Raw genomic sequence first — 288,358 nt, 5'->3', positions numbered from 1 at the left:
CTGCTACGGCAGACATTGACAACAGGGTTAACAGCTAGATGGATATTTCAATCTTTCAATCTATTGTTTGCAGCGGAGAAAGCAGCCAAAGGTGAGGAAATAAAGGCTGACGATTTGCCGCAAGAGCTGCATGAGCTGCTAGCCGACATCGAAGCCGTTTGCGAGCTGGACCGCAATGTGCACCAGTTGCAGGCAAGTGGCACACCAAGCGGCATGCCATCTGGCATGCCCTCTCGCACCGGCCGTGGCCTGCTCACCTCGCTGCACTGGCTGACCAATTCGCCGTTTGCCTTCTACACGGGATCGGGTACACTTTCCTCTACTCAGTCGCTCACCATTCTCGGCAGAATCATCAATTCGGCGCTCAGACTTGACTATGGTCCAGTGCGATCGCAGGGTGCCACCACCATGATGCCTGAGGGACGCCAGTAGTTTAATTCCATCACATAAGAGTGTTTCTGTGATAAGGGACAGACAGATTGAGTTCATAGCGTCAAATTTGTGATGAGTAGCGGTGGGGGATGTAGAATAGACTGTTTAACAAAAGCTGTTCCAGTTGAATTTTTATCACGATTTTGTTTTTCAATAAAGATAGTTTCTATTTATTCTGAATTGATATTTTTATCATACTGTTTAAAATCACCCACTAAAATCTTTCATATTTTCTTTTGATCAAATGTTGATCACCTTGAAGTCAGTCAGTCTGTTCTTATTATCAACATTTTGTATTGTCTAACTTACAAATCGAATACAAGGTTATATTAAATTCATTTTGCAGAAAAAATCCTCGAATAATTCGCAAAAACGTGTAAAGCTCCAGTGATTTATGAGAATCTTTACACTAGATGGAGAAAAAAAAAATTAATGGAAAAATGATTGAAAATTTGAAACCATTTATGTTAGATTATCCTTCCGGCAGTCGCGCTGTTGTAAATAGTACAACAGTGTCAGTTTTTTTGCTGCACAAAAATATTGAATGGGGTGGTGTTAGTGAATGAGTCACCTATGCATTCCAAAACTTTCCCCCAACACTCCAATGGGTTGCAGTATCAACCGAGCAATGGTTCAGTCTTTAGGTGCCATTCAGTCGCGACAGTGCATAAGTCGTACTGTGCATAAGATAGGGAAAAACTGTATACGGGGACTGTAAACGAACCAATAACACAGAATTGATGGCTTTGCTTGATGTACCATTGCTTATTGCTTATGTACCATGGCTTATTGGGCTATGAAATGGTAATCATCCAAAGTTCATAGGCGTAAAATAATCTAAGAAGATGGAAAAAGTAATTATACAATTAATGAATATGTTATGACAGTAAACAGAGTACATAGCACTTAGTAAATTGGATGTTGTAAAAAATACAACACGCGACTGCACATGTGATTGAGTAGAGCGCGACTACCAGGAGGTTAAAGATAAAAACCTCTGTCATGAAGTGATGAAGTTTGATACTGAAGATGTTAGATGGCACCTATCAGGTGCATTACGTTCATGAAAATACTTTTAGACGAGAAGTTATTTGGACATAACCTGTTTTCAACAGGAGTGTTACTTTCCATCGAATGAATTAATTCAGTTTTTGTTTTATAATGTGGTAGTGGTATTCAACTATTTATATAATATTGCATAAGTGGCTCACCAGTGGAGAAGCCCACACCGTTATGATCTCCTACAGGGCATATTGCAAGGAAAGAGAGGGGTCGGCAGAAGAAGAATTCATGACTGAAAAATTTGAGAGCCTGGTTCTCCATGAACATGGATGTTCTCCATGAATTTTTTGGTGCAGCTGTGGATAGTGTGAAACTAGCCACCATGGTAGCCAACGTTAGGAAGCGGACAGGCACAAGAAGATGAAGAAGACTTACCAGTCATACGTAGTCATATATATGGTCATACATATGAATATTGTAGTGTCTCACCAGTAATTTCAAAAAAATTGAGAATTCTGAGAAAGTCCCATTGCCTACATACCGGTATATAGTTTAGAACGATCTGTGAAGTTATTGGAAGCTATATCATTGATGCCATTATAATACTCAGCAGCCAATAGACATAAACGATGTACGTATTTTGTGAAAAAATAGTAAGATATATATTATTAAATTACAGAGTAAGCAATATTGTACCATGTTTATCATGATATAAGCTATTGCCATTACTGTTGTATATTATTTATAGAACGATATCGTAACTCTATGCTATTACTATAACAGTCAAATGATAAATATGTTGTGCGACCATCACTGTAATTGAGTACAGCCATTTCGTGGCCAACCTCTCAAATTTGAGCGGAGAGAAGAATTCCAGTTATTATTGATGGTGTGTCTGGCGAAAAGTGTGGATGTGACCGTGGAATGGGACAGGGGGAGCGACTAAGAGAACTAGTGTCAACGTACAATATCTCTGGAGAAAGTTGCAACTCACAAGTCTGGTCTCAAGTTATAACGAACAATAAAAGTTAAGGAAGGAAGGAAGGAGGAGCGGACATCGAGACATGCTCTAATAGCTGCTCGTGTTCGTTGGTGGCAACTTTGTACATTATCAGAGCGCGGCAAGTTTGTGTGCAAGGGTCACACTTTTATTGCTGCAAACCTCGTTTGCTGGCTTGCCTTTCTTCAGCACTCACATGCATTTCGAGACCGACTACGCACTTGCAACTCAATTATTGTCATCTGAGGACAGATGGGCTGGCGGGGAATCCCCTGCCACTTCAGGGAGATAAAACCACTTAGGCTATTGTCATATGATAAAGTTCTGCCTCCTTTGTTGTATGTTGTATTTTCTGGATGCTATACTCCATCAACTTTCTACTTTGTTCACCATATTTGGTTACCTAATTTTCTAATAATAATCGAACCCTGAGGAGATTAATAATTTCACCACTTGGTAAAAGATCAATGAATATCCATGTAGATAGTTTCCAAGTTATTCATGAAATAGTTAATGAAATATCACAACTCGCATCCGCGCTCAGATTCTTTCTTTGCGGATGCTATTTTTTCCATAAAAATGTAATTTATATTTTTGTTTGTGAACTATGTATTAAATGTAGAATAAATTTGACTTATTGATTGATTGATTGACTCCAGATATCATTCAACTGCCGCTCAGACTCAATATTATGTTAATAGAATCTATACTCTCTAGCAAAATCATTGTTTCGAACTCATTTGATTGTGGGATTACGAAACAATGGTTGAATGTGATGAATCTGATCTTGATTCGGTTCTCATAGAATTGTTTTTTCTCTCGATTGTTTTTTCTAATCTACTTGGCCTTCACGTTTTGCTAGCTTCAATCTATTTATTGAGTTGGGGAAAATGTTTGTGACAAAGTGTTAGTTGATTCATGAAACCTCGATGAGTTTAAAAATAATATTTTCTTTGAATAAATAGCTCTATCATTGAACTAAAAGAAAGACATCTTACAAACTCAGATAAGGAAGAAGTGTCAAAATCATAATATTGAAAAAAAACTAGAAACCTTGGATTAGAATTCAATGATAGCTTATTGTTATGGTTATTGATTCTATAAAAATGTATCTACAACTGGAGTAACTCTCACTATAACTTCAACACATTTTGAAGTCATTGTTCAAAATTAAATCGTTTGATTCACTTGAGATGATTCACCTATCAAATGCATAATTTTTGGAAATCTGAAAAGGCTATAATAAAAATGTATGTAATGAATGAAAATAGAACCTATAGATAGTAATCTATAAAGAATATAATCTAGAATTGTATCTTATTCTCTTGGCCTTTACCTAGAACTATTGCCTATACTAACATGAAGTATTGACTATTTTTCCAATGTAGCTCACCATGGTAAAATTTTTATTCCGACCTCCACATTTTATTAGTGATAAGTGATATTTTCTACAAGTGCATTACTTCATTAGTGATAAGTGATGAGTGACAGTTGCTACAAATGCATTACTTTATTTGTGATGAGTGATATTTACTATAGTGCATTACTTCATTACAACAAACTAGATACAGAATAGTACCCAATGTAAATTACTAGATGTAGAATCTGTATTTCTGTAGCGACCGATCTCCTGAACGATTTACTTGGATGACAGTGAGCGGTTTCAGCGCGCCGCAATGATTTAGCAGCTCGCCGTGTGTATTTTGAACTGACAATTCAATAGAGATGAGAGCATCGCTCAGACGTGGCAATATCGTCGAATTTATTATGGGTGATGTGTGCTTAGCGTTGGAGGAGGGTGGGGGCGGGGGTAGGACGATATGTTAGCCGATAATGGGTACCTATATGGGTGGAGCGGGGAGCGGGGCAGCGTCGCTCCCCAACATATAATTCACCGGCTCAGTGCCGTAACTCACCATGCACCGCCGAGTTAATATTCATGTAGCTGCTCATCTAATTCGTTTTATGGGCGTAGTAGGAAAGCGCGTCAAATAACAAGACTTTGTCATTAGTGGTATCATTGAATCAAATGAACTCAGTGCCACATTAGTCTCAATCTTTATCTGCAGTCAGAGGTGTTTCCCAAGCGCTGTGTGGGCTGCTCCACTACTGGAGCCCATAAGCTGGTTCAGTGGTATATTATGATGATTCAGGAAGTTGTCTGAACATTGAAAGTGCTTCTACAATGTTTGCAGAACTGAGTTTCCTTGAACCTCACTCACTTGAATGCTTACTGTCCATGAGTCATTTCTAGTTCCTTCTGTAAAACAAGTATTGATAATAAAATAGCATTATTTTATGAGGAGTTGCTGGAATTTGAATTAATTCTCAAATAAATTCTAAAATGGATATGTTGTGGGCTTTGACTAGATGAATAAGTTCAATCAGCTTAGTTTTTTTTCAAAGTAAAAACGCACTACTCAATCAAGCAATGCTTGATAGTATTGTGATGAATTTTTCAAATAGATCTCATGAAAAGAGAGAAAAATTGTGATTACCTTTTAAAATGAAGGAATTTGCTAAAGGAATAGTTAGCGACCGAGCGATAAAGCTTACTTATCAATAACTGTATATTAGATAAGAGTACCGTTCTGTACTGAATATTTTTTTAGGAAAATTATTCAATAAAATTATAATTATTTTGCGAATCAAGCACAAATTATTTATGAATCGCTCACTGATTTTGAGGTTACACTTTGTTTACTATCGATCAGATGTTTTTAAAACAGTTCGAACGCAGCTGACTGATTCAAAGCATTGTCAAATGTCATGCCGGTTTTCATGCAAGGTAAAATATCATTCCTAAAAATTATAAAACTATCAATAAAGGATCAAGAATTTCAAAATAAAAAATAAAATGTATGTATTATTGTTGAAATTATTTATTATTTAAGAAATTATATTATACGTCAGGTCTTATTGTAACTAAATAGGTCATAGCATGAAATTATATTATTGATAAAATGGCAGAAATTAATTATAATAATCTCAAACCTAATAAAAATTGTACAAGAATATTAATTTATTAATGATTTAATTCAACTGAACCACATGGTAATTAAATCTCTTTGGCCAGCCTAAGCCAATCACAGTGCATAGAAATAGCACCAAGAAGGTGATTGTTTGAAAGCAACACATGTTAATCTATTATCAGACAACAACCCTGCCTTATCATTTACGCTAGCACATGTACATTGTATGAGAGGAACTATGTCTATAAGATTAAGCAGTTTTAAGAATTACATAAATTAAATTATTATTGTAATTAAAGGAATTGTATTCTACTACTTGCCACTGACGTCATGTTTACGTCACAAGCGTTCTACCAATGGCAAATTTTTATGCAAATTATTACATTGAGATTCTGAGAAGCAAGGTCTAGCCTAAAAGCTTAGAGAAAAGAGCAGCACTTCCCTTTTGAAATCCTCACCGTGCAGATCTCTTTTTATAGTTACCAAAGACCTATTTGTGAAAATTTCTTGTTCGATTTTAAATGTTCTATTTGTGAGCCGATATTTTAGGCCAATTTATTTGTTATTCGTAAATTTCTGTTTTCATCAATCGATAAATTTAAAAGCTTAAAGTAAATTATCCCTTAATTAATTCGGTGAAGGAGATATTTTTAAACTAAAATTCCCCACGTGCTGAAACCGAAGCCTGGATTGCCGCCGATCAAACGATTTTTGATCTAAAGAAGAAAACCACGACCGCCAAGGAAATTCACGTGAGTTATAAGTTTTAAAAGGGGCCCCAATCTACGCTTCGAAAAATAGTTCAGTGCAGAAACATAAATTTTTTCTTCGTTAAATTATTGGCCACGCCGACAAGCGCTTTAGCATTTAAGAGTCTAGAATTTACTCATATTTAATTTATAAGAATTTGTAGTTGATTGACTATCCTCCGCTGCCTGAACCACGACCCCGAGCATTTTTTTAAAAATATTTTATAATTCATTTTTTTCACTATTTTTTCAAAACTGTTCAATTTTATCAATTGTAAAATTCTGTTGAATCACGCATGGTATCATGCAAGCACAAGAAATTTTTTAACTATTCTGTTAATGCTAAATTATTATCAACCTTGTCACGTGGTAATTTGAAACCACCAAATATTTCTAAATGAGCCAATAAAATGTAATAGAACTATAAAATTGGAAAGAAGGTTAGACCTATCTAAAGAGTAAATCAACTCAAATCAAGTATTATTAGTGATTAGGAGTAATAGCATTATCAACAACGATAAGAAAATATGTATTATTGTGATTTAATAATTATGAGAACTCATTGGTAAGATCAAAAAATTATAAAGCGGCATAATTATTATTGGCGGATTACAAAAATAAAAAATAAAATAAAATGCATGAACATTGAGGTTAGAGTTACTTGTTTACGTTTTGAAAAGAATTAGTCGATCTTGGATAAATCGATAATTATCCGAACCAATACTGAATGAATCAGCTGATTATTCGATCAACCCATATGACCGGTTGAATCATATAAAATTCACTCATAAAGGATATATTATGTATACTAAAGGAAGTCGATGTGTAGAAATACAAATAACTATTATTTCTGTATAAATATTTATTATAATCTAAAAAAGCATGATAAATCAAGAGTATAAAAAACTCATATAAAAACTAAATGTATTATCTATTAAAATCGTATGTTACGATTTATTTATGAATTCAATTTAAGATAAATACCCCATATATCTGTATAAAAACTTCTTTTATTAAATTTTTTCTATTATAAAGCCGAGGAAGCCCTGATTCCCAAGGCAACCAATTGTATTGAGTCTATTAAATTGAGGGCCAATCAGAGAGTAGCTTATAGAATTATTCTAGGAAGAAGCAAATTTTTCTGAAAACCTCTTTCTTCTGGCTTAAGATCCCAACCCGAGAGGATGCACATGGAGTTTAGGGTCTTTTCTTATTCCTTTTAAAAATTTTTTAACGAATTATTAAGCCAAACCTTTTTTAAATGTAATGTATGTTTGTTGAATGTAATTGTTTGTGAACTCAGTGCTGTCAAGGAGTTCGTAATTGTAAAGATTCCCATAAAAATAGCTTTAATTCGAAAGAAACTTATAAAAATCTGGATCACACGTTAGCCCAGCAGTGACGAAAAGGAGCCTACCTAATTAATTATTGGAAATAATTAATTCAATCCACGAGAACATCCAGAACTTCAGTCAGTGAGTGATAAGTCAAACCAAATGAGCTCATTTGTCTACGTTCAGTGGGGTAATAATTAATAAAAAAGCGCTATTCCAATTAATTAGAGTTAAAATAAAAAGTCACCACGTGTTGAACAATATCACATAGTTCACAAGAACATTTTATAAATTTATTTATTATATGTAGGAAGCTTACTTCCATGCACTGCCCGAATTCATATTAAAAGCCCTGAGATCTCATGTTTGAATATTAATTTATTAAATATTAATTTTGTTTATTGAACAAAATATACCATATCAAACTTATAGACCGAACAGGTTTTTATCTGCAGAATTTTATATTGATTGGAAGTCTAAGTACCAGTATTAAATATAATATATTTATGAATTTGAAATTCATTATTGTGAATATTAGCAAAGCCTGTGATAATTATTCAGATTTTAAAAGTAGATTATTTAAGTGAATTATAGTTATATCGAATATTTTATGCACATCTTTTTATGGGAATATATTTTGTGTTTTATGTCAGCATACAAATCATAGAAATTTATTTTATCCTAGTTCATCTCGTGTTATATAGTTTGAGCTGTTTTGGTACCAACAAATATTTAGCAGCACTTAAAATCATAGAATCAAATAATATTAACCTTATTCAGAGCACTCAATATTTATCATCCTTTGATGATATTCATTTCATCAGCCAGAACAAATATATTAAGAAATTATATTAATAAGGTTCCAGTTATATCATATAAGGATCCAGAGAGCTTCAAGAACTGGCGTTGTAAGTTCTAAGGAATTTTGAAAGGGTATATTGGTGAATACTTGTACTCACGACGAGCGTTTTAAGAATCAACTAGAAACAACTATAGTTGGTCCTGATTATTCTCTAGTGGTACATGGTTACTGATAATCAGTCATCAAATATTCTTTTAATTTCCTTACTGGTATTCTTCAAGAACTTCATAGAAGCAGCGGTAAGAATTATCAATACCTGGTCCTTGAACCTTATGGTGATTATTTGTATTTATAAAATTCATGTTTCTACCACTGAGCTAGAGCTGAGGTTTGAACCCAGTAATTTTGCGAGCCGGAAGGCCTTAATTTTTTGTGAATTTATTCGCAAAAGAGGGAATTTAGAGACTGCTCTTATAAATACCAGAAACATCGTATTATCTGTGAAGGAATTGCAATCTACAACTTCTCACAATAGCTTCATAACGTGGGACTCTATCATAAGAGATAACCCCCCCAGGAGCACAACTTCACACAATGGCACCCAACCAGTGGAGCATGAGGAAAAGCTTACCTACTCAATCTTACTATCAATGATTAATGAAATTATTGATAAAACTGAAAGCTGCAAGAAACATAATCTGAAGTTGTTTCGACAAGATATATCTGATGATCTATTGTAAGTTCTGGCTAAAATAATTGAGTTGCTCTTCAAATTAAAATTTTTCAAGCTGCATAAATACAGACAAACTGTATCACACGAGTTTGAGAACATAATTCTCATAATAGAGAAAATTGGATGGAAATTTCCATAAAAGTTATAGTAAAAATTTTGATTTTGATCTTTGAATCTAGACATTGTATGCTGACCAGGGTTATAGGTTATTTGAGGCATTATAATACTATCGTTATTCAGGAGGATAAGACCCTAATTAAAATTTTAAGAACTATATTAGTGTAATTTGTAAGCCATATCTGTCTATGTTGATAAGCGTACCTGTAGCACTAGAAGGTCTTTTTGTAATATATGTATATGACACTTGAAACTTCAACACAACACAATTTTATCCAGAATAGGCACTATCACTGAATCCATTTTAATATTCCTGAGACTTGGCAACACACTTGGCTATTTACTCGAAGTTTTCCATAATAACGTCACCATGAACCAGTCGCCGGCTAACTCGCAAATTTCCTACTTCAGCGAACATCCCCAAAACTATGTAGCCACGACACCGGCAAATCAACAGCCCCAGGACGATGCAGCGGAGACCCCACGAGAGAGAGAGGGAGGCAGCATATGCTCCATCAGTTTCGACCCGCAAAACTTAGCCCAATTGTCTTCTACGAAGATTGATAACGTCGTCGATGCGAGTAAGTCCGATGAGAGTCCGGATGAGGGAGTGAGGGCGTCCAACCCGGTACCGGCGTCTCCGCAGATCGCTCCAAGCGTCGCCGAAGGAACGGAGAATGCCGCTACCCAATCGCCATCCGATATCGCCAGTCAACCGCCATCCGCCACCAACCTGGAAAAACGCAATACAACATTAGACTCTTCAGTCGGTTACATTACCAATCTTATGGCAAATGATTCTACAAACGAACTCAAACTCATGCTCAGTCAAATCTTAGCAAGACAGGACAATGAAGCGAAGGCAAACCGGGAAGCTATGCAGAAAAATAGTGAAACTATCACTGAAAATATTACCAAGACTGTACAAGAAGGTATTAAAACCATGGATGCAAAATTTTCTAGCTTCAGGGAGGAAGTGAGAAATATAATAGATACAAAAATAGATACTCAATCTGCAGTTATCAAAAAGCTAGAAACTCGTCTAGATGATGTCACCTGTCAAATAAATGAACGGTTGGATGACGTACCAAAGGAAGTTGAAAAACAGGTGGACGTATTGGGTAAGGAGCTGGGCACCGCTATCATGGGAACGGTCATGGGAAAGGTGTTAGAAAATAAGGGCGAGATAGAGTCGAAAGTGGAGGAAAATAATAAGAAAATAGTAGAAATAGTCAAGGAACAAAGTAACGTGCAGGCATGTATAGCAAATTTAGCGGAGGAGGGGGCAAAATCAAGTGAGAGATACGGCATGTTGGAGAATGCTATAGGCGGACAGCAGTTGAAGCTAACCGGATTGTATGATGAAGTGAATACACATAAGAAAATTATGAATGATAAATGGATCGCAAATGAAGAACGAGTCTCCAGAATAGAGACACGTATGGAAAATATCCCGGTCAGTCGAGTGCAGTATACACCGAATGAAGCAGTAAACGGCACTCAACTTTTTCAAAGTCTTGGAAAATTCGATAATTCCTACCGTCATATGCAACCCCGACCATTCATAGATCAAATAAAAGCTATTCAGGAACTGATACCCACCTCTTGGTTAGTATGGCGTTTCCAACTGTCCAGTCTATTACTCGGCGAGCCGCTGATGTTTTTCCAGAGCCGGATGCGAGATATCAACAGCCTGGAGGACTTCATCTCCCAATTCCTGCAGCAGTATTGGAGTAAACGTAAACAGATGGACGCACTATCAGAGATTATATCATGCACATATGATAATAGAGGCAGACAATCATATACTGAATTCGTAGCTAAGATGATGTGTAAGAATTCGCAACTAGACGAATCTTTGGCGGACACATCACTAGCAAATATATTAACAAAAAAGCTTCCTTACAATGTTCGCATGACACTAGCAGTATCTTCGATTTCCAGTTGCAAAGAATTAATGGAACATTTACACTGTATCCAATCCGTCACTTCTGAATCCAGTCAGGTAAATGACCGTACAGGAGATTCCAATCATTCTCCTCATCATAATAGCAACAGCTTCAGGAAAAATTATAATGGTGAGAATCAAATGTCAAATGCCGGAGCAAACACTCGATATCAAAAATACCCCGAAAATACTGGCAGAGGTCAATCGTTTGAAAACAGTTCTAGAAATAAATCGCAATATTACAATAATAAACAACAGGATAGAGGAGCGTATTATGATGGCAGAGATCGTTTAAATGGAAATAATTACAAGCGAGATAGAGACCACAAAAATCCAAGTGAGACACACCAAAACCATAACCGAACAAATACATCTTACACAGTAGCACATACAACAAAAGCAACCCAAAATCAACATGCAAACAACCCACCACCAAATCAAGAAATAAGCACTTCTAAAACTACATGACTATATGATACCCCCAAAGCAAAGGATAATTATTCATCTACCAAATTAGAGGAACAAGCCAAACCTCTCCACATAGACACCACTTTCCGGGACGATCAGCGTGAAACACTCTTAGAAAACCCTGACGACACCGATGTGACATCAGACAGCCAGCTACAAACTTATATCGAATGCAAATTGTATGGGACTAAACTACAAGCCCTGATTGACAGTGGCTCGCAATGCTGTTTATTACAAGAGGATATGTTTTCGAACATCAAAGATAAACATGCAATAGCTATACTACCCCTTACCAATGTATACATTTCCGGTATTAATCCTGGCAGAAGAATAAGAGTAACCACTCAATGTCTCTTAGAAGTGGAAATAGAAGGAGTTATATTTGAATATACTTTCCTGGTGTTGCCAGTCAAAGGTCCATCAATGATAATAGGCGCTGATTTCTTACAGTATTTCCGAACCTGTTTGAATTTCCGTACATTGAAATTTCATGCAAGCCCTGAAACCACCACCACCGAAATTATTACACCTCTCAGTTTAAAAAGACATCCTGGAGAAAATCGGATAATACAATTTGCATACCACATGGAAGGCGTGCCTAGAGCTTGGGGAATTCATGAAATGGAAGAAACCATGGAGCATTTTGAAGTGTTGAGTTTAACAACGAAGGATGACGGCGTGATAGATAAAGAGGTTTCCTCTGAAGAAATGTTTGAAAAATTATTGGATAGGATAAATTGTTATGCTGAATGGGATCTAGATACAAAAAACAGTGTTGCGAAGGTTTTCATTGAAAATAGAGATGTCTTCTCAGAACAACCAGGACTAGCTAAAGATTTTGAATGCCGACTCAAAGTCAAACCTCATGAAGCCTATTACCGAAAATCTTATCCAATACCATTTACATACCGCCCGGCAGCTATAGCAGAGATAGACAGAATGTTAGAATTGGGGATTATTGAACCATCAAGCTCTCAATATAGCTTACCAATTGTTTGTGTTGCTAAGAAGGACGGTACCGTGAGATTATGTCTGGACGCGCGAGCACTTAACAGCATTTTGGAAGATGACCGTGAGAGCCCAGACCAGATAGAGCAGGTGCTTCAAACCTTTAGTGGGAAGAATGTATATTCTACGGTTGACCTAAGCGCAGGTTACTGGCAGATCCAGATAGCGGCAGAATCAAGAGATTATCTATCATTCTTATTCAACGGAAGAAATTACCGCTTCACTCGCCTAGCTTTTGGACTGAGGAACGCCATGGCCATATTTATTCGTTGCCTTCGTCAAGCCGTAGGAGAAGATGTCACGGATTTCTGTACACTCTACGTGGATGATGGAATAATTTCTTCAACAAATATTCAGGACCATTGTCAACACCTAGATATAATATTTCGTCGTCTCATCAGATGTGGACTCAAATTGAAATTATCAAAATGCGAATTTTTTGCACAACAAGTCAAATATTTGGGACATATCATCACCCCGGACGGCATCTCCCAGGATAGCAGTAAATTAGAAGCCATCAGAAAATTCCCTTCACCAACCAACCGAAAGCAACTACAGAAATTCATTGGATTTCTTCAATTCTATAGACGTTTCAACAGCCGTATGTCACACTACACTGCCCAATTAAGTCACGTATTATCTACCAACAAAGCATGGAAGTGGACAGAAGCAGAAGAGAAGATATTTCGAGAATTAAAAGAAGCTTTCCTTGAAATAGTTGTATTAAGTCATCCCGATATGAGCCAGCCATTTTACATAAATGTGGACGCCTCAGATTACGCCATAGGAGCAGAAATATTTCAGAAAAGTGCCGAAGGAGATAAGGGAGTACTAGCTTTTTTCAGTAAAACCCTAAATCCAGCACAAAGACGCTATTCAATTACTGAAAAGGAATTATTAAGTATAGTAGAAGTCTGTAAAAAATACCGCACGCTACTGTTGGGAAATAAAATCTATATCAATACCGACCATAAAGCTCTTACATTTTTTAAGACAGCTAAATTAAACCACAACAGACTGTCAAGATGGTTTCTCGCTCTTCAAGAATTTGACCTCGATCTCACACACTTACCAGGAAAGCAAAATCAAACAGCCGATTTTCTATCCCGAGAATTAGATGCCACTTACTGTAACGACACAAACCTGAAATGCTACGCAATGGAAATGGACGAAAGCATACCATATCCCGAGAATATCAAACCTCAAGTCTACAAGAATACACTAACACCCAGAAGGATTCAGAATGCGCAAAAAGAAGACCCTAAGCTATCCCAAATTTTAGAAATACTGGAGGAAGGACCATCTGAACCGCCCCACTACCTGCGACAGTACACGCGATACCGTGGATTCCTATTTCACCGCACCACACCACAAGGTTATAATTGGAGAATCGTAATACCTAAGGAAATAGCGGAAGAAGTGATTAAGGAAACACATGAGAGAATTGGCCACTTTGGAGTAAGAAAAACGATATGTACACTAAAAGAAGCCTGTTATCTGAAAGGTATGCACAAAAAGGTAGTCAAAGTGTTAAGAGCATGCGACCTATGTCAGAAAACCAAACATTTAAAATATCAAGTCAGGGGAGCAATGATACCTATATTGCCGACCGCCCCATTGGAGTTAGTATCAGCCGACATTTATGGTCCTCTACCCCTAGCACAACATGGGAAGAAATATATATTCGTATTAACATGCACATTCTCTAAATACACCATGTTCTTTCCCATCGGTAAGCTAACAGGGGAAGTCCTAGCAAATTGCATAGTGAATAAGTGGACTCCGCAAGTAGGAAAACCTAAGCGCATCCTATCAGATAATGCATCATATTTTTGTAGCAAACCATGGAAAAGAATACTTGACCTGGCTGATATAAAAATATCTCGAACTTCCACATATTCTCCTAGTTCGAACCCCGTGGAGCGCCGCATGGCAGAAATCTCACGATTCATGAGGGCGTACTGCGCTGAAAAACATCAAAGTTGGGTTAGATATCTACCGTTCTTGGAAGAATGTGTCAACAATTGCATCAATGAAAACACAGGATATACACCAGTAGAGGTTATTTTCGGAGAAAGAAATAAAATGTTTATTGAAAAGTTAATAGATTTCCCACCGTCGAATGCTTTAACTCATCCTAACCTAGACATCTGTCACATTGTACAACAGAGATTAGAAAGGTCAGCGACCTCACGAAAGCATTATCATGATAATAAATCCAAGCAATTTAAATACAGTGTCGGAGATGAAATACTTTTAAAAAGCCATAGATTATCCAATGCATTGGAAAAAACTACCAGAAAATTCTTCCATATTTATACTGGACCATACAAAATTGCAGCCGTAACTGAACGTAATACCGTTCAGTTGTATGAAGAAAGCAAACCAAATTTAACTTGGTGGGAAAATATTTCTAATCTCAAACCGTATTATCGAGACAATAAGCGATAAGAATATAAACAATAATATTTGGATTCATGGATCTACCTGTCAACAAATACGTACCAAACAAACACCAGGCAACACACTTATTTCGCAGACGAGTATCCACTTCGAACAACAACACCTGAAAATAAAGAAATAAAAAATTTAGAAACCATTTTTTAACACCTTTCTTATTGATGAAACAAGAGAATAAATAACTTCTAATGTTAAAAAGCCAACTTACCTTCATGTAGCAGGAAGAAACATCAAGATGGCGACAAGTGACAAGCCGAAGCCAACGTAAACCAGCTGTACACTACGAAAACCAGAATAGTCAATGCCTATTAAATCATCAAAGTTGATACCCCGAATAAGAAGATCAAGTGTCATATAAATGTGAATTGCATGTAGAGATATTATAGAAATATTATATTATTATTATTTATGTATAAACTATTAAGAAAATCATTAAAATTATCCGCCAAATGATCAAACCGCATAGTTACCACCAAAAGCATTAATCCCAAGTCTCAATGTATTAGAGGAATAAGAAGTTCGTGTTGATAAAACCTACCAAAGATTATCTTTAAAAATATCCATTACATGAAAACAAAGCCCAATTTCTGCAAGAGAATGAAATGAAAATGTACAAGTCACTGTTCTATGTTGAGGGAGAAAATATGTTATACTCTGCAAGTCGGAGAATTATCAGTTTGTTAGGTTGGCAATGATTTTGCACCAACATTCAAATGTGCTTCTGGCCTGAGGGCAGAGCGTGGATTAGAAAAAAGATTTATATTATGTATGGAGGAGGAGATAGTTTATATTGTGTATTGTGTGTAGAAGGAGATTGGCCGATGTAAGGCGTATGTATTTGAATTGAATTTATTTATTGTTGTATATGTTGTTGAATTGTTAGGAGGTAAGATTCTCAGTAGAGTTATTAGCAGACTTTGTAACATATATGATTTCTGATCCAAAACCAACTGGATCATAAAATTTATATTATATTCTCGAATTGTCGTTTTAAATCAGAAATCAGAGGGCGTTTTGTGTCACGTGGTAATTTGAAACCACCAAATATTTCTAAATGAGCCAATAAAATGTAATAGAACTATAAAATTGGAAAGAAGGTTAGACCTATCTAAAGAGTAAATCAACTCAAATCAAGTATTATTAGTGATTAGGAGTAATAGCATTATCAACAACGATAAGAAAATATGTATTATTGTGATTTAATAATTATGAGAACCCATTGGTAAGATCAAAAAATTATAAAGCGGCATAATTATTATTGGCGGATTACAAAAATAAAAAATAAAATAAAATGCATGAACATTGAGGTTAGAGTTACTTGTTTACGTTTTGAAAAGAATTAGTCGATCTTGGATAAATCGATAATTATCCGAACCAATACTGAATGAATCAGCTGATTATTCGATCAACCCATATGACCGGTTGAATCATATAAAATTCACTCATAAAGGATATATTATGTATACTAAAGGAAGTCGATGTGTAGAAATACAAATAACTATTATTTCTGTATAAATATTTATTATAATCTAAAAAAGCATGATAAATCAAGAGTATAAAAAACTCATATAAAAACTAAATGTATTATCTATTAAAATCGTATGTTACGATTTATTTATGAATTCAATTTAAGATAAATACCCCATATATCTGTATAAAAACTTCTTTTATTAAATTTTTTCTATTATAAAGCCGAGGAAGCCCTGATTCCCAAGGCAACCAATTGTATTGAGTCTATTAAATTGAGGGCCAATCAGAGAGTAGCTTATAGAATTATTCTAGGAAGAAGCAAATTTTTCTGAAAACCTCTTTCTTCTGGCTTAAGATCCCAACCGAGAGGATGCACATGGAGTTTAGGGTCTTTTCTTATTCCTTTTAAAAATTTTTTAACGAATTATTAAGCCAAACCCTTTTTTAAATGTAATGTATGTTTGTTGAATGTTAATTGTTTGTGAACTCAGTGCTGTCAAGGAGTTCGTAATTGTAAAGATTCCCATAAAAATAGCTTTAATTCGAAAGAAACTTATAAAAATCTGGATCACACGTTAGCCCAGCAGTGACGAAAAGGAGCCTACCTAATTAATTATTGGAAATAATTAATTCAATCCACGAGAACATCCAGAACTTCAGTCAGTGAGTGATAAGTCAAACCAAATGAGCTCATTTGTCTACGTTCAGTGGGGTAATAATTAATAAAAAAGCGCTATTCCAATTAATTAGAGTTAAAATAAAAAGTCACCACGTGTTGAACAATATCACATAGTTCACAAGAACATTTTATAAATTTATTTATTATATGTAGGAAGCTTACTTCCATGCACTGCCCGAATTCATATTAAAAGCCCTGAGATCTCATGTTCGAATATTAATTTATTAAATATTAATTTTGTTTATTGAACAAAATATACCATATCAAACTTATAGACCGAACAGGTTTTTATCTGCAGAATTTTATATTGATTGGAAGTCTAAGTACCAGTATTAAATATAATATATTTATGAATTTGAAACTCATTATTGTGAATATTAGCAAAGCCTGTGATAATTATTCAGATTTTAAAAGTAGATTATTTAAGTGAATTATAGTTATATCGAATATTTTATGCACATCTTTTTTATGGGAATATATTTTGTGTTTTATGTCAGCATACAAATCATATAAATTCCTACAATAGAGCTTAAAACCCGACAAGACTCTGTTCTCGAAGTATATTCTGAACGATATTTGGTCCAAATACCGTATTTTAATCCTTCAGAACTTATTAGAGACGCAGTCCCGTAAATTATCTACATCGGGATTTTTGCTCGACCTGTATGATTTTGTATGCTCATTCTTCACAGGTAATAATTTTAAGGTATCCGTATTCAGTGTTTAGCGATCGCTACACTACTTATAAAAATTTCATCATTATACAATTTGTCATTAGAGGAATCAAGGGTGAGCGAGCGTTTAGGCCTCCCGCGATTCCGACAATTGTATTGAGTCTATTAAATTGAGGGCCAATCAGAGAGTAGCTTATAGAATTATTCTAGGAAGAAGCAAATTTTTCTGAAAACCTCTTTCTTCTGGCTTAAGATCCCAACCCGAGAGGATGCACATGGAGTTTAGGGTCTTTTCTTATTCCTTTTAAAAATTTTTTAACGAATTATTAAGCCAAACCCTTTTTTAAATGTAATGTATGTTTGTTGAATGTTAATTGTTTGTGAACTCAGTGCTGTCAAGGAGTTCGTAATTGTAAAGATTCCCATAAAAATAGCTTTAATTCGAAAGAAACTTATAAAAATCTGGATCACACGTTAGCCCAGCAGTGACGAAAAGGAGCCTACCTAATTAATTATTGGAAATAATTAATTCAATCCACGAGAACATCCAGAACTTCAGTCAGTGAGTGATAAGTCAAACCAAATGAGCTCATTTGTCTACGTTCAGTGGGGTAATAATTAATAAAAAAGCGCTATTCCAATTAATTAGAGTTAAAATAAAAAGTCACCACGTGTTGAATAATATCACATAGTTCACAAGAACATTTTATAAATTTATTTATTATATGTAGGAAGCTTACTTCCATGCACTGCCCGAATTCATATTAAAAGCCCTGAGATCTCATGTTTGAATATTAATTTATTAAATATTAATTTTGTTTATTGAACAAAATATACCATATCAAACTTATAGACCGAACAGGTTTTTATCTGCAGAATTTTATATTGATTGGAAGTCTAAGTACCAGTATTAAATATAATATATTTATGAATTTGAAATTCATTATTGTGAATATTAGCAAAGCCTGTGATAATTATTCAGATTTTAAAAGTAGATTATTTAAGTGAATTATAGTTATATCGAATATTTTATGCACATCTTTTTTGTGGGAATATATTTTGTGTTTTATGTCAGCATACAAATCATAGAAATTTATTTTATCCTAGTTCATCTCGTGTTATATAGTTTGAGCTGTTTTGGTACCAACAAATATTTAGCAGCACTTAAAATCATAGAATCAAATAATATTAACCTTATTCAGAGCACTCAATATTTATCATCCTTTGATGATATTCATTTCATCAGCCAGAACAAATATATTAAGAAATTATATTAATAAGGTTCCAGTTATATCATATAAGGATCCAGAGAGCTTCAAGAACTGGCGTTGTAAGTTCTAAGGAATTTTGAAAGGGTATATTGGTGAATACTTGTACTCACGACGAGCGTTTTAAGAATCAACTAGAAACAACTATAGTTGATCCTGATTATTCTCTAGTGGTACATGGTTACTGATAATCAGTCATCAAATATTCTTTTAATTTCCTTACTGGTATTCTTCAAGAACTTCATAGAAGCAGCGGTAAGAATTATCAATACCTGGTCTTTGAACCTTATGGTGATTATTTGTACTTATAAAATTTATGTTTCTACCACTGAGCTAGAGCTGAGGTTTGAACCCAGTAATTTTGCGAGCCGGAAGGCCTTAATTTTTTGTGAATTTATTCGCAAAAGAGGGAATTTAGAGACTGCTCTTATAAATACCAGAAACACCATATTATCTGTGAAGGAATTGCAATCTACAACTTCTCACAATAGCTTCATAACGTGGGACTCTATCATAAGAGATAACCCCCCCAGGAGCACAACTTCACAACCTGTAAATCAAATTCTGAACCTGCACTGTATGATTACATATTTTATTATAATATATTTCAGTTTTGTTAATTCGCTTTCTGAGTTCGATTATTTCTTAAGCCTGTCAATTATTGTGTCTGATACGTTCTATCATCATTAAGAACCGATCGAATACGATCATTGGAATAATTGAATTAAGCTGGATACTGGAACAGGTCTAAGTGGATGTAGCGAGTGGGGTCAGATCGAGATATTTATTCTTTGTCCTTACCTGCTCATATATCAGCTTTTATCTGTTACCTACCTCGACTTTGGAGCGAACACATCAATTGTACAGCAGTGGCAGCCATAGATCATATAAATTCCTACAATAGAGCTTAAAACCCGACAAGACTCTGTTCTCGAAGTATATTCTGAACGATATTTGGTCCAAATACCGTATTTTAATCCTTCAGAACTTATTAGAGACGCAGTCCCGTAAATTATCTACATCGGGATTTTTGCTCGACCTGTATGATTTTGTATGCTCATTCTTCACAGGTAATAATTTTAAGGTATCCGTATTCAGTGTTTAGCGATCGCTACACTACTTATAAAAATTTCATCATTATACAATTTGTCATTAGAGGAATCAAGGGTGAGCGAGCGTTTAGGCCTCCCGCGATTCCGACAATTGTATTGAGTCTTGTAGTGAGTCAATCAGTCTGGTGTTCACTCAGCGTCCTCACACGCCATTGCAAAATTTATAGCCGCTACACCATTGACTCAGTACAGGATTCACTCTACATGTGTGAAGCCGTTAAAAAAAACGCACCACAGTATCCAAATGAATAAGAGATGAGAGTATTGGAACGAATCAGAGAATAATATTAATTGATATTAAACTACAGTGAATAGTGGAATATATTACAGCACTATAGTTTATATACTAGTGTAATTAGTAAGATACTTTTCACGAAATCCAAATCACAACTTGCATTAATTAGAAAGTAAATATTGAAGCTTGTGTTGTATCAATTATGATGTGCATGAACTGACTACATTTGACTGAGATATTCTAATAATTTCGTCTAGCTTTAAAGGAAAGCTATTAACAATCTTACAAGTTTATCAATGATAAATTATGTTCGCTGGGTAAGGTTGAAATAATTTTTTTTTTTGTGTAGTTGAGAAGTTGATATTGTGGTAATTATTCATATTGAATGAAGAAGACTAAGAAATTGTCAAAAAACCACTGATTTATTGATAATTAGAAAGACCGGTTTCGGTTATTACACCATTGTCAATCTCTGATAAACTCTGATAGAGATTGACAATGGTGTAATAACCGAAACCGGTCTTTCTAATTATCAATAAATCAGTGGTTTTTTGACAATTTCTTAGTCTTCTTCATTCAAGTTGATATAAATGTGAAAATAAGTTATCAATTCATTCCGTATATCGTACACTTGGGAAAATAAATACGATATTGTGGAGTTCACAGGAAAGGAACATTAGTTTTGCGTGGAGATTTCTAGTGCTCTTGAAGCATGTCTACAAGGAGAGATAAAATACAGATAGTTCAGATACACTCTTATCGAGATATCATTTTTCTGGTCTCTTGGCGATGCTGAACCTAATTTTTTCTAATACCCAGAAACAGTTTGCCCGGAAATTATCAATGTTAAAAACAGAATAAGTTTTCACCCGTGACAAGTTCATTTTGCTGGATATTTTTCCACGCTGTTGGTAATCTTTTCAATGAAGAGAACAAAAACAACTGCTCCATCCAACTTGAGAAAGTATTCTAGCTGCTTTTGAAAAGGACTTGTCAAATGACGAATGAATTCTACGCGAGAAGGGAGGGAAAAACGTAGTAATGGCGTTTGCGATGGGGATTTTTTCCATTTTGGAAGAAGAGGGGCAGAATAGCTTGGAAAAACAGAAATTTTTAAGGGTGTGAGTCGTTCATAATAAGGTTAAATGATAAGGGGACTTTATTCAAGGGGGCGAGTTGAATTGTCTCTGAACTTTTAATAGAGGTTGTTTCAAGTGATGGTGAGAGGGGAGGGGTGATGGATCTTGTTTAATTTATGGATGTAATTGGCCGGACAAGCTCTGTGAATTCAGCTCTGGCGGAGAGCACAGAAAGAAAAAGACGTGATAAGGATTTCTATTCTATAGCCTGACTCATTGCTGGCGTTCTGGCTTCACTCTGTTCTTCTCCAATAAGAGAGGAGCAGTTTTTTCTGTTTGGCGGAATTCTAGTTGAAAATATTCTACTCTCCCCATTCAAAACCCAATAATTTGTTCAATTAAACGAGGATGATTGTAGATTATGTAATATGCGAATGAGTTTTGTAAACTATGAAAATTGCCGTAGGTGGAGTTTTTTCAGAAAATGTTGTTACTGTAAGTGCTATGGATTCGTATCTTAAAAATAGGATAGAATATCATTAGCTATTCCTCTCTATTATTACTTCTCCCATGCTCTTATTCCCTTCATCTTATAACTTTTAGGAGTAACAGAGAATTTTATTGAACGTTTTATGGACAGAGGTCAGAACAAAAGCGTTTTATTGAATTCTAGACGGAATTCCATTTTCTCTAGTACGGTATTTAAATGGGAGAGATATTTCTTATTTCCAATTACTCAGAATTTCATTCGTGGAACTTATCTCTATGTATTAGAAGTTCAGTAGATTCTCACAGTTTTGAAAGCTTATGACTATCTCTGAAGAAGGGAGATTTAAAAATTGTTGTTGGTTATTCAAGTTATATAAATATCAGTATCCTTTATTATGAAGACACATTTACTTGAATTATGAGTTTTAATCACCTCAAAAGTATACAATCATAGATGAAAAAATCATATTATAGATTAATCTCATATTTAACATTTTCCTCGCATCATACTCTTCTATTCAGTTGCTATCATACATTCCACATTTTATTGTCTGAAAGCAGGTTTTATCTCATTTTCCTATTTGTAGGTGGATTGTACCTTCAAGATTCAAGTTGAATTTGGAGTCAAACATGTTCAACATCTGCCAATCTTGGAGAAGGGTATAAACTTGTAATCTTATACAGTGGATTCATGTTTCTGGTCTTGTAATCTCGATTTTAAGTTTAATCTTGATCAAAATACATTCATTTTATACAAAACTTGAATTCAAGTGAACTTGACCAATGTGAACGCCCCCTTACAGACGTTAATTTGAGGATATCATGCTTCTGATATCGCATCCCTCCAAATTATGTTAATACAGATCAAAATAATTGATAATTGAAAGGAAAAATATGAAAGTTCCAAGGAAACAATAGATTAATTAACTTGATCTGCTAAATATTATCTCCATAGTAGCCTATATGAAAGAATATTGCATACAGATGTATATCACATTGTGCTCTCATAAAGCATCTATCTTTATCATTTCAACATGTTTCTATGATGGAAAAGAAGTATCAAACATTAAGGCACATATTTCATCAAAGTAAAAAAGCTCACCAGACTGCATACATTGTATTTTTTACATATTCGTATTGTGAACGTAGTCGATAAGGAGTTATCAGGAGTTACTGAAAGTAAACTAGAGCATTGAGTATGTTGAGATTGTTGATACAGTTGATCTTCTCACATTGAGTACCTTGTTGGGGAATACAAGCCAGAAGCAGGCAAAAAATCATAAATCTCGTTGAACTCAGTTGTAGCAGCCAAATCAAGACTTTGAAGTAGCTGATGATGAGGAAGAGTGAAACAATGCAAGGGAGTGAGTTTACAAATGGTTCAATCTCCGTATGATATGTGTGCAGTGCAGATGAGCAGCTTGGAAGTGAAGCGGTCTGGTCCTGATGGCTTCAAGAGTTGGCCAACTTTGGACATTCAACCCCTTGCTTGGTAGAAAGTCCTCATCCAGCTGATACAACATTGATTAGGCGTGGTCTTCCAGATTCCAATGACGACTGTCTTGAAAGGCTCATGATCTAGTTGATTCTGAAAGTATGAGTTATCCAAAGGAGAAGTATGTTATGATAACAATAACGAACATTGTAAGGAGATTTACGATAGTTGAATAATTGAATTACACACATTTAATAGTGTGTGTAATATAATTTTCAAGGATCTGATTATAATTAGTTTCTAGCCGTACAAAGACTTTCTTTGATCTTCAAATATAAATAATAGTATAATAGTAGAATTGATAAGAATAATAGTAGAATTGGTCCAGATCTTTAGCGTTTACCAATGAGGAATACTTATCATGTGATGCTAATTTCGCATTCCAAGCACATTCTATCGATTTATCAAATATATTGGAGGTGTGAATATAGCTATTATGGCTCTAGTAAAGAGAAAAAATGTCATATTTATATAATATGAAACTTGTAGTACATTATTGTGGTGGCCCATATAAGTAAAGTTATTCTATAGAGAAGTACTGTATAATTGAGAAATGATTCAGCTCACACATCAAATAGATAATTATCTACTATAGGGTTAAGAATGATGTCACGATCACATATTTCGTGGTCAAATCAGTGTTTATATTATTACAATTTTTTGTTCATGACACAAAATGTTGACCCAATTCTTTCCAAGCCGTTATCATTATTTGTTTTGGGAAGGTTAATGGTGTCAAATTTTGGGCGCATTGTGCGGAAATTTGATAGTTCTTATCTGGAAGTGGGGAAATTTGTAGGCCGTGAATGGATCAATGAGAATTATCAAGTGAATTTGACACGATTGAAAAAGTTCAAGACTAAAATTAGTTTGAATTCTATAAATAGATGGGTACTGCGGTACCAATATGCTATTTGTTAGAGTACCGTCAGCATGATTTATTCTCGCCTGATAGTTCTTGTGACTTTGTGCCTGCTTGCCGTAACTTTGGCGGCTAAGTCGGGTCATTTTTCATGCAAAAAGCGGTTGCCGTGCTTCAGAAATGTCCCGCTCAGTGAGATAGGCGGTGTTGACTTGAAAAATCGCACCGTCAATCCGACCTACCTGCGACTACGTCGATGTGACTCCTCATGCAATTGTTGTTCAGTCGGCGAGTGTTATGTGCCCAAAAAGGTGATCAACGTCACTTTGGAATTTGAATTCGAGTTGGAAAACGAAAACACCATCGAAGATGTTCAGGAAGTAGTGATCGCTGAACATGTACGCTGCGAATGTAGAGTTTGCGCGACGCCTGCTCCATGAACATTTGGCCAACAAGCTTTATCATCTTCAACATGTAAGGTAATTGTGTCAGTGATCATTAATTATCATATAAGTAGAAAGTCCCCATTTTATCAAGTCATCATGCTTTCCCCATTATGATTGAATTTATACAATCACACTTCAAATCAATGAATGGAATAGAATCAATAGGAAAAACCCTAAACTATCATGATTGGATTAATTGCAATCAATCTATTCTATCATCAATTCAATCTATTCTTCCTATTAGCCTTGAATTAATTTCTACAGGAGTAGGAGTAGGCTATTGTTTCACAACTCTACAACAATGTACTTTCTTATCTTTTAATACGTGATAATAATATGAAAATCTGCATCATTTTCAACTAATATAATTATTGATAATATGTACTAGTATGATGTGATTGTGTGATGACTAATCTCTGAATAATGAGAGTATGTATTTAATAATCTCGAAGGTGATCAATTTTCAAGATTCTGTCTTTGTGAATGGTTTTCAATCAAATGCATTTCTGTCTAATGCTCAGTTTTTTTAGAGTTTGGCAAAATAATTTATGTGAGTGTTGAAAATGAGAACGTTACTGATTATTAATATAACAAGATCAACTCTATTACAATCACTGTATTACTGTATTTCATTTTGTAATTTATATTTGAGATGAATTTATTCAAATTTGAAATTTCACCCAGTGAAGATCCTGATGAGGATCAAGAAAAATAGGATCTTCCAATTTAACTTTTCATATAAACATGGGTTGAAATCTATAAACGGTGCTTGAACCAAAATGCAGATGAGCACAAGTCTGCTGTCTAGCAATCAATAGAAGCAACCAATATGATTATTGCATGCTTGTTGATACATAATGTAGCTGAGTTTGGACATCGTCATCATTACGGCCCTTGGAAATTCGTTGAATAAAACGGCCCTTGCACTAAGTACTATTAGTTGAATAATACAATAGAATAAGAATAGAGAAATGTTTCCTTCATGATAATATATACCGGTACTACAATATTTTAATTTATTGTTTAAATAACATTTACAGAGTAATATATGCTCTTTGGCTTAGTACTCGCACTGTATGAGTGAGCTTGGGATAAATTATATAGAGTTGATTCGGGAAAAGTGAAACTTACTTCCAGTTGCATGTGACTTTTTTAATTTCTCCTGGATTTAATCAGATTTGTCAGTTCTCATGATGTCTAGCATATTTACTCTAATCAAAGCCATTTCCTGGACCATTCTTTGAAGTATGAATAGTATGGGACATCTCATTTTATTTGTGTCCTTTTCTTCTCTGTAAAAACTCCCTTTTTCTGAACAGAATAACTTCTATTTTTAAAATGGTATTTTCTTACTTTCCAGAACTGGGTCCGTTGTCTGACAAATCCTGTATGGAGGCTCGACAAGACATTCACCGAGTATGAGAAATGGATCACATATCAAACGAATATTATTACAATCTTGTGATGCACCAACATCTAAATCGAGCTCAGTGAATGTATCGAGCATACATTGAAAGTGACGTGATATAATAATAAATCTCATACTTTTTCAATTTAGTATTTCATCTCAAACTTCGATTATTGATCAATAATACCTTCAAAGTAGAGATAACGACAATGCAGCCAGTTTCCATGACAACTGAAAACAATTACTGAATTATAGACAGGTGATAGCGTGGCCGGAAAATCTCGTTGTTGGAAAAGTGATTAATTAACTCTCGTGCAAAAAATATTGCATGATCGTAGCTTTATTTTCTCGAAAGTGAATTGTTCCCCATGAATCTGTCATTATTTATTAATATTCATTAAGATATAACAACATCCATTTTTTGTGATATATTTATTCATTTATCTAGTTATTTATGATATTATTCATTGCCTTGTGGTTTAAAATAAATTGAATTTCATCCAGCAGTTGGAGAGTTTTTTGTTCAGTTCACTATGTAGCCTTGTAAGTTTGTGTGAATAGATATTGCACATAGAATACTAACTTTTCTTGCACTAATAATTATCACACAGTGGACATATTGAGGTAATCACCTATAAGTATACCACTCTAGTCACATGATATCAATATACAGAGTGTCCCAAAATTAATGCGCCAAACTTCGGTCGGGAATAGGTTCTATGGGTCGAAACAAAGAGAAAATGTGAAATAAACTTTTTCCTAAAACGCCTCGTTTACGAGATATTTACCATTTTGTATTATTACTTTCCTTGCCCTATTACCATAGGTAAGGATAGTATTGCTTTCCGAAAAAAATTGAGGTACCCCAATTTCTAAATTTCTATACGTTTCAAGGTCCCCTGAGTCCAAAAAAGTAGCTTTTGGGTATTGGTCTGTATGTGTGTGTGTGTGTGTGTGTGTGTGTGTGTGTGTGTGTGTGGTGTGTGTGTGTGTGTGTCATCTCATCTCCCAATCAACGAAATGACTTGAAATTTGGAACTTAAGGTCCTTCCCGTATAAGGATCCGACACGAACAATTTCGAACAAATCCAATTCAAGATGGCGGCTGAAATAGCGAAAATGTTGTCAAAAGCAGGGTTTTTCGCGATTTTTTCGAAAACGGCTTCAACGATTTTGATTAAATTTATACCTAAAAATAGTCATTGATAAAAACTGCCACAAGTCCCATATCTGTAAAAATTTCAGGAGCTCCGCCCTATCAATGCAAAGTGTGATCTTAGATTCTCAATTATCAGGCTTCAGATACAATTTAAACGAAAAATTTGAAGTTGAAAAGATTGAGCATAAAAATCTCTACAATTAATGTTCAGTGACATTTTCACCTAAAATTGGAAATAAGCTCGAAATTCGAGAAAATGTGTTTATTCAATAATGCAAACGGTTGGCAACTGTTGATTCTATTGAATCATTCACTAAGAAGAGATAGCAGACTTTGTGTGTCTCCAGCGTTATTGTCCTGTCACCAGCTGGCAGATCTTTGAATAGTAGACTTGAGATGCCTGTGTACACTAGCGTCAGGTGATAAATTTTCATAACGGCAAGGAAAGTTGTGTGAGTGCGCCACACCAGATTTTTTACAAAATAATTTTTGTCTTCAAAGTTTCGCTATAAAAATAGGTAGGTATGAAGAGAGATGAACTGTAGAAAAAAATTCAGCTTTGTCCAATTCGAAAATTCAAAATGGCGGCCATTTTAATCTTTCAATCAAAAATTGTGGGAGTTCGATGATAGATAGAGAAATGTACCAAGAACAAATTTTTTTAGGAAATTTCATTTACAATCATGATATCAATTATGTAGTAGCACTAGCTTTCACAAATAGCAGGTTCTCTGATATAGAAAATTAAATAGTTCAAATTTATTTCTGAAGAACTCTCAATATTTTGATAGAACTCTAATTATTGTAAGTCAATATTTAAACTTTAATCTTGAAAAATCAATTCCTCAAGGCTTGAGAAGTCTTTTGAACTTAAAAAAATCTATTGAATAATCATTTCCACTTGAATTATTATGGAGGTTCAACTTTCTGAAAATCGATTGATTGGATTTTTGCATAAGTTATCTAATTAGGACACATAGTGCTGATTGGTAAGTGATGCTGGGATCCTGTTGAAATTCATTGAGTGATGCTGAACTCGAATTGAATCGTATAAATTAGATGCTTGAGAAAATCAACAACATTAACAAAATATTTTTAAAATGTGGTATCAATTTCTCGTTATACTATCACCATCCTGTTTCAATTCCAATAGTGTCGCTCCCCGTATCCACACTCCTTTGCTCCCGTGCCTCTCATACACTTCCAGACTACAGTTAGTTGTTCAAAGAGTTAGCAAAGATAGAATACAGTTGTACATGTTCTCAGAAGTCTGGAGGAGATGGTACTTCTTAAGTGCAATGAAGTCGAGTCACTTTGTTGCGAAATTCCATAAAACTTTATCTTCTTCAACTGTTTCTGCGATGAACTCACACATTTTATATGATACTCTCAAAAGCCGCTGAATAGGATACGTTTTAAAGCTCGTTCATGATAGTTTATCCCTTGATAGATTATTTCTTTGGCATTTACAAATTCGAGCCAAATACATGGGAGCAATCTTTCAAATCCTCACAAAACACCAAGAGAAATGTGGGTGATTTCAACTACTGTATACTTCGTGGATGAATTGAGAATAGGATTTGCTCCTTTACAGTGATAGATGGGTCCGTGGTTGAAATTTTAACGGTTGTATATTATGAGAATGGTGTTGGGAAAAAGTTGGAAACTTGGTGAGCTAGATTTTTGTGATGGCAAAACGCCAAAATTAAGTTATAAATCAATTGAGAGATGGAATATATGCATTTCAGGCAGCTAGGTAATATAAATGTATCAGGGATTTACGGGATATTGCGGTATATATCTTGGATATTTTATTCCATGAAAAATATCTCTCAGAACAATGCTAGTTTTCTTTTGTTCAGAAAAGTTCTGCCGTTCTTTCAGTTTTAATTTTCCGCTTTGAATATGAGATTCCTTCAAAGGAATTATTATCAACTAAAAACTTTTAATGAGATACTTGCTCGTAAATTGGAAGCAATAAACTTTGTATGAAAGTAATTGAAATGGATTGTGGGTCGAAATCAAGTTGAAATAGTCTCCGCTAGTAAATAAGATCAAGTTCTCATTTTTAAAAGTGAAAAATGACAGAATAGTTTTTCAATATAATAATTATGACTGTGTCTTCTTGTTTCTCATTATTTGTGAAATGTATCATTTCAACTATTCTTATATTATCTACTTTTCCTGGTTTATTGTAATGAGCGAGCTGCTTGAATACTCATCAACTCATTTATAGATTTTTGTAGAATAGAATGAGCCTTGTGAAGTTGAATATCCTTGTGAACTATATAATGCTGTATTCAATATTCTATAAACAATCACTGCACAAACATTATTAAATAATTTCTAGACAGACGAAATTTTCCTGTTGCTAGATTATTTGAAAAATTCGGTAATGTAGAGTCCAATGGAAATTTTGATTTCACATGAGTTCCAAACTATTTTCATCCCGAATCTACCATTTTGTGTTATGTTTCAAATGAAATTTCATGAGTATATATGCTGTTTGTAAGTCGGAACATGCATTAGCCTTGTCCTTGAACTAAGGTGAAGCACACAGCAACGGACAGATGTATGCAGACAGACTGAGGAAAAATCTCCTATCAGCTTATCGAGTGTTGCAAGCTTGCAACGCAAAATGTCTGTCTGCTTACGTCTGCATGCATATGTATGATTGTTTGTCTGCATACGTCTGTCTATTGCTGTGTTCGCCTCAAGATGATGATGATGACCGAGATGATCTTTCATTGACCAAGAATATTCCACTTTATAGTAAAGTAGAATGATTCAAAATGATAAATAGAGCACAGATGAAAATGTCTGAGTATGGTTGCACAAAAGCCGGTTGAATCTCAACCGTGATTAACTTTACAAGAACCAATCAGAGAAGGCGTTTTTGAAAAGACGGCATCTCTGATTGGTTCTTATGGAATTAATCACGGTTGAAATTTAACCGACTTTGTGCAACCGGTACATAATCTTGTGATCATGCCATTTCAAATATTCCAACTCTATTGATGATTTAGTCAGGATTGTCTGTTCGTCACAATTTTCCTGAATTGGGTGAAAAAATTAATATTTCACGTTCCTGATTCGTGGTTCGAGTCACAGTTGAAGCTCTCTTCCTATAGTGTGGTCCATGTTATAATGGCAGTGGATAAAGATGGAAGAATAGCGATGCCGATTCTCTGCATTAATTAATTATATTTCTACACTGTCAAAAACATAATTGTCATCGTTGTGGACCTAGAAAAGGATAGTACCACCGGCTTTGTCGAATGATAGACAAGGATAGCAAAACCAAAGTTGATCAAATACTGTCATTATAACGTGGACCTCACTATGGTATTATTTGATCAATGTTATAAAATAATGTGATAATATCAACTCATTACATAGTTCATAGGAAAATGATTGTCGATTGATAAGAATATTATTTATAAAATTGCTTTGGAAATAATGATTCATTCAGAAAATAATAATTAGGCCTTATCACAATATTTATTCATAAATTTTTATTTACCCATCAATGGTAATAGCACATCATCGTATTTTATTTATTTTCACATTGATACATACAATATCATTCTCAACTATAAATGATTGGGAAAGGAACAACAGGCTTAAAGCTTTGTGATTGATTCATTGAAATGATGAATGAATAGGAATCTTTATTTGAAATCCTCTTCCTAGATCAATTCCTAGAACCCATAGAATGAATAATATCTAATATTCAATTACTTGGAATGTTATTTCTCGCCTGAATGATGCATTCATTCTATCTCTATTACAATTTTCCTTCTCAATTCTTTTGTTAGCACTCACCTCATTCATCATCCTAACAGCTCAGTATAGCAGTAGTTGAATCTATGATTTCTCAGTAAATTTGATCGATAGCTCCATTATCATCTCATAGCCTTCCAACTGCTACTAGTTGTGCATTTCAAGATATATTGGAGAAGTGGAGCTAACTGAGAATGACAAGTGTTATTGCATCATAAAAGAATTTTCCATTTAGATAATAAGATAGGAGAGTATCTGGTGCAATAATTTTCGAAATATCAGTCATATGAGACAATTTATACGTAGTATAGTGATGAAGCACTACCTCCGTTTACGGAGGTAGTGGATGAAGCCAGTTGACTTCAGCCAAAGACCTTAAAGATGCATAGACTCACATGCAGCGCTAGTGTCGTACTTGGAATTGAAATCGGCTATTGAGGGGGCAACCTATGAGATTATTATATACCAACTAGCCGTCAGGCTCGCTTCGCTCGCCATATCCGTCTAGCCAGGGGGCTCCGCCCCCTGGACCCCCGACTGGATCGTCCAAGAATGAGATCAGCAGGCTCGCTTCGCTCGCCTGCATTTTCCATTTGAGCATTTTTATCATATGTTAGGACAATCCAGTCGGGGGTCCAGATTAAACGTCTGGCTAAACGGAAGCGAGCCTGACGGCTAGAAATATAATATTCCCAGGATTGAAGTAGCAGTGCCCAATCAATTTTTCCGCGATAAATGCATTTAAATCTCCAACTTGGTGCCAACCTAACAAAGTCAACTCAACTTAATGCCAACCTGACAAAATTATTAATTCAGTTGCCAGTTAACAACTGTTTCGAAGAGGTACTCTATCTAGATTATAGTTCTATAGTAACATATGATATGGAAATCTCAATTATAATTAAGAGATTGAGAGAAGAAGAATATACATGCTAAAAGACGAACTTTAAACCCTTAAAAACAACCCTTAGAGTTAAAATATTGCTAAAAGATTTCTTAGTGCGCCTCTAAAGGGCCAACTGAACATACCTACCAAATTCGAACGTTTTTGGTCCGGTAGATTTTTAGTTATGCGAGTGAGTGAGTGAGTGAGTGAGTGAGTGAGTGAGTGAGTGAGTCAGTCAGTCAGTCAGTCAGTGAGTGCCATTTCGCTTTTATATATATAGATACCTTTGTAATCTATAATATTACAAATATAATAAATATTCAATTTCAATTTCAAGTAAGAGCTATCATTAGGGAGGCATAGGCATTGAGGATCTATATCTCTTTAAGGTCTTTGGCTTCAGCGGTCAAGTATTTCTGGTATTAAGGTGTTTGTTATTTTTAGGGTTGAATGAATTAAAAGTGGTTGCCATGTCAATTTGTTCTCAGTAGCCTTGAGCAAGTCAATGGAATATACACTGAAACTCAATATCGTAGCAGTTTTCAATCTTTTATAATCAGAAGGAAAGTTTCAATGTGAATTTAAAGCTCAAATGATCAAAACAGGGTCGGTCTGCTATCAGATGGTATTTACAGGTAGTATTATAAGGTAGGCGTAGGCGTAGTATATTTTGTAGACGACTTTGCATGCCTCTATAAAATAAACTATGAGTGAAACTCATTTTGAGATTTTGTGATTCCAGCTTCGAGTCATCTTAATAATAGGCATATACTGCATTAAGGTCTAATGAAAAATCTGACAATAATTGGTGTGAAAGAGTAAATGTAATAACACAAGATTGTCTATTTCATTTGTTGAAAGTCTCAAAATTTATTAAACATTTCTACCTTCACTCCTTATTTTTCACGATTCACATCCATTATGCGGTTCTAGGTCACTAGAACCGTCGGGTTAGTTGACCCACGAACACACTTCACCAAGCCTAATAATGGAGAATTATTACGACATGGGGATCCAATAAAAAATTATAGTAATTGTATTATTTTTACAAGAAAGCACTGACAGGTTTATTGAAGTTTATTTTCTATTATTTTCGTTGAAATTTAAAGAGTGAATCCTCTCTGAAGAAGAAAAGCTCCATATTATGTGTAAGAGATTACATGTAACGAGGAAAGATGTGAAGAGATTATTTGTAAGTGGTATACATAGAGATTACATAGATTATTATTATAGATGTTACCTAGAGATTATGTGTAAGAGATTTTATGTTATGGGAAAGATGTGAGAAGAACATTGTTCTTGGTGGAACAATTAAGTTTTACAATCTCTGAATTGTGAAAGACTAAGTATTTCCGCCTTTCTGTTGTGTTAAACTGTCCTTTGTACACGTTGCTTGCCTTTTTCTTAGTTCGATTGGTTGATGAGGCTGGGGCTTCACGATAGTTGATAGAAATGGTAGAATGGAGAGAAAGAATACCAGTTATATGAAAAGAGAAAGAAGGGGTGAAGAATTGAAAGAGAGAGAGAGAGAGAGTGTGTGAGAGAAGCATCTGAGTGGCCAGCCAACAACGTTTGAGCATTTTGTGCTCTGCAGTGTTTTGCCAGTGGTAATAATTTATAGCGTTAATTTGCAACAGAAAAGAAAAACTGCGGCCGTTCCACAAGCCGTTTGAAACTAACATGAAGTTTATGTGAATTATTTATGTTTACACGATGCCAAACAACAATATTACGTTTGCTGGCGTGGTCTTCAAACAACCACTAAGTACTTTCCAATGCAGCTTACTACTTCAAGTCTCCTTTTGACACCTGGGTTGAGTAAACACTGAACTACTTTTTCCTTTTACTTCAGAGAAATGGGATTCAGTAGGGGAGAGGAGTGTCAGAAACGAATTGACAATATTCAATAAATAATAATGAATAAGAATCTATTTAAAGATAGCATTAAGGCTAGCTACACACACATCAATTTTTGTTCGTACGATATTTTGCGGTCCTTATGAATTCCATTAGATTAAACAGATGATTTCAAACACATGATGTTTGTCAAGTTCCATTTAATCTGATAGAATTCATAAGGACGGCAAAATATCGTAAGAACAAAAATCGATGTGTGTGTGTGTGTGTGTGTGTGTGTGTGTGTGTGTGTGTGTGTGTGTGTGTGTGGTGTGTGTGTGTGTGTGTGTGTGTGTTGTGTGTGTTGTGTGGTGTGTGTGTGTGTGTGTGTGGTGTGTGTGTGTGTGTGGTGTGTGTGTGTTGTGTGGTGTGTGTGTGTGGTGTGTGTGTGTGGTGGTGTGTGTGTGTGTGTGTGTGTGTGTGTGTGTGTGTGTGTGCAGGGCTTGGAATTGCATGAAATAGAGTTATTACACTATCGATGGACTATCAACCCTCATAAAGAAGAAAAATAAAACTCAAGAGAAATAAAAGGATAGACACAACTAAACTAGAACTAATGATTAGGCCTACTCATCATTCTACAAGGAATGCATTACCAATTCCCTCAATAATATCTGAGAGACCTTTCTCTTACCTTAACGATCCTTGACTTGATCACGAGGATCATGTACAATGAAGAATTAGTTAGTTTCTAGTATTTTCATGATAATATTCCAATAGAAACTGAGTAGTCTGGATGGCTATATTGCTCCACCATAATTAATCAAATCCGCTGCTTTATCCTTCATCAATGTCAATCACATCGTTGTTCTCCATTACCCAATGATTGGAGAAATATTTGGATTTGAATATTTGGATACAATGGATGCAATTTGTTATATTGTTATTGTTATCTTTTTCGATTCGAATACGTTTTTCTGGGTTAATTGAAGGTTCAAAAAACATTCTCCAATAATGTTAATAGTCTGTTTGGATGAGTTTACATCAAATTCAAGAGTCATTTCGCTATTATGATCTCAATTACTTCAGGCAAATTCTGCTGTGTATTATTCTCGAATGATTATGGTCGATTAGAAACGTATCCTATGAATTTCCTCAATTCATATACAAAAAGAACGAATAAATAAGGGTTGAGCTGGATATTAATAAATTTACTGTTTTTTTTCTGTAGTCATGATAGGAATTTTAATAAAGGCCATGAGATTATGCAAATAATGAGTACAATTTTCGATATGGGGTTCTTTTATCGTTATTAAGTCGGTTTAACAGGCTGAATACAGTTGGCAGTGAATAGAGGTGGCTCGCTCATTAATTCGACTTCGACCACCCGTCCAGATCTCTATTCATTTTTACGACCTCATTATCAGGTTTATCAGGATTATTTCGGAGCTTGGAATTATGTGCGCGCAGTTCATATCGTACGATATTTTATGTCAGTGAATTAACAGTGGGATTGTGAGCATTTTATTAAACAAGGAGACAAAAATAGGTTGATAAAAAATGTATTTATTTATTATTACATAGATAGATATAATATCTTTCTCAACTATGAATGATTGGGGAAGGAGCAACAGGCTTAAAGCCCAAATCTGTTCCTTCCCCAAATTTGGAATGACATTGTCAAAAAAGGTTATGTTTATCACTTCATAAGTTTTGTCCAATTTTGAGTCCAAAATATACGTAGACTAGGAAATTGAAATCAAGATAAGTTGAAAGCCAAACTAAATAGATATATTTCACTAAACCATCACTGATAACTGGAAAATACTTTATCAAATTATTGGTAGTTTTAAAACTTGAAAAGAAACTCATGATATTCAATATTGTTGATCAAATGAAAACACAATACGTTTGCTATTCTTCTGGAATGGTTTCATACAATTTGAAAAAAAAAACTGTATAACTAGTCTACAGTCTATTGTTGATATCCTTGCTTATTAAATAGGAGAACAGTGTTCTATCAAGGGCCATTCAGAACATGAGGAAGTTCAAATACTCATCCACCCTTTGCACATGAACCCTATCCCTATCAACATGAGCTTGTCCCTGGAACTAATTTAATTAAATCGATGCCACATAGAGATGCCACATCTACTCAACGCCAACTTGAACACCAACGCCTTTTGCATGTGATCAACTCTAATTACGGTATAGTACCTTGGTTAGTTTAGTGGTGAACTAGATAGGTATGTGCTATTATTGGAAAGTCAATATCACTATATTGCGAATTCCACTTTCCTGGTAACAGGAAATGAAATGATGATTGATTGATATGGGAAACCATATCAATTTTAGGCTCTTTATAATTTAGGCTTAGTCTATAACTCTGATAATTAGAATCGGAAAATTGATCCTGTTTCGTGTTTCTCAAGTTTAGGAACATTCGAAGAGAGGTCGGAGATCTTCTTTTCAATGCCTATCATACTGTGAGAAAAGTATTGCATTATTCTGGTTTTGGAAAACCGAAAACCAACTATTTCTCATCGATGTGATCCGATTGAATGTGTGAATAATCCCTACAGTGTGATTATGATATTATTGTATATAAACAATCTTAGACGAATAAATAAACGGATTTATGAATGTAGATGGAGAAGAGGTTGATGAAAGAAATAGATGACGGAAATATTTAAGAGAGGATGGAATAGAACTGGAAAAAGAGAAGAAAGGAGGGAGAGGAGCGTGAGGTGAAATAGGGAGAGGAAGCGGATGAGGCGGTGGCCGCGGTGGAAAGGGGGGGTTGGAAAATTTAGAAGGAGAAGACAAATAACATGAAGTAGAAGAAAACAAAGGAGAAGAAGAAGGAGAAAGGGCTTGTTAAGATGGAGACGGGTGCAACAGCACGTATGACTCATTAGCTGTCCCCATGAGATAAGCCGAATCCAAGGAGAGGCATATGTCACACTCTGCACCTCTACCCACTCCCCTCCAACCCCAAATACGTCCAAACATTTAATCCGTTCTCTGTTGCCTTTCCTCCCACAATGAAATGTTGCGCGCAAAATTAATTCTCTCCTGAGCATTATTAAGTGAATCATTAGGCAGCACCTCAGCCAGTACAGCTCAGCTAGTACACCACACATTATCCCAATTATTAATGCACTGACTGCAAAATGCACTAATTAGTGGCCAACTTATTAAATCGTGTCAATGTACTGTACTAACTTATAGTTGACACAACTGATTCGGATTTCCAAGAGTTCATGAATTATGTGCATTTTCACCTCTGCAAACTCTATATCCACAAAGATGATAAGCTGCGTACAGACTTAAGCTGATGCCATGCTCATTATATCTGTATCTTACTGTTTCTGTGAATTACTGATGTATTTCACATGCAAATACATCATTCCACATAATTCCACAATATCGGGGACCGAGCTTCGCTCTGGAATACAAAAACATAAAAAAAATTATTACGAGAGAAGAAATTATAATAATATTCATAGTTCATACAGAAATGTTCTATCTAATCACAGTAAATTGAGATTAATTCCCAGAAGAATGCAAAAATTCCCCTCACAAAGGCCCGGTTGCACAAAAGCCGGTTAAATTTCAATCCTTATTAACTTCACGTGAACCAAATCAGAGAAGACCATTTCAAAAAGATGGTACTAGGCCTACTGAATTAATCAGGATTAAAAATAACCCGGCTTTTTTGCAACCCGCATTAATTACCTGATAGAATGATTACAAAAGTTCAACAGCTGAGTCATAATTTTGACACAGTCCCAGACACATGAACTCGCTCACTCACTTCCATCATCAACAGACGACGAAATAATTATTATTATCAGCTGTTTTCCCAAAGATGGATAATAATTATCCTTTTAATGTCCTTCAGCGAGTTTTCCCAGGGATGAGACCTAGTGTAATCGAATTTTTATATTATGAACCAACTATGTTCTGAATTTCATGAGAATTGTTAGAGCCGTTTTCGAGATCCGGTGAAATACAAACATATAACTTAAACAGAAATTGCTCGTTTAATAGTAAAGGATCATTCCACATCAGGATGTGCATCATTAGGCAGCACCCCAGCTTCAGCTTGTACATCACACATCACCCCAATAACTATCTGATGAAAAGCTTAATGCACGTGTTCGTGACCCATGAGTCTGTATGCAGCTAAAGATATCATAGCTAACAAAACTCTCAATGTTTCATTGGAGTTTTGATAAATTATTTCCCAAATTTGAATAATATATTGATGGTATTGTGAATTGTGTACCGTATTGTTTTCATGACAATCCAATACAGCAATAAAAAATACAACTTGATTCAATATTCCATAAAATACCAACAATTCAGAAACAAATATTGAATGCCTTTTTTAACTCATTAATACTGATATTTTTATCACCTTTGGAATAAAAAATAATTTAAATAAATCAAAATTTTTGTGACCTATTGATATTGTGATCTAAGTTGTGTGGCTGAAATAACCATGTATTGTCGAACAAATATCAACAGCCGATGGGCCTACAGAGCTTGATGAATACTGAAAAATGTAAACAGCACAGGTGAAATAGCTAGGAAGCCTATATCTGGGAGAAATATTTGAACTCCATTGTTTGTGTGGAAAAATAAAACTCAGCTCGAACAATAATTTGAACGAGCTTCCTCGTTGTTTATTGAAATCATAACGTCATTGGTCCTTGAGGAAGCAAGCGATGTAACGATGGGGACTTTGGTTCCAAGCTATCTATACTAAAGCTATGCTAAAATTCAGCTTTCTCCTAATTTGTTGCGCATCAATGTCCTATGGTGCATGCGTTGCGGGGTAGCCTAACCTACGCCTTACTGGTTATATGGAGACTTGCATAGTTTTCTTGCATGTTTATCATACTTATAGTTATCACTATCGATCTTATCGATCTCCCCCTTACATATGAACAAAACTTTGAATATAATCTCAGATCTCAGTAAAGAAATAAAATGCAGATCAAAAGATAACAACTCTCAATGGATTGAAATTGTATGGGGAAGAAGAGAATTATTTTGAATCACGATACTATATGAGGTGATGAATATTGTTTTTATATAGCTTGAATTTCTGATTGGGTTTAAGAGACTCAATTACTTATTCAAGTAAAGGGAGCACAAACATTATATTATTGTGTTCCCATATCAAATACATTACAATGCTTCAATAATCGTCGATTATCATTAGAAATTATTAAGACTATAGTTTGTTTATCAATGTACTGGCACAGAATTCTCTCTCATCTTGGTTGAATTTGAGTTTAAGAAATGGAATGTGGTGTTCAATCGCATGCCAGCGATGGAAGCGCACCTGATTTTAATCGTTCGGTATGGAAAATTCGGCATCAGCAATCTCGACGAGTGAGTTCCGTTTCACCTTTGAATTCGCCGCAACTGGGAGTCACGCTTTTTACGGGACTGCTTTTTTGTTGTTGTTTATTGGCGCAGATAGCGCGGTCTGTTATGGAGGTTGGCGGTGGCGTTCTCGCGATAATTACTGACCACTTAATTGACGCGCTGTCCCGCAACTTGATAGAGTAATCAAGCCGGGCGCCGAAAAAAGTGCCATTGACGCCGAACGCACATTCGGCCATCGCACCGGAAATTGCCTGTTCAGCTCACTTTTCCGATGGATATGAACACAGGTTTCACAATCCGGCTGTGAATTTCGGCCCATCTTCTCTGTTCGTGGCCAGCATACTGATTATTTGGCAAATAGCACGTTCTGATTCTGGATACGCCTGACTACCCGCCTATATTCCCTTCATAATATTTGTCAATATTGTCGGTTTCATTTACAGCTCCAATCATGGGAGCTGACAGCTGCACGAATATGTTTGGTACAAATCCAATATCAGCAATATTACGTTATTGATAGTGACAATATTTTCTTAGTTAATGCTATCTCAAATCTCTCGCGGTAATATGAAATATCGAATGAAATTATGATGTTATAGTTATCCCCATAATATCTACTCCCGATGAGGAGTTTAGAAGTTAATAGAAAATGAATGAATAGGAGGTGTAAAACTCCCCATTCGATATTTATAGAAAAATGAAAGTAGGTATGCTAAAAGTGAATCTTTAATATGATCTTTAATATTTTGTAATATAACCTCTGAGTAGTTCTCAACTCTATTTGAAATAATAAATAATACACATTTTTTATCAAAAAATTGAAAAAGAGTAGACACAAATATTAACATAATGTTTGATTTGATAGGTTAGGATGGATAGTTCTCCAAGATAGTATTTTATCTAGAGCATTAAATTCAAAGAGTTCACACTCTTAACTAGTGGAAAGTTAATTATAGCCAACGTAGATGTAGAAAAATACCTTTATTGTATTCATCATGATTAATATTCTCTATAAAAACCTGTGAACCTTAAAAATACCTTGCTATTCGAACACGATAGTCACTTTTTATACTCAAGAAATGAATAACAAACCCTATCATGATAATATCCAAATAGAAGTATCAAACGAATAGAATTTTATAGAAAGCTAATGTAATAGTATTAAAGCTTCATTGAGAATATAATATTATACACAATATTCGATATATTTAAAAACATATTTCATTCTATTTTAGTATTACTCCATTCAATACAAAAATTAAGATATTATCGAGTTGCATAACAATATTTCTTATTCTACATCAAGACTTTAGATTATACTTAATACTTCTTGAAAATTGAATTTCACTCCTGTAAAGTTCTCGGTAGGATTGGAATAAAACCATTTGAATAATGATCAATACATGTACAATCACATCGAATGGGCTATATTTGGTTATCTTAATCTGTAACGTCTATTAATAGTTTATGTCTATTTCTGTTATTATAACGTCTATTTCTCGAATATGATTCGATTGTCATATTCAATGTTGCAATTTATGCATAAATATAGAGTTGGCCCTAAGAAGAGCAACGTTTTTTTGTAGTAAATGAGAATAATGCATTCATAAATTAAATACAATGTATTGAATATTGAATTCAAACTTCTTACTTCTAAATATCAATACTACTATTTATTTATATCTAATTCCATACAATCATGTTCTAGGTGATAAGATTATGCCATTATCATTGAATCCAGCCCATTCCACCAAATGATGCTCCTCACGAATCCATTTGCAGGCTGAATGGGCTTGCTTATCAATCGCAACACTAGTAAAGGCAGGCAAGGGCAACACAAGTGGACCACTGTCGGCAATATACAACAGGGCTTTGAAAGACGGTTGTCTTTTGCTGGTGAGTGAAATATAGCGTTCGCAACGCTGCTGAAATCTTGGATCAGCCCCCACTGCCCCCGAGACCGTCTGCCATCAGTCAGCAGTCGCCACCGCCTCTCACCTGCCGCCTCCGGCTTCCTTCTCTTGCTGCCTCCATTCGTCTGCCGCCCCTGGCTTCTGCCCCCATTCGTCTTCCTGACAACTATAAATTCGCCTCAGCCTGTTGCTTTCTAAAACACTAGCGGCCTTATCACAACAGCATTTCTGGGCGATTACACACGCGTCTGAATTCACTCTGTACTTGGTGCGCTAATAATCACCTACCTTTTTTCTTGTCACCATCTGGCTTTCTGATAAGTCTTGTCACTTGGATTTTCATGAGTGTGACATTCATTTCAGAAACTAGTTCAATCTTGATGATATGAAAGCTTGTATTTCCAGTTTTCAATGTGGATACGATCTCTTTGGGAGATAGAACTGTAATTTTTGATTAGCCAAACTGGAGATAAAAGTTTGTTTACGAAACTTTAGAATAATACCTCTGCATGCTTGAGCTCTTCTACATGAATCAGGAAATATCTTGAGTAAATAATTACTCAATTATCAGAATAATATTTTGAACAGAGAATATTATATACCGAGAATATTATATCTAGTGAGAATTAATATCATAGTGAGAATATTATAAACATAATATTGTATAAAAATAGCATATAATATTATACATATTTGACATATATGTATGTTGGTATGCTAGAATGAAGTCTATTTTACACCGTTTACTGACATACGTAATTCTCCAATAAAATTGTGTTTAGTTTTCCATACATTTATGTTTATATTATCTATATTTCATCCAACCCATACAAACAAATACAGGAGAATGTTTATATGAGTATTGCTTCATTCAATAACAGATTGTATGTGGAATTTTTATTTTATGTAACGGTACATGTTTATATATTCAATATTTCATTTTCATCTCCAATTTATTACCTGGAGATGAATAAAACAATACATCTCAGCTTGTAAGATTAATTCCAGACTCACATACTCAGAGCTTTAAATCCTTTCAATCAATGAATTTACCCAAGCTCGAGAATAATATGAATTGGAAATGTTTAACTTAATCATAGTTACATGTATAGAGCTCCAAAACCAACTTTCGAGGAGCACACAAACGGTTTCAAATGAAAGTATACAAATCAGTGATGATCGATTGAAAATTGCTGAAACTGGGTTATGCGTCTTGGACAGTCAGTGGCGCAGAGCTTGCATTTGTTGAGCGCTCGCGTATTCGCTCGTAAATAGAGCGAATAAAGACGACGATCGTCTGGCCGATAGCCAGTAATTACACTGCTCTCAGTGCACGGTCTCCTAGACCCCTTCATCATCCTAGGTCTCCCAGACCCATTCACCCCCTCTTCTATCCTCTCACCACTCTCTCCCCCTCTCCCAAGTCCTAAGCTCTCTGCACTCGGATTCGCGTCGGTTGGACCCTACAGCTTAACACTAAATTAAGCACCAGTGACAATCCTGCCTAATGAGTTTTGGACTCGCGGCCTGCAGCCTGTAGTGAGGCCTCCTCTCCTCTCCACTCTGCTGCCTTTCTTATCACCTCCTACCTACGCCTGTAGTGCAGCCTCCTGAGCCGCCGCTGCCGACAACTAATAATTGAAATCGACCATCCCTTGCTGTGAAAAATGGATTCAAATCACTCGTGTGGAGATGTGGAATATCAGCCCGAATAGGAGTAGAATGCAATGAATATCATTTGAATTCTCTATTATCTGACCTATACATTCATTCCATCCCGATATCAATACAATTTTGAACTGTAGATTAATATAAATAATCAATTAAAACATTGATTCACTATCAATTGATACATTCATTTCCATATCTATACTTTCATACAACTATTAAGAATTGTAGAATAATATAATATGTGATCAATTATTATACTCAATGAATTTTATTTTACTCACACAAGCACAATATCAAATCAACGATTGAGAGAAAATGAAGAGAATGAACCAAAAGCTGCTTCTCTCTCTAAAGGTGCGTACAGATTTACGCACCGCGAACATGAGCAATTCACTTTTAATCAGCTGATGCCAAGCTTTTTATATCTGAATCTCACCGTTTCTGTAAAAATACAGATATAGTCAGCTGATTAAAATTGAATTGCTCATGTTCGCGGCGCGTATATCTGTACGCACCTTTATATTGATAGTTGATACAGTCCAGATGAATAAATATTGTTAACAGAATGGCTGATAATAGAGTCCCGAAAACTGTCATGAAATATGGAGCTTATATTTAATTTATGGTATGAGGGAAATCTACAGATCTCTAAAAAGGTCGTAAGTGAGATAGGTCTTTCCTTTGAAAGACCTAAATAAGTGTTCACGCTCGTGGTACTTTTCTAAAAGTTGTGTGATTCTGAATGAGTGTATACTGTGATGAAAAAGAAGAGAATGAATAAACTATGATTATTGATTTCAGAAGATGCTCTAAGCCAACCTCCTGGTGACAAATGATTTTGTCGGAGAAGGCTAAGTTGTTGAAATTGTGCCCTGAGGTCTGCGGATTTTTATCTGATCAATAATGTGATCCTAATTCTAGTGGTTTGAGGGTCTTGGAATTAAAAACATAGATATGCGGTTGACTGACTGCTCTTATAATAATGAGAATATTACAAAATACATCTTTACATGGATAATCGAATAATCAATCTATCTTTAAGAGACCAACACAACATGTCTTTAAGAGATCAAATACTTATGTCTTTAAGAGACCAAATACTCATGTCTTTGAGATACCAAATACAATACGTCTTTAAGAGACCAAATTTACGGGGGCACATCTGATATTGTAGTGGGGGGTATCAAGTACTTATCTAAGATCTGTCGTCCTCGAGTCCGGTGTCCAAAGGGTGATGGATGAGGATGAAGGGTGATGGCCTCCAGGCATCGGGCTTGTGGCGTCAGATCGAAGATCGTCTTTCAGCCCCGCACGGCAAGGTCAGATGTCCGATATCACCGGCCATCTCGGTCGGCGAATTCGTAAGCCCTCGTTCGACAGCAAGGCATATTTACAGCTCGTTCCTCGAATGAGTATTCAAGAATACACACATACACAAAAAAAACCTGCAACACAAGTCACAAATACTTAGTAATGCTAAAATAAATAACATACTAAACATTGTATTCAATGAATGATTTCTCAAGAAATCATCCAATGAATACAATACATACAATTTACATAAATATTATAGGTTTTAATTGTAGAATTTGAAATCTATAATGAATTGGATTATGAAAGGAATTACTAGTTAAAAGAATGATGAAAAGTTACAGAGTTGCAGTTGATGTACAACCAGTGAGTATTCCAAACTTTACTCACGACTACAAAAGGTCAGAGATATAAATGACTCTACCAATAAAATGAAGAATAGGAAGATACTCCATTTAGTATCACTTCCTTTTACATTAGTATATCGTCATACATTTCAGATGTACTACAAGATTGAGTAAAATTCGATTATAAAATATTCGAAAACGAAGAATTGTTAAATCAGGTGTTGTTACCTGTAATATCAAAGTAATATCAAAGTAATATCAAAATTATTAAAATAAAGACAATACAACAATACTATAAAATATTCATTACTCACCCTTAAATGGGTTTTCGACTGTCACTAATCCATAGCCTACAATAATAATAAAGTGCAGCAGTCAACCGCTCTGAATGGAAATTAACTATGCCATTAATAATTATTAAAAGGATTAGCGATTTCAAAACTGATGGGATAAATGATTCCCAATAATATAATTTTAGTCTCCAGGAAAGAATAAAAAACTGTCTGCAAAAGACATTATTCAATCAGGCCAAAAAATAATTAAGCTCAGAAAACATGTCTGTACTCTACAGAATATAAAAGCGGTCTCTTGTTCAGGTCTCCAAGTCGACCGAATCTGGCTCAAAAATAGGTATCAGGGCTGGCAATGTAGCCAAAAGAAAATTACCAATTACAATGGACGTGGTGGGGACAACAATAAATTTCCCTCAATAGAACGAGAAAGGAATACAACTAACAAAGACAGAATACAGGCAAATTCCCTCAATCAAAGTAGAAGACTCAGCAATAGAATGGACGTTCAACTGATTTTTTTATGATGATTTTGCGTCTACAACAATTCTAAGTACTCTAGGAAAACGTTGGAAAACAATAGAGGAAATATTAGAATTTAAGTATGTAATGTACTGAATTATTATATCACGCAACTACTCTGTTACCGTGGGAATATCAACGCTAATCCAGCAATCTAATAAAATTTTATCTTGGAAAAGTTATAATTTCAAAAAAAATTAATTAATTTCGGCACAGCTCGAGTCAAGTAATATTCTCAAAAATGCATAATATACCACTTTTTGCTTCCTTTTGTATATGATAATACTTGCAGTAGTTATTCCTGTAATAATTTATATCAATTTAAATAAATTGGGAATTGTCAGAAAATACGTATAATCAGTATTTTGGATGGATGAAAAATGATAAATTCATCAATAACTGGAATATATATTTACGAGTCCCATTTGCAGCTGCATTTACGAGCGCCGTGAGGATTCTCAGTCAGCTCCATATTTGCTGATGCAAAATGTAGGAAGCAATTCGCGGCATTCCTGCTTCCGGGAGCACGTTGACATTGGAAAGAAACATCGTTACACGCTTTCCGCCGCCCATTCTTCAACGCCTGAGAAATATGAACTGCGTTGTAGGTATTTCACCTATAATATCACTCCATTAAAATTTCATGAGTAGAGAGAAGGAGGAACCATTCAGAAACACGCTTAAGGAGATGAGTCATTCCTCAGATTTCGAGTTTTATGTGGAATGTGAATAATGAGCAGGAAAAATGAACTGGAATATCATTAAGAGCAGAGTGTTCTTTTCTAATAAATACGGATCAATGTATCTCGTCGGCTGATAAATATCTTGAATAGGTTCAAGAACCGAGATGAGAAGAAGAAAACTTCTCACTTATAAGAAGATTGAGCCAAAATAGTAGGAGGAAACGATGCATTAAATTTCTTTCATCTTATTTTATTAGCTGGAAAGGGACACATTGCCCATTTCCTCGAAGAACTTAAGGAAATATAAATATAATTCATGAATAAATAAATGATCAATTCATTTCCATTAGAATAAAAAAAATCTTACCATCAGGTTATCTTAATCAAAGAGACCTCGTCGAGGAGATTATATCAATTATTGTGATTAGTTTGTTTAATTCATTATGGAATGAATGGCTTTACACTATTCTGCAATCTTCAATTTCATTCTTATTTTTGAGAAGCCTTTACAACACTAGACAACTTAAAATTGAATATCTAAGCCAATATAATTGAAATGTGTATTATCAATTCATGTATTATATCTATTATAAAGTATTATATGTTATCCTAAACCCAAGTTATATAGGTGAGGAGCTTGAATCAAATTCCTTTTTGGATCAGTGGATCCTAAATATAATTGAGCTGTAAATTCGCTGCGATAAAAATCAGAAATTTTATTTCTGGTTATAATTATTATTGGTGATGAACACAAAATCTGAAATTTAATTGACTCTGTAACTTCAAAACGCTTCTCATAATCCATTTTATGAATTATGGATAGATTTTTAAAAATTATGGATAGAAACAAAGAGGTTTTAAGAATATTGTGTTGTGGTGATTTGGTATTAAAATTCAAACTTCTTGGAACATCCTCTCTTAGGTGTGAGGCTAAAGTTATGATGTCGATTCTATGAATTCATGAATGATTCAGACTGTAATAGTTGAATGATCATACTCTCTTCCCCTTACAAGAATGCGAGCATTTTCATTGAAAGAGCAAAATCGGCAGTCGATACGGAGCAGTGGAATAAAATGTAGCTTTCCGTTGATCTGTAATGGAAAGTGAACTGTTTGATCAGCTGTTACTTTCCATGCGCCGGAATGCAATTTTGATAAGGAAAGATTCGATTCGTGAAATATTAATGCCGGCCGCGAGGACTTCATTTCGAGAACCTGCTTTTACGAGACTCAAGGGCGCTTCTCGCTTCAGAATGTGGCTCAGTTGAATTCGCAAAAAAAGCAGACGTCGAAGTCACAGCGCCAGCTGTGCAACTTTGCTGGCGAAATTTACTTGAGTGGCAACATTCGTGTCTACTCCTCAAGGTCTAGATGGACTGATGCCATGAAATCTTTATGAGCAACATAATCATGTGGTCTAAGCCACTTCGTATTGATCACTTTCCCAAGACGTTCTATGAAGAAATCTGATTCTATGAACCACGGAATCTGGTTGAAAAAAGAGACATTTGGCAAACATTGAAGCAAATTAGTTGGTTCTTATTTTTATAAAATCATCATGATAATAATCATACGATCAAATACATGGATATAATATTGAAAGGAAGAGATTCCGTTATCAGAACAAATCTCCCAATATGATGCCACAAGAATCGATAATAATATGAAATACTCATCATTATTATCCTCGCATCAATTTGAATCACGTGATCTTAATACCATAGTTGAACTGGTAAACAAATTTATAATGATTTGATTATTTGAAACCGAATATGATGAAAATAGCTAATTGGAATCTTATAATAAAATACCACAACAAGCGAAAAATGAAAAATATAATTGGTTCTTATTATTGATTATTTAATTTGGACCGGCATGAAAAATCAATATGGCCTGCATCGGAAAACTATTTTTTAGGTGATGAAAAATATCGATTTTTGCACTTGTCATTTAAAGTCGTATTCCGGTAAAACTACCACACCTGCTTCTTTTCAGATCTATAAATCCAATAAAAACGTATAAATCCAACATAATTGAATGAGAATAAAAATCCATTCAAATCCTATGAATTGTTTATATTCTGTATCCTATTCCCGTTTATCCTTATATCCATCATATCTTGCAACGGAGCGCTTTTACAAACGTAACTACTTTTCGATATAAAATTCATTTGTGAAAAATCTGTCCAAATTTTAATTCTAATATACATCCAATTTCAAGAAAATTGAAATTTTAATAAATTATTGTGTCATTCAATCAGCCTAATCAGATCATGACAGGCTGAGACTCATGCATTGGTCAGTCATAGTTACTGAACTCAGCTGAATTCAGACCTATCAAGCTGTATCCATAATGGACATTTCCTTTGAATTTATGTTCCACACAGGGTATCCAATTTTGATCGTTGCCAGTCAGCTTGTTGGCATAGATGTGGCTGCTTTGAAACATGATTATGCATGGTCATGCTTCTGACCATTAAGGGTTGAAGTATCAAACGTGTATGGCTCTGATGTTACTGAATATGAGTGAGGTGACTGGTATCTCTTTATGAAATGATACTTGTGGTGGTATTTTTATGCATATTCTGAATTCCAATGCTACATCAAAATCTCTTTAAACGAACATAACGTACATAACCAAGCAAAGTTTTCATTAGTTGAATTTCCGAAAGACAATTTATATATTGTATTAAATATTTTTAAAATTGTCATTCATCTATTTCCCACATAGTATCAAGAAAGCTATGAATAAGTTTACAAAGTCTCACTTGCTACCGAGTTGTAGTGTCATGCAGGATAGTAAATTCACAATGTATTGTGAAAACATCGGGTAAAACATCAAACCAGTGAGGGAAAATTTATAAAATAATCTTTGAATGTGAATATCACTATAGAGAAAAGATACCGTTAATACTGAAAATATAAAATATATATATCTGGTGTTGAATCACTGTTTGGATACTTTTGGGTACTGTCGTTTGATACAAGCCGGTATATATACTTCGATTATATTCTTCACAGTATACAGTTTTCACTGAATTGGTATTCTAGAAAAGGTTCATATTTTGTATTATAACCATACTTTTATCCTTGAATTCGCAATTTTAATTATATAAATAATAACGGATGTTTCTCAATCTGTGGACTCGTTGAGGAGATTTCCAGATTTTTTCAACCAAAATTTATGAAGGTTGGAGAAACTTTCTTTATTATCATTTTGAGTGCTTCTTCTTTTTTCCATCACCTTTAAGTCATGCAGTGAAAGCATAATCTTATATTGCGTGTTCAAGCTCACTTTTTGCTCAGAACTCATGTTTAATTCTTCCGCTACAATTCTAATTCTTCTTTTGGAGTTTTTGCTCAGAGTTTACTGCTCGGCACAGATTAGCGACACCAAATAAAATAGTTATCATAACTTCCAGGTTTCACTTCTGCTGCTGGCCGAGTTAACATAAAGCCAGCCAATCTTCGCGAGATTGCCAAGTAAACGCAATAATAGTGAATTGCAGGCAAGCTTAATTTGCCAACTAATTTATGCGGTGGGGGTCGCTGACTTGGAAACTATCGATTACTCGGCTTCTCTGACACTGCAACTTTTCGTCTTGCAATGATTTTGGCGTCTAGGCTCTATTTAATTAAGCAAGCAATTGAATCTTCCACATTGGAGATGCGCTACAATAACACCCTGCAGCTGCACCGTCTGATGAGATGGGTGCAATAAGAGTAACTTAATTAGTTCATTGAACGTAGCGCCTTTTGAGTTGACGATCAAGTCGTTGGCCGTTTGTAGGTTTGTTAGTTTGTAGATTTGAAATAGAATGAAAACATTTTCTGTTAGGTGGAGTATGGACTTTTTTGTCATATCTACCATTCAACCTCGATTTGTTTGTATCTTTGTTGATAACTATTGAATGCTTCCATCAAATTTCCAAAAACACATTTTTTTCGAGACATTATGAACAAACTCATATTATGAAGATTGACAAACTCATTTATTCTCTACAAGGTGAGAAAGGATAAATCAATAAATGAATAAATAAATAAAAAAAAAAAATAAAAAAATAAAAAAATAATAAATAAATAAATAAATAAATAAATAAATATATATATATATATATATATATATATATATATATATATATATCATCATAAATTATCATCATGAGGGGGAGAAATAATTTTTGAAGGTAATTAAATGAAATACGATCAGCTGATTTTATTTCAGCAGTATCCTGATGAGCCCGTGCTATAATGTTGAGTAGCGCCTTCATGAAATGGATTTCAGATATCATTAATCTGATCACAGATGTTTCCGAATCAATAATTGCACTTCGTAAAAATAATACTTATCACGCAGCGTTCCGAGCCTACCCATGTCTAATATTTTTTTGTGGTGGAGTGTTAAATATGAGACGGTTATGTCTGTCATGCACCATTCTAATAGCCGTTGTAATCCCAAATCATGTTATATGATCGGACCAGAAAGCTGCATGATAAGTGTGGCCTAGAGCTCATGCAACTATAGAATGATCACAAATGACTGTTTTCCATCAGTAACCGATTCAACTTCAACATCAACGGCATCATATTAGTTTCCTTCAACTTAACATACTCCTCTAGTGATTCAAAGTTATCATGCAAAATTCAACTAGGATATAACCGTAGAAGTTTAGCGAGGAATCAAACAAAATGGTTCTTCAAACTTGTTTTGAAAGATATTCTGGAGAGGAGCTGAAAACTGTTCTCATAACTTTTGATGGAATGAGTCTATTAAGAAATTCCTCGAAGCATATGATTTTATTTGAAGTGGCAGGAATGCTGCGAGATGGCGGCGGCTGGAAACATCCCATCTCCGTCTGCCGAGTTGGAATTCGGCGATCAACAGTTTGCGGATCCAGTTTGCGATGCGAACTGCTTGCTTGCTGCCGGGTAATGACTTCTGCACTAAAGTAGAACTATGTGAGGTGCACCGCACCGCACAACTTGGTAGGGCCAGCGGCCAATAGCATATATGAGCGGGAGGCTTCATTAGGACTGGACCCTTATAGGAATAATTGCTTTCCTAATACACCTTTGGCGGTGGCTATCTTACTAATTAAAGGTATTGTAGCTCGAGAGTGGATTCTGGACAGGCGTTGCAGACTTGTTCCGAAATATGCCTCATCAGTGATTAATTTGGATGATAACATCACATATTAGGACGTGGAGATACTGTAGTTGAATTTGAATTGTAGCAAAAATTAAACGTTATGTAAAAAGTTCTCATAACTCGAATTACTTTTTGCTGCATTCTGATTACTATGGGGTACTTATGACTATTTTTCATGTACAGGTTGATAATAGTTATAAATAATTTTATTCGAGCAAAACATAGAAGAGGCCAAGATGAGCAGGGGCATCCAACAAGACGTATGGAGAGATAGAGGCAGATGGCGTGTTAAGTGCGGGAAACGGCCGGGAAGGCTGTAAAAACCCGCTTATAAGATATAAGGTATTTTATTCGATTGGAGAAGATGAGGCCACCTTCATTTTTCAGATCCTGTTATTATTCGGCTTTGATGATGTTGTAAGTGTTAGTGTTGAGTTGCATACTTGGCAATGGTTCATGGCAATAAGTACGAAAGTAGGAGTATTGTATTGGTATTGTACAGAGGCAATTGATTCCATTCATTGTTGTTCAGAATTGAGCTCTTCACAGCCAACACTATTCATGTAAAAAACCCCGGATCAATGATTTACTGAACTCCACAGGCACTCGCTCCTGATACTCTATTCTATTCAAAACTCTGCTCCATCATTGGCGATAGCAGTTCAGTGATTTAAATTCTTTCTATACAACAAGTTACTTAATTCCTTTCAATTTGCTTCCATTAAAATAAGGGTGTCTTAAAAATAGAAGTTCCAAGATAACCACACTTGAACAATAAAATAAATAAATGGGCTATAAATAAACATTAAATAACTTGATAATGAATGAATAAACAAACGAATGATTCTCCATATGAACTAGAATATATAAACCCAATATAATTTTGTCAACACCAGGATCAATTCACTGAACTGGAGAATGACTACCACTACAGATAGTTGCAACATTTCAGCTGTCCTCCAGCTTTATCTGTTAATATTTCTTATTGAGCACCATTGTAAATTGAAATATGAAAAGTATTTGATCAAGATTCTAATTTTCATATTTTTTCGTTATTGAGTTATTTCATGATTATTATAGGAAAAATAATCGTATTTCATCATTATTACTCGTTGTTTCCATTTCTATCACTTGATTTATTTCATCTCACTTTTTGTATCCAAACATAATCGGTAGATCGGTATATTTCATAATGTACTGGACACATTTAATACAAACTTTTCCTGTTTCAAAAAATGTCTTGAATGGTTTGAAATTTCCAACCACTTTGAGTTAATTCAGTCTTTTCAAATACAATTTCCACAAATTGAGAATGACACGGATCTGACAGAATTGTGAAAGCAATGAAATTGGAGTGCTTGCTTGAAGGAGGGAAGTATTCCAATGGGATGACATTTTAAAGAGTTTATTGAAGCTAGACAGGCATATCAGGTAGACTGGAAGGCAGAAGGAGCCGAGCTAAATTTTCTGAATGTAAGACCTGTCACTGGTAGACAATGCTTGAACCATTCGTGAGGTGAATTGAAAATTTTTCACACAAAGCATTTTCGGAATGCTCTCGCTTTCAGCACTCATATTTGCCAGCTTAGCTGCGATAATCTATGTTGAATTGCATCCCTTATTCTTGCATTAAGGCAGCATTGGGTGCAGGAAATTCATATTCAGTTCAGGCTCGCTGCATTTCTTTTTCGATCTGAAATTCGTCTGGACTGTCTGATAGTTTAATGAGTAAGTCTCCCAAGATCTTGACTACTTTCGATTTGATCAATGACGTAGTCGTCCAAGACTTCGACTGCTTTCGGTTTGACTCCAAACTTATATTTGGCTCCGCATAATTATGAAATGAACTAATTATAAAAGTATTATTTATTTATTTATTCATTCAGAATTACACAACTTGCAGAAAAGTACCACAGGCTCACGCCCAAAACGGTTCCAATTCTAATTTATACAACAGTCCAAATGTATCTGGGTTATGTGTCACTTAACATTCTCCTATTACACACTCAATTTACAATTCAAAACACACAACAATTATTTTTTCAATTAAAATACTCCAAAATTAAATTAAATCAATCACAATTAATTGGAAAATTCCAAACTTTGAAAAAACTATAAAATTTTGAGACCGAAAAGACAAACACACTATTTAGAACACAGCTGTAACTCTTACCATGAGTAATTCCCATGTAATTTGGACATTAACGTTTTCAACATCATTTAGATTACAAAATTAAATTAGTTGACAATGTAGAGTAATTTATCAAACTACTTTCATAAAACATACCTACTTATGATCCAAATTTCTAACAGCGTGATCTGCTTAGGAGTGTTTGAGTTGCCCCTCAAAAATAATGATTAGTAATCATTCTAAACTCAAATGATGATAGGAGCTCCCTAAGCTTGGAGTTGGAATGAGTTAGCTCACTCTTAAAAAGGATTTTTTGCTGATACTCAGATTTGTTCTTTGCATATTTTTCCCAGCCACAGCAGGATGGAAATTGGGCTAGTAGCCGATTATTGATTTTCTGAAGGTCTCTGGCATCTTAGTAGGCCAAGTCCACGGATCTATCTCGGTCTCGCTCTGTTGTATTGGTTCTCTTCGTTGAGTCGCTTTGTCTTCAGAAGAAGGGTGCTTCTAGGCTTGATATTTAGAAATATTCATGATATCAAGCCTGGGTTACACTTATCATGCAGCTTTCCGATACCACTCCGATCCGATCACATAGCCTATTATGGTCAGTAATGACAACGGCATTAGAATGGTGCATGCCACACATGTCCGTCATGTAATCGTTTCCAACACCATCTTTCCACTCCACAGAAATATCGGACCATAACGCTGCATGATAAGTGTGGCCCAGGCTGTAGTGTTTGGTGCGTAATATGCATAGCTCGAATGAAAAGTCATTCAAATACTGTAATAATTGTTCAGCAGTTCATGGAATGGTTATAGTTCTATTCCGGTTGAAAATCCCTTGTACGACAATTCAGTTTGATTCACACCAGCCATTGTGAATGGTCACTCGGTCAGAGTTATAAAAGTCAGAATAGCTGTCCAAGTAATAAAATGGGGTGTGCAATGGAGTCTTCTCACTTCTGAACAATGTCAAGTGAAGTCCAACTAGAGATCGAATGTTTCTACGACGTAAACTTTTTATAATAGTTTCTATAATAGACTATTATAGAAAGTTTGCCTAGTAGAAACATTCGATCTCTAGTTAGACTGCACTTGTCAGTTGACCAGTTCACTTGACTTAGACTTCACTTGACCAGTTGTCGGAAGAGTAAAATGTTCAGGGCAGACAATGATAGAGACAAGGGTCAAAAATATCGATTTCGAGTTTTCATTCGATTATCATGCAGTAACATCTCCTTTGTTGATCAGAATCGATTGAAAAATCTACTTTTTCCTCGACTATATGAACAGTCGATTATATGAACACATGTAATGTTGCAGAAAAGGGAACAGATGTCGTTATGGAGTTATAACATTGCTCTGCTTTTATGTTTGAATAGGCATTGATAACTCAGTCATTTTTCAAGATATCAATCTGATTTTTAAATTGTTCTTTATAGTCTCCTTTATTGAGGAAAAATTATATTTCAAATTTGATTTTTTGAGACAACTGGTTCTTATTTGCTTTCCACATCACATTATAGTAGCTGCAGTGCTTTGTAATGGCAACATTGTGTGTTGGTAGAAGACAGTAATGAATATTGTACTTGGAAAGAAAGAGAGAGGGCTAAAGAACTTGTACAAGTATGAAAGATGCGTTGTAATCATAGACTATTCCACATTATTCCGTTACTGAGTCAATTTTTACAATAAATTAGATTGAGCCATCAAATACTGACTTTCAATGGGATCATTTATACTAACACATGTCCATAAGAAATATAGATGCCATTGAATGTTTCAATTCATTCTACTGTTAGTATGGTTTCATAAAGAGGAGTATTTCATTATAAGACGTTTCAAATATAAGCTGAATCAATCATACTATGTGGATCAATCATCCATTTTGAAAAAATGGATGTCAAAAATATTTTATTCCATCGCGATACATTCTAATTTATAATAAAGATCAACGAGAACATAGGAGACTCGGAATGTAGCAGGTAGAAATCATCAACAAGAATAAATTATGAACATTGAACCATTCAACTATTGAAAATTATTCCAGCTCTCCATTTCCACCAGAATTAGGCTTAATAGAAACTATGAACTTTTATTATTCAAAAAATATTCGAAGCATTTTCAACCTAGCATAGCAAGTGCTACTTGATTTTAGACGGGCTTCCTACAGCCCAATCCAACCTCCAATATTATTCAATTCATAATAATATAGAATATATAATATATAATATAGAATAGATGGTCTTATTAATTTGTAAGTATTATTCTTATCTTTTGCGGTCTGCCAAAGTACTCTACGATAATCGCCGTCATTTAATTCTTAAATACAAATATGGTATTGGCTTTCAAGTTGTACAACAATGAACAATCTGACTTTTCCGTGATTTTTTTGAGCAATCGAACATCAAATAGAATGATGCTTGCGTGCATGACAGCCTTCCTGACATTCATTTTCAATGGCACCCGGAATACAAAGTTCTGGTGGACTCCTGGTGAAAAATATTTGTATTTGACTGTAAATAAAACGAATGAAACCTGGGAAGTTTGCTGCTGGGCCTCATGGTCAACGATGGACCCGCGCTTGTTTATTGATATTATATCGATGCAATACTATCGATAGGAAATATCGATATAACGACTGTTATCGGTGTCAATCCAGTGTCGAACACATAAATTCCGCCATATTTTTGTGTTGCAAAAGGGGAGAGGGTGTGCGTTGGAGGGATTAAAGGGGCGTTAGTTTATGTGGTGGTATGCTTTCTCCCATTTTTCATCCAGCCGCAGCAGTGCCGCCAAAATCGCTTTATTCCAGTTGAAATCTATTGAGGGGCACAAATAAAATTCCAGGTGCCTTGAACCTCCCTCTCATTCACTCCGCATTTCTATTTTTTATCTCTCTTTCTATTTAGGCGTGGAAGCCGAGCGCGACTCAAGTGAAAGCCCGCCGACGGTGAAAGGGATTTTGGCAAAAATCGAGTTTTGTGGCGGAAATATGATGTATGATAAAGTTCCGGAATTTTATCAACTTCAACGTGAATATTCACACGTTTTCTATTGCCGGTGGAATTCAATTGCTCATAGTGGTCGCTCTATGTGGGAGATAATTTATTGGGCAAACGTTGGTCAACAATCTCTTGCTTTTAAATTTGTGTAGCTCTGTAATTTATTTGATTCAATTGGAATTGCTAGGTACCTGTGACACAAATTGAGAAATAATTTATCAAATTCGAGTTTGACAGAGATACTAGATGGATAGTTGAAATTATCAAAAAATGTTCAATATCCACGAGATATTCTAATCAAATCGAATAATCTTGACATAAAACACAGTGCAATAGTTGAAATAATTCAATATAAACTCCGACTGAGTGAAATAAAAATGATAACTTACACAGTTAGCTCCTATTTTTTGTATGCAAGTGGGCCAGTGAAAAAGTTTTTCGATTCATTCACTCACACACACACACACACACACCTTTCTCTTTAGAAACTTTAAATGCAATAATCGCAATAAAAGTATCAAAATAAATGTCAGTAATTACTGCATTCTACTTTTGTCACAATTCAAGTATTAGTAGATGTGAGCTTAGGTTATATTAGGAAATATGTCATGAGAGAGTAATAAGAAATTCTCTGAAGTCAATTGGGAATTACAGAAATCGTTTCAAGGATCCATTCCACAATAATAATAATATTCAAGTGTATCCAGTTGTTTTATCCTCACATGGGATCTTTTCTCTTTCTATAATATTGAAGATATAAGAGAAAGGTTTCAGTTCTTGTTTGTTAGTGAAATATTGTCATTCAGATCCATTTAAACAGAGAAAAGACTTCCACCTACCCTTCCATTATAAAGGACTTCAAGATAGCTGAGAACAATGTACGGTGAGCTTTTAATTGACATTCTATCAATAAATAGAAAACGACACTAACATTGTCAATACCACTTTATTTTTGTTTCAAAAACACTTTGAATTTAAGTACTCCGGTTCAATTTGCTATCACGGAGAAAGATCACAACATTTCCTCCCATACAATCAAATTACTGACATCTCATTACTGTAATCTACTTTATCACAGTCTTGTCTTCACTATCCACACAAAATCGAAAGATATACCCAAACGGATAAGTAATGTCTCAATGTTTGCAGTGTTGAATTGACATCTCATTACTGTGAACAAACAATGCGAAAAACTGATCGACTCAATCAGCTGACAATTCCCACCACCTGAAATAAAATCAATCATTCGGTGATTTGCACTTCACTAAGCGAGCATTATAGATGTATGGGTGAAGTGATGCCACTTAGAACGTTGCACAAAATCTCTATCATACTAATCTGGAATGTTGAGAGGAAAAGAGAATCCATTTGTCAGGAATAGGCGACACATCACAGAGGAAATACATTATCACATCTTAGGATCTGTCGAATCCATTTGACAGACCATAAATCACCGCACTCGATACAGCCGTCTGCCAACCTATATCTATACACACAGAACTTCGCTAAGTAATCGGCAAGATTTGCGACAGATTGATTTATGACGACATTCTAATATATCTATACAGGAAAGGAGGTCTCCTAATTGCTATAGGCGAGAGCACATAATATATTTGATGGTTTCTCCAAATAATAAACGAATGCAGGAGCTTCACAGTTGATTTTAATTTTTGAAAGTGTTGAAATTGGAAAAAAATTGAGGAAAAGTGAATTCCAACCCTCCATTCTTTGAGAAAGAGGGTAAGAATGAGGCTCATGATTGTATTGTGAACGGATCGTAATTATCTTTTGATGAGATGAGAAATATCTATGGAGAAATCAAGAACTAATAATGAAAATAGATTTTAACACCATCATATTCATTATTACAGTAGATTTTAATGATAAAATGTGTTAAAGCACATATTATTCAATGTTGGAGATTTGAAATGAGAAAGTTGATCTTTAGAATCTCTTCTGAATGAACATTTCATAGTCGTGAATGACGGTTGTAATGATATTTCAGGGAAAGGCATTCTCAGCCTCTCTAGATAATCCACTGTCAAAACCACAATAATTAAAATCGTACATTTGAATGAAGTTAAACATTGTACAGGACCTTTTACATGGTACAGGATGAATACAGGCATAAATGTCGACAATGATGACGTGGACTTCAAATATTTTCGTTTGAAGTCCTCATGGTAGAATGGATTTGAAGTGTTTTGTTGAAAGGCAAGCATTTCCAGGTTTGAATTTTGATAAAGGCTTTATCTTGCAAATGAGTGACTCTCATTTGCGGCACTTTCACTGGTTTTCACTGCTTTCGATATCACATTCTGCGGGAGGTATTTAGAATTAGAGCCATCAGCTATTGATTTCTTCATATCTTCAATTAAATACTATTTGATCCAAAATAATATGAAAAATTACATTGCGGAGAAGAATCTAGTTTGTATATGAATTTTATCAATACGCGTATACTACTGATTGTTCCACTTTCAAAAAATATATAATTATTTGAAAAAACGATGCATGCAAACCAATTTCACATCAAATTATTCACAGAACCATGGCTTGTTAAAATGTACAGAAACGCTCACTCTTGGCAAATCTCGTTCATAGCGACGAGGCAACGTTTCATCTAGGATCTAAGCGATAGAGTCGATCAACATTATTTGGGGAACCGAAAACCGTGATCAAAACGTGGAGCAACAACGAGAATCGCCCAAATGAACATTTCTTGTACATTTTCAAAAACCATAGTCTACAATCCCTTTTTTCCAGTAAATGTCGTTCGAGCCTCAATAGGAGTGTAGCTAGAACACTTTTATCATGATTCAAATCATGAATTTGATGCTTCTCCGAGTACTCTGATGTGAAATTGGTTCGTGTACATCGTTTTTGTGAATAAATAATATATCCGTTTAAGATTGCGACAGTCATTTGAAACACTCTATATCAGGGCTCTCCAACCTACGGCCCGCGGGCCACACCCGGCCCGCGGATAGATTTTGTCCGGCCCGCCAAGAGTTAGGTATTGCAACCGATTTTTCAGAATATATATTTACACAAAGAAGGTAACCTACTTCCATTTTACAGTTCCCTCCCAGAAAAAGACTTTAAAAACATAAAAAACCATGCTGAAGCTATGTTTTCTCTTTTTGGATCTACCTACAATTATTGTGAGCAGACATTTTCTAAAATGAAGTTTGTTAAATCCAAATTCAGATCTTCCTTATCAGATGAACATTTGAAATCAATTTTAATGATTGAAACCACAAAGTTTGATCCTAAATGGGGGAACATTTCAAGTAGAAAACAAATGCAATCTTCTCACTAAAAATAAGTATTCTCTTTTAGCTTGGTAACTTTTTGTAAGTTCGTGTATTGTCAAGTTGTATTATTACTATTAAAAAGAGTTTTCATATTTTGTTTTACTTGCTCAACTTATTCATTCTCAAGTTTTCCTATGACTTTTTACACTCAATAAATTTGACGTCGTATTGAAATGAAATAAATTGGTTTGTTTCTTCCTTTGTTTTAATTAAACCTACTTAAAACTCCTCATATTATTTCAATGGAAATATAATAATTTTACACCCCCCAAATCCCCCGTCGTTTGTGGCCCAAAAGTCAAATACTACGTACATACTTGTTATTGGCCCTCTAAGCCTCCCTAGAAATAACAATGTGGCCCTTGGAAAAGGTTGGAGACCCCTGCTCTATATGAAGAAGTTTCAGGTGTAGCAATTGTAGAATGACATTTGGAAGAGGAATTAGGCTATATATTTCAGATTTTTTTCATTTCTATGTGAAGGAACTAGCTTCAGAGTAGGCCTACACTTATACTAGAATATAGGAACGACTCCAACTGTTTACCTCTTCCATGAAACCCAATTCTTCCCATTGTTTTGAGAATCCACCAAGTAGATTTTCCCACCCTGGATAACATGATAGACTGAAGTATACTTGGTCTCTTTTCTATCTTGAATTCAATTTCCACCACCATTGTATCCAATCTTGCTAGTTTTTGTTGTGGGAGATTGAAATATACGAGTGCATTTTTTGTGAGCACTTTTCAACAGAGAGAGCTGGTAAGAAACTGGCAGAAAAACAAATATAGGTCATTTCAGCAAGTCGATTTGATAAATAGGTGCCGGCTAGAGCAAATTGCGTCAAATATCTCAAGAAGACAGAGGAGTGTCTTGGTGGTGGCAGCGGTGGGAAGGGGGGTTTTCTGGGAAAGGAGGAAAGTCAAGTGAGATTTGTGATGTTTAATTCGATGATGAGGGGGGGGAGGTGAGGAGTCAGCTGTCAAAAGCAGTCGCGTGGCAGCGCTAGTGTCGTCGTCGCCTTGTGTGGAGTGCCGAGCCTTTTATTTGGAATCCATAGAAATCGACACCCTGAAAAATACCCTAATGTTTATTGCATGAAGTGAAAAGAATAGAGCATATAAGCGCCGCCATGCGTCTGACACTGGCTCATATTTCACCGACAGAAGAGCGTCGATTCGGATTCATCTAATTGCTCATCCTCCTTTCCCTTTCTGTTTCTACCGATATTTTCTTCCTCATCCGATTTTTTCAATAATTTGTCTTTGACATCTACTTTTTATTCATTTTCTCATGCTTTCTATGCCATCTTTCCTTCTTCCATTCCCTTCTTCATACAATTTTGTAACTTTTATCGTCTGACTGTAACTCTTCTGTTTGACATTTGTTTTCCTGTTCTTTTTCCTTCAATTATTTCATTCCACTTCTACCTATAGAACTTAAATCCACAGATGATATGTGACTGATATTCTACTCATTTATTCTTCACTCCTAACAATTCTTTCCAATTATTTCTTTGCTCACTTTTCTATTTCATCTTTCTTTCCCATCATATCTTACATTATTTTTAATTCATATTATTGCATGCTTCTTCTTCTTCTTCTTCTTCTTCTTACCTTTGTCTCTACTTCCATATGATTTCCAACAGCCTCAATATTATCTTTCTTCTGATTATTATAGTCTTCTTGCATGATATGACTTACTTTCGTTTCCGTCTTATCAACCACTACTTCACGCTCTTTCGATAGATATATATTTTTTAGAATCGATATTCATTCGTATAGAATTATTATTACAAACCTTCATTTACAAACTTGAATGAATATTTATTTATGTTTTGAAGCATATTTTGAAGCATGTTTTGGTTACTCATCATTCTATTCTCTATTTTTTACTCATTCAATCCTCCTGTTCCATTTTTCGTGATCCTGTTCCATTCATGCTTCTCTCACTCCCTCACCATCTTCTCGCACACCTCCTTCGCACGTCCATCATTCATGGCACCGTCACTCTTATCAACGCCGGCGCCATCTTCCTCTTCGCACCTCACTTCACCTGTTCTTCGAGGTCAGCGTCAGCAACATGCTTGTTTGATGAACGACGGTCCATTCATGCCAGTGGTCGAGCGGCAAGACGCACAAATAATACAAGAACCGATGAACAAACACGCATGCACGCACAGCCACACAAAATTGATGACGTCATCCTTCGTTCTCAAACTCAGAGCAGCTGTCTCATTGAAAAGCACTAGCCGCAGGTATAGAGCGTCGCAATTGAATACAAATCGCTTGCTTCCACAATGTCAATTCACATTAATGTATTAGCAGTAGCAGACCTGTAATTCATTCAGGATACATCAATCAATCAGTGCCAATCCACAATGAGCTGGCCAATCGAAAGTCAATGGTTCAATGATACAACCGAAACACCATCTGCATCACAATTGCTATTTACAACGCACGCCCTCCAACATTATTTCATTTTCAGTACCATTACTGCAACGTTAATCACTAGACTGACAATAATTGTCTAGACTAACAATAATTATTGTTATACTGATTTGAGCTTGAACGCTTGTTCATGGTTGTATGTGCTTTCCTCCCATTGACGTCTAATCTTCTATCAAACAAAACTTTCCAAAATTGTTCATTATTATGACAAAATAAGGAAGCTGTATGGTTTAATGTTTATCGTGTTCCCTATCCTATGCATTCTATCGGAGTCGGACGGATGAATTTTCCAATACCTATTCCAATCTAGAGTTTAATATGAATCACTTCATTCAGGAAATACGAATAGGTAGTCAAACCAGCAAAGGAGTAAAAAGCAATCTGAAAATTCCAATAGGGTAATTTCAAACTCCATGCAGTTTTTAAATTAATTGGATTCGTAACTATGTATAAATTCCAGTGATCAAAATTACTTATCAGAAACGTGAGATATTGAGAATAATTCCACAGAGCAAAAGCGAAACATTTCAATTTTAAGCAAGAGTGGAATAAGTGATTTGAAGAAACAAGATTGTTGATAAGCGCCCGTTGATCACTGTTGATACAGTCACAAATCTAACTAGAGTATGGCTATGATACAAGATTATAGTCTTGATTATAGTCTATAGTCAAGATAATAGTCTAGATTATAGTCTATAGTCAAGATAATAATCAATTTTCATGTAAACGATGAACTTCTCTCGATTTCTGAGGATGATAAGTAACTATTTGAAACTAGAATACCAAATATTTTATCCTCTCACCATCGAATAGTCTATTAAACTATCATCACTTCTCATTCATTCCATACAAACATAATTCTCATTGATTATTTATGAAAAAACCCTGCTCATGAGACCACTGCATGGTGACTACTATGAAGCTAGACTCCACTAATTCATTTCACTAGTCACAATACTACAATATCTGTTTACCATACTAGACCCACTCCATTCGAATTGAATTTTTATTCATTCACATAAGAAACAAGTGAATGATGAGTGACCTGGCTAATTCAATAATATACACTTACAAGCAAGATAACAGATGAGCTGACGAGATTAAACAATAATTAGAAACTACTCTATTTTCTTCCCTTATTCTAATTTTCCCTCATGTCACACTACTATCATGATTACCACCATCATCAAAATTATCGTAACCGCCCAACATACTGTGTCACTCGGCTTGCAACATTTGAAAAATGCGTCACATCACTAACTAACCATAATCGATGTTTTGACAATTTTCCAAAACGAGGAGAGGCGGTCGGGATGGGCTCAAAGCTTTTGAAACCGCGAAGTTTGATAGTTTAGAGCTGACGTTGGTTGGCTTTGCGATATGCTGCGTTGGACGTCAAACGCTGAGCCTCTTTCGCCGGATAACGCGAGCTGAGCGTTGAGCGTCGTCTGCCAGCTGCGAAATGAAGAAGAGCTTTGATGTCGCGTCGGCTGTTGCCGTTAAATAGGTTTTGCACGCACAATGATACCTAGTGAGAAATTTACATGTCGGCCGCAGTCCCATGCCTCGTCAAAAAACTCTTTGACTTTGTCGAAGCATTTCGGCTTCTATTTGGAAACGTTGATTAGTAGTTCTTCCCAGGCCTATAGCCACTACCAGTCATGTTTTGGTCGAATTACGTTTTCGGTGGAAGTGACAGATAATTATGACAGGGTATCATGAACGATGTTAGGCGTCCTGTCCTCTTTAAATATTGAGATAGAAGCTATTGTATTTATGCCGTTTCCAGGCTTGGTTGCTAACTTGTCAAATCGAATTATGATTATACTTAGCAACGCATACAGTGGCACGAATTTTATATAAAATTTATCAATTCAGTACATTGACTGATTAAACAAATACTGTATAAATTTGAAACTATATAGTTTGCTGGAAAATGTGAAGTCTTCAGTATTTCAGGAGTCACTTCCAGATGGGAATTGATTCAACTTATGATATTCACAGATTCATAGACAGGCGGACAATACACAAAAAATTATATTACGCTCGTATAAACTTTCGTTTCTTATCCTCTTGGGAAAATAGTGAGTTGGAACACGGTATAGAGAAGAAGACGGTAGGTGTCACGCGCATGTTTGTGCTAAATTTTCGGTGAAGCTGATGGTATTTTATATCCAATCATCTGTTTTTAACAAATAAGTTTCATAAATTGCCAATAGGTTTTAAAAAAGTCGGTTGGTGGCGATGACGAAATCTGGCCACTGCGCACACATTTCGTCACCCCTACCGTTCTCATCTAAATACCGTATAATTACATCTTAATACTGGAATAATTCAGTGGCGATGATTATCTATATTATTCAGTTCTTAATTTATTCATCTCCATTCAAAAGTATACTCTGAAATGTAACAATCATGATTTAAACGTCCTGTACCTCTCATAAGTTACTGATTCTCTTTTCCAGTCAAGTCCATAATGGAATTGTAATATTTTTCTCAAATAGATTTTTGAAAATAAACTCGTAAACAGATTCATTTTCGTGAATCCATAAAAATCAGTTGCTGAGAAATAACACATTCTCATATATTGTAGTTCTTTTCAAACTCTATTCGAATCCCATATGCTGGTAATTTTGCCATGCAAATATTTGTTTGGAGAAATAGGTTGAGTGCATGAGATTCATTCTGGGAAGAGCTAGTTGAACTTCGATTGAGGGTCAGTCTCGCTGAGGAACTCGGCTCATGGCTACCTAGCTAGCAACCGATTTGCATTTAAGAAATGTCTCAAAGCCAACCTCACACTGCTCTTGTTTTCCCATGAGAAGCACATCCAAGTGCAACGAAAGTTAATTTTCTCTCTACTGACTGATACTAGTACTGGTCTAGTTTCAAATAGGGGTTGGTAGATTTATTTGCACACTGTGATAGAGTCTGAATATATTAGAGTGGGGAATTCGCATCACCAAACTTATCTTTTGCATTTCGACTGGGCTAATAACAGCCATCCAAATATTATGAAACTGCATGTTGAACAGTGGATTCGTTGAAAATCGGGGATAAATATTTGCGCTGAAATATGAATTAGCATTTTGGTCGCTGAGAGTTGGTTTTAGTTGGCAGTGTGTTTAACCTTTATGCGGTGTTTTGTTGCGCCGACAGGAATTGTTGAAAGGGCTGGGGAGAAAGTGATGCTGAAGGCTGGGAGATGTCAGATGAGTGTGATATTGGACCCGCTGATCCGTTCTGCCCGAGTCAAAGAGAATTCTCAGTGGGAAAATGTTGGAAAACTGGGCGCTTTTCCTGGTAGCATCTTGACAAGTGCGAACACTCTATGGAAACTTTAGCACGTTCTCTCTGCTCTTCGCAGTCTTTCCATTTCTCTCTTTCCATCCTTTTCTCAAAGCCATCTTGTCGATTGCGTCGTCAGCTTTTCCACAAAAGATGTTGAATCTTATTTTCGACGGAATGCCAATGCTAACTGTAGCGTGATATTTCTGTCAAAATAGAAACGTGACCGAATTTTGCAATGGTGAGATCACAGTTTCTGTATGTCACTTACTAATGAGTTCAAGATTGTTTATCTACGAGTTGACAAGACAAACTCGAATGGTGATATGGACATATGATCCAAATTCATGGACATAAATGGTCCATGGTAACATGATATTCATAATTATTGTCATGATTCAAGAGAGAGAAAATACTGTGACCTTCTATTCTAGCTTTCTCGAAAGTGTGTAAAACCTCTAACCACTAATCGACAGTGTGGATTTGTGTGTAGTGGTGAGTTTTGTCTGGAGAGGTTCTTTTTGTAGCGCATAGAATAGAAGCTGTATCGACTGATATACACAGTTGGGCCGGTAATAATGCGAAATAACTTAATGAGAAGTGTGTAATATTACTTAATTCTGAACAAGATATTTCACATGGGAATATACTTTTACAATTGAATATTTTAAATGATCCCAATTTAACATTATCGGGAAGAGAATTTTCTCATTTCCTTCTGTGAAAGACGATACTGTCCATGAATGATACCTGAATTCAGTGGAATATTCTCAATCATCAGTAGCAATGGTGATATTTCTGTTGATTAATGAACTATTGAATATTTGTTGGAAGTTTTAAAAATTCAGAAGAAGTTGCGTTAAGAATTGACTAATCCATGGTCCGGAGTGGCTCAAGATAATGAGCCAAGCCTCTATACGTGCTGGGGAAAGAGTACGTGATAGGAAAGAATTAAGATTTGTTTCAGCCTTCATCTTTGTTCGGGTATACATTCTAGCTTCCCCATAGCACTGAAATTGAAGTAGAACTTCACATGAAACATGAGATACAATTTCAAAATCTAGTTCCCAGGCAGTTCAAGATAATTAACGCACAAGTCAACAAATGTGATCACATACAATTTTTTTCTGGAACTAGGTTATTTCAATTCGTGATTCCACAATAAGATATCCTATCATTCAACGAATTTTCAATAGAAATCAATGAAGCCAAATTGATCTTGAGTTGGAGGTAAAGATGAACATTATCTAGTTTCAGCTTGACCTATTCTGTTCCGAAGCCATCAACAAACGAGAGAACAGATAGACACTGCAAATGTTATAGGTTTGGCATTTCCGAGCTTGACGGCTGCAACGTGGAATGGGTTGAGACCAGAGAGTAGCTTCATGATAGACAGCTGAGCCTGCTCAGTCAGGGAAGTGAAGCTGTCTGTCAGGTCCCGCTTGCAATATGCATTCTGCCTTCAAGGAAAGCTTGAAAACTCCATATTTCTTTGAAAGCAATCTTTTTTGTTCCTGTGAAACGAACAGTTTAGGTGTTTCTCCTACCGTGCATTCATGCAAACTTGATTCAACCTGTGATATTTTTATACTTCTGCTCTCTTGAAATAATACTTTTATTCATGAAGCTTACTTGCAAGTGAAGGAAACTGAACTATTTTATCCATGAATTCGATAACTTCTCACTCTATTGGAATCTTCTTACAAGTTTATACCTTATTGGAATTGGAGCTGCTAGTTCTACTTATCCAATAATGAAGAAGCAAGAGTACAATGATGATACATTTATCTAAAATAGCATATATCTTATCAGAATTACACCTACTACTACAATATTGAAAACTCTTTTTCTTCTCATTGAATGATAAACTAGCTAGATAACTGTAATAGTAAAGCTGTATAGTGGAACACCTCCAGTAACTTGAAATTGAAACATTTTTTTTTCAATTTATTGAAATCAATGTTGATTGCTCTTGAATAACTCTGTACTCTGTGAAACTTCCTTCTTCAAACTTAATTTCGGTGGCAAATCACCTACACGAATATCCCAGAACATTGGGTACCAGAATCTATATTGTTGTAAAAACAGTACTGGTTATTATACGATTAAAAATGACTAGATTTCGTGAGTTTCAAAATAGTTTATGAATTTTCACTTTATTTTTGAACTTGGTTCACTTTTTAAAATAAAATCTTGTTCAATTCTAACAAAAATAATCCTGATGAGCTTGGAATTCTCTTTCAACCTCTCTTTCAACTTTCTAAAAGTATATACAATCCTGCAGAAAATGTCTACATATATTTTGTACTAAGTTTAATTTTTTTCCTTTTTTTTCACTTTTTGGATTATTTCAAAAAGAAAATAATATAAAAAAAATTCTGAAACATTGATCCTCGCATTCCATGAATTCACTATACTTCCAAGCATTTTTTCAGCAAATGGTACTATACTGGAAGGTTTTTTTGAAAAGTTTATCATTGGTAAAAATGAAATTTTTGAAACACAATAGATCTAAAATATAAGTTCAAAACATATACAGATTCTCTATTTTACCTATAGTAAAATTATAGTATTTTATTTATAGTTTGACCCTCAAATACTCTGAGGGTCGCCTTCTGCGACCCTCAAAGTCATCCATGTACATTTTCATTCAATCTTATGTGAATTTTCTACTGAGACCTTCCCTTATGTCTCGAAAATACTTCAAAATTATGAAACATCAATTTAGAGAATCCACTTGACTTTCACAATTTTCAATCAATGTTCTCTACCAATGGAAGGTCATTGGAAGTCCACGATTTCAGATTCACCAACCTTTGTGTTTCACTTGATTGAAAATATTGAACGGTGATATCAACAGGCTATTGCTTTTGGTATGTAACTGCAACATATTGCGTGCGTGCTTGTGTCATATATTCTAGGAATCCTTTAGTACTCAAGTGGAATATACATTCTCAAGAAACCTTGTCTGCGAGTGAATTCAGCAATACCATAATATTATTGGTGAGTCCACTCTCCATACTCCGTAATATACATATACGCTTCATCAACAATGCACGTGCATATTGAATTATCTATTGTGACAGAAATCATGCTACAACACTTGACTCCGTCAGAAGTGGGCGGTTGTACGATGAAACTGGGAAGAAAGCTTTGATACGAGCAAAGCAATATTAATACATTGTTGAATGTTGTGTGTGCGTGGTAGTCAGCTCTCACAGTTCTCACAATACAATATCGAACAATGAATCTTCGATTCAGAACTCATCATAATAAGTGAACATTTGCTTTGCTAGAAGGTGGCTCCAGCCATTGAGTGAAGTGTAGATTGATGCAATTTCGAAATTGATTTGACCGGTTTATCACTTTTGGGTTGGTTATGATGAATAATATATCCAATTCTTATTAGATTTGTTTTGGCATGCAGGTTGAGAAAAGTTCAGAAGAGATAAAAGTGAGTTCTGGGATATTGAATTGTTCATAACACGTCGAAGATTCTAGGTGCGATTGTAGCGTTTTTCGATTGTAGCTGAATTGACTAGAATGCAAATCGTTTTAGATAGAAGTGGGACATTCTTTGTTGGGGAAATCAGTAGCTAATCTATCTCATGTAGAGTTTCCAAAAGCTCATATATGCGAGATTCGCCCATTAATGTCAGTTTTATCTTATGCTCATATAATTGTGATTCGAATCATTCATACGTGTAGAACTGAGATTTGGTATGAGAGATCAAGCTTTTGTACAGAATAAGTAATAACATTTACTGTACACATCTTTTTTGTTCGACTGTACCAGGATAATATTATATTCCAGGTTGAATGTTCTCTCTTCTCATCATCACACTCACATCTACATTTTTATTATTTCTAGGATTTTTGCCAATCACTTAATGATCCAATGGTAGAGGTTTTGAATGATTGATGTGTGTTGAGGAAAATGTCAAGGTAGTAGGTGAAGAATATACTCGTATGTCAAAATGATTTTGAGCGATAGTGATAATTGAAAAACTCAGTGATATGATTGACATCCCCAACACAATTCGACTAGAGACTAATTGTTTCCGGTTTTTCACTGACATGAATCAATTCTTCTATCGAAATTGCCAAATTGAATTTCATATCACGGTATCATTGAACAGAATCTAGCGTTGCGAACTGCTATTGATAAAGCAGAGAGAGCATTAGCAATTCACAAATCAATTTTATAGACGTTGACTTACGCTGGTGAACTCCTCGATAGCGCGGTGGCTGGGTTGGAGGCGGAACTGCCGGATATATATTTATGGATTAGATGAAAATATCGAGTTAATAAAATTAGGTGGGGACGTAATGGGCAGATATTGTTGGGGCGGCTGGCGGGAGGGAGAGGGTAGCTGGCTGAGTTACATCCCTGATAACATGACCCTGGGTGGATCTCGTGGGAAAGGGGGGGAGGGTTCATACCCCACAAGGGGTTGGCGAGGGGGTGGCGCGCCGGCCAATTGTTCGCGTTCGGTCCCGCAGTCTTCGTTGTGGCGGCGTGCAGATCGCGTCGGAGCTCCAACTCTCTCCTAGCTGTGAGAAATTCAATCGAGAAACGTACTCGAAACCTGGTTCTTGAAATCGGCGAAGTCAATTTTCTCTGGAAAAAAGTAAAACATAATTATTTATAAATAATTCAACTTTGAAAAGTTTGAGATAAGTGAGCTACTTGAACAGTAATTTGTGACTTGTTAACAGTAAATAACAATGACTTTCAAATGTCTATTGTAGTTTACAGTGGGTTCCACTTTAGCTGTGTCAAAGAATCATATTCCTGGTAATGACATAAATTCCAATACCGAACTATATTACGCTAGGAAATAATCACATCGGAATTTCAACCATATTCTTCCAAAAAAAATCTTTCGAATTTAAAGAAAGCGATAAAGAATTATTTTTGTGATATTGTTCTGGGAAAAGTGCATGACTTTCGTGATCCAGTGATATGACATGTGAACTGAGTCTGGCTCATTAAACTGAATTGCCATTTTTTTGACGGTATCGCAGAGAATGTTGGCATTTCTTAGGAGTTTACTACCGTTGGTAAAGGTAGCTGTGCGTCGACATTATCACACATGTTTCCCGTCAACATGCCGGCTTTGAAGAGTGAGATAGAACCGTTTGTCACCCATGACAGTCACAAACCACTCACCATTCAAAGGTAATAATTATTCATCTTAATTAGCATGCTCTCCTTGAATGTGCCTTGTCTTGATGAGCTGTTGTTGAACATTAATATAATACGGCTTCAATGACTGGGTTATTTAGATATGAGAGAATAACATTTTTCCTACCGTTTCCTCACATTCACTCTGAGAAAAACGATGATGGTGAATATCAGATGATCTTGACTCTCGCTCAAAATAATAATCCATTTTTGTTTATAATGATTATGGAAAATAATGTTCTTCTCTCTCCCAATTGTCCAGCCTTCACGAGAATTGAGTGAAAGAGAGTAAATGTACAGTAACTATATTAAGTAATATGGGTTATATGAGTAATCTGTTACTGTAAGTGAGTGTAATATTTAATAGTTTCATCAGAAATGATGCAAAACTTATATTTTTGTTTCTCTTTTTTAATCTTTTTAGTTGTATTAGAATATCTTCAAGATTTGATGATTCCAACTTGATATGGCTACATTAAAATTGAAAAAAAAATTAATAGAGATAAATATAATAAATTATTTTAATCCAATGTAGCCTAAATTGCTTGATATGAATCACAACTGAACTTACCTACTTCATTCTTATTCTGTGATTAAGAGGCAGTTTATTCTCACTCGAATCAAGAGCATTCTGGAGTAGTGTGGGTGTTCAATATGTGAATGAAAATTTGAAATAATATCCCAGTTATAATTGTAGCAGTAATCATATTCATAGAACAATTTTGTGGCTGTTCAGTAATTCTATTTCTGATCCATCCCACTTTTCAAAAAATGATTTAGTTCCCAGCCATAAGGGTCGAGGTTTCTTTTTATTTCTGATTCAATGTAAATTGTTGTGATTAATGGAGATAGTAGTCACTCTTTTGCACGATGCACATCAAGTTTCCCATTCGCTCCCCCAATAAACAGTAAGAATTATGCATAAAATCTCCAAACAAATTCCCACTTAGTATGCCTACTCGTAAATTCATCTATGTAAGACCAGGGCTTTGTTCTTATATTGGGTCTGCGACTACAGAAGTTTCCAAATTATTATGAACTCCCTACTTCCTAAGAAAGACTTTCCTTTTACAGCATAGTAAATCATTCACTAATAGCGTGACACTGATGAAAATTTCTTAGCGTGACTAGATGTATAAGTTTTGCCTTGAAATTAAGCGAGTTTCGCTTCTAGCTTAGTCTGCCGCCAAGCCTGTCTACTCACTTCCTCTATGTTTCTTTCGTAAATAGCTGACTGCTTTTGCTGATTCTTATTCAAAATCGACTTCTGAATAATTCTCACTCTTTCTTATACTGAACAGAATTACCTGACAGTTTAGATTCCGTGATGACTGATTTCGAGGGGTTACACAGAATTCAAGATTCTTATATTATACGGATATAATTCTCACAAAGTATGATCCCATTAGACGAATATTAATCAATGTTATTGACCAAGAGTAGTGAGATCTAGGTCTCAATTCGATCTGATTTGCTCTTGTCCATTTCAATATGAAGCTAAGAGCTGCTATTGATTAATGGTTTTCAATTATTATATATTTTCCACAGAGTGGTAATAGAGCATATATTATGACAGCGTAATAAATCATAATTCATGATAACAGCGTGAAAAGACAATAGTATAATATGTGTACGTGCTACATCAGTATCGATTTGCTATGATGTAATTTGTATCGTACTTTGTATCGTGCTTTATATCGTTCTTTGTATCGTACTTTGTGTCGTGCTTTGTGTCGTGCTTTGTATCGTGCAATACCTTCGTACAAAACAATCTTATAACTGCATGAGGCATGAACTCATGATTCTAATTCAATTCGTTTTCTATTATATATTTGTAAAATAAAATGAAATTCCATTTTGATATACTGAATAAAGAGATCAAGATCATTGAAAGGTCTATGAAATCTGAGGTAACCTAAGGAAATTTCAAGAGCGAGTGAATGGTAATATTCTTGTATAAATCATATTCTGTATTTCATTGGTCCCTCAACTGTGTTGGTGATCTATAATATGGTAATACGTATGTCCAACACTGTACAAGTATTATAAGAGATAAAATATTTTGAAAATACTACTAAACTATAATCATTCTGTTAAACGCTTCTAATAGTTCCACACTTATCGATAGAATATTGTATTATATTATTCATTACTTATTTTGAAAAATATATTATATTCAGTCTTTCTACTGTGACGTATCGGGAAGTAAGCTTTTACAATTTCATTAGTTAAAGAAAATAATTAATATGTATCACCGTTTGTAACCAATGTTATAATTTTTTGTAAATATTGGGGGCTCCACCACTTCCCAGATGGGAAGAAGAGTTACAAAGGAGATACATAGCTGAAGATGGTAGAGCAGATATTTTAAAGAAATAAAAAGAAGAAATCATTCCAAGATATAGGTACAAAATTTATTGGTTTATAATATTTAAAAAGAAATAAATTTGAAATGTACAAGATGAAAGTTATATAATTTAGGCTATGAAGAAAAGGAAAACAGATTATTATCGAAGAAGTCTTTATTATCTTATATAAAAAGGAGTTTTTATTTATTTCAATTTGATTAATTTTTTAAAACTATTTAGGTATTTAATACTTTGAGGATTTTCCTCTTGGTTAGAATTCTCTACATTTCATTTATTATTCTTCAAATTCCTATGAAAAAGTAAAACAACATGACATTATAATTTGATAACTACTAAAATGATGAATTGAGTACGATACCAATCCCCTTTATGATGACCTTCTAGTCAGCTTTGGCTGGAAGGTGAGGTCTAGAGGAAGGTCCAGGTCCTGGCCAGTCATAGTCTTTGGGTGTTCGGAGGAGCGGCACAAAAGAGCGGCACTCGAAAAAGTGGAAAAAGTGGGAAAATCTAATATGAAAATGCCGGCTGGTGTGGAGATTGGAAAATTCCACCACTCTGAAGCTCTGCGATTCTTCATTGAGTCAGCGCAATTTGGCTTTCTTGTGATCCTGATTTTATTATTTAAAATTGAAAAGGAAAATAAATTTTAATTTTGATGAGCTTGAGGAGCTGTCAAAACCAATGGTTTATGACACTATGATATTCAATTATCTTATAGTATAATTATTGAGTTGATTGAGAAACGAGTGGATATGATTCGAGCAGCTATGAAATTGGAACCGATATATAATATTGTATTAATAATAAACAATATTTTGTCAAGACATTTTTGGCATCATCACCTGCTCTTGAAATGCTCTCAGTGGATCATGTGACATTTTCACAGAAATTGAATAAAATTTTCAGTTTCCTGTGAATTTAGTGCCTATTATTATAATAAATAAGATGAACCTCATCAATACTTGGTACGTTATGGAAAAAGTCTACTCTTAAGTCATCATACTTGCTACATCATTGAGAATAACTATCTTCTTGGAATTACAGTTGTTGGATTACTTGAGTTTTGGAGTAAAAAGAGCTTTCAAGAAGAAGCTAGATGTAGGACTTCTGATGAAGTAGTGTGGGGTGGGCCAACCAACTGAGACTGAGGCACAGTTTTTCATGTGAACCAACTCAGTAGTTGATTATGAAAATGTATGTCAGTAGCGACACCAACTCCCATTCTCATTCCGTCATTAATCTGGGTTCCAGTTTTGCCGGGTTTGTTATCATGTTATAAGCCGGAGAAAATACAGGCTCCCGTATGAGATACAGGTGCGCTTAGCGCACTCCGATACTCATTGTTGAGAACATGTCAGCTAGAGAATTCTTAAGCCAAGGAATTAGTGTCGAGTTCATAATGTAGCCTCGCCTGCAAGAGCAGCGTGTATTATACATTATGTGGTGGGATTTTTATTAAATCCATATCAACGCGCGCCAAACTGTGGAGAAGTCCCTTTATGAGACTAGCTGCTCATAAAATATTCAGAATTTTAATAACGATTTTTCCTTGGCGTAAGGGTGTTGCATGCCAGGAGTGGTGAGTGGACTTTGGAATTAAACAACGCACGTTCACGCACGCGCGAGTACATGTAGTTAGCATGCTATTGCTGCTGTAGGTGAGGGGTGGGGTGAGATGCTCACGACCCGGCTTCACCGCAGAACACAATAACCGCACACCAACGCAAAACCTCCTCTCTTCCGTGTTCGAGACCCCTCCTCCATCCCTAAACCATCAGACCAATACCAACCTGGCACACTCTTTTACGGTTACCAATCCCCCCCCCCTCACTGCCAAATTCATCACCAACCGCCACTGAAATTATGCTAATTAGCTTAGAACAGCCTGTCAAACATTTTTGGATTTATATACCCCGGTTGTCCATTTACACGGAAAAAAATCCATCACCGTGCAAATAACTCGGTCCACGCGATACGACCTGATGCGTACGGAGCTCAAACGCATTATTTGCACGAAACTCCATTGCACAACTTGGAAAAAGGGGCTTTTGTGACCTGAAGCCTGTTGTTCGCCAGTGGCCGAGTTGGTATTCAACTTGTACAGTTTATAGGATTTCTGCGTGAATTGTTCCGTTCTTTATGGGAATGCTGAAAATGTACTGGAGAATATTAAGAGTGGTTTCTCACGGGCAAAGGGAGAGGCTAGTTTACAAATATTTTTTGGGTTGGTGAAGCGGCTTCGAGAAGTTAATTCCATGTAATACTGAGTGTATGGAGATCTTATATTTGAATAATATACTATGGTTGAACGGTTCATCAATCTCATCTCCAACTGATTCTCGATATTAGTTTGATGATGAAAGTTCATTTGAAGAATGATGTTTAGTTTATCAAACAGTTGTATTAATTCACCGGATGTTTGAAGATGAAGAAGATGAGAGAATGGAGTGAAGATGAGAAGAAGAGGTTGGATAAGAGATAATTATTGAGGGAGATAGAAATGAAGGATCAATTTGCAATTTCGATTCCCTCTGCATGGAAAAAAGAGATTCAATTGAGGAACTTTCTACTATTCTTAGAATTGTTAATATAAATCGATTATTAATACAGTTTTAGGTCCGCGTACTATTCAGAGATTTCACACAGATTATTTATTTAAATACATATCAATTTGATGACCATGAATCTCTTTCTATTGGCTCATATCTACTATCATTTATATTTTTTGGCCAATACTTTCTTTTTATACATTCGATGAGGAAAGCACTAATGTGGTAAGTTTGTATTCAATTATTATCTCGCTATGCTAGAGCCCCGGCAATGGGATATAGTTGGGAATAGTTAAGGCGGTCTATGTATCAAGAAACTGTTGATATAAATAATTGAATGATTGCTAACCCTACTTTCTAAATACCCAATATTTAAGATCGAAAATTACGTGTTGTTTCATAAGCTATCTATCATGTGAGTGTGGCCAGAGAAATAAATCCTGAGTGCGCGCGCGAACAGAAAGGAAAAGAATCGAAAGTTGTTCAGTTTCTGTAGGCGAATTTCTAAAGAAATGATTTACGGCATCTCGAGGGAAATCACTTTTCTTCGGCATCGTTCTCGACGTTGCTTATAGCTTTTAAAACGTTCACTCGTGATGCCAACGATAAAAGAATATACATTTCATGCTGAAACAAAGTCGTCGTGGTCGAGTCTCCAATTCTCAAGAGCCACTAAGCTTGGATTGATCTGGATCTACAACACTGGAATCGCATTCTGCAAAAGGAAAAATAAAAGTATCGCTAGTTTATTTGTAAGTGTATGCTGAACAAAGCTGCTTGAGTTGTAGGCAACTCACTCTATAACATGATAAAATAAACAAGCTGAATACTGTTCAAAGCATCTCCATTGATACTCAAATAATAAGCATTTTACAGTTAAATAAACAGACTTTGAAACATAGATGTTATAGTGGATGTTATAACATTTTCAATCTTAGTAGAGGAATATTCGAATATTCAAACTAAGATCATTGCTACTTGGTCTGTTGATTCATACACTGATGAGATGTTCATCTGTTAATCATTGATGAATTGATGAGCTCACATGAATTCATGGAAGGAGTACTAAGTATGGAAGTATAATCTAACAGTTATTGCATTGATTTATGAGCGTAATTAATAGGGATATAGATATTTTGTACATAATTGGACAGTTTGTTCCTGCTTGTAAACCTTCAATTCTTTGGAATTTTCTAACGTTTTGAAACTTCATGAGCAACAAACTCGTGCTGAAGCTGGCGTTGACAAGAATCTGTGTTACAAAAACGTAGTCTTGAGTTACAAAAATGATAATCGTTAACCGTTACGATATCTGCACTATATTATCCGTTATAATCTATTCCATTGAATCATGTTCATAGAGACTGTATTGTAGTTTGTGTTTGAATAATATTGAAAATTCTCCTTTATTTTCTTGATTCGAGCAGGTTATCGATTATGCAATTCATCAGTAAATGAAGTTAACTTGCTAATTATAGTTCTATCAGCTTTGAGTTTTCAGGGCATGTTATTTAATTTTCCCAGTTAAGCAGATGATGAACTCGTATTTGCACAGAGATGTCAATATCAGTATAGATCAAAAGGCACAATTCACATAGGCCTTTTACGAGTATTAGATTACCACTTGTATATTGTGCTCAACTTCAGTTTCTTTGTTGAATGTAACACAAATATGTTCGTAAATAGGAACGATCAATGCAAAATATCATTATGAGTGCACATGAAATAATTATTGTTTAACAATCGAGAAACGAGAACTTAAACAATGTTGTCCCTGGACAGTTACAGTTGAATGAAATATCATTTATTGATTTCCAACTATAAGGGTGGAAACATACCCGTTCAAAACTTTGTTCACTAGTTATTCATTTGCAACGGAACATGTTTAGATAAAATACGCTTTGATGTTGATATAATAGGTGATCAAATATGTAGCACGCTGTTACCCAAACTAGCCTATTTGTGGAATTGTTACGATATAATCAGTCTGTCCAATATTTTTCTGTCATGATTCACCAGTTTGTTTCATGGTTAGAAATGTTATAGCACATAGCAAATGTTGATGAAAGTAGCTCTTGTTTATCCAGCTCACTTTAGTTGCGTGTCCAGGATAGCAAACATTTTTGTAGTTGGAGGTAGAATCCAAATTAACACCAGATTTGAACCAAATGTTTTAAATATTATATGTTGAATTTGCAACTATGCTGTCCTTTCATCTCTAATGACTTGGGTACTCACTATGGGTACAATTTAGCAGTAAAATTAGCAGTACAATTTAGCAGTACAATTTGACCACTATCGGTAAAAGGTCTCAAAAATTCTGATTCAAATTTTTATTTGAACTTCTTTTTATATCATCATGATTAGTTAAATTCTCTTCATCCAGGTACTATCTCTCAAAGATCAATAACCAGGTTGAGTAGAATAGCCACTGCAGTTCCCCCTGTTTGATTTTATATCCATATTCCCATCCCACATCCAACTTCATGGCAACTTGCCTTCTAAGCACTCAGTTTCTCGTCAGAAGGCCGATTCAGGCTGTAATCAATCATGCTGAACTCCCAAATTCGTCGCACCAGTCCTCTATTCTCGCTCATCTGCCGAGATCTATGAACTTTGATGGAGCTAGAGGTGGAAGTGATAATATATGAGCAGCTCATCCTCCATAAGTGCTAACAATTCTCTATAGGCCTACGTGTTCACTGTTCCACAATTATTGACTCACTGTTTTATATTCAATAGGCATCGTCTTTTTTCGTTAGTGCTACTTTTGGATATTTGGATGAAAATATGAATCCAAGTACCCGTTTTACTAAGTACCTTTTTTGTGAGTGAAGAATTTTAAAAACGGTACTTAGATTATTCTATTTTTATTCAATGAGTATTCTATGCCTCGTATATCTGGGGAGATTTACGTAATTCCTATTTTGTTGGCCATTCAATAAATTAAAGGTACTTGAAATTTTGAATTTAATTCAAGGAAATTTATAAAGAACTGCTTAGCTCATTCTATGAATGAAGATTTTTCTCTTGAATGTGGTTTTTGAATCATCAGTCATGATCCACACAAATCATTTTTGTTCAGAATCGGAGCAGTAGTGCAATATTATTGGACAATGCTTATTATTCGTCCTTTATCATTTCTCTATTTTCTGATTAGGCAGATATTTTTTCTGAGTATTTGAGAATTGAATGTTCTAGTGATCATAGTGATTGGAGATTGTACCTAAACTGTAGTTTGACACTTGCTCGGAAATAGGCGATCAGATTAGGAATTTCAGTTTTCGATGGAGCAAAGCCCAACTTGCATCTCTAATTCTCAAACTTGAAGCTGCTCGCTACTTCAATAAGGCAGATATACAGTTTCAGGGAGCAAGATTGCTTATAACAGATTCAAGAAGTCATTCAATATTAATGCGCCTACTGCTCAGCCTACTCCATCAAGTAATGAATTAGTGGCTCACAACTTGAGAATGCCATTGCTTCTGTTGAAATTAGGCTGGTGGTGTGAGAGAGAGTGGGGATGAACAGGAAGGAGGATCAGGGATTGAGAGAGAAAAGTGTCATGTGTATTAATAAGAAGGAAAGGGCTTAAACGGGACCAAAGTGCTCGTAAGACTTGAGGAGGTATTGTTCGGTAACTTTTGTGAACAAATGTTGAGCCCTAATAGGACTGTGACTTTCGTAATTTGCAGCTATTAATCTTACCTAAGGCTGAATCTCTTCATGTTTGAGTTGAGAGACTCAAATTGTTCAACTTCTGTCAGATCTGTCTTGTAATTATTACCAACTAATTATTCCTTCATCCCATGCGAATTGCATCCAACAGTGTTCTTGCTCTTCATCACTCTTACTTTCTAATCAATTTCCATGCTCTGTTAATAAATTTATCTTGTTTTGTTTTTTCCATCTCTTTCCTTCTCCCTTTTCCTCCTCTTCATAGTTTTCCTCTTCTTTCCCCCCTATCTCTATTTCTTTTTCTGAGAGTAATTCACACATGAGCTATAGGCTTGTGCGTGGATAATGAGGCTTTACATCCATTTTCCCTTTTATATTCGAGTCTAGAGTTTCCTGAATCATGATTATTTGTTTCAAGATGATGACCACATGAGCCCCAGAATTGAGCTTTTTCTATGAGAGTGATGAGTTCCAAACCAATGTGAAGTTTTCAATTATCATAATAATAGGTGTAAGAAGTTGCCCTGCAACAGCCTCCATCCAACGGGTATTTTTTTCCTTCTCCACATTAATTCTTCCCCCAATCAATTCGATTCCTTTGTACTATGATTTTCTTGATTGAGGAGAAGTCTATGGGATTTCTCCGTGTGCTTCCATATTGCTAAAAAATAGTGTTTACCAAGATATCACCCCACTCAAATAATTTGATCGATTGAGCCTGCCTGTGATCGCAAGGTTCTTTGATGAATCATCGACAATATTCATCCTTTTGCGATGAAGGAAATTGCAGATAAAACTTTTCTCTTTTGGAACCCCTTGAGCTTTTTCTTTACAATTCAGAGACGTAAAGGTGCATTCTTGTCCGAAACCAGCCACCTACCTATAAATCAGCCTTGAGGAATTGGCAAGGAAACTATATTTTATTTCTCATTCGATTCCGAGCGATTTTCTTATTTCAAAACTGGATAGCATCATTTCATTGACAGTGCAATTTATCGCTGTGACCTATTTTTAAAATACAGCATCGATGTACAGTATATTATTTATGAGTGAGCTGGAGAACTTAGAACTGGATATGCAGTAAGCGAATAGATAAATCTCCTCTTCATTTGAGTAGGTTGCTTATTGTTGAATATTTCCATACATATTATTCCCCATGAATGATGAAGAATACTTTGAATATCATTTCCGTTGTACAGGATTAATGGGAACGGAGTATTTCTAAATCCTCCTCCTTCTATTATGAATAGACTATTGGAGTAAATGATTACTCATGATAATTTTGAATGGGAACTAAAACGAGAATGTGATTTATAGATGAATGAAACTATGCACACTGAGGAGGATAATATTGTATATTCATGAATGAGGAATTGAATTATGTGTTAGTAATAATACTGAAGTCTTCAATCCTTGATAACGCAAGTGTTATCAGGTGATTTTGCGTTTGGAACATTTCTATTTTCGTCTAGTCTTGAACCTACCGTAGTAATTTCTTTTCGAAATAGTCTTCTTACTGGATGATATCCATTCATTGTAAGATACCACGTGATTTTTCTAAAAAAAGTTATTGAAACAAGTTGGCATTCCTTGGAGTATGAGGCTCCTGTTACCAGGAAACGCCGCTATGCGATTTATATGATGTCATGTTATCTCATTCTACTCTACGTGTCTCAGAAAAAACTGGAACAGTTTTTTCTCATTTGCTCTGTCGTCCTTTTGCATTTCACTTTGTTACAACGACATTCGTTGAGTTTCTTTTGAGCCAGCAGCAGCAGCAGTTTGCCGTTTGAGCGAGCTAATTACTGGCTCTCCAAAAAAGTTCTCTGATTAGAAAGAGCTAAACAGTATTCCATTAAGTTTGGTAGAGATAAATTGTTATATACGCGCAAAGTAGGGTTTTCGTGCACGCGAGTCTATGCATAGACAGGAAGAGCAAAAGGACTAACAAAAGGCTTTCTCGCTTTCTCGCCTTCTTCTGGGAACTTTAATGGAGAATAATGATTTCACGTACTGTTCTGTACTTCCCCCACAGCTGCTAATTAGGGTAGCTTCTGATTATCTCCGGACGACTTAATTAAGCTTTTTTCGTTGTGAACAAGGGAACATCAACGTGGAATGAGCTAGTGCAACACAGTAATTCCTTCAATTCTCCTCTCTTCCTTCCGACAATCGATATCCAAGTGTAAATAGCTCATTAAGATGGATCGTCATCGTTAATTCTCCATGTTTCAATATTATCATTAGCGAATTTGAAGGAGAGAAATTGTGAACGGTGACTGAATTGTGGAACGGGTGGGGAAAATCAACAAGGAAAATCGAGGTTCGTTATAGAAGAATGATTGGTGAGGCTTGAAAGAGCCGTCGGAAATATGTGGACAAAAGAACTAAACACACAGCTCACTGCTGAAGCACTGATGAAGCACTAGAAGCTTCGTCTTTTCTGCCTCACTTTTCGTCGAAAAATCCAACGGCTAAGGATTTGCCCATACTCACTCGATTCTACTCATTAAAAGAGCTGAAGTCCTCCACGCCAGAAGAGATTCCAATCGGGATCCACATGGCATTCAAGATGTGTGATCATTATTTTACTTTTTTCATTCGTAATGAATTTTTTATCAACTCTATCACCAGAAATAATGAGACAGAAATTAAGTTAATAATCATTCAAACAAGATTAATGATCCCTCACGAACATCCATGTGATCCACTATTTTATATTAAGAACTCAATGAAATAGTTTGACACCCCTTCCTTAACGTTTTAAAGTGTCAGATGTAGATGAGACCTCAGTCACACTAGATCTCTACCATTGTTGATATCCTCCATTGAAGGATTTCAAAATGAACTTGGTTCATCACATGTATTTTCTCTTGCCAGTCACAAATGATTTTTTCGCAGCTACTTCAAATTATGATCGTATCAATATAAATTAATTGTACAATTTTATCGTATTGCTAAAATAATTTGACTAAAGTCAGAGAATTGAACATTTATCCCTCTACATTCTCTGCAGTTTGCTGCTGACTGTTGGTTTCAAAGTTCAAGAATCCAATAAAAAATATTCTATGTTGAAAATAGTGATTCCTTCAGGAATGGGAAAAATTAATCTCAATGCATCATTTTTGACATGTAACTATTGTTTGTCTGACATGATAATTATTGCTCCACATGTTGACTTATAGCTACCATATTCCGTTATTGGACTTGCTGAGATGCTTCTGTAATATTCATAACACGATGACAAAACATGAATGGCATGCTTTCCAACTTTCTCTAAACAAGAGACGATATTTCATCAACGACAAATGATGACTTATTAATTGGACTTACATCACTTACATGACTTAAATTAATTAGACTAACATGTATAAGCAAAAGGATGAGATTGGTTTAAGTTATTCATGTGAACTGAGGTACATTTACAGTATGTTGATCGTGATATAAGGGAATTGAGGTTTTAAAGTAGTACTAAGCTGTTTGAACTGTTTTCAAACTGGTTATAAGTTGTAACCAGGCAACTGGTTATCTATCAGTTATCATGATTATTTGCATTATTGCATTAATATCATTATTGTTTTTGCATTATATTCTGAATCGATGATATGCAGTTAACTCCTCTTAGTAATGAATATCAGGCTTCTATTGAATTTCATCTTTACGATGCAATGAATAGGGTGTACTACTTTCAACACACTGTAAAATATTATATTGACCATTTTGAGGCCAATTTTCTTCGTTGCATGTTTCTTATCTTGGAATTATAATAATACCGGAAAATAAGTGCAACAAGTTACCCAACCCATGCAGGAGTGGCTCCACCCTTTCCACTGTTAGATAGCCTACGACAAATTACAATGTCTCCATGATTTTGGATCTGGATAACAAATTTATACAGCTTATCATTGTTGTGAACATTCTTATTTTATCACCATGGATACACTACGGTTACCATTTCAACTACTTCATGATTACAAAAAACATAATTCATTCTTTGATAACGATACTTACAAATGATACGGAGCAAATTAATGTTTCTTTCCACTATTTATGTTGATTATTATTATCGATTGGCTCATTTTTTACCAGTTCATTGAGTGGTTTTAATTGGTGTGGTTGAAGTGAATTTCATTCTTATTGGTCTTGTCGTTCATTTCAAAAACGACATCTCATTTTTAAAGGAGTTTCTGTTCATTATGTTATTAAAGCAATTATTCTTCGAAGTTTGAAAGGTTGCATAAAGTTGTACAGGTTCCGCAATGATGATTTCAGGAATGAGTTGGATATATCATCAGTTGCACAGCTTGAAATCAACAGATTAAACTGAAAGAATAATGTTAAACGGGTGCCAGATATTCAGATGATAGAATTCAAAAAACTGTAATGGAATATAGGACCTTATGGTAGAAGAGACCTCTAAAACGGTAGACCTCTAAGAAGATGGTGAATATGCAAGTTATTTCCTCTGAAACTGGAACAGGTGTGTACGCCCTATTCTGTAAGGAATAACGGGAAGACATTTTTGAGGAATTCTTTCATCAAATTCTCCAGGAAAGCAACTGCATTGAATTTGTAAATCAGTTTATTACCTAATGTAATAATTCTCCTCACTCGTAAACATAACGTTTTCTACTGTTTGCACTTATATCATCTAAGATTATTATGCACATATATTCATGATATCAAATTCTTATATGTGAATGTCAGCTTAGGTAACTTTATGGGCAAAGAGTCATGAAGAATGAAGCAACTCTGAGAATCCAATAAAAATCCTACAATATTTTATTGACAAGTTTTTTTGGAGGTTTGGCCTATTGCAGCAGTTGAATGAGTAACACGTCAGACAATGCATCTTTTCAGGGTCACTTGGGAGTTTGAGCAGTCATAATTAATGGGTGTGTGGTCCGTGAGCAGTAAGCTGATCACTGTTCTATTTCCTTGCGGTTTCCCATGAATAAGGGATATGAGAAGTACCATTTGCGGCTCCACTAGCTTTCAACTAATTCCAGAAACTGTCTGCTGTGGTAGAATCAGTGAAGAGACTGGATATGAATCACATAAATAACAAAATTGAGTTTATATTTCTAATCATATTTATGGAGAGCAGCCTCGCCTTATCATTCAAGCATAGGTGGCTTGCGCAGTTCAAGTATTTGAGAGGTACATAAGTTGTATTTTTTCAATACAATGTTAGTTGTACTACAAGGTATCTTATAAGTAATTATGTTTAAAGTATAAACATTATAATATTAAAGAGTATCATAACTATAATAACATTGTTTCAAATATACTTGCGTGATCAGCAAGAATATAAGAAATGAAAGAACAAGAAATTAATTTTGGCTAGTATAACGCTGAATATTTTATGTTTTAGGTTTTGAAGTGTGTGTAACGTACTAAGCAATTCATCTACAAATTAATAAAATACTTCATGTGATCTCTAATTTGTTAAAAAGAGAATCCCAGCATTCAAACTATTCTTGTAACTATGAAAGATAAGTAGATAGTGGAAATTCCATGTAGATTGTTACTGGGCTGGAACTTCTAATTTATTTTGAAACTGTGTGGGGCCAAACTCTCAGCTCCATACTGCTTCCCATGCGATAACAAGATAAAACTTGAGAGTTATGACTCTTTTGGAGCGAACTTGTGTGATAAATTATGAATTTGAAGACCTGTTCTCTCAACAAACGTCTATGATATGCACAGTGAAGAATGGTCCAAATGAAAACAGAATACATACTTCACGAATTTAGAACAGCACTTGGTATACTTGGAGTAGTGGTGCTATTGACCGTCAAGTATTCGTCAGACTTTTAAAGACTTGAGATAACATAAGGAAAGTTTCAATAGAAGAAAACAATAACAAAAACAAAATAAAGGTTTAAAGCAGTTTTAGGCGAATGGCTGTTGTTTTTACCTGCATTGTATCTATTGTCTATGAATAAATGAAATGAAATGAAATGAAAGACTGGACCCTCAATATACAATTGATGAAATAAGTAATCATAAATCGATTACATTGGTGATGAATTTTTTCAAGATAAATATTCAACTGGAAGTTACGCATTCATAGAACATGCATTATCAATCCAGCAAGTTTATATCGTCTGAAGAAATTGGGATCCTATCTGAACGTGTTTCTCAAATTCCAGTCGCTCAATTTCAAAATATACAGTAGTTGTCGGAGTGTAAAACAAGACAAAAAATTGAATAATATATTTTTTCATGTGAGAACAGTATTGATAAAGATCTTTCAATTACCTCATCACAGAAAAGGTAAACGTCATTGTATCGGTGTCCTGAGCTTTGAATAAGGATCAACAACTGCAGATAATGAAAATTCCAAGTGGATAGATTGTGTAAAGAACATGAATTATTGTGAGATGAGAATGATAATAGTATTGAATGACTCTAAACCTCAGATATCCATATTGCTGTGATTAATATATCTTGCACTGCTCATTCACTTTGATCACTCACCTCAAAACTACCATGATCATGATAGTGTGTATAAATGAATCTCTAGTGTGTGTAATTGTGTCTAAATCTTGAAATCGATTCAAATTTAATGATAATGATCTAACAATATTTCATAAAGACATTCTCAGTGTAATATTTATAATCTCAATCGGCATGAAGATTTGAAATAATCATCATATTCATTCGCAGTTTGCCTGAATCTAGCATCAATCAACACAATGAATAAACATTTTCATCAGTTTAATGCTTGGTACTATTGAGATCATCGTCAAGTATCTTCAGACGTGGATGCATCCGAAATTCATCAGTAGCCTGAGAGATGATCCCCATTTGTCTGGTCCTTTGCACTACGCACAGATATTATATTTAATGAAATCCGTCATGAATGGATGAGTAATTGCGATGAGCTCGGCTGCGATGAGAAAACGGTGCCGACAATATATTTATCTCACTCACAAAACGCGTCTTGCCTCGTCTGCTGTTTTAACCGAAAGAGCATGAATTAGTTCATCTTATCGTAATCTAATGTACGGTTCAACAGCGTGGAATGGTTTGTGGAAAAGGAGAGAGAGGGAGCTGTAGCGTTTGAATTCTGTGAGAAGAAGGGACCTTACCTTGATTTGTTCTAGTTTACGGACTAACGCTCTCTACACTTTCTTACACTCTTTCCCTTGTTTCTCAGAAAGTTTATTCATTCCTTTACCCCTCTTCCATTATCGCCCGATCTCTCTCAATCATCACATTCACAAACACCTCTTATTCAACCTTTTCTTTTTCTATTCTGTTTTCTACTTTCCTTCTACTTCACAAACAGATTCTTGAAATGGCATTGATACAAGTGGATTTAGTGACTGCTAGTCGTACTGGAGAGAAGCTATGAAATGAGAGGAAAATAGAATGACGAGGAATGGAAAGAAGCAAGAGGATTATAAATTGGAAGAAATAGGATGATGATAATGCAGTTGAAGGGAGGAGCATTGTAAAGTAGGACGAAGAACAGGGTTAGCAGAAAGGTGTGTATTTGGTAGGTACGGGAGAGGGTATCTGTGTTAACAAGATTTATTCAGCAGCACGTGAACAATAGGAGAGTGTACTCTGGGCGCTCTCCGGCGATCTGGATTCGTTTTTCTAAAATTTACAACGTAATTCAATGCTGCCAGTTCTGCATACATCTCACTCTCCATAGAAGTTTTCGCACCGGACATGTGCAAAATGGATAATACAATAATTACGAGTGTGGAAACTGCAACGTCTGTTCTAAAATACACATGAAAATTATTTGCACGGTTTGAAATTTGTGAATGGAGTTTGTAATTGGCGTTTTGAATTATTGAGTCACTAGAATAGCCTTATGATTTGCTTCCATCCTCCGGCTAACCTTTGGACCGTTGCACAGTTAAACAAAGTCGTCTAAAATTGAAACATTACTTTGAAAGTTTCAATATCATGGATAAATCCACAAAATGTATTCTCCACACCTACATAGAGTTGTCTATTTAGGTATATTTCCATTTTCTTGTTGTGTATCTACAGAGTACAGAGTGCTTCTCTCTTGAACGATAAATTCAGTATGATTAGCTTATTTCATCAAACAGACAATGAACATTTCATAATATATGAATATATATATATATATTATATATATATATATATATTATATATATATATATATATAATATCAGAATTCAGATTATGATATGAAATTATCATAGTCATTTGAAATATAAACATGAATAATCATTTATAATGGTGGATTATTGAATATCCGTGCAATTTGAGGTTGAAGTTCAATGAGAATTTTTTGCGAGAAAACTCATGAATATGAGCATTATACATTCAATATATTCATTCGAATAACACCATATCAAGTTTTATGCGCTGAAACTGTATATTCTAAATGTTATCTCCAACATGAGACTTGTTGAAATGAGATATGATGTAACACTGGTGGTATTAATCATAAAATATGATTGAATTCAATTTTTTGGTTCCAGAAGATGAAGTACTAGAGGATACTATTCATTTTAATTTTGAAGGATACCCTATCTAGTTTGAGATTTGCAAGCATGTCATTGAAGAATAACATGAATAACAAGAGAGTTTCTTTGTTAATGAATACTGTTCGATTAGAGCTGGATTTTGATTGGGACTCAGTTGAAAATAGAGTGAAATTTATTGGTGTGAGCAATGAATATTTCATTGTAACCAATAACACTGGAGTGAACACCAATAAGCAACAGAATCGCAATTTCATTCGAGATCTAATCCCACTAAAAGCAATTTATTTTAAATTTTAATGATGGTAGGCGTGAACTCAGATGAAGCTTAACCCAAATTTCCATTAACCTTCACCAATTTACTGACATTGCATATTCTTCACTGTCTTTGTTCTTTATACAACATCACTGTTCTCTGATTGAGAAAGATCCAAACTCCTGATTCTGGAAGCTACATTATTACGTTTATATACAAATTTTGTCATCACTGGTGATCTTCGTTCAGATGGTATTGAAGATAGTATGCAAATTGATTGTTATCAGATTACAATTTCATGTTCCACTTTTATTAATATCAGAAAGAATTTGAAAAAAAGAAATATATGAATGAATAAAATAATGTATTATACATTATGCATAGTAGGTCATCCTGACTTGTTGCTACACTAGCTCCAATAAATTAAAAATTTTGCATTATTAAAAATTTATGTATTTTTTCAAAATCAGCTTTAAATTGTTCAATCTTTATTATTGATCAGGTTGTTTTCTGAGAGTGTTTCTGAAGATAGCCTTAGAGCTGTGAATTCATTGAACAAAACAAACAAAAACCAATGAAGGAAATATATTTCCTCACTTAGACTATTAATCCGTGTGTGGGAGAAGACTTCTCATCTAGATAAGCCTTAAGAAACAAAATATAATCAAATTCATTTCTTGAACAATTAGAACAATTCATTAATTTTACTTTTTTCAAACCTATTATTGGAATATCATCAAAAGTCCATGTATTGAATACTATTCATGAAAACATTATAAAATCTATTCAAAAACTAATTCAACGATGAATCATTATTGCATTCTAAAATATTATTTTGTTCGTTAGAATTCAGATTGTTCGAAATTTTCAACTGAAGTATTGACAAATCCAAATGGAGTATATAATGGGGTGACAACTGTGGTCTAGTTTTGAACGCGCTCTGAGGGATTGACGTGTAATCATGAAAACGAGGTTACCAAGCCTATATGGGCGCATAGGGTTAATTAGAATGTGCATCATGGCCAATCCAAAATATTGGAGAGCCAATATCAATACAGCAAACAATCCATTTCGTGCAAATGAATCCCTGGCCGTCATTTGGGTGCTATTCAGCATAAATTGGGTCGAACTAACTGTCATTGTTTTGTCTGTTAGGTGATGAATTTGGTCTCAATCTCCAACTTTTGGTAATTTGAACTGAAATCATCTATACTTGTCTCAAACTATGAGGATTCACTCTAAGGTCAAATACTCAATTTGAATTTTGTTGATGAAGGGCTTATTCTAATGGAGTCTTATAGCCTCTCAATAGACTTTCCTTATATTCATGATGCATGAGAGGAGGGGACAGTAGAGTCAATAAAACATCCACTCAATATGGAAATTATGGGATCAAAAATGATTGAATTGCATGTATAATATTAAGATTTTTTTTTAATAAACGTTGGGTACTCACATTTTAATCTCTGTTGGAGATTTATGCATAGAAATTGTGTAATTTGAGGAGAATGGAAGAATAAAGTGCATAACAAATATTAAAATAGAATTAGTATTTGAATCTCCATGAAGTTCGAATCAAATAATATAGAATGTAATTGGAATTGAAATGCTAAATTTACATTGTATTGAATGTAATTACATTCTATTCACCAGAAATACATCCTGGTTTGAATCGAAAATACGGGACTTCTAACAGAAATTCACTTATTGATCACTTCAATTGCTCTTTTTCCTTTCTATGAACGATTTTGCTCAAGTATTCGAGAAATCAAATTTTTCTGAACTTTGAACTCAATAAGATATTTAGGTTTTCCTTGAGAAATTCTCTAGAAATGAGTTTTTCCTTGATCTCAACAAAAGACCGGAAAAGTAATATCGAAGTTAGATACTTTTTCGTTCTCGAAAAATGTATGGAAAATTAAGTTTTTCCTGGGTCTTATTTCAACTAGGTACCATACTCTTTTTATTAGATGACTACATCCCCTGCTCACCATTTGAACGATATAGCAAGTGCAAAAGCTATAAAAGCTACGGTATTATCATCTTAAGTTTATTGGCTATGAAGTATGATTACTGCTTGGAAGTGAATAGATTATATTCTTGCTTCTTCTGCAAGAAGGGGAGAAAATGCCATAAACAACGAAGCTTATTGAGAATGATAATCAAATTCGTTATTGCTTATTCCGGTATTAGGCGGTTGTGTTTCACTTGATGCTTGCAATTAAGTTACAAGTCAGTTTATTGCCTCTCCTATATGAGCGGTTGGAAAAGTTTGAATATTTAGACTCTTTCATCATATTCTATTCCTAACTGCATGAAGTTAATATGATTAATTATCATAGATTACGAATGATGATTACAGTATTATGATATGGTTATTGATCATTCATTTAAATGTGTTATAGCATCCAAATAGAATCGATTCATAAGACCGACCAACATTTTTCTCAACTATATTGTTGATAGCTATTCACTAATGTTGTTGTTGTCAATTTTATCATCATTAACTCACAAAAAACAAATCATGAATTTATATAAAAGCCTAACTAAATTGATTAATTGCACTCTCCATGCCATAGATTGAGAAGCTCATTTAAATCACGAATAAATTCCTCCCCAAAGACTAATGCTTGCTCTAAACTTGTATTTTGAAAGTAGGTGAGTTGTATTTCATGTGTCATGCGCAACATCATTATCAGCAGTACAAAACTGGTTTGAAAGCTGCCTAATCACTGAAATGTGAAGTTTTATTTTTTTGAGAATCTCACACTAGATATCAATCGAACAAGAATAAATTTCCTGTTTGCAGAGTATCAAGTTTTTGTTCTTTGTGAACGGTTTAAAAAGGGATACAACAATCTCGAAGTGGATAACAGAAATCATTTTAAAAGAAACGTTTTTTTCTGTTCAGTAAAATACTCTACAAAGTGAATTTTTTTTTCCTACAGTTACGTTGAAAAGTGACCATTCCGGCACTGATTTCAGAACGCAAAGAATCACTTTTCCGCTCTAGTGCGCAAAGTATTACTTTGCGCACTCTTAATACTAAGGCCCGGTTATTGCACAGCAGCCGGTTACATTTTTAGAAATTGAGATTTATTCAAATTTTCAAATTAATCGGATTAATTTAATTTTTAATTTGAATGAATTATCGATTATTAATTTTCAATTGGATTATCAAGTTTAAAAAAAAATTTAAGTTGTTATTAATTTATACAGACAAACATTTGATGGATTTCAGCCATCATTTTACCCATAATCAACCACTTCTCATATTCAATGGTAACTGTAGGAAAAACTTAATGTGAAATACGTGCGCAAAGTTCGTTTGCTGCACTCAAGAAACCATTCCGCCCTCGCCTACGGCTCGGGCGTAAACGTTTCTTTCGGTGCAGCAAACTGTCACTTTGCGCACTAGTTGCACAAATAACTATTGTTATAGTTGGGCTCAAATATGAATTATTGAAATCGCGTGGCAAAGATTTCTTGTATTCGGTTTTCGAACGAATAAACCCCCTCCCACCAGCACAATTGATAGAAATAATATGATCAATTGAATATTCGCTTCTGAGCACTCCTAAACAAAATGATCACTGAAGCATAAAGTATGAGTTGCAACAAAGATGATGGGAAATATGGAGCTGGTTCTGCTGCATCGTAACTAAACCTGCCATGTTTTGGAGCGTGAGAAAGTCGTTGTGTTTTTCTGTTTGTAAGTGGTTGCGATGGGACGATGAGCGAGCGAGTCGTCTCAGACGGTATCCTGCTGGAAAAAGGGGATCATCACTGCTCTCTTTTAACCCCCTCCCCCAACCAGCCAAAGGAGATTGGCAATGACACTCCCAACTTTTGATTGATGGCGTTGCACTGCATCCAGGAACTGCTCTTTTTTGCTCTTCCCGTCCGACTCTTCCCTGGTTCACCGGTGCAAAAAGCATACCTTTGGAACTCTTTGCAGTAGAACTACTATCTGGTTCCATCCCCTGACAATTTTCAGAGGAGAAATGAACGACGAATTTTTTGCCCTAATTGATGAATCCTTCCTACTCACGTCATCAACAATATGCAACTCTAATTTGCATAATGAATCATCGGCCACTGAATTATAATTGATTGAGTGGCCTGTCATTGGATGGCAAGAGCTTCAAAGTTCGCTGCCAGAGTAGAAGTTGATCTCGTTTCAGTGCTTTTGGGAACTTTCTGGTGCAGCTTTAGTTTAGTCATCTGTAAAAGTCATATCTAATACTCTATTGTGATGGTCTCCACTGTTCCACACACTATTCACTATTTTGTTTGAATTCTTTGTGATTGATGACAGCTCTATTATGCTCTGTCATCATTTAAACTTTACACTCAACTGGCGAACTTCAAGTACCTAGAGAACTATGTTATATTATGATAGAACTTTACCACTACTTATATTATGAAATTAATTCTAAACAAATTCTTTTCTGTGTTTCAATATTATGATCTGCTAATTTGATAGGAGATTCTTGGTTTGTATAGAAACTTAAAAATAATTTCAAATTTTGATGCTTTTGTATCTTACACAACCAATTACATCATGTGAAATAAGAAAAATCCTATCAAAGTAGTCTTTATCAAGATCAGCCTGGAAAATTGTAGAACCATCACCACACCCTTACACGGTTTTGAGAAATCATACCGGTGTTCAAAAATGGTAAAGTTGAATGCAAAATAGCTTCAATGAAACAAGTTAAAGGATCGAAGAAAATAAGCTATGGAACGTTTATTCAAAGATCAGATTACACAGTTACTGAGAAATATAAAAAGCACTGAAATATACAAATTGAGGCTCAGGTTGAGTAAGAGCAAAGTCATTTTTGAATTTTGATGTACAAGGAATTTGTTTCTATACATATTCTTCAAAAAAGCAATACAGGCTTGTTTGATAAGACTATTATAATTAGAATACTCTTATAATTTATCTTGTGTTTCCTGTGAACTTATCAATGTTGACAAATTGGAATATCATCTGTTTTATTAGTGATGTATGCATTTCAACGAGGGCCTAGTGTAAGCACTGATCTGCTCAGTGTGATAACCTAGTTTACCATGCTAATGAATTGATTTGCAAGTCAAATGCATAATGCTTACTATTGTAATTCCAGCCAGCCGTTTTCAATTTTGTCCAGAAGGGTAGGATAACTTTCTTATCTTACTACTTATGAAAGCTTACAATGTTATTCATACCTAAATAATGCAGGAAGCTAGGTGGATTGTTATTAAACCTTGATATTCCAGTAGGAAGGGTAGATTTGATTAATCTCTCCTCATGAATTGAAAATCTTAGCACTTCTGGCAGTAGTTGGAGACGATCAATAGCAATTCGAGCATCCTCCTTCACTATTTAAGCTTCAGTAAAACTTCAGCAGAGAACCTGATTTACTCGAGCAATAAATTTTTCTTCTGATTTCAAAATTACCGTGTTTTAATTTGTGCTATCTAAAGGTTACTTTCTTGAATATACTCCAAGTATGTATTCCACTCGATCCAACATCCTTTAAGTATGGGATCATTGTGCGATCATATTAGACTACTCAATTATTGAAAGATCAGGAGAATTATTAAAATATGGATTTTCTAATAACTAAGTGTCAAGTGGTGGATGTACTTTGAGAATCGTAGAAACTTGAAGAATAATCTATTTTCCAATCAAAGCCTTCAGGGGCTTAAATTTAGTCACTTCCACAATGTAAGTGAAGACTAAATCTCTGCTAAAAATTTACCAAAATGTTCTCTCAAATTATCAAATGCAAGAGAAACGCAAGCCGAGAAGCTGAACCCTTTAATACAGCTATTTAGTATGACAGTTTTCTCAGAAGACTTTGCCAGTTATTCGATCGATTGAATAGAAATGACATTTACTTTTAGTACAATTAGTCGTTAAAATATTCTAAAGTTTTCAATATAAGGGTACTAGAGGTTTTGATATTGTTTTTATTTGAATCAAGTAGCCCATATGAGTGAAGCGATCCTATTAGATGACTGGGACTTTCAATCATGTTTGTTATATGAATAGGGAAAGTAATGGCGTTGAGGGATTTTGTCAAATTGGTGATAGTGTCATAATAATAATTGAGGCTGAATGGATGGTCATGAAACGGCAATACAGGAGCACTTCAATGGAAACAGGTTGTTGAACTTGATGATCCCTGCAGCCGTGAGGGACTCGGAGCGCTGAAGAGGGTAAATATGAATTACAGTTCGGGACGGGACTCGGAGAGTCGTGAAGTTTCCTGTTTCCGGTTGAAGGGCGCTTCTCGTGAAGTGAGAGTGTCCCATTATGAAGTATAGCAAATGAGATCACAAAAGCAGGAACTGCGCTACCGGTTTAAAAGCTTTCGCTGGGCGCTTTTATCTCTCCTCTCATTCTGTGTCTCATTCTCTAGTAGCCTATACTCCTACACTGCTACTGAGTCTGAAATTATCTCTCAGTGCATGAGGGCTGCTCAACTGCGCTGACACTCACTCAAATAGATGGCATCTTGGTCTAAATGGACTCGCCAACTATTCATACCGACAAAAACAGCTGACACATGACACAATCATCAAGGAATTGTATAACATGCGCCACTAAAGGGCTGTCTTCGCCTGCATTATTCCTTTTTATTGGTTGCTTCTGACATTTTTATCTCGCAACTTCCCTCATTCACATTCCATATCGGTTGGGAGAATGCTTTTTTTGGTCCGTTCCTTGAAAAATGGTGAAAACTTTTGGTCGCCAAGAATAATCGTATCACAGTTCACACAGTTCATAGTCGTCAACTTCAAAGCGTATTCTGTCATCGCTCATTAATTTGTCTTTGACAACTTTTTCATGGTTTATTCCGCTATTAATATTATCAATAATTATTATTTTACATAATAATTTTGTATCGTTGAATGAATGAAAAAATAAAATAATAATAAAACGAATATCTCCAGAAACTAGTGTAAAGCTACAATCAGGGTTGGATTTGAAGATTCGCCTCTGAGCTATCCACAATTTGTCGCCTTCACATCACCCCCTCCAAAAAAACCCATACTTCCATATTGCGTAACCGTAATTTGGTATCCATACTCCAGTACTGTGGTGATTAGCGTCAGCTAGGCGGCCATGCTAGGTTTGTAATTGAAATATTATAAAATTGGTTGATTGAAATGTGATGAAAGAATAAAATATTGTTATTGGGTACAAATAATGCGTTACTATTTTAACGGGGAGGAATAGTTAGTTATCTTTGGTTCCTTGATCAGTTCCAATTAACAAATTTCAATGTTTATGAATTAAAATCAATCCAAGTATTTTTTTACAAATAATCACATTTTAGTTTTAGACTAATATGTTTTTTCAATAACTTTTTTTATCAAAACTTGCCGCCCCTGAGTTCTGCAGCCCTTGGCTATGGGCCATTTAGTCCATGGATTAATCCTTAACAAATTAATTCTTAGAAATTGAATGACTATATTCTTTGTACTTTCAAGTTATTTGAATCAAATATATATTATGTATTGTTTTTGTGTATTATTTTGAGGCAATAAATGAATTTGAATTTGAAAATACAGGCCTGGTTCTACTGCACCACTGCTGGACCAGTGAATGAGACTTGATAATGAGATTTCACTCGTTACCAATAAGTACTCGTAACACAATTGACAACAATAGCATCACACTGAAAACATCCAAATACATCAGTTAATTAAATTTCCTCACTGCTCACTTGATTTCTTCACCATGGTCTCATTTCCTCCTAATCTCTATCTACGTCAAAGATCAGAAAAAATGACTTCCGAGCAGAAAAATCTAGTTGAAAACCTATTGATATTTTAATATCTACTATTTTAACTTCATGTTTTTGAAAATAGATTGCTAATCATTAATTTAAATTTAACAGTAGTAAGCAAATAGTATGCCTGTAGAATAGAGATATGGTGATATGATTGATCATCAATAAAAATATCCAATAATATGAGAATAATCAATGGAAACAAAATTCTTAAATTATTGTCACTGGAAGGCGAAACAGGAAATAAATTGCAAATAGCGTTGAATAGAAAGCTTCAAATCATCCACGTCATATTGGGCGTGATGAACTAATCATCAATGGAAATTGACTCATTCAACCACATGAATGGGAAGAGAATCGTGGTTAAGCGTTTATCAAAGAAACTATTCAAACGGCACTAATCAACAGTGATATGTCTTTCTGATTGAATAAAAGAGCTCTCAGAGCTTGAAAAGTTTCAAATATGATGAGAGTCTTCAACAGGACAGTCAATATCACTCTTCATCAACTTTATGAATCTTCAAACATCCATTAATTTGTTGGAATGAATGCCAAGTAGAGTAGATGCGATGTTTCTCTTGAGTGATTTGCTTTGTGGATATATTGTTATGTTTGAAACAATGTGGTCTACATTGTATGTATTTTATAGGCTTCTTCAAGATTCACAAGCTACATCTTGAAACTATTATACCGCGCTCAAACTGATTCTTATATATTTTTTGTTCGTGCCATAGATGTTATCACATACAAAACTATACTTCTGTGTATGATACTTCCACACATTCATATTTTATTGAATAATACACAAATTATAATATGAATGACAAGGGAAGGGTCAACAGGTACAGTCCGAAACTGTCCGCTCCAAAAATGTAAAAGTTATGAATGGATTAGAAAGAAATGTCATGTTCTGCTGTCACTAAATGAAGCCCAGTTTTTTGACCCAAAATATGAATATCAGGCTTCTAAATTTAAGAGCTTCTATTGTCCAAACAGTATAGTACCTACTCTTTTCTGATTGTTGTGATCTTGTTATAATAGATCTTGATATTTTCTCATTATCATTTCATCTATCATCCTCAATTTCAATAGAAGACATCCATGAATCAATTCATTAGAGAGGAGAAAGTATGATTTAAATTTTTAAAATAGTTTTGTCATTTTGCAGATAATGCTTACTAATTTTTATTCGCTTGAGTCTCATTACGTTTTATTATCCTGTATGCTAGTAGATTTGGTAGTCTGTTATTTAGTAGTTAGTAGCTTACCAATCAACTGTTATGAAGCATGTGAACGAACATCTTTAACCGAAGCAATGTGAGTTTTTTCTGAGTCCTTTCCTCTAGTTTGATTGTGATCAAACGGGAGTAAATTAGTAGCCGTGGAGCAGCAGCCAGCTTCCAGTCTCTGACTACAAAATTAATCTCCTAGCGATGAATGGTTTGGGACAAGGACAGTGTAGCCTCAAATTACTATTGTACCTCTTGCAACCGTCAGGCTATATTAATGAGTACTTATAGCCCGAGAAGCTCTTTCACTCTTTGCAACGCTCGGCCTGCTTTGAACATAAATGTCAGCGTTTTGTTTATAAATGGCGGAAAAAGTCTCATTTGTTCACAGCTTGCTATTAAATGTCCACTGAACACCATTTGTTAACAAGGGTGATAATTATTCTACGCTTCGAAAGTATGGGAAACAAGGACCGAAGGTTGACTTTGAGGACATTTACTCAAAGAAGCTATCATTACTTCTGTATTGAGAATTCATATCAATGTTATAAATTTGAATATTGAAGTATAATCTTCGAAGATGTTTCGGCTGATATAACCCAAAGAATAATCTTGTATTGACATTGTTTTTATGAAGTATCTGTAGAATTATGGATTAAGCCAATAGCTATATAATTTCCAATGAATGAAAAGACATTATTTTCATTTAAGCTTATACCCAAGAGTAGCCGGGAAAAAAGACATTCTCAATGACTAACTTATAGTCACTGTATTCATTCACTCCACTCAGTCACTGTAAATAATTATCACAATTTGTAAGTCCATCCACATTACCGATTCATGCATACATTCAAGCATCAATACAGTCTAAAAAATATTTTACAAGTACCGGTATCTTCATTTTTCTTCACACATTAAAATAGTTCACCATCAATCTAAAAAATGTTATTACCTTCGAGAAACGTTCTTTCTTTGCTATGATAGATGAAAGAGAGCAAGCGAGTCTGATGCAGCGACATTGAAATTGAGCTGAGGAAATCTCACTCCATTCCCACCAAGAAAAATCGCAATATTCTTCTGCAGTCTGTTCTATTTTCTTTTCCCCCTCACTCTTTCTCTCTTCCTCCAGTAGTCGTTCCTCGTCTGCCGCCAGGCGGGAATCGCTACCTGACGAAACGTGATTTCCTGGGGATTGGGGATCTGCTCCACACTGGATCGGTGCCAACAGCACTTGGCAAGTGCTAGAACAAGAACTGTCACAGTTGATTAAATCAATTCCCAAATTTCATCTCGGTTATGTATTCGTCTTTCAAGAATCACTTCCACTCGAGAATATTCTGGATGATACTTCTTCCAATAGAGCTCGCTCCAAGATAAGTGATACAAAATATTCATTTCCAATTTTATTGGGAAATGGTTTCATCTGTTAAAACATTGACGTGAGATGGATTGTTCCAAGAGTTGAAGAAAATGACGAAGATTTTACGCTGAATAGTTTTGTCTCAACTTCAGTAAAAAAGTTCGGTTGAAGCTTGCTTCTGATATGCGATCAATCAGTGTCTTATCAAATATCGATCAATATTGTAAGGTGTTAAATGATATAATAAATTTCCCCTGAAAAAATGATTGAGTAACATTAGTGATTGAAAAGTTCATAATTCAAGGAGAATCGGTTCATTGCTTGTTGCGGAAAAAGTTTAAAAATAGAGAGAAATATCATGGGTATATAAAAAAAAATATCTTTTGTATCCTGGATGGTTTTATGGAGGAAGAATGCTCCTGGGCTGTTTAGGCGTGAATGAAGACCATTGATCCGAACTAACTAGGGAGTTGCATTAGTCTCTCGTTGGGCAGGCTATCATCAGTCCTGTTCATTCTCGTCAGATTAAATAATATCTCTTGAATCATCGTCAGCGAAATTCATAATTAGATGATGACGGTAATTTTGAAAATGAATTCACCTGACTGCTGGAATGTAGATGAAAATGTAAATTTTCTTCATTTTTGGATGGTTGGCTTTAGTTCACGCTTTGCAGATTCAGAGCGGTAGAGTCGAAAAATCATCATCCGAACGAATGATTTCATAAACTTTTTTTCTTTAATTCTTCATTGTGATTTTCTTGTAGGTGCTGTGTTGGAAGTTGGAAGCTCATGTTGGAGTGAACTTGAAAAAAACAGAACGATGATAAAAGATATTGGAGCGGAAAATGTTGAAAAAAATTACCAATTCTTGTCAATTTTACAAAACGTTTCCTGTTGGTTATTGGATACGGAATATTAACAACACAGAAGTTAAATTTTTTGATAATCCAGAAAAGAAAATTTGCAATTAAGTTTCAAAGCAAAGTTCAATGAAATCACTCATTGAGTTGGTCGAGTCCAGGTACTTAAGGAAACTATTCCTACCATTCATAATTTAGTTTATTTATCTATTTTATTTATTTATATTTTTTACAAAGAAACACTGATTGGGAGGGAAAAACTAATTAAAAAATAATTATTAATCAGGAACAAAGCTCCCTATTCTAGAAGATTTCGGAAAAATACAACACATTATTTGGAGATAAATTTTGTGTTATAGACAAGCTTTGTATTACTGTACTTTATCCTTGAAATGTCGTGTAATGCTTTATTGGCACTTGGGAGAAAGTTGGCCAGGGATCAACAATAGCAAGCTAGCAGGGGGGGGGGGCGAACTGTTAAACACTAATCAATTGCACAAAAGGCGAAGCGAGTGTCGGCTCGGCCGCGTGTGGAAGCTGCAAGCGGTGGGAAAAGTTCAAATTACAAACGCATGGGGCGTTTGGAAATACGTAGCACTCACTGTCACGCGAACAACCCTTTTCAACTAACCGTTTTTCCACATGCGGTTTCTATTCGCTGTCATTACCTGTTTTCCATCGCGATCTTTCATTCAACGCGTTTCCGTCAAGATCGGTATTATTCGAGTTCTAGATCAATAAAGGTGGAAACCTTGGAGTGGCGGAATTCGACTTTATTGCCTCTGCCGCCATTTTTGACCTTACAGCATGCGATTAATACAGTTTCAAGCGTTTCTCATGTAGCATTATCAAGATCGCTTACGGCATTTACAACGTTTCAATCACTGAGATGGGAGAGTTCTAATCACAGTTTTCCAAAATGTTATATAACATTACAATGACAATATCGGTCTAATATGATACATAGAATGACTATATAGAATCCGTCGTTTCTTATAAACAGTTTCATTCCAATATTTTGAATTTCGATTTGTTCAAGAACATATATGCATTCCAAAAATAATACAGAATCAATAGATTAAGTTATTGTTTTAAAAACACAATATTATGTTTTTACTGTAGTACATATTTCATGTCTTTCTAGAGGATTACATTTCCGTTCTATAATCTACTGTAGTATATCGTTCATGTTCCTCTAGACTAGAGGACTAAATTTCTGTTTATCATTTTGATCCTACAGTGAACATTGAGAGTGAGTTTGACTTCTAATTTTTCTAAGCTCTACTTTTTATTTATTCCTAATTTTTGCATTTCACTTGCCACCTTCATGTACTCTGCATGTTCAATGTCCATGTTGTATTCATTCAACGAGAAAAATGACTTTTTATTAAGATTTTCAATTTATTAAGTAGTATCTTTCTCCAGTAACTGACACAATAACCTTCTCTGATGAACTTACAAACAGTTATAAATTTCCACCAATCAATTATAACGGTTACAAATAGATATTATTCAATATTCATAATCTCATATAATAATCCTATCAAGTTATCTTCACGAGTATTCCAAGGTAATGAATGAATAGCCGTTTGGCGAGCAGAAACGAGTATTTGTGACAATGGAAAACTAAGCTGGGAAAACATGCTGAATGAATTTACAGTGACCACCACACTCCGGTCATTAAGCTCGGAAACCATTAATCATATTCGAGATTCGAACTGCAGTCTGTTCAAAAGATAACTGCTTTCGGCAAAATTAACGTATCTTCATCCTCGTTTGCACCAAGGTAATTAAAACACCTCGTTCTGCGTTAATCGTGAAATATATAGCGGTGGAAGGCTACCTAATAACTTACCAACTTTGGTCATGTACTAAGCCTCCAAAGATCGACTGGATTTAAACTAAACTTCACCGACATTACCACAAAGTAATATCCGGTGTTTCAACAGTAACGTAACTTCATGTCTTCCTTGCCATGTCCTCGTTGCATAATAAATTACACATTATGATCCCCTATCAATCATCCAACCAGATATTACTTTATTTTGGAAATTTGTCAAATCAGCCATATTTATATTCTCTGCAATATTCTCGAGGCTTGGTGAAGGATGAGCTTCAAATAGAATTGCAGTTCAAATCAATTATTACATTCTGGATTGAGTTTTAGTATTGATATGAGATAAATGGATAAAGTTTTAATTCTGTTGCATTCACCAGTCAGATAACCATTATAAATTTGATGAGTGGATATAACATTTTTTGAATGCATTAACGCAGAACAATATATCATTCAAATCTGGAAAAATGCGGCGGATAGTATTGGGAAAATTAATAGGAAAATGAATTTATTATTTTATGTGAATACAATGGTAAATGAATGGATAGGAAGTACGTGTCTTAAATCATCAAGTGGAAACTAATTTATGAATATATGATGAGGACATATTCCTGTAATTATATCATTCTTGGGGAATAGCCTCTATCATTGTGTTGAATATTGAACTCAGGCTGGAGCAGATTGATTTGATGAATGAGCTATCGTCTCACATTTCGATTGATTTCTCAAATTTCTAACAGAAATTCCGGTTCATACTTCAGCTTTTGATGAGCCTTGTTCTTTGAAGTAGACTCTACGTTATACATCTATACATTTTCGTTCAACCTCAATGGCAATTTGGTAAACTATGAACTATTTGCTAGGGGAGGAATTACCAGTAGAATCATTCCCTCCATTCAAAAAAATATAATAATAATATGTGAATCAATAGTTCTTTATAGGTTACTCTGTATCATTAATGGGTCAATTCTTGGGAAATGATGCTCAAGAATATCCTTTTCATCAACTTGAAGAAAGAGAGAGAGTGTGTGTGTTTGTAGAAGAGAGCAGGAATGATGAAGAATGCCGAAATCATGGCGTAAGAATAACGTACCAATGGCAGAAAGCCACGCCTTTCAGCTCCTTATTCTCTCTTCTGATTCGCGGATTGGAAAAGCTACTGGTGCAGTTCTCAATTCTGCGAGTAGGTGGCACCACTTACTGGGTTATACCTGTACACTTCATTTCTGAGTCTAACTACAGAATGCTCGTGGAATAATCTATTCTTAGAACTATCGAGCCCCCTTAGCTAGAGAACTCGCTAATTGTACTGATTTTGAAATCCGTTACTTGCAGGAATCCTATCCTGATTCTTCCTTAAAATGGGAAAGGAGTGAGCCATCAAAATCTGTTAGCCAACAAACTAGATCTGTGTAATGATTCAAAGAATGTGTTTGAAATCGGAAAAAGATGGATGAAGACAATAAAAAATAACCGTCGAACAGACAAACCCACAAACTGATAACGACTTCAGTCTCTAGTCATCAGTAAGAACTTACTAAGTTCGTTCAATCTTTCCATGGACTGAGAAATCTCACATGATAATTTTAAAAAATCCTCTGATTTGTTTAATCCTACCAACTGATCAATCAAATCCCTGGTTGAAATCATCCAACAATGGAATATCATTATGACTTTTGTATAATTTTCCCACTCGTGATTATTGAGTCTATAGATAGCTTACTCAATATATTAATTATTAATATAAATTGAGGGGCATATCCTATTTTTGTCTGAAAAAGGACGGAGGGAGTTCGTAAATTTTGTTTTCCAAAGAACTTGATCTGTTGGAAGGTTCGAAGAATATATATATATATTCAAAATTTGAAGCTGATTGATCAAAGCGTTCAAAAAATATTGTAGACCATACAAACAAACAGAAAGTACGAGCTCGTTCAATTGATTTTATCCACATCTATTCATTGATAAGAACTGCTTTCGATTCTTATCCTTTAGATTGGATATCATATAATCATATCCATTGTCACGTTATTTTTTTATAATTAAATAACGATTAGCCTCCTGCTTGGCATCAATCGGTAGAGCATAAGAATATTTTAATAATTATAAAAATCTGGTCGTGGTTTTTACTAGGATATAGTCTCATAAAAATCTTTATAGGCCCAGATATGAGCTTCCACAATAATACTGATAATTTATTAAAAAATATATATTGTAATGGAATAGATTAATTGGTTGTTGAACTAATTTGATTTATGATGTAATTTAAAATTTGTAACAAAATAATTAATATTGATTGTATTCAACAATAGTTACAGGTCCTAACTCTCTAGGAGTTGGATACAGAAATTAATAAAAGATAATGCTGTTATATTATAATTGATAAATAAGATGTACTGATCAAATAAATGAGGGGTTAAATATCGCTTGGCTAACGAGAGGTTAAATTTGGATCTTACTCTTTATCTCATGAGAAAGGTTTTAATTGTAAAATAATTAAATGTAGAATGAATAATATAATATTTATTGATAATTTAAAAAGAATTATTTTCAAAAGATAAAATATGATTTCAAATAATATTGACAAGATATACCCTCAGATAAAAATAATATAATTAATTTGGCACTCACTCTACCCAAATGGGAGACCCTCTCAGTAGGGAGAAGTCGGGCTGGTTGATCTGCTGTAGATGTTTCCAGGTCCCGTCCTTACCACCGACTGCCTAGAGCCTCTCATTTTTTCCATAATTTTACTTGTCATGAATTTTCACCGTCGTCAACAATTTATCTATTCATTGTGAAAATTCATGGCAAATAATAAAAATTATGTAGTTCTATTACATCCCCGGGTCCCCCTAAACTTTGACCCGAAGTTATCGAAAAAACGGCATCTCTCTAAGTTAATTTTTACACATTTCAATAATATTTCAAAAATTAAAGTCAAAATTACCGCAAGCTAAAATTATTATTATTATTATTCACAATTTTATTCTAATTGGATATTTATATGTAACATAACTATTAATGAATACCTTAAATCTATGTGAGTGCCAATTCATAAGATAAATGCAAGTGATATAAATTACATTATAGTGAACTAATTCATAAAAATCAAACTTAACACATCAATCAACTTCAAATCAACAATTCAATACATTCATATCTGAATGAGAATTGAATGGAAAAAATTTCAATTATATTGATGAATAAAATTAAACCTACAAAATCTACGAAAGTAATAAAATTGAATCATAATGCAAAAATTAAACATCAAGTCCGAATAGTATTCGAGTAAGCAAAATAATATTGTGGAGCCCTTGAAAATAAGAATAATAATAATAATTGAAATAGTTTATCTTCTAATCTGGGAAAATATTTGAATCGATAGCATAAAAGAGTAAATGGATACAATAATAGTGAATAAGTAATTATTATTTGCATAGTTTCCTATATCCTAACCCATTATTTTAATGATTTCATTACATACTACTTTACTAAAACACAATATATTCTTAAAGCTCCTGTGGGTAGTCCACAATTGGAGTACGTTTCGGGACTCTCAGTTGATTTGCTTTCTTCTTAATATAATTTTGAAGACATAAATACAAGAATATAACAGTTATCAGTGTTTGCCAGACAATAATAATATAAATGATCAGTTTATTGTTCACCCCTAACAAATCAAAGTTATTTGTCATTTCAACATGATGGAAAATGTCTTCTGAGAATGAGTTGTGCTCTTCAAATTTTGAAAAATTCAAGTGCCAATTTTCATTTAAGATTTCTGAAAGGTTTAAGTACTGAGGCAGAGTCTCATGTTTAAAAATTGGGATGCTCAATTTACATAAATTTGTCCACATGTGAGGAATTAAGTTATTAATAGCTGGAGAAGGATGGGAACGGGAGTCGCAAGGATAAAGCGTGCTTAACAGTACGTCGCCGTTGTCGTCTTGAAGTTCGCAGTTGCAAGGGATGTGGAGTGATAGGGTTCCTGGACTGTTGCTTGGGACCTCAGTTGTTGAGTCTTTACAGCGAATTGTCGTCTTTTTGCCGGTGTTGTGGAATAGGAAGGTGTCTTCTCGTAGGCGAGTGATTAGGGTTTGATTGTCAGTTGCTTTACAATCAAATTTGCAGACTTCTCGTAGCTCCGATACGTCTGCTTCTGATGTTAGAAGGTGGAGACAAGTGGCTTGGGTGGCGGAGTTCGACATCTTTTTCCTCGGAATCAAGCAGAGGCCTTTCTGCTTGAACTGGCAATCGTCTTCTTCGTCATCTGACAGGATTTGCAGTTTATTTTCTTCTCTAAGTATCAGGTGATGTTGGGAGGTCAAACGGCAGGTATGACCATTCCAATGAAGCGGGATAGATTGCAGGTGGAATAATGAAATAGTTGAATTTTTCTTCTTTATTGGTATTTTGAGGGTAACCAATAGTTCGTTGTCGGATTTTCTGCAGGATGTTAGTTTCAAGTTTCGAATTTTATCGTTGTCTTTTGTTGATATGGTGAAGTTTCTCTTGTTTATTTTCTTTTCGAGTTCTTGAAGTCGATTGTATAGGTCTTCTTTTGAAATGACGTGAAGAGAAAGTTGTTGATTGTAGCATCTCATGTCGATTTCATTGTAGTTGTTAGATAGAGTCATCATATACATGAAAATAGTAGTCCTCAGTTGTGTTTTCAGTACATCGGTTGTAGTATTCCCTTTCTGAAACTTATTCTGTTGGGTGAATGATTCTTGCCAAAGAATAAGGTCATGCTTCATGTTGTTCAATACTTTCTTCACGTTCTCTGCCATGCCGTTCATCTTGCGTGTGTTGTCTATCAATTCGACATGTTCAGCGTGAACGAAGTCTTGAAGATTACTGAGATGAGAAGTGATGTCGGTTTCGGTTTTCACGTATGCGCCCAATTCTTCGTCGGTAGCTACTCCGCAACACCAGTTTAGGACCGCCCCGATCGTATCGATAGAGCGTTCGCGGCGTGGTAGTCGATTTTCGCTCTCAGCTGGAGTGTTGTCGTCATCGCTGCCAATGTAAATGCCGTCTTGTAGTTGTAGAAGTTGCAGCTCCGTTCGATGAATCTGATCAAATACTGCACACTCCGATGAGGAAGGGAAAGGACATGAGTCAATTTTTAAAGGAGTACTCAGAAGGTTCCTCATAACAAATAAAGGATTTGACCTAGGAATACTGAATGTTATTGGAACTGTGGACTCGTAAAATACTACATTGTGAATTTCTTTAAATAGAGCTCCGTGAAAAAGAGAAATTTCTTGAGACAATACCGTACAACATATTTCTACAAATGCTAAGGAACAAAGTATTATGGTATTCATTTTAAAAATATTATGTCAGTTAGTACTCTATATTAATCTATCAATGAACAGTTCGTATAAGATATCAATTTTATAAACAATAATTACTAGTAAAATCCCCAAAAACCCTACAAATAGATTATGTAAATGGTCAAATTAATAGCTATTTCTTATATTCCAATCGTAATCACCTACTGGAACTGATTATTTCATTAACATCAATACAGATAATATTGTTATTAAAATATACGTTTTCACATAAATAATCTTATAAATAAATAAATTATTATATCAAGAATCATCCGTTTCTGAAAAAGAGAAACATTTTATTACATACGAGTCAAGAAAATAATATTCAAGCATAAATCGTATTTGATGATTTTCAAATAGCATTCATTCATAAACAAAAACGTGAGAACAATTCACATCTTTTAATAATGAATCATCGTTACAATGTCTAGTAAAATTGTCTATCAGAGCTCAATTATATTTCATTGTTTCATCGAAGTAGAAATCCAATTAATTAATTGATTGATTGAAAACTGCATACTATTGTGATTTGAGAATCATCTCGATATCTAGTCGTGAGAAAATGGATTTGATCGCTTCACAAGTCAATACTGATCTCGCAAACAAAATTCTCTAAAAATTCAGTTGTAAGCATGATATTGTTTTTCAATGATTTGGAAAATAAATAAATTACATGAATGTTTCATCTCGATTTCTTCTCATCAATTGTCTTTTAAATTAATGAAAGGCAAAGATTTAGGATGAGCGAGGTATAATTGCTAGCATAAAGAAAAGTGCTGGAATAAAGAATACAGTTAGACAATAAAACAATAAACACTTAATTGATGGGATCTCGTATGAAATATTTTTTCAATTCATCTACATGAAAAGCTACATTTTTATAAGTACCTCGTAGCGGAAAAAATATCTCATAGACTTCATCTGTTACTTTCTTTACTACTTCATATGGGCCTGAATATTTTTTGACTAATTTCCTAGACTGTCCTTGTCTTACATCAGGATCGTGGACCATAACTAAATCTCCTGGTTCAAAAATGCAATCTGTTCTATTCCTATCGTAATAGTATTTCTGTTTTTCTTGTGCATCTGATAAGATTGATGGTATCTGTTCTCGCACTTCTTTAAGATTTGCTAATCTCGCGTCTAAATGATAAGTGACGTCGTCATTTTCGGGAAAGATTTTCAAATCTAAAGGAGTAGTGGCTTCAAAACCGTGCAATAAGAAAAAAGGTGTATATTTCAAAGAGCATTGTTTCGAAGTATTGTATGCGAATAAAACTTTCGGCAGCATTTGTACCCACAATTTCCTATTATCGGCTACGTAAGCTGTTAGCATCTCTTGAATTGTCCGGTTGGCTCTTTCGGCCAGACCTTGACTTTGGTGGTGACTTGATGATCCTAATATGTGTTTGATTCCAAGCTCAACCATAAGGTCATCGACTTTTTTATTTACAAAATGTGTACCTCTATCGGATCGAATTTCTTTTGGAACGCCAAATCGGTATATTAATTTCAATAAGCATTTAGTGGTATTATTTGCGTCGGCGTGTTTACAAGGTTCAGCTAAAATATATCGGGTCGTTAAGTCAACAATCGTTAGAATGTATGAATAGCCCATTGAGCTCTCTAACGGACCGATGTAGTCCATCATGATACTTGAGAAAGGCTTACTATCACACTTGATGGGTGATAAGAAACCTTGAGGCTTCATAGTAGGGGTTTTTCTCTCTTGGCAATTTTTACATGATCTTACATAATTCGCAATGTTTTCATACATATTTTCCCAATAATATTTCGATGATATTTTCTCATGGGTTTTATAAATGCCGGTATGTCCACCTGTTAAGGAATCATCATGGAATGTTTCAAGGATTTTATTGATAAGAGATCGGGGTACGAGAAGTTTCAATTGATTGGTATGCCCATCAAATTTCTTCAGATAGACAATGTCTTTTTCGATCGTGTATTTTCTCGCCTTTCTAATCGTAGCTGTATCACTATGATTAGGGTTTCGTATTGCATCATATATTTTTCTTATACTCTCATCATTTTTCTGTAAAGTCTTTATGTCTATTTCTTCTATTTCGAATATATTGTAGTTTTCGTCCTTTGTGAGATCAGTTATATCCTTCTCTAGTGGATATCTACTCAGGGCATCAGGTACGTGCATTTGGGCTCCTGGTTTATATTTCAAATCGAACGTGAACTCCGTTAATTTCATAAGTAACTTACTGACTCGAATACTGGGGTTTTTCCAAGTTTTATAGTATTGCAAACTAGCATGATCTGTGTAGATTGTAAACAATCGGCCAATTAAGTATTGTCTGAAATAATTTACACAATACACTTTTGATAGAAGTTCAATCTCTCCTACTGCCCAATTTTCTTCATGTTTTGTCAGTTTTCTGGGAACAAAAGCTACTGGATGTAATTTTCCATTGTCATCTGGCTGCGAGATAATGCCCCCTATTCCAACTCGAGAAGCATCTGTGTGTACCACTACCTCCTTATCATTATTAAAATGATGAAGTACGGGTTGTGATAAAAGTTTGCTTTTTATTTCCGAGAATGCGTTCTGCTGATCTTCTTCCCAAGTGATTGGTTTATTCTCGTTATTTTTAGATATCAGATTTGTTAATGGTCTTGCAATTATAGCGTAGTTTTGAATGAATTTTCGGTAAAATCCACTAAGACCAAGAAATGCTTTGACATCTTTGACAGTTTTGGGTATAGGGTATTTTTCGATAGCTTCCAAGGTTTCGGAAGCGGGTTGTATCCCTTCCTTTGAGACAGTGTGTCCAAGTACTTTAATTTTTCGGTAGAAGAAGTGACATTTAGATGTATTCAATTTTAGTCCTACGTCTTGCAATCTTTTCAAGGTTTTCTCGAGCTGTTGATATTGCTTATCAAATGATTCTCCATAGCTAATGATATCGTCCAAGTAAATCAAAACTCCTCTATACAAATAATCATTGAATACTTGGTTGATTGCTCGTTGGAAAGCATTTGGAGATGTTCTAAGACCAAAAGGTAGTCTTTTGAACGTGTACAGCCCTTTATGAGTTGCAAATGCTACATATTTTCGACAATCTTCGTGTAATGGCTGTTGGAAAAATGCTTGTCTGATATCTAGGGTGGAAAAGTAATCCGAATTGTCAAGAGAATCAAAAATTGTTTGAAGAAGGGGAAGGGGATATCTATCCGGTAATATTTTCTTGTTCAACATTTTATAGTCTACAACCAATCTGAATCCACCGTCTTTTTTAGTAACTAAAAATGCGGGAGAAGCATAATGACTCTGGGTTTCACAAACTATTCCTGCTTTTATCAATAACTCTACTTGTCTGTCTATTTCTGTTCTTTGAGCGATAGGTAATCTGTACGGTGACTCAGCAATGGGTGTGTAATATGTAAGTTTGAACTTGTATTCGGGTAATTTCGCTTCCTCGAAATCAATTTCGTTTGTTGAAAATAGGTGTTTGTATTTATTGATGAGTCTTTTCGCTTTGGAATTTTGCTCTGGTGTAAGATCTTTATTAATATCTATTTCACAACCCCCTCCATCGAATAGTACAGAGTCTACTAATGAAACAGATTCGTCGTAATTACAAACTTCTCCTTCAATTTCACCAATAATAGTTTCATGCAACAATCTTATATCTTGCCTTCCTAGATTCAAAATTCTAATTTCACTCATGTTTGTTTCAAAATCATCCTCATTCCAAAGCACATGCAATTTTTTATTATGTAATAACGATTCATTTGGAGTAAAATGGGATACTTTGAGCAATTTTTGTGTTAGATTGACTTTGACATTCACGTCTTTTTGAGCGGGGATTATTGTTTCAAGAGCACATTTGACGAAATTTACGGGATTGGGTATGCAGACTTCTTTTGTAATATTTGTTTCAGAATCGTTGTGTAATCTATTTAATGTACAAATCCATTCTTTATCCATGTCTAATTCGACTATTTTACCATTATCGTTCATTGAAATGATGTTATTCTCATAATCTAATTTCATTTTATATTTTGAGAAGAAGGAATTTCCAACAATAATATCGGCCTGTAAGTCTTCAGAAATTACTAAATTTACTTCGAATTTCCTGTCATGTATTTGAATTTCACTCGAGATCATTCCTGTGATCGGCATTAATGAACCATTAGCTACCGATAAAGCAATACTACTATTTTTCAAATGTTTTAGATCATCGCTACTTAAAAGATTTTTTTGAACTATGTTTACGTTCGTACCGGTGTCAATGGTAATTGATACATCTTTTCCTTTGAATTTTCCATTAATAGTAAGTACTGGGACTTGAATTCTTCTCTCTTTAGTCAATGATCCATTCATTCCAAGTTCGTGCTGAGCATGCATTTCGGAAGACAATAGCTGTTTGAAGTTGGTTTCACTTTCTATTTCGTTAGAGCAATTGTTTTCACTTTCATTTGAGTATAACTGATTATTATTGGCATTGAGAAAAAACTGCCTGACAAATTCTATCGCTTTGGATTGTTCATCTTTCATTGATACAGAAGATATTATATTACATGTGATTTCTTCTTTATCAATTGAATTTGGAGAATAATTATCAAATGGAAATTCAGCGCTTTGTTTCTCAAATCCGGATCCCAAGTTCATATCCGATTCGTCTAGGCTCGGGATCCTGTATTCGAGTTTTTTGATAAGAAAAAACAATCATCTTTCCAGTGATTATTCCTCTTACAGTATGTACAGAATCTAGTCCTATTAGGGTTGATTGGTGTCCTGTAATTGACTGATGTTGATTGTGTGTAATTATTGGTTGTATAAGGTTGTCTTTGGAAATTGTTCTGATTTGTTTCATGTGGGAAGACGTTTCCGCTCCTATTTCCAAACTGTCTATTAGGATTAGGATTATGTGATTGTGTGTTTCTGTCGCGATCATTGTAATTATTATTGTTTGAATAAGGTTGTCTTTGGAAGTTGTTCTGATTTGTTTCGTGTGGGGAAAAGTTTCCGCTCCTATTATTTTTATCTGAGGGTATATCTTGTCAATATAATTTAAATAGAATTATTTTCAAAAGATAAAATATGATTTCAAATAATATTGACAAGATATACCCTCAGATAAAAATAATATAATTAATTTGGCACTCACTCTACCCAAATGGGAGACCCTCTTAGTAGGGAGAAGTCGGGCTGGTTGATCTGCTGTAGATGTTTCCAGGTCCCGTCCTTACCACCGACTGCCTAGAGCCTCTCATTTTTTCCATAATTTTACTTGTCATGAATTTTCACCGTCGTCAACAATTTATCTATTCATTGTGAAAATTCATGGCAAATAATAAAAATTATGTAGTTCTATTACAATATATATAAAGCTTATATCCTACAGTATTGAGGAATAAAAATAAATCATACACCATGAAAATTTGATACATATTATCTCAGAGTGCGGGATTCGGCACCTGACGGAATAGATAGATCAATTCATCTAGTCAATCAGAGCTACATTAAATTATCGCAAATTATATTGTAGAAATTAATGATCATATAAATAATGTATTAACAGCCTAGATCTTAGTCTTCTTTGATTGATGGATCATTTGGTATATGGATTGATTCGTTACTATCTAATAAAATAACTTTTATACTATATTTACTTGCGCAAGTATTTTTACCAAATTCTTAATTTATAAAAAAACCCTTTCAACGAGCTAGCTTTGATTCTTATTTAATTTCGAAGCACTGAGGGCGCCCTATCACTATTTCAATATTTTTCACTCACGTGCCGGAATTTTCTATGAGCTGCTGGGGTCGATCCAAACTCCTGGTGGTCCTGGTAATTATTTTTGTTGGGGTTTTTCAATATGCTTTTTACATGCAAAGTAATTTTTTACAGATTATAAGTTGTTTCGTATATTACAATAATTAGCCACGTGGGACGTTTAGTTCCTCAAGTTGAATACTGTTTCGCCACAATAAGTTTCTGCCAAGGTGTTTGGTCAGATTCTACGTTGTGCGACTCGGTCGATAATTAGGTCGCCGATCAGTAGATGTTTTATGCCTAACCTCAAATTTTCAATATTTTATATATATTATACAGTAGCAAAAATTATTTCCATTCCTATTCGGCTGTTGTACAATTGCCAGGATGCCTGATATTATCTAATCTTTAACGTTATCATCTTTGGCGATATTAGCCTATTATTTCACTTAGACCTATAAATTTTTCAAATAGGAATTTTATTTATCCATCCAAATTTAAATACGTTACACCATCTATGTACAACCTACCACATCAAGTTGGAGTTTTCATTTCTGGAAAGTATCGCTTTCCAATTTATAATGTTGAATTTTCAGTACAAGACTTCTCCTGTATGGACCTATTTTTTATTTGTTATTAAACGCCCAGGCTCTTCATTTCCCGCACTTAATGTTCCACCCAAACTCATCCCACTCTCTTCCTATACTTCTAACTCTATCACTCTTTTCTTGTAGCTGGATTCTTCGCTCTTTTCTCATCCTAAGGAAGCCTATCACAGTATGAGGGTTCAAAAAGCAGACACATCTAAATTCTTCTATCCCTCTCAGTCACTCTTTTTTGGTAGTGCTATAAATTGCAGGCTTAATGATCAGATAGGATATCGCTAGCTCATCTTTAGTATCAAGAGTTGTGTGTCTGTGTGAGTAAGAAAAATAACTTCTTTTTGTTGGTTTAATACGGTTCCTCCGCGCTCGTCTTCTCTCATATTTCTCCTACAACTCATCATCCTAATTGAGAAGATATCCTGAAAAATTGCTTCCGGCTTGAAAAAAATACTTTGATGGAAAGCATTAAATATTTTCTCTGTTGCTCGCAAAATGTGTTTGTTGAGCGTCAAAGTCATTTTCATTTTTCATAGCATTACTCTACAAGCTACTTAAAAAGTGAATATTCTTCAGGATCTCCTTGACAACCGATCTCCTTTCGACGACTGACGATCCACAACCTGCTGCTGTGTTAACATTTTCGAAAATATTGTTTTCAACTCATCATTAGTCTCTTCACATACTAGGAATAATTCGGTCCTGTTCCAATAAAGGTAATGTACAAGCCTCTGGTAATGTACAATCTCACGAAGTCAAGTAGATGCAGGCTTTGATTGTTGTAAGAAAAAAAACTTGTATAAAAATGATCCGTTCCAATAGAGTATTCTCAATATGCCTCGACCACAAATAGACGTATGCCAACCCAGCTACCAAGAGTATGAAAATCTTCAATACTAGATTTTTTGTTATGAACATAAGATATCAATAGTGAATGTTTTAATGTGAATGTTCTCAATCGATAGTCAATGTTTTTTCGATTTCTTGATACGATTATCACTGTGACTTCTAAGCATAATTTTCAACTCATTCTTTGATATTTGCTCCGTTGATTCCTTGTCCAATTTTGACGTCATGAATCTAATTTTATCACTCAATAAAAAAATAAAGATAGCTTGGAATTATTATTATTTCCTGTACTTCCATTGATGGAGAGAACTATATAGGAGTTCCGATCTATTCAGTCGTGAAAAGAGTTTATTTCCCAGTATTGAAGTTTTACTTCTTGAAATCGATCGTTAATTTCATCTTATATTGCTTCATAAACGAATGACCATTATTACTGGCTAGATTGAAATTACTTACAACCTTTATTCTATTCACAAGAGCGTGAATAAGCATTATTCGACTATACGTTGATGTAATTTTCGTTCTGCCTATCGACATTGAGGGCAATAACTTCGCCTGACTGAATTGCTGCGTTTTATTGAGAAATGGTTAGTGAATTGTGGATACGGGAGGCTAAAAAAGTAAGACGATTGGAGTGCGCTGAAATCAACATATCGAGTACAAGCATTCGAAGTGAGGGCAGGGTAACTGAGGCGGCTGATATTATGGCACGCCTCACTAAAATCAATTCCGATTTTATTTGCATATTTTAGGCAGTCGGACTGTTCTTTTGCACTTTTCGCCAATCTCACTTACTTTGCAATTTCACGCGGCGCCGCTCGCAGGGCGGGCGTAATGCGCTCGCAGATTGTATTTATGTTATCTGCCAGTTCCATTTCGCATTCTACAAACTTTTCTTATTATTGAAAGTAGTAGAAGCTTCCGCTAGGTCGTTGCTTGTCATGATTATGAGTGTAGCGCCGTTCGAAGCCGGTTTACAACTGGCTTGGCACAACAGTCTTGCAGCCGAGAAATTGCACTTGTAGAGTTTTCCGTTCCCTGAATGATATTACCACTTGGATATGCTTGAACAATGTATCAAGTCGAATTACCTATCTCTAACAGTACTTCTCCCATTATTCCCCAATATCATGTTCCAAGTGTCTATACGTCAAAATCAAATGGAGGCTGGTAATATAATGTTATTATTGTGAGCTGTAGCATCTCAGTATAATGTTATTTTTTATTAGTTTTGATTAAATTGTTTACTGTACTTATTGTTGTGTTAAGGAAACATATTTTGGTTATTACCTGTTGTCTCCGATGTGATATTGTGAATAAATGAATAAATAAATAATATAGAACATACAGACGATTCTTCTAATCTCCAGCCCATTACATTTCTCATTTTTGAGGGAACACTTGTGTAAATTGAAACGCTTGTTCCAAAAACCTCATTGTAATGGAATATTCCAATACTGATTTTCATCAGATGATATCGAATATTATTGTAGATATTGGAAAATAAGTTTATAATATTCACATACGACAATCAATGATATTGCTACAAAAAATTGAAGGTTACTACAGCCTGCAGTAGGTTACCTAATACAGTCCTGTAGATCAGAGCTATCTATGAAGAAGTCCTGCAAACCTGAGTTATCTCTTACCAGAATAGAATCACACTGTTGCTGCTTATTTGCCGATTCTATCAAAATGTCGTAGGCTTTCTTTTTCGCTCTTTCTTTCACACAATAAGCTCACAGGCTTTCTGCATTCTGTAAAATTTGGCAGCACTGTACTTTCACTGTACATTCATAGCAATGCTGCAATCTAAAGTTTTCACAAACTTTTCTATAGATCGCTCAGATCTGTCTCATATGATGCGAATTGATCTTAGATTTATAGAAAATATAAGTAAACTAGCCATCAGGCTCGCTTCGCTCGCCATATCCGTCTAGCCAGGGGGCTCCGCCCTCTGGACCCCCGACTGGATCGTCCAAGAATGAGATCAACAGGCTCGCTTCGCTCGCCTGCATTTTTCATTTGAGCATTTTTATCATATGTTAGGACGATTGAGTCGGGGGTCCAGACTAAACGTCTGGTTAAACGGATATGGCGAGCGAAACGAGCCTGACGGCTAGTAATATAATATTCCCAGGAATAGCTCTGATTGAAGTAACAGTGCCCAATCAATTTTTCCGCGATAAATGCATTTCAATCTTCAAATTGGTGCCAACCTAACAAGGTCAACTCAACTTAATGCCAACCTGACAAAATTATTAACTTAGTTACCAGTTAACAACTGTTTCGAGGAGGTACTCTCTCTAGATTATAGTTCTATATTAACATATGGTATGGCCATTTTTCAATTATAATTAAGAAAATAAGAAGAATATACATGCTAAGAGACGAACTTTAAACCCTTAAAAACCACCCTTAGAGTTAAAATATTGCCAAAAGATTTCTTAGTGCGCCACTAAAGGGCCAACTGAACATACCTACCAAATTTGAACGTTTTTGGTCCGGTAGATTTTTAGTTCTGCCAGTGAGTGAGTCAGTGAGTGAGTGAGTACCATTTCGCTTTTATATTAAGTAAATGTGAGCTGGAAAATTTGAAAGTATTCTAGTAGAAACCGTTGTTTGACTTGATGTTGAAAATTGTAGTTCTGGTTATAATATTCGTTATTTGAATTGAATTTTCATATGGGAAACTCATTGATTTTTTCCTCAGGTGGATATTCTTTCCTCTTGAAATCTTGGAATTAGTAAATGAATTCTTGAATTCTTGAAATTAATTCTTTCCTGGAGCACCTTTCACACTATAATATAACTTTTCTAAGCATTACTTGATTCTTTGTATTGTACTGCCGTAAAGGATGTAAGCACACAGCAAACCGTCAGATTGTTGAGAAAGGTTCTCCGCTTGAAGGGAGAAAGTCATTTCCTCCACAATATCCTTCTCCAATCCCCAGACCAGCTCCTCCCACTATACTTCCTCCATACACCTCATTTTCCAGCATACCCTCCCCGGTTCTGCGATACAAAGATAAGCTTCTTAAGAATGAATAGCTAAGCAGATTTTACATGATTGGCTGCCTATTCAACGAATGTATTACAGACTGAAAAGTGAATCTGAAAGCGATTTCTTCCACGAAAAAATCATTGAGCAGTATTATTACGTCGATAGCATGGTGAAATCAGGCGCTTCAGTAATGCATGCACAAGAAGAGTCTGGTTGACATTCGCTAGACCTTCTCTCAGATCTCGAATTTTGTTCATTTTTATCATTGCACGCTATTATTAGATCTGTACATTTATATTTTTATGATATATGATTCTCATTTGATCATGATTTAATTTTCTTGATAGATATTTTATCTTCAATTCTCATTGATATTAGATCTTCACAACTCATCTTTTGCTATTCTTTTATTCCACTCACAATGTGACTATACTCAAGTTTTTCTACATTTTTTATTGAGAATGAGCAGTTTACTGTTCAGAAAAATCATAATTACCAAATAAAGGCTTCATTTCATTTAACTATGGATATCCTAGGTTCCTACAGTCAAAAACCAATTCTTCGATATTCAAGAAGTATAATAATTCACGAATACGTGTTTTAGTGAAATACGTGCTCTATCAAATAATTCATGATCATTGAATTTCATATTTTTATATCAACTTGTGAGATCAATGAGCTTGCCTGTTTATCCGAATGTGATATTCAGTCTCTCGGTGGGAATGATATTATGATTTTGATCATACCCGTCACCCATTTACTGGTTTCCTATCCATTTATTCATCCTTACCATAGATGTTTCAATCCAATTATTGAGTATCAAGTATCTTCCCACCATTCTAGAAATACTGTAACGCATCTTTTAAATTCCAAGAGGATAATTTTATTTTGGGACATACGGTATTCTAGTAATACATGAATAAATTGCAATCACTAGGTATGTAGGGTCACATGATTTCTCTGCCAAGAAATTCTATTTGAATCTATTCCAATCAGTGGCTAACCAATTTATATAATTATGTTGTTAGAGCTGAAGATATTCCATTTTAATCTTCTACTCCAATCAGAGGCCAACCAATCTTGGATAATAAATTATGTTGTTAAGATCTCAAAAATTTAATTTAAATCTTTTCCAATCAGAGGCCAGACAATTTTAAATAATTATGTTCTAGAAAGCTATGCAATGATACAATAAAATCCTGGTAGTCCAGAAATATTGATTGGTTGGGTAGAAAAGTTTTCTCCAAATTCTTGGATTTCGCCCAAACTTTTAGTGTGGCGACAATGCATGGGCAGCCTCAGTTGACAACGCTCCAAGCATTGAGGAAGGTCACCGCTGATTTAGTACGACGGCTGGTGCTCTGACCTCACATACTCAATTATTGACAAGTTACTACTTTTAGAGGAGTTACGGTTATTCAATACATCGCCTCGCCGTCCCGAAGAATGCTAGCCGCAGGGAAAAGAAGAATGGAATCGAATGGAAAACGTGAAGTTTTCGAATGTTCAGTTCGGGGGGAAGAAGGGAGACAGAGCCACGCCAAACTTATCGAAGTGGAAAAAAGAGGTCAGGTCAAGCAAAGTGACATTGACAAACGAAAGTGTAGCCAGCCTTAGTTTGCGAGCGCCCAGGGAGAGAGAAGAATGATGGCCTCAAACAATTGCAGGAGGGAGAGGGTTGTAGCGGAAGTAGGAAGAAACAGAGTGAGAGTGTGTGTGCGTCTTCAATTCCATAAGACTGTTGCAAATGGAGTCGAGAGGGTTGCACACCTGAGAGGGTTGGCCTGAACCCATCACAGTTTGTCCACTACAATATTCACTGCCAAACCTTTCCTACTAATGCTTATTTTCATCCCTCCAAGTTTATCCTCATTATTCTAGAACTCCCTATATTTATTGGGTCTTGGAACAAAGTTTAGGTGCTCTCGTGTACTTGGGAACTGGGGAATTTGTCAGTGGCTGGTTTATCTTGACTGCACATCCGTTTTGATGGATGATTTGTGATGACTGTGTATTGTGATCCCTGTGATTTCTGGTTCAAACCTCTCTAACATCTTTGGATGAAAACTGTTATGTATGGTAGTTGGTAGTATCTTGATCATCTCTCGATGTTTAATGATTGAATTGAATCGACATGATAGTGTATAATGGCAATACTATCAGGAATGACAAAACCCTCCCTCAAGGAGAACTCTCTTTCCGAAACGCTCGTCCCTTCTTGGGCGCCTCCTTGGAGGACGTGCAAGTGCCTACCTTCCTTGAAGATATAGACCTTCAATGAATTCCAGATTGTTCATTCACTATCATCAAAATAATTAATCCTCATTTTTGGTCGATAATTATCCCCATGTTGATAATTATAATCAGATCTTGATCATAAAATAATAGAATAATTTGACAGAAATACGGTTGGAATTAGAATTATTGAATTTTTGTTATGATACGCAGATTGCTGAAATTTTCCGTAGCCAAGAGCTCAGAATATTTCCGAGTGAAATTTGCAAAACTGAAATATCTCCTATTCGTCAGCGCAGTCATTTCAAGTTTCTTGAAAATCCCATCAAATCAAAGTTTTTAGTCGATCCAGCAAGAATGAATTTGTAAACAAGTCAACTATTGCTGGCCATGGAAGTCGAACTTGTGACGAGCTTTTTGTTGGGATGGAGTTGCAACTGAGGGACTGCTCCGGCTCTGGCTGAGCAATGCACGGCGCGATCGCTTCAACAGTATCGAAAGTTTGGCTCAATTACATCGCTCTCCCTCCTTTTTCGTTAGCCCGGTTCCTGTTTTCACTCTCACTCCGCTTGCCATTACCAATCTATGGCCTCATTCTCATTTTCAACAATTCTACGTTCCAAAGTTTTGAACTAATTCTGAAAAGGAGAGTTGATGATGTATCAAAGTTATTCGCGAAGAAGAGAGTGAAAAATAAAGAGAGGAAGGCTGACAAAAATATTAAGTGGGACGACTCAGGAGTGGGGCATGCACTCCGAATGAGATAAGAGAAACTCATGGAGAATACAATTGTGTTTCAAAGTTGTAGAAAATGGAAAAAAATAACCTAATCCGATTTGAAAAGTTCCCAATAACTTGGTTTTCTCATAACTCTTTTGAAACTTGTTTATTTGAATTCAATGAAACACTAACTAACAATGAGTAATAAATGAGTAACTCAATGAGTGCTGGCTAACATTCTGAACAATGTACAGTATAAAAATAATATTGATTTCAGTGTAATATGAACTTGTAATACATTTTTGTCATACTTACTCAATTTCAGCTGTTTCCCATGCATGGAATCAAGTCAGTAAACATCTGTTTGCAGAACAAGCGAACATGCGATTTTCTTTACAGCATACTACACTGTAAAGAGATCATTATGTTTTCTTTACAGTGGTGTGTGTTTCACAGTTCCGAAATAGGAACAGCAAAAAACTGCCTTTTAGTGCTCCAGGTGGAAGCTTTGTCAACTACAATCAAGAAATTCCTGATTCGGTATTTGTGAACCAGGTTATGTTTATAGAATGCATGCAGTAACTTCAGTACAAGCAAGTAATGTTTTCCATTTCCCAATTATTATCTTTTAGATTATTACGACAAAAAATAATGTTCGTTAGGTACTCGGACGTGAATGTCTGCAGGGCTCAGATTGAATTCTAGTCCCAGCTAACGGCTCGACTAGAAACATCATTCTTGACCTGTAAACGGGCCATTCCCGTCCATGTATCGTAAAATACAATATCAGTCTTCATCAATGGCATTAACATTCAACCTTCATTATTGATTATTCTCCCTTTTCCATCACAAAACTACTCCAGTTGAAGTATTTTTTGAAGCATTTTTCAGTGGATTGGAGATCCTGTTTCAAAATTTAAATCTCATTTGATCATGTGAATATTGTAGTTAGGTTTCTGTATATTGTAGTTTATGATTCATTTCACACGATATGTGTAAGGTTCTGTCGAGAAGCTTTTATCAAAGTCTGTTAATCACTAATCATAGAAATATTGACGATTCGTAATGCAGAGAATGATTGCATCAATTGTATTCATGAAATCATCATTAGTCTGCTAGTCATAAAGATAATCTAAAACATTATTCAGTGACTACCTTGGATACCATAACAACAGCATCCAAACGTTCCATCAATATCCCAACTGTTCTCAAAAGCAACTTTCAGTAGTTGATAATGTATTATGTTCAAACCATTGATTGCTATTGGAATCCGTTGGGTTGGTCACTAAATAATAATAATGGAATCCTCATACATGGTTTCAACTGAAATCTATTTCGTGTAGCGTACCTCTGTACAGGAATTCTGAGTATCAATCATTATTCTGCGTATCTATCATTATCATCAACATAATACCTTCCCTCAAGTAGTGTTGTTGACATGTGTAGTGGGTTTGAATCTTGATTATCAGGTTTCCAACAGCTATAAACCCTATAAAATACATTCCACTCAAATGAGGATCCCCGAATGAATGTTGAATAGTTGAATGGCTTTGATCAGTAGAGCTGGATGGAAGGCACTACATCAATGAGCAATGTGACCGGACAGACTCAATAACATCAGACACATTGAAGTCTCATCAGTGTATTTCAATTTCGTCCACGTTGATTGTGTCTATTTCAAGAGTATTCGATGGAGACTGCTCATGCATTTCCATAGCACATCATCAGAATAGCATGCAGCACAGTAGTCAACTTGTGTTGATTTATAGTTCGGTGCTCTACTTCCGAGTTCGGTACAGTTGATACACTTCAAATCTCATTGAATGTTTCGTACTGAAGTGCAGTGCAGTATTGCATCGAGAGTCGTCAGCTTTCCAACCATTGGTACAATATTGATTGTGGAGCCTTGTGATTATTTTTCATTCACGGTGGTTGTGATTTTCGTCATGGAAATAACACAATATTGTACTTTGTACGACACTTTACAAAATAATAAATTAGAGACTAGAACAGTGTGAATAATTTTAACTTCCACCCATAAACTATAACAAAAGTATAGATAAATGTGTTCGAATTTATTGTGGATTTGGGGAAGCATTGTAATAGATTGATATATTGCATCTTAAGTCATGAATGTATAAAATATACTAGGAACAAATTGAACTGTGATGATATACTTGTTACTTGATATTATATAAATATATATAGTCGTCTGATATAATGACTGCTTCTACAAAAAATTATTGTCATCATCAATTCGTGAACTATTATCCAATAAGTGTAGAAATTCACATTTAAATTTCCATTCATTGGGATGTAACCCTCATTTATTCGATCAACATAGGAATTCACACCGTTGTACACTACTTATGCTTCCACTTATATTTCCACTTTTCCTTGTGTAATTTCTATGCAGGACTATTTTCAATCATCTTGAAAAAAATGTGATTTGTAACTCAGTGACACATTTCTAATGAAGGAACATGTAATGGGTTGAATATTAGAGAAACAATAAATTATTTCATTCTCAACTCTGGGGAAGTCACATGCACTACTGATGAAAACATCATTCAGAGTCGTGGTAAATTAGTGATAATTCAAAGTTCAGAGTTCAGGAAACTGGAATTGAAAAATGAGAACGCTGATCAATTATCGTTGATCGAGAGACTGTTTCAATCAGGCTTTCAACTAGTCTGCGTATCGTGGTTTACAGAAGTTTGGTTGGATGCGACAATGTCTCTTTATTAGGAAGATGAATGGTCTTTGTAATTGATGACATAAAATGGAGTTTTTGGAAGTTGACAAGAGACAGTAGATCATTCTATCCATTCAAAACAGTGCTTGCCACTGGAATGGGGGAGTTCGGGGCTCATTTTTCTCAAAGTGCTGTTAAAGAAACGTCTCGGGGGATGCTTATTGTTGATCGCGCGGGGGCTTTTTTCTCCCCTGCGAGGGGTGTGGGGGTGGGAGTGACTGATGACTGTTCAACGCAACTTTCTCTCACATTCTCCCTCCGAAATACAAATGCATGTGATGTAATAATAATTTATTCAGCTGCTTTACAAATTAATAGCATTGGCTTGCGTTTCGCAAGTGCGTATTGTTGAAAGATCCTCCACTCACTAGGAAGCATTATTTATAAGTAGTATTTCAGTGATCCATGATTAGAACACTATTGATTGCACAGTGCTGGATAATTATTCATGTATTCACAATGAGAGTTAACATTGGAATGTTTAATCGATTCTCATTCATTTTAAAACTGCAATACTGATAATATTATGATTAACACGAATAACCAATATACAATGCAAACATTATTCATGTGAATATCACGTATGCCTCGTATATTGTAGTTCAATCCAATCACCAAATTCATATCTTGAATATTTATGATATTGATAAGATAATATGTAATCATTATCTAATGAGCTCAATAGTTGAGACTGATCCATACAAAGTTTCATTATGAATCGTAATAGAATACAACTCATCCTCACATATTTTAATTTCATTTGAAATATGACATAGGTCACAATATGACATTTGAAGAATAGACAAAAAGTATGTATAGAATCAGTGAGATGTGTTGTTGGGCAAACCACTACAAAAGATGTCATGATCGAGAAATATTACTCATTGTTTCATTGGTTAGAGCGATACCATCAAATTCATAAATTTTGTAATCTAATGCTGTAATCCTCCAACAAAATACTACCTTACCCGACAAATATTCCTTCATGCTCCCAAAAACCTACAATACTATAGCATGAATCTAAACAGGAGTGAAAATGCTAGGATGATCTTTACACTCGTATCCATGTTTTCCTAATTCTATATTCAAGCGACAGATCATTTGAAACATGTTAGTGGATTAAAAGTATCCCTTGAAAAAAGGTTCGCATAAAACGTACTCACACCGCAAGCAGAGCTGTGAAAAATAAGAGGTTTTTTATAATTCTCACAGAGCGCGCCATCTGGGAGAAATAGCCGGGACGTGCCGTAATAATACCCGAAATAGCCGCCGCTGATTGAAAATAATCATAACAATGAAATCCTATTTCTGTATCCTAGCAACGCTGGCGTTTTTGTTCGATGGTTGGGAATAATTGAAGCTGTGCGTGTGGTGGATCTAGTAATCCCTCACTGCTGTAGTTAGTGTAGCTATAGGTACCAAAGGTGAGGTGGTCGTAGTGTAGGTGAGTGACGAGTGCCGAGCCTTGTACATACAGGGATAATTCCAACGATGAGTGGCCGGTCTGAAGCATCGACGACAAAAAGGAATCCCCAGTGACGCCGTGTTAAACGTTACAATGGCGCGCATATTCACATGCCACGTTATTTGTTCGAACGGTGTTTCAGGCCGCAGTCTGCACCGCAAGCTGTTGGGGGGGGGGGTGGATTACATTGGGGTCACCTGGACCCCCACGTCACACTCGTGGTGCTACATGACCTGCGGGACGGCTGCAATCGTCACAAAGTTGTGTCACTGATTCCCTTCCTTCCATCCGCGTGAACACGTCCGCAAATATGTATTGTCCTTCCACGCGTTCACGGCGGTTCAAGTTTGTAAACATCTCAATCTACTTGCCTGAATTCCCCCAGATGCACCGAGCAATGGACTTTCCGTGTTTGCGAAATCATTATCTATCTGTGAGTTCAAGTTATTTGCGTACGACGGAGTGTTCGTTGAAATCTTCAAAAACATCTTGATAGGATGAATCTTGTCGGGATTGTATCTTTCTTAGAGAAAAGGAACGTTTCTACTTCCTCAAATACATCAGAATATTGATAATTATGCCAAATATATAACATTTTTGATTTCTCCAACTGTTTATATCCGTCTTATTTTTTTTTATTTACGTGACTGTCAATCTATAAAGAAGGCCCTAATCTTCATAAAGTACCTATAGTATATTAACGCCATCAATTTGATCATTATTTTGCGCTAGGATGATTGCTTGAAAATGTTGATAGTGATGATCTGGATATTTGGGTTATCTACCTTCCAGATCTCTAGCGATAAAGACTGTCAAAACAAACTGACAAGGAAGACAAGCTATAGGTGATAACTTTCTTATTATCATGAATGAGGCTTATCCACCATCTAATGTCAAGTAATTCAATCCGATTACAGAGCTATAAAAGTTTTTTTCTCCTTGTAATGTCTGAAGGAATTAGATAAAATAATTTATTGTCAATATGATTTTGATAATGTACTTATTGTATGAATGAATAAAGAATAAAGAAAACAGAGAGAAACTGATTCGGAATAAAGATAAATTCAAAGTTCAAGGAATCCGAGCAAGTATTCTGGAGACTAACAAAAATTTCTCATTCCAATTTGGGTAAGATAAATTGAACAGAATAGCTGATCCTATTGGAATTAAATAGCTCCATAATTACAAAGTTTTTTAGTTCAAACAAACATTGTTTCCAGTTTTCTCAATCTCCACTAAACATTACCACAAGCACATCAATCCTCCTAATAAATAGGCGGAATTGGCGCTGTGATCGGAGAAGTTTCTAAACTGAATGCAAAAATGTTTGTTACTTGGAAAGTTGATTTCCATTTGGAGTATGAAATTGTAATTGGGATCCGTTAATGGTTGCCTCTTTCTTTTCACTGCTTTGTTACACTTTTATGAAGCTCTCTCCACTGAAACATGGATGGAGGAGTGGGAACAGGAAACAGAACAGGAGAAGAGATAAAGAAAAAAGCGAGGTGCTGGCAATAGAAATGTTATTAAGTGGACGAAGCTGTACTGGAGTTGGAACATTCAAATGGTCGCTTGCAAAAATTAAGCTACGGATCAAAAACAAGAACTGGCGCACCCTTCTTCCGAGTGGAGGCCTCTCCTCACATCCCAGTCGTTTCCGTTCTTATTGAGTCAGTTTTCTCCACTTTCATTACTTCTCAGCTTTTATTTTGCAAGTAACAAGGGCTGTTGGAATATTCGGATTAACGGCACACTCTTTATTCCGCTCTTCCGGGCCAGATAGCTCTTGTAAGCACTTCACCGACCGTCTTGATTTTCAGTTTCTTTGTAGAACCTCTAATGAGGCCTGTGAGACAACCTGATTGCTTGAAATAAACTTGTCATACTTGAATTTTTCATCTTATTATCCAGAATGAGAAAGCAAAATAAGAGTATTTCAAAATGTTATCTCTGTCTCTACGAAGCGTTTTGGAATGGTCGTAGTTTTTGTAAGTTTGTTATATTCACGAATTCCCATTCGTTTAATCAATTTTTGAACAGTTTTCTATTGCGTTTTGCAATGTAACGCACTGATGCTTTATTCAATTGTGTTTTAACAAAATGTTCTATACAAATTAATAGTTGAAGAATAGGAAAATATATCTTCTTGTATCAGACAGCTTTTAAACAGGTTTTTTTAGGTATGCCACATTCACAAATTCCAATTATTTTTTTTAATCAATTTTTTAACAGTATTCCAAGACGGTTTGAATTGCAAGTCACTGCTGTAACAAGCTATATTCAATTATGTTGTAACAAAATGTTCTATACAATTTAATAGTTGAGAAATAGGAGAAGATATTCTTGTACCAAACAGCTTGTTTTCCCAATTACATTGAACAATTGATGTTTTATCACTGAGATACCAAACTTTTTTTCTTCAAATGATGCATCTATTTGATAAACTATCAACCTTATCTCTGTTGAGAGAAGTACCGAAGTCTAGTCTATCAGAAAATGATATAATTATTTTGTATATGTTGTGCAATCGTAGAACAAGAAAATTTATCCATCTAATATAATGAATCATTATTGAACCTATAACTATTCACAGTAGGATACCTTAGCATGATTCCAGGATTCTTGGGTTGTAAAAGTTGATGGCATAAAAGTGATATTGTGAATAGGAGATGAAATCATGTATTATTATGAATTGATATGATTTCTATTCATGATGGGAAGGTTGAATGTTATTCTCAAAAACAAAATTCCGACTGTATGATATCTGCTTTTACTTGCTTATATTATTATGAGCACTTATTTCAGCTAGTAAGAATGAACGTTTTCCTTCGCATTTCAGCTTCATTTTCTTGCCACATGCATGTTGAGTGGAAATCTGGTTGGATTGGAGAGAAAACAGTATTGTTCCAAGTGACCCAATACCGTTCATTATGTGTAATTCACTTTTTGTTTCACCGGGAAGGAGGAAGATAAGAACTAACTATTGCTCTAAAGGAACGACCATAAGAGAAAATTGCGGCGATAAAAAGGATTTCCTTTATTTTTGCTCTCAGTCGGGCAGTGCGCATGAAGCTTTCCGGTCATAATGACCGGTCGGTCACAATGACCGGTTACTACGACCGAAACAAAGAAAGAAGAAATTGCCTCTTTCCACGCCAAACTACGACAACGACAATCTAATTCCACCTCAAGAAGCTGATATTGGTGACGACGAATGCCGGTCTGCCGCCTGATGCTGGTGGACACTCTATGACAGCTCATTTTATGTTGAGCCATTTTGTATTATCTTGTCCAATGCTGCACATTTCATATTATGCGTTCAAAATATGATGTTCCATGAATAGCCACTTCAAAATATGTCCGGTGAAAATAAATTGAAGTATATCTCTTGTACTCGTATGAATATCTTGAATATAATCTTGATGTATATTTCTTGAATATCTACATATTTATGTTCTCCAATCTCCCTACCCACACTACACGCTTCATTACGTAATAATAATGGAAATAGAGTTGATAATTGATAATAATGTGATAGATGTGTGACAGAAAGTGACAAAAATAGTAACAATAAAGTTTAGTGTTAGGCTTCTATGCTCGACATAATTTTTATAAAAAGTCACCATACTGAAAATAAATATTTCTTGTTTGTGTTCACAGAATGGTTAGTGGAAATATACTCCTTGTATAAGGATCAAAAAGAAGAATCAAGAAACGTCATTACAATTTTTATATTTTGCTGAATGAAAAGCTTTAGGAGAATCATAAGTCAGGCGAAAAATCAAAACTGAACTTGACTCATTGAAGATGGTGCTCTGACATCATCTTGCACAGATAAGAATATTGTATCAAGTGACCAAATATTCACGAAGAAGCTTAATTTAGTTTTTAGATGATTATAGGTTTCTGACATCTGTGTAATGCGTCAGTTCCTATTTATTGAATTAATCTTTATGTTCAATTGTATTATTATGTTTGAGACTAAAAACCCAATAAACATAGTATTATTAACCAGAAAAATATTGAAGAGTCTATTCTGATAATACTCAGTTGAATTTGGAATGTTAATTCAAAAAAAATCGTATTCGGTTCATTTTTTCATAACACGATCCTATTGTAACGGTCAATACTGCAGATTATACTTTTTATGCGAAATTTTATTCATATAGCTATCATGAGATTTATTCAGATGTTTATGAGGATAACAACAGCTCCGTTCTGCGAATGCGAAAAAATCAGGAAAATAATGAATGGTGTAAATATTCTTCCAAATAAAACAAGCTTTATCGAGAAAAATAACATTTAGTTTTTTCCAGATTCGGAGAAAATGGCGGAGAGATGACGTTCCACCTTGTCGGGGAATAATGTGATGGAGGTGAGTTGGCAATCAAATTGAAATAGTGTGGTAATCATAGTTTGCCTTTCCGTTGTTCCTGTTCTCAGAAGTAGAACAAATATGGGACACTTTCCAGTTCCAGGAAATAAATATACCCTGTTGAACCAACTGATCAATTATTGGGTTTTCAGACTCGTCAACACAGTGTTAATTGAACTGTTATCACTGTGTGTACTAACTTTGCTGTCAAATATGATAAACCAATTTCAATTATGTAACATCAACCATTTCCTAAATGAGTTAGGTGGAATTGCCATAGTGCTATTCCAGGTAATCACTCTACACGAGAGGTCTAACAAGTTGAACAATATCATCTCATTTTGTTCGATGAGCGCATGAAAATAATAAATTCTTTGATATCTTCATATTGATTATTTATTGATTCATACAACAAGTACATCATCAAAAATATAATATTTATTTGAAAATATGATGGATTTTATACGGTCTGCTTCTGTGAAACTGGATATAATGAGAGCTTATTGAGATGGATTAAATCTATTTCCCGTTTTTTCTTCGGGTGAATGTATTGTGATTAATGCTTGCTGATTTGAGTAAAGCGTACTGTAATTACAGTATGATAATTATCATTAATATAATCGCCAATAAGTATTGTAATTTGTATTGTTTAACTAATGCTTGAATGATCCTAAATGTTTATTCATATGATATTTTCAACTGGTTTGAAAAGTTAATATAATTTTTAAACTATCATTTTTGTTCTTTATGACATAAAATATAAATATGATTCATGAGTTGTAAAAATTGCTTTCCAGTGGTTCAGAATCCACCTGAAACTGTAGGTCCATTCATCTCTCATTATCATCTGCCTTATTACCCACGCACAAGCCGAGAGCTCATGTGGGTATCACCCTCAGCAAAAAACAAATGATTATTCTCATTTCCATTCACAATTCGAGCTATTTTGTCTTATGCGTTATGTTTCCATATCCCATGAGAGTCTAGATCTTATTCTTCAAAAGTGTACAACTAGATATTCACAGTGGCTCTATTATTTCGAGAAAAAAATATCTCCATTACCTTACCCTTGAATTATTGAAATGATGTGGTAATAAATAATTTGATTTCGTAGTCAGATCCAGTTAATTTATTGTTAATTTGTTGTGTGATGAATTTTTTGAGTAAATCTCATGAAAGGAGAGAATAAACTGGGAAAATTGTAATTACCCTTATAGAATGAATGATCTGCCAAACGAATAGTTAGCACCCGAGCGATAAGGCTTCCTTATCAACAGCTGAGTATAAGATAAGAGTACCGTTTTGTACTACGCATTTTTTCAAAAGAATTATTCAATAAAATTATAATTATTTTGCAAATTAAGTACAAACCATCTATGAATTGCTCATTGAACTTTTAGAGGTTACCTTTTGTTTACTATTGATCAGATATTTTTGTAGCAGCTCAGACACAGCTGACTGACTCAATATAAAATGTCATGCCAGGTTTTCATGCAAGCTATATTATTTCTAAAATTAAGAACTATTGATAAAGGACCAAGAATTTCAAATAGAAAAATGAAATGTATGTATTATAGTTAAAATCTATTTATTATTCACGAAATTACATTAAAATGTCAAATGTTATTGTAATGAACTAGGTCATAGCATGAATATTGTATTACTGATAAGAGCAGCAAAAATTAATTATAACAGTTTCGAATATAATAAGAATTGTATAGAGATATTAAATTATAAATTATTGATTCAACTGAGTCACATGGTGAATGAATCTCTTTGGCAAGTCTAAGCCAATCAATCATATGCCATAGAAATGGCACCAAAAGGGATGATCGTTTGAAAGCATCATATGTTAATCTGTTATCAGCCAGCAAACTTGCCTTATCATATATGCTAGTGCATGTACACTTTATAGGGGAACTGTATCTAGAGAATTAAGCAATTTAAAAAATTATACAGATTGAGTTATTATTGTAATTGAAGGAATTATATTTTACTGCTTGCCACTCACGTCATGCCTACGTCATAATCATTCTACCAATGGCAAATTTTCATGCAAATTAATTACACAGAGATTCTCAGAGAAAAGGTTCTAGTCCAAGGCTTAGAAGAAGACACTTCACTTCCCTTTTAAGATCCTCACCGTTAAGACCTTGTTGAAAGTTACCAAAGACCTATTAGTGAAATTTCGTTCGATTTTTGTATATTTTATCTGTGAGCCAATATTTTAGGCTATCTTATTTGTTCTTTTATAAATTTATTTCATCAATCGATAATTCTAGAAATTCAAATCAATTATTCCCTAATTATTTTGGTGAAGGAGATATTTAATTAAAATTCCACACGTGCTGAAACCGAAGCCTGGACCGGTCACCGATTTGAATCAAACAAATTTGATCTAAAGGAACCACGACCGCCAAGAGGATTTACGTGAGTTTTATATTTTGGGGCCCCAATCTTCGCTTCGAAAGAAATAACATTGCAGAAAATATAAAATTTTAGTAATAACCACGCCGACAAGCGCTTATAATTATTAAGATCTTAGAGTTTATCTTATATAGAATTTATAAGAACTTGTAGTTGATTAACTATCCTCCGCTGCCAGAACCACGACCCGAGCAATTTTAAAAATCTTTTATAATTTATTTTCACTATTTTTCAAAAAACTGTTAAATTTATCAATTATAAAATTCTGTTGAATCATGCATGGTATCATGCGAGCACAAGCAAACTTTTGATCATTTTATTAATGTTAAACTATTTTCAATCTGTAATTCAAGCTTTATATCTGCACTGTCAAATTATATATTTTATTATATTATATTTCCACTTTATCAATTCGTCTTCTGAGTTCGATTATTTCTTAAGCCTGTCAATTATTGTGTCTGATGCGTTCTATATTATCAAGAACCGATCAAGTACGATCATTGAAATAATTGAATCAACCTGGATATTGGAACAGATCTAAGTGGATGTAGTGTGTGGGGTCAGATCGAGATTACCTATTCTCTGTCCTTACCTGCTCATATATCAGCTTTTATCTGTTACCAACTTCGACTTAGGAGCGAATTCGTCGACTGTATAGCAGATGCAGCTGGAGATCATATAATTTCCTACAATAGAGCATGAAACCCGACAAGACTCTGTTCTCGAAGTATATTCCGAACGATATCTGGTCCTAGTACCCTGTCTTAATCATTCGGAACTTATTAGAGACGCAGTCCCGTAAATTATCTACATCGGGATTTTTGCTCGACCTGTATGATTTTGTATGCTGTTCCATCACAGGTAATAGTTTTAAGATATCCGTATTCAGTGTTTAGCAACTGCTACACTACTTTTAAAAATTTTTATCATTATACAATCTGTCATAAGAAGAATCAAGGGTGAGCGAGTGTTTGTGCCTCCCGCGATTCAGACGATTGTATCGAATCATGTAGTAATCAGTCTGGTATTCATTCAGCGTCCACGCACGCATTTTCAAATCTCTAACCTCAATACTGGTGACTCAGTGCAAGATTCGTTATACGTGGAGTTATATATTTGCAGCACGACACAATTTGCCGACGCAACGTGAGGCATTTAAAATACAGCACTACACAATTTGGCTAGTAACATGGGACTATTTGTACTCCATACAAGATTCATTATCCGTGTGTCGTCCTATCCTTGGAGGCGATAGTAACTCCCCCAGGAAGAGCACCACAGTTGTTATTGGGATTCTACTTGAACTGTATTTCTTTTTACAAGAAAAATGTAAATTCCACACCAATGTTAACATTTACTAGCAGTTAGAGTACAGTAATACATATAGAATGATAACAATTCATCATGCAGATTGTTCCTTAGCAGTAAATGGAATTTTATTCAGATACAGTTCCCTCCCCAGTTATTGGAATAGTCTGCCTGTATATGAGACGTGTTGACAAAAGTGGATATTGTCCCTGTTCCAGCTGAAACTGGGCCGAATTACACAACCAACGTTGCAAACATTACATAACAGCTGTATCGTTCGCTATTCTGGATTGGATTGTATGAAGCTTCCATTGTAAATGCATTGCAGCACTCAACATGAAGCTGGATAAGCCAACAGTTTATTGCAAAAACCTCCTGCTCCCATGTAAATTTGAAAGTTGATAAAAAACCTGCATCACAATGGGGCAAAATTTTGTTATGTTCATCTCCAAACGAGCTAGTACGGTTATTGTTCATGTGGCAACACTGTGAGAAAATCATCATTGAACAAAAAGTTCAATTTAATGATTAGGTCTTACTGTAGATTACGTAGGAGGAAGAGCTTCCACTGCTTATCCAACAAAACAATTTGCGATCTCCTGGAAGGAGTTATTAGGTCAGGAAAAAAGGATGAATCCACTATAATTCAAGAATCTTCAGAGTATTGAATATTAAAATATATAACATACTCAATGAGAGGAATAGAATGAAATAGATTTCCTCCATTGTCTATTGGTCTATTCAATCAAACATATATTATGATCAGCGATCAGCACATGTCTTACTGGATTTCAGTATTGGTTTAAACACCTCAGTTTATTATATCTTGCAACGAATAATATATTTTGTCATGATCCGTATTTACTAAGAAATCTCAGTAGTTCTATATGACTAGGTAGAGTTTTAGTTCGCTAATCCTCTAGGCTGTAACTTCTAGGTTTGTTCGATCTTGGTTCAATTAGAAGCAAAATATATACCAGTTTGTTATCTCTACAGTTCAGCATTAACTTCGTATTACCATAAGCTCAGCTCAATAAAATGTAAGCCATGAAATCACCGGCAAATATATGGAAAAAAGATCTATTAATATTTATATGCTTCTCACCGACTTAGTTAGTAGTCGGTTCTTGATATGCATCAGAGAGTATTTGGATGTACTCTGTAGGCTTCACTGATATACATCAATATTACGTCATAATATATTGATATATGAATATATATATTGATATACATCAATATTAAGTACTTAATCTGATTTTATTCTTCATGATCAGCTCCCAAAAAATTAGGTACGATTCCTGGAATTTTTATGGCAATTTGACCAAAGCTTTGGGATGAAATTGATACTGTCCACTCGTTCTTTACTCTTGATCCCTCAAATAATATGTCAATAAATTCATGTGAGTCTGGTTCTCCCAGAAATATTCTCAGATTTCTATGAGAACAAAAACAAATTTCCAACATCGAGCTTACTCAATCAAATTATTAAACATTAGAAGAACGAAAATGTTTATAAATCGCGCCTGTAATCTCATAAAATATTGGCATCAAGTCTCAAATTCTCCCATGCATGAAAAAGTACTTTAGTATGAGAGTAGTGCAGTTGTGGAATGATATTATAAAAATATTTTTGACTCGACGCATAAACGAGCTCCTCTGACGGATTCCTGGAATAAATTGGATTCAATTTTATTCCCCTGAGCTCTGATTCTGAGAATCGTTTTTTGAACAGTTGGCAGTCAGAATCCAAATGATAACATTTTGCTCCAAAATTGATTTATATTGCGTGGATATTGAGATTAAACACTTGATTGATTTGATCAAAATAGTGACATCATCCTAAGAAATTAATTTATATTGAGCTGATATTGAGATTAAACACTTCAGTTAATTCTCAAATGTTTGGCAATATATCACTCATAATAATCATCAAGATGATGAAAATAGTATTTTACGTCACATGGACGGGAAGAGCCCGTCATGTTTGCAGAGCAAGAATGATGTCTCTAGTCGAGGTGTTAGCCGAGTCCATGTAGTAACGTACACTTTTTTGTATAATAATCTAAAGAAGAATAGTTGGGAAAAATAGAACATTACCTGCTTTTGCTGAAGCTACTACATGCATTCTATAAACATAACCTAGTTTACAAATTCCAAATCAGGAATTTCTCGATTGTAGTTGACAAAACTTCCACCTGGAGCGCTATGAGGCGGTTTTTTGTAGAAGTTTAATTGTTCCTATTTTGGAACTGGGAAACATACTCTACTGTAGAGAAAACATATATTTTTTTACAGTATAGTATGCTGTAATGAGAATCATATGCATGATTTCATACATGTAAAACAGCTGAAATTGAATGACTATGACAAATACTGTCTAATGTTACAGTCTATTACTTGAATATAACAGACAAAATAGGCTACAGTTGATGATGGGCAATCTTCATCATTCTATAATGCTGAATTAAATATCATAAAATATTTACAAGCATAATGAAATTTCCATTCATTTTTGAAAATAGTAACTTAAGGAGCTAGCAGAACCAAACGAATCATCGCGTTTCATCCCTCTTTCAAATGAAAATGAATTATTGTACTGTGGGTGTATGAACTGATAACGAAATTGGATTAGTTTTGTTGATGATAGCCTATTTGAATAACTTCTTGAAGTATCGGTCTTTCTTCCAATTTGATGATCTGGATAAGTAACAAAATAATAAAATCATGCAGTTGTGACTCCCCCCTACACACAAGCACAAGGGCGTGTGCTCCTAAATTTGGATAAAATCCTTCAGATCCCAGCCCCACACCTATGATAAAAAGGAGGTCATTTACTAACCACCCATCACCATAATTTCAAGGACGCAGTCAGCCTCCTCGCCTACCCAGTGGGGACCCCTGAAGTATGAGAGAATTACTAATAAGTACTTACAAGTAGCGAACCAATAACCAATACCAGTAATTTGATGGAGATTGCAGTTCTGTAGTCCCCATTAACTTATTAGTTTGAAATACTGCATGTCGGAGAATGCTAGAAGTGAGCTACACTAGAGGATCAAGTGAGATATGATGATGATAAAATTACCAGAAGACTGAGTGAGAGAGAAGCTGTGTGAGTGAGAGAGATTTGCAAGAGAGCGTAATAATTTGGCACGATTTGCAGTCGCTAACTTGATTAGAGTGACACGGAAGCAACTTGAAATTAGACATTTGTGAAGGAGCAGACAGAGCGGGCGGATCGATTGAGTTTACATGGTCGAGTGCAAAGTTTGCGAATTGCCGGCCGGTTGATGGCTGCCGAGTGGTGGGGGGGCGATAAGGGACAGCAAGTATTTACGGCTAATTACCGTAACAGCCTTTGCTAAGTTAGTTATTGGGGTTGGTAACTGTGTTCTGTAGACAGGGGTAGCACACAACTCTTCCGTTTCTAATCAAAGGTCAGCGGCTATATTCATTTAGCCAATTGTTATTTAGTGATCATTGTCCATGAGTTTGCTATCACCTCTCTAGATTATAGAATATACTTTTAGAATTTTTTATGAGTTTTGAATAGATCATGATAATTGGGCTACGATTTGATTTAAGTATATGATTCAAGTATAAGAACTTGTTCCGTTCAACACTCTCTTTTTCTGTGTAGGCCAATATCCTAATATACACAATGAATTTCTACTCTTATTTCAGCTACTAAAACAATTTCCAAATATGGAATTTTGAATATCCACATGATATTGCATCTCCAATACTATATTAATTTCATCTACGAATGTTACACATTATATTTGGGTTACAGGGTTACAACACATCACATTAGTGTCATTTGCATTGTGAAAAGATTATAAATAATATCTGTTCCTCATTAATAACTTTATTTCCGATCTTAGTTCATGTTCAATAGTAGCAACTAAATTTAGACTGAAACTGTAGCAAATCAATGCAACACATGCTATCCACATTGTGATTCACACCATTACATTCAATGTCGCATAAAGTGGCGTCATAGAGCACTTAAAATCAGCGATCTGTATCAAAACTCAATAAAGTCTCTTAGAAACCAGATACATCTCTTTTTCTTCCCAGACATAGGCTTAGAAGAAGACAGTTTTATGTACTTCTTTGACCTGAACACTCATGGAGTGAAAAATGGGATCAATTGCCACTATTTGTCTGCTCTTCTGGTGATGCTGTTTTTTATGTGTCGGATGAGATATTTGTTCGAGTAAACGTACTTCAGTTCTTCAATGATTTATCGAACAATTAGGTTAATTTTGATGGCACAGTAAACACCAAGGATAGCTTGAAGAGCTCGAGAAATTAAATATTGCTGAAGCTGATTATGGAAGGTGGAGGAAAGTGTGGAGGAGGGTGTGGGGGTTGGAGGGGATGACCGCGGAAGACAGATTGCCAGAGGTTATCGGAGGGTCGTGAGGCCTCTCTGCCAGCGAGAAGCGAGCAACGATACCACAAGATATATAGATGGCGCCTGAGTGTCAAGAAAAACAGAGAGAGTGCACGAGAGGAAGGAAAGAGTGGATGGAAAAGGGCGAATAAAGAGGCGAGAGCACGGACAAAGCATGATAAATAGGGGAGATGGCTGGTCGGCAAAATATCACCCTCCCTTACTACTCGTCCAGTCTGTAGAGAAGTTAAGCCTCAAGCTGAAAATGTGTCTCCGTCCCCCGTCTATTCGAAATTTGCAGCTCTCTGTTAATGGTGCAGCCCTTTCATTCAAATTCCGAATGAATTCCTTTACTAGTTTTTCATTCGTTCTACTTGAACGCTCGTTCTCATTCGTTGACTTGTACTTTATTGTACTGTAATAGTTGTAATAATTGTCAAGCTTCTATTAGCCGGAAGTCTACCAGTCTTCAATTATAGAAGAAACTCTATTATTAAGACTTGTATGAAGCTCATACCATTAAACCCCACCAATCATTGCCCTATCAATTTCTCTTACTGGCGATTGCAGAAGAAATGATTGAAGAAATTGGGTTAGTTCAAGATATACACGTTACACTTAACTACTTAGAAACTTATGAAAACATACCATCATAATATCTTCTAACTGATCAATGATAATATAAATTATCATCTATTCGAATAATTATGATAATTATAAGTTCATCAAAGCAGGTATTAGATTTCAAAATTATTTCCAGGATTTGAAGAGTTGTACTTTTTGAGTAGCCTACATTTACTTCATTTGACAGAATTTACATTTGAACTGTAATAAAGATCGGAATATCAACCGATTTGGGCTTAGGACTCTTCTTATTTCTCTCGTGAAGTATGAGTACTGAACACGATGGAGAATACAATCATATTATAATGATTATAATGCTTCGTTATAGTCATATAGACAATAGAATTCAACATTAAACTCAAATAAGTCTCAAAATTCAAGACTCATCAATATTTAATATTCTTATCCATCAAACACGGTTTTTATCTATAATCTTCTCTATTACTCAATCTGTGATTGAGACCGGCGAATAAGTTCAAAATCTGTATCAACTGAATTTGTTACAGGGAATAAAATGTCAACTAGTAATATTTTGCTTTCCTCCAAATCCATCCAACAGGGAATGAGAAAATATATCAATTTCCGCTCGTCATCATTTGAATCACTATTTTTACTGTCTTACTCATTATTCCTGATCGATATGATTGACGAAACTTCTCAATGGGAAACGAAAAACATAATGAAGAATGAGTTATTCAATATTATATTTCAAGAGAAAATGTTATGAGATAACGAAAACCATCATACAAATTTGTTATGCGATATATTTAGAAAAAGGAGATTCCTCAAAAGGTATGGATTCAACAAGTTGGCATTCAACATTAAAGGAATTGAATGTTCACAGTTTAAGAGTTTTTTTATATGTTGAAGTCTTTGTAATTCTAAAGCATTTCTCACCAGAAGCAAAATAAATCCCCCATTTTAATGAATTCCCTGCCCTAGTACTGCTATAAACAGGTTCTTTGATGTGTTAATTTCAACACTTTTGCAGTGATTATTCATTGTGAATATAGTTTCAAACGAGTTTGTCATCATCCATGATAGAAAACTAGACAGAGAAGTACCCCGTTGAAAGTTTCAGAGACTCATTATCATTTAATTGTTTCACTTAGAAGTTAATCTGGAAGTTTTTCTACAAAATTCATCCAAAGTTTGTTTGATTCGACTTCAAAGGACCCAATGCATAGCACTCACTGGCAGAAGTTTGCCAATTATCTGGAACGTAAAGGATAGCTCATCCCTCCCTTCTTACTCCAATTTTAATATCCCAGCTGTAACATTCTTGTTCGTTTATAATTAGTTGATGAAAATCTCGTTCAATTCGTTCTGTGATTGCTCACAATTTCAATTTTACAGTCGGAAAGATTTTCGACTTGCAACTGTATTCGAGAAGTATCATCGTGTGAGAATTTTTATTCTCTTGTTGGGAATAATGCTTCTGGTTCAAAGGATAAAATACTACCGTAGCATATTCTTGCGTCAGTTTGCCGCCTATCTTCTGTCCCTTTATCTTCACGTTTTCCTCTTGCTGTTTCCGGCTCACATCAAAACTGAGCGGTAAAAAGTATCAGAGAGACACAGAAATATTTCCAAAATGCCAATCTAATAGAAGCACTCTGTTCATGAAGTTGGAGTAGGGGACTCAGTCATCGTCTTTATAGAGTTGTAAAATTTCATCTGCTACTGCTCGACTGGTCTACTGCTCTACGGCCTGCAAACAACGGTAGGAAATGGAATAAGATTAAAAAGTTATAGTTTCATCTGGCATAGTGCACGTCGGAATAATTATCAAGTCAGTGGGATAACTTAATTGAATTGAACTAGAAATAGTTTCATCAATAAAACCGTTGTGATAGCCAAAATCCATATTAATCAAATAATGATATAGCTTAATCAACATTGGGTTGATTAAAATAATATTGATCAAAGAAGAAAACTAATTGTAACTGTTTCTGTTGTTCGAATAACCGAGATCAATGTCAAATAGCTATGGATTTATAATATTTATCCACACAAATATTATGATTTCGAGATAAGTGATAGTAGAGGATACGATGGCGTATTCCACTTGTTTTAAACTCTACGTAATAGAGATAATGGAACTCTACATGAGAAAACAAATTGAATAACTGAAATTTATCATCTCATATGAAGATAAACATACTTTGTTGAAATATTTATCAGAAGAGTTTTAAAAACCGTTAATGATTAGTCTATGCTTGGTATTATATTATTCGTGGAGCTTTATTCCTTGTTGAAAACTGTATTGACTTGTTGATGTAGAAAGTTTTTGAATGATAATAAACTGGTTTCCAGTAACTTTGTAATTTCATGTCACAGTGATCATCTGCAATTGAATATAAGATAAATGAGGTCACATAGTCTAAACATTTGAAAAGGTATTGCTAACTTGGAATTACTATTTCAAATCAAGTAAAGTTCCATATCCAAGGTTTATGATGATCATTTTTGTAGTTCTTTCTAATTGATTGACATGAAATAATAAATTGTAAAAACTTAATATTTTCTCTGAGAAAATCAAATTCTGAAAGTTTGCAGGTTATTCATCATTTCAAGGTCCAAGGTCATATCGAGGAAAATCAAAAAGCAAAGTTACTTCAGTCAGAAGCTATCGGTAGAAGAAATTCGGAATCATTGTGGTGGAAGTATCTATCTTGTTCTGAATATTTCAGAGGAACAATATGCCCGAATCAGAATACGAATGTTGCCTGGTTTTTGCGACATTTACGACTGGAGCGAAAGTGAACGGTTGGTGGCGTGTGTAAAAGAGCGATAGAAATTGCAGTCGGCCTGTGTGAACAGCCTCAGGAATGTTATTTCAACGACGCAAAGAAATACTGTTGAGTGAAATGGTACAGTTCGGATGCGATAAAACTCGTCTGGATGATTCGGCTGACTTGTCAGTATCCTTGTATTGTTGTGGAAAATGGGTGATTGATGGGGTGGAGTGGGGTGGGGTGACCGATATCAAGAGACCTAGTCGAAGGGGCAACTTGCCAAGACTTCACCCAATTACTCCACTTTATAAATCAGTCAACACTGCGGTCCTGTGCACGTATCTCTCTCACTCTCACTATATCTCCGTCTCTTTTCCTTCTACACATTCGCCATACCCTCCTTTTTCCTCCGTGTGGTGGAAAAACAACCGACTGTCAAGCCGGTTGAAAAATTTCGCTCGTTTTACTCCGGAGAAAAGTCTGGAGTCTGTCGCGGATTCCCACTAAAAAAGGACGGCCACTTGACGTCGGTTAGGCAGTTGAGATCTTATTAAAATTCTTCTGTGTTTGACAAGTGCACTCGAGCCACTCAAAAATTCAGATTGAATGATGTGCTGCTGCTCTTTCTGTCTCGCTCTGCTGCTCTACTTGCGAAAGACTGTCGCAATACTCAGTCGGTTGCTCCATTATTTGATAGAGCTTAATCAACTTATCGCTAGTGTTGGGATTACTATTGTATTACACGGGCCAAAAACAAAAAAGTTACATTCCAGTTTGTCCATTCGTGATTCATGATCAATTCAGAACATGGAGCCCATTTTCTTTTCCATTCTATTTAGGAAAATAGAGATTTGAATTTTACGCATACTATGAAAAATACACGGAATAGCCAGAAATATTGGAGAACACTCAACATGCTTCCTCTTCAAGTAGAACCCAGAATCAATGAAACCAATTTCTCTCTGATAATAGAAAATCAGCTATTACTGTAATGAGCTCTTTCCAAAAAGACACATAGACGCCCTAGCACGAAAATTCACAATTTCATAGTAATTATGATAAGCTGCTGTAAAATATCAATGGCTCGATTGCATGGAACCTAGAGTCTAGTGACTCGAATCTAGTTCTACTCATAATTTTTGAATGAATCGAATTGAATTGAGATATTGCAGAAATTGAGCTCAATAATCAAGTGATAGCTCTAGATAGAGTATAAAGATATTTTTATAGTAAATTTAGTTCCACCTAGGCTTAGCTAGTGCTAGCCATTCTCATTCAACCGAATCCTTGCATTTGCTTGAAAATGAATGGATTAGCAACTGCTTCTATTCAATCTACCCAATATTTTTTATTTGTAGGAACTTATCAATTTGAGTTTACTCATTTGTTTCCCTTTCTACTCTCGTATTCTCTTTTGATTGTTGATAGTTATCAGAATTGAACTTTCCAATTGAATTTATCACAAAACAGTCACTGAATCAGAGCTGGGGTGCCCGCGCGCGCACACACACACACACACACACACACACTCAGTGCTGGTTGAACGTCTAGTTGGCCCAATTACGTTGATTGAATCACATCGTCAAACTTGGAAGCACGAGATTATAAACTAGCTTCCGAGTTTGCTAATGCCGTCTACTTGAGTTAGGCGAAGCAGCTGTTGTACAGGGTCGCTCCTAGAATGAAGTGTGCTCCGTTCAGTGGAATGGTTGTAAATGGCTTGAGAATATATAATTATCATGCTGATAAGTAATGCGCGGCGCCAGTCATAGCTTTTAGAAAGTTCAGGCTGTGTATGGGTGGTTCAGTCAGTCAGTGACTCCGACCAATGGCAACAGGTTTGCCGCATATAAAACGACTAACTACGATGGTCTGACATACAACAACATCCTTTGAGCAAAATTATTTCAATTATTGCTGTAATATAAATCACAACAACTTTTACACAACTACAGCAAACTAATTCATATTTTACTTCAATATAAACTACTGTTTTGGCATATTTCCAACATTTTGAAATAATTTTGTAACATCCAATTCAGAAACTATCCTCTGTCAAATTTGTATTTAGACAATACTGAGTTATTTTAATATTTTTCAACAAAATTATATATTTTCCAATAAAAAATACATATGATAAGTCGCTGGCTGCTGTCCTCCCTTACCCGAATTCTCCTTGTTTGCTAATTAATGCTCCGACACCCCATCCTAAGACTCCTATATTTTAGGTTGTTTTAGTTGATTGGGAGTTGTGATCCTTTGAAAGGTTCTATAATTTGGAAGATTATGAGAATATGTTATTATTATTCTGAGCACATAAAAACATAATCTTCCTATTACTTATTCCTTTGCTTACTGAACAATGTTTCGATTTTAAATGTATTTAATGTTGAGGATGAAATATTCTTTAGAAATATGCATAGAAACGAATGGTTATCAGATTCTATTCATTATCATTTCGTTCTTGCAATGAATGTCTTTCCTTGTTTCAGGAATCTACCACAGTTCTGCTCCTTGTGTTCGTTCTAATTGTCTCAGGAGATGCTGTAAATCCAGGTTAGTGCAAGTTCTCATTATAATTAGTACCGTAGGCGAGTCATGATTTTCTAGAGTCAAGCGTATTCCGAAAGGAGGTTGCCAATCCCAAATACTTTTCCACAATTTCTAAGTTTCTGTGTCTATTAAGCCATGTCCACACTGAATAAATGTCCGACAAACATGTTTGTTGAAACAGTTTGGGCAAATTTCATTATGTTTGACAAACAATATTTGCCCGTGGCCAGTGTGGACGCGTAACCAAACAAAATATTTGTAAGTGGGGAGAATAGGTTTTTATGTTTTACAGCAAACACTGATAATATCTTGAAAAACACTAATTTTCTGTTTGACAAATAATCATTGTCCAAACGTTTTAAAATGTTTGTTCCTGAGCCCCTCAACAAACTTGTTTGCCGAACATGTATGTCGAACAGTGTGGACACGGCTTTTAGAGTGGTGGTACTAGCAACACTTTTCCCAGGACTTTGTTATTTGAAAGAAATCTTGAAATGAATAGTATTGAGTCAAATTGATGGTATAGTTCCTTTCCCAATTATATGTACTGGTGAAATAAATATGAATATTCTCACGAGATCACTTATATACGAAGTCATACGCTTATAAAAATATTCTATTCTAGGTCACTTATGAGGACAGAAGCAAAACAGTAATTGGTCTGAATCTCTCATGGAGGACGGGTTTTTCCAAGAATAGTTGCTCTCAAACCAAGGATATTTAATATTTCTCTTGAAAAAAAGATTGATCTTATAAACTTATTTTTAATCATTAGAAATTGAGCTCTTGTAATACAATGAATTGATTTCCAGTTCATTTTAATGATACTAGCACTATCAAAACACTGTATAAAAGTAGTTTTGGAACTATAATCTCCGTTCAATCTCCTTTTCCTTGAGTGGCATTAATAGATACTCTCCATTCAATGTTCTCCTTCTGGAGAGGCATTGATAGTTAATGCGCATTCCTTGTTCAATTTACCTTGAACGTCAAGGAAAACGGAGAATTGAATCTCACAGGCTAGTTTTGCACTTGGGAAATGTGCAAAGTTGAGCACTTGGAGAAAGCAAAGAACTGTCGGTGAAACTTTGGCACCTTCTGAGTGAAGATGGATTCAAAGTTTAAGATAAGTGAGTAGTGAAGTTGATGGACAGAGCTGTGGTGGCTGGCTTAAATATTAGCTGAGCTGTGGGAACGACGCGGTGGCTGGGGAACGAGAAGGTTGCATATTACATAATGTTTGTTATTGCTGTCTGCTGCGCCGGGGTCTGCTTGGGGCCTCTGGGCTTCTGGGGTCGACCTCACGGACAAACGGGATTACTGTGCAAAATCTGCCGGGAATAATAAACAAACTGGCGGCTGGTCGTCATCGATTCGACCTCCATCCATCGCCGCCATGCGCCACGTCTCGCACAAATATTGGCCGTTCGCTTTATCCGATCAGCGATTAGAAGCTTTGATCGTGATCGGTTGAATCGACAGAGCGGCAGTGTCAACATCGGCCACTCATCAGACACGTCGAGCAAAGAGACGATTTAGGCGGCAAGGTGCCCGCCCGTTCGGTCAATACCCAGCTAAGGTTGATGAGAAGGTTGAGGCGCTCGTTTAACGATTTGCAGTAGTCGAAACTTCACTTCTGTTGTGGCTTCTAGTATTTACACACAGTTTGGAATGAGTATCGTGGGTACTAGCTCTGAACTCAATTTAAGTGGAGAACATTGTATTATGGTTCAAAACTTTGTAGCGTTCAAATCAGGCGACAAGTACTCTAGTTTTCAATTTGTTGACAGGCTATGAGTTGCAATATATTTTTAGGAAACTCGTCGTATAACAGTCTATAGAATTTGAAGAATTTCAGAATGAGGTCTTGAATTCTCACAATGATTCAAGAGACAGGGGATGAAGTTGTGGAAAATAATGTGATTGGAGCGTTTGATTTCTAGGTGACTATACTCGAATTTGCTATTGGAAGAATAATTCAGCTCTCATCACATGTTATTCAATCCAAAACTACACTATGATCAAATATCTTCTTATTCATGTTAGTCCCACATTATCTTTATTTGATGAGGTTTCCTGACATTTTCAAACTTCAACATAGTAGGCTGTCAAAGTATTTTCAAAATCTCTTGGACTCTAGAGAGAATAGCAACTTATTTTTCTCGAATATAATATCTAAAAAATATCTAAATATCTGAATATGATTGAAGTATAACCTATCAATGTACCATGTAGTAGAAACTTTGATAGTATCAATTATTGAACTATTCACATCTATCATTATTATTATTATAACTGTTAAATTATTCTCTTAAACTCTTGTAGTATAGAAATATACATTAAACTTCAGTTACAGTGGATGATACTGTTTCGTGTTAGAAACGGTCCCGTAAGAAGTGTGAGATTTCTCCTCCCAGTAACATTATTCACTCTAATGGCAGATGCCTGTTGAATTGTACTGAAAAATACATTCAATTCATCAAAATTGAATGGCACTGCAACAGAGGCGTCATTTCGTGAGAGAAGGGCAACCAACTGATCGGAAATGGATTAAACTCATCTCTTAATTTGGTATTCCCCATGTGAATATCGCGAACCGTTTGATAATATCGATTGCAGTGCTCATTCAGGCCAAAGCGAATTTATATTGTAGCTCTACAAAAGCGGCATCGATTGTTGTATTCTGGTTGGCATGAACCAGGTCATGGGAACCAAGCAATGCGCACAGTTGAGCATGACAATAATTATTGTAATCTGCCGGTCCGTGAATCTGAATTAAAAAATTATTATCTCAACGGATGATCAAACAAATATCGTAGTAAATATACTTCATTGAAATGGGCTACTTTTTGAATAATTGAAACAATATAGAATGTTAAAGCACCTTTTATTCTATTCTATTTAGAATACAAAACAACAAATAATGCTTTTGATTTAATAGAGAAGACTTCTAATAAAAAAATACAACGAGAACAATTTAAAAAATCAGGCGTTTATAAACTGGAATGTAGTAATTGTGGAAAATTTTACATTGGTCAAACACGTAGATGTTTTCAAAAATGGTTCAATGAACATATTCAGGTTTTAAAAATAATAAAAAATACTACTCAAAAATCAGCGTTTGCTGAGCATTCAATTTAAAATAATCATAATTATATCAATACGAATTCTAATATGAAAATATTTAGCATTGGTAATGAAAGTAATAAATTGAATGTAAAAGAAGAATTTTATATCTATAAAACTGCAAAATTGAATAAGAATAATTCAATAAATATAATCCAATTTGACTTAAATAATCCTATTTTTGATAAAATTAAAAGTATATAAATAAAATTCGAAATTCAAATTTAATAACTTTAACCAGAAATAAATTAATCATATGTTCATTTTGTATCAATCAGTAAACATTAATTGAATTTCATTTTAATGATTATGTGTGTGTGTGTGTGTGTGGTGTGTGTGTGTGTGTTGTGTGTGTGTGTGTGTGTGTGTGTGTGTGTGTGTGTGTGTGTGTGTGTGTGTGTGTGTGTGTGTGTGTGTGTGTGTGTGTAGACTTTTTTCTCCTCTTATATCCCGATTAAACCTCAACTCCTGTTCACGGACAAGGGCTTCATGAAGCATTTTGTGAGCAGTAAATTGTTCACATTATTATATATTTAAGTTATATTTTTTTCTTCATACATGATGGTACATTCCCTCAATGGAAGAAGAAACAGATAAAATATTATTATGTAATACTATATAGTCACGTAATTATATATGGAATTTATATATTATAATTATATATACGTAATTATATTACGACATGTGCTACGATAAGGTATTATTGTATAATGATTACTTCAATTTGTAGAAACTGTCATATATATTAAATATGAAAAAAAATTGAATAAAGTTTGAAAAAAAAGTAAAGTTAAAGTTATTTTATAACCTGTGTAACATATTAAATCTGGGTAGATAAAAAGCCCTAACAGAAACAGTAATAGGTCTGAAATAAAGTAACTGGCTAATATCGCCAAGCAGATAATAACCAAGATTAGATAGCATCAGCTTGTTCTGGCTAAATGGTACAAGAACCTAAAAAGGATTTGAAGGAAGTTTATTGCTCATAAATAGATTATTATATAAAATATTTGAAGATTGAGGTTATGTACATGTATTCACGGATCGGTGACCTAGAGATCGATCAAACCGAGGAACGTAGAATCTGACCAAAACCCCTTGGCAGAGCTTTATTGCAATCAGATGGTGTGCAATATGAAAAAACACCCGTCCACGTGGCTAATTATTAGGTAGCATGGAATTAATATTAATGTATAGAATATTAACTAGCATGCAAAGAGCATAAATAAAAAACCAAATAAAAATAATTTAATGTATTCAGGAAATAAGAGTTACCAGGCGCATGAATACCGAATAAAATTTGCATGCACCAATAGTAAAACGGCAGTTAATAGGCGGCAACTGTAGGCCAGTTCAAAAATATTTCTATATATTATATAAATGTACTAGATTTTGTGTTAAAATTTGTGTAATCTATGTTATCGATATGGCTCGAATGCAAAGAAATTATTAATCATATAATCTAAGCAATATTTTGGTATTTTTTGTAAGATCTATTTGAACCTAAATGGCGGAGGATAAGATATTTAAATTTTATGCTAATTTGAAAGTCGGAAAGAGGATCTGTAAAACTTGAGAAGGAAGAACCAGCACTCGCCAGCCAAATGCCACCATAAGAGGACCCCAAATATTTTAGAGCGAAGTACCTTACTAATGATTTTGTAAAAGTTAAAGTTAAAGTAAATTATTAAATTTCTTAAAAGACTTCGTGATGCTATTGTGAAGCAGAAGTCATTTTTCATTTTTAATTAAATTTATAACCCCTTGGAGGAGACGATTCCGGCTACCATATTCCCGGACCACATGGAGTTGGATCGACATCGGCGGCTTACAAGAAGATTTTCGACACGTGAGTGATTAAATTTGAATTAGTGATGGGCGCCCTAGTGCTTCGAATTAATCTGATGATCAAAGCTAGCTCGCCAAAAGGGTTTTATTATAAATTGAGAAATTAATAAGAGTAATACTTGCGCAAGTAAAATTAGTATTAAAGGTATTTATTTGAAAGAAAAATATAGATCAATATTTTAGAAATTTCTATTAAATCAAAGAAGTACGAAATCTAGGCTATTAAAACATATGCATATAATATTTAATTTTTTGCAATACAATTTGCGATAATTTATTATAGTTCTAATTCACTAGATGAATGGCTCTACCCATTCCGTCAGGTGCCGAATCTTGCACCCTGAGATAAAAATATATATGCGATACAAATAAATCTACTAAATACTAGAGATTTTAATATATATATATATATTTGGATTATTAGTGGCTAATTTATCAAGCTGATCTTAGAGCACATATTTTTGATTGAATTATCCAAGTCGACAAGTATTAGCAAGTGCATGTCGCAGCTACATGCAAAAGAATGCATATGATTTTAAGATAAAGGCACATGGTAATGATTCGTGCCATAAATCTAGAATATAAAGTTAGCCTGTGATATTTTTATTGATTTCAATTATTGTTCTATTTTTATATTATATTTTTTTTATCGCTCTATATATATTTTTTGCCTCGATTGATCTTTGCATTATTTATGTAATATATGTATGAAACTTTCATGGTGTGCAATTTATTTTTTATTCCTCAACTCTATAGTATAAGTATCATTTATATATATATTTATTATTTATTGAATTACAAGAGTTATTGGAGAAGCCCATATCTAGGCCTATCAAGATTTTTTAAGACTGAATACTATTAGAAAACCACGACCTAATTATATCAAATCTCATGCTTTACCGACTGATGCCAAGCAGGAGGCTAATCGTTATTTAAATATAAAGAATAACGTGACACAAAGACATGTCGCCCAACGTGATAGGCCACGGATACGGCACAAAGACATGTCGTACCAACGTGGGACTGATGATGAGAGCCAAGCTCATTGAATAATTATTTGAAATTAAGTCAATAACCATATTGAAAATTATAGATAACTTATACGAGTTGTGAGGAAAACTGGCGAAGGGAAATTTGTATTACTTTTTGGGGAAACAATAGCTTTAAATAGAGAGAAATTATATGTTTTAAAGAAAATTTTATATTATTAGTACTGTGAAAAATTACATGTTTATAAAGAGAGATTATATTTTATAAGCCTAAACTGCTATTACTTTCTAGTCAAAAACATATTAGGTGTTTAAGCCGGTTGGAAAATAAGTCGCAGCCTGTAAACTAGCCAAGAATAAATCAACAAAACATTGGGGGCGCTAGAGCATTGTAAAAAACTTAAGTATAAATACCTTGTTGTAAGAGTATCCAAACACTTTACACATCACTGTTCACTGTAAGTCCCGGTTTGTGTCTCTTTTTTAAGCATCTTCGCTTATCATTTTTGTCACTGTTTAATTAGCATTTATCATATTTGACATAATGAATCACACTCCCGCAAACTCTGAAGTTTCATATATGTACGGCGGTTGCACAGATCCCACTTTGTCGACTCCAAGCACATCAAACCCCACCACGGTAGATGCCAATACGCCACGAGAAAGGGAACCAGGAAGCGTCGGGTCGATAGTCTTCGATCCACCAGGTCTGCAACCTCTATCATCCACTCGAATCGACGCCGCTGACACACCATTGAATCAACGGATAGTAGAGATCAACTTTGAAGGGGGCGAGGAGCAGCCTGCCGAACCCGCATCTCCAGAGGCCGAGTCACATCTGAGCAAACAAAGTCTATTTTCAGTCACAGAGCTAGATCCTTTTCAAAAGGTAATGATGGAACAAACTAGCAGTATGTTCAATATTATGCTACAAAACACAATGGACAAAATGATGCAGGAGATTAAAAAAGAGAATGTGGAAATGAAAGAGGCAAATAAGCAAACAATGGAACAGGGCATGAAAGAGACAGCGGGCGCTATAAAATCAGTAGAACGACGGTTGGATACTATTGAGGCTAAAGTAGAGAATCATAGGGAAGAATTAAAAGCAATGATAAATCTACAGAAAGAAAGTCAGGATAAAGTTACGGCAGGATTATCGGAAAGGTTGGATACGGTTACATGTGAGCTCAACGAAAGGATAGATAACCTAACCATACAAATCGCTACACCTATTCAGGATATAACAAATAACATTAAGGCCGATTGCCACCAAGAAATCCACAAACAAATTACCGTTGCCAATCAAAACTTAACAACTACAGTTGACAAAAATATTAACAATATTAAAGAAATACAAAACAAACAGATTAATATGTCCACAAAAATGAACCAACTGCAAGGTAGCATCAACCAAAATACAGAAACCTGTAAAGCTTTAAATGGAACTCTACTAATTCAAAAATCCACTCTGACTCAATTAAATCAAGAAGTAAACGCAAATAAAATTACACATAATAGTCAATGGCAGATAACACAGGAAAAAATAACAGCATTAGAAAATCATATTCAACAACGACCTCAAGGGATTCAAACAGACAACCTCAACGTACATAGTATATTACAAGGACTAGGAAAATTTGATAATACTGATCGCCATTTGCAACCTCAACCATTCATTGATCAGATAAAATTAGTACAAACTCTTGCACCTACCTCTTGGAATTTTTGGCGTCTTCGTTTGACTAATTTATTGATTGGCGAACCCCTGATGTTCTTTCGGAGTAGAGCCCATGAATTTACATCATTGGATGAGTTTGTAGCTGTCTTCCTGGAACAGTATTGGAGCAGAAGTAAACAGTTGGACGTGCTAGCGGACATTATATCATGCGATTTCAACCCTAACTTAGACGGTGCATGTACCACTTTCGTCACTGCCCTACAGTTTAAAAATTCTCAATTGAGCGAGCCCATTAACGAATCGGCATTAGCAAGTATTATTTTAAAGAAGCTACCGTATCAAGTTAGAATGGCACTCGCCACACAACCCATTACTGATTGTAAGCAGCTGATAAATCATTTATATGGCATACAGTCTGCAATGGCAATATCAAACCACCGCTCAGACCAGAGATACGCACCAAATCAACATAATTCAAAATTTAATCAGCATAACAGCCAAAATTATGAACCGGTATCATATGATCGCTACCGATCTGCTCCTCAATTTGAACGCCGCTATGAGCACAGGCAAAATGGTAACTGGAAAAATGAAAAATTTCAAAATCGTACAACCAACCACTATGCCCAGCAGAGCAATCGTAAGAATCACTATGATGGCCGTGATCGATTAAACTCACATAATAATCACACACAAAACAATTACAACCGAAATTATAAACCGCCACCACAACAAGTAAGTACAAATTATACATTAGCACATGCAATAGGTTTGAATCAACAAAAAACCCGGAACCCAGCACCCAACGACCCGCCACCAGATATACAGAAAACTACAGCTAATAAACCAGGACTATATGATACCCCCGATATAACAAGCACAAGCTCAAATGAAATAAACCAAGAAAATCAAGATATTTCAACATCATACACCACCTTTAGAAATGACTCACCGAAAATAGTATTAGAAGAACCGAAGCCAATACCAGATAAACCACCACCAAAAACCAGCCGCAAGCATCAATCCCTACTAAGTTTCCTGTTCCCCACCGAAGAGCAACCTGCCACCGAAGAGTCACTGCTAAAAATAAACAGCCGCCAGGAGGAGACCACCACTATACTACCTGTTTTGACCGCCACCATACTACCTGTTTCGACCACCACCATGCATCCGCACACAGAGCCTACACCCGCGCATCATATCACCACACGGCAAACCAAGGACCCCATGGAAGAACGAGGGGATAACATGCAGGACCGGAGGAGCGCCCACCGCAAGGCCCGGAGACGAAAGCGCCCGAGGACACCGGACGGCCGACATCAGGACGGAGAGGACGACATTCGGGAGAAGAAGAAGATGCATCGTAAGGCCCGGAGGCGGAAGAAACGGAGGAACCGCGCGCGCCGATGGAGGCCGCATGCACGGTTCAAACGCCCGAAGAGGACACCGGACCGGCACCGAGGAAGACAGGAAGCCGACAACCTGCATCCGCGGCACATACGTTTTAAAGGCTATGATCAGCGATGTGACCGGAAGAATAGGCCAAAGGAATATGACAGAAACAGAACTGATAGGAATACTATTATGGATTCATGCCGGGAAAATAATGGAGTGGACTACTTATTGAGACTAATGAAGAATGGAAAGTGGCTAATAAGATTAGAAGAATTAAAAAATTATATTAATAAAATGGAAGTACCTGGATATGATATGATGAGATATTATACTATTGAAAAGATGATAAATGTTTTGTTATGGTGTTTAATTTTTGTTATAATGGCTGTGATATTAATAAAAGACTGTGTTGTAGATATGATGGAAAATATTGTATTGTTATTATTAAATGAATCTATGATTGATAATTGGAAATTTAATATTATTATAAAAATGTTTATTGTCTTGAGCATAATGAGTTATAGTGAACCGAAAACAAGAATATTAGATGAAAACAAGAGGAAGGATGAGTTAAGAGTGCAGGATATTTGGAAAAAGAATGGATTAAAAGAAATTACCATTAAGGAAGCTAGGATTTGTTTAGAAAAGTATACCAGATACAAGGGCTTTAAATTCATGAAGATAAATTATCAATTAGGACAGCCTCACAAATCAACAGCAGATAACCTCACCAGCCTACAACATCTACAAACAGAATGCAAGAAGATGCAAGTAAGCCACGATGTTTATGAAAAAGCATTGTAACCCAAAATTGTTATTTATTATTGTTATTTATTATATTTATTAATGTCGATATATTTATTTATATGTTTTATATTTATTACTTTTAATTATGCCACGTTTGTTACCTGAAAAAGACTTAAAGTGAATACCAGCTACCAAAACCAAAGAGCCATTAGCAAAAGAAAAGTATTGTACCTGATGTATAGAAAATTATTTATATTAAGACCTAAGAAATACTATAAGATATAAGCCCAGAAGTTTTGTGAATCGAAATTATTGTCTAAAAGGAATCATTTGTGAGAATTATGAAATGTGTGTAGTTAGGTTGGCGGCCCTGCAAGCGGCGAATTTAAAAATTACTATATGTTAAGTGTTGTCAGGAGGAGTACGTTTAGAAGTTTATATTTATGATATTTTATGTGTGTTGAGGAGGAGAATTTGTTATTGTATTTGATAAAGGTATAAAGGAGATGCAGCAAATATGTCTGCGAACTGTGATAGAAGTATGAGAGTATAATTTATAAATAAAGTATAGTGTATATCGATGTATTGAAGGGTGGGTTTTCATTAAAAACATTGTGATTCTCAAATATTTTGAATTCAAACCCAGGGGCGCGTGTAACATATTAAATCTGGGTAGATAAAAAGCCCTAACAGAAACAGTAATAGGTCTGAAATAAAGTAACTGGCTAATATCGCCAAGCAGATAATAACCAAGATTAGATAGCATCAGCTTGTTCTGGCTAAATGGTACAAGAACCTAAAAAGGATTTGAAGGAAGTTTATTGCTCATAAATAGATTATTATATAAAATATTTGAAGATTGAGGTTATGTACATGTATTCACGGATCGGTGACCTAGAGATTGATCAAACCGAGGAACGTAGAATCTGACCAAAACCCCTTGGCAGAGCTTTATTGCAATCAGATGGTGTGCAATATGAAAAAACACCCGTCCACGTGGCTAATTATTAGGTAGCATGGAATTAATATTAATGTATAGAATATTAACTAGCATGCAAAGAGCATAAATAAAAAACCAAATAAAAATAATTTAATGTATTCAGGAAATAAGAGTTACCAGGCGCATGAATACCGAATAAAATTTGCATGCACCAATAGTAAAACGGCAGTTAATAGGCGGCAACTATAGGCCAGTTCAAAAATATTTCTATATATTTATATAAATGTACTAGATTTTGTGTTAAAATTTGTGTAATCTATGTTATCGATATGGCTCGAATGCAAAGAAATTATTAATCATATAATCTAAGCAATATTTTGGTATTTTTTGTAAGATCTATTTGAACCTAAATGGCGGAGGATTAAGATATTTAAATTTTATGCTAATTTGAAAGTCGGAAAGAGGATCTGTAAAACTTGAGAAGGAAGAACCAGCACTCGCCAGCCAAATGCCACCATAAGAGGACCCCAAATATTTTAGAGCGAAGTACCTTACTAATGATTTTGTAAAAGTTAAAGTTAAAGTAAATTATTAAATTTCTTAAAAGACTTCGTGATGCTATTGTGAAGCAGAAGTCATTTTTCATTTTTAATTAAATTTATAACCCCTTGGAGGAGACGATTCCGGCTACCATATTCCCGGACCACATGGAGTTGGATCGACATCGGCGGCTTACAAGAAGATTTTCGACACGTGAGTGATTAAATTTGAATTAGTGATGGGCGCCCTAGTGCTTTGAATTAATCTGATGATCAAAGCTAGCTCGCCAAAAGGGTTTTATTATAAATTGAGAAATTAATAAGAGTAATACTTGCGCAAGTAAAATTAGTATTAAAGGTATTTATTTGAAAGAAAAATATAGATCAATATTTTAGAAATTTCTATTAAATCAAAGAAGTACGAAATCTAGGCTATTAAAACATATGCATATAATATTTAATTTTTTGCAATACAATTTGCGATAATTTATTATAGTTCTAATTCACTAGATGAATGGCTCTACCCATTCCGTCAGGTGCCGAACCTTGCACCCTGAGATAAAAATATATATGCGATACAAATAAATCTACTAAATACTAGAGATTTTAATATATATATATATTTGGATTATTAGTGGCTAATTATCAAGCTGATCTTAGAGCACATATTTTTGATTGAATTATCCAAGTCGACAAGTATTAGCAAGTGCATGTCGCAGCTACATGCAAAAGAATGCATATGATTTTAAGATAAAGGCACATGGTAATGATTCGTGCCATAAATCTAGAATATAAAGTTAGCCTGTGATATTTTTATTGATTTCAATTATTGTTCTATTTTTATATTATATTTTTTTATCGCTCTATATATATTTTTTGCCTCGATTGATCTTTGCATTATTTATGTAATATATGTATGAAACTTTCATGGTGTGCAATTTATTTTTTTTTATTCCTCAACTCTATAGTATAAGTATCATTTATATATATATTTATTATTTATTGAATTACAAGAGTTATTGGAGAAGCCCATATCTAGGCCTATCAAGATTTTTTAAGACTGAATACTATTAGAAAACCACGACCTAATTATATCAAATCTCATGCTTTACCGACTGATGCCAAGCAGGAGGCTAATCGTTATTTAAATATAAAGAATAACGTGACACCTGATGGTGGTGTGATCACCGAAACTAGTTGTTAAATTATCATAAAGTTTTTTTTCAAATAAAGGGTGCTATAAGATTTTATAATGTTTTATTGAATATCGTAGTGTATGCTTATCCAAAAAATGAATGTTGGTTGATTAAAGTTGAGGTTAGCTATTGGTTAAGGTTTTCTTGTGAGTAAACATTATAAGAAACATATCAAAGGCTGATATAGTAAGCATTCTTCTTTAGCCATGGGCTATTTTCATGTTGTCTCCCTTGTCATTGAGAGCTCTTTGCCTCTACTATCTCTTGATTTGTGGCAAATTCATGTTCTCATTGGTATGGATGATGAGCTTTTAATCTCTCTACATTCACTATATAAATTATAGGAAAATGAAGCTCAAACAATCTGAGAAGTATAATCCTTTCATGTCCGAATTTCATTCATTGGAATCTATCACAATCACATTCAACCTGTAGCCTTCATATTGTGAATCTAGAAATTCAATAATAAAAATACAGGTAATTTTTCACCTTATTATCAAGGATGAGCATAGAATAGCTTGATATGACAGCTTCTGTACATGAGCTTCTTGATTCCTGACAGAAAATCCCTAGGTATAGTAATATACGTATAGAGAGGGCTATAGTCTCTCCAATCAATTTGAATGTGATGCTAGTTAATATTGTAACATATTTAATTTGGATTGATAAATAAAAATCCCTAGTTGAAATATTTATAGGTCTAAGTGAAGTAATTGGCTAATATCGCCAAAGAGATAACATAAAGATTAGATAATATCAGACGTCCTGGCTAAACTGTACAACAGCCTAAGAGGAATGGAAATAAATTTTGATAATATATAATATTATATAAAATATTGAAAATTGAGGTTAGGCATAAATATTTACTGATCGGCGACCTAACGATCGACTGAGCCATACAACGTAGAATCTGACCAAACACCTTGGCAGAAATTTATTGTGGCGAAACAGTATGCAATTTGAGGAACTAAAGGTCTCACGTGGCTAATTATTGTAATGTATGAAACAACTAATAACCTATAAAAAATTACTTAGCATGTAAAGAGCATATTTAAAAACCCCAACAAAAATAATTAAATGTATTAAGGAAGTAGGAGGTTACTGGGCGCATGAATACTGTAATAATTTGCATGCACCAATCAAATAGTGGCAATTGATAGGCGGCAATAGTGAGCCGATTCAAAAATATTTGTATATATTTCTACAAATAAATAGAATTTATAAAAAAATGTTGTATAGTCTATGTTTTGGATATGGCCCGAAGGCAAAGAAATTATTAAATATATAAGTAATATATTACATAAGTAATAATTTGATATTTTAATATGGTCTATTTGAGCCTTGAATGGCGGAGGACTAGAATATTCAAATTTTTATGCAAATTTAGAAATCGGAAATGAAAATTGTAAAATTGAGAAACGAGAACCACACTCGCCTGCCAACTGCCACCATGAGAGGTCACTAAAAATTATAAAGCGTAATACCTTGCTATATCTTGTAATAATTTAAAGTTAAATTGAATTACTTAATTTCTTATAAGACTTTGTGATGCTCTTATAAAGCAAAAGTCATTTTTAAATAATTTTGTAACCCCTTGGAAGAGACGACTCCGGCTACAATAATCCAGGACCACCAGGAGTTGGATCGACATCAGCAGCTCATAAGAAAATTCCGACACGTGAGTGAAAAATATTGAAATAGTGATAGGGCGCCCTCAGTGCTTCGAAATTACATAAGAATCAAAGCTAGCTCATCGAAAGGGTTTTCTTATAAATTAAGAATTTGGTAAAAAATACTTGCGTAAGTAAATATAGTATAAAAGGTATTTTATTAGAAAGTAACAAATCAATTCATATATCAGAAGATCTATCAATTAAAGAAGTCTAAGATCTAGGCTGTTAATACATATTCATATGATCATTAATCTCTGCAATATAATTTGCGATAGTTTATTGTAGCTCTGATTCACTAGATGAATTGCTCTATTTATTCCTTCAGGTGCCGAATCTCACACCCTGAGATAAAAAAAAATATATTTATTACAAAGAAATCTATTCAAAATAGAATTGTCCAAGTCGACAGGTATTGGCAAGCTGATATCGCAGCTACATGCAAATAAATGTATATGATCATAAAAATGGAAGCACATGGTAACGTTTCGTGCTATAAAATTTAAAGAGTAGTATTTAGCCTGTGATATTTTATTGATTTCGATTAGTGTTCTATTTTATATTATATATTTTTTATCGCTCTATATATTTTTTGCTCTGATTTATTTTTTGCAATATTTGTTAATATATGTATCAAATTGTTTATGGTGTGCGATTTATTTTTATTCCTCAATACTATAGGATAAGTATTATATATATATATTTTTAATGAATTATCAGAATTATTGTGGAAGCTCATATCTGGGCCTATGAAGATTTTTATGAGACTGTATCCTATAAAAAAAACCACGACCTGATTTTTATAATTATAAAAATATTTCATGCTCTACCGACTGATGCCAAGCAGGAGGCTAATCGTTATTTAACTATAAAAAATAACGTGACAATATGCAGTAGGGTATTCACTTCAGCTGGAAATTGAATATATTATAAGAATGGAATTATTATTTAATTTTTTACAGTATTATCACAATTTATAGAAATGCAAAAAAAGTCTGGACGTTTTCAAAATAATTGGGATTCAGAATCCCTCGCATGAAAATGTGAAAATGACGGTATGCCAACTCAACACTATTTCCAGATTCACATGAACTGTTATTGTTTTTCATCTTGATTTCCAATTGCTCAGTTGGTAATCTAAATGTGAGATATCTGTTCCCCTGACCAGAATTGAACACTTCTACTGGATGGGATTGGCATGCTGGATATTTTCAACTTCATACAGTTAAGAAAGTCGGTTTCGCATTGTATGTGTGTGTAGGCTGCTGTTTGTAATCTGTGCAGTTTTCCCCTATACATCGCCAGAGGATCTTTAATTAAAACATTTCAAAATGTATTTGACAGTTGATCGATAACATTTTTTCGAAGTAGAGGACATGTTTATTTCCCTTCAGGCGTTGTTATCTCATATACGGAATAACCGTAACAATTTCTTTGCTAGACCTGCAGTTGAAGGTTGTGAAATGCTGTATTTAGCCAACAGGGGCGATGTAGGCAACTTGCAACACAGGCTGAGTCCACAACAGAAATGATCAGCAAAAAAGCTTCTCTCAAAGTAAATTACTTACTATTCTACGGAGATGATATGATGAAATTCAATAGAGCCTGAAATCGAAATGATAATTGATCCAACTTCGAATGCAGTTGGCTAAATACTGTATCCGCGCGTCATGATTTATTTTGCAATTATATTATTGTACACTCACAACTACTGTAATATTATTGAATATTGTAATTTCAATATGATTATTCAGTTTCCGATACTCTTGACGAGTGGGAAGCAGAAGGATCTTGTTGACTAATTTCAAAACTCCAAAATGAGTAGTTGACAAAGGCAATTCATTTATTTCAATCACTATCTTGGACATTGCAATCCTTTGTTAGCTGAGCCTCGTTAAATACAACACCTGAAGGAATCTCTGATATTCCTGTTCAATAAAATTGATCATTTGAATTTCGTAATAAGTGGTATGAGAACTCATGCATTGGGTCATTAACAGACTGTTATATGAGTATGAAATATTACGTCAGTATTTTTGTGCAATCCATGGAAGTCAGTGAACAGTCTTCAAAGCGTACTATTCTCTTTCAGCCTGTTCTATACAAAAAGTACTATGTATTCTCATAAGTACCACAACGAGAATGAGTATCATTTTTACTGGGGAAAAATGATGTGATAAACTCATTGCTTTTTACCTGGAAGAGAATTTTATAAGCTATGAAGTCAACTGTTGGGAAGATCAAAGTTATATTTAAAGAAACCCATTGCACTGGCATCAAGATAATATGAGCAGGATATTGAATGGAAAATTCAATTAATGGAGTGACCACCATTCAGAATTGAGGCGTAAGTGATGGAATGTTGGTGATGTAGCTGTGTGCACTGATTGAATCAGTCGATAGATTGCTTGCTTACTCTACGCGGGAAAACACATTTACCCAACAAGATAGAGACAGTGAGAGCTAGAGATTATGAACGAGGGAGAAACGAAGAGAGATAGTCGGAATACCACTTTAGAGCAGTAAATACATCATGTAGCCAGGGTAAGGTAAGCAATATCACATCTATACCAACCCAATCAACACTACTGCACGACAGTGGATTCAAAACTACAGTGGAGTTGGGAGAATGGTAGTTTCAGTCAACGTCAATTAACTTTTAGGGGTGTAAAGCAAAGCAAAGCTCTGTTCTTGAACGTATAGCAAATAGTGTAGTAAACTTTTTAAGTGTCCGCTGTCTCGTGCAGCTGGATACTGTTACAATACGTGTGGTTGGTTAGATTGTCTAGTGGTTGTCACTTGTGATTGGTGAACAAACAGCCATTCAAATAGTTCAATCAATTTGTGAAGTTGATTGGAATTTGAGAGCATAGATTAATGTTAGTTCTCTGCTTAACTAGTTCTTTTGGTAGATATCCATCTAATCACCTATATTTTATCGGAGCTCGGGATTTAGCTAATCTCTAGACTTTAAACATCTGGAGTCAGAAAATTGGATTTCCGAGACAGGGCGTAGTCGCAGTCCACGTTTAAATTAAATTTCGATAAACTAAAAATTGAACACAAAATAAAATAGAGAGAAACTGGTGTGAAGTTCCAGCTATTTTGAATCATCTAGGAATGCTTCATTCCGTCAAGGGAAAACGTTTCGAATATTATAGAAATAAAAAAAAAAGATTATCATGAAAACTACGACTACGCCCCGTTTCGGAAATCCAATTTTCTGACTCCAGATGTTCAAATGAGTCTACAACTTAGCTTAACCGAGGACCTCCTATATACTACCGGACCTGAGCCTAGAAAAAAATGGCCGCCGTATGTGATGGTCTTATAGAAATTCCTACTGTGATGAATCTTTCAAATAGATCTCATGAGAAGAGAGAAAAATTGTGATTACCTTGTAAAATGAAAGAATTTGCTAAAGGAATAGTTAGCGACCGAGCGATAAAGCTTACTTATCAATAACTGTATATTTGATAAGAGTACCGTTCTGTACTGAATATTTTTCTAGGAAAATTATTCAATAAAATTATAATTATTTTGCAAATAAAGCACAAATTATTTATGAATCGCTCACTGATTTTGAGGTTACACTTTGTTTACTATCGATCAGATGTTTTTAAAACAGTTCGAACGCAGCTGACTGATTCAAAGTATTGTCAAATGTCACGCTGGCTTCACGTAAGATATAATACCATCTCTAAAAATTAAAACTATCCATAAAGGATCAAGAATTTCAAATAAAAAAATAAAATGTATGTGTTATCGTTGAAATTATTTATTATTTAAGAAATTATATTATATGTCAGGTCTTATTGTAACTAAATAGGTCATAGCATGAAATTATATTATTGATAAAATGGCAGAAATTAATTATAACAATCTCAAACCTAATAAAAATTGTACAAGAATATTAATTTATTAATGATTTAATTCAACTGAACCACATGGTAATTAAATCTCTTTGGCAGGTCTAAGCCAATCACAGTGCATAGAAATAGCACCAAGAAGGTGATCGTTTGAAAGCAACACATGTTAATCTATTATCAGACAACAACCCTGCCTTATCATTTACGCTAGCACATGTACATTGTATGAGAGGAACTATGTCTATAAGATTAAGCAGTTTTAAGAATTACATAAATTAAATTATTATTGTAATTAAAGGAATTGTATTCTACTGCTTGCCACTGACGTCATGTTTACGTCACAAGCGTTCTACCAATGGCAAATTTTTATGCAAATTATTACATTGAGATTCTGAGAAGCAAGGTCTAGCCTAAAAGCTTAGAGAAAAGACAGCACTTCCCTTTTGAAATCCTCACCGTGCAGATCTCTTTTTATAGTTACCAAGACCTATTTGTGAAAATTTCTTGTTCGATTTTAAATGTTCTATTTGTGAGCCGATATTTTAGGCCAATTTATTTGTTATTTGTAAATTTCTGTTTTCATCAATCGATAAATTAAAAGCTTAAAGTAAATTATCCCTTAATTAATTCGGTGAAGGAGATATTAAATTAAAATTCCCCACGTGCTGAAACCGAAGCCTGGATTGCTGCCGATCAAACGATTTTTGATCTAAAGAAGAAAACCACGACCGCCAAGGAATTCACGTGAGTTATAAGTTTTAAAAGGGGCCCCAATCTACGCTTCGAAAATATTTCAGTGCAGAAAAACATAAATTTTTCTTCGTTAAATTATTGGCCACGCCGACAAGCGCTTTAGCATTTAAGAGCCTAAAATTTATTCATATTTAATTTCTAAGAATTTGTAGTTGATTAACTATCCTCCGCTGCCTGAACCACGACCCCGAGCATTTTAAAAATATTTTATAATTCATTTTTTCACTATTTTTTCAAAACTGTTCAATTTTATCAATTGTAAAATTCTGTTGAATCACGCATGGTATCATGCAAGCACAAGAAAATTTTTAACTATTCTGTTAATGCTAAATTATTATCAACCTGTAAATCAAATTCTGAATCTGCACTGTATGATTACATATTTTATTGTAATATATTTCAGTTTTGTTAATTCGCTTTCTGAGTTCGATTATTTCTTAAGCCTGTCAATTATTGTGTCTGATACGTTCTATATCATCAAGAACCGATCGAATACGATCATTGGAATAATTGAATTAAGCTGGATATTGGAACAGGTCTAAGTGGATGTAGCGAGTGGGGTCAGATCGAGATATTTATTCTTTGTCCTTACCTGCTCATATATCAGCTTTTATCTGTTACCTACCTCGACTTAGGAGCGAACGCATCAATTGTACAGCAGTGGCAGCCATAGATCATATAAATTCCTACAATAGAGCTTAAAACCCGACAAGACTCTGTTCTCGAAATATATTCTGAACGATATTTGGTTCAAATACCGTATTTTAATCCTTCAGAACTTATTAGAGACGCAGTCCCGTAAATTAGCTACATCGGGGTTTTTGCTCGACCTGTATGATTTTGTATGCTCATTCTTCACAGGTAATAATTTTAAGGTATCCGTATTCAGTGTTTAGCGATCGCTACACTACTTATAAAAATTTCATCATTATACAATCTGTCATTAGAAGAATCAAGGGTGAGCGAGCGTTTAGGCCTCCCGCGATTCCGACAATTGTATGAATCTTGTAGTGAATCAATCAGTCTGGTGTTCACTCAGCGTCCACACACGCATTGCAAAATTTATAGCCTCTACACCATTGACTCAGTACAAGATTCACCCTACATGTGTGAAGCCGTTAAAAAACGCACCACATGATTTGCCGGCCCAACGTGAGGCATTTAGATTCAGCACTACATGATTTGGCAAATCTCTCTACATATGTGAGGCGAGTAAAATACCGCACCACATGATTTGGCGCCCAACAGTGATAGGCATTGAAGAGGTGGATAATCGACTACGAGGATTATTTAGTTGCTCAGTATACTATAGCGCTGACAACGGGAAAATTTGTGAAAAATTCATGGTTGTGAATTTTTTCGAATTTAATATTGACTGTTCACTGTTATATAAAATAACAAGAAGTACCATACCCAATTTTTGAACGGAAAAGAAATTTATCGATTGATGAATTTTTAGAGAAAAAATCGAACTCAGAATTTTATTATCGTGTTATTCGAAAATTGGTCATACTATAAGTCATAGGTATAAGAGATATCATAAGAAAGGTCATATTATTTGAAGAATATTAGGTCTATATTGAAACAATTTATAAAATTTACAGAAAAGAGGATTGAAGTTATTTACATTTTTAAAAGTTTTTAAAACATAAAGAGGGAAGTAAAATTAAATCACGGATATATTGCGGAATAATTCAAACAAAACACTGCCCCTTTTATATAAAATTTTGCAAAGAACACTAGCCTATATATTGAATTGCGGCAAGAAATTATAAAAGTAAGATATTTATAATAATAGTAATAATAAATTATAAGAGGCGTACCTGTATTACCGCATAAGTGTTCACTGTGTATCCTGTATGTTCTTGTCATTTTTATGTTAACGATATTGCTAACTTGACTCATTTTATCACTGAACACATTGCTAAACCACTTTTTCTGTATTTCACTCACTACGAAGCTATCACAATTTCTATTGGATTTCTTATTAATTATTTTGTATATCACAACACTTTCACGTTTATTCACTGCACACTTTCGTTGCGCTATTTTTCCGCAAACTATGGCAGGAAACGACCAGGTCAATCCAAGTCTGTCGGACACCGAAGACATCTCACCCGATTGTTCGCCGCCATCCGCATCTGCCGCCGCATCCGCCGATTTCCATCCCAATGTACTGGATGATTTATCTTCGACGCAGGTGGAGGAGAGCTGCATTCTGGTGGAGGATACGTTGGTAGCCCAAGAGCCGGAGGATGAAACATCAGAAGAGCACTCAGTCGATGACGTCTCAGAAACAGGAACTCCCATTTCTCGCACCGTTGCTCGGATAAAAAACCAGCGGCTAACCGATAACCATGCACCCACTCCCGCCGTTGACTGGACCCTCATCCTGAAAGAAATAAGGAAAACCAATGAAGCAATAAATAAAACAAATGCAGAAATAAAAAACTTAAATGAAAAAAGCGACCAAACAAAGGAAGAATTAAAAGAAGACAACAAACAAACAAAGGAAGAATTAAAAAGGGAAGTTCAAGAAGCAAAGAAGGTAAATGAACAGGGTTTGGAGAAATTGAGTCAGCGGATGGATGGAGCATTCCGTGACACAGATAAAACCATCAAAAAATTAGCTGAGTGTCTGGATAAATCAATTTTAGAAACAAATAACCGATTGGATAGGATATCTGAAGATATGCATATGGGAAAAATCAGCGTCGAAGTCAGCATTAAGAAACATATACATGTGGAGAAGGATACAATAAAGGTGGTTAAAGTCAAACAAGCAAGCGAACATAACACATGTATGGAAAACCAACCCACCGAGAATGTCAAGACTGGAGTCGCGCCGCACCCCGCAGAACGCCGAGAGGGACCAGCCGACATCACCCGCCAGGCCGAGGACGACATCCATCAGGTAGAGGGACAGCCCGTACCACCGCGCGCCGGACACCAGGAGTCCAAGGACGTTGCCCGCCGCGTAGAAGAGCAGCCCGGACCGCCGACCGCCCACATCACCGTCCATCCACCGAGGACAGCGCCTGCAACATATAAACCCAGCATTCATGAAGATAGTCACCTAAACAATAGAAATGAAACAGAAACCCACAACAAATTGAAATCACAACTGAAAATAAAAACCTCTAAATCAAAACAACACACAAGTAAAATAGCAGCTCCACGGAAAAGAAAAATGGTCTCAAGAAAAATTTATCTATATCGCCGTCATGTTAGGCTGAAATCGTACATCAAATCTTTTACAAGCATGCATGATAGGAGAAAAACCATATCAAGAAGAACCTACAACCACCGCAGTCATGTCCGGTTAAAATCAAGTAGACTGTACACCAGCATGCAAAAAAGGAAAATATCATTTGGAAAGACACACAGACACCACCGGCATGTCAGGTTTAAAAAGATCAAACTACATGTCACCGGTAAACAAAGAAGGACAACATTGGCTGAAGAGATCTACCTACTTCGCCGGCACATTCGTTTTAAGCCAAGTTTAATAAAACGGATAGTTGCAAATCGGAACGGAAACCTTGAAATAAATCAGAAATCAAATTTAGATGGGGGCTTGAGGAGAAAATAATTTCGGATTAACTGAAAAATTGCATTCGTGGAATACATCAACTATCAAACTTCTTCATAGTCACAGCCTACCCACCGAGTCATATCTTTGCAGACTAGCATCTTTCTACTGCAGCCTAATCAATCAAGATAACCTAAACTTCGCCGCATCTCAGCTAATGAGGAAAATATTATAAATCCACATCAAATGAAGAACTTATTATCAACTTTAATAACAGAAGAAAATAAAAAATACGAAACAACTCTAAAAATTACCAACCTGATCAAGCCATCCACCTCGTGTCAGAGTCATCACCGAAACAATCGCCTGGTATCATCTGCACAACTGAAAAATAGAAACAAGAATTATAGTATCCACGGAAAATAATTATAAATTAGAAATAACATGAAATTAGTAGTGAATAGGAGGAAAGAAAATAAACAAAGTTTATTTGAAAAAATGTGTAAATCTAACCTCGAAATACAGAATCAATAGAAAAATCTATTCAGAACCAAAGCCTGTTCGATAATTTTCTTCGTCCCACCAACCAATGTGTGCGAAATCCTAGAGTCAATGTATAGAATCAAAGCAATATCGTTATTTAATTATTGTAACCTGTTATTTAATGTGGAATTATAAATAAAAAAAAAACGCAACCAAAAATATATATTTATGTTAATTTGCACGAAATGCGCATGTTCTGTGTTATATGAATGTATCTCTAAAAAACTCCAAAGAAAATGAAATTCTTACCTTCAAATGTGAAATTTATTACTGTTGCATCAAAAGATCATGAATTGTAATTCAAATTGATAAATATAATCTTAAGGACTTAATATTTGTAACCAACATTGATAAAAATCAAGAAAGCCATTTCAAGTGTAACCCTGTTTGTACGCAACGTACTAAGCGCAAATAAGAAATTGCTCGAGTCAAACGGTAGACGATTGTCAAGTCACCGAAGTAAAATCACACTCTCACCCAATTTATGTAAAAGCCAAACCAAAGAGTCGAAACCTGTAATAACTATGAAAAAATGATGAAAATCTATATTTGTTGCAAATACTGTTCAAATCTTAAGAAGTAATATGTGAAATTTTGTATATTTGTTATAGTTATGGGTCTGCTCATAAGCCACCCGTGAATGGAAGTTGTGGAGTTGTTTTAATGAAGGATCCAAAGAGACCTCATTAATTATTGTATTTCGATTGTATCCAATGGAAGGAACAATCAATTATTTATTTTCTCGTAGCCAAAAGTGCACGATATATTGTTTTTAGTGTTAAGTGTGGAGTTTTCGTAGAAGTAAGGAGATGAAATAGTGTATTCATCACAATATCGGATTTTTCAAATAGTCATTGTTTCGACTCGTCTCCCAATTACCTATTTAAAATATCCTGGGGGCTTTTGTGTGATGAATCTTTCAAATAGATCTCATGAAAAGAGAGAAAAATTGTGATTACCTTTTAAAATGAAAGAATTTGCTAAAGGAATAGTTAGCGACCGAGCGATAAAGCTTACTTATCAATAACTGTATATTTGATAAGAGTACCGTTCTGTACTGAATATTTTTCTAGGAAAATTATTCAATAAAATTATAATTATTTTGCAAATAAAGCACAAATTATTTATGAATCGCTCACTGATTTTGAGGTTACACTTTGTTTACTATCGATCAGATGTTTTTAAAACAGTTCGAACGCAGCTGACTGATTCAAAGTATTGTCAAATGTCACGCTGGCTTCACGTAAGATATAATACCATCTCTAAAAATTAAAACTATCCATAAAGGATCAAGAATTTCAAATAAAAAAATAAAATGTATGTGTTATCGTTGAAATTATTTATTATTTAAGAAATTATATTATATGTCAGGTCTTATTGTAACTAAATAGGTCATAGCATGAAATTATATTATTGATAAAATGGCAGAAATTAATTATAACAATCTCAAACCTAATAAAAATTGTACAAGAATATTAATTTATTAATGATTTAATTCAACTGAACCACATGGTAATTAAATCTCTTTGGCAGGTCTAAGCCAATCACAGTGCATAGAAATAGCACCAAGAAGGTGATCGTTTGAAAGCAACACATGTTAATCTATTATCAGACAACAACCCTGCCTTATCATTTACGCTAGCACATGTACATTGTATGAGAGGAACTATGTCTATAAGATTAAGCAGTTTTAAGAATTACATAAATTAAATTATTATTGTAATTAAAGGAATTGTATTCTACTGCTTGCCACTGACGTCATGTTTACGTCACAAGCGTTCTACCAATGGCAAATTTTTATGCAAATTATTACATCGAGATTCTGAGAAGCAAGGTCTAGCCTAGAAGCTTAGAGAAAAGACAGCACTTCCCTTTTGAAATCCTCACCGTGCAGATCTCTTTTTATAGTTACCAAAGACCTATTTGTGAAAATTTCTTGTTCGATTTTAAATGTTCTATTTGTGAGCCGATATTTTAGGCCAATTTATTTGTTATTTGTAAATTTCTGTTTTCATCAATCGATAAATTTAAAAGCTTAAAGTAAATTATCCCTTAATTAATTCGGTGAAGGAGATATTAAATTAAAATTCCCCACGTGCTGAAACCGAAGCCTGGATTGCCGCCGATCAAACGATTTTTGATCTAAAGAAGAAAACCACGACCGCCAAGGAAATTCACGTGAGTTATAAGTTTTAAAAGGGGCCCCAATCTACGCTTCGAAAATATTTCAGTGCAGAAAAACATAAATTTTTCTTCGTTAAATTATTGGCCACGCCGACAAGCGCTTTAGCATTTAAGAGCCTAGAATTTATTCATATTTAATTTATAAGAATTTGTAGTTGATTAACTATCCTCCGCTGCCTGAACCACGACCCCGAGCATTTTAAAAATATTTTATAATTCATTTTTTCACTATTTTTTCAAAACTGTTCAATTTTATCAATTGTAAAATTCTGTTGAATCACGCATGGTATCATGCAAGCACAAGAAAATTTTTAACTATTCTGTTAATGCTAAATTATTATCAACCTGTAAATCAAATTCTGAACCTGCACTGTATGATTACATATTTTATTGTAATATATTTCAGTTTTGTTAATTCGCTTTCTGAGTTCGATTATTTCTTAAGCCTGTCAATTATTGTGTCTGATACGTTCTATATCATCAAGAACCGATCGAATACGATCATTGGAATAATTGAATCAAGCTGGATATTGGAACAGGTCTAAGTGGATGTAGCGAGTGGGGTCAGATCGAGATATTTATTCTTTGTCCTTACCTGCTCATATATCAGCTTTTATCTGTTACCTACCTCGACTTAGGAGCGAACGCATCAATTGTACAGCAGTGGCAGCCATAGATCATATAAATTCCTACAATAGAGCTTAAAACCCGACAAGACTCTGTTCTCGAAATATATTCTGAACGATATTTGGTTCAAATACCGTATTTTAATCCTTCAGAACTTATTAGAGACGCAGTCCCGTAAATTAGCTACATCGGGATTTTTGCTCGACCTGTATGATTTTGTATGCTCATTCTTCACAGGTAATAATTTTAAGGTATCCGTATTCAGTGTTTAGCGTCCGCTACACACACACACACACACACACACACACACACACACACACACACACACACACACACACACACACACACACACACACACACACACACACACACACACACACACACACACACACACACACACACACACACACACACACACACACACACACACACACACACACACACACACACACACACACACACACACACACACACACACACACACACACACACACACACACACACACACACACACACACACACACACACACACACACACACACACACACACACACACACACACACACACACACACACACACACACACACACACACACACACACACACACACACACACACACACACACACACACACACACACACACACACACACACACACACACACACACACACACACACACACACACACACACACACACACACACACACACACACACACACACACACACACACACACACACACACACACACACACACACACACACACACACACACACACACACACACACACACACACACACACACACACACACACACACACACACACACACACACACACACACACACACACACACACACACACACACACACACACACACACACACACACACACACACACACACACACACACACACACACACACACACACACACACACACACACACACACACACACACACACACACACACACACACACACACACACACACACACACACACACACACACACACACACACACACACACACACACACACACACACACACACACACACACACACACACACACACACACACACACACACACACACACACACACACACACACACACACACACACACACACACACACACACACACACACACACACACACACACACACACACACACACACACACACACACACACACACACACACACACACACACACACACACACACACACACACACACACACACACACACACACACACACACACACACACACACACACACACACACACACACACACACACACACACACACACACACACACACACACACACACACACACACACACACACACACACACACCACACACCACTCTTGAATACAGATTCAGAATACACTTAAAGCGATATTCGCCAAGAATAATGGTAACATCAATATCAAAATAGCTTACAACGTAAGAAAAAATGGTTCTGTTGAGAAATTTGTGAATTCAATATCCAAATTTACGAGTTTACAGATGAATTTGGTGCCAAACATTCAGAGAAGACGGAAGAGTACTATACTACTCCATTAAAACTAAGCAATCATTTGATAAACAATAATTTCAGCCTCATGAGCCGAGTGAAGAGCACTACAGCAAAGGATTGAACAAATTATGAACGATTTTTCAAACATTCTTGAACATAGAGTATTGGAAATTATTCAATAAATAATTATTGGAGAGGTTTATTTGAATGAACAAGGAAAGATGACGATTGGGGTGCGAGAAGTGACATCATACACGAACACACTCTCAATTTAACAACTGAAAAATAGAAACAAGAATTATAGCATCCACGGAAAATAATTATAAATTAGAAATAACATGAAATTGTAGTGAATAGGAGGAAAGAAAATAAACAAAGTTTATTTGAAAAAATGTGTAAATCTAACCTCGAAATACAGAATCAATAGAAAAATCTATTCAGAACCAAAGCCTGTTCGATAATTTTCTTCGTCCCACCAACCAATGTGTGCGAAATCCTAGAGTCAATGTATAGAATCAAAGCAATATCGTTATTTAATTATTGTAACCTGTTATTTAATGTGGAATTATAAATAAAAAAAAAACGCAACCAAAAATATATATTTATGTTAATTTGCACGAAATGCGCATGTTCTGTGTTATATGAATGTATCTCTAAAAAACTCCAAAGAAAATGAAATTCTTACCTTCAAATGTGAAATTTATTACTGTTGCATCAAAAGATCATGAATTGAAATTCAAATTGATAAATATAATCTTAAGGACTTAATATTTGTAACCAACATTGATAAAAATCAAGAAAGCCATTTCAAGTGTAACCCCGTTTGTACGCAACGTACTAAGCGCAAATAAGAAATTGCTCGAGTCAAACGGTAGACGATTGTCAAGTCACCGAAGTAAAATCACATTCTCACCCAATTTATGTAAAAGCCAAACCAAAGAGTCGAAACTTGTAATAACCATGAAAAAATGATGAAAATCTATATTTGTTGCAAATACTGTTCAAATCTTAAGAAGTAATATGTGAAATCTTGTATATTTGTTATAGTTATGGGTCTGCTCATAAGCCACCCGTGAATGGAAGTTGTGGAGTTGTTTTAATGAAGGATCCAAAGAGACCTCATTAATTATTGTATTTCGATTGTATCCAATGGAAGGAACAATCAATTATTTATTTTCTCGTAGCCAAAAGTGCACGATATATTGTTTTTAGTGTTAAGTGTGGAGTTTTCGTAGAAGTAAGGAGATGAAATAGTGTATTCATCACAATATCGGATTTTTCAAATAGTCATTGTTTCGATTCGTCTCCCAATTACCTATTTAAAATATCCTGGGGGCTTTTGTGTGATGAATCTTTCAAATAGATCTCATGAGAAGAGAGAAAAATTGTGATTACCTTGTAAAATGAAAGAATTTGCTAAAGGAATAGTTAGCGACCGAGCGATAAAGCTTACTTATCAATAACTGTATATTTGATAAGAGTACTGTTCTGTACTGAATATTTTTCTAGGAAAATTATTCAATAAAATTATAATTATTTTGCAAATAAAGCACAAATTATTTATGAATCGCTCACTGATTTTGAGGTTACACTTTGTTTACTATCGATCAGATGTTTTTAAAACAGTTCGAACGCAGCTGACTGATTCAAAGTATTGTCAAATGTCACGCTGGCTTCACGTAAGATATAATACCATCTCTAAAAATTAAAACTATCCATAAAGGATCAAGAATTTCAAATAAAAAAATAAAATGTATGTGTTATCGTTGAAATTATTTATTATTTAAGAAATTATATTATATGTCAGGTCTTATTGTAACTAAATAGGTCATAGCATGAAATTATATTATTGATAAAATGGCAGAAATTAATTATAACAATCTCAAACCTAATAAAAATTGTACAAGAATATTAATTTATTAATGATTTAATTCAACTGAACCACATGGTAATTAAATCTCTTTGGCAGGTCTAAGCCAATCACAGTGCATAGAAATAGCACCAAGAAGGTGATCGTTTGAAAGCAACACATGTTAATCTATTATCAGACACCAACCCTGCCTTATCATTTACGCTAGCACATGTACATTGTATGAGAGGAACTATGTCCAGAAGATTAAGCAGTTTTAAGAATTACATAAATTAAATTATTATTGTAATTAAAGGAATTGTATTATACTGCTTGCCACTGACGTCATGTTTACGTCACAAGCGTTCTACCAATGGCAAATTTTTATGCAAATTATTACATCGAGATTCTGAGAAGAAAGGTCTAGCCAAGAAGCTGAGAGAAAAGACAGCACTTCCCTTTTGAAATCCTCACCGTGCAGATCTCTTTTTATAGTTACCAAAGACCTATTTGTGAAAATTTCTTGTTCGATTTTAAATGTTCTATTTGTGAGCCGATATTTTAGGCCAATTTATTTGTTATTTGTAAATTTCTGTTTTCATCAATCGATAAATTTAAAAGCTTAAAGTAAATTATCCCTTAATTAATTCGGTGAAGGAGATATTAAATTAAAATTCCCCACGTGCTGAAACCGAAGCCTGGATTGCTGCCGATCAAACGATTTTTGATCTAAAGAAGAAAACCACGACCGCCAAGGAAATTCACGTGAGTTATAAGTTTTAAAAGGGGCCCCAATCTACGCTTCGAAAATATTTCAGTGCAGAAAAACATAAATTTTTTCTTCGTTAAATTATTGGCCACGCCGACAAGCGCTTTTAGTTATTAAGAGCCTAAAATTTATTCATATTTAATTTCTAAGAATTTGTAGTTGATTAACTATCCTCCGCTGCCTGAACCACGACCCCGAGCATTTTTTAAAAATATTTTATAATTCATTTTTTCACTATTTTTTCAAAACTGTTCAATTTTATCAATTGTAAAATTCTGTCGAATCACGCATGGTATCATGCAAGCACAAGAAAATTTTTAACTATTCTGTTAATGCTAAATTATTATCAACCTGTAAATCAAATTCTGAACCTGCACTGTATGATTACATATTTTATTGTAATATATTTCAGTTTTGTTAATTCGCTTTCTGAGTTCGATTATTTCTTAAGCCTGTCAATTATTGTGTCTGATACGTTCTATATCATCAAGAACCGATCGAATACGATCATTGGAATAATTGAATTAAGCTGGATATTGGAACAGGTCTAAGTGGATGTAGCGAGTGGGGTCAGATCGAGATATTTATTCTTTGTCCTTACCTGCTCATATATCAGCTTTTATCTGTTACCCACCTCGACTTAGGAGCGAACGCATCAATTGTACAGCAGTGGCAGCCATAGATCATATAAATTCCTACAATAGAGCTTAAAACCCGACAAGACTCTGTTCTCGAAATATATTCTGAACGATATTTGGTTCAAATACCGTATTTTTAATCCTTCAGAACTTATTAGAGACGCAGTCCCGTAAATTAGCTACATCGGGATTTTTGCTCGACCTGTATGATTTTGTATGCTCATTCTTCACAGGTAATAATTTTAAGTTATCCGTATTCAGTGTTTAGCGTCCGCTACACTACTTATAAAAATTTCATCATTATACAATCTGTCATTAGAAGAATCAAGGGTGAGCGAGCGTTTAGGCCTCCCGCGATTCCGACAATTGTATGAATCTTGTAGTGAATCAATCAGTCTGGTGTTCACTCAGCGTCCACACACGCATTGCAAAATTTATAGCCTCTACACCATTGACTCAGTACAAGATTCACCCTACATGTGTGAAGCCGTTAAAAAACGCACCACATGATTTGCCGGCCCAACGTGAGGCATTTAGATTCAGCACTACATGATTTGGCAAATCTCTCTACATATGTGAGGCGAGTAAAATAACGCATCACACTACTGAGGAAAAATCTCTAATCAGCTGTCAAAGAGTGTCCCAGTTTGTCGAAATCTCAGTTCGTCTAGTTCCCGTTTGGAATATCAATGCCGGCCACCACATACGGCGGCCATTTTTTTCTTTGTAGGCGCAGGTCCGGTATATAGGAAGTCCTGCTAAATTCCAAGCTTGAAAACCGGTCCTAAGTGTTTGGGAGATGCGAGAATCGAATATTATTTCCAATGATATCATTGCTACATAGCTCCTCACTAGTGTGGTTGATGTCTCTAGAATGCTTTTTTGTGAATCACGTCAAGAGGTCAGAATTGGTTGGAGCATTGTCAAGTTTTTGATCACCAAAAGTTTCAGCAGCACGGAACCATTATTGTAATTCATTACTTTATTCCAATTCCAGTTCAAAGTGATTCCATTATCCAAGTTCTATATTCAATCATTGATGAAATATGATATGTCAGTGATTGTAACTCTTGAATACAGATTCAGAATACACTTAAAGCGATATTCGCCAAGAATAATGGTAACATCAATATCAAAATAGCTTACAACGTAAGAAAAAATGGTTCTGTTGAGAAATTTGTGAATTCAATATCCAAATTTACGAGTTTACAGATGAATTTGGTGCCAAACATTCAGAGAAGACGGAAGAGTACTATACTACTCCATTAAAACTAAGCAATCATTTGATAAACAATAATTTCAGCCTCATGAGCCGAGTGAAGAGCACTACAGCAAAGGATTGAACAAATTATGAACGATTTTTCAAACATTCTTGAACATAGAGTATTGGAAATTATTCAATAAATAATTATTGGAGAGGTTTATTTGAATGAACAAGGAAAGATGACGATTGGGGTGCGAGAAGTGACATCATACACGAACACACTCTCAATTTACTGTGAATAAGTTTCAGGAACAAAGAAATGAATAAGAATAATTTGCATACATAAACGGAAATTGAGAAATATATTATCAACAAAATATTGCCACGTTATTCATATGATTTTCAAATCAAATTTACTCTCTCAAAATTCATACAAAACTTTATTCATATAAGTGAATTTTATTTACTTTGAATTTGCTTCTATTAAAACTTGAGACTGAGAATGTTTTATTTTTATAGTGTTATTATTTGTTCACTCGTATTTCATGTACATAAATGGAAATTGGAAAAAAATGGAGATGCCTAGATCTGTGATAGTGATGTCAGGATAATTGCTCTCTTAGGCAAAAAATTAATAAAAATATCTTTGGTATTGTTATTAACTTTTTTACCCCTCATGAGAGTTTCGCGCTGAATTTGCAAATATGCTAAGTGAAATTCTAGCACATGATACCTCTGCAGTTGTCCGTTTTTAGTTGAGCAACAGCATCGCAATTCTAACTGGTCAGATTAAAAGTGGGCCACCTAATGCAAAGCTCGCCCGCCCAGCTGTCCAATGAAAAGTGTCCTTTGTCTCCATTGCACAGTGCGCCCAGCATTCAATTTCCTGTACAAAGGACAAAAAAAGAACCTGAAATGAGTTTGTTCGGTTCGAAGCTTGGTGTAGATTCCCTGCACCAAAGGGATTCTCCGTAGAAGATGAATAGAGAAAACTAATGGAAGATAGAGGGGATTGGCACAGGAAGAAGTGAGAGAAAGACTCGAATGAAAATAAGACGAAACTCTCTTCCGATACAAGATGAATTGCATGCTGAGACCAGATACCATCAATGAATTACTGTTTTTATTATGGAGAATATTTCTCCCAACGTGCAGTAACCAAGCACTTGATATTGAATATCTCATTATTCTCATCGTATTTCAAGCTATATCAGTATATTGATTGCATAATTTTGATCTTATTGATAGATTCTTTATCATCAAAAACAACTTTTGAAACAATATCCACTTTTGTAAAATGATGTTTTATTCGACTATGGAAAGAGTTTCTCATCTGAGATTTAATATGCTATTAACTTAATTTGGATAATAGTATACCACAGTCTACTACTAATAATAATAATATCGAGTGACCTGGCTGGCTCAGGTCTGGTGTCAGAGTTTACACTGGATATACTAATCAGTATATGAAAAACAACTTCAAAGCCAGGACCATACCTGTCATTCAGCTTACCAAACTCCATCTGCTTTGGACTTTTTAAAAATAATTTCAATTACATAAACGTATATGATTCATAGATCATGATAGACTCATAATAGAACGGAATTGTGTTCCCAAGTGGTTTCCTGAGAAACGAAATGAGAAGGAATATTGATTAAATAATAACTCTACCTTCATTGTATTATAATTCATCCCATCATCATCACCTAGGCTTAAAATACTTCTAGAAAGTCGCCTTTGTGAAATAATAAAATAAAAAAATAATTATTATTCCCTTAATATGCTTCAGATCTACCACAACGTTAATATAGCCCTCAGCTTGTATCTCTATAGCCTATCATACCTCAGTACCCTTTGAATATTCATATATCCAAAGTAGACTTATTCCCAGATACAAAATAGACATTATATTGTATCACATCACATAAAATGTAGGATGTTTTAGTTCAATTGTTATGATAATTTATTGATAGAACATTGCTCAAGTGAACGAAGTTAACCAATAAACCAAATATATTTTCCGTTTTAATTCATAAAAGTTATTGTGCATTTTTTCCCATTCAAATCTATGGAGAATTTATGGAATCTTCCATTCAAAAGTTATTTCTTCTATGATTCACGAAAAACTAAATTTTATTGTCTGTTGCAGCTGTTGTATTGTTAACTGAATGAAGAGAATAGACTGATGTAAATTCAGTCATTAGACCCAGAATCTTGTTTTCCATCCGATAATCTTACTCTCTCTCCCTCTTCCTCTCTCTCTCTCTCTCACACTCTCTCTCTCTCTCTCTCTCTCTCTCTCTCTCTCTCTCTCTCTCTCTCTCTCGTCGGTTCGGTGCGGCTGTCTTGCGGTGGATCAGAGGTGGTGGACTCGGCTGGAATGTTCACTAAATCTTAACGTGTGTGTGTGTGTGTGTGTGTGTGTGTGTGTGTGTGTGTGTGTGTATGTGTGTGTGTGTGTGTCCTTTCTTCCTTCTTTAATTTATTCCTCTCTTTCTTCTTTTTTCCTCTATCGAAATGATCTATCGATTTTGAAGTGACGTTTCTTCCGTTTTCACTTTTCAGTTTTCTCTTTTTTCTCATTGTATTATTTTCATTGATTCAAATTAGAAAGAAATTTTGTTTTTTTTCCTTTCTTTCATTCGCTATTTGAAAATTGTTTTATTTTTTATCTTATAATCTTTGTTGTATAGTGTTTTAGTTTTACTTAGAATTGTATTGGAGGGTTAAGTGTAAGAGAGGGCCGGCTGCGCCCTAACTTCGCCCTCCTAGGTTTTTAATAAAGGCAGCTAGTCAATCAATCCATCAATCTCTTCTCTCTCTCACTCTCACTCACTCTCTCTCTCTCTCTCTCTCTCTCTCTATTACAGATTGGCGAAACAAACAGACAGATTTGTCATATATTGGGTGATTGTCCAGTATCCAGATAGCTCCGTGATTGATATTAAAAGTTTCCACTTGCAATACCATCCGTCAATTTCCTGAGATCTAGTAACAGTTGATTAATAGCATAGGCCTACCTGATAGTTGAGATGCTTATTGGAAACTGGGTTGTCGCTGACAACCTGTAGTCTGGAACTGAAGTTTCCCGTCCATGTTTCTGAGATGACGCGAAATGTCTGAGAGAATCTTGGCTGGGTGGCTCATAAATAATCATCCGACTCCTGCAGATGATGCGATAGGGTATCAGTCTCACTAGGAGCTGTCACAAACAGGTGAACTACCTAGATGTGATCGAAGTTTTGCTTCCAGGTACGTCCATACTCCGCCACTACTCTCCAACCCTAGCTTGCTCATCAACGTTATGCGTTACCCTGGTTTTCAAAGTATTACATGCTTAGTCCGCCAACCAAAAATCGATTATTAACAATTGATAATTAAAATTAATAATTATTATATTATAATAATATAATTAATCATAATAATCAATAATAAAATTACCAATTATTAATTTGTGTGTTGTGTCATGCTTGTTTGAGTTTCACTTGCAGAAAAACCGGAACTAGTATTTTGGAAACCGGTGACAAGATACAACAATCTCGAAACAAGATCAGCGACTAAACAACAATCTTATACCATGTTTCATGGTAACCAAACATTTTATGTGGGGAATAGCCAAATAAGTTTTATTATTATTTATTCATCCTGTAACAAGTTGAAATATGATATGGTTAGTGAACTGAGCAGAAGTGTCACACTACTTTTTTAGTGATAACAATAAATTATTTCATGTTAATTAATTCATGTTAACTAGTAGTTCTGTGAACAGTAGACCTCACGCAGTATTCTCATCCACAAGTACCTGATTGAAACTATAGACTTTATGGAAATACAGCAATAGACTGGCTTCTCCACACATCTGTGTAATCACTTGTCAGCTGCTCTTCTTCCTTTCATATTATCCTTGAAATGCAGAATTTCCAAAAACCTTGTATATACGTCGACGCGCAATTAAAAAAGGAACATACCTGTCAAATTTCATGAAAATCTATTATCGCGTTTCGCCGTAAATGCGCAACATATATACATTAAAACATTTAAACATTCAAACATTCAAACATTCAAACATTCAAACATTCAAACATTCAAACATTCAAACATTCAAACATTCAAACATTCAAACATTCAAACATTCAAACATTCAAACATTCAAACATTCAAACATTCAAACATTCAAACATTCAAACATTTTAACATCAAGAAAAATGCCAAACCGTCGACTTGAATCTTAAACCTCACTTCGCTCGATCAAAAATGATACTGATACAATAACATTGATAGATAAAATACTTGAGCAATCCTATTGTTATCTCCTCTTCCAAATTCAGGTGAAGTCAAAAAGAAGATACTCAGTTATTCTAGTGTTTTCTTAAACCCGATATGATGTTCTATCATAATTATGACAATTGCATATTGATTATAATAATCTCGATATAGATGTCACTCTCCTAAATTCATCACTCCGAACTTGGTACTGAGGATTGAGGAACACTAACAAGTTATAACACCTATGGTATCGTTCTTCTCCAAATAAATCAGTTTTATTTGACTAAAATCTTCATCATGGATAAATATCACTACATCTCAGCAAGCAATTTTCATAATGATTATATTACAACATATTTGGTCGGGTAAAAATTGGAATATGAAGTGGGAAAGTGTTAGAGACTTTGATTTCCAGTAACTTGATCCTATCCAATAGGAAATTTCAAGAAGCTCTGTAAATTATTGAGTGCATTTTGTTCTAAGTATAAGCTACTTCAAAACTAGTGTGCACCAAATAAACTGGATATCCTACTGGAATAATCATTTTTGTTCTATAGAACGATAGTATTGTAGAATCTGTCAATTGAGCAGGAGTCTCAAAAGCAGCAACACGTTAAAAGTGAGATTCGTAGACTCTCAAGATTTGTTGTTCTCGCAGAGCACAAACGCAAGGTGGCTGTGCTATTGTAAGCTGGCTGCAACTGAGTTATGATGAAATAGGAAAGGCAGAATGAAATAACGAGATTTATGTCAGGATAAATCTAGATTCGGCTCACTGTTTCCGACAGGTTTTTGCTGGCTGGGCTTGTGAGTGCACGTATAGCAATAGCAGTCGCTGTCGGGCTTTTCCGAAGCTTTTTTCTGCCGGTGAATTAGAAGAACGAAAGCTGTCAAGGAGTGAATCTTTAATGAAACAATGTTTTCCTTTTTCCACCGCGGATTGAGTGAGCAGCCTATTACACGCGTTGTCTGGGTTTCCATCTTTTTCGGTCGATTTTTTTGGCAGTCTGCCAGCATTGGTACGGTTTCCTATATCGCGTCCACGTCCTAGCCTCTGGATATTATCTGTCGACTCTGACCAGCTTCAGCTCATCTCAGCCAATCATCCTCCTCTTTCCTTCTTTCCTCCTATTTTCTTTCTCACCTCTTCTCCGTAGCACACTACTTTTGAAGGAGCTCTACTCTGCGGCGTAGGAATCGGCTTAGTTACGTGACTTCTTTAGTAATTGGCGTTGAGGGTCTACTTTACTCCTCCAGATTCACTCTTTCTCCATCTATCTGTTTCCCTTGCTCTCGTGTGCCTCACTTCCTACAAGAACAGTTTCCGGTCTCCACCAGACTGAGTAACATTGTTATGCAACGGGTATAGAGAGAATTGTCATAAATTTTCCGAATGGAAATCGAACCCTTTACAATGAATTCGAGTGAATTGATTCACTTCCACGATTCGAGTTAACTGAACTGTTACTAAAATTCGTTGTTTATGTGATAGCTTATCGTTCACTGGACTCTGTTTCCAGTACACTTGATTTATGAATATGATACATGATCTTGATTGGAGTAATATCCAGATTTATATTGTTTCGTTATTTATATTAATAAAACTCTGCAATTCGTTCGTCCATGGATTAGCTTGAAGCGGTTAATACATTATGTCACCCAGTAATATAGGGATGATGAGGTTGATACGTGATAAAGGAAATTTTATTGAACGTCATTCACGGATCTGTATGATATGTACGGCCACACCAATGCACAGGCTATTATCAGAGTAGGGAGACTCAGGTGGGCGGGTCATGTTGAAAGAGCTGATGACTCACATCTGCCTAAAACAATCATGAATTACAGCATGAAAGGAAGAAGACACCAACCAAGGAAGAAGACATCAAGGTCGACCAAGACTGAGATGAACGGACTAAGTCACTGAAGATGCAAGGAGGCTTGGTGTAAGAAATTGGAGACGAGCTTCCATGGACAGAGTAGAATGGAGGCGATTGCTGGAGGAGGCCAAGATCCGTTTTTGATTGTAGAGCCGTGGATGATGATGATGACATTCATAACATAGTAAATTGTTGATTGGATTTGTACATTGAAGTTATAGATATAATATATTCTCTTTGAATCAGAATTTTGACTGATCTTACTTAATGAAGTGATTGGATGAATGAGGTTGATACATCCAATAATGGTCTCGACAGTCAAATAACGGACAAATCCAGTGGCTTTACGTAATCTTCGATTGATCATATAAATATAATATATCGTGATTTAATGCGAAAATTGCGAATAAGTAATGTATATTCTTATTCCACAATTCAACCACCTATTTATGATGAATATTCACTGTTCATTTTTGTATATATCATGAAAAATTTGAATTCGTATCCCTGAGTGGTAGTTTTACAAGTATTGCTACTTCATTATTTCTTATTATCATCTTAGAAATGAGTATCTAATACCTCAATAAAAATTGATAACGTGACTGTAAACATAATGTGAGACAAAATAAGATAAATGGATATGAAAACTGAGAGTTATAATTACATTCATTAATATGAACAGTAGATGGACAACTATTTTCTATTGAAATATATTCCCTTCCAATCAGTAATACAGTTTATTGGTAAACCCTCCAAGGCAATCATCCATTGCATTTTTTGGTCTTTCAACTTTTGGAGTTTTGATAGTTCTAATCATTGAAACGGTCTATTGAAGCACCACAACTTACCCAACAAATAATTTCAATGTGCAGCCGGACCGAGTGGAGTGGTGAGTGAGCATGCTTGATGATGCGGTTCATTGTAAGAAAACACTTAGTTTGTTGTTTACCTTCCGATGGGAACCTGTTTGACTACACCTCACTCGCACCCCCACCAACGACGAAGAAGGGTGCTGGAACAACTCTAGCACACACCACACACATTCTCAGCCGAGAATCGGTAGAGCATGTATTGTGGCAATGCACAAGGGATTACAGCAGTCTCCTGGGAATAATAAACAATCCTTGTCTCCTGGAAATGTGGAGCTCACCGGCTTGCTATGAGCTCAGTTGCATGGCTCCCGGTCCCCGGTCTCCCCATCTGTTCCACTCTGTAAATATTTCAGACCCCATGAATAATTATTTAGATAGGACAGCAAACTTTCACTGATAGAGGAACTGATTCGTTCATTTTATAAGTTCCTGGGATATTTGGAGCTGTTAGGGATTGTATATATTGAGCTACAAGATATATCGATCATAACTACCCTGATATCGAGTTGCAATTCGTATCACGTGTCTATGGGTTATGAGATTCGCAAGCTGTGATATGGATTCTTGTCGTATGAAATTACATTCAGCTCTATTTGTGTTACCCCTTCCACTCGAACGCTACCTGTAATGAAACAAATGGTCATGTCTCTAGCAGAGGTTTACGGATAGCGTGTTTGCTAGAGGAAATGAAAAATTATTGTTTGTGGGTGTTATCACTAATCAAGCAGAAGCATTGTGCTGGGAATTCGTTTGTTGAAGAGAAAAGAGAGTATTCAGTTGGCAAGATACATTGTTCTGCCTTTGTTTGGCTCCGCTTTTTCTTTTTCTGCACCTTCTCCCACTACTTCTTCCTCTTCTTCCTTCCCTTCAACCTTTTCTTCTCTATCTTTTTCATTTTTTTCTCCATCTTTTTCCCATCCCTTCCCATATCCTATGCCCTTTTCCGGTTAGTTGCGATGAAAAACTTTCTACCCTGAGCTAGTAAGGCATGCGATAAGAGAGGCAGACAGCAGGGCAACCTATCTGATCCGCCATCCACAAAGGCAAAATAGGAAACCCAACCAATGAGTTCTGGTCTAAGGCCTCTCTACTTTTCCACCGAAACTGTTCCACCTCGTTCGAAACGCCATACGTCCACTGTGCCTCAGTAATGGAATATTTCTCGAGTTTGTAGATACTGTGCAGGTTACCGGAGATAAATATAAAAAACTCCGTGAAGAATAATACGAAGGAGTAGTTACAAGCTCTACTCAAGACATAATAAGCACTTTTCAAGTTACAGGCACTCAGGGTTGAAAAAAACTACCTATTGCTCAAAATGCCGCTGATATTCTGTCGTTGTTCTATTGGAATGTCTGGTTGGAACTTGTGGGTTGGGTGAGTATAACCATAGAGAAACAATAGCGTAAGTAGATATCCCATGGTATAGGGCGTTTATGTTGCAACTTTTACTGTTATCTCAAGTCGATAGTCCACATAGTTTTTTCCCGTGAAGCTGTGTGATGCTGGTAGTCTCTCATATTGTGCCGTTCATACACTCCCACCCCAACAAAACAGTAAAAATAGGCAATAATAGACAGTAATTGGCTTGAGAAAGCAGTAAAAGTTGCAACATAAACGCCCTATACCATAGGATATCCACTTACCCTCTTGTTTTCCTATGGTATAACATCGTGTTATACTTTATCAAGATGAAGTATATTTTTTATCGCCGTATAAAGGAGTTAGTCAATCTTACTATCCAACAAATTCAATCGTTTGAAGAAAACCATTGTGTTGGAAATTTTAAGTTGAAAGTTTTCGTCGAACAGTAGTAGGAACTCGCTGTGCTCGTTAAAATGAAATTGAAATCACTCTCATGGAATTGGATGGGAAATGTCCAGTGAAATTCATATGTATTTTCAAATTACTATATTCAATAACTGATGAATTCTCAAGCTATAATTTTTGTACAAACTACGTTATATGATGAAAGGTCTACGAAATGCAACTATTTTATCTAGGTCTACGATAAATGAACTATTCTATGAGCTTGAACTTCACATAACTGCAATATAAATCTCTAGCTTGCTCATGACTTAGTTAATTTTTTTCAATTGATCTTTACAAGCATTGCTTTTCTGCAATATCATCAGCATGAAAAATGAACAACAGTTCCATTCAAGCTGTTTTCGTTAAAAAAATTAAATTCAGAATTCAATTATTTCGATAGAGCTTCTCTGCTCGTTTAATAAAGCGGAATAATTTTTATGGTGAATGGTATGGGGCATGAAATCGCTCGAAAGTTTACAAGAGTGTTCTCCATAACATTGGGGACTTGGCAATTGATCGGAATCGAAGGGCTTCAGTCATTTAATAAAACGGCGAAATTGAAAATGTCGGGAAGATTGAGATATTGAATATCGAGAAAACTAGACGGCGAGCCGTAATTGAGTTATGCTTCTCGAAATCGGAGGCTGAATCGCAAGAATGTATTTCTATTTTCATGAAGTTATATCTTTAAAATTAATGTTCATTCAATGATCATATTGAGAGCATGAAATAAACCGTCTACTTAATGGACAATGGAAAATTTTGTAACTCCAATACTATTTTCTGAATAAAGAACAATTAATTAAAGGGTTCAATTATCACTGTATCACAGTTTATTATAATTATTAACGTTTATGTTATAAATGAATATGATTTTAATCGATTGGAGAATTTTTAAATCTATATAATGATATTCAATTGCATGAAAATTATTATAAAACTACGACGTAACAAACTGTAACATGTCAATGAAAATGTTTGTTTTACAGTAGGTCAATCAAATAACTTAATATGTTAAAAAAACCTTAGGGAATCCCTCATATTTCGAAAAGTGAGTATTTATTTCGATCAAATCAAGCCTGTTCAGCATACAAGACTAACCTAGTAGTGACTACAGTAACCTATATAATCATGGTTATTTGGGTACTGTAGTAGTGACATCATCTTCAACAAATATACAGTATGGAAGTATGCAGTTACACATATAAATTTTCATTATAAATCTCGTTAGTTGAAAGCTATTTGGAATACTGTATAATAAATTTCTATATCTTCCCCTCAAAATAAACTATGAGCTCACGCAAGCATAATGATTATCATCCACACATATACTTGTGTACTGTACTTTTAGCATGTTAATAATCGAGTTCTGAATCGTATAACTACAGGGGTGGAAAAGGTTTGTTTAATCTCAATCCCATCAGGCAAGGTCATATATGAAGTCTCCATAATATATGAAGGACAGGAGAGTAATAAAACAAGATGACACTAATCAGATCAAGGGGATTCTTCTGTCTTGTTTGTGAAATGGAAGGATTTTCTGTTTCAGAGGTTAAAGTAACAGAGGGCTTTTCTTTGGTTTCCCCTTCAAGACTGGATGGCATGAAAAGATAAGGAAGTCAAAGATAAGGGGAGGAAGTTTTCCGGTTGGGATGTTCCTGATGAGAGAAAAGAAGGATGAAATGGAGAGAGTGTATGAGTAAGGCAGAGGGAGGGAGTTTCTTCGTTGCTAGGCCTACACAATAAGCTGGGTAGGCAGGGTGCTTAGTAGACCAATTAATCCAGTCTCTTGAAATCAACAGACCAAAATTGTTCAAGCTGTTCAAACCCAACTTGAACAAACAGGGAGACAAACATGCAAAGACACCTCTCTCTACTCTGCTTTTAGCACCTAACTGGTGTTTTCTGTTGAGTGATTAACCTGACCAAAAATTGTACTCCCATTTATCATTCATGATATTTGTTACAATCGTGAACCGAGTTTGATAATAGTCGTTTTCTTCGTCAAACATGACCTTATCGTCGTTAATATTATTAATATAATTATAATTATATAATTAATATAATTATTACGACTAATCGTCGTTAATATAATTAGTGATTCGTAATTTTTGTACAAACTACGTTATATGATGAAAGGTCTACGAAATGCAACTATTTTATCTAGGTCTACGATAAATGAACTATTCTATGAGCTTGAACTTCACATAACTGCAATATAAATCTCTAGCTTGCTCATGACTTAGTTAATTTTTTTCAATTGATCTTTACAAGCATTGCTTTTCTGCAATATCATCAGCATGAAAAATGAACAACAGTTCCATTCAAGCTGTTTTCGTTAAAAAAATTAAATTCAGAATTCAATTATTTCGATAGAGCTTCTCTGCTCGTTTAATAAAGCGGAATAATTTTTATGGTGAATGGTATGGGGCATGAAATCGCTCGAAAGTTTACAAGAGTGTTCTCCATAACATTGGGGACTTGGCAATTGATCGGAATCGAAGGGCTTCAGTCATTAATAAAACGGCGAAATTGAAAATGTCGGGAAGATTGAGATATTGAATATCGAGAAAACTAGACGGCGAGCCGTAATTGAGTTATGCTTCTCGAAATCGGAGGCTGAATCGCAAGAATGTATTTCTATTTTCATGAAGTTATATCTTTAAAATTAATGTTCATTCAATGATCATATTGAGAGCATGAAATAAACCGTCTACTTAATGGACAATGGAAAATTTTGTAACTCCAATACTATTTTCTGAATAAAGAACAATTAATTAAAGGGTTCAATTATCACTGTATCACAGTTTATTATAATTATTAACGTTTATGTTATAAATGAATATGATTTTAATCGATTGGAGAATTTTTAAATCTATATAATGATATTCAATTGCATGAAAATTATTATAAAACTACGACGTAACAAACTGTAACATGTCAATGAAAATGTTTGTTTTACAGTAGGTCAATCAAATAACTTAATATGTTAAAAAAACCTTAGGGAATCCCTCATATTTCGAAAAGTGAGTATTTATTTCGATCAAATCAAGCCTGTTCAGCATACAAGACTAACCTAGTAGTGACTACAGTAACCTATATAATCATGGTTATTGGGTACTGTAGTAGTGACATCATCTTCAACAAATATACAGTATGGAAGTATGCAGTTACACATATAAATTTTCATTATAAATCTCGTTAGTTGAAAGCTATTTGGAATACTGTATAATAAATTTCTATATCTTCCCCTCAAAATAAACTATGAGCTCACGCAAGCATAATGATTATCATCCACACATATACTTGTGTACTGTACTTTTAGCATGTTAATAATCGAGTTCTGAATCGTATAACTACAGGGGTGGAAAAGGTTTGTTTAATCTCAATCCCATCAGGCAAGGTCATATATGAAGTCTCCATAATATATGAAGGACAGGAGAGTAATAAAACAAGATGACACTAATCAGATCAAGGGGATTCTTCTGTCTTGTTTGTGAAATGGAAGGATTTTCTGTTTCAGAGGTTAAAGTAACAGAGGGCTTTTCTTTGGTTTCCCCTTCAAGACTGGATGGCATGAAAAGATAAGGAAGTCAAAGATAAGGGGAGGAAGTTTTCCGGTTGGGATGTTCCTGATGAGAGAAAAGAAGGATGAAATGGAGAGAGTGTATGAGTAAGGCAGAGGGAGGGAGTTTCTTCGTTGCTAGGCCTACACAATAAGCTGGGTAGGCAGGGTGCTTAGTAGACCAATTAATCCAGTCTCTTGAAATCAACAGACCAAAATTGTTCAAGCTGTTCAAACCCAACTTGAACAAACAGGGAGACAAACATGCAAAGACACCTCTCTCTACTCTGCTTTTAGCACCTAACTGGTGTTTTCTGTTGAGTGATTAACCTGACCAAAAATTGTACTCCCATTTATCATTCATGATATTTGTTACAATCGTGAACCGAGTTTGATAATAGTCGTTTTCTTCGTCAAACATGACCTTATCGTCGTTAATATTATTAATATAATTATAATTATATAATTAATATAATTATTACGACTAATCGTCGTTAATATAATTAGTGATTCGTAATCTTGGTTCAGCTATCATGTCATTGTGTTAAAGATCGGATAACATGCGATAAGTATTATTTGTGTTAAAAATCAAACTTATTCTGATACAAGAAGATTTTCAGATTGTATACTCTACAAATATTATAATGTGGGTAAGAAATTCGAAAAATATTGTATTATTCATTGTTGCTGTGACATAATCAAACTCATGCTTTAAGAGAATTTTCGATTACGTAAGATTCTTGAAACAACTAATTTTCAGTTCGAGATATGTTTTCAAGTCTAATAGAATTATGTCTGATATACTAGATATGTGAATTTTCTCCTGCCATGAAGAGTTCTGTGTTTTGAGACACGTGTTTTTGAACGATGAGGATTCAGTAACACACTGCTCAGGTTACTCAACTATTATTAATTTTGAACGTATTTTGAATCCACATCAACCTTCTCCCAACTGTAGCATTGTTCATTACCATGCAACAATATGATGTGAATTGGGAGCCATGCTGGATACTGGTCTACATGGATAGCTATCTCCCTTAAATAATTTCATGTTAGCAAGTAATTTTTCCAAAAGTAGTTTATGAGTTACTACTTTATCCAAACCCAAAATTTATTTCACAGGAGTCATATTAGTTATTCAAATTTGACTTTTTATCCGCCAGAAATATTACATAATGAACAATACTATGCCATTGAATAAGTTAGATGATTATGATTTCCAAAAATAGTCATAATTGGTCCGATGCTCCAATCTATTTATTTCATCTTTCTATTTAATCTTTCATCTTTCATCTTTCAGTCTTTCATCTTTCATCTTCAATCTTCTCACGTAATCATAATTATTTGAGAAGTTCAAGAAAACAACTTTCAAGTAATAAAGCGAAAAAAGATAATTGATTAATTGCAGACTGCTCACAGTTTAAAAATATCCTCGCTTCCTCCCGTGTAGATTAATATCATAAGTCGAGAAAATTCTCCAGGGAAAATTTATGAGATAAGTATTCTATTTTTAACGTTCTAAAATGTTTTCGTCCCACGCCTTCCAAGCTCATCTTATCCTATATTGAATCAGCTTCGCTATTCCCTCATCTCAGAGCTTATTTAATAATTCCATACTCTAAAATACTAATACCTTGTATTATCCTATTGATTTTTCCACAAGTGAGAAACAAAAATATTCCATTATCAATGATGAAATTCCAGGTTTAGTGTTGGATGAACTCGGTTTTGTAAGAATCTTCATTATAGTAGCCTACAAGAATCAGCTAGGGAATAGAAGAAAAAATGGTTGATGACTTCTCGGCTGGACGAACGTCGAGAAAGAAAAGTTCAGTTAATTGGGTGTTTGGTCAGGAAACGACCAAATTTCCAATTTAGCTCAATCGATCGCAGCTAAAGGCAGAAGTAGAAATGGGTCATGTTTTTTTCATATAGAGCTACACTGATCTAAAGATGGGTTGACAGCACAAAGCACAAACACAGACAGTAGTTTTTGGTATTCACCAACTCTATTTTTTTTGTAATCGATTTGCGGTTACAATTAATTCATTGTTCCAAATTTTTTCGACAGCAAAGAATTACCAATTGAATTCGCAACAATCTCACGTTGATCCATGTGCAAGGTTTCTAAACCTTGTTGGAGGCTGGATAAGTTTTCTCATCAAACTTTCATATCTGACATCAAACAAACTTACGATCAAAAACACTTTTCATGAATAATAGAAAGTTATACATCAACTTTGAAATATAAAAATATAAGCTTCTCCTCAGGAGTGAAATGCATATTTATCATTCCACCATTTTATGGAAAGTAAGTGTTATTCAAATATTTACTAAGTAACACAGTGTCAAAACTACAACAGAGTTAAAAATAATATTTTCCTCCACCTACTGGCTAAAGTACTTACTTTACTCCCTGAAACATAATACTAAAGTGTCACTTTTTCGCTCTCGGTAGTAAAAAACAGAAAAACTCCCTAGGGAGTAAAAGTGACTCCATTTAAATAACATGGGAAGCATCTCTATTTTAAAAACTTACATTGTAATAGGTTAGAAGGTCTAAGCTCAGATGAGAAAGCATAATAGAGGTGTCTGTCATTGAGTCAACTGAATTCAATACCACAACCAGAAATTTGATCAACTCATGAAATATATGTTTGTATGATATTATATTCTTAATATTAGTAGACGATAAAAATTTATACAATTTTTAAAATATCTTATTCTATTCAAAATACCAGCCAACAAATATTTTTGATCTGCAATTCAAATCTGAACCGCGTGATCTGGAGTCAGCCATTTTTGGTAGACACCCAGCTGATATAATTGTTACAACTTTTGCTAGATAGCGCAATCGTCAGTGCCAATCAGACGACCGGTTTTTAGGCTTTAGATTTTAGGTTATGTTGTTAGGAAACATTGTCACCAATATGTAAGTTATTAAAATGATTTTATTTGCAGTTTCTATAAAAAAATGTAGATGGAGGAAAAATGTTGTGTACATCACGAGTGAAAAATACTTTTTGTCCCTCAGGAAAATTGTTGCCCTCGGCTTCGCCTCGGGCTTCAAACTTTTCCCTCAGGGAGAAAAAGTCGTACTTTTCACTCTAGATATACAAATAACTATTATTCTCCACACTCTACAGCAACAATACAAATTTTGCTATGTAAAAATAATTTCGAGGCCTCTTTGTCATCTATTATTATCATCAAGGTAATAAATAATTCTGTCAGTTTCCGTGATCATATAATTATGATTTCATTGAGAGATTTCATCGATCATAGTCATCCAATTGTGAGGAAAATCCGACAAGATTGTTGTTCATTGATGAATTCCAAAGCTGTTCTACAACTTACAACTATGCAACTATACGTCCCATTTTCTTGGTTCACGTTTTGAAATATTGAATTATGATAATATTCTCCATCATTTGTATAGAATTCATAATTCAAATTTTGTTTAATTAACTCAAATTCAAATTGGTTTATTCATGAAATATGACATATTTACAAAATATAAAAGTGTTATGAATTACATGAATAAATTCTCCCTGCCTGGATTATTTATCCGTGTGCAGGGAGGAGTGGCAAATTATCAGGCAGAAGGCAAACACTAGCAATAATAAAATAAATTACAAACCATGTATGATAATAAAATTTAAAAGAATAATAAGAAGGTTTATTATAATAATGAATATTAAAACTAAAGATAGAAAAAAACAAAAGTTTCAGCTCAACGGCGTTTAAAAGGGCTGAGTTGAGAGTAATAGCTTTATTATGGTGGTATTGTGTATGATATTTTATGTTTGGAGCTAGAAATATTCATCTATATGGAGAATGTAGAAGAGCCTCCGCAGCATCTGAACCGATATAGAGCAGTTCAACTACTGAACTACTCTAAACTATCCCGAAACAAGTCCATGCTCTCTTATTTTAGCTATAATTCTATAAATAACCTTGCTATATAGTTGTGTATTTGATAGTATTCTGCTGGTCTCCAATTCTAATTTATCCCATGTAAAAGCTCCTTATTGCCATTCATACACTATGCATTCAGATGATAATCATCAAGATTATTTGTTCAAGTAGATTTTTGCTGCACATAGTATTTTGCAACTTTAAAATATACAAGGAGGAAGCTTCCATACTCTTCCCTCTTGGGAACAGCTCATACTTGAAAATGGAATGCACCAGAATGCATTAATGCAGTCGTCATTATCTCTCAGCAGGAAATGGAGTATACATTCATTGCTAATGCTATATTTTTACTGTGTTACTTTTCCCCTGATGCAACATCGTAAGCTCTCCAGAAAATAAGTGGTGAATTCGAAAAATCTCGTGCGAAATTCAGTAGGTATTATTCCGTCTGAAAATATATAATGATAATTATTTATGAAAATTCGAGTAGTTTTCATGATGACCTGTTTTCAGTTCTGTAGCCAACGTGTGTCCCAACCAACAAGAAGAGAATCCACCGCTTCTCTTTAATTCTCTTCCATCAATCGCCCACTCTATTCATTCGTCTCTGTCTCCATGCTCAGGCAGCCTCCCTGCCGCCCTGATTTGACTTGGCAAAGCTCTTAATAGCTGTAGTCATTCACCCTAATCGTATCTTAATACCCTCAGCTTGTAGGCCTGGTGATTGTAAGTGCAGCTCATAAATATTGTCATTGAGATTCCCAATAGAAATCTGTAGTCTAGTGAGAATATTGGATTTTGCTAATATTAAAGTTTGTTTCGTATGTTTTGATTGGGGTTGGGTAGAGCATTGAACAATAAATAATATATTTATTTACAAAAAGTATGTATGAATCATTATTTTATTTAGTTGAAACTCAATCAATTGTCAATTCGAAGACAAGTTTTTATGTTTAGTTGATGAATCAGAATAGCAAGTTTGAATCCGAAATCGATTGGAGAAACAGCCATTACAATACTATTAAAATGGAAGCAATTGACTTGAGAAATGATAGTTTTCTCTATTAATGTTTTTAAGAATGGAAAGGAGCGAATAGAAGGAGAGAGGGAATGTATAATTCGAATTATTCTCTTTTCACTGTTAAAATACCCAGGAGCAGAATCTAATTTGACCACTCCATTGAATTGAAAATAAGCAATTGGCAATTATTATGAATAGCTTATGACGATTATGATTGTTCCTGATTGTACTAAGACATCCTGCCTTGATTTGACTGATTATTCCAATATTGATATTGGAACTGACTTTTTATCTTAAAATTGTGCTGCTTTCTCCTATAAAGTGTCTTATGGCAACACCAAGATGTAAAATCTAATTCGGCTTCTCATTGAAATGAAAATAAGCAATTATCTTATGAGGATTATAATTGTTCCCGACTGTCCTGTTTTGATGTGACTGAATATTCCAATATGGTTTTGTAACTGATTTTCTATTGTGGAATTGTGTTACTTTCTCCAAAACAGTAATCTGTGTGCTTGAAGTTTTGTATATGACATTGAACATGTTAACCTATGACGTTAACCTATGTCAATAAAATAATTTATTTTTACTTGAAGAATATATTCAATCTACTGTAATAATCGCTACTGTCAAGAAATGATTCAAGCCCTATAACCTGGATGATCCATCATATTAATAACTGAGAAGCATACATCATGATCGGCTTTTAGAGACGATAGCAATTTATTGTGAATTGAAGGTGGAATGTGGAGCATAGTGATAGAGAAATATTATCCAGGTTACTGAGTCACAGGCTTCATCGCTAAAATTTCAAAATATAAAAATATATTCAATCTAATGTAATATTCGCTACTGTAGAGAAATGCTTCAATCCCTATATATGGTCGATCCATCATTGTAATAACTAAAAAATTTGGTGTGGCGCACTCACACAACTTTCCTTGCCGTTATGAAAATTGATCACCTGACGCTAGTGTTCCCGCGCATCTCAAGTCTACTATTCAAAGATCTGAGCCAGCTGGTAACAGGACAATAACGCTGGATACACACGAGATCTGCTATCTCTTCATAGTGAATAATTCAATAGATTCAACAGTTGCCAACAGTTTGCAATTGGATAATCATATTTTCTCGAATTTCGAGCTTATTTTCACACACACACACACACACACACACACACACACACACACACACACACACACACACACAACACACACACACACATACACACACACACACACACACACACACACACACACACCACACACACACACACACACACACCACACACACACACACACAACACACACACACACACACACACACACACACACACACAACACACACACACACACACACACACACACACACACACACACACACACGCACATACAGACCAATACCCAAAAACCATTTTTTTGGACTCACGGGACCTTGAAACGTACAGAAATTTGGAAATTGAGGTACCTTAATTTTTTTCGGAAAGCAATACTTTCCTTGCCTATGGTAGGGACAAGGAAAGTAAAAATAGACATAATAATTATCAACTGTTTCGAGGGACGATATCAATTGTGTATTGGTTGTGAAATGTGGAGCTTGGTGATAGAGCAATATGATCCAGGTTACAGAGTCACAGACTTGATTGCATGAGCCCCACGTTGAGATGCCGCAGGCCGTAGATCTATTGAGCCTGAGCCTCCCCTTAATGCCTGTCAAAGTCACGGCGCTTGATTTCCTCCAAACCAAGAGGTCACGTAGGAAGGAACCTCTGATTATGCAGTGGAGCCTCAGCTCGCAAACTCTCAATAGCCAGCCATTCAGCTGCATTCCAGTCACTTGATTCAAACCACATCACTGGATTGAGATCAATCAACCATGATTCTTCAGTGATCAGCTTATGCTGTCCCATGATATTAATATTGTTCATTATTATTGACAAATCATTTTTTCTTGTTAAATATCATTATTCTCTGCAAGAGGTTTCAGCTCCGACAAAAATATAATCAGCTTTCTATTATATTGAGAAAGGAGTATCGACGAAATACAATTGGAAAACGATTGATTGAATAAATTTTATATTCGTATTCATTATTATTATTATTGGCAATCAATTTGTTTTCTGAAATATCTCATTTATTTTCTAGAAATTTTGTAGAGGTTTCAGCTCCGACAAAAATATGATCAGCTTTCTTTTATTGAGGAAGGAGTTTCGACGAACTACTTGATTGATTTAATTAAAGGGATTTCCTCAAGTTATGCATTCCTGTTGTAAGCCATCTCCTTATTCAACCCATATTAATCAACTGAAACTTCTCCTCTTCCATACTAGACCCGTATTTCTGGAGTGTTGAATATTTGTATTACATATACGATGTAACAATACTGACTGAAAAAGAATCCACCTAGAAAGTTTGTTGAAGAAGCTTGAGAAATAAAGAAAAAGGTACTGCGATTTTCTCAACTAGCAAAGTCAATTTGATAATACTCTATGTCATGTAATCCTTGAATTATTGAAAAATCCCGAATATCCAATTATCTCTACCATTTGGTGAAACATCACTAGTAAGGAGAAGAGTAGTCTAGTATACAGTTATAACCCAAATTGTATTTTGAAATGAAGGTGTTGAATATCACTGATCAATCTACTTATAATGTTCTAATAGTATCAATAGAAAAGAAAAAGGTTTGTGTGAGGTTTTACATTTTCTCTCCCATAACAAGTCACAAAATAATAAGGAATTTGAGCGTATCTCATGGACTGTAAAGTAGAGAGAAGTATGAAAACCAATTCTCCCATTCACCAGTATTCACACTCTTTCGCCGGAATATAACGTTATTATTGAATGGAACAGTAATTCAATACAGAATTTTTTTATGTTATTCGCTACAATAATTGAAAACAAATTAGTAGTTTCCTACAGACTGCATACACCACTGGAATACAGCAAATCCCATCTGATTCATTCTTCATGAACCAACGGTTACCGCTCCCAAATCTTTGCAACGCATTTACAGAGGAAGTTGTCCGAAAATACAAACTTCCGAAACCTTTTGAGTGTTGAGTGTGTAAGTGCGCTAAAGCGCGTAGCCTACGTGATGTAGAGCATATTGAATCAAATAATCAGCAGCTCTTGTTTTTTGTATTGTTTGGGGAGGAAGGCATGGAAGCATATAATCAAACTAGCGATTTGCCAGTCTGAGTTGTGCCTAGGAAGAGTGGATGTTATTCGCAGAGCGGCAGCATCTGTGTGTGTGAGCGAAGGTGGAAGTAGAATAGTACGTGATCTGTGTTGGAAGTTAGGCCATGTTTACCTGGGGATGAGTCGGAGCATGTTTGAAAAAACGCACGTGTATTCAACTCAGCAGAAAAATAAACTTTGCTGAATTTTTGCGAACAAGGAAATCAGAACTTTACAAGTGGAACGGCGAAACAGATTTGGCTGCATGATAAATATAGTGCTCGGATGCCGACTGCAAATGGAACTCAAGACGATTTTCACTGGAAACTTTTCGAATTTTATTATTGAAAATTGTTGAGTACGTATGTTCGATCAAGAAGATATTTTTGGATTTTATAAAACTCATTACGTCTCTTCAGCATGTTTCTGGTTGAGGGTGAACTCTGTACTTGTACTTTCCAACCCAATCAGCTAAGAATCCATAAACGCATTCAATTCGTTGGTATAACACTTTATCAACCTCATTCCCATTAATTCCTGCAACTAGGAAGTACTCCATCAAACATTCTCGACTTTATCCCGAGTAATCGCGAAATCGTAGAAAAGGATTTCTTTGCATTGAATAAGCTACTTAGAGTTCTGAAAAAATGTGAAGTAGGCGGATGAAAAGAGTTATATCATAAAAACTTGATTGCCAAGATTCAATGTCTTATTAGGACGTGAAATTGAAAATGTTCTTATAAAATGACAGAAAAATCCGAGTAGAGTTCTTTTCTAGTCATAATTATTATTGATTATCATATTAATTTATACAAGAATTTGAAGAATGTATTCCATTATCTGATCTGATCGAAGAATAATTTGCAATTATTGTAAAAGCTCATGATATGGGTATTCTCCTATTAATCAGAATATGATCCAGTAGAATTTCATGAAATACGTATTCATTGGTGGTTTTATCAATGGAAATTGTAAGAGGCCAATGCCAATGAAGCATGGAGTATCTGAAGCAGTCAAATGATAGATTCCAGCTACAGGGATTCATCCCTATAATTTTTTTTTGCTGAGGGTGATGCTCACCTGAACATGGGTGATGAGGCGGATGATACTGAGAGATGAGAGAGCCCAACAGTTTTAGGTGGGTTCGAAACCACCGGGAAGCAATTTTGGGCTACAACTCTTAAATCACATTCAGAGCAGTTGACCTCTCAATAAGAGTAGCAGGAGCATGATTATTAAATAACTTATCTAAGCGATAGCTTATGAGCGCGACCACTGAGTCAAATCGCTCCCAAATATATATTGCTCATTATTATTATTTATAACCAGCAATAACCTGATAGGGATGAAGTCGAGTGATGGGTTAAGAAATGGTTCACTATTCATCATCATCATCATCGTCATGGATTAGGCTTTTCAAGCCTGTTCCGGCGTCCATCTCTTCCTCGGTCTACCAATACTTCTTCTGCCTATTGTCTTGTGGAGTAAGGCATTCAATGGGGAGTAAGGCATTCACTATTCACTAATGAGTAATTCAAGATCAAGTAGGATGGGGTGAAATAAATGAGATTTCAAACAACACTTTCTCATATTTTAAAAACACAATGAGGAAGTGGACCTCATAAATTCTGAAAATTAAAGCTTATCAAGTATTAGCAAGAAGAATTTTTTCTCTCTTCTATGGACCAGTAGCTGACAGAGGAATGTACGTCAGTCTCCCAATTTTCATTGTGTGTGAATCAAAGTAGTAGTTGACTTGCAGCATGTTCCACGCCGGTCGCAAAGTCAACATTACACCGTCTACGTTGCCTGAATACTGAGGCAAGGATATGAAAGGGCGAGAATATTGGCGAGTGCGCCAGATTTTTGCCAGCTATTCACAGTGTAAAGAAGCAAATTTATTATTGTTCTGTCTGTGTACGTTCTTTCGAGATAAAAAGCGCACTCCGCTGTCAACTGGCTGCTGCTACTTGTTTGGGGCGGGAGAATCGAGAAACATCTGACAGATTCTGAAGAGGGCAGTGCGCTCCCCCTTCGTGTTGATATTGCGAAGAATGTGGTTTCATCATTAATTTTCATATCAACATGAGAGCGGTCCACATGTCAGTTTCCTAATTTCACAATGCTTTTATTCTGCTATTTGGCACATCTCCAACCTTTTACTGCTTGTGACTTCTTATCATACTATTGTAATTGTTTCACATATGATTTGTTTTCTAGTAGATTCGGCCAAACTGGAAATTTCACTACCATCACCATCTACCACTTCCTCTCTAATAATATTGAAGTAGAATATTAGAATCGATTATCTTCAACAAACAAGTTTGTAACTGTACTTTGTGATTTATGTTATACACTATTTATCTACGATACCCATTGTAGTGGAAAAATTAATAGCCTATCATTTACGTTTTATTCTCATGATGGATTGATAAATCGATCCAAAATAGATCCTAACAATGATCTTATCATTTATTGATTCAGTAGATATCAAATCCCCATGATTTTCTTGAAATGAAAAAATGAAATATTCAGAAAAGCAATGAATTTACCAACAACTTCTGTACTTCTAGGAACTGTATCAATTTCATGAATTCATATTTGATTATTTGATTATTTGATTGAGAAATACTGAGTAATAAAACTTGAGATGTACATCACAATTTAGTATTTCACGACAATAAATTTTGTCTGTGGAATTTTCCAATGAGTTTCACCTGCCGTTCAATTTGAATCTCGTGGATGCAATTTGAGAAGGTTGAAGTCTCACTCTCTACTCGCTCTTTCCCTTTTCCCTTTGCAGTTCATTAAAAAGTTTGAGCCAAATGAACTTGTCAGTAACAAAGAATCTTTCACAGAATTGAAACTTATGTAACAAGTTCAATTTCTCTGAGCCTGGAATTCGAATTTCAGAGGCACCAATTTATCAGTCGGTTCCTCGTTCAAATCTAAAACTTTCCTTATTTTGTACAACCCTAATGTTCATGATCATATTTCAATGAAGAGGAGCATCTAATTGATCTTCAAACTGCATTCTCGGTATCAAATCACCCGTTTCGATTTCTTAGAATTTATGATTGGAATGTTACACTGAATATCTCTTCATTTTATAACCTCTGATCGACTTTGTTGGCATTGTATGCGAGTATGTAATTCACATATTCATGTGAATATGCATTATTTTAAAGGTTCCACATAATCCCAACGTGCGATATAATATAATATAGTGTAGTATTTTAGTATAATGAGAAAGTATTTCTTTCTTTTGTGGATAGCGTTTCTTTTACCCGCCTTCGATATGACAAATATTATTATTAATGTGGAATCAATTTATCTGTAAATAATATCAATTTGTTATAAACTTCTCCATTCCACCTTGAGAAATTTCCTGAGAAACCAATGTATTAGAAAATTATACATCAATATTATACTTTATATTCATCAGTTTTTTTTTCAAATTTTCTAATAGATCAGAGGTTGAAATAATCCCAGCCCAACCAGTCTAACGAATATTGAATTATTCAATTTTCCTTTTTTCCAGGTTGTGAGTGCTTGATATATTCGGAAACGTACGGAAAGGAAGTTGGAATATTCAGCAGTCCTGATTATCCGAAGCCATACTCTTCTAATATTGATTGCTTGCTCTATTCATTCATCGCCGGCAAAAATGAAATCATCGAGATTACTTTCAAAGACTTTGATGTGCACAAGACCCATCTTGAGTAAGTACGACCATGATTCTACTGTAGTTAATTTTTTCAGAGTCTCAATAATACGTTATACATCTTTTGTGCCTGCTTTTAAGGAGTTTGAATTTCATGTTAAACATGATTGTATTTTCGTGTGCTTCTGAAATAACTTTGATTTATCTAGAGAGTATCAGAGACAAACAAGCATAATAAGTATACAAGTATTATAACAAATTCACGCTTATCCTTTCTCTATGGTTATGCCCTTAGACCATTTATAGAGTAGACACGGCCAATTGTATATTCATACTAAAAGTCGTTGAAGCCAACATCTCTACTACCAAATTCGCCCACGTTGACGTCACAACAGTTTGTTGTGTAAGTGTTTGTGGTGTTTAACTTACATTGTTGTTGAACAATGCATTGTTATTAGCTTGGTTGTGACGTCAATATGGGCGGATTTGGCAGTTGATGTTGGCTACAGAGGCTAGACTTCCCAGCGTGTCTACTCTATAAATGGTCTAAGGTTATGCCTACTCTTAATTATTGTGATATGTCAGTATGTATAGTGTCTTTTGAATAGATTACCGAAAATTATATTCTATTATGTAGACTCTTTGGAAGAACTCTTATGTTAGAAATTCCTCTTAATATTGGATCTCGATTTCCAAAGTGAGTAGGCAAAATATCAACGTCACTCCATAGGCCTACAGGATATTAGATAGCATAACAAGTTTTTCAAGTGATCCAGCAAGCTGAAACTTGAAACTGATAATCATGTGCTTGATGAGTACCGACAATGTTGCGACAGCAACACTCATATTATGCAGAGTAGGTCACCGTTAGACACAATTCGAAAAGCTGTGAAGTTATTCAACTTCAAACTCCATTTCAGAGTATTTCAGTTATGATATAAGACATGAATGAATCATTTATATCACATTATTCAGATACATTAAAATCATCTGATTAGCTTGTAAACAGAGACTTTAGAGACTTAAGATTCCAAGAAAACATGGGTTGAGTGAATTTGGAAGGAATATTATTCTCTATTATAATCATTATTTTCACATGAATGTACAAATTCTAGTTTCAATAAATAAGATTGATTCCAACGATCATTTGGATAAAGATTGTTTTGAGGAAGTTACTTGTTCCCTGCAAGGGAAGGATATAATAGTTACAAATGTGAGCGTTACAGGTAGATAGTGCTTTGCAATGTTGGAAGGAGCTCCTCCTAATTGACATGAATTAATAACTTTGTCGAGCCAGGGAAGGAACTGGCAGATAGTTTCCTGTTCTAAGTAGTTGTCTGTACGTATCAACCAACTTCATCCCAACTTGGAAGTTGTGTGGTAATGTTGGTTTTGAGTTGTGTCAATCCACTATATTTCTAGTAGGCCTCTAGACTCTATCTCTAGAGCTCTAAAATGGATGTTCTTCAAGTAGACAATCAATTATCTAGTTATCTGCTGCAATTTCGAGTAAGGAGACGGTCTGCTTGGGTGTGGAGTGTTTTCAGTTACACAAATAGTTATTCGATAATTAAGTTTGCATCAAAATTACTGCAATTCCAACTACACATCAGAGTGGTTCATATCTCAAGTGTAATAATCACAGAAAGGATTTGTTAAGTATTCGTTTATTTACTCAAATAAGAGAAAATACAACATAAACTTGATACCATTAGGCCAGATCAAGGACTAAATTTATTCCAAAGCCCATGGTAACGTTCCAATTAACATATATGATTTCTCAATACATTGCAGGATTAAAGCAAAGAAATTCCTCTCGAAATATATGTTATATTCGTTACTAAGTTTATTGAATCTTAGAATCCGCGATTGAAATCTCAGACTGAAAAAAAAATAATAGGAAAGCTCTATTCAATTACTAATGATTGAAACTCAATCAGATATCCGACTGTCCTTCAAATTCTTCATTTCAGACCTCCCTTACTCTGCCAATGTTTTTTTTGAGAGTTTATTCCATTCTAGTCTTAGAGAATGATAATGGTTGATGAATTAATTGATCTTAACAGTTCTTACTCTTACTAGATTTGCATAATTTATTTACTACTATAGATAGCATAGTTATTAAGCTCCAGGAGCCACTTCTGTCACATCATTATAAATTTACTCAATGGAGGAAGTGGCTCCTCGTCATTCAGTTTGAGAACAGTGATATTTTTCCCTAAGTAACATCTGTAAGATTGCATTCTTTAAAATAGAACCTTTTAATATGATATTCTGAATATAGCTGGATGCTTAGGAAGTGTTCCATATCTTTCCTAATGTTTCATTGTCAAGTGAGTCAAACTATCAAATGGATGCTTTATGCTAATGATAGTTCTGATATCGATATTGGATTCTCCATCCATCCATTCTATTCATTGACAATCATTAACCAGTTGCTGAATTTTAAAAATCCGTCCACTATGAAATATAGCTGCTTCAATTCAACCACGAAACCCTTCATCATCAATGAAGTACGCACTATTGAAAAAAGTAGTTTATTTCGGAATAATGTAGATTTTTTCCAATTATTGATTTAAATGATAGAAATACACGAAATTATAGTAATTTGGATTGTATTCTCGCCACTCTACACCTCTTACGCCCTCCTTTCCTGCATATTTGGCGACAATCCGTTCCGGCCAAAAACGGTTTTTGGGACGCGGAGTTTGAATTCTGGGAATCACATGATGCGTAGTACAACATGCGGCTCATACATAATAGCTACATGATATGGCTTAGTGGGTAGTGCAGACAGGGTAGTGCAGTAGACCAGTAGGGGTAGAATAAATAGTGGGGAGTGAATTAGCATCGGTGTGCATAATCCAGCAGCCGGATTTTCAATTGCAGAGAGCTAGTAGAGAAGAGGCAACAGAGAGCAGCGAGCAACGAGGCTTTGTTTGAGCAGCGGTCGACAAGCGGCTTTTGCAGCTCGCGCAGCTTTTTAATCCTTTTGTTCGTCTACCTCTTCCCGGCTGCAGATTAATTCACCTCAAGAGCAGGCAGGTCTCAACGCCGCTGCTACACTAGTGATAGCAGTAAGCCGACAACCCACTACGCCAAACACTGGATTGTCCTAGAATGTCTACTATTTTGTCTAGTACTGGTGAGAGCATGATTGCTTTGTGGACTCAATGAATAAACTAGCACAGTGTGATGATTCATTGCAACCGATGGGAGGGTACTTGAGCTGGTTTTTACTACACTGTGTGACTATAATGTTACTGTGACTAGTGCTGGTGACTGAACTTCAATTGGTGGACGTCACCGTAGTAGTAATGGTTCATGGTACATTGTGGTAGTACTGAGTTGCATACTAGCGGGAAACCCGTGATCCACAAGGGTCTATTTTGATACTTGACAAACTGTAGGCCTAAACTTGACTTAATGAAATCTTGAAGAATTGGGAAAAAACCTATAAGCATCCTCGAAGCATCCTCGGTTAATTAAGAATCTAAATGCAAAATTTCAAGTTAATCAGTCCAGTAGTTCAGACGTGATGATGCGCCAAACTTAACTCTCCTAACCCGTACATGTATAAGCCAGTTCTTTCCTCTATTATAGTAAAGATTATATATTATAATAGACGACCAACTCAATTCTCCATCAGAATTATAACACTCTTTGTGAAGTCTAGGCGCAGATTTCACATTTGTGATACGATATGAGCAGCTTCCCAATACTGTGATAGCGCCAGTAGTGACTGGACTAGCTGCGTCCATGAATTTTGTTTGGTAAAGAGTGATTTCTGATGAATGTGAATTGAATTGCTTATCGTAGCCTACTCTATATTGTGTCGTATATTGTGATGCTGCTGGACATCTTTAGTGGGAAGCGTGCTAGTTGAGGTAGGTATTTCATTTTATTGACTAAGAAGATGTTCTCCAATACCATATCTTGATGAGTACACTCACTTAAAATATTATAACTTCATCAGTACATGATTTGACTGTGACCCAATTCAATCTGCATATTTAATCTGCAAATCTTCTCTTGGGATAACTGCGTTTGTAAAATCTGGAATGAGGTTATCATTAGGAGCTTGTCTCATTTTGAGAATAATGGGAAATTCTGGCTGGAATATGGGTAGAAAATATTTAATTTGCTTGTAAACAAGCTGAGTGAGATAAAAATACTCTCTAAAATATCCATCACTTATATTGAAGAAAAATTCGCAGAAAATGATATTCAAAACATGTTTTTAAATGGATGGAATCCTATCAATATTTAGGTAAACAATTCATCCACAAAGTCATGTAAACATATTTTGGAAAAATGACAGGGATAAGATTCTACTGTATTCATTCACTCTGCTGTTACATCACATCACGTATAATTTGAAAGCCTGTGAAAGTCATATAACAATGTATTTTGTGGCAGAGACAAATTCGATTCTCTCGGTACCTTTTTCCTATTATAAACATTGAGTTTATTTGTGATCGAAAAATCATTTCTCGTACGAGACCGGCGATATTTATTTTTCTCATCGAGGTCTGTTGCTCTTCTATTTGTTCAACCACAATAAACAAGTACACAAGCTGTTGGAAAACATGAGATTTATATAATTTTTTCATCTCGTCAAATCCCTTTATTCGAATTGAAGTGCAGATCTTCGTTCTCAGTGAGGATTGTGTAAAGAACACGAGAGGAGTTTCCCAGTAGTCTTCCTTTGTAAACAAGGAGTACTCAGATTATTGTAAACAAGACTCTCAAATAGAGTTGTGCGTTGGAGCTGCTGTAGCTTCAGCCACCCTCATAGCTGACGTTTTTTGAATACACCCACGTTTTGCGAATGAATTTTGACGAGTCTGTCTACTTTTATCAGATTTTCAAAGCATTCTGAAGACAGGAATTATTGTCATTGAATAAATGAATATTCAACTTGTAATTCAACAATATATATGAGTTCAAATATCATGAATAATAGGATCAAGAAATATGTGATTGTCAAGAATCGGTGAAAGTGAATTCATTGAATATGTCTTTATAGAAGATCATTTAGTATGTCATTACCCCTACAAGTCAATCGGCAAAGATCAGATTGTCAATGAGCAGATGTAGAGAAACAGAAAAGTTGAATTCATTAACTACTCAACCTTGGACAAATCACGGAATCAGTTTTTACTTTCCTTGCCCTATTACCATAGGTAAGGAAAGTATTGCTTTCCGAAAAAAAATTAAGGTACCCAAATTTCTAAATTTCTATACGTATAAGGTCCCCTGGGTCCAAAAAACTGGTTTTTGGGTATTGGTCTGTATGTGTGTGTGTGTGTGTGTGTGTGTGTATGAGTGTATGTGCGTCTGTGTACACGATATCTCATCTCCCAATTAACGGAATGACTTGAAATTTGGAACTTTTAAGGTCCTTTCACTATAAGGATCCGACACGAACAATTTCGATCAAATGCAATTCAAGATGGCGGCTAAAATGGCGAAAATGTTGTCAAAAACAGGGTTTTTCGTGATTTTCTCGGAAAACGGCTCCAACGATTTTGATCAAATTCATACCTAAAATAGTCATCGATAACCTCTATCAACTGCCACAAGTCCCATATCTGTAAAAATTTCAGGAGCTCCGCCCCATCAATGCAGATAGATTCCCAATTATCAGGCTTCAGATACAATTGAAACAAAAAAAATCAAGTGGAGTAGATTGAGCATGAAAATCTTTACAATTAATGTTCAGTAACATTTCCACCTAAAATTGAAAATAAGCTTTAAATTCGAGAAAATGTGATTATCCAATTGCAAATTATTGTTGATTCTATTAAATCATTCACTATGAAGAGATAGCAGATCTCATGTGTGTCTCCAGCGTTATTGCCCTATCACCAGCTGGCTAAAATATTTGAATAGTAGACTTGAGATGCGCGGGAACACTAGCGTCAGTGATCAATTTTCATAACAGCAAGGAAAGTTGTGTGAGTGCGCCACACCAGATTTTTTACTTTATTTACACCTATAGATTATGCACTGATCTATTTCAAATTATGCAAGTAACCAATCATGACTTATCAGACAATTTATACGTTCTTCACAGCCCCCTCCCATCCTCCGTTTCTTCGAACTTCAAAAACTCTCTTGAACCTATTTGATTTCTATTGAACGCAATAATTCTATCGACACCCACATCTATTGCTATCGTAGAAGATGAGAAAATATGGTGACCATAACTCAGGATTACTATGTGCGTGCGTGCAACAGGGAAGGAAAGAGATTTCATTTGTAGCGGCAGCACATCGTTTAGGCGGGACACGTTGTCAATGGCGGGTAGTCGTCTGGTGGAGGATGGATTGAGCCGGAGCAGAGTGATACAGAAAACGGATTATGGACGTACACTCACACCTAAGATTTATCGCGGCCTTTTACGCCAGCGACACACTGAATGCAGCGCTATAGCCGCGCGCGACGCTTGTCAATTTGTTCGCGTTATGCCATTTTGCAAGTTCATGCTCCTGAAATGAATCACTGTCACACAAGTGCGCCAGAATTCCTGTTATTGCTATGGAAAACAACGAAATGAAATGAATTTGCACTGCGCGGCGCTCTATAGAGCGTAATTCTAGTCTGCGAAATACGCTACACTCCCGGCGCACAAATTATGGCTGCAGTTGTAGTGAGGGAAAAATTTGCTAGTACAAATTTTGCAGTTCAGACAATGCACTCTGGTTGACCCCGCTTGTGTGCTCTTCAGCTTCAAATTAAACGTGTATGTTCAAAAACGATGTATTTTGCTGATATCTACAAAAAATTGATGAAAAATGTGTTGTGGTGAAATTGGATGTGGTTCAATCTGGCTAGGATGATGATTTCAGCGCTGTAGCTGCGTTTATAATATGTGGTATTGTTGTGTGAAGTAAAGGTCATGTATACAATATCCAGACATCATCAACGTTGAGTTTCCCACTAGCATCAATAGCTATTTTAACCCTCCCATAATGATCATATTGATCATAGAGTATAATAATATATGTATATTCAAAGACGTGTTACAATATTATTGTCGCAGTGGTAGCATATTATGCGATTTACACTCATTGTATAATTTGTAGAGGTTCAATACATTCTATATGCTAGGTTAATAAGACAAAAATAATGCACATGACAGTTTTTGGCTAAGGTGATAATGACTATGGTGATAAATCCCATAGTCAGGTAATACAGTAATTTGTGTTCAGCACCTAATTAGAATGTTTGCCCTTCTGCTCTTTTCTGATTCAAACCATGAAAATGTTTCATTATTCTTGTGATAAGAAAGAAGAAGGCATATCTGAAGAAAATAATTTTTGAGTTGCCGCGGTCATAAATCACAGTGTCTGTACAAAAACGAGAGATCAGACTGAGTGAGACTACTCACTCATTTTGCACCACACTTTTGAAATCAGTTGAATAGGCTTTGATGAATAGCAGAATCATTTTGCACCAACTTACTGGAACTGGCAGAGGCAGATCATTCATCTCTCTTATCCTCTCTTTTGTCTTTTCTCAGTCTTACTTGCTCGAATAAAAAGCCTAGATCTCACTTTTTTGAGCTCCTGTACAGTGATCTCTGCTTCAAAGCATCAAGTTATCATTAGAATATCAAGATTTATTTCAGAATATATTTTCCGACTCATCGTACTTCTAAAATCTGAATACATATTCTGTTTCAGTCAAGCTGGTAACGAATCTTGGTTGAATATTGATTTTGTTTTGACTCGAAGTGAATTTATGGTCGAGACACTAAGGATTTTTCTATGATTATTGCTGTCCCTGATTACTGATTTTGAGCATATTAAATTACATCAGCAGTTCAAGTCTTCTGGAAAAACTATGGAGGTATGAGAATGATAATATTTATTGATCCCTGAATCATTCTTCAAGAGTTAGGGCCAGACCATATTAGACGTCACCCCAATAAGCCAATCGGAGAGCTTCCCGCCCTGCCGACTAAAAATCCCTGAAAGAACGCCTAATATGGTCTCGCTCTTACACTGCATCACGTAGCAGAGCCTCCATTGGATTATTCCCAGTTGACCTCTCCAATAAGAGAAACGATATCCATCACTTTCTGGAGTTATAAAAAAACACTCTCTGATTTGAAAAATTTTCTAGGATTGTAACTTGATTGCAGAAAATGGTGGAACGTTCATGTTTGAACTGATTATATCATTCTCACTCCAGACTCTTAGTACAGCAAGAAAATCATTTTTGAACTCAAATTGATGTATAGGCTGATTTCAAGAGGACGCTACATCCTCGCCTGAACAATCTCAACTCGGCAAAGATGATTAAAATCAAGCCAAATGCTTTCTAGATATAAGTGTTTTTTTTACTTTCATGTACTGTTTTGATAAGGATAGAGTAGATTCAAGAAGACTTCAATTATTTTTCCGTGAATAATTTTGTCAATATTCTTCCAAGAAGGTAATATAATATAGAATTCATCCTATCATGATACTTCATAATAATATTACGATTGATATAATAATATATTGTAAGCTCACATCTATAAATTCTTGTCGCACTACAGTTGAGAATCTTAAAGCGGAAAATTGATGTCACAGAATACCTTGAAAGCATTGAGAGAGTAATGTTGAGGTTATAAAACATGGCATTGTATCACTTGTATTTTTACTGGGATGCTAGCTCGAGTGTACAAAGTGGGTGGATAGCATAGTCTGACATTATATTTTCCTTTATAGTCTGGAGAGTGTAGACTATATGCCAATTTTACTTCTCCCCAAAGACACCCGTAAGCTCCCTTCCGAGAAGAGTTCCTCACGCGATATTTCAGCCTCCGCTCTCTTTTCACCATGTAGAGAAATTCCTCTGGTCGCTCTTTTTCCTATGAGATCTCTCCACGTGTAGACAAGCATGAAAACAAGAACAAGTACATGAGCTCGGGCTTGTATGTATAGGTTGTTGGTGAATATTTGCATCAAACGATTTAACATTGATGTGAATAGATCATAAACTCTATCTGATCGATTTTTTCAGAATTTGCATTTTTCATTGCATAATGCTAAGCCTGATATCTATGTAGGTACATAAATACATTCTGAAGAGTTAAGATATGATTAGTCATAGACTAAGTAAACGTAGATCTGTGGTTCAGATTATAGATTTCTTTCTGTGAATAATAGAAAAATCATTAAAATTTGAATTGGATGAATTTGAATGGTGAGAAACCTCTCCAAGTACAAACTTATTCATTCATTGAGAGATTTTCAATCAGAAATATCACAATTGAACTCAGAATTTGGAGTTCAATTTGACTATTATGTTCTTATGGCGTCTACATTCATCCTCCTTCTTCCCGATGTAAAGAAAATACATGTACTCACAATGTTTGAATCACATCGATCTATATATTATTTTTTAGGGCATCTATTTTTATCCATTCTTCTTCTCAATAGTGTTACTGTTCATATTTTTATGGATTGTACTGTTCAATTTACATGGATCTGTATATTATTTTTCTAGGGCATCTATATTCATTCGTTCTTCTTCTCTTCGATGTTACTTGTTCATGTTCTGCATTTCATGCAGATAACACGAACAGGGTCTGTGTGCTGATAGGCCCATCAGGCTTGACTTCCCATCCAATCAGTCTCAAAGCATCAATCAAAGGGAGTCAGTCCGTTTAGCAAATCAACGGATGTAACTGAGTTGTCAGGTTATTAAGGCTGTCAGTCAGTATAAATGGCGAAACTTGAACTGGTGTCAGTGGCTGAGGGTCGATTGCAATTAGTTTCTCCTCGAATCTACCTGGAAGCTGGGAAATAATTCATCCCATAATAATCTGAACACTATTTAGAGTAAATTTACCAGAAACTTTCAAGCATTGAAAAGTTTAGTTTTCTCTAGCATTCCTCAACTATGATGATTTTAAACGCCCTCGTAAAGAATGAAATAATTTATCGCTAATGAACTTTCTTAGTAGATTCTTTGAAATACCTCACTGTAACGTTAACAATATCTGTTTGTATTCTTCACAATCAAGAAACTGGGAATAAATATCAAATTTATTGAATACATCCAAGAATATCTCTCTCATAAGTTGTCAAGCAATATAATTTAGGAAAACCTTTTCAAAATGAAAACTCATGTACTTGTTAAGCACTGGAAATTAAAAAGTTTTATTCTTATTGGTAAAACCTCACATTGGTAGTAATTTTTCCAACAACACCATCTTAATTGGATTTATATTCAATCCCAGACCTTTCAGTGGAGAAGTAGAAACCATTCTTATACACCTAATTAGGAGAAGGCTATTATGTTAGTTGAAATATTTCACGATTTATATCAACCAGACACAACCTACTAATCTTATCACCTGCAGTAACAGCACAATATTATACTATCGTTCGATTCAATAATAAAATAAATTGTTCTACAAATTCTATGAATCAGGTATGTGAATAAACAAAATGCTAGAATTCATATTTTAGAAATTACAAATAGGTACTTTCCATTACATGGTTATAATATTAGAAAGTTACAAGATGGTGACAATTTGTTGGAAAGTCTCTATTGATACAGGAATCTCTTAATTATTTCTCATATTGTATAACCATCTGAATAGATGAAATAAAGTTTGGCATCATTAGTCATGGTAACAGAGAATTCCGTCATTTCTCTTAAGCTGCCTTTACACCAAAGCTATTAACAAAATGTTAATAACTTAATCCTTATAAATTCTATTAGATTGAACGAAACTTGACAAACACATAAGTTCATTTTTTGTGTAGTTGTGTAGTTGTTCCTAATATATTATATTATAAATAAATCAGTGGTCTTTTGACAATTTCTTAGTCTTTTTCATTCAACATATGTTCATCATTAACATTTTGTTAATAACTATGGTGCAAATGCAGCTTTATGATTTTCAATGCCATTCATTTAGACTAAACCATTCTGAGTTCTTCAGAAAAATGAATTCGAAGGAATCCAGTTTCTCTATATATGGTGAATTGACAGGAATAGACAGAGAATTTAATCTTCATAGTGAATGTGCACTGGATTATTCTTGGAACGAAAGAACACTTTCCAGTGTCAGGGGAAAAGCGGCACAGAGCAACCGAAAAAAATATAAAAAGGGATCATGTCTAATGTATTGAGGTTAAAGCCTCCATTAATGTATTTTGTACATCAGGCTACTGATGGAAGTTATAGCACCAATTCAAACTACACATGCCAATTAGCTTAATCAACGCAATTTAATCAGCAATCGACACGCCCGTTTCACCTGGAATCGGATGCTGCAAACTTTTGTTTCATTGTTGACGTTTTCCTTTTCAGTCCTTGTTAGTTTCCTAATTGAGTAACTTTTTGTTGTTTCAACTAATCAAATTAGTTGTCCCTTTGTTTCAAACTTGTATTCTCTTGTTGATAAAAAATTGTCAAACTCAATAATGAAATCGAAATAAAATCATAATAATAATAGTAATCATAGTAAAACTATGAAAACGATTTAGCAGAAATTATCCATTACAACCATGACTTATTTCAAACGTATAATGGCTTACTGGATTGCTGCTCTTCTATGTTTTCCATTACAATGAATCGACTCCTTCAAACCCTTAATAAGTGGTAAAATTAGTATTAATATATAAAATGAGTTTGAATTGGATTTGTAATTTGATCGATGCTGGTAATCAATGTTGTTCTATTTTTGTTTAACGTTGAAAACTATTCTCTCATGAGCCTTAATCGATAATAAATTGTGAAAGACATGATCCTTCCGATTTTACCTTTATTCCTTCTCGAAATGAGATAAAACTAGTATATTATAATTTTGATATTCTATCATTTTGATGAGGTACTTGTTGTATGAATCAATTTAAATTTAAATCTTACACATGAATGAAATGATGCAGATGTCTGCAAGGTTCATACTAATTTATGTATGCTCAAAGTACAATAGTATAACAGAGTAAAAATATTAAAAATGTTATAGTAGGAGGGTACAAGTTTTATATTGTTTTTTTTTTATTTTATAACAGAGTAGTATAATAGTATACTTCTCATCAACCATGTCGAGGATTCATTCTGATGACAGACATTGATTATACATTGAAAAACAGATTCTGATGTATCATGATGCGAGTAATCTTATTTCAAAGGGATGAATCGTGGATGCACCAGTGTAACGTAATCCTATAGAAACTCGGATTAAATCGAGTATGGAGAAGAGAAATTTGTGTGGCGGGGATCGATGGAAGATGCAATAGAGTAATGTGGGCGAAACTGATCATTAGAGCGACGAAGCCTCAGCCTCACTCACTCACTCACTCTGTTGGGTCCAATTCGAAGTCTTCTGAGAACTGTCAAATTGAGGATAACACAAACAATGAGGCTCTGTTCGGACGGAAACGTGACCGTAGTGGCTACAATGAACACACCACAAAGCCTTATTGTGATGGAGCACTCTATTATGATCAGCGCTGTCACAAGTGATAATTTATAAATTCCTATAATGGAATATGAGGTGCAACTGGGAGAGCTTCCTCGCCTCCCTGACCGCATTCTCGACTTCCAGGTTGCATCGATTGATGCCAAAATCATTTCACATTCAAAAGATTTCCAGTTTTCTACTTGATTTCTCTGATGGATTCCTTTTCTCGCGGCTTTTGAAGGTTGATTGATTGATTCATCAAGAGCCATTGTTTTAGCGTGATCTATTTATGATCTATTCATGATAATAGTTTATTCCAGTCTCTGCTATAGAGTTCTGATGTACAAAGTGACTTTCTGTCAAGTGGAGTTATCGATATAAATTATATCAAAGGGCTCGTTAACAATAAATATATTACGATATCATTTGAATAACTCTTCATGAGACTAACGAGTTGATTCTCTCTATCCTGACAAACTAGCCCCAAAATAGAACAGCGAGGTTTAGACTCATTAGAATCTCTTACTGCTATTATTTCATTATCATGTACACTATTATTGACTGCAATAATGGGGGATGGTTTCACTCATTGAACTGCTCCTTTTATAATATTATGATAAGTTGAGAATCATGCGCCTGATACTCCTGTTGAAACGGTGAGCCAACTCCGCTGGAAATGATTAATGAATTGTAAAATCGCTTTCCGGTGGTTCGGAGCCCACCTAAAACTGTAGGTCCATCCATCTCTTATTATCATCTGCCTCATTATCCAAGCACAAGCCTAGAGCTCATGTGGGCATCACCCTCAGCAAAAAAATGAATAAAGCCTAGATTCCACGCAATCACTGTTCTGCTTAGTCACTGAACACTACTTGAACAAGCACTACACTATTGCAACTCAAACGGTGTCCCCCAGAAAAATGGAGATCAAAATGACCTTATTTTGCTTCGGGAAAAAATCTAGAAATTATATGCAGTCCTCTAGTCTCAAATTCATTCTAGCAGCAATATTTTCATACTAGCAGCAAAATACATTCGTTAATGAGTAATGTTGTGTGTTGCCTGTTGTGTATTGTTCTATGATTAATTTGTGAATTATTTTGTGTGTTGTGTGTTGTAGGTGCGAGTCGGGCCACTACCTCAAGGTGTTCTTGCACGTGGACCGAGCCGAGGTGGACGAGTTCACACCGTGGTCCGGCCTGCTGTGCGGGGGCCTCGCCGACATCCCTCACGTGCTCTACAGCTCGGGTCCCGGCCTCGTGCTCGAGTTCCACACCGCACCCACGCCACTCCCCTCCAACGCCACCGGGTTCATCGGCAACTTCCGATTCATCGACAGAAGTAAGTAACACGTCTCTCATCTTCACAGAAGCTCTGTTTTCTTTGCAAGTGCTGGTTGGTTTGGCAAGTGTAAGTGATTAGATTGCGGAGTATTATCATCATTTTGTTTTCTTCGCAAGTTTTTGCAACTGAGTTGCTTCTCTCATCCCCTCCGCCATCACTCCTTATCTCTCCAGTCATCCTCTTAATTACATCAGCATTTCATCTTCAAAATGATACAAATAACTCTAAAGTGGAACTGTAATTATTCATAGTAATTATTGAATTGTATTTTTTGATCATGTGTGGATTAATTCCATCTCTACATGTCTGGGATCTATACTAAGGGATAGACAGTCCCCCTACATGACTGGGTATCTATACTTGGCAGGGGTGGACAGTTCCAAAAAAGGTTGGGTAGCTTTCTATGTTCATGTCCGTGTGTGAATGCATTTTATTATCCTCAATAGAAAAATAGCATGTAATTTTGTTTAGTATAACCACAGAGTAGAGAAGCACTGGTACATTTATTCCGTGGTATAACGTTCGTGAAGGTACTTTCAATTATAGAAACATTATTGAATCTTTGTACTTGTCATTTACAAAAAATGCAGTGAATAAGCATCGCTAATTTTGTTGATAGCTGAGATACTGTAGATCTTCCCAGCTTTAAATTTGGTCGAATTGCCTGCAACAAATTATCTTCATGACACTAAAATCATTAGACCTGTAGTGATTTCAATAATTCGAAGGGCATAGATTTTTTTGTTCAAATTATTCTGAAAGATTGTAACCAATAAACACTTCCCTTCATCTCGTTTTACTCATATTTGTGAACGTTTCAGTTAATTTTAATATTGAAAGCTCATTAAATATCTTGAAGTTTCCTCAGGCCATAATTATTCTCTAAATATAACCTAATCCCAACTTCCTTGGTTGAATACCTGGAGTTTGAACAGCAGGTTCAAGAATAATTATTCTTATTTAAACGTATGACTAAAAAGTTTTTATGAGTGCCTTGAACTACACAATTTGTAGAAAAAGTCACAGAGTAAGAACAGTCTATCAGTTGTTTCCAATTATCGTCCAGAAGCAGAATGGATGAAAAACGCAATGGCTAGGGACTGGCTGCAGTATTTTGAACAGCGTTAATTGGGTTGGAAAGTCAACAGAAGCCCGATATGTAGTTACAATTCATCGGGGAAATAGAAGGGCAAGAAGATCAACAGCGCTTCTGTTCTGTTGAATGCACAGTTGTGTCGCACCAAGTTACACTTCAAAGTAGGAGGACAGCTATCGCTGGGTCTCTAATTCAGCCGCGCCTCGACCCTGGGCCCTGGGCTAGCACGAGCGACAGTTCGTCCCACCTGAGACGACATTTTACTGCTGGCAGACGAAATTGATAAGCTTTGTGAGTTACAAGCGTTGGGACATTGATCAGGGCAGGTGGTGGGAGAGGAATTTCGACTGCACCGTGGAAGCACATTTGTAGATCGGATTTTAAAAACGTTGGAAGCGATCGTGACTCAAGTATTGGCTGAAAAATTAGGAAAATAGTGATCTTTGAAAACTACGAAGAATAAGGCTCCTGCATTGAAGAGATGCTGAATTGCTGCGTAATGTTGTGAACTCAATGCTGAACTAGCGGTATCAATAATTAATTATTGCTAATTGTTTTATTCTAATGGTGAAAATAGAGAATTGCAACGAAAATGGGTAGGCTTATTAGCATAATCATCATCTTATTGCTTTTCTACAAAACGAGACATCAATATTTGAATGATATTTCAATAATGATTATTATTCATTATAACGCATTTCACGCGTTAAATTTAACTTCATTCTAATGCATCTGCAGTAGTATTATCTGCGTATCTGATCTGTTATTTTTGTGTTGTTATGTGTAAATATTTTTATTTGAATATTCATACTTTATGCGATTAAAATATGAAATTGCCTCTATAAGTCCATTTTGAACTCATAGAAATACTCAATAAAAACATTTTAGCTATATGTAACTCTATAAAGAAAATGATATAATATACTCTTCAAATAGGGGAACAGTTAAATAAAATTGTATTTTTATTTACTGATAAAATATTTAAACTTATTCCTATCCAATACACTGATGATGAATTTCGATATTGTCTCTTCAAAAATTCGAATAAATATTGGATAGAATCCAATAGTTTCCATTGAATGGCAACAGTAAATACTCGAGTATCAATAGAATTCAGGTGCAGTGAAGCAGAAAAGTCAGATAATATGGCAAAATAGTAAATCTTGAAAAGCTCAGTAATCGTTTATCACAAATATGTAATTCATTAATCCGATTAAGAAGTCAAAGAAAGTAAGTTTCGAGTTGTCATTGAACGAATATCTCTTACGACGAATCTATGAAGAATGCATTCTAGTTCGGCTGTCAAGTGATATTATTTTGAAACTTTCTCTATCACACTGTATGATCATGAATTTTATTCATGATATCTTTTCATGAATTTTGTATCTTTTATGGTAATTATGCATCTCACTCAAGTTTTACTCCTACTTTTCATCCTGTTCCCTGAGCCGGAGATCTTCTCCAGTTCTGAATCATTCTATTCATTCATTACTGTATTCGAATGAAAGTTCGAGTTGTTATTAGAGTTGAAAGAAAGAAATTTTCTTGTACCAGCTGATTCAGCCCCAATCATGCATGCACCATGTGTAAACTCAAAATAGTCACAAGGTTTTATCACAGAAGTTTACGATGACCTCTTTTATTTGCTGCCGTTTGGTAATAATTCCTGAGAACTGGAACAGGGGAAAGTTGTGTTGGGGAGCTAATCCCGATAGCTCCAACTTCTGGCCGTCATGTATACAAGATAGAGATTTGAGCTGCGTTATTTGTGGACGTGGTAGAGATATGATCAGCGGAGATTTCTTACAGAGAAGGGAGGGAGAAGCAATCACAATGGCAGTGGCGGCTTATCACAAATGCCGCCGAAGAATGAGGAAATAAAGCCGGATCCTTAGTCCGCAGTAGAGTGGATCAGCAATTTTTACTTTGCCCTTCCCCCAACACTCTCAAGTTTTTTCTTCTTCGATAGCCAATAAATACCCCTGATAACATTTCTTGTTAGATTTGATTCAGGTCTTTGCCAAGTTCACCTAATTGGGCCAAGAGGAGCTTTATTTTCGAGTTTGATTATCGCTATGGAGTTTTGTCACAATACGTCTAATTGAGGAAAAGAAAAACGTACTTTTTGGAAGCTTTATAATGCCATGGCCAACGGATGATTTCGTGTTGTATTAGTTACATTCAAAATCGAATTATCACGGTAACCAACAATGCATACGGTAATGCAACAATGCTCATTTATCAATTTGTTTTGCATTTGTATGAAATTAGTATTGGCACAGACAAGAATACAGGTGTGTACCTATGGTATTAGTCAATTGCAACCAGAACCAAGCAACTCTTGAACTCTTAAATATAACTCTTCCATGATTCAAGTACAAGTGGAAGCTACTTTCACAAACATATATGGTTTTCAGGGGATATGGCATTGATTCTAGACTGTAGGGTAAGTCAGTAGTAAAAATATTTGGTATGAAAATGTTATGGAGATGACTTCTTCATAGAAATGCAATAACATGATTTTATTAGTATGACATTCACCGTGTCTCCATACAGGTTATGTTTCGTCCATTAGGTAAATGCTGGTATTTGTTTATACTCTGTTCCTTTCTAGAAGATTACAGTGGCATAACCAAATTTGCAATGAAATTGTTCCGCGACGCATTTGCAACTATGATTGAGACATAAAAATGCAATCTGGAAAGTGTGGCGACTGGTGGCACTTATGAGAGAGTGAGTGAGAGAGAGACCTATCCAACGTCGCTAAGAGAAGTTGGATGGAATAAATTTTTCAATGCCGACAGGAGAGAGTTCGAGATGAGTCGTTTCGCGATGTGGGTCGGATCGTCTTCTTTTGGAGTGTGTGTGTTGTGGGGGGGGGGGGCGTTTCTCGAGAGGGGTGGTGGGGCGAACGAGCCGTATGATAATAAAGCCGAATTTTCAAGTTCTACGTAATGGTGGAATCGCTCCCAGTTATTTTGCTCCTTCCGACAATTTCTTTCCGAATGGCCGCGAATAAATTGTGCCAGATGGTTTCCGATGGTCGCCCGCTCGCCTCAGTTCGCAGTCTTCCCGATTTTTTTCAGTAGCCGCTTCCTGCAGGATTCATTGAATTACAAGCAAGAAAGGCACTGGAGAAAGAACATACTGTGAGAAAAAGGCCACAGGCTGCTGGCAGCGGCACGGCCCGGTTTGATGGTCCCCTTCTGTGGTGGTGGCGGGGGGTTTAAGCGACAACCAAGGCGGATGGACGCCCAATTACCGAGGTGCCCAATTCCCCTCAAAAGGACGTCTCTCTTTTCCAAAAACCTCCCGCAATTTTTCCCTCTCACCACCCGCACATCCACATTACGACTGGATTCATCCAAAGAAAGAGTAGCAGGACTCCAGGCTTTACTACTCACTTTTCTCCTCGCCACAAAGATGAATCACATCATCAACTAACTCTTTTTAAAGCCCGCGCTCTGCTACCATCAATGATCGGGAAAGTTACTTTTGATAACAGAAAATTATTAATTCTCAATCATTACTCGGAGTGCCTCCAGTTTCAAATTGAATTTGAGAAATTGTTACTCAGCAGGAATCGCTAGAGTTTGAATAATTCTGTTTTTCTGCTAAAAAGTGAATGATTTTCATGAGTTTCTAACGCACTTAGCCACCCTCCACTTTAAATTCAATGAGTTATCAACAATTTCTTGAAAATAAAATCAATTGTTTAAGCCAATCAATTTTTCAAGTTACTTTTTTTAATTGATGTATACAGCGGATAACTTCCCACCCTCTACAAATAATACTAGTGAGTCTCCAGGTCTGGAGAACTCTCTCAAAATATCGCTAGTATCCTGTCACCTGATCTATTGGAAGTTAAGGGGAATAGCCCAAGTTGCATTGAGTTATTAATTGCATATTGCATGGGAATCACGTCAGAAAACATTCTCTCATTTTCCTATTCCTAAATCCTACTGTCATCTGAATCTTAGTTGTGTAATTTCAATTACACATATTGTAATTTATAGTAAATATAATATCATAATTATAACTACTTATTGAATAATACTGCTTGCAGGAACTGTCCCCCAATCTCAGACGCATAGTCTTACTGGGGGGATTTCCACTCAATCAATATGTTCTTCTACTGTTTTTGTAAAAATGTGATTCTTATTTTGTTGAATATCAAATATAAATATGTACATGTATTGTATGCCAAGTGGAAATAAACGGATTGAATTGAATTGAATTGAATTGAATTGAATATTTTGAACAGCTCTGCAACAATAATGCAGTCATTCGTCAACTTCTCAGCATTAATTATCAGAAACAACTAATACAAGTATTTTGAATCTATGTAGATACTTATTGAATGTATAACATGGAATATTTATTCTGATCCGTTAAGGATCACTTCAACTTCCCATCACCAACGCTAATCAACGTGATCAGATGAATGTTTGACATCAACGATTTTTTTCCTTTTTCAAACTGGTTTGAAAGAAACGACTAGTTGATAAACACTGATAACTGATGTCAGTTCTCCAACGTGATTCTTTCTTACAAAACTAGGTATGGAAGATTATCATCGATAATACAGTAATCAAAAAGCGATCAAATTGAGCTTAGCCAGAGACGGCTATAATAATGCGATGAAGAAAGTGCTGTGTTGAGAGAGTGATACAAAATTAGAAACTGGGATCCGAAGTGTTTTTTGTGGAGAGGATTTAAAATTTTGATCCATGAGCCTGATTACATGATTATGCTTCTTCCACGACCAATCGACCAAAAACCACCATTGCTCACTCCAATGCGTAGAAAATAAATGCGGCGAAGGAAAAGTTTTGGGCTGTCACTATTATTCTAATGTAATTCTAATTTCTAAGTTTTTATCTTTTGTTATTATTATTAAGGATGAATAAACGATTTTGATTTGATTTGATTTGGGCTGTGCCTGTAAGTCCTTCCCCAATCATTCTCATGAATTGTGTTCTATGTATCATTGAATAAATGAATAGATAAAATTGTAAGTTTTCCCCAAGGTAGCAGAATAAGTGTAGCAGAATATGTGATTAAGAGTAGCCTACTAATTTGCTGATGAGATATGTAATGAACTACTAAGAAGGGAATCATTTAAGTTTGATAAAAGATTGCAAATCTTGTGCTATGTTTACTCCACAGAACGTTGTTGATACGTTGTTAATTGAAGTTTGCAAAGTATTTACATTGTGTCGGCCAGATGGAGCTTGCATTTGTATGAGACTGGATCTGTGGAGAAGTGATCCCCGCTGATGTTTCGAGCAGTAACCGAGCTGAATTCAATCACCAGCGAGTCGCTTGTAGTATCTATTCAGTGCACAATGGGCACAAACACACTGACACAAGGCACAGCTATTTGCATTTACAAATTGTGTCAAATCGGGAGAAGATCGACAGGAAATTGAACGTTGAAATACGAGTGAGCACTACCCCGCCCCTCACCACTGGCACTGATGATTCGATTTGGACACTAGCTAAGCCTCACGCCCCACAGACCTCTTTGCATTCGCATACTGAATTCAACTTATTAATCTAGTTTCCTCAAGTGTTTACATAGAGTTTCACAGATGGTTGGTTCTTGTTGATATTGCTAATAGGTTTTCAATGGTTTGATTACTAATAGAGATGATGATTAGGTATTTAACAGAAGAGACACTTTAATAAGTAATTTGAGTTGATTTTGTAACGATTGTAGAACCGTTTCTAGTATTTTTGTTCTCGAGTGGTTGACTTTTAAGGCTCATGTGCACATCTCATTCCGGTGATGATTCATCAGATTGTTAGAACCTGGAATGTGAAATATTAGATGGAAATTAATGGGAAATTGCATTTATTCAAATGCTAATCGATAAATAATTATTATGATTAAACGAGTATCCAAATATTGAATCCAGTAAATCAACTCGATGACTTCCGCTACTGCAAAAACTGACAGCTCTCATCTAATTCCCATCTTGCCGTTATTTAATCTATTTCCATCTAACCCTGTTGTCGATATTTGCAGTAGCGGAAGTCTTCGAGGTGGTTTTCAGCATTCAATTTGGATTCTCGTTCAATAATAATTATTTAAAACATTTGAATGAATGTAACCCTATTGGAATACTCATGGAAACATTAGAATTAATTTAACACTATTAACAAGTAATCGTGTTCCAGCGTTTAACGTAGATGGTGCAATGGCTGTAAATGTATGTTAATTATTCTATATGGATAGACAAATGTGAAGTGTATCGGTAGATAATGAAACAGAGGAAAGTAGACGATAGGGGCTATGTAATATCAGTCTCACTCAACTGTATTCTGATGAAGAGTAAAGAGTAACTGATATCAGAATATTTTAGAATATTATCCTCCTAAGTAATGCCATAAAATTTGATCCAATGCTTCAAATTCCTATTGTGCAAATTTTAGAACGTTCTATCATACTCAATTGAGTCCTGACAAAAATATACTTTTTCGGCTTGAAGTCCTGATGTTCTATTTTTAGGAAAATTCAACTGGGGAAATTTCGTATCCAATTTTCCTCCGCCCCGATATCAGTTCCGCTCTACTCCTATAGTGAGGTCCACGTTATAATGACAGTATTCGATAAATCGATAAATCTATTAAAATTGGTGATGGTTTCTTGATTCATTCCGAGCTGCTATGTATTAACACACTTTTTTCTGTGTATTTAAACACGACATGCAGTCATATATTAAGTAAATAATTGAAAACTTTTACTTATTGACTAAAGTACTTTCGACCGTCTAGCGATCATTTTCAACAGTGCCAACCGGAAATATATTTCCGACAAAACAATTCCGATCGGCACTGTTGGAAATGATTGCTAGACGTTCGAAAGTACTTCATTCAGTAAGTAAAAGTTTTTAATTATTTACTTAATAATTGAATGCATGTCGTGTTTGAATACATAAAAAAGTGTGTCGATTAAAATGTTAACATTGGCGTTGCTTGTCTATCATTCGGCAAAACAGATAGTGCTATCTTTTTCAACTCTGTAACGCTGCAAGATCAATCTTTAACAATGTAGAAATATAATTAAATAATAAAATATTGCATCTCAGTTATGAAAAGTATTCAATGAGTGAGAATCTCAGTTGAATCTTACTATTATTGAATCATAATTGAAAATACTTGAGATTTTGTCAAAAAATCCACTTTATTTTAACAGAAACTATCATTTCAGAAATAATTTTTATTAAAATAAAGTGTATTCTTTGACTATATCTCAAGTCACTTCAATTACGGGAAAGTTCCACTACATCACCATTCACTCTACGAACTTAATCAAAGATATTATAGAGTCGTTAGATAATTCAATTTTTTAGCTTTAATTTTTTGAATAAAATATTATTTATTATTTTAAACAAGTATGAACAGTTGATATCACACCAGATATACCGTTATCAGCTATCCTCTATGGAAGGCAGTGACAAGGCAGAATATCGGCAACGCTGTTCTCCTATTCAACGTACATTCTTCTACTCAACGCAGTTCGGCAATGATGCTCCTTTGCCATTATAACGTGGACCCAACTATTCTTTATTACAGATACAGAGACCAATATTTACTCTTTATCACAGAGATACAACAGAGATTAACAAAAATAAGTATCTAAGAACTGAAATTGAAGTATCGTTTTGTCGCATATTAAAGTGTATTTTGTTGTGTGTTTGGCTTGTTGAAGGAATGTTCAAGACTGAGGGAGCCCAGCTGCCAGGGAGTGTGTGCGATTACATGTTCAAGAGCGGCGATCTGCCCGCCTCGAGTGGACACTTCTATTCGCCTCGCTACCCTTCCAGCTACCCCAAAAACATTCGATGTGCCTACACTTTCCAATCGAGGTCAGTCTCTACAGCCACAATCGAATCTTTCTCTCCAGATATGAACTTTATTCTAATTTTTAGATCTATTTCTAAGCTCATCTGAAGATCATGTCTTGAATATCGAAACCTTGGGTTTAGTGTAGGTATAGCATTTCTAGCAGAAAACACAACAATATTGTGTTTTGTCATAGACACCTCTAATACTTCTGTATTAGAGGTGGCTATGGTTTTTTAGTACAGTGTTAATCTCATCTTATCTATTTCATACGCTGTAAATCTTGAGTACAAGTTTCAATTTCTATCTGGAATATATAACAAAACAAGTTATATTCTTCAAGATTTCAAATATGAATGAATGAATATTCGTATATTCATGATTTACGCTTTTTTCCATAAAAGAAGAGGTTCAAATCAGAATGATGTGGTCTGGTTCAATATCTTAACACGATTTTTGAATGTAATACCTGAAATAAAGTCAACTGCTCGAAATGGAGTATTGCGTGGCAAATTATTGCCCCATTCAAATAAGTAGTTTTCCAAATTTCAAAATCTCATGATACTTGAAGAGATTCGAAAGTCTCCAGTTCATCAGATTCTATGGAAACTATTAATGGAGACTTCAATTGTTGGATCGTGCGTTATCAAGTAGTTGAGGCTGCTCAAGATTCTTCCTTTATTCTACAATTTCTGATTATCTATACTTTTGGAGACCTAAAACTATTCTCTCTTTTAGGATTTCCAACTCGGTTCATCATGAAAGACGTATCTTTCTCTCAAATATAGATCGCATCACTCCAATCGCCATGTCGAATATACGTTTTTGGACAAAATATGTTATCGATGAACTTCTTAAAAGATAATTACTTAAAAGATCTATCGAGTCAATACAAATTTGATACTCCTGTGAATCATCAAATTGCAATCATTGCAATTTTTCTGCCTTGTATCGTATCACCAATTCACGAACACACTGGATTGATATGAATAATGTGTACATTACCTGGATTCGAACATAATAATAGTGAACGAACATTGATAATGGATCATACTAAATAGAGATTCACTTATTTCTCGATTCAAATCAAGTGAACAAATTGCAGTTGATGGTTGTCCGGAATTTATGAAATAGCAAAATGTCTTTTCCCACCTCATATTTGAATTGATTTTAATAGTATTTTGAGTGGTGAATCAGTGCGGCAATATTGTAGATGACAATGTCAATATCAAGCACAATTCATCATTCTCATCATCCTAATTATATCAATGATCCATTCGCCAAGCGTCAGCTCCATGATTGCCATATAATTATATATTCAGGGCGTCACGTTTAAGCTAAACTACATTTGATAGCTTCAAATTACTCATTCGTTAATTCGAATTCAATTGGTTCGTAGAATTAATTAGCCGGAAAAAACCTTTTCCGGCCTTTTACAGTTTTAATTCTGAACTTTACTTCATATCCACTGATTAGATTGTGTTTGACAAAATTTGTCAAAAAAATTTTAGATTGAATCTAAAAGTTTATTCGGCTTTCGGATTAATTTTGATCAGAAGTAGAATCAAGGAAAAAAGTTCATCAATGTTTAAAATTCTCACTGGTAAATCATTAGTGTTTTCATGACACAGGAATTTGGAATGGCATTCTTAATGTTCCTTGTATCATAAACAGATGACCTCATGCAAGAGTTTCTATAAGCTAATTTCTGTTGTAATAAGAAAATAGATGAATACAAGAGTTTCCCAAGTTAGAGGTTTTAAAACATTATTTATGTTTCTCAACCAAATAATATTATAACTTATATAAAATAATTTGGTTTTCAACTCTTCTAAACTCCTAGTTTATGTGATATTGAAAAATATATTATATTTTGGACTCAAAATTGGACAAAAATCATGAAGTGTGAACATAATCTATTTTTGGAAATTTCTATCTAAATTTGGGAAATGAACAGTTTCGGGTTTTAAGCCTGTTGTTCCTTTCCCAATCATTCATAGCTGAGAATGATATTGTATCCATCAATTATTTATAAATAGATATATAAATATAAGGAGTCCATGAGGTTAGTAGAAGGAAGGGACATATTTGATTCCTCTTGAGCTTCCATTTGTAAACCTTGAAGCATTCTAGGTCAAGTTTACTGTGTAGATTGAGAAGAAAGTTTGTGCTGAGGACACTCTGGGAGACACTTCACTCCATTATTAATTAAAAAGATCTTGTGATCCTGGAATGAATTTATCAACCGTATTCTCCTCCCTCCTTTTCTAAAACCTGATTCCTTTCATCACCCTCTTTGAACTTGGTTTGATTGCTAGTGCATTCTCCACATTCCTCAAAAGTATATTTTTCAAGTCATAAAATAAATTATTGTGATAATTCAATCATTACTGTCTTAACTTTAGGCATTTCAAGCAAATTGAGGCATTGTGATACCGAATTTCCCGTTCGCAGTAACAGCGGGCATATTGAATTTATATTCCTTAAGATCAATGTAAACCAGTCGAAATATGTACTATTTTTGGCACACATAAGGTCTAAAGTTTTTATAAGATCTTGCATTTGATGTATCAACTCTTTAGTGTAACACGGCAATGGTTTTCTCATACTCTACATATTCCACGAAATATTAATTTAATAATATTTATAGAATACTTGAAGTAGTTTATTTCCGCTTCGATTGCATGTTCTTTATAATAAAACACGGAAAAATGCCGTGAAGAGATTGAAAACGTGAATTTATGTCCATAAAAAAGGAGCTATGTGTTCTAGAAGCTGATAATATTGATTCTATGGGGTAATTATCAATTCCTACGCCATACTTCTTATCATTCAATTAGGCTGACTGCTATCGTGAACTCGTGAGAAATGATATGAATCCTTGAAAAATTCAAAGAACTGTTAGAAAAGCTTAGTTTTTACGAAGTTCAATCAAGTTTTTTCTTTCTTCACAGGAGCAAAGAGCGTATCAGAGTTGTTTTCGAAGAGGTGACACTACAAAAAGGTGATATCACGTGAGTATTGCAATCACTTATCTCAATATCAAACAGTAGTAAAGTGAAAAATTTCATTGATAACAGAATTTCAACCGTTACTATATCCATCATGATTCCCATAGCACATGGATTTCGCTGTTTTTAATAATGTTTTTACTTCCGTAATAGTGATTTTTGAGATCACCACTAAATATTCAAGCGATATTATGTAATATTCTCTTCTCCAATCTTAATACCTTCAACGGAGGACCACTTATTATTCATATCTATTTAGGATTTCAGTGTTATGCAACTTGGGCGGCGGAGCTACTTGTTAAAACAAATCTTGACTTATTTTGAGGATGGCTGTTCATGAGGTAAACATGTTTGCCTACTAAAATTCAATTTTTAGAATTCCCACTTGATATGAGATTATCCAATTCAATTTCCAAATTCCCAGTTGATATGAGATTATCCAACTGTAATCGTTATGATATTGAAATAAATTAATTTATGGCTTTGGGTTTTAATAGAGATAAATTTAGTATGGGTTCATTCGAAAATTGTAGAGTTCAACAATGCACTTGCAACAATGCAACAGCACTTCAACAATGAGACTTTACTGATCTTGTAGCTTATTTTTGTGTGTAAATTTTTATTTTGTGTGTATAATTTTTAAGATTTTGCTAGCTGTCGTCCGTGAAGACTCAACATTTATGCGGTATTCTCACGGAACTGTATTTCCGTTGACGATGGAAAATACACGAGTATTTGGGAATATTTCAAACTTGCATTATTTTCCTCTCTCATGGAATCATGCTAGTCTTCACGTGGACCGTTGTCTCGTTGGTGGAAGGGGAACATAATTTGCGTGTTTCCAAGCCGCGAATCTTAACAGATTGAAATCTAGAGGTAGCCTCGAGCCTAGAGGGCCCAATAACTAACGTGCTCATTGGTTAAATTTGTTAATTTTTATCATTTTCCACCGTGGGTTATGTTAAACTAGTGTATGATTTTATCAAAAGTTAATGTGTGAATGTTTGTTGAAGATTAATATTAGTGAGTTAAAATTCCATTAGTGTCAAATTCAATTAGTGTAGTGAAAATTCCAATAGTGATGATTTTATAAATTGAACGATTGTTAGTGCCAATATATTTTCTAGCTCATGCTAAAAACCTTTGAATGACCGAGTCCTCAATTATTCATTTGTAGTAGAGAAATGTGTAAAGTTCACGCTACCATCGTAAACAGTTAGAGTTCCAGTAAAACAGTTAGCAAAATTTTAAAGATAGTTTTCTTGACTTGAGTATGCAATAGAACGTTTTCGATCATTTGTTGTTGAAATTTCTAGTAGATTAGTTCAGTCAATAAAATTCATAGGATAAATAGAATGCAGAAGTTTGTTTTTTTAGAATGCAAAAGTTTCATAAAGTCCCATGACTCGCCCTTTAGTATTTCTAGAGATATCTCTTCTATCCCCATTTGGGGGCGGTTACACAACCATAAGATTATTTTATTAATTTAGATTAGAATTCTATTGAATACCAATTGAATTCATATTTTCGTGGTTTGTTGAAGGTTAAACCCTTCTGTCGAGTACAGTACTGATAGGGAATGAAAAAAATATCAGGTTCTTTACAGACCTGCAGACTGAGTTAATCGTGGAAATCATGAAATATTTACTTACTGACTGGAGTATGCTTTCGAACCGCATGGGATTCCTTCTCAACAGAAAATAATACATTTGGAAAGTTCTTTCTCAAAGTGAACGTTTATGAAATCAATTTATCCTTGTATATTCGAGAAAAGATATTTTCAATTCTCCACTGTTGTGAGATCGGTAAGCCTTTGTGCTTCCAATAAGCCGCTACCTTTCTGCGTGGACGTGAGGCAGGAAAAGTGGCTTACTAGTAGGCTTCGCAGAAATTTTCAATTTCCATTTCACTTTTGTCGAATACACTTCTTGCTGGCATTATTGATTGCAAACTTCATCGACGGTGGGAAGATTGTTGTATTGACTAATGCTGAGCTCTCTCGTGGTGAGCCGGCAAACTTTGTCTTGCTCTGGCTAAATGTGGATCCATTAGGAAGGGATTATGGCTGTGCGCCCACCCACCTGTCCGTCCAGTTTTACACAATTTCATATAAGCACGCATTGTAGAATCGTAATTGGTTTTCGATTCATTTTCAATTGACGTTTTCAATGCATCAGAGTTTTTTTGATTGGAGAACTTTTTCCAAGAGTTAGATATTTCCCGTATTTATTCGTGATTATTTCCAGTTGGAGTTGCATTGTTTGGTGCGATTTTTTTATAGATATGGTGTAATTACTCTATTTGTAATGTTAGATGTGGTGTAATTCGTTATCCTCCACTCACTGAAGATCTCATGAGTCTATCATTAGATAATCATGGTTCGATTCCCGGGCTGGCAAATAATTTTTGGATAGTAGCTCTCATCGAATTTCCATCTAGATGTTAACCCTGTCGTCAATATTCGCAAGGAGTGTTCGGAGTGATTTACAGCATTCAATGAGGATTTTAGTTTAATATTATTAATAATATTTTCATGAGGTATTGCCAGAAAATGTACAATGTATTACATTCTATAGAGTACCGAATAGATTATAGAGTATAGAGCATAGTATCGTATATGAGTAGAGCATAGAGTATGTATTACACTTCTCATATTATCTTGAAACAGTAACTGCTTTTACAGAGCAAAAACATTTTTGGTGAAACTGCTCAAAAAAGCGCAGCTCGAATCTTACTGATACATCACACATATCTCATTTTAACATATTGTGATAAATAAAATAATAATAAATTATGTCATGAGTCTCACATATTGATGGCGTAAAGATGCCGTAGTAAACAAACTGAAAATAAGTTTTTCTAGCTTTAGAAACAATAATCGCTAGGAAACTTTCAAACCCCCTATTTCCTGGTGACAGGAAAACCCGTAAAAGCCAACTAGTTTTTGGATTATTAATTCCTGCAATCTGTACATCGATAATTGAGAATTTATCAACATACTTATAAACAGCAGCCTCTGCTGACTGCTATAACATGGGGGTGAAATTGAACTTGGAGCAGTAATCGAGCCTTCTCTTCGGATCACCTATACTAGCATGGAAGCCTATTAGTGTTGAAGTGGTGCTCACTTTGTAGGGAATGACGAAACTTCCAAGAGTCTTGCTCTAGGATCCAGTAAAGCTTAGGAAATCCGACCTAAGTAGATGTTGAGCTCTTTTCCTTCCCTTGAGAACTCGAACATCACACACACACAAGTTGTCACGTGGTAATTTGAAACCACCAAATATTTTTAAATGAGCCAATAAAATGTGATAGAACTATAAAATTGGAAAGAAGGTTAGACCTATCCAAAGAGTAAATCAACTCAAATCAAGTATTATTAGTGATTAGGAGTAATAGCATTATCAACAACGATAAGAAAACATGTATTATTGTGATGTAATAATTATGAGAACCCATTGGTAAGATCAAAAAATTATAAAGCGGCATAATTATTATTGGCGGATTACAAAAAAAAAAAATAAAATAAAATGCATGAACATTGAGGTTAGAGTTACTTGTTTACGTTTTGAAAAGAATTAGTCGATCTTGGATAAATCGATAATTATTAGAACCAATACTGAACGAATCAGCTGATTATTCGATCAACCCATATGACCGGTTGAATCATATAAAATTCACTCATAAAGGATATATTATGTATACTAAAGGAAGTCGATGTGTAGAAATACAAATAACTATTATTTCTGTATAAACATTTGTTATTATCTAAAAAAGCATGATAAATCAAGAGTATACAAAACTCATATAAAAACTAAATGTATTATCTATTAAAATCGTATGTTACGATTTATTTATGAATTCAATTTAAGATAAACACTCCATATATTTGTATGAAAACTTCTTTCATTTAATTTTTTCTATTGTAAAGCCGAGGAAGCCCTGATTCCCAAGGCAACCAATTGTATTGAGTCTATTAAATTGAAGGCCAATCAGAGAGTAGCTTACAGAATTATTCTAGGAAGAGGCAAAATTTTTCTAAAAACCTCCTTCTTCTGGCTTAAGATCCCAACCGGAGAGGATGCACATGGAGTTTAGGGTTTTTTCTTATTCCTTTTAAAAATTTTTTAATGAATTATTAAGCCAAACCCTTTTTTAAATGTAATGTATGTTTGTTGAATGTTAATTGTTTGTGAACTCAGTGCTGTCAAGGAGTTCGTAATTGTAAAGATTCCCATAAAAATAGCTTTAATTCGAAAGAAACTTATAAAAATCTGGATCACGCGTTAGCCCAGCAGTGACGAAAAGGAGCCTACCTAATTAATTATTGGAAATAATTAATTCAATCCACGAGAACATCCAGAACTTCAGTCAGTGAGTGATAAGTCAAACCAAATGAGCTCATTTTTTCTACGTTCAGTGGGGTAATAATTAATAAAAAAGCGCTATTCCTATTAATTTGAATTAAAATTAAGAGTCACCACGTGTTGAACAATATCACATAGTTCACAAGAACATTTTATAAATTTATTTATTATATGTAGGAAGCTTACTTCCATGCACTGCCCGAATTCATATTAAAAGCCCTGAGATCTCATGTTTGAATATTAATTTATTAAATATTAATTTTGTAATTGAACCAAGTATATCATATCAAACTTATAGACCGAACAGGTTTTTATTGGTAGAATTTTGTATTGATTGGAAGTCTAAGTACCAGTATTAAATATAATATATTTATGAATTTGAAACTCATTATTGTGAATATTAGCAAAGCCTGTGATAATTATTCAGATTTTAAAAGTAGATTATTTAAGTGAATTATAGATTTATCGAATATCTTATGCACATCTGTTTTATGGGAATATATTTCGTGTTTTATGTCAGCATACAAACTTATAGAATTTTTTATTATATCCTAACTCATCTCGTGTTATATAGTTTGAGCTGTTTTGGTACCAACAAATATTTAGCAGTACTTAAAATCATAGAATCAAATAATATTAACCTTATTCAGAGCACTCAATATTTATCATCCTTTGATGATATTCATTTTATCAGCCAGAACAAGTATATTAAGAAATTATATTAATAAGGTTCCAGTTATATCATATAAGGATCCAGAGAGCTTCAAGAACTGGCGTTGTAAGTTCTAAGGAATTTTGAAAGGGTATATTGGTGAATACTTGTATTCACGACGAGCGTTTTAAGAATCAACTAGAAACCACTCTATTTCATCCAATAGTTCTCCAATTATTACACTCCACTTATGAAGAATAGTTGGCTATATTGTTGGTATGAGCCAGTATGTTATATAGTAGTCTATATGAATAAAAGATTTAAATTCAATCTTACTGTCTGATATTAAAGAGGTTACATCTAATATTGAATGATATTAGTAAAACCATCATACTCTACCCATTGGTACATTCGATGATGCACAAAACATGAGGGGTATAATGATTGAAAAAGGAGCAACAGGTTGGACAGCCCAAAACTGTTCCTTCCTTGAATTTGTATAAAAATAGTTCCAAAAATAGGTTAAGGAATTTCCAGTTTAGATGAGTAAAACCCCGAGTCAAATTGAAATATTGCATTTAATTGGACTAATAATGTCACTGAGAACTGGGAACGTTTAATCTATAACGTTTCATATTAGATTTATAGTATTTAAAGAGCATCAATCTCATCTAATAGGCTATGAGCCGGTAGATTGGTCACATAATAGATAATGAGTGATGAATTTCATTACTCAAAAAAAAAAAACAATATTTCATGGACTATTCAACCTATAAAGATATCATAGTCCATTAGATTCAATGAGTGTTCCACACTTATAGCCAGTGATTTTAACTCTTGTGTGACTTATCTTATTCCATTGACCTTGACTTGGACATGACTTATTAATTCGAATAAACCGTTCAAGCTTTTGATCTAATATAGATTCAATAGTTCCTTACATTCAATAAGTGTCATAGAAATTGGGCCTTTTTGTTAAAAATATGCGTGACATACACATAACCTTTTGGACTTCATTATCGTTGAAGTTTGAAAGAGGAATAGTACAAGCTAAGGTTATAGTTTTCCATTCTCGGATTATGATATCTATTAGTATAGATCATTGTAATAATTGTATCGATGAATGAAATATTTTCAAACCGGTGTTGTTTGCAGATGCCTGAACAGAGCGGACGTGATCAAGGTGTTCGACGGGCGAGCGGCGACGGCGCCCGTCATCCGCGAGGTGTGCAACCAGGTGGCGCAGGTGGAGGTGCTCTCCACGGGCCCGCATCTCTACATCGAGTTCCTCGCCGACTCGCAGTGGCCCGGCCAGGGCTTCAACGCCCTCTACGAGTTTCAGCCGGTTATCAACAACACAAGTAAGTAGCACATCATCATTGACTATTGATTGACCAGAACCAACAATTGGAGTATGAATGATGGGTTCCATTTGATATGAATTATATTCAACATCTGGATTCCATTGTTTAGCAATGAAGGACTGACTGCTGAAGGTCGCTTCATCCAATGTCTGTTCAGTCATTAAACCCGTTAAATCAATGTATGTTTGCATTCATCATAATGTGTTTCAATTGAGCCAGCTATTGGTCCAAACTAGAGTTTGAGTTTTGGAGAAACATACTGGCCAGAGCGCTTCCAAGTAATATTGATCTCATTTTCAATAATGAATTGAGACTGTTCTGATCAGTGAATGGACCACACTTACGACCAGATAAGAGATTGTGGAATAATTTGAGGTGAAAAGTACATTGAGTGAGATTCGCAAGCTTTGATATTTCATGAAAGATGAACGGATCAAGTTCATCGGTAATATTTTAATCGAACCATCAACTGACATTCTTCAATTAGAAATTTGAAGATTTCTCGCGAGTTTTATCATCTTTCAGTTTTAGAAACTGGTTTTCTCTCATCTGTTGAGTCCTCATTCTAGGTCCTCGTATCAGAGATCCTCTCATGTCTTGGGAATTGGAAAAGTCGTGACTTGAGGAGTTTTGAAAAATTTATCTATAGGCTGTTCTGTATCTTTTCATAGATTCATTTCTCCATTATATCCATTGCTGTAGCAGTTTCGAAAAAGATCCTTGTTTTGAAGTTTGAATTGACAATAGAATTTGGAATTCTCTTATCAACTTTTCCGAGTCTTAAGAGGTTAAGATTCTATTGCAAACGAACCACATGTTCTAGGAACGATCTACACCAGCTTACCTTTTTGAGTATGAACTTGAGTAACAAGTTTTTATCATCACAATGAATAGACCAATAATGAATCACTCCTCATGAAGACTCATCATATATTATCACTGATACTGTATTATCGAACATCATAAAGAAAGGTGGTAGGGACTGTAATTAGATCCAAGAATGGAGAAATTTTTGAGAATCATTTCAAAGAAAATTTGAATTTTATCCAAGAGACACAGCTCTGCTACACAACTTTATGGCAAAATGTTTCCACCGAATAATGTGACAGATCTTGGAAATTTAATAAGTTGAGAATAATAAATCGATCCAATGAGTATTCTACGAATGAAAATTCGAATCTCTGAATCGCTGATGTGACGAAGATTTGAGCTGGAGTACTATCACAGACGATATGTTTTTGCTACAAACCTCCATAGATTGTTTCAACGAAGAATATGATAAAGTTCTCAAAAATAACACAAGAAGAAAATAATAAATCGATCCGAGAAGTGAACAGTAATATCAATGAGTACTATTCTTCATAATTCTACAAAAACAAATCAGTTTGAATCAGGGAGGTGAAGAAATTCGAAGTAAGAGTACTATCACGACACTACATGTGCCACACTCCTCACCCTACAGCTGAATCTTCCTTCAACTTGCCCTGTAGCCGTAAAGTTTGCACGTTGCTCTCATTCGAGCCATTAGTCGATTACTCCACCACCGCATTTCTCGGCCACTATCTCCTCCAGCCATTTCCTAAACTTGTCTTTGATCTTCACAAATAACATTGTTTCAAGTCTTGAAGTCACCTCAATTGGCTTATTTGTATAACCATTCAATTTGAACCTTTTCTTGGATGATGCAAAGTTTTTCAAATTGTTATTGCGATTATTAGGATCAATGGTTTACTAGCTATGAGACAGATCTCTTCAGGTAACTTGATGTCGTCTCTGTGGTTCATGGGAAAACTACTATCTTGACAGCCATAAAAATGCTAATCTGTATCCAATTCGATCGATTTTAAACAGAGATACAATAACCATCTAAAATCAATTCCAATTTACTTTCCTAATCAAAAATGCACAAAAAAAGGATTTAACATTTTAATTCCTTTTTATACAAAGTCGATATGGGTTTTAACAGGTCCCCATGGAGAGCAATGTTTTCAAGAAATATACAAATCCATTCAACAGTGTAAAAAGTGATACGTTTCTGGATAAAACAAACTTTCAAACTAGTAATACTACAAGATTGACTGATGAATAGTGCTTCAGAAATCCTTTCATTTTAATGTTACTGCAAAGTCTGCAAACGCCCTCCCACTGCAACTTTCGAAAATTCAATTGATGGGAAAATTGAGTTGATATCTCCAACAAATTTATAACTCTATTGTTTATTGTGGAATTGATATCTCACAACAAATTCCATATTTATTATTATTGAACATAGTGTTGTAACTTATCAATAGATTCAATGGATTCCATGTTACTCCTTGAACATCTGACATGGGTTTCTTAGAGATGCGATGCAATATAGGGTGTGGCAGCTAAGAAGTCGTCAATAAAAAGAGGAGGAAAAGTCGGTTGACAAAGGAGGTGAAGCAAGACGACAAAGGTGGAAAAGCGAAAATGAGCCGACAAACTGTGTTGGATCGTGTTGTTCAAAAGACGCGCGCGTGTTAGAGGCAACCCAACCCAAGACAGGCATTGACTGCTGCCGGGGGACGGGGAAGACCTTGTCATGGGAGACAACAACGAATCTGTTCCAAATCTCTTTGAACATCATGCTTTGACTGTAATTCGAGATCTTTCCAATTAAATACTAGTTCTTCTCCTATGCGACAAGCTGCAACTACACTATTAATGGCTCTGAATCAACTCTAGTTCGTCGCTGCTTTCTCTTTTGTTGGTGGTAATTAATTGGAAAGCAGAAAGTCTGATGTATCAACATGCACGTTTTTGGAGTTGAGCTTGCTTTGTAATTTTCACCTGTATGAGGGAGATTAGTTGGAACATTCAAGTTGAAATATCTAGGTAAATCAACCATGCACGAGTGACTCCGAAAACATCATTTTGCAATCATTCAAATCAGAGATGTTACCTTATGTGATATACTGGTCGATTGAGATCCAGTAGAATGGTTCCATTCCCTATTCTTCATGGTATACTTTCATTCCTGCATAATCATTCCAAGAATATTTACCATGTGAATGACTGAGAAAAATGTTGAATGTGAACAATTCATTCTTGAATCCAGTTCTTCTAAATAATTCAACAATCCAATACATATCATTTAATTCATTCCTCAAATTCCTTGAATTTCTGAAATTCATTTATGACCAAAGGCTTTTATGAGTCTTGATTATTTTTTTTATAAGTTGTAGCAATTAGTTCGATTATGAAGCAATAAATGGTATTTAATGGAGCTTTTATCTCCAAGTGAGTTTAGATCCAAAGTCATTTGCTCAATAATTATTTGATTTATACTTGATAAAACATGTTTTTTGTTCGTCTTCACCAAATATATCCATGAATCGCATGATTCAAAAGTGCTTAGAAGTTTTTTTAAATGATTCCTGTCACTTACTTGTTGTCACTTACTTTCACTTACCTGTCATGACACTTACTCGTCACTTACTGTAATTTGAATGGCTCTAAATAATTCGGCCCAGGAGACGTGACTCAATTGAAGGAGTTTCAATTGAAGTTTCAATTGGAGTTTCAAAGAGACAAAGACTTACATAATGAACTGCATAATACAAATTATAATTGGAATATGAACCGCGATTTCAAATTTCTACAATATTTTTTCTATATGAAAGTGGATGATTTCCAAGTTGATGAGAGTATTGTAGACTAAAAGGAAAATAAATGTTATTTTATTTCAATAATAGTAGTGACAGTGAGGGCTTCTTAAGATTCTCCATGTTTTTTTTTTCAGTACAATTAAGATTCTCCAAATTCCGATCAAGAGTATTCAAAAACTCAATCAAAAATTGAAACAATATCATTAAATCATTCCACAACTGGATTTTTCTTCACAAGGACTGTGTGAGTGAGAGGTCAAAAAGTATTTCAACAAAAAAAACTAGTAAGAAACAAAAAGTATTGTTCTATTATTCTTGTTTGAGAAATGATCTAAAATGTCCCCTATCCGTTACTTCTGGCGTGCCACAGCTGTGCGGTATCGCTTTTCTGGTATCGCAGTGTTCAAAAGTTGGCCACACACTGGCACCGTACCGCCCCCTCGCCTACCGCCTCTCTCGGGACATGATCGAGGATCAGCGGCGGTGTCGGCTGCCTCCAAGTTTCAGATTTAGTTGTTTCAAAAGTCGGCTGGAAGCTGGAAGCCTTCCTCCTGCCTTGGGCTTTTGCGACTTATATGTGGCCTTCGAGTCGGCGCTGATCGATAGTTTCGAATAAAAATACCGACTTTGTCTCTCTGGCGACGAACTTTACTTAAATTTGCCTGCTATGAGTGCTCGACTTATAGTTCAGATTTCAGAGATTGATCGCTATCAGGAATCCATGTCTGAAGCGTATTGCTTAGCAATGCAAATACGTGTTCTGTCCTCTACAAGTTTCATATCTTGAAAACGATCATAGAGCGATAGAAGAGTATGATCCTATAAAACTTTTCCAAAACAAACCACCTCGTCTCTCTTCACTCTACTTTCTTACACCCTCACTCTCCACTATCTCTTTTTCTCTCAACTTTGCAATACGCTCTTATGGCCACTTGTAAAAGTCCAGACAATCTCCTGTTGGGAAGAAATACTTGAGCTATCATAACTTCCATCTTTATGGTCTTGTGCTTTGCATACCGTCAGTGCACTTGAGCAAGAAATATATTTTTGACATCGAACTATCGTGTACTACATTCCAACTTCCACTTCGACATGTCAAAGTATTTAAAATGACGTTTCTCAAATTTCACATTTCCTCATATGTAATGAGTTTCGAAACAAATAATTCACTTCAGTTATGTAACTCTCTCATCCACATCTTAGCATCAAAAGTATAATGATTCATTAGATTCTCATTCGAATAAATAACCTGCTTGATAGGGCGATATCTCACTCACATTCTTTAACAAACTCATTTATATTCTCTCATTCCTATAATTTGAATGCTTCGAAGCTTGATAATCTATCAACCATTATCATTAGGAAATGGTAGAATCTAGTTCACTCATTGTTTCAGTATTGCAAAAATTTATGTTTCTATAAAAAGTATTCCATCCACTGGAGCATAAGAGCTCCATGGGAGAAGAGAGTGTTCTCAGGGTGTGTCCTCCAGATTTTCTTGAATCGCCAAGTCTCCAAATATAATCGTGTCTTATAACTTTCGTTGCTAAAAAAACAATTATCTTGAGGAAATTAAGCAATGTAGTTCACTATTTGTCTCTGTATTGCAAAAAAATTATGTTCCTATAAAAAGTATTTCATCCACTGGAGCATGAAATTTTCATGAGAGAAGAGAGTGTTCTCAGGGTGTGTTCTCTAGATTTTCTTGAATCTCCAAGTTTCCAAATTTAATCGTGTCTTATCACTTTCGTTGCTAATTATGTTCACTAGTGAGAATATGGTCTTCATCCTAGAGCATGCTATCGTTGAAGTTGGCATGAGCCGCTCGCACGGCTTAGCAGAAGGAATTCTGGAGAATTCCCGTCTGTATGTTGCCAGTGTTCCTCCATAATTCGCATCCTCCGGGATTAGAGCAGCTTGCTGTCTGCCTCCCACAGGGTCTCCCCTGTGTCATGTCATCGTAAACCACTTACATTTCTGTTTCCAACCGGTATTACGCGCCGCTCTATTTGAATGCAGCTCATTCACTCCGTTCCCTCTCACACACAACGCCAATATATGCGGATCACAGTTCTGACAATTGCAAGTTCTCACGCTATGATAATTCCCTGTCTGCATTTTAAAATGTATTTCCCTCTATGATGTATATGAATAGTGAATTGTCATTGTGGTTCGTTGTGTAAGACACGTGTCTCCAGTGGGGAATCACCTTGAAAATGTGTCACTCTAGTTTCCGTGTGAATTTCAAATAAGTTTTCCCCTAAGAAGAATCCATTCACATAATATGAAAGCTTAAATTCTAGTTCTCCTTAGACTGTCTACTCAATTCATACGTTCCGTATATTAGATCATATTTTGGAAGTGGCAATGGAGAGTGGTTCTAGGTCGTCACATATACTTGTCCAATCAGGGTCATGAATGAATGATGATTCATTTATTATTCAGATGAATAATGCTGTCCATCGATATATTATTCAGAATCCTCCTCTCCCTTCAAGGATCAAGCAGCTTACCAGTTCTGATAACAGATTATAATATCATCATTCATTACATTATCCATCCCGGTCTCGAATGGACAATTTATGAATCTGACGTCACGTCAAATGCTTTGAAATTAATCAGAAGATACCTCAAAAACTCCTGATTGGGATCATTCGATATTATCAATCAATTCTCAACCATGAGGCTCCTGTAGTTACTGAGTTCCATGGAATGAAAAATCAGTGGAAGAACCCTGATAGTCTTCACAATATGGCATCATCATCATCACCATAATTCTCTATTCAGCTGAAAATACAATCAAATATATCCAACATTTGCCAAGTCATTAACAATGAATCATTTGCAGATTCAACAATATTAGAGCGCAAGAAAACTATATTAACATAGATAAGAATAGATAAGAAGTTGTATCACAGTTCTACTTTGTATTCTATCTCATTTTCTTGAACTTATTGTCTCTTCATAATTCAAAAAGATTAGTTCAATTAATAATTCTTAGAAAAATTTCTTATTTTCAAAGACATTGTTTCATATTATTTTCTTTTCCAGTTGAAACGGGAAGTCCGGGACAAAACGGACCATCTGTCAGTGCAAGTGCCTCATGTAAGTTATTTACTATATCCATCCCATTTAAAATGAAATTATTATTCATAATTAGATCAATTTTGGTTTATTTGTAATCAGTGCCTCGTTTATTCTCTAGAATCAGAATCTGATTAAAATAGATGTGATGTTATATTAGTTCACTAATTCTATATCTTATATCATACAACACTATAACTTATATCACGGCACATCTATTATAATCAGGAGACATTAATTATTGATTTATCGGGTGAAACATTCTTATTAGTGAATATGATTCAATTCATGTGGTATTTCAATCATGGAGTTATTATTTTTTCCACTTGCTATCCAACCCAATGTATCTTCCTTGAATCATGTATGCAGCCAACTCAATTGAATTGTCTGCATTATACACCTAGCCAGACATCAAAATTCTTGCACGGAAACTGCACATTCTTTTTCTAATGCTGTCCAGTCAATTCGGAAGTAGCTTCCATTAAATTATATTGATTGCTCAACACTAAAGAGTCAACCGCATAAAAATAGCCCGATGGAAATGGGAACAGATGAGTGCAATTGTTGCCAAATAAGAGTTGATGAACATTGTCCAAAGCTGATTATGAATAAGAATTAATTATCATTTTTATAATACACCTGACGAATTGTGGTAAAGTTTATAAGGAGTGGTGGGAAGGGTGTTGTGAGAGGGAACTCATCTGTTTCAATCAACTCGAAAACTATTCAATATTATTACAGTGCTGTTCAAACGTCAATTCTTGCAAGTGGTTTAGCGTACACTTCTGTAATACTTTTATTCGTTGTGTAGATGTGGTGGACCTCAACTCAATTCTTTAATTCTTTATTCAAAACAATAAATAAACAATCAAATACATTCCAAAAAACAAATACAATATTGTTTCGTAATATTCATGACAGAATTGTATGGAGAATTGGAAATTGAAATCCAACTAGATTCTCATGTGTGTAATGAATTGTAGAGAACATAAAAACTGTGCTAATGGAAGCATCGTACCAGATCTATGAATGCAAAGAGTAGTAGGGAGTGTATAGCAATTATCGTTGAAAACAAAATGTCATTAAAGCATTGATAACTGCAAGATTGCAAAGAAAATGCACGATCGTGGAACAACTGACAGGAAAATCTAGCAAGGATTCTTGAAACTTGGCAAGCGAGTAATGTGAACGCACAGTGTCCACTTTCAACTGTCAGCATTCCCTATGTATAGCATCAATGCTTGCCATTCAATCAATGCTGACAGATCCAAGTGAATCTCACTATAGCTTAATGCCCGTTTTATTGTAGCCATGAAAGCCTGCATGGCTGGCTGGCGTTTGCTTGCGCCCAACCAACTTTATGGCATGAAATAAAGCTCCATTGAAGTCCATTTATCATCTCTTTGCGATTTTATGGCTTTCCAGTATTCAACGATCGCGCCATTCAACGGCGACATCACATAACACGTTAAATACCACGTGATGCACAATTTTAATCCATCCGAGTATTGAGGGGCATCATGAAGGTTTATGTTATTAGCTCATTGATTCAAAGTGAACTATTGTGGGAGTGTGGGAGTATTTTTGAAAAGCTGATACATGCTCTGCAGGGACATGAATATTAGCGTCGAAGCTGGAAGATAACATCTTATCTGCATTTACTATCAGTACGTTCCGTTCAAAGCTGGGACTTCGCTTATCCAAGGGTCTGCCTGTACACAGTCAATATAATGATATTGACTGTCATATTATGACATTATGGGGCTCAACTTTAGTGATAGCCCTGGCCACCAATCTGAAAATCAAAAAATCTCTTTCATTAAAAAATCGAAAACAGAGTATCATCATCATCCTCAATCACTCAACTATATGAGCATTAATCGCTCATCATCAACAACGTTTCTCTTATACCAAACCATAACCTAATATTAGTATCTCTATATAGAAATAATAGTATTCAGTAAGGATAAATGTATAAGATGGGCGCCGGGCTATGTTTTGATTAATATGATTGTATTAACAAGTATAAAAATCTGGTGTGGTACACTCACACAACTTTCCTTGCTCATTGAACTGTGAGCCTCATTCTTAAACGAGAATAATTTAGGGGAATAACATAATGACGATTGGCGGCAACATATTTGCAGCTACGATCAGACTACTATATATGTAGAATAGAATAAAAATAAAAATCTTAGTACCCTTTTTGAAATATTTAAACACAACATGTTTCGGACATTGATGCCATTTTCAAGTGATATGAAGTAAATGAATGGATACTGCTAGAATATTCTTATTTTGATCATATGTTAGTGTATTCATATGATTTTATGAACTAAAACTATAAATTGTGGATTTAAATTCGCATGATATTATCAAAAATGGGGTTATTGGTGTCTAATTGGATTAAGTTTATTATTTTATCTCTGTTTAACTTTGCCGCTTTATAAATATGAAATTCTTCTTTAACATTCAGTTTACCACTTTTATTAACATAATTTAGTATTTTCATATTGGAATTCATAACTGTAAAATTATGGCCTAAATCTATCAAGTGTTCAGCAAATGCCGACTTTTGTGTATAATTTTTAGATTTTAGTGCTTTTATATGTTCTCTAAATCTAATATGGAAATTTCTACCCGTTTGTCCGATATGGAATTTGTGGCAATCACTACATTTAAGTTTATAGAATCCAGATATTTTAAACTTATCTTGCTGTACATGAAAAGCAGCAAAATTAAACAGAGATAAAATAATAAACTTAATCCAATTAGACACCAATAACCCCATTTTTGATAGAATCATGCGAATTTGAATCCACAATTTATAGTTTTAGTTCATAAAATCATATGAATACACTAACATTTATGATCAAAATAAGAATCTTCTAGCAGTATTTATTCATTTACTCCATATCACTTGAAAATGGCATCAATGTCCGGAACATGTTGTGATTAAATATTTCAAAAAGGGTAGGCTACTAAGATTTTTATTTTTTTTTTTCTATTTCTATAAAAGTAGTCCTATACAGAAAAAAGATACTGTATATGTGTATATATAATTGTTTTCAGAGTACTTTTTCCTTTGTGTAAATAGTGTGAAATTCGATGATTTTTTTAAAAGTCGTCAAAACAGCTGTTCTAAAGATGAAATATCTCGACTAAGTGTTTTTTTTTTCATAAACTGCTCACCTACCTACCTCATGCACGAGAAGGAGGTTACACAGTCGGACAGTCCATTTCTCAAGGATGGAGTGGAACCCCCATCAGTTTCCCAGGAAAAAGATTCATGCCAGTCTATAGAGCTGATAAATAACTATACAGGGTATGAATTTGAAAAAAAATCAGTCGAGTCATTTTTGAGAAAATCGTAAAAAACATGGTTTTTTAGTAATTATCCCCCATTTTTCTCAAGAATATTACGGAGCTCCGGCAATTTTCCTAGAAATGAGACTCATGTCAGTTGTTAGGGCTTATGAATAAGCTATTCATGGTATGAATTAGAAGAAAATCGTTATAACCTTTTTCGAGAAAACCGTTAAAACATGGTTTTTTAGTCATTATCCGCCATTTTTCTCAAGAATATTACGGAGCTCCTGAAATTTTCACAGAAATGAGACTCATGCCAGTTGATAGGGCTTATGGGTAGCTATCCATGGTATAAATTTGAAGAAAATCGTTGAAGCCGTCTTCGAGAAAAACGTGAAAAACATGATTTTTTAGTAATTATCCGCCATTTTTCCCGCCATATTGAATTGAATCTCTTATTGTCGGATCCTCATGGTATAAGGACCTTAAGTTTAAGATTTCAAGTCAATCGGTTAATTAGGAATGGAGTTATCGTGTTCACAGCACTGAACTCTATACTAACGTTAGTATAGAGTTCACTGGTTCACAGACATACACACACACGCACACACACACACACACACACACACACACACACCCAAAAATTATGTTTTTGAACTCAGGGGGCCTTGGAACGTATAGAAAACATGAAATTAGGGTACCTTAATTTTTTTTGGAAAGCAATACTTTCCTTACCTATGGTAATAATATTTATTGCCAAAATCATTAAACAAACTTTACAAAATGTGAAAAATATAAAAATGTTCATATACAATACATTACAAAAACTTAAAATTAAAATATTTTCCATTTAAAAATCGATTATAATATTATCATTGGCGTTACCAGCAAAACTAAGTAGTTTGAGCGATGGCAACGAGTAATCAGTCGGCTATAATAGGGCAAGGAAAGTAAAAAAGAGGAAAATTGGAATTCCTTAGTGATATATTTTGTTGGTCGATTTGTAGAACAATTCACTCAATTTTCCATCGGGAGTTCAAATCCAGCTGCATTTCTAAACTATCACAAAATTAGTAGGACGTTGCAGTATAGGAGTAGGAATAGTTGAATTCACATCTTCATTAGACCATCCAAAAGGTGTACCGAGTGTCATCAGTGATACATTAGTCATTACACACCTACCGTAGGGTCAAGGCTAGTAAATAGGTACTATACTTGTACTTGAGTCCTTCAATTTTAGGTAGTCAAATGATTGCTATAGTTGTAGTGTATATAGTGAATTCTATAGTTGTAGTCAATGCATGAGATTTCCTAATGGTGGAAACCGTTATACCGTAAGTCCTTGTTCCAGATCGACTGACATTGTCGGTCATACTATAATGTTAGTCACATAGAATTTACTTCTGATTTAACTCAGATCTAATATGCAGATTTATCACTTTTTCTTCAAGATAACTAGAGGGTTCTCATATCAAATTACCATACACGTAAATTGCTGTTTCCATAAACTGAGTCTTATAATAATTATTGTGGTTGCCTCTCATAAAAGGAATTTAATTGTTCGGGTCTACTCGAATTTACATTTCTATTCATGTGAATATACTAAATAGAGGTCAGATAAAGAAAATCTATAAACTCGATGTGGGAGGATTCCTAACGTATTGTTTTCCTTGAATGTTACTGTGATAACCAATTGTAATCTCAGTGTGCTTCACTCCCTTATCAATGAATTAGCACTACAAAATTATGAAAGTGGATTAAAAAGAATCATATTTAATCTAGGACAGATACAAAAATGAATATTGGAATTTTAAATTTAATCTTAATAATCCAATGATATCCGGTCGAACGTTCCCTATCAATCTGTTGAGATACTTTCTGGATTAAATCCAGGCTCAAGATGAAAACTCAGAGTTCTAGAAGTTTCCTTTCACGATTTGTGCAGAGTGAGAAATACAAGTTTATAGAACCAATCGACTGAAAGACATAGTGCTAGTTGGAATCAAGAGTCGAACGTATTTATTCTCATTGAACGAACGAAAAAAGTTGGGCGTTTTCATTACAAATAGGCTTGTATTGGAGAAACTAAAGACTGGCTCGTTTTTGTTGGGTGAAAGGAGCGGCGCTGGATGCTTTAGAGCTTTCTAGGTGAATGTGTTGTGTTGAACGAGAAAAAAAGGTTGTAAAAACCTCTTCAAGGATTTCCCAAAGCCCACATCGAGCTTTTCCTTGCATTCCAATTTTCAATATGTTGGGAAAACGGGAAGTCGGTTGAAAAGGTAGAAAAATACGTGCTGTATTGTTGACCAACATAAGAATCACGTAAGAGAGAGGAAGATGGGATTTTTACTAGTTGTTTACCTATTGTGAGCCTTATTAATGGAAAATTATAATTGGAATCGAATGGTTTGGATCTCATCAATACCAGGCTAATAAATAGGTTAACACCAGAATGAGAATAGTTATATTCTGTATCCACGATAGAAGTGCTTGTAATCAAATTTTACAGGATATTATCGATATTTATTTATTTATTTATTTATGGAGACAACAGGTTACCCCTAATGTGTCTCCTTCACAAATACAACAATACAAGATTAACAATGAGCAATGTAACTTACAATTCCAATAATGTTAAAAAAAATATATATATACAAATACAAGAGAAGGAAAAAAAATATGTATACAAGAAAATTATCATAAAACTGATATAGAAATGAAAAGATTCTTAAATTAAAATAAAAAATGTTACAAAGAATGGATAAAACTAACAAATGAATGTCAGAGGACTGATACCTGCCAATGAAGCAACAAAATGAGTAAGAAGTACACAGTGCAATAGATACATACCTATAAATAAATAAACCTTTTATTGCAACTTTTACAGTATTTACCTATTGGTACATAGTAAAAATAAAATAAAATTTTCATGGTTGCAAATCAGCTTCCGCTGAGGTTACTTCTTTGGTTGGCACCAAATGAAATATGAACATGATAAATAACATTCACTTTTGAAATTTAGTCTTTGTATAGCCAAACACCGCCGTACACCTTCTTCATCCTCTCCCATTCCGTCCTCTCCTGTGCTACCCTCTGCCATGTTGCTCCACCGCAGACTCTCCTAAATTCCTCGTCCCATCTGTTGGTTGGTCGTCCTCTGCTTCTCTTCAGTGTTCGTGGATACCAGTCTATTATCTTCTTTGTCCATCTGTTGTCTTTTGTTCTCGCGATATGTCCTGCCCAGTTCCATTTTCTTTCTACTATCAACCGTCCTATGTCCTCAACCATTGTCTCTTTGGATATCCATATTTTCGTCTTTTTATCTCTTTTAGTAACTCCCAACATGATCCTTAGCATTGCTCTCATACTAGTTCTCATTTTCCTGATAATTTTTCCTGTGAGAGTCCATGTTTCACAGCCATACAACATAACTGGGATTATACACATCTGAAGTAATTTTCGCTTATTTTCCATAATAACCGTGGAGCGGAAAAGGTGATTAAATCTTTTAAACATTGACCATCCCAACGCAATTCTTCTTGTGATTTCTCCCCATTGACCGTCTTTTCCAATTCTTTGCCCTAAATATATGAAGCTGTTGACATTTTCGATAATTCTTCCTTGGTTCAAATCAATTACTTCATCTGCTTGACAATTGAAACTCATAACCTTTGATTTTTCAAAATTTACTTTAAGGCCTATTTGTTTTGTTTCTTCCATCATCTCCTTTAACATATCCTTAACTTCACTTGCACTTCTTCCTATAAGAACAATATCATCGGCAAATTTCAAGCAGTTCAACCTCTCCCCATTGATATCTATGCCTCTATCTTGCCAGTCTAAATTTTTGAAGGTTGTTTCTAAAACGGCATTAAATATTTTTGCAGATGGCACATCACCTTGTCTTAATCCTCTTTTCACACGTATCTCTTTACTCTCTCCTCTTACTGAACATTCTAATTTCATATTCTCATATATATATTTAAAAATTTGTAAATATTCATCTTCAACACCAAGTCCAGCTAACGTATTCATAATAGCGTTGGTTGTTACACTATCGAATGCTTTTTCAAAGTCGATGAATAGTAGGACCATTTGGAAATTGTATTCCCTCGCCTTTCGTATCAATTCCAGCAGTACTAAGATATTGTCTAGTGTAGAGAAATTTTTCTTGAATCCGGTCTGATCGTTCTGTGTTGCGGCATCTAAATTTCTTCCTATTCTGTATGTTATTATTGCAATGAAGACTTTGTAAATTGTACAGAGGAGACTTATTGGGCGATAGTTCTTTACTTCTTTTCTGTCTCCCTTTTTATACAGTAGTATTAGGTTAGCCTTCAACCATAAATCAGGAACTTTTCTATTTTTTAGACATATATTAAACAACTTGACTAGTATACTGGTTACAGCTCTTCCTCCCGCTTTTATTTCTTCATTTGTAACTCTATCCGGTCCTCCCGCTTTTCCTTCTTTTAATTTGCTTATTACTCTCTCCACTTCACTTTCCAGGATTGGAAGGCTATTTTCTACTTGACCTGCATCCAGCTGTTCCTCTCTCCTTCCACTGCACTCTGCTGGTGTGTCTGTTTCAGGCCCCTGTATACTATATAATTTTTCATAGAAGTTACAGATTGTCCTGAGAATACCTTCCACTTCTCTCTCTTCCTCGCCAGTCTCATTTTTCATCGAGATCATTATATTGGTGCCTAGCTGTTGTCTTCTCAATGTTTGTTTAATACTTCCTCTTGATTTAATTGTGTCTTCTAATTCTTCAGTTTTCTTGAGCGCTGTCCATTCTTTCCATTTTCGCCTTATTAATTTGGAAATTTCAGTAAATTCAATTCTATCCCTATCAGACGTTTTCAGTCTTCTCCTTTTTGCCAAAAGTCTGATTATCTCTCTTGGAGTTGAACGTTTTCTGTTTCCTTCTCTGTCGTTCAAGTTATCACTTGTACTTTTAATAATAGCAGATAGTTTACTTGATATGTCTTCCATATCGGAGCATTCAGTATTCATTCCATGAGCTAGGTTTTCTTCCAATTTCTCTTCAAATGATTTCATTTTTAGTGCTTCTGAACTCAGTCTCGTGCGGACTTTTTTGTTGAATCTTCTTCTCTCTTCTATTTTTATAATCATCTTAATTGGTCTATGGTCACTTCCTATGTTAACATCATTCTCTACGTCCACATCTTGTACAATGAGTTTTTTGTCTGTTATGAAGAAGTCAATCTCATTTTTTGTTTCTCCATCCGGACTCATCCAAGTCCACTTTCTTGTTTCATTTTTCTGGAAGAAGGAGTTCATCAAATACATATTTTTCCCTTCAACAAATTCAACAAGCCTATCTCCTCTTTCATTTCTTTCACCAAATCCGTAGTTTCCAACACATTTTTCACCGTTGTTCTTGCCAATTTTTGCATTCATATCTCCCATTATTATATTGTACCTACATATATCCTTTCCTAAGGCATCATTCAGTTCTTCATATAGTTCTTCAATTTCCTCATCAGTTGAATTTGATGTTGGTGCATAGACTTGTATTATTCTAATTCTACCCATTCCTTCTTTGAGTTTCCAAATTATTGTCGATATTCTGTGAGTATGTTGCTTGAAGCTTATGATTTTCTTTTTTGTCGCATTGTTTATTAGAAAACCTGTTCCTCCTGTTGGACCATTGCCATTCACGTACATAACAATATTATCATCATCCAGGCTCAAACATTGTTCTCCGTCTCTCCTTACTTCCGCAAGTCCTATTATATCCCATTCTACATTTTTGACCTCTTCCACCAGCTGTTCCACTCTCCAGTTCTCCCTAAGAGATCTACAATTATATGTGAGTATAATGATATTATCTTGATTTTTTCTCTTCGCCGATCTTCCATCCTTTCCGAAGTCTTTATCAGTTGGTTTCCTTTCATTTTCCGTTCTTGCTATTCTAACTCCACGCCGTGGTTGCTATTGTGGTTGTGAAGGCTCTTCCACACCACCCTGCTCTCTTCCAATTCTCTTTATATATGTTTCCATTGTATTCAAGTTCTTTTTCTTCACGAGTCGTTCCGTATTTGTGTTTTGGGTGCTTGCGTCACCGTCGCCTCCTGTTGTGGGAGAGTTTCCCTCACTCCTTGGCCTTTTTTTTTCTTTTTCCTTATTATATGCTTCTTTCAAGCTATCCAGGTTGTAGAGCTCACCGTCAATCATTAATTTATCTTTTTTCATTAGGACCTGTTTACCTCGTTTCTTGTATTCCATAAGAAATGGGAATAATTCCTTTCTGATGATGCGCGTTTCCATGTCAAGGTCTTCCCTTATTTTGATGTGGTTAAACTTTTCTTCTCTTGACAACTTGTATTTCTTCCTCAAAAACGTCGATACATACCTATATACAGCAAAAAATAATCGACAACACGACCGAGCAAGGACATCTCACAATAGACTGTTTAATATTCTATAAAATTTTTCACGAGAGAACCAGAAAATGTCCAGTTGCCCAGAGTAACAGTTGAAAAGTCTTTGAATTCTGTTGACCGGAGAATTATAGTGACTCACAGTTCTGGAACGGGGCACAAAAAAAGAGAAAGTGGAGCGACGTGATATGGTAGATATATAAATATTGATATATGAAAGCAAATATGGGGAATCTATTTTATTATTTAATAAACTATGAAGCAAAATTAAAGACTTAATATCTCGTTTTGATTTTAATGATTGCAATTGGAAAATATTTCTCAGAGTGGCAGAGGGAAAGTCAAACGGACAATTGAAATGGAATTTCCTGAAGTACATGTACCTTAAAAATTTATTTTGTAAACGCTCCAAAAATAGTACTTGATCATTACAATAAGGGTTCCAAATTTCAGACGCATACTCAAGAATACTTCTGACAAGAGATTTATACAGAAATATTAAGGGTGAGACATCATTGAAAGGTGAACATGTTCTCAGGATAAACCCCATCTGCTGATTGGCTCTACTACACAAAAGGTCTATATGTTTATTGAATGTAAAATCAGAGCTGTAAATCACACCCAGGTCCTTAAAAGATTCTACCTCCTCCAACGGTACAATATATATTCAAGCTGTGCTATCACCTTATTCTCACCCTATTTATTAATTCCTGAATATTACTACATACAATAAAATTCATAATCAGTTTAAACCACAAAGTAGAAGATTACTTCTTCAGGCGTTACTATTTCATTGTTATTTATAATTTCACAGTATTATTTCTCTATTTGTGAACTACTATTACTCATTATGAATCAAAATCACATTTTTCATCCAGTTCTGCAATATTTTATAGTATCGCCAGAGCAGGTCAATTCAAGCAATAACTATCAACTTCGCTTTTCCTTTATTATTTCCCACTCTTTACCCAACAACAGGGAACATTCTCCTTCAATATTGATAACTGTTTGATGATCTGACTATTGATTTCCCTCTGTTCTTTCCTACATTTTTTAACTTGTGAGTGAATTGCGACTGAATGGAATACAAGATGGAATAAATACTCAAACAATAGTCTAAGCAGCGATAACTCAAGATTGTAAAAATGCAATCATCGTCTAGAATAATATAATTTTGCATTCAATTCTCAGATTTACTCTATTTATATATATATATATATATATATATATATATATATATATTATATATATATATATATTACTATTATTATCTATTGTTAATTCCAAGTTAGTTGCTAGAAGTAGTAGTCCTGGTGAGAACTACCTATCTTATTAATATTTAACCCATTATTATATTAGGAAAAAATTGCTCATTAGTCTTCTTAGACTAGATTGCAATGGGATTAAACAAAAAAAAAAATTCTCAGATTTTCCACCAGGTTTTTATACATATTTGCCAAAATGTTCACATGCCAGTTTATCAATGATGAAGATGAAAGACTAGAAGACTAGACCTCGAGAAGATTAGAAGTTAAACGTAAAATGTAATAAGAGAAGAGCAGGAAAAAAGGAAAAAGAAACAATAACTAGGTCTCTGACATTCAATGATAACGTTTTTCTTCAAACTTGTCCTGATCATCATTAGGACATTGGATTCAATTTTGTATTTAATTTTTATCTCACTAGGAATTTGATACAAATAAAATTCATTGACAATTCAACGTATCCCGTTCATTAGAGGAAGATAGCCATAATGACTAGATGTGACCTTTGAATGTAATAGGTGGAAAATGTAGAGATTAATGTAATAGATTAGAAAAAACGTGATTGAATGTAGTAAACTTGTAAATGTGTTCTTGTCGCCACAACTGGAATAACAATGAAAAGTGTGGAAAATTGTGTTAAACCAAGTGTGAAACCTCTTTGAATAGAGGTAGCAAGGGTATCTAACTCTGGTGGATAGAAGTAGGCTAACTCAGTGAGAGAATGGAGATACATAACTGAATGAAAAATTGTTTTTCCTCCACCTACTGTCTAAAGTACTTACTTTACTCCCTGAAACATAATACTAAAGTGTCACTTTTTCGCTCTAGGTAGTAAAAAACAGAAAAACTCCCTAGGGAGTAAAAGTGACTCCATTTAAATAACATGGGAAGCATCTCTATTTAAAAAACTTACATGGTAATAGGTTAGAAGGTCTAAGCTCAGATGAGAAAGCGTAATAGAGGTGTCTGTCATTGAGTCAACTGAATTCAATACCACAACCAGAAATTTGATCAACTCATGAAATATATGTTTGTATGATATTATATTCTTAATATTGGTAGACGATAAAAATTTATACAATTTTTAAAATATTTTATTCTATTCAAAATACCAGCCAACAAATATTTTTGATCTGCATTCTGCAATTCAAATCTGAACCGCGTCAGCCATCTGAGTCAGCCATTTTTGGTAGCTCAGCTGATATGATTGTTACAACTTTGGCCGATAGATAGCGCAATCAGCAGTGCCTATCAGACGACCTGTTTTTAGGTTTTAGTTTTTAGGTTATGTTGTTAGGAAACATTGTCACCAATACGTATGTTATTAGAATGATTTAATTTGCAGTTTCTATAAAAAAATGTAGATGGAGGAAAAATATTGTGTACATCATGAGCGAAAAATACTTTTTCTCCCTCAGGAAAATTGTTGCCCTCGGCTTCGCCTCGGGCTTCAAACTTTTTCCCTCAGGGAGAAAAAGTCGTACTTTTCACTCTAGATATACAAATAACTATTTCTACAACTGCGCGTAAAAAAAGAATTTACATATCTCAATAATTCTCCTCGTATAACAGCTTATTTCTGAGGAGAATCTACTTTTTCGCTCGCTAACCATCTGCGCATGTGCAGTAGATTTTCTTTATGCTTCCTGATCATTCGCGCATGCGCAGAAGAGTTTCTTTACGCTCGCTAATCAGCTGATGATAAGCATCTCCCAAAAGTAGGTCAGATCTTAACCTAAAAAGTCGGTAATAATTGTACGGTGTACCGGTTCTGCAGCCATGATGGATAATGGATATCAGTGAAGACAAATTATTATTAACTCCACCAGACATAAGTAATTCAACAGGTTTGGGCAGTTGTAGAAAAAATTTTGTATGTAATTCGCTCGTAATGCTTCTTTATCGCTCTTGCGAAATTATCACGCTCCGCTTCGCGTAACATGATAACTGTTTTGCGCGAGCGATAAAGTCGCGCATTACGCTCTTAATACATAAATAGCTATTTTGGACATCATTCCTCTGAATATAGTTAGTATGAATATAGGTGCATTTATATTCTTCAACACAGAGTTTATTTATACCGGTAACATTTTGGCAAAATGCCCCATTGGTGGATTTGTTAGCCTAGACGGATCGCATAACAGTCAGGTACCTCGAGCTCCCGTAATCGATGTGTTCATCCTACTATAATTGAATAATGTAATCGGCCGAACAAACGCAACGGCTCGAGAATGCTAGTAAATTAATGAATAGATTCATTTCATTTCAAGTGAAGTTTCATTTTAAGTGGGATATGTTTCCCCCTAAGATTATTTTTCTGTGAAATTATCAAGTCAAGTAGAGTCCCCTGCTGTTGGGATGCCGGCTTTTTCTCCTACTTCGAACAATCACGATCAATGATCTATGATTTCATGATCTATATTTCCTCATTATAATCCAATTGATTATTCAAAAGGTGGAGTGCTATATAAGGAGAGATTGTTTACCAGGCTAAGAGAAGTATAATTCTTAGTCAATTTCTGGAGAAAGATACTCTTATTGGTCCCATGAAGAGTTTTATTCTTGAATGATACTTCTTTTATTCTACTTCCAGAACAGGGTTCTTGAAGACAAAAATATTCTGCCGGGAATGTGCAGAAAATTCTTGTCCCAATATCGAAAAGACGTGTTTCAGAAGGCAAACAGGAAATTGTTCCCTCGAGATATAATAGTGTATATCAGATAAACTATTTGGACAAAGTCGATCTGAGCTGTTCACAACCCAGGAGCATAACAAGGGATTGGGCTAATCAGATAAGAGAAGATAACACTGAGATCAACATTTTGTGAGCTGTAGAAAAAATTAACCATTGTGGGACTTATTGATTACCTGGCAAGTCGGAATGAAAGTTGAAAATAGGAATAGTTTCTATATAAATAGACTATTGTCGTGCTTCAATTTTTAGAGAAATCTATAATATTATATAAAAGTTATGCTCTGTTCGGGCATCATGGATATAATGTAAGAAACATAAAGAGATCTTCTCACAAATAATTTCTGTGGTGAAATCACAGATCGTTCACAAATAATTGTGAAAAGTACAATGAGCTCATATTCATATGGATTTTCGAGGTGCAAACATAACTAGTATATCGTGGTGTAGATTTAGGTTTCGATCGATACCACTTATCTTCTAGTTCATGATAAAAACATTCGAATGTCACCCTGGTGTACGGAAATGGAGACGTAGCCGTACAGTTCATACCCATCCTTCACAATGTGCCTATGAAGGTCGATCGCGTTCGCGGCTTACAATGGAAGTTGAATGTCGACTTGAATGTCGGGGGAACTGAACAAAGATTTCGTTCAGAAGTGAAATCCTTAAAACTTCAAAGCAAATGACATCACAGAATCAAACAATATTATGATGCTCATTATTCATCCAATGTACCCTTACATTAACATCAACGTTATAGTTCATCAACTTATGAGTTTCTACTCAAGGCATAGGCCAATATGGTGTTCGAAACTACTTAGCATTCAATTTTGTTTCCAATGATGACCTCTTCGTATTCATGGTATTGGATAATTTTATTGATGATCTCGGCTTATTTTCTTAGATCATATATTTTGTCTACATAAAATATATTATATACTATGCTTCTTCAATGTTTTCCTTGGATGCTTCAAATCAGAATATTAATGGCGTTTTGATGTGTGTTTATATGTTTATATGTAGCCACAAACTGCAATCACACATTGCTGGACAGCAGTGTAGCCAAGTCGGGTACACTGATCTCGCCGGGCTACCCGGGACCCTACCCTCCGCGCTCTTCCTGCCGCTTCGACTTCCAGGGTCGAGGCAAGCAGAGGGTGCTCGTCACATTCACCGACTTCTCGCTCTATCATCCCACTGATGATCCTAAAGAGTAAGTTTGTTTTTTCATGTGCATGAATCACTTTGAAGACTGACTATAACCTTACAGTAGTTACTATACAGTTTAGAGGAAGTAGCTTGTAACTTCTCCTTAGAGACAATTCAACTATAAGAGTCAACTTCATTCGACTTTAAGAGAAAATAAAGCATTTCTCCAGATTCTGTTTGAGCAATCTATTCACTCGATTTCAATGTATAGGAAAATGTAGTAATTTAAACTACTTCAGTCAAAGTAGACTCTCCCAGGTGTAAATTGAGTCTATAGTAATTATTATACGTGTATATACCGTTCATGAGAACTTGAAAATAAATGAGTAGATAGGAGTCAAAAACAATGGAATAAATTATTCTTATTGAATTATGTAAAATTTGGATAAATGTATGATACAAGATGCGTCCAACTTATATCTTTATTCATAAAAATATATTAATCAATATTATTGATGCAAAAAAATATTATGCCTTTAAGTTTTTTCAATGAAACTGACTGCAAGGGTACATTCCGTATGTGTCCGATTGAACAGGTTCAATCAATCAACCAATCACTTTATTCAGTAGAATGCATTTCAAAATTGGTCCCGCTGAACCTAAAAGATTTTACAGCAGGTGCCTACAAATAATAAAATACATAAATAGAATGATATACTAACTTCAACAATAAACTAAGGAGAAAAATTTGTTTCATGTTATTGTTATGCGAACAAGCATTGTTTTACTGTGATTGGATCATTTTTGAGAAAATAACAGGACTCTCAACTTTTTTCCCTTGTGTACTTGTAATTTTCACCTTTTCTGTCTTAATAAGTTCTATGTTTGAATTGCTTTCACCAAATCACTTTTCAAACGCTATATATATTATTTTTCTCTATGAGTCATGCACTCAAAATGAACTTCCTCCAAAATAGTAAGACAATTCTTGACTTTATTATTTCAACACTTATGTCATATTTTTATCAATTCTAATTCTATCAAATTATCCAAATTGTTGCAGGTGCGACAGCGTGGACGCAGTGATGATCTACGTGTATGTCGAAGGTCGCCTGGAGAAGTCGGAGAGTTTCTGCGGAGAGAGCATTCCAACTGCAGTGATGTCCAACGGACCGAAAATGCGGCTGCAATTCCACGGCCTCTACTCCGCAGCTCATGTTCGCGGATTCAAGGCGACCTATGTTTTCACCGAAGGTGAGTAATACACTATTGCATGAAGACTATCTTTCTCCACTTACAAAACAGCTTTTTGTGTTATCAACACAGACATGAATATTTTCTTTCAATACTTGTAATATGAGTGATATGAATAAATAATAAAGACATGTATTGATAAAACATAAATATCATTTTTCCACACCCATTGGTAAAATTTTCCCAATCATAGGAATAGCACCACCACCCATTCGCAGAACTGTTGCAGCAGAAGTGGAACGGAAGAAGCAAATCAGCGACCCAAGACACCCTTTGTTTCACCATCAACCAACGGCAACAAGGCTCAAGTCAAGAAGGAGTTTTATCCAGTCAACAGTACCTCTTACCACAACTCCTGAACAACGAAGGTTGGATCTATGGCAGGAGGAGCTGCAAAATCCGCTCCTGGAACTGAAAGAAAGTGCTAGCTGTGGTAGTGAACTCCCTTTCACAACTTGGAAGTCTTTAAACCGACTACGCACAGGAGTCACAAGGTGCAAATCAAATCTACTACGCTGGGGTTACATTCAGGACGATGCTGCCTGCGACTGCGGCCTGGAACAAAACTACATTCACCTATTGCAGTGCGAGTTGCTTGACACAAACTGTTCTCACGACGACCTCCTCCAAAGCAACGACAAAGCCCTCCGGGTGGCTAAATTTTGGGAGCGAAATATATAGAAAAATAGAAGACTGGTGATCCTGGACACGGAAAGTAAGTAAGTATTTTTGCATGATACGATTGAAATTGGAGTTCATAATCTATTAATACAGGTTCAATGATACACAATTATTATTGAAGTATCCTGTGCCGAGCACTGTATTTAATTCAGGCCTTTTCCCAAGTTATAATAGTACATTTAATACGCAATAGACTAGAGCCATTATTGTAAGTGAGTTAGCGAAATAAATTATTTTCTCTCTCTATTATGAACGACCATGACTTCGAGTTTCCCATGATAGATATTTAAAAATTGTGGCTCCGAGTCGTCGAGGAATGTAGATTATGGAATTATCTCTAAAACTTAGCCTTCTTGTCGCGACATAAAGTGCGATAAGTTGGAAAACAGCAAGCATTGAAATTATAACAAACTACCGATTTTGCAGTTACTATTTGGTCCAAAGGCTCTAGAAGCCACGCGACGATTGGTCAAATTGATTCCTTTAGCCCAATAGGAGACCTGTTTCTAAATACAGTAGTGGGGGGATTCCCCAACCGCGAGACCAGATTACGTTTCGGAGGACACTTTACTAGGAGCACTACGAGAGTAAAGATGTAGTCATTATGTTTCGACCTTTTTGGGCAGGTTTAAAAGTCTATATAATAAGTTAATGTTTAGAGCTAGTTTTATTTTTATTAAAGTTTAAATTTTCTAGTAGTGCCATGTCCTGAAAGGTTTAATTGTGTTTCTTCTTCATGTACGAATAATTGTTTCTTCAAATAACCGCTAAGGTACGTAACTAAGGTTAAAATATAATTTAGGGAAATTAGGTAATTAATTGAAACTTCAATCAAAAGATTTTATCAACAAAGCCTGTTATTTTTCAAGTTAATAATATTGATTGAGAATAATCCTTTTGATTTTATTAGTGATGGAAGATACTTATAATTTTTTTCTAAAGAAGTATAGAAAGTTTTCAGTTACGTTACATTTGAGTTATTGTTTCTGGAGATATATTATCGTAGAGTATTGCTGAAAGTCAGGAAGATAGCCTTTAAATTGGAATGAAAATTTTAAGATTATGTTCATATTGAGTTTATGACATTTTATAATTTTATATTTTTCAGACTCTGTTTTCTTATGTCATTAAGGCTTTCGAATAATTTAGTAAATTTTTAAGATAGAAATCTTAATAGACAAAGAAGAAAGTTTTCTTTTCCATGAAATTAATATTAAAAAATGTTGGCTAGCGCACAAGTTTCCAATAATACTAGTCGAGCTACTATATGAAAAATTATATTTGATTTCGCGAACCAAACGAAAAATATCATATAAGTTAGCATCATTTCAATCTGAATTATTCCTTTTCTAAGAGTATTATATCAATTTATACATCATAATTAATGAAGTAACATCATAACATCATGATAGTTAACATCATAATTAATGAAGTATTCATTTTCTAAAAGCATTATATTAATTTATTACGGGTGTTTTCATAAATGTTGCATTGTATATTAATGACACTCTGGCAAGTAAATTTGTTCTAAATCTGTTAAATTTTGAGAATGAAATCAGAACGTCAAGATAAAATCTAAATTGAATAACAGAATAAACTCCTGTTTTAGCTTTTGATGAATTGTAGGAAGAGTTAGAAATTAATGCTGTAATACATTTATTTACAGCGGTTCATGTGTGTCCCCAAACCAACTTCTTGTACTACCACCCCTTTGGTTCCGCAACTTTATGTAACACCGCTTCAAGACACCCGTTCAGACGACAGGTCTAGGGACGTAAGAGGACGTCGCCGTCAAGCCAAATTCAACCGGTAAAAGCTCACCGCCAAAAACAAGGTACTGTAACCCCGACGATAAAGCAACGTACAGACCAACGAAAGTGCAGTGTAGTGAAACAAAGGTTCATTCGAGAATGTCAATCAAAAGTGGGGATTCAAAATTATTATGAAATGGGTTATATGGTTACTATCGACGAAACTTGGGTTCAACGGGCTTTTCTTTCTTGAGTAATTCCATGTTGAAATTAACTGGTTATTGATATTGTTGACTGATATACTTGATGACTGATATTGTTTGGTTTTGTGACGTATTGCTATCTAATCGGGGATAGTAATGCGCCCCCGAATCAGATGAAGAATGTCACCAAAGTAACATGAAATTGTTGTTTCTGTTGTTCGATTTTAGTTGCCAATGTTTATTGAAGCTGTTTGTATTTTTCAATTATTTCAAATTGTAGTGTTATTCTATAGTATAAACCTATTAAATCAGGCATGGCAAGATTAATTGAAGTTTCCTTGACTCTAGCCCATTCACCTGCATGAATTAGGTATAGACTCAGGTATTTTCTAGATGTGTCGGCCTATTTCTAAATTCTAAATTATATTCAAAATTATCTTTTTTATCATATTTAAAAAGGTGCAGGCACACAACTGCGCCACTGCTGCTGAATGTTTAACGAAAGGCACACAACTGCGCCGACTCTGCTGTCTAGAGATATTTAAATCTCTGGAATTCAAATTTTCTAAAAAATTAAATTTTTCATAACTTACTCTAATAATACTAGATCAATTTTCTGAGTCTATACTTAATAATTCATTCTGTGAACGTGTTAACTGTCAATATTTTAGGTTTGGAGTTGAATGAATAATTTATAGTTGCTACTCCAATTTTTCTGAAGTTTAAATAATTGTAGATGAAATAGGAATGTTATTCAGTTATGTTAAACCATGAAAATGATAATCTTTTGAAGTGCTTAAAGATAAAGTCAAGTATCATTGATGCTTAAGTTGAAAGTATTCTGAAACTTCTTATTGAAATTGATCATTGAGAAATTAAAGGTTTAACGTTAGAATAAAAATTAGTAGAAGAAACTAGCATAGGTGAAAAACAACTGATTCTAAGTGCTGAATAGATTTTTTGCATTCTGTAATTCCGTGAATGATGATAGAAATTATTGTAATGTCAACGTACGTATTCTGGTCTCACGCATCGGGTACTTGAGTATCATCATAGTATAGTAGTAGTGAAAGTGAATATTGAGATTTTAAAGGTCAACCCAAGTAAATTAGGAAAATTCGGAAATTATTATGGGAGAATGTTTGAGGAAAATAGGAAATTTTTTTGATGAGTTTAGGTAGATCGAAGGTAATCAGAGAATAAATAGGAAACTGTTTTATTAGTTATTGTTGATATGTAGTTTTGAAAAGTTGATGAGTAGTTTTGGCCTTGAGATGTTTAAACTAAATAATTAGATATTGTAGATTAAAGTTGAAACGATGATCAAATCCTTGGGAATTTGTATAAAAATAAGTTGATTCAGATGAGGTTGTTAAGTCCCTTTATCAGTAATGTTTATTCTCGAAAAGGTGAATCAGTTTTATTATTGGAAATATTTTTTTTAGGTGTGATTTTTGCGGTAGGCATGCGTAGTGATAGTGTAAAGATCCGTTGTGTTGGTGACGTTTCCTGTAGGCTGTGGGGAATTTTTTTTGTTTAGTTGAGACTCAAGATTTAGAGGAGGACACGGGGATGTCCTGCCTGTGTGTGTTGTTGTTGAATTTAGGTAATCGGCGCGAGTGTAGGTCCGTGTCCAGAGAGAACGGAGCACTGCCCGAAAGTTGTCCATGTAACAGATCAAGGAATTTAGCTGTGACTAACCTTGCAAATTTGTACGGTGGAATTGTATAATTTTAGCGAAAGGCACCGAAGATGGTGTGAGCTGAGATTTTTTGTATCTAGTAAACGGTCTGGTTCATTCGAGAGTTATGGGGCTCGTCAGTAGAATAACGTAAACCGAAATCTAGAATATTTAGTGAGTCTTCGTAGTGATTGTAAGGAAAGCAATCAGAATAAGGCAGTTTAGGGAAGCCCAGTCAAAAGGTTCGTTATTGTTTGGTAGGAAAGTCAGCCGCAAAAACACAAGTAATAATTGGTAAAAAAAAGGGGTATTATTGAGTTTAAAGTTGCTTAGAAATTTGGTATGGTAACGAAAATTGAAAGTTTTAGACAATGAATATTTAAAGTTAAGGTATACAAATAAAATAACAGAGAAACTTTTTTGAGTACCTAGGTAATGTTAAAATGGTTATCAGTGAAAGTAGAAATAAATATTGGAACAGTACTGAACGGGTTAAATTAAAATAAAATTAACAGTGAAATTCTTCTAGTTGAATCTGAAATGAAAAGGGAAAATCTCTTGAGTTAAGCATGAGTTTAAATTATTCTGTAGTTGAGAGTTGAAAGGTTGATTAAAAATTTAATTGGGGATATGAAAGTAGAAATATGTAGGAAAATTCGTGTCAAAAAGGAAATAGAATTTTTGTTGGCAAAATTAAATTGAGGTAATTAACAGTAGTAGGACCCTTTAGAGATAAGTATTCAAAAAGAATTAAGAAATAAAAAAAATAGGAAAATCTTTAATGAAATGATAAATTTTTTTAATGATGAATAGTAAAATAATTACAATCAAGTTTTCCATGTGAATAAGTTGAGATATTTTGAGATCTAGTAGAGTAATTGAAACTAGTTGGATATGAAGTTTATTGTTGAGAAATAATTATGTGAGGCTCCAGTAAGGTTGGAAATGTCAGTGCACTTGTAAATCAGTAATAGTGTAATAGTAGTCTATTAAGGTGTTAATGTATTGGTCAATTTCATAATGTTGATAATCAGAAGTCAAGCATTAGCAGTCCCAAGCTAGTTGATCGAGTTGAATTTCCATATTATTAAATCATGCGATGAAAAGTATGCTTCCAGTGTTTAGAGAAAATGTCACGTACTTTGAGTTTGCGATAAATAATAGCCTGGCACTCGATCATAGTTTTGTTTTGACTAGCGTTCTGTGGTAAAGCTTTCCTACTGGAATATTATAATGAAAAGTGTTTTTCTCATGATTGTGGAATGCAAAATCGCGCTTGTGTCATATAGCTCTCGCGTTGATCTAATAATGCTGTTTCAATCATTGTTATCTTTGAATCGTAATCTCTATGTAGAATAGTTTTGCCTATCGAATTGCTTTATATTGTTAAAAATATGTTGCACTCTCAACTCTATAGTAATGATAGTTAGATTTCAATACATTCAGCAGAGTGAAAAAGTTTCATCCTTTACTATTATAATCAATGTGCTTCATATTTTACAACAGCAGAGTAACATAGAACCAATTAAAACTATGATGTCTTTTAAACGTTTTCCCTTGTTAGAGTTTGCCAAGAAAATAACCAGGGACTCAATAAAGTGATTGAAGTATTCAAGATTATTATACTCGGTCCATCTTTAGTGCCTACTTAAAAAGTGGACACGCCCATATTGTTTTGTCCTGACTCTTGCCACAGTTTTAAAGACTCTTGCCACAAATCTCTATTAGTTATACATTTTGCTGAATTTCGGAATGATTAAAGAGATTTCTTTTGAAGAGGGCCCGCTTCAAATTGGATCCTACTATCAATCCAGAAATTCGACTCTCCAAATCATACAGAATGCCTCTATGGTAACATATCCTGATTAGATTTCTTTTTGCGTGTTTCACACCGGAAGGAAGGGGAGTGTGCCGAGCACTGTATTTAATTCAGGCCTTTTCCCAAGTTATAATAGTACATTTAATACGCAATAGACTAGAGCCATTATTGTAAGTGAGTTAGCGAAATAAATTATTTTCTCTCTCTATTATGAACGACCATGACTTCGAGTTTCCCATGATAGATATTTAAAAATTGTGGCTCCGAGTCGTCGAGGAATGTAGATTATGGAATTATCTCTAAAACTTAGCCTTCTTGTCGCGACATAAAGTGCGATAAGTTGGAAAACAGCAAGCATTGAAATTATAACAAACTACCGATTTTGCAGTTACTATTTGGTCCAAAGGCTCTAGAAGCCACGCGACGATTGGTCAAATTGATTCCTTTAGCCCAATAGGAGACCTGTTTCTAAATACAGTAGTGGGGGGATTCCCCAACCGCAAGACCAGATTACGTTTCGGAGGACACTTTACTAGGAGCACTACGAGAGTAAAGATGTAGTCATTATGTTTCGCCCTTTTTGGGCAGGTTTAAAAGTCTATATAATAAGTTAATGTTTAGAGCTAGTTTTATTTTTATTAAAGTTTAAATTTTCTAGTAGTGCCATGTCCTGAAAGGTTTAATTGTGTTTCTTCTTCATGTACGAATAATTGTTTCTTCAAATAACCGCTAAGGTACGTAAACTAAGGTTAAAATATAATTTAGGGAAATTAGGTAATTAATTGAAACTTCAATCAAAAGATTTTATCAACAAAGCCTGTTATTTTTCAAGTTAATAATATTGATTGAGAATAATCCTTTTGATTTTATTAGTGATGGAAGATACTTATAAATTTTTTCTAAAGAAGTATAGAAAGTTTTCAGTTACGTTACATTTGAGTTATTGTTTCTGGAGATATATTATCGTAGAGTATTGCTGAAAGTCAGGAAGATAGCCTTTAAATTGGAATGAAAATTTTAAGATTATGTTCATATTGAGTTTATGACATTTTATAATTTTATATTTTTCAGACTCTGTTTTCTTATGTCATTAAGGCTTTCGAATAATTTAGTAAATTTTTAAGATAGAAATCTTAATAGACAAAGAAGAAAGTTTTCTTTTCCATGAAATTAATATTAAAAAATGTTGGCTAGCGCACAAGTTTCCAATAATACTAGTCGAGCTACTATATGAAAAATTATATTTGATTTCGCGAACCAAACGAAAAATATCATATAAGTTAGCATCATTTCAATCTGAATTATTCCTTTTCTAAGAGTATTATATCAATTTATACATCATAATTAATGAAGTAACATCATAACATCATGATAGTTAACATCATAATTAATGAAGTATTCATTTTCTAAAAGCATTATATTAATTTATTACGGGTGTTTTCATAAATGTTGCATTGTATATTAATGACACTCTGGCAAGTAAATTTGTTCTAAATCTGTTAAATTTTGAGAATGAAATCAGAACGTCAAGATAAAATCTAAATTGAATAACAGAATAAACTCCTGTTTTAGCTTTTGATGAATTGTAGGAAGAGTTAGAAATTAATGCTGTAATACATTTATTTACAGCGGTTCATGTGTGTCCCCAAACCAACTTCTTGTACTACCACCCCTTTGGTTCCGCAACTTTATGTAACACCGCTTCAAGACACCCGTTCAGACGACAGGTCTAGGGACGTAAGAGGACGTCGCCGTCAAGCCAAATTCAACCGGTAAAAGCTCACCGCCAAAAACAAGGTACTGTAACCCCGACGATAAAGCAACGTACAGACCAACGAAAGTGCAGTGTAGTGAAACAAAGGTTCATTCGAGAATGTCAATCAAAAGTGGGGATTCAAAATTATTATGAAATGGGTTATATGGGTTACTATCGACGAAACTTGGGTTCAACGGGCTTTTCTTTCTTGAGTAATTCCATGTTGAAATTAACTGGTTATTGATATTGTTGACTGATATACTTGATGACTGATATTGTTTGGTTTTGTGACGTATTGCTATCTAATCGGGGATAGTAATGCGCCCCCGAATCAGATGAAGAATGTCACCAAAGTAACATGAAATTGTTGTTTCTGTTGTTCGATTTTAGTTGCCAATGTTTATTGAAGCTGTTTGTATTTTTCAATTATTTCAAATTGTAGTGTTATTCTATAGTATAAACCTATTAAATCAGGCATGGCAAGATTAATTGAAGTTTCCTTGACTCTAGCCCATTCACCTGCATGAATTAGGTATAGACTCAGGTATTTTCTAGATGTGTCGGCCTATTTCTAAATTCTAAATTATATTCAAAATTATCTTTTTTATCATATTTAAAAAGGTGCAGGCACACAACTGCGCCACTGCTGCTGAATGTTTAACGAAAGGCACAATCCAAACAAAGAAATCGAACTATTGGAAACTATGATAATTATTACTAGAATGATGTGATCTGTTCATTGGACATATTGTCTTCTCATTATACGTATAACAATTCTGCATCTCAGTGGTAGAATTTCATTAAAAACCCTAGGTTCACAAACTGATTATAAGTTTCAAATGCTTAAATATGAGTTTTTCAAGATTACAGAATTATAATGCTCAACCAATTAATAATATTGTAGAATTGAGTAACACGGAAAAACTGTATCATTTATCATGATGCGTACTGAGTAACCCTTGAAATCTTTCACAAATCCCAAATAGCTTAAACTTGTACAAAATCCTCCTATCTGCAGATAATAATTGAAAAAACAATCATGATCGACATGATCATTTGAATTCCATGTCATTTTGTAATAATTCAAGGTTAATTAAATCTTTTTTGACATTTTCTTGTCTTTTTTCGAGAAGTAATGATATAAGATGGGGACATGATCATTTAAACTCTTCTCTGTTATTTGAAATAGTTCAAGATTGAATAAATTATATATTTTACATTTCTCCTGTCCTTTTTCTGTTAGACTATAATATAAGAAAAGAAGTACATAATCATTCCATGCTATTTTGAAAGAGTTCAAGGTTGAGTCTTTCACTTTTTGGTGTGTTTGTTGTCAGATTACGGGATAAGATGGGGCCGTCAGCTGCCCGACTACACGTGCGCGTTCGCCCTGAGCAGCAACTCGTCACTGACGGGAGTCGTGCACAGCCCCAACTTCCCCGGCCACTACCCCAGGGACACCGAGTGCCACTACTTCTTTTACGGCGAGCACTTCCAGCGAGTGCGCCTCCATTTCGTGCACTTTGACGTTGAAGGAATGCTGCCGTGAGTATACACCAACCAACATCATCATCACTCTCTTCACTCTATCACCACACGACACACTCCTGTAACAATTGCGAGCAGCATTTCCCCTAGGATCATCGTCCTCATGAATTTAAAATGCGTACTGCATCAGCCAGCCGCGATCTTTGTCACTGTTGCTATATCACCGTAGATAAAACCACTATCACAATACAAGAACTTGTTTCTCTGAATATTGTAGTTGACTCTCGAATAAACATTCTATAGAAAGGTGACTAGTGACTTTCTATAATTGAAAATTTTCATCTTTATGACATGGCATGATATATAAAAGAATATAATTGGCAATAAATTTTATAATCCAATATGTTTTTAGTAAAAATAATATTATGAATTGATATCAAATCAAAGGATAGACTTCATTAAACATTTAAACTTTTTCCCATTGAGGAACTTTACACTAACCTAGGAAACACCAAGATAGAAAGTGAGAATTAATCTGGTATTCTGAATTGCATCATCGTGTTCTCCAGAAATGAGACTAATCCCGGATTCCTCTTAACATTGAAAACCTATAATCTACGTACAATATGAGTCACTTTATTCAAGTTTAGATGAGAAGGAAATAATAGAATTTGTGTTATTTCCATAGTAAACGTATATTTCTATATTGTATCTCACACAAATTACAATGTATAACAGATAATTTTAAGTTCCTATTCTAATATTATGAGATAAGCTGCTATACTCTTTTATACTTATCACCTTATCATCAATCTGGAAAATAATTTCATGTTTCAATATTCTATTGAAATACTACTGTCAATTTCCAGTTCCTGTGTTCCAAATTATGGGCGTAAGCAATCAGACGGGGTCACCAAAAACAATACAATAGATGCCCAGATGCCAGGAAATTTTGGGTACTCATCTCCTCTGTACCAAAATACACATGAAAAAGTTATTATTTCATATGACTCCGTGTTATTTTGCTATGCAAGCTCTCAACCGTGAATTAGAAACTCGTTCACATTCATCTCTGAAATAATGCACTTTTGTAACTATTCATGTCTCTATTTTTCATACTTCTACTGGTGAATATTAGGTTCCTAGTTGAAAAAACACAGGCACTACCCAATCATATACCTTGAATTCATCGAATTCATCATCATAGGATTGAATCAGTTGATTATGGAGCTCAGTTTCTGTTTACAGTATACCACAGTATGTGATCATTTATTCGATAATGTGATGATAAATGAACAGATGAATAATAATTATAGATTATTGAACATGTTACAAATGAGAGTTGTCAATAAAACAATTACTGCATCGCAGTGGCTGTTATTACAACCCTATCATTAATTGAATAGATTCTGAACATTTCTATTACCAGCAAAGCATTGATGTTTGCTAACGGTATTATCGTTAATTTTGGTCATTATGCGTGGCTTGGGCATTCATATGCTAATTTGTCACGGTCACAATGGCAAAGCAAACGATATTATTATTTTGTTGCCATCGGCACGTTTGCGGGGATTATGATATAATTTATTTGGCAACGATATCGTCATAAAAGACGGCAGTTGTAGTAATAATAGTTCAGTATTTTATGAGCCAACTGAGCGTCATGCAGAATTCATTAATTTAATGGAACTCGTAGTTTCTTACTTTATGACTGAAGTTAGTTGCGGGTAGTTATTGAACTATTAATGATCAAAATCCGTAATGGAGTTAAGGACTCAATAATACGTCCATACTTTAAACATTACGCTGTTCAAAGGTGGTTTTGACTTCATACTCTGTCGTTATTTTCAGTAGGTTTATTGATTCTATTGTTCATTATGTTTGTTGTGAATCTCGTAATATTTTACGTCGAATACTTGATAAGAAGTATGACTTCATACTATCACTACTCAAATACCGATTTTAAACATGCTATAAGGAGCAGTCTCACCACTTAAAACTCAACTTATGAAGACCAACAAACCTTTTTTATTTATAGTAAACTTATCTTATTGAATAAAGAATTTGAATTTGAATTCGAGAGAGAATAATTTAAAGATGAATCTATGAATCAAGTCAGAGATTGACATGATGATGAATGCATAAAAATCCAAGTTCCAATTTTAGTATATGTACTGCTGAAGCAAAGTGGAGTAAAGCAAGTAGAAGTACGAAGTGGAGGTACCGAGAAGTTAGTTTTCCAAATGCAGAAGATGTATATTGAAGCAGTGCTGTAAAGGGAGAACTTGATCACTCATGAATAGCAGTGAAACTATTCTCTATTTTTGGTTATCTTCCACAATTGGTCTTGTGTCATCGTTCATCGTTCTTTTGGTACCAATGAACATCAATGCTCCTGTACATCCAATAACAACCGAATGCGATGGTAACAATGCTCTAAAGAGAGGGATGGCATAAACTACAAAACCCATCACAGCAATTGAGTCAGCAACACGAAAAAGCCGTGTTCTATGTGGTGAATGGGGGCAGTAAAATGCGGAAAAAGGGCGAGAATTACTTGAATCTGATGCCGCAGAGCTCTCAATCTTTCAACAGTGGCGTAATTAATTATTCCGTGTACACGCTTGCTTCCTTCCACTACAACTAACGTCTGCCTATCGGAATCCTTTCTCTCCCTGCTCACCTTCATCAGTTTGGCGCGCTTTTATCCAGTCGAGCGGTTTTGCGGCGGCGGCGACGAAACTTCGCAAGGCGAACAGTTTTCTTGCAAGAGAGCGAGCACACCCTGAATTCGGCTCAATTCGATTACTCTCTGCGATTCTCCTCTTCTCATCGAATAACAATTCGAATGTGAACTGAATTTATTACTCAAAAGAGGAACTGAGCATGAGGTAGCAAGAAAAGCGAGAGAGATGGAAAGTGGGTGTGGAAGAGAGAGAAGCAACGTCTATGAACTTACGCCGAATAACGAACAGCAATCTGATAATAGTAGCAGCACCTTTGCAAAACTCGGCGCTTCTCTTCATTAATGTTGAACCGCCTTGAAAAACGTGTAATATGACACGACAGTCGTTTGAATTTCTGCAGCTATCGTACCCTTAAATTGATCTTATGAATGAACTACATTGTGGTAGTACATACTACAACACTGGTACACTTCTATCATTTTTCAATGTTCACTTCCTCTTTACCTATGATTTTCAATAAAATATTTCCTTACCGTTTTTTACTTACATCAGTGGTGGCAGTTGAAAATATTGAAGGGCATATCAGGAAAAAAATATCAAAGAGGACATTTCCAATAAGAGACATTATTTTTAGCATTGATTGAAAATTTAGAAAATGTGTTTGAGTGAGTACAAAATGTTGATAGAGAACAAGATTAATTTCAATGGAATAAGAAAGTAGTGTTGTCGATACATCGATTTCCCTCTGTTTGATATTGAATGCAATCAGAGTGTATGAAATATTGAATTCTATGCTCTCCGATTCGGAACTCAGTAGGGTAACTGACCTGAACCTTCTGAGCCAACCGTTCATCGGAGCAATAACCTCGACTATTGAAGCATTTCTCAACCCAGCCACAAGTGCAACAAGTTTGTTTACTGGGTAAGGGTTTGAAAATTGTGTAAGGGCTAGGGTACTCCAACTTGTGCTGGTCAACTCAACTGACGGTGAATTTGTGTTCATGAAAAGTGAGAGTTATTGACTTTACTCTCTGCTTTTGTGAAGTGTTTCACTGTAGTATTGCTGAAACTTCAAACTATTGAACGCAACTCTAACTGTGCCGCCCTGAAACTCACCTGCACTTTGCCTCCCAGTTGAGGTTACTCGTATGTCATATGTAATTTAAGCTCCATTAGACAAAGCACCCAACTGACTCAAACTGTTATTCACATTCATCAACAACTACAGATAACTGTCACCTCAACCAAACTATATAACAAGAGCTCAATATTCTATTTCACAAGTGATTCATCCAAGTATCAGTCATCTTGAAATAAGATATCCAATGGAAGTTTATGTTTATTTGCAGGAACACAACTTGTTTCCAATCTCAACTAACTTATTAGTTAGGTATTAAATCATAAGGCCCATATGCAGATATTCGGTTTAAACGAAGAGATTTCAGCTGTTCGTTCAAACCACGTATGAAACACTTCAAGATAAAATGCATTATATCTACAAGTTAAGGTGGTTTAGCTTTGAACATAGTGGTAGCATATAGCCCTTAGACACGATACAAGTTGGATGGCAATGACCTGCTGAAAACCACCAATGATCACTCCTATTATGTCTCTGCTCACAGTAGAGAAACTGAAGTACTTCTTTCATTTCGGAAAAAGCAATATGAATCAATTATTGGGAAGAATCTAATAAGGCATTTTCACGAAAAACGCATCACATATCCCCGAAATAAGAAATTTGTTCTGAAAAAATTTGCTCCATTCCACAAGTACATTACAGTTCTCAACTCAGAATCGCTATTGGAGATATAGTCAACTATTCTTGACTCGCGGTGTCCTAATAACATTACAAATTGAGCACTTTGAGTGTTACACTTTTATTGACTAGGATTTATGTATTTTACAGATGTGAACATCGAAAGAACACTTCGATAACATTCGTAAATTTTGATTCCGTTCCGATAGTTCCCACCATTTAACTAGCTACCGACTTTTGCATTGAATGGACTCTCCAATGTGTAAAACCACAGAGACGGAATACTAGGATAAGTACTTAAGAGATTATGAGATTAGAAGATTATAGATATAGATCATGAGACTCTATGGTAGAACCCACAACTTTTATTCCTTCACTCGCGATAGGTTCAAGTAGAATCATCTTGTATTTTGTTCTGATCAAATTACCAATTCTTTTGCTCATTTATCGAACGTATACGCTTGTACATTACAATGAATCAATCATTTCATTGATTACTAATGATGCTTGTTTCAGATGCGAAGCGAACTCTGCAAGTGATTACGTGGAGTTCTCAGATATGATGCTGAGAGACGGCAAGTACGCACGCAGCTGCGGCCAGCTGCAGCCGTTCTTCGTGCAGTCAGAGAGTAACTTTTTCCGGGTCACGTTCCGCTCCAACGACCGACTCGACGCGACCGGGTTCAATGCCAGCTACCGCTTCTTCACCTACGATCGCAGCTCGGTACAGCTCAATCATCCAGCACACACTTCCCTCGCTACTTCTATCAATCTTATCGGTAAGGTCAACAAATAAAATAGAAATATTAATGAATGATAATCTTGATAATGAAGTTTTATAAATCAAATATCAAAATGAATAATACAGAAATTCTATTACTATCCTCCCTGGTAAGAACGGTTGAATCATCGTTTTCTTCAAGTTATTTACGTTCTTTCCTAATGCAAACGACATTCAACACATCAACAAGACGAGATGTTAAGTCTCTAATTTTCCTTCATAGCTTATTAAATAATAAAATAGATTCCCCATATTTGCTTTCAAATGTCAATATTTATATAATATCTACCATATCACGTCGCTCCACTTTCTCTTTTTTTGTGCCCCGTTCCTGAACTGTGAGTCACTATAATTCTCCGGTCAATAGAATTCAAATACTTTTTAACTGTTTCTCTGGGCAACTGGACATCTTCTGGTTGTCTCGTGGAAAATGTTATAGAATATTGAACAGTCTATCGTGAGATATCCTTGCTTAGTCGTATTACCGATTATTTATTGCTTTATATAGGTGTGTATCTATTGCACTCGTACTTCTTACTCATTTTGATGCTTCATTGGCAGGTATCAGTCCCCTAACATTCATTTGTTAGTTTGATCCATTCTTTGAACCATTATTATTTTAATTTTAGAATCTTTTCATTTCTATATTCTGTTTTATGATAATTCTCTTGTGTATATCTATCTTTTCATCCTCTTGTATTTCTATAGTTTTTTTTTTAACAATATTGCAATATTGTAAGTTACATTGCTCATCGTATTTTCATTTTATAATAATTTTTTATTGTTGTATTTGTGAAGGGGACACATTAGGGGTAATTTGTTGTCTCCATAAATAAATAAATAAGTAAATTATAGTGTAGTTTTTCATATAACACAAGTCTGTTGGTGGAATTTAATGACATGTATTAAATATATGGATTTATTCATATAGTGACAATATATCATATTCTGAGTTACACTCATTTCATTGGTGACTTATCAATTACTATTAATTTATTTATTGATTCCATACATATTATGAATAGAAAATAGATATTGAATGCACTGCAGTGCAGATTGGTTTTATATGAAAAAATTAACAGTACAATATTTAAACTTGGAAAGTGGTAACAAAATTACATTGTAACACCAAGGCTGTATAGTATTATGCCATGAAATATATTACTACATGGTATTCATATGTATGCTAACCTTGGCTGTATAGTGGCTATCCCAGGAGCTGTTAATCGAAATTATCTATGAAGTTTTGCGAAAGATGATGAATTTAATGAGAGATGATTTGATTAAATGGGATTGATAACGGTGGACGATGAATTTTATTGTATTGGAATCTTGTATGAACGATGGCTATTCTATTACTTGTGAACTTATGCAATATCATGGTTAGAGTACACAGTTATTACGTTTGGAGCTTTTGAACAGATTCGAGACTCCTCTTTAAATGTGATGAAATTAGCATAAAAGTTAGGAAGAAATTATTTGATCCATGAAAAGTTATTGAAGCTTTTCAAAGCAACCGTAAACAATCTCCAATTAACGTTGACTGATTTTATCTGAGTAGATTTTTGATAAGTTTTAGAATTGAATAGATACATCAAGTTGGACAGTGGATGTGAGAATTAATTTATCTGATAATATGGTTGAGGTAATAACGGTTAATATTGAACAGTTACTTTTCTTAAAAGTATTTAAAGATTAAAATTCAATTGTTGACTATGAAAATCAAAATTATGATATGTAGTCCATTATTTCGTTGAGCCGCTACAAATGATGACTTTAAAATTATTTTTTTGGATGATTTTATTTGTTACAACGAATCACGCTCCAATGTTTTATGCAGTATTTCAAAGAATTGATTCAGCCGCCTCTTCAATCAACACTGTTGAATTGAGAACAATAAACTATTGTTCATTTTACAGACGTATTGATTGAACAAGGGATGTACTTATGAATAATAATTGGTGGTAAAGACCACACAGTTGGTAATGAGGTTTCATAATGTATCGAAATTAAAGTGGTCTCATGAGCCATCACAATATTGCCAGCTCTGCTCTGTTTGACTAGTTTAATTCAAAGGACAAATTAATCAGACACATGATCAATATTCGTGCGTTTGATATTGATATCACTAGCAGGACGCGGGGGCTTTGCTTTGCTGGGCCTCATATGACCGGGGCTTGTATGCGGTATCTAATGATAGTTTGATATTCTCCATCCCCGTGTACATTCGCTAATAGGTATACAACATGATCTTATGTAACACAAGCTTATTCAAGTACATGCTTATTAATGCATTGTAAACCTACTGGTCCAATTTATTAACAAATTATTAGCCTAATATTGGTTCACAATTCTAGGTGTTCTAATATTCCATGCATTTTCTGATTTTCATAACGTCGCCTTAAGATACTCTAGTCACTGAATGTTTTTCCAGAAAACATGATTGTTCCATTTTAAGGTACCTCACTGTAAATGTAGAAGTAAGAACAGTAGTGGTAGTTAATCGAGTCAACCTCCCTTGGAAAGAAGGTGAGGGGTTTTATTTCATTGAGTTTACGGTGAAATAAATGAGAAACTAAAATCTCTACTATATTAGATAAGTTGATCTATCTCAGAATTGAATGACCTATCTTTTGGAGGCTATTGTATTTTCTGGATAATATTTGAATGGATTCCAGTCCTCTAGTAGTGATGTGCCGCAAAAATGATAATAATGTTTGTTGATTTATTATTTTCAGATGCCCGGCCATTACTACTGATCTCATTGATGTTCCTCGTGAGGTGACCATTGCCCTTTCTTCATCTCTCAGCAAATGAAAACTGATGATTTGTGAAGGAGTAGGCTAATCTGGGAGGCACGACAATTTGTAAAAAAATCATCAACGCAATTTCTGCTAGAAGGAGTCTAGAATAAGACCAAAAGACATATATGTTTGAACAGAAAATTTGAATAATGTGTCCGCTGAGATTTATCATGTTTATTTGAAATGCTGAAACCTGTCAATTTATCATTTTTTATTGGAAATTGGTATGCGAAGCAGATGAAAAGCTTCTTAAAATTTTTTTCATGTCATTTATTCAATTTTCTTTGATCGTTGTTACGTCAACATATTTATGTCAATATATTTTATTCCTGCAATAATGATTTCATGTGAGATATTCAGCCTGAATGCGATCAGCCATCATATCAAAAGAATGATATAGGTATTTTCGGATAAGAATAATATTGAATGTGGCTCCAAGAAAGATTGATTCAAGCAACAAAGGTGAAGTAGAATTGTTCGATTTAAAACATTTTTAGTACAGTACCTCAAATTATTGCTAATCGCATATTATTTATTAAGTTTGAACTGGGTAAATGAATGCTGTATTTTATAAGAGAAGAAACAATGTGATTTTTTTCGTTGTCTCACCTTATCACAGTTCTCATCTTATACAATTATCTAATATCACAATATACAACATTAGATTTCTTCAGCTCTTTGTTCTCTACATCAATTATCACAGAAGAGCTTCACGATAATTTATTTTATTGAGTGTCACATTCTTGATTTCAACATTAGATTTCTTCATCTCTTTGTTCTCTACATTAATTATCATAGAAGAGCTTCACGATAATTTATTTTACTGAGTGTCACATTCTTGATTTCAACATTAGATTTCTTCAGCTCTTTGTTCTCTACATCAATTATCATAGAAGAGCTTCACGATAATTTATTTTACTGAGTGTCACATTCTTGATATCAACATTAGATTTCTTCAGCTCTTTGTTCTCTACATCAATTATCATAGAAGAGCTTCACGATAATTTATTTTACTGAGTGTCACATTCTTGATTTCAAATAGAAATATAATATATTTTGGATGAAAGGATTCAGTTTTCTATCACATTCGAATCAAACGAAGAGGAAATCTAATTGATTCTAGTAGAATTGATTTAAAATTCCATATTCCACTAGGGTTTCTGAAAACAACTTCACTTTGAGAATCAGACGTTTTTATTGAAGAATGTACGAAATCAATCATAGTTAATGTTGAATTACATGACTATCAAGAATTCAGTGGCTTAGCGTGTATGTAAATAAGATTTTATAACCAATTACTGTTTCAATAATTATAGATATTTATACAGTGTTGAGAACTGATGGCTCTACTAAACAGCTTTCTGAGCGACAGAGTTTATAGAAAGCTAGGATTTCACAACCCAACAAAACTCGAGATGATTTCTCCTAGAATTGATATTCTGAGAACCAAGTACTGTATGTCATTCAATAACCAATATTTTTAAGTACATTTATGTATCCTGAAAATGTCATCAATTCATTTTCTATCAATTCTTGTTTGACACATTTTAAAGATATCTAATTCAAGTGCTCATCTCGAAAAGTGAAAATTAACATAAAAAGCTTTTTCTTGAAAATGTATCTCATTTTGGTAACTTAGTTTCGAAATCGGAAAAAATTGAAAGATGTCACCAGTAGAACCTCAAATAAGTAGCAGTTGAACTACGACTACATTCATGAGTTATGTTTGTACACTACTTAAGACTCGAGAGAGATAGATTTGTTTCTTCGAACTTTGTGCGGAAGATAAGTTACATTTGATTATTTTGTTATTTATCGAGAAAAATCTGATTGAGCTTTGAGAGAAGATATCAACTTATTCAGTTTCAACTAGTTAAATAATTGTTTAAACTGATTAGCCTATTAGTTCATCACAAATCAATATTTTACTAGAACATTTAAGAGCATATTATTCAATTGTAAATACTGATAAATAGATAAATAATTTTCTATCTGCTGTTTCTATTTTCTAACCCCTATTTCCACAGCTAGGATGATAGTGTGTTGATATAGAAATGCATTACATGTAAGAGCATTCAAGAGATATGAAATGAGCTTCAACCCCACAAACGATGAATGAGTCGCTGGCGTGTTTATGTAGGGGCGGTAATGTCTCTCTCACACATATACCTGCTGCAGAGAATGAACTGACCAAATTCTTACACTCACCCAAAAAAATTCATTCTTCGTATTTTAGGCCTTGTCCACACTGAACAAATGTTCGACAAAGATGTTTGTTGAAACAATTTGGGCAAATTTTATTATGTTTGAGAAACAATGTTTGCTCGTGGGCCAGTGTAGACGCGTCACCAAACAAAATATTATTGTAAGTGGGGAGAGAAGGTTTTATGTTTTACAGCTGTTTAATAGCTGACAGCACTGAAAATGTTTGGAAAAACTGTAATTTTTTGTTTGACAAACAATGATTGTCCAAACTTTTTAAAATGTTTGTCCCTGAACTCCTCAAAAACATGTTTGTCGAACATTTGTTCAGTGTGGACACGGCTTTATACGATGAATAAAAATCCATCGTATAACTCATGTACTCGATGAACACCTCAAAGATTATATCTTACCAACTTCGAATAATGTAATTGATTGATTAATGTGATTTACTTAATGATGTTTTCCCTCTCAAATCATGAGGTTTGTCTATCATTAAATGCAGAGACCTTAAAGAGATAGACCCACAATGCCTGTGCCTTCCCAATGATAGCTCTTACTTGAAATTGAAGGCCGCCATTGGGGTATTTTATTAAATGTATAGTAAAAACAGGTGATTGAATAATTCATCCCAAATCATGTGTATGTGAACTTTTGCAGTGTCACTGACCCTTAAGCTACAACGAATTAAAGATGTTATTTGTTGATTACATGATGAGCAATCTATGATGAATTAATCTATAGGAAACTTGATAATCCATTAGTGAGTTCAAAGTTGTTGAGTACAAAGTCATTTTAAACTTGGAATTTGATCAATTCAATATTTTAATTGAATATTTTATTTCAGAAAGCACCTAAGTGAATTTTTTCTCAAATGGCGTTTTTGACTGAATATCATTATTAGGAGATAAATACACCGTTTAGTGCATAAACCACCTATCTACTCATATGATAGTCAGCGCCTGGCAGATTGTAGAATGTCGTATTTATTTCAGAAAGTACCTAAGCCTGTGCCTAAGCGACATCACATTAGTTGTTTCTGCAGTAAACTTTCTCTTCCTTTTTATAATTAAATAAATCATGATGGCAATTTGAAAACTATTTTGAGTGCTTAAACTAATCTTTGTGTATCACTACTTGAAAATTTCAGCCTATTGGCACCTTCTTCACCAGTTTTTTTGATTAAGTAGATTTGGAAGAGCTGATTTTTGCAGAAACAACCTAGCTGAAGTTTATATTTTTTGTAAACAAATGTAATTTTATAATTTTATAGAGTATAATACACTATGTACACACTTCCGACATATTCAACTTTCATTTAAAAATATTTACAACCTGAATTGATCAAAAAGTATTGTTAAAAACAGTTTTTATTGATTTGCCAGAATTTTTCAAAACTGTACTTAGGTAGTTTCTGAAATAAGCGATTCAATTCGATGGACGGTGAATTTTTAGAAGAGTTCTCATAAACTGGGGAAGAGGTTCGTATACAATTTACAAGCTCTTACTATCTACAAGGATGAGATCATCCAGTCATTCAGTGATTAAATTGTGAGGAGGCGTCCTTAGATTCTCCTGTGCACCTTTCTCACCCGAAATCATTCAGGTTCCAGGAAGGAAGAGTATCAACAAAAGAAGGAGTGGGTAGTCTGTAGTGCGCTTCACGCCGTTGTATTGAATTCATTTAAGCTGATCAGAGCCGAATATCTCAAGAGATCCGAGGAACAATGGATAGGGATGACTTGAGCCGCTTCACTCTCTCAGCTCAGTTCGTTTGTCGTTCGTCTGTTTGTTTATGCTAAAGACGTGCGCAATTCCCTTCGTACCCCCACCCCTCCATGCCCTCACCCATCAATGACTATCTCGGCACCGTGAGAATGGTCATGGACTTCGTTAGACGAATGATGTCTTGGGTAAATACGCAAACGTATTCGGAATACTCTTGCGATGATCTCAATGGAGAAGTTTATTCATATTCAAAATATATGTTTTAATTCTCCAATTCTTTCCAGTGGTATTGAGAAAAATTGAGTGTTGTATTAATCTTGTGGTTTGGAGCTGACTTTCGCATTATTGACAAATATGCTGAGCACCGCAGTAATTAATTGACTTCCCAATTAGTTCCAAAGAGTAAATTTGTCGACAAAACCGTGTGATTTGAAAATGAAAGATTTATCACATTTTCTGATTATGGAAGAGCTATGAGAAAATTGGCTTTCTTTCTTGTACAATGATTGTTTCTTTCGGCTTCCATGGTGATCAATTTGGAACATACATCTCCAGCTTCTACTTGAACATTATTCTTACACAATTTGATTGAGTTCAACCAACACTTGCAATTTGAAACTTTTTGAAATTTCGTTAATTTCATAGGTGTTATTTGAAGCGAACAATATAAAAACTCTCTGACTAAAACCGCTCAGTGTTGACGTTACAATGGACTGATGTTTTGAGGTTTCCCAACATCTTTTAGCAATTTTTCATAAAATCATTTCGCTTATATGGGCTATTTGATTTGAATAAAAACAATATAGAATATATTACTACTTTACAGAATAGTTTTTAATTAAAGGGTACTAAAAGTTTTTATATTGTTTTTCTTTAGCACTTTTTTATACAGAGGTTTGTTAAAACACACAAAATGGGAAAATTCATGAGATGTAGGATCTTCCAAGAGTCCATATTGTGATATCATGAAAGTGTTTCCGTCATAGATGAAAATTGATTTTTTCCCAAAAAAATGTTCAATTCCAACATGGATAGCTTTGTTTCATTGCATAGGAAATTAGTCTAGCCTGTATAAGAGCCAGATCATAATACTGTATATGTTTTATAATCTATCAATAATACTGCATTCACCTTTGGTGTAGCTAATACTGCTACAAAATGTGTGGACAAATCATACTTATCGCTTGAGGGATCGATCTTATACAGTTTGCAAAGCACAGCCAATTCTTCAGTTCAACCACACGAGTAAATTCATGGTGTTTGAGGAAGAAATCCCGATATTGTATGAATGTATGGGTTTTGATGTTATCAAATATCAAATTTCTGTTCAAGTTTGCTGAAAACATACTGTACTGGCGTCATTAATGTCATAGCTTCCAAACCTGCTAACTAGGCTGATCTTTGCTCTGAGCTCTGGCGGGATGAAGTATCTCGCAGTCTCCACAGGAATGGGGCAGGTAAAGTTCACAGTGTATTCAAAACTTGCTGATTACGTTGTGCATGGGCTAGCAGTTTTGCTCAACAGGCCAATCGCTACATTCGAAATCACCTTGTGGGTTAAGCTACCAGTACATTGCTGACTGAACAGTACATGGCAAACAACACTTGTTATTTATGCACATAAAGCTCCTCGATTTCAACGCCTGGTTAATAGCATTACAAAGTTCGATTGTACCGTAATCCTGATCTAGGTGCTTGTAACACATATTACGGCGCTATTTACACTTCGTGGGCCAACTTAATTGAATTTATTATATTATATCACACAGTTCACAAGATTTGAATTGAGTACTCGGAAAACTTGTCTGTATAACTGGGTTACCTTAGCAACCCAGATTGTTCAACGATTATTACCAATCCAATTCCAAATCGAACCATCTTTGGTGATTGATTATGAAGATGCAGTTGTAGTATAATATCAAATACAACACACTCGAGCTTATTGAATATTTTTCTTATGTAGAAGAGTAGATTTTTTAATATTGTATCTTCCAGGCTTCATATTCAACCCGTGGTGTGTATGCTACAATTCCCTTGACCAGAGTGTATGCAGTGTCTAACATACACTGATTGATATTCACGATGAATCTTAGATCTGAAATGATTGAACGTAAAAAGAAAGTGAATGTGAAAAACTGGATTTATCAGATATTGTAATAAATTATAGAAAAACACGAAGAAAATATCATTATAGAATAAAAACAAAAATAGAGGTGATACATGTGAGATCAAACATCAAAACCTGTCCATGCTGTTATATCTCTTAGGATATAAATATGATATAAGATGAGTTTATGCAGTGGCACTGATTGTAACTGTACTTTTCAAACGCGTCGTTTACTCACACCACTGGGTCTGTCATTCAACTAACGACTACAATGAGTTCAGAATGAATGGAAGAAAAGTACTAAAAAAGGAGGAATTGGCATCCTATATAGTTTGACCAAAATACACATTAAAAAATGGTGAGTGTCTGTCAGACTTTACATGCACACCAAAGTGTGAACACTCCTCCATGAAAGTCCAACATCATATTATCAACTGCCCATCAATATCAACGGGAAACTTTGAAAATAATTACTTTGCTGTATGTGAAAAATTTAGCTTCTAACCCCCTTTCCCCCTTACCAATAAATTAGAAACCCAATCAGTCATAAGTGGTCATTTCATACACTGCTGACCTTTTGGTAAAGAATATCAGGTTTTACGCTAAAATTTCTCAAATGAAATTATCACTGAGAAAATTGCATTTCAGTCAAAATATAAAACAGAGATTGAATCTTCTCAGTGATCCCCATTGTTCACTCGAACATTTCTAGTTCATTGGTAACATTGACTCTACATTGTCAAAAGCCATCATTCCCATCACTTCTCACCCACAAATATTTTTGACGCAATTTCTCGCCTATCCATAATATGATGACACCAAATGTGAATAGGTTGACTAAGCCATTGCATTATGCAAATGTTTGCCAACTATCCTTCGCTTGATTAGTTGAATTGAATAGAATTCGCAGAGGTGCATACCAGTAGCAGACAGTCGGAGTGTGCGTTCCACGGCACACAATACAGGTTGTGACACAATGCATGCCGCAAACTTGGCTTGGTTTGTGGAGTGAGGCGAGAGCATGAATGTGGTGTCATTGAGTCGAGTGCACCACCTCTTACCGACGATAGTGTCCTTTGGAGCGTCTCTGGATGAATGCATTGTCGGCACAAAGCTATCATATGATCGGCGTTCCGACGCAGAACAATACGCTTCCGACGCTGTGGACGCCGTGCGGTCAACGACAACCGCCCTAGATAGTTGGCGCGCTTATCTCTCAGCTCCCAATTATGTACCAACTTGGCTTCTTGCTTGCTGTTGGCCTGATGACTCCTCAACTCAACTCCCTCACTCTCTCTCTCTCTCTCTCTCTCTCTCTCTTTAAGGGTTGTGTGGTAGAGAGGACCAGGAGTCCTAACTCCACCTTAATAGAGGCAATTAATAAATCAATCAATCAATCTCTCTCTTCCTCTCTCTCGGTCACTCTCTCTCTCTCTCTCTCTCTCCCGCGGTCTTGTGTTGATGGGAAGGATATTATTTTATATCCTTCTTAGAGAATCGACAATTATTTGTTGAAACACCGCCGATATATGAAGTTACATCACAATATTATATTATCGTTATTCTAATAATTGTATTCAATCTTTATTCTCATTGATCAATTTTTTATACTTTCTAAAATTCGTTGAAATAATAAGCATTACCGTCATTCAATGTAAATTAATGTATAAGCCAGTGAATATTATAACATAAATAAATAAAAAAATCTAATCTTATGTAATCCAATCTAATCTCTATAACTTTTTCTCTTTCACACTCACTCTCTTCCTCTCATTCTCTCTCTCTCTCTCTCTCGCCCTCTCCCTCTCACTGTCTTTCTTACTCCCTTTCTCTCCCTCATTCACTGCTTCTCTCTCTCTTCTCTGCTTACAATGCTCGCTTTTAGTTCGATTGTAATCGGCCATGGCACCTACTTTACCATTTCAGATTTGCAAGCACAGTACACTGCTTGTAAGCTGCCGTTATAGTAGTTGGGGAAGAGAATTCAGCTTTTGTATTCAATGATAACTTCTGATTTCTCAGAAGATTATTATTTCATGCTATTTTTTCGATTTACTTGGAATTTGAAAGTTTTAAAATAGCTCGAAAGTAGCTGAATATAATTTGAATTATGACTTGTTGACCCTGCTGCACTGATAATAGTTATATACTCCCAGTATTTGTATTCAAGTCTCACCTGATTCTACCTGTGTTTCACAATAAAACTTGGTGGCCTAACCATGAAGGAGCTTTTGAAGGTTTCGATTGAGGAGTTTTTGTTGACATTATAATTCGTCTGAACACTGAATTTTTCAATTTGTTCCCTACTTGAAGGTAAACCTAACTATGCAGTGAACGATTATTGTAGCTTAATTTTCCGAAATTTCTCCATAACAATCTCCCAGATATTTCTGATATTTTCAAATCAATCATTGTCAAAGATTGTAAAATACAATTTCCATTCAGTAGATGTAACAGGAAAAGAGTTTTGACCCTACTATTGACCTGATTTCGATATGCGAAGGAGAATATGAGATGTTCGATCCAAAATATCATTTATATAGATTGATATGGATTTGTCTGTAGGCGAAATCTATTGATCCATATATCTATCAATGTAATTTTAGCCTAAAAATTTTTCTTGAATTTTGAATTAATTTATTCAATAATGGTCAAAATTGTCATATCCATAATTATAATTCATGAACAATTCCCTTCTTTTGAAGTATGAAGTGAGTGTTTAATAAGACACATTGTAAATAAGCCAAAGAAATAACGTATAGAATTGAGTTTTGCAGTGGACATCCGCCGTTAGTCGCTGTGCAAGTAGAAGCATTTTCTACACGAGACACGAAATTAACTAGACAAATTGCTCGGCTTTGCTCGGCGTAAGCTAGCCTAGACAACAATAAGAAACAAGAAGCTGGCTTACAATGCTATGTGAAGAAAGATTGACTCAGATATTTCAGCCAAATTAATTAGTGGTATCGTCTCGTCGGCGATATGCTAATTAGAGAGTATGACTCAGACAGTATTTGGGAGCCGGCATATTGCCATGTCAGTCATGAGCTGGATTGTTAAACAGTATGGGGGTGGTTCAAGAGAGGAGGAGGGTGGGGCATTTCAGTTGAGGAGACGATGGATGGAGTCTTGTCTGACGCTAATATGATGCGATCAACAATTCGAATATCATCTGTCAGAAGCAGCTCATCGAGTGCCTTTAGTAAATTGCACTGAGCCATCGTAATGAGTGCATTCCATTTCAGATTTATTGCTCATTAGTTATAGCTTTTAATCACCAAGAATACTCATTTTCTCCTCTCCACTTATAATGTTGAGTAATATTCGGATTAATCAAATCATAAGTATGCTTTTATCTCATCAGCTTCTTAATATTCATCTTCATAGATTAAATTCAGTCCAGAGATCTGTAGAAAGGAACTTAGTAAAATAATATCTCGCATCTAGGAGAGGTGAAAAAGTTTTTGAAGAGAGAGAAATTAAAGTTTAAAAAATTGAAAATTGAAAATTTACAACCATTCAAAAAAAATGGTTTAATTAATACCTTCTTCCTACGAAACAGATAATACGAAATAATGGTATAATACAAATCATGGTTAAAACTTTAGAATTGTATCAAATAACACCATTTAAGGATGGAATCTCGGGTAGTGGGGATATCCTACTCCGGAATTTTGATAATTCTTAATTAATGATTTTTAACATGATTCATTTTTTTCTGTTAAATCCTGGTTGAATTAGTATATAATCTAAATAAAATTTATTTGATTAGAATATTGAATTATTTTAAGACTATGCTGAACAGGACCACATTTTCTATTGCACATCGAACTGTTCGAACAGAAAGATATTTCTCATGTTCGACATTTGATGATGAATTGATGCGTTGATTATTTCTCGTGTCTATAATAAATTCTAAAATGTATGATATCATGTAGTAGGCTACGTACTCATTAATATCACTGTCCTACCCATTACATGTAACTCTACTCATTACATGTTCTCAATTGTAAAAAATGTTTACCCTAATGGTACAACCGTAGTGCAGCGTGTGAGAATGAATATATTGGAATAGTATGATGAGCCAGGAATTGAAAAAAATAGCTTCTATAGTACGTAAAGTATCATGGAATATTGTCTCCACATTCGGTCGATAGTTTTTGTGGTTCCTCTTCTATGGAGTAATGTATTCACCAATTTGAATTCTACATGCATCTTCAGCGATGGTTTTAATACGAGACGGAGTTTCTCATTGTTGGCTGAGTACATAGAGTACTCTTGGCTTCATAATCCTCTCTACAAGATGAAATCCGCTCTTCTGACATTGAACTTTGGATTTATTCATCTGCCGGTGTACCCTACTTCATCCAAGATTAATACTCTCAAGAAAATCACTCTCACATCCTTTCGTCTACTTATATAGAGCTATGAAAAAAGCAATTTGAAAGATGAGATGTGGCTTTTCCATTAACTCTGGTGCTTCCATAGGGTCTTCAGCATTAAGCTGCTCTTTCCACCTCTGAGCCTCTGATCGTTCAAGAGAACTCTGCATTGCTCAATCTGTGGATTCAAAACTGTCATATGAAAAGTGAGAAAAATCTGTGATTCGAACTAATTAATTGGAAAAGACAATCATGTTGGACTAAAGAGACAGTATCATAATCTATAGTGTATCTACTTCATATTCCATACCAATCATACCAGCTTTTCATCTTGTGTTACGAGTTCCTCAAATTGTTTCATTCTCCATTTTGAAGATTGTTTCTTCTTCAGTAAAGACTCTTGATATGGTGTATAAGATAGATAAAGGTTGAGGTTGACCATTACTTAAGAAAATTATCATCAGGGTATATTGTGAGGAATGATGGACACCAATTTTGTCATTCAAAAAAATTCAGTTGGTCTTAATAGGTAACATACTTTTTTTTAAATAATTCGAAATCTTCGAACTCCTTTGTATTGACCACTCTTCTATCAATAAGGCAAGAATAGGAAATACATTTGCTGATTTCACACCATCAAACATTAAAACATATCCGCTTCTAGTAGATTATAGCTATCATGAATATGCCTGACCGATATTATTAATCAGCCTTTCAGAGGAACCTCATTGTATTGATTTCTATATTTATTGTCATCAGCTTTTATACTTATCTATTTTATTTATTGATTATTCATCTTATTGAAATAGATGATAATAATAATTCTCCCCTATAACAAAAACAAAAATTTTTCACATCAATGATAATTGATTTACAATTTTTTTCTGATCCATCCTTATGATTATGATTATTGATAAAGAAAGAAAATCCCAATCCAATAGAGAAAAACTTTTGGAGATTTCACTAATTTCCAGAGAAGGATTATTTACGCATGGCATTGCTTTCCAAAGTTATTCACAAGTTTGAGGCTGAATTTTCAGGATGAGTTTGCTTGAAAAGAGGAAGAAGTGTTTTTGGAGAAAGGGATTTTGACACTGCTGGAAGAGTTGCCAGTCAGCATTTTGGTTGACTTTGTATTTATATTGAAATCGATCGCAGATAATAATTAGCCCAAGACGAAGTTGATTTCAGCGAAATGGAATTTGCCAGAAAGTTATGCGATTCACTCCGTCAGTTCTTTGAGAGGAAGAGTTCGAACAGCAATATTAATTAAAATCATCCAACGTCTACTCCAATCCTCCAACTTCCAAGGCTGCCACTGTTTCAATTCCAACTCGACAATAATTTCGAAAAGACAAGTTCGACTGTGATCAGTTTGTTGAGGAATACTTGAGTGGATTTCCATTCGAAATTTGCAACAGAGTTCGGTAGTTAGGCAGTCGAATCAATTTGATAGTATCAGCGATGATTGGTTGCGGAGTCTTCAATACAGACCTGGAATAATTCAGTCGTCAAGCTTCAAGGTGAAGCACAAACGAACAGCCCCATGACAGAGTGTTGTGATAGCTGATATTCGCAGTCGAAAGCCGAGTAACTGCTTGTGATTGCTTTGATGTCGAGATGACAAATATCTGAAGCTTCAGAAGACTCGAGATGGGAGCTCTTCAGACAAACTACAACGTTACTGCATTGAATAATATCGTATTTTCCCAGCCTCAGTTCGGAAATAATCCGTTGAAAAATAAATCAAAGATAAAAAATTCTATATTATGAATTCTTCATTACAACATATTCATATTCATTGGAACGAACTCATAGATCAATATAAACGTGAGCCTCGTGATTCCTCATGAGATACTTCATTTTCAGGCTTGAATTTATTATATTATAATTTCATTCACCTAATCCTTAAACTAATGAATTGTTCCAGAACAACATATATTTGCCTGAACCTGTATTTTTCCAAATTTATGCAACCAATCTATCATATCTACTTCGAGATTACTTGTCTGAGAGATATTTGATTTGAAAACAAAAAACGAAAAATGCGCTTGGATTTGGTTTAAAATAAAGTTATCACAGTTTGAATAAATATGATGACCTTAATCAATTATGTAATAGCTAGACATCTATGAAAATATGTATGAAGATGAATGTCTGTGTGTTAGTTTGTTTGTTCCCTATAGACTCGAAAACTACTTGAAAGAACGGCATGCAACTTTAGGAATATGTTGTGTGAATATTGGGGTGGTTTCTGACCAGAAATTTTAATAGGAGGGCTAATAATAATTATATATCAATCCATTTTACAGACCTATGTTTTCGAAATTGTCGACCGAGCGGCTAATGTAGAACGGGAAGATCATCATGATTCAAGATTATGTTGTGATAATAAGATTGAGCATCTCAAGTTATCAGCTGTAATAAACACGTCACTCTCTGATAAAATTTTTTACTGGTATTGAAACGGCAGTTTTAAGCACATAGGAAGTCCGTATTGAGATGTAAATGAAAATATTGATTGAGAGATAAATTTCATGATTTAATAAAGTCAAGTGTGACATGACATGCATTGACTTTTTGGCGGTACGAAGTTTGCCGGGTGAGCTAGTTACCTATAAAAGTATTTAATCAGATTTCTTCTTCTTCCTTTCACGGTTAAGGCATCATTGCCTTTTCCAAACCTCATCGTCTCTATACTCGGACCATCTTTTTCTTGGACGTCCTCTATTTCTTTTCCCAACTTGTTTGTACAATAATGACTGCTTAGGAATCCGGTCTCCACTCATTCACATGTTGGACACAATCATCAGATTGATAAGATTAAATATATTTATTGTAATAAGCTCATTGGAACTTTGTCGATACAAGTGAGTAGTATTAATATGACAAGAATATAATACATTTCTAAAATATTCCTTCTGTGATAAAATTTTTTTTTCAACGATGACCTCTTACCGATAGCAACGCATATGAAATTTGAAACAAAACTGAAAACACTCATTTTTCACCGTTCGCAAACGTTCCGAGCCACAAGAATATTCCAATTAGTATCATATTACGTCCATGTTCATGGCAATCGTCAATTCAATTGCAGAATGTTATTGGTACCTAACTGGCAATCACATACAGTATTACTTACAAAATCAACAATCCAATTATTTCCATCACTGAAGCGTCATTCAAACCGAACTGATGATACAATGTAATATTCCCATTTCCCAACTTTGCAACCAGATACGATATCAACAAGAGCACTCCATCGACTGCAGGCAACAAGAGTAATTATCTCCATGTCATTTAAATTATTGTAATCCAGTCTTTGCGATCAAAGTTGCAATAACAACACTCAATCAGTCAGCATTCTATTGGTATCAATGACACAGATTGCAGCAGATCACAAAAAAGCTTGTAGGCCCAAACCAGAAAAAAACTTCTATACTGTATCCTACGCTGTATACCGTGCCCATACTATGAAAAACCATTTATTTGAATCAATATTTCATAACAAGCAATGAGGGTCTTTCTGCAAATATTCTGACAAAATTCATCCACTTTTCAATAACAATAGCTGAAGCTAAGACCACACTTTTATACGGTACAAAAGTCGTGCCGGAACTAATTATTTCCCCCCCCCCTTTTATTTGTGCATTTTTCGAGATTTTTCTGATTCCTCTGCAAGGAATTAAGAAAAATAATTAGAAAAAAATTATTGTCCGTGTCTTTTCCGTTGACATTTGAGTAGATACTTGCTCAGAACCTTAATCATGGATAATTTATTATTAATCATTGGGGATTGATTCATTATTATCTAAAATGCCATAATGATGTTATTTATAATAGGTGGATAGGATAATGAGCTACTGTATCTCATGTATCCTTCCTATGTAGGTGAGGTTTGAAAGTGTTGTTTGATCAGTGTCTACTCATCGTAGTATTACAGATTTAAACCTCAACTCAAATAGAGTCATATTTAGTCAATTTTTTAAAATGGAATAACGTTCTTGACAGTCTCATGGATTGAATTAATTATTTCCAATAATTAATTAGGCAGGTCCCTTTCGTCACTGCTGGGCTAACGCGTGGTCCAGATTTCTTATAGATTTCTCTCTGAATTAAAGATATATTTATGGGGAATGAATACAATTACAAACTCTTCAATAACACTGAGTTCACAGATAATTTTAACATTAATTACAAATATCCACATTTAAAGAAAAAGGGTTTGGCTTGATAATTTTAACATTTAAAGGAAGAAAGAACCCTAAACTCCATGTGCATCCTCTCAGGTCAAGATCACAAGCCAGAAGAGAGTGGTTTTCAGAAAAATTTATCTCTTCCTAGAACAATTTTGTAAGCTTCTTCTGATTGGCCTTCAATTTAGTAAACTCAATACAATTGGTCGCCTCAGAATCAGGGCTTCTTCAACTTCATAATAGAAAAAATTAAATAAAAAGTTTTTATATAAATATATGGAGTGATTATCTTAAACTATATTCATAAATAAATCGCGATATATGATGTTAATAGATAATATACATTTAGTTTTTTATGTGAGTTTTGTATACTCTTGATTTTCGTGCTTTTTAGATTATAATAAATATTTATACAGCAATAATAGTTGTCCGTATTTCTATATATCAACCTTCCTTAGTATATATAATACATCTTTTGTGAGTAAATTTTTATAATTCAACCTATATTGGTTGATCGACAATCAGCTGATTCGCTAAGTATTGATTCAAATAACTATCGATTTATTCTAGATCGATTGATTCATTTAAAAGTGTAAACAAATAATTCTAACCTCAATGTACATGCAAACTTTTATTTTTTATGATCTGCCAATAATAAGTAAGCCGCTTCATAATTTTTTATTCCGCCAATGGATTCTCGGTTGTTGAATCACAGTTATACATGTTTTCTTATCATTGAAAATGGATAGATCCTTTGACTAGGTCTAACTTTCTTTTCCATTTTATAATTCTATTAAAAATTCACTGGTTTACTCCAAGTATTCTGTGGTGCTAAAATACCACGTGACAGCCGGAACAAACTATTTTCCCCCCTTTCATTTGTGCATTTTTCGAGATTTTTCGAATCCCTCTTCAAGGAATTGAGAAAAATACCGGTAATTAGAAAAAATATTATTGTCCATGCCTTTTCCGTTGACATTTGAGTAGATAGTTGCTCGGAACCTTTCCATTTCCCAACTTTGCAACCAGATACGATATCAACAAGAGCACTCCATCGACTGCAGGCAACAAGAGTAATTATCTCCATGTCATTTAAATTATTGTAATCCAGTCTTTGCGATCAAAGTTGCAATAACAACACTCAATCAGTCAGCATTCTATTGGTATCAATGACACAGATTGCAGCAGATCACAAAAAAGCTTGTAGGCCCAAACCAGAAAAAAACTTCTATACTGTATCCTACGCTGTATACCGTGCCCATACTATGAAAAACCATTTATTTGAATCAATATTTCATAACAAGCAATGAGGGTCTTTCTGCAAATATTCTGACAAAATTCATCCACTTTTCAATAACAATAGCTGAAGCTAAGACCACACTTTTATACGGTACAAAAGTCGTGCCGGAACTAATTATTTCCCCCCCCCCTTTTATTTGTGCATTTTTCGAGATTTTTCTGATTCCTCTGCAAGGAATTAAGAAAAATAATTAGAAAAAAATTATTGTCCGTGTCTTTTCCGTTGACATTTGAGTAGATACTTGCTCAGAACCTTAATCATGGATAATTTATTATTAATCATTGGGGATTGATTCATTATTATCTAAAATGCCATAATGATGTTATTTATAATAGGTGGATAGGATAATGAGCTACTGTATCTCATGTATCCTTCCTATGTAGGTGAGGTTTGAAAGTGTTGTTTGATCAGTGTCTACTCATCGTAGTATTACAGATTTAAACCTCAACTCAAATAGAGTCATATTTAGTCAATTTTTTAAAATGGAATAACTTTCTCGAAAATTCATAATTGAAGGAAATTCATTATTCAATCAGCAATACCTTGAAAAATGTATCCTCTAAATTGTATAAATAATAATATTCTTCCCTCACCGAATTGAAATGATCTGTTCAAAAAAGTTAAATTTTAAGCGCTCATATCTCAAGAAGTAATAACCGGATTTTTTTATTTTGATTACTTGATCAAATCTAATCACCTCTTTGATAATACGATCAAATGTTTTATGCAAAACGAAAATTTTTGAAAAATATCGTCAGTATAAAGTTTTTTTAGCGGCTTGCACAGCTATTGCTGACTTGACTAGCGAATAGTTACTAGTGAATATGTTCATGTTCAAAGGTGAAGAATAAACTATCTACTATGACTACACCAATCCCAAAAACTAAGACATATTTTCGACTGGCTAAAAATCTATGCAACTTAAGTTGACCGTAAAAAATTAGATACAGTTTCTCAGACTTCCTTCGTCTTAAATCATCCACTTTTCTGAATTCCACTTCCCTTAGTATTCAGATTATCTCTCTAAAATGATACGAAACCAACCAGGTTCTAAAAATCTATACAACTCAAGTTAACCATAAAAAATGACAGATACGGTTTTTCAGACTGCCCTCGTCTTTAGCATCCACTTTTCTCAATCTCACTTCCCTTAGTATTATCTACCTGAAATGATAGTGTTCTTTTTCTGGAAACCAACCAGGAAGAGCTCCAAATCCAGCTTTTTCTGTTCATTCGGTGACGACTGAACAGGTCTCAACATTGAAACTGGGCTTGAGCATCAACGGCTTAGCAGGTAATAAATCAATTGTAAAGTGTATTGGAAACAGATTAGGGCTGACGTCTCGTTTTGTGGACCAGGGCAGCTGCTGGCACAGGAAGACATTTGCAATGATTTCGCTCAGCTCGCTAAACTAACAAGAACGATTAGTGCAGCTTTTTGAGAATGGAGTGCCAAATTCTATCAAAAACTCCTTTTGTTTCCACAATGCATTACTCGGGCCTCCAATAAGCAATGCTATCTACAGATGTTAAATCCACCAAATAGTTTTAAAATCGAAGTGTTGAATTCATCAGATATAGTGCTGTTACGTACCGGACAGTAAGCTTTTACAATCGCATTACGTTAAAAGTGAACAATTAATATGTATCACCATTTGTAACCAAGTTATAATTTTATTTAAATATTGGGGGCTCCACCACTTCCCAGATGGGAAGAAGAGTTACAAAGGAGATACATAGCTGAAGATGGTAGAGCAGATATTTTAAAGAAATAAAAAGAAGAAATCATTCTAAGAAATACAAAATTTATTGGTTTACAATATTTTAAAAAGAAATAAATCCAAATGTATACTGTAGGTGAGTTAAAAGTTATATAATTTAGGCTATGAAGAAAAGGGAAACAGATTATTATCGAACAAGTCTCAATTATCTTATTTAAAAATGAGTCTCTATTTATTTCAATTTGATAAATTTTTGAAAACTATTTAGGTACAGTATTTAATATTTTGAGGATTTTCCTCTTGGTTTGAATTCTCTACATTTCATTTATTATTTTTAAATTCCTATGAAAAAGAAAAACAACATGACATTACAACTAATAAAATGATGAATAATTAATTGAGTACGATAGCAATCCCCTTTATGATGACCATCTCGTCAGCTTGGCTGGAAGGTGAGGTCTAGAGGAAGGTCCAGGTCCTGGCCAGTCAGAGTCTTTG

At 34.8% G+C, this 288,358-nt stretch overlaps 2 protein-coding genes across 3 annotated transcripts in view; both read left to right on the top strand.

Annotated features, from left to right (window-relative positions):
- The window catches only part of LOC111050896, a 3,368-nt gene extending 2,602 nt beyond the window's left edge, over positions 1-766 (top strand). Inside the window, exon 2 of the mRNA XM_022337274.2 lies at positions 74-766. Within this exon, the coding sequence (XP_022192966.2) occupies positions 74-432 (359 nt within the window). The 3' untranslated portion in view covers positions 433-766. The remainder of the gene's footprint in view (positions 1-73) is intronic.
- Positions 767-69,889: 69,123 nt separating this feature from the next.
- On the top strand, positions 69,890-272,216 carry LOC111048075 (suppressor of lurcher protein 1). Of its 2 annotated transcripts, none has more exons than XM_039432421.1 (14): positions 69,890-70,570; positions 128,025-128,083; positions 142,072-142,135; positions 197,799-197,979; positions 211,460-211,680; positions 220,497-220,653; positions 223,585-223,644; positions 229,816-230,021; positions 236,705-236,758; positions 251,438-251,627; positions 252,627-252,817; positions 262,046-262,253; positions 267,156-267,418; positions 270,159-272,216. In XM_039432421.1, the coding sequence occupies exons 2-14, from the start codon at positions 128,078-128,080 to the stop codon at positions 270,203-270,205; spliced, it is 1,848 nt and encodes a 615-aa protein (XP_039288355.1). In that variant the 5' UTR covers positions 69,890-70,570; positions 128,025-128,077; the 3' UTR covers positions 270,206-272,216. The 2 variants fall into 2 exon arrangements, with proteins under 2 accessions (XP_039288355.1, XP_039288360.1); XM_039432426.1 differs by having other exon boundaries at positions 69,909-70,570; positions 128,015-128,083.
- The last annotated feature ends 16,142 nt before the right edge of the window (positions 272,217-288,358 follow it).

Source organism: Nilaparvata lugens, chromosome 1 (assembly GCF_014356525.2).
Source record: "Nilaparvata lugens isolate BPH chromosome 1, ASM1435652v1, whole genome shotgun sequence".
NCBI classification, from domain to species: Eukaryota; Metazoa; Arthropoda; class Insecta; order Hemiptera; family Delphacidae; genus Nilaparvata; species Nilaparvata lugens.
The sequence above is the reverse complement of the archived record's forward strand: the minus strand, read 5'-3'. Positions and strand labels throughout refer to the sequence as shown.

Bases quoted from the DNA above. Each gene is read 5' to 3' on its own strand.
- LOC111048075 (XM_039432421.1), top strand. The intron at 230,022-236,704 runs GTAAGTAGCACA...TTTCTTTTCCAG, and splicing joins GCCGGTTATCAACAACACAA to TTGAAACGGGAAGTCCGGGA. The intron at 267,419-270,158 runs GTAAGGTCAACA...TATTATTTTCAG, and splicing joins TACTTCTATCAATCTTATCG to ATGCCCGGCCATTACTACTG.